Source organism: Mytilus trossulus, chromosome 14 (assembly GCF_036588685.1).
Source record: "Mytilus trossulus isolate FHL-02 chromosome 14, PNRI_Mtr1.1.1.hap1, whole genome shotgun sequence".
In the NCBI taxonomy this organism is placed as follows: Eukaryota; Metazoa; Mollusca; class Bivalvia; order Mytilida; family Mytilidae; genus Mytilus; species Mytilus trossulus.
The window spans coordinates 31,977,782-32,266,139 of record NC_086386.1 but is presented as its reverse complement, the minus strand read 5'-3'; the positions used below and the strand labels follow the sequence as shown (position 1 = coordinate 32,266,139).

Genomic DNA, 288,358 nt, shown 5'->3' with positions numbered 1-288,358 from the left:
ATTCGCTGATACTGTTTTTCTTTTTAGCCCTTTCCAGCCTATTTTGATTTTGCTGCAATATACTTGATACATAATTTTCTAAAGTTGTTATTTTACAATTTTTTATGCCTCAATTATGGGCATTATGTTTTCTGGTCTGTGCGTGCACTCCTCCATCTGTCTGTCCCACTTCAGGTAAACGTTTGTGGTCGAGGTAGTTTTTAATGAAGTTGAAGTCAAAATCAACTTGAAACTTAGTAAACATGTTCCTGTTGTATTTGTCTGAGTTGTCATTATAGATGGTCCTAGCTGTCTTTTTTAGACGGTCCGAGTTGTCCCAGGACGGACATGTTCTGCAACCAACTAAAATGCCCAAAGTTTGAACACGTTATTTGATTTCGTGATCACCATACTAACCAAATGAAATATGAACTACTAACTTTGATATATTTCGTAACTTTTTACCTTAAAAAATTCTGGTCCTAAGTAGATTTGGAAGTTGTCGTCAGCAAAAGATTAAAACACCGTTCATTGCGGGCTTCCGTTGTCGTTGATTTCTATATTTTATGCAATGTCAATTTCATCATTTTATGCAATGTCAATTTCATCATGCAATACTTTCTCCGCAATCAGGGGTTCATTAAGGGATACAAACAGTTTGATATTTATGCTAATAATATATAACAGTTACGATTTAAAAATCAATTTTAATTTAGGTTACAGTAAGAAAAAAACAATATTAGATCAATTTCATAAAGATATAAACTTTTTAGTATTCTGAATAAAACTGGGGAAAGGAAGGGCGCAGTAAAATCTTGCCCTATCCCAGTTTCGCAGTCTCATACATATTTTTTGTATGAGGCTAAGAAACTGGGGAAGGGCGAGGTTCTACTGAGCCCTTCCCAAGTTTTGCGCCAAGCACAAAAAAGTTTATATTTTTCTGACATTGACCTAAAATTGATTTTATACTGCAACATAAATTAATAACATGATAAATTGATAGCTATTCAAATCGTAACACAAACGAAAGACTTATTTTCATCCCTTCATGGACCCATGATTGTGGAGAAAGTGTGCCATGATGAAATTGACATCGTACACAATAGAGCTTTGTTACAATATTTTATATAAAATAAACACAACTAGTTGCAGTATAAAAACATTTTATATTTTTCTGACGTTGACCTTATATTGTATGTGTAGAAGTACTTAAAGATGACAAAAAGTTAAGTTCTGAAAATGATTTAAATTTTCAGTACTGAAAAATGACTGAAATTTTCAGTACTGAAAAATGGCTGAAATTTTCAGTACTGAAAAATGGCTGAAATTTTCAGTACTGATAAATGACTGAAATTTTCAGTACTGTAAACAACTTTTTCTCAACATTACTGAAAATGATATAAAAATATATTTACTGAATAGTGATGTTTCCTAAAAGTACTGTTTATATAGCGGCATTTGATGTACTGTTTAGTGATGTTTCCTAAAAGTACTGTTTATATAGCGGCATTTAATGTACTGTTTATTGATGTTTCCTAAAAGTACTGTTTATATAGCGGCATTTAATGTACTGTCTAGTAATGTTCCCTAAACGTACTGTTTATATAGCGGCATTTAATGTACTGATTAGTAATGTTTCCTAAAAGTACTGTTTTTTTAGCGGCATTTAATGTACATGTAAACGCTAGTCAAATTGTTGGTAGTGTATATTGATGTTCTCATCTCCTTTTTATTGATTTGAAGTTTGTTTGCTTTTAAATGATAAGATTTGTGAATTCATGGTTAAGAATTTATTTCTGAACTTCTGTAGTTTCGATTAAGTATTTGTTCTGTGAAGACGTTATTATTTCTACAAATTCATTTGTCATAATAGATACGTTTCTGTTGTCGGAGCCACAATTTCGTCTTCTTTTCTCAATTATTGCACTTAAAATGGGAATTTGTAGAGCATTTCATCAGCAAAATTAAGGGACTACATGTGTAATAAGATAAGCCTTCTATTTCGGCTTAGCAGAAATCCCCTCGGTATTTAACGTCTAAACATGACATTCAATAAGCATCATTATTGAGCTAAAAATGGAAGTAATTAGCTTATACGTTTAGATAACCAGGTACTTGGTGCAGTACCTATAATTTAGTCTGAAGTTATTTATAGTAATGTGTGCCCTGTAGCTTTTAGTTTTTTGTCATTGTTTTCGACTTCGGATAATTTATTGTATCTATAACATCATTTTTATATAAGCAGTATTTACCTTTCTACATTGGCTAGAGGTATAGGAGGAGGGTTAAGATCTCATAAACATGTTTAACCCCGCCGCAATTTTGCGCCTGTCCCATATCAGAAGCCTCTGCCCTTTGTTAGTCTTGTATGTTTTTTATTTTAGTTTCTTGTGTATAATTCGGAGTTTGGTATGACGTCCATTATCACTGTACTAGTATTCATAATTTTAGGGGCCAGCTGAAGGACACCTACGGGTGCAGGAATTCTCGCTACATTGAAGACCCATTGGTGGCCTTCGGCTGTTGTCTGTTCTATGGTCGGTTGTTGTCGCTTTGACACATTCACCATTTCCTTTATCAATTTTAATACTATATATTTCAGTATATTATTTGTTTCGCAACTTTAAATTAAGTTCAAATAAAGAAAGTTCAGCTTAATAAAGTAGAGAAAAAAGTACAAGACAGAGGAATATGGAGTGAGCTAGTGTCGGCCTTATGTGCGTCAAAGCACGAAGAGGATTAAGTTAAGATTTACAAATACAAATAAATTTGTTGTGACAAGTTATAACGATTGAGACGCCATCTTTTGGCTTATGTGGTTGTGAATGAACTATTTCATAATAAGTTGATAGTGAGTAGCTGGAACATGATTTGAGAATGGAAATGGGAAATGTGTTAAAGACACAACAACCCTACCATAGAGCAGACAACAGCAGAAGGCAACCAATGTGTCGTCAATGCAGCTAGAAATGCGTCCTTCCGCTGACCCCTTTACAAATATGTATACTAGTTCAGTGATAATGTACGTCATGATTAACTCTAAATTATACACAAGAAACTAAAATTAAAAATCAGAAAGACTAACAAAGGTCAGATGCTCCTGACTTTAGACAGGCGCAAAATTGCGGCGGGTTAAAACATGTTATTTTTTTACCTCAACCCCCCCCTATACATTTAGCCAATGTAGAAAAGAAACGCACAACCACTAATAATCCGAATAAGGCTTGAACTGACAAAAAGTAATAAACGGCATTTAAAAAAGATTGATTATCATAAGATAACGATTGACAAAAAAACAACATTTTTTTTAATGCATTTCAGTGAAACTATTTTAATACCAGTCAAATAGATTCCCTTGCAGTCATTCAAGCTCGTTTCAGATCTGGTTTAGTTGTTTCATCAATTAATAAACCACGCCCTAATAAAATTAGAATCTTTCATTTGCGCAACAATCCATATTTCATTGGCGCCAATTTTTTTACTTTAAAATTATTGTAATATTTAGGTACCTATATTTTACAGTACTTAATTTGTACTTGAAATTTAGGTACTACCGTTACATTTTCAGCATTTTGAAAATTTTTCTATTTCAAATCTCTAAAAATATGATTTTCAAATATGGAATATTGTATTATTTCTGTACCAAACTATTTAGTACTAATCAAGTACTGTAAAATACAAGTACCTAAATTTTACAATAATTTTAAAGTAAAGAAATAGTACTAAATATTAAAAGCAAATTTCAAGTACTACATATTTTTAGTACAGAAATAGTACCTATGGAAAATTAGCTGTGTATTTAAAAACGTAGAGACGATTGAAATGAAGTATATCGAGTATAACAGTTATAAAGTAAAACATCTATTTAAAAATGAAGGTAGCACAATAAATAACTTAGACACAATTATGATAGATATATCAAATAGTTTTGGATGTATAAAAAAATCCGTAAAATTTTGATAATCATTGTAAAATAATTCCATTATTCACACACAATAATCATTACAAACATAAGAATACGTTTTTGAGTTGGATATTTTTTACCTCGAATTGAATAATTACAACATTTAATGCATTTTCTTTTATTTTTTATATTAAGAGTAGCATTCTAATCTAATAAAAATATAAAGCAAGCATTACTTCTATATTCTACTTACCTTTCATTAGTGTCAATAACACTAGCATCGTCCTTACATTTTCATTCTGTAGATCTCACGTCTTATCCCGACCAATGTATATATAAAATAAATCCGATTAATTTTTCAAAAGTCGCATCAAATTCAAATCAAAACAAAAGGATTAATGAATACATTTCAAATTAATTATTAATGAAAGGTTATCTGCAACAAGAATTATTATCAAAACATCAGCCTTTGAAGCATTGAAATTATACTGCTTACACATCAAACGTGTACGATTAAAGGACTTGCCCTAATAAGCTAATAAGCTGAATTTTCTCAATTGCGTCTGTCAATCAATCCCCTGCTATGACTTAAATAAACTAATCGTAAACAGTAAAGACAGAAGTAAGATCCGGTGCATTTCAATCGATCATTTTGAAATGCAAAAAACAATATTAGTCCGTAAACATGTCGTTAAAGTTTAAATTGGAGGACTTGGTAGTATGATGTATTTAGATTAAAAACGAAATTACACAAAAAAAATCAAATGGCATATGACCTGTCTAAAGACGTGATACCCAAATATCAATATACCGGTTATAATTTTTAGAGATTAAAGAGTTAGCTGACACTTCGCCCAAAAAAAAAAGTAGATGTGGAAAACTTGACATTGAAAGAGCTATTTACCAGAGTTCGAATTCAGGGATATAAAAAATGGGTTAAACCCATATTGTACAGTAAGATTAGTAAAGGCCATGATGGTTAAAAAATAAAAAGAATTCAACAAAAAACAAGGGCCAAATATAGATTAAAATTAAACAAAAACAATATATAACAGACCACAACCAATGCAGGCACTGTACTGTATCTTTGAACTTTAGTTTCCTTTTCCTTTAACAAGTGTTGGAACACCAGGTAGAATAATCATTAGAACAGCCATTACCAATACAAATACTCCTGACCAGCGAATTAACAACACAGAAACTTGTTGATCTGTTTCAGATGTCAAAGTTTTTCTATATGAAGACAATGTTTTCTTGCTCAATCGCAAATTACTCATACTGAATGATTCACTCGATCGGTTATAGACAAGACTATATAGGTATAAAATCAGTAAGAATGAAATAAAAAAGGTTATCATTTTTAAAATTTAATACAATTGTATTAGTTTTCCAATAGTCATCAGACTATCATTTTCTATCTGATCATATTTTACATATTTTTGGTACAAAAAATGTGAATTCAAATGTGTTCATATGGCTATGGAACCAACGATGCTCCTTTTCGTGACGACTGGTTACTTTATTTAAATAAGATAGGACTTTGGATTATATTTTTATCTGTATCGATCTTTCACTCGTACTTTTGAAGTTTGGTTGCTTTCAAATGTTTAGACTTGAGAGTTCCTAATTAAGAATTTCCGAACTTTTTAAATTAGATTTTGTTATATGAAGACGTTATTCTCTCTACGAAATCATTTGTCTTAATGAATATGTGCCAGTGGGTTGTCGTAGTCATGACTTCGTCCTCTTCTCCTCAATTATGACATTAAAAAATGGACTTAGCATAGCATATTATGAGCTGCATTAGGGTTTATATGCTGAATACGATTAAATTACTCATATATTTTACCTGAAATTACCTGTGTATGAAGCAACTTATCATTGCATTCCATAATCATCATTATGTGGCTAAACATGGAAATAATTAGCTAACCTTTTATGATAATCTCGGCATTTGGTGCAGTCCCTGTTGATCAGTTTGAAGTTATTTGGAGTAATTGGTAGACTGCCGGTTTTTTTTTGTCATGGTTTTGACATAACTTTCAACCTCGAATATTTAATGTATCTTTAGAACAACGTGTTTATGTTAGCAGTAATATATGTTTCAATGTTTTATCTGTTTTGCAACTTAAAATTAAGTTCAAATAAAAAAAAAAAATCAGATTAATAAAGATATTTCAAGTCTTTTAGATAGGCGACCTAAGCAAAACAAATAAATTTATTGAGACACATTATCACGATAGAGGTGATGAATGACTCGGGGGATGCTGTTTTCCCTCAACAATAAAAGGCATAAGGCGCCTGTAGTGTCCCTTTTTCAAATCTTGCAAAAGAGACCAGACGACGAGAAAACAAAGACGGACACACACTGAGGATATCAGTTTTCGAATTAAGTTAGTGTATCCAAGTTTACTGAGAAATATAAATCGACGAGAAATTGTAACCACCAACACGAATTGACGATCAGTTTGAAGTGACCACAACATATGATTTCAAAATATAGAGCGGTTAAACCACTGTTCGTTAAGAAATATTTATTTCACAGACATGTTCCAATTGTCTAACAACATTTTCGTTTTTATAACATCAATTAATGAGACTCAGTATCAAATACGTATTTGCAATGAGCAGCACGACAGAAGACACTACTTGTGTTTCATCTGATAACCTTTCCAGAGAACTTGAAAGGTACCACCCCTATTTTTTCATTATTCTTTTTTTGTGTTGTTCAGTCTTTAGTACTTTAAGATCTGTTTTGATAATTTGTTGTCTTTTTGTGGTCTAAATGTTTTTTATGGCGTTTCTCTAAATTGATGAGTATTGGATATCCTTTCGATGTCGGCATCTTAAAAATCAGAAAAATTGAGCGCGTTTCCGGAGTGTCCAACTGCCAACTTTAATATAAAGATAAAGGAAGATGTGGTGTGAGTGCCAATATGACAACTCTCATACAAATAACATTTCTTAAAAATAATCCATAATAGATCAATGTACGGCCTGCAACACGAAGCCTTATATAAAGACAGAACAACAAGCTATACAGAGCTCCAAAATTACAAGTGTAAATGATTGTCGAAGTTCCAACATCGGTGGGGAAAGTATAATTAAAGAACAGGAAAACGATAGACAATTAGTGTATAAGTTATCACAATTTTATAGCAAATTAGATTGCAAGTGGTTATACAACTGTTGTAACGACAATTGGAGCATATGTCGTCATCATCATCTGTAAACCGATTAATTAGCAAGTTACTCCTGTTGGGATCTGTATAGTTATTAATGTGATGATTTTGGATTAGAATTTTCCTATACAGCATCCCTCATTCTATAAAATCATGATAGGAAAAGTCAGATCTTGAAAAACCTTATTAACTGAGAGATATATACACCGTATACAGGTGCTGCTTAGACGTCGGTGCATGTGTGAATTGAGAAACTTTATATCTAAACGATGTGTTACTAGCGAATTTAATAATTGGAAAATGCTGATTTTAAGAGTAGATAAAATAATTTTAATATAAGTGAATAATGACAAATATTAGAATTGAATTTTATTACAAAACAAAAGTTTTATATATTATTTTAATCCAAGATTTACATAATTTAGAGTTTCAAAAAAGTGTGTGTCATAGAAATAGCGCCTTCAGAATATAAAACTATGTAGTAAAAGTATAAGATTTACTATTGTTATAATGATGCTTAATGCTTTTCCCGATGAGAACAAAATCTGGTATAATAATAACAATGATCAAAATTATCAAAATTGTAGCGCCTGACCAACCAATCATCGTAGCAGAAAGTCTATCGTCGGAAACTGATATATAACGTCGTCGATATGATGACAATGTAGTTTTGTCGATTCTTAGATCAGTTAATGAAGTTGGTATTCGTTGACTTGTAGTGAAATTTTTACATACACAAACACAGTCTAATATTTCAGTGTAAGTTCCTATTAAATATAAACAAAATAATCATTTAAATGTTTGGTATCCTAACACCACTGGATCGATGCCACTGCTGGTGGACGTAGTAAACACTTCGGTTTTGACATGAATATCAATAATGTGGTTATTTTTATAAGTTTTCTGTTAACAAAACTTTGAATTTACCGAAAAACTAAGGATATTCTATCCCAGGCATAGATTACCGTAGCCGTATTTGGCAAAACATTTTTTGGAATTTTGGATCCTCAATACCTTTCTACTTTGTACTTGTTTGGCTTTATGAATATTTTGATATGAGCGTCACTGATGAGTCTTATGTATATGAAACACGCGTCTGGCGTACTCATGATCAATTACAATCCTGGTACCTTTGATAACTATTATTAAAACAATTATGTGCCGGAGTGGTCTAAACATTGACCAATTGCTCTGATCAAACTTTTAGATAAAAAAAAATATTTGCATTTACTTTCAATTTATATACAGTGTTTAGATAGTATACCAGACAGATTTTATTCGATCATAGATATGATTTAACATGTAATATACAATGCGGTTTGCTTGAAAACGAGACTACAATCCACTATTGGTCAATTGATAACGCAATTATTAACTATGGTTCACTTAACCACCTTCGACAATGATAACGCACAAAAGCGTCTCCAATTAGACCTAGAACATGACAAATACAATGCATTTAAAACAAGAAAAATAACAACCTGGCTTATATTATGTAAAACCTATCATCGAAGAAACAAATATGGTATTCAAGAACGAACGAACGAAATAAACTTCTGACAAGAGACATACAAAAGTATGCAAAATGTGTCAGGAACACTTGTTTACTACAGTTGACAGTTTACGTCACGAATATTGATTGTACTTTTTTTTAAGTGTATGTTGATTTGCTTAATTAGCATTATTGAGTAAATTTTACGAAATGATACAAAATGGATTCATGTACTGGTTTGTGATAATATACCTTAAACATACTCAAACAAATAAAACAAAACGGTATCTAGCCAATATGTTGTTTCAATTTGAAGACTATCCTCTTGATTTTTACTAAACTAATAGACATGTAAACAACCATTTTAAAATATAATCATAGTGACACTTTTACATGAAATATAATTCAACACTGTTGTGCATCTTTGTTTTTTGGGTTTTTTTTTAATTTTGTTTCAATCATTTTAATTTCTTGTCGGTTGGGTATTTTTTGTGTACATTGTGTACAGAAAATACAAGGTGAATTGTGTCTAAGAGGAATCGGTTTTCACTATATATGAAGGAAACGTTTTCTTTGGCGTTTTCTTTATCGAATACTTCACACGATATGTGTTAGAATGGATGTCTTGATGCAATGTATATAATATTGTTTGATCAATAGTTGATGTGGTACGTACTAACCCGTATTTTCAATGGACACTGGTACGGTAGTTGTGTAAGGCATATCTGTTATATCTGGGGACTCTGATTCTTGTGAAGGAAGTCCATAATTGAAACCTTTAGAAATAGAATACTTTGTCGAAACTGTTTAACATAATGATTTCAATACTGTAAACCAACTTATTTTCGCGACTTTCGCGAAAAGAAAAATAACGCGAAAATAAATCGTCGCGAATATGTAAAACTCTGTTGTTACCTTATTAAAATACACCAGCTGGAATATCGCGAAATTAAATAGCCCCGAAGTGGACTAGAAAGGATCAAACGCGAAATATAGTATTCGCGAAAATAAGTTGGTTTGCAGTAATTGTTATTGACTTTAAACTAGCTTTCAATAAGTGCAAGTACTCTAATATCGGTACTTTATATCCTTTGGTTATCCTTAATGTGTTACTAAGATGAATTTTCATACGCAAATCTCGAATTGCTTTTTATGAATGAGATGGACCCGGGGCCAATATGCATAAACAACGTTAGCTAACAATCAGTTCAGATAGGTAAAGTGATGCGAGGAAGCTATAACAATTCAATCAAGCAAAGTGTTGGACTGTCTACGAATCAAAGCAGGTCTATTGTTATCTTTTCTTTCCTTTTAAAAATTTGCAGTTAATATACGACTTTTTATAAAATTATTTGATTGTTTCTTGGGCATTTTGAATTTACTACAAGAGAAACATTGATATATCAATTGAATTCGTAGTTCTGTCTGATTTAAATCTCAATGGCAAGAATTATCTATTCATTTCAAGTTATACTTTTACGGAAACAAATAAGAATAACGTTGAGCTTTTTTAATTTGTTTTTTTTAGAAATGATTTTTCACTTCTTTTTGAATGAATTGTGTTTTTGTTTTATATAGACGTAGGAAGATGTGGTGTGAGTGCCAATGAGACAACTCTCCATCCAAGTAACAATTTAAATAGTAAACCATTATAGGTTAAAGTACGGCCTTCAACACGGAGCCTTGGCTCACACCGAACAACAAGCTATAATTGGCCCCAAAATTACTAGTGTAAAACCATTCAAACGGGAAAACCAACGGTCTAATCTATATAAACAAAAGGAGAAACGAGAAACACGTATATATTACATAAACAAACGACAACTACTGTACATCAGATTCCTGACTTAGGACAGGTGCAAACATTTGCAGTGGGATTAAACGTTTAAATGGACCTTCTCCTTTTTTTCTGAAACAATAGCATAACATCACAACATAGAAAAACACACGATAAAATATCAATTGGCAGACTTATATATACCTAGTTATTAAATTGTTTTTAATGAATTACCATAATTACTTAGTGAAATAAAAACTGATAATTTCACATGTGAAATAAACTCGGTTATTTCACTCATCTGACGTCAAGATGTTGTCGATGACGTTGCATCAACACAAACTGTGGATGCGTAGAAATAATATCGTTTTTACATTTTCCATTAAAAAAATCCTTGTCAATGATATAAATAAGAAAAGTAATTATAGAATTCAGATATCAAAAATCGTGAATTAATGAGTTGTTCGATCTCTCGCTGTTCTATATTTAAATTCTTCGATACTTTTGCTTTTCTGTAAATATTAATGCTACACTTGAAATATATCTAAAATTTCCTATATGCCTGAACCATAATAAGTCAGGAAAAAGGAATAGTTTTCAAATTGAACTTTTCGTGCTGAAATTCATTGCAATTTGCACGGAAGATTGAATAAGAAAATTACAGAGCTGCTAGTAAAATTCAAAACTCCTTTTTCACGTGTTTCTTTGGTGTTGTAATTTTTGAATCTACAAAGTTGAAAATAAAATTTACAAATTGCAAGCTATATCTTATAAGTCATGTACTGACATTTCTGTGAATTCTTCACCGGAATCCAATCGTCTGAGCTATTACCAGGGATTGCAACAACTATAAAAAAAAAAACACACAATAAAACATCATATGTATCGGAAACTAGTGCTACAATGAAAGATATAAAAAAATGTTCGGGGCTTTCCTTTTGATTATATAGCTAATCAATTATTTTGGTTCTTATACATTTTTTATATTTGGATAATATATCAGTTTTTGAGTGCTCCTTGTGAATGTAAATCTCGAAAATTGCGACAGTCGCATTAACGGAAAACGTGTTGTTTTCATTTTTAGTTTGTTTCACGATCGTCACTATTTCGCTTTATTTGTTAAGCATAAGATGATGTAGTTAAATATGCTATTAGATAATATATGATTACTGTCTAGTTGATTTGGTGGTCAAATACTACAGTTCTGTTTAGGTGTAATTCCACCATTGATTTTTCCCTATTAGTCTTTGTTAAATTGGCACTTTTAAAAAAATTGTACAGTATTTACCTTTATTTCAACCAACGAAATACTTTGCATGAATAAAGTTTAATCCTTTCCAGTGCTACAGTGAAAATTTCACACTACATTTCATTGCATATAAGAAAGTAACCTGCACCGGAAGTAAACAGCCAAATTTTTACCAGGTTATTTACTGGTTACCTGCTTTGGTAACTATGTAACCTTAACTTTCCAAAATATTTTATAAGACCATCAAATAAAAAAAGAATGATGCTTTCAGACACCCAACATACATGTTTATGACTCAGAAAAATTTAAGTGCATTGAAATGCAGGGTTAATTTTCTACAACTGTCAAATTCAAGGGAATATTTTTTAGACCTACTTTCGTATGCAACCGGATGTGGCGTATCATGATTTGGTGGTATTACACCTTTAAGGTTATTATTATTGTCTTTCGGGGAAAGTGAACAAAATCATGCTTTTACGCGTTGCCTAGTAATATTGTATTTGACAGTAAATTTCAATAAACACACAAAAAAGTAGAATTACAAAAACAATGACTCCAAAAATAATCATAATTGAAAGTTCCTAATCAGATGGCAAATTCAAAAGCTCAAAAACATCAAACGAATAGCTAACACCTGTCATATTCCTGACTTGGTACTGGAATTTTCTTATGTAGAAATTGGTGGATTAAACTTGATTTTATAGCTAGCGAAACCTTTCACTTGAATGACAGTCGCATCAAATTCCATAATATTGACAACAATGTGTACACAAAACAAACAGACATAATATGTAATAAAGTCAAAAATGTATAAACGATTGAAAAACAAATAAAAACCTAATAAGATAAAACTGAGCAGCGTAAGTATATAACACCTACTATATATACAGCCACATAGTTAAAGCTAGATATTATACAAAGAATCTTTTTTCAAAATGAAGAGCTCATTTTCCGTGAATTTGGTAGTATAACATTAGATTAGTGCCTGCTAACCTTCATGGCCTTTGGTTTTCACGAAGCTCGTTACATTTGAGTGGTTTTCCATTTGAACTCGGACAGGATATATTACTGTAGGATTCTGTACATGTACCTCACAATTATTCCTTGAAGGATTATAAATCGCGGCGAAAGCTCGAGGATTTTTTTCCATTATAAGTTGACAATCATCTTCAATGTACACATCGAAATTTCTAACTTTGGGTAAAAATTCCAGAAGATCACGTTTTACCATCATCTCACTATACAAGCTTGATTCTACAGTTCCTAGTTAAATAGACAAGTGCATAACAAATATTTTCATCAATTTGTTTATACTTTCCTTTTTTTTAGACTTTTGGTTGATATAATCGATACATTAAGTACAAAGAAAAGTAAATTAATGGGCCTGTCCGTTTAAATTTTCATTAGCTTTCTGTATTTTTGTTATTTTATTTGTTCTTATATAGAAAAAATAGAAGCCAAATCATTGGTTTCTTTTGTGTAAAGTATATTCCGATTAAACGTTATGTTTAGTATGTAAATTAATCAAATGATCTAAAATAATTATGTAGAACGGCAGAATTCCACATCAGTAGATAACGTCTTGGTTTTATGAACTTTAAAAACAATTTGATATAGAATGGTTTCCCATGACTAACAGTAAAACGCTCACCACACTGGGTGCCTTTTTTCGTACAGGATGTATAAATTCACATCCCATTCAAGTCAAAATGTAAACGTTAAAACTGACTCCTTGCATGGAGAGAGACAGAAAGCCGCACTATTCATGGATACATGATACAACTAATTGGAGAGTCCATACGTGGCACTATTTTCAAGTGCGATACGACTTCTTTCCCGTTGATCTGATCGATCCCTTGTATATATATAGATGTAAGAAGATGTGGTATGAGTGCAAATAAGACAACTCTTCATCGAAGTTACAATTTGTAAAAGTAAAACATACAAGGTCAAAGTACCGTGACCTACATATCGTAGGTATTGTCTAGCTCTCTGATGTTTTTAAGAATATGTTTGTTTCTTGTGTATAATTCGGAGTTTAGAATGACGTCCAATATCACTGAACTTGAATACATATTTGTTAAGGGGCCAGCTGAAGGACGCCTCCGGTTGCGGAAGTTTCTCGCTGCATTGAAGACCCATGCATTGGTGGCCTTCTGTTGTTGTCTGTTCTATGGTCGGGTTTTTGTCTCTTTCACACATTCCCCACTTCCATTTTCAGTTTTATTGTAATATTAACATTTTGACGTAAAAAGTAAAATCACAAAAATACTGAACTCAGAGGAAAATTAATTTGGAAAGTCCATAATCACATGGCAAAATCAAAAAACAAAACGCATCAAAAACGAATGGACAAGAACTGTCATATTCCTGACTTGGTACAGGCATTTTCAAATGTAGAAAATGGTGGATTAAACCTGGTTCTATAGCGCTAACCCTCTCACTTTAATAACAGTCTCATCAAATTCCGTTACATTTACATGATGCGTTAAATAAACAGTCACAATCAATAAAATAGTCAAAATATGGGAACATCAGTCATCATCGTATAACAATTTAACAGGACACAACAACATCTACTATCTACGAACACATGGATTGATTTGAGTGTCTGACGTCAGAAAAATTATATACGTCACATAAATTTGTCGTTCAATGTGCATACAATAGTTATCCAAAGTACCTGGATTATAAACAATTTTAAATTTTACATAGGCAATGAGCGCAGACAGGGTTAAAAAATCAAAAGTATGTAAGAATAAATTACAGAAATCAAACTAGTCCAAAAGTTATACATAGAATTTATGAGAATCCAAAACTTTTAAAAGGAACAATTTAACAGGACACAAAAACCTATCCACGAACACATGGATCTACTTGAGTGTCCGACGTCAGAAAAATTATATACGTCACATAAATTTGTCGTTCAATGTGCATACAAACAATTTTAAAATTTACATAGGCAATGTACGCATACAGGGTTAAAAAATCAAAAGTATGTAAGAATAAATTACAGAAATAGACCGAGATTCAAACTAGTCCAAAAATTATACATAGAATATATGAGAATCCAAAACTTTTTAAAGGGGACAATTTAACAGGACACAATAACATCTACTGTCTAAGAACACATGGATTGATTTGAGTGTCTGACGTTAGAAAAATTATATACGTCACATAAATTTGATGTTCAATGTGCATACAAACAATTTAAATTTTTTTTCATAGGCAATGTACGCATACAGAGTTAAAAAATCAAAAGTATGTAAGAATAAATTACAGAAATAGACCGAGATTCAAGCGAATCAGCAAACTATCAATTGTAGTAGTAAATGTATAATGTTTTTTATACCTATAACATCCTGCGATTGGCAAAGGAATGGATGTAGTTCCTCGCATGATGCTGCATAGTAAAGGTCGTCATCACTTGAGCCAGACATATTCAAAACCATGCACTGAGCAACGCCGTGAGTTAAAGGCGGTAGTGTGTTCTTTACTGAGACGGAAATTTCATCTTCACAGTTATCCTGTGTGGCCCTTAACCATGTGCTATTATCACTTTGCATAACTCCAAACCAAATGTCAACATTTTGCCTGAAATAAAAGAAATATATATTGACCTAACTTGGCACAAACTAAGTGTAGCCGATGTTATCTTCGGTTCTATTGATTAAGACACGATACGGAAACGGCCATGTGTTAAATACGTACTCTCTATGATGAAACGTTTCAACAAAATATCAGTCAAACTAACGATAAAACAACCAATTTATTGAAATGAATAAATATTTGGAATTAAGTGGTTAATAGAGGAGATAAGATGATATTATTCCTTTCAATAATGACGACTTCAGTATGAACACTAAAAAGATTTATCTTGCTGAATTTACTTCCAATATTGCTTTTTATGGTAAATTCTATTTATAAACACAAAAATGTCAACACAAACCTCAATGAATAATAAAATCTTTAAATATACTTATGCAGAAGGAATATTATTACGGTAATATATTGTCAGATCATGAAATTTGGCATATTTTGTTGGTAATAATTTTAATTCACTTATAGAGGCTTTGCATAAAAAATAAACGCATTTATTTTAAAACTGGCTGTTGTCATTATACCGGCTATGTTCTTCTCATATATCTATGATGGTATGATACTAATCCAAGAAAGGAAGGAACTTGCTTTTTATGTACTGAAAAAATAATCCTTCAATCATTTTAATAGTAATCTGGAGCTTGCATGTCTACAACATCATGTGTTTGCTGGCACATGCCAGCCTACTCCTTTTACCAATCCACTACAATTGTTACTCACAAAAGTAAATTAGTTCGCAGTAAGTGAGTTAACAGGCCTTTTTTCAAATAAATAGTACGTCATAAATACCAATTGTATCTTTAGGCGCTAAGCTAAGTTCAATTTGTTAGCCGGCATAGGATTAAACGGAAACAAAATATAATTCAATTTTATATAACAATATAGGCCTATGTAGTTGTTACATCATTCCGGACTCTTTTGTTTTCCATAAAATGAATATTCCCAATAATTAACAACTTTATTCCGTTCGTAGTATTTTAATCAACATTACTTTATAAGATGACAATCCGATTACTAAAACTCAAGTTGCAAATTAAGACGCAGGTAAAATAAAATTGAGAATGGAAATGGGGAATCCGTCAAAGAGACAACAACCCGACTAAATAGAAGGTAACAGCCGAAGTCCAACAATGGGTCTTCAACGCAGTGTGAAAAAAAATGCATCAAAATGTGGTCCTCAGCTTGCTCCTAACAAAAACTGTGTTCTAGTTCAGTGAAAATGGACGTCACACTAAACTCCTTAACATGAAAATTAACTGTCAAAAGAAAATACAGGATTAAAAAGGGCCAGAGGCTCCTGAATTGAGACAGGCGCAGAAATGCGGCGGGTAAAATCTCAACATTTGACTATATCCATATTGTTAAAATTAAAAAAAAATTAAAGATTACAATTTGATTCATAAATACTTACTAAGTTCCAGGTCTACGGGTTCAAACAGGAAGAATTTAAAAAGCATAAAATTAAGGCAACAGTAGTATACCGCTGTTCGAAATTCGTTAGTAGATTAAGACAAAAACAAATACGGGTTACAATCTTACACATCAAATATAAGATGAAAAACTACGACAAAACAGAAACCCAACACGAAAATGTAACACACACAGAAACCGAATTATATCATAACAATGGCCATTTAACTGACTTAGTACAGTACATTCAAGAAAGAAAAATGGTTGGTTTGACCTGATTTTGTGGGTATCCAAACCATTCCGCTGTTATGGCAAAGTTAAATATAGCATTAAAATGACAAAATTACATGACAGGACTACAATACAAATAAAAAGGCGAACATATATGACAGAAAAACACACAAATGATAGCTATGAATAGCTTCCTTGTTTAGAATTTAATAAGCCAGACGCGCGGTTAGTCACACAAGACTAACTAGTGACGCTCAGATCAAAAATGTTTGAAAGCTAAAACTAGAAAAAAAAAGTTGAAGAGCATTGAGGACCAAAAGATCCAAAAATTGTGCCTAATACGGCTAAGGTTTTCTGCCTTGGGTAAGAACATATTGAGAATTTAGAATAACTCATAATTTGGCTAACAGTAAAATTGATAAAAAGGACTTTAAGTTAATGATAGATATACATGATAACACCGAAGTTGTGACAGAATAAAAAAACGAATACATATAACAAAATAAACCTGCATATAAAATGCCACAGCTGAGTTAGCTGACGCACAAATTGACTTCACTTTTTATTTTCTGAAAAAATTTCTATAAAAATAGGATAGAAGTCAAAGTTATGTGTTTACCGATATATAACATTTAGTAATAACAATGAAAATTACATTACTTAATAATTTAAAATTGTGTTAGTAATTAGATAAGTAATTGTATTATCTAGCTATGTCGGTGTTTCTTCTAAATCAAACTGTAAAAACCAAATATATCGATAAATGAGGTTAACCCAAACTATAATCTAATAAATAAATTGGGTACTTAATTATCTTAACCATAACACACGAATACAACAGAAAATAGTAAGATTTACAACTTCAAACGATAAGACATTTGACAAAATCCGATGAGAATAACAAATATAACATCAAAACTAAATACATGAATTTTGGAAATAGCAAACTACCGTGTTGCACTCAACAAAACAGTCACCATCGGGAATAAGTCCCGTTCGGTAATTAAGAGATCAGACGACGTAATTACAAACCACAATCTAACACGTTGTAAAAATGTAGTTAGTTGAAACAAAGACAAATCGTATGGATCAAGCCGTAGATCTTACAATTTGTATGACTTTATCAGATGACAAATACAAAACTAAATATTGAAACCAAAAAAATCTGATGTCATAAGCAGTTGTTGAATTTAACAAGAATGTGTCCTAAGTACACGGATGCCCCACTCGCACTATCATTTTCGATGTTCAATGGACTGTGAAATTGGGTAGAAAATCTAATTTGGCATTAAAATTAGAAAGATCATATCATAAGCAACAAGTGTACTTGTGTACTTTCAAGTTGATTGGACTTCAGCTTCACCAAAACTACCTTGACCAAAAACTTTAACTGAAACTAACACACTCATTTTCTATGTTCAGTGGACCGTGAAATTTGGGTCAAATGTCTAATTTGGCTTTAAAATTAGAAAGATCATATCATAAGCAACAAGTGTACTAAGTTTCAAATTGATTGGACTTCAGCTTCATCAAAAAGTACCTCGACCAAAAACTTTAACCTGGAGCGGGACGAACGAACGGACGAACGGACGAACGGAGGCACAGACCAGAAAACATAATGCCCCTCTACTATCGTAGGTGGGGCATAAAAATACATACACATCTACCTACCATCCGTTTTGTCTGAGAATAATTCTGTCATGTTGTAAATGTGTATTCATTCTACCATACGGTCTGTTAAAGAGTTGTCCAGAGTTGATATTTTGTGTACATCTATCAAAGGCTTCACCCCAAGATACGTTCTGCATTACAGCATAGTTCCTTTTTAAGATATTACTTCCAAAATGCCCTGATATTGAAACTTTAAATGATTGATGATCAAATCAGGCTTAAATGTAAAGGATTAGGTCCAGAATTTTCTTCCTAAATTGTATCATTTCCGAATGTCGTTGATCGTTATATGTTATCCTGTCATGTGTCACCAGTGGCTAAGAACTACTTAACCCTAAATTCAATTTTGAGTTCATGACCTTCTAGTGTTGTTTGTACTGCTTTATCTTCGATATGTGTGTTGTGCTTTGTTGATTAGAATTTGTCTTCTTGCTGTTTTTCTTTTCTGCTTTTTTATTATTGTCTTTTTACGGTCAATTTTTTTTATCTTCTGCCTCTTTTTAACAAAACAGGGCCAATTGAATGTTTTAGAATCTAAAGGACGATCGGTAATTTCAATGGTCGTACCCCAAAATGAAAATAACGTCACGACATTGGTTGAATTTCCAAAACAATGGACGTTTTCATCCAATCATGACGTTTCGGTGTACGTTTTTGAAAATATTACCCAGAATGCATTAGATTCTAAAACGGCGAATTGTTATGCACCAGATGCTCATTTTGACTCTTTAGTGAGGCTCAAGACCAAACTCAAAATTTATGAAAATTACAAAACACAAACGTTAAATGATTCATTTGATACATATACAAGACCACAGGAAAGTTATCTATAAAAAAACTGGTGTTGAAAATTTACTCTCTTGATCATTTGATTACTACATGTACATGTCATTATACATATAGCTAAAGGAAAGGGTTAAAAACTTAGTATACAAGTATTTCTTATTATTAAAAGAAAAATATGCTTTTAGGCCATGTTTTGATTCTTAATCACCAACCACTTAAATAATTACTTGCTTCAGTTGTTATATTTATAATTCAGAAACATGATATGAAAGATATATACAGAAATTTTTTCTACGTTGGGTGTAATTTCGATTTTATAATGAGTACAAACCCACTTAATAAGCCCAGACAGAAAAAAAATATAGAAAAGATCCAAATAGTTCCTAAGCTTAACTGTTAATGATTGAGGGATAGATGTTTAACGCCACTTTCATTTCTTTGAGATTTATTGTGGCGGTCAGTTTTTATTTGTGGCGGAAGCATGATTGCCCTGAGAGAATCATCGATTTTTGGGAGGAAAACTGAAAATATTTACCAATTAAGATTGGAGTCGAACTCATCTGCCAATTTCTGGATTCAAAGCTTCAACTTTTTGATGCTGACATGCTATTTATATAGAGGTTTATCTACTAAGACCACCGAGGCCCTACTTTGCCAAAAGGTAAAATGGGTAGGTTATTTTGGTAGAAAATGAATTTTAAGGTCATTGAGAAATAATTTTTAAAAGTTCATTGGGAATCCTAAAATATATTAGAAATTAGAATAGCATCGGATCTTTGCCCAGTTGCTCAGATCATACATACCAATTTATGTACTATCAAACTTTCTTTTATTATGTTAACGTTATTTTAAATATGTCAGCACCAAATAGGATAAGTTATTCGTTTTGCAAGTAATGACTGTAGCTTTACACGAAGGAGCGATGATTGAAGAAAAAAACAGCACCAGCAAATGAAGGATACATTTCCGAGTTGATACGATATTCCCTAGTCTGCTTTTTCGAAACGGATTTCCTTGTTATAACATGCCTACTCACAATGACGTTATCAAACAGGAGTTCCAAATGGTGAAGTTGAAATCATCATTTGATAAATCTACAATCGGCATCACGTCGCGGTCAACCGTTATTGAATTTAACTTTCACATATTTCGCAGATGACGAGGTTTATAATCCAATTGTTGTAACCACAATCATGTCTTCTTTTCTTCAAATATGACCGATTGAAGTAGGATTATTTCCAAGTATGTACTTGGATGACTAACACGACGGGTGCCATATGTGGAGCAGGATTTCCGTGTCCATTTAGAGGACCTAATATCATTACAAAATTTTTGTGAGGTTTATGCTGCTTAGACTATTTTTCTAACTGTACTGTCCTATGTCTTATGACGTTTTTTGTGTTCTTGCCTTGGCATTTATAGTTTCCTTTCAGCTTATGAGTTTGCACATCGATTCCTTCTGTATCTTTGGCTTCTTCTTAATTGTATCGTGTTATAAGTTGGTACTAGTATATACAATAAGAATTCCGTAATCATTTAAAATGCCATTTTCAAAACAAATTGTCTAGCTTTGAGATACATAAACTGCTCTAGCTGATTCATGTAATTACAGATATAAATGTAATATTTTTTACAAAATTATCATCCCTGTTCAAACTTTCAGTAAAAGAATTAGCAATTGCCTTAATACTTTTTTTTTATGTTTTGACTTCTACAATTATCAACAAAAAACAACCATTGTTTGAAATAAGACAGAATTTAAGCAGTTATCTTTATATAATACATATTCTACTATTAGTCCATGTTGTATATAATTCAATGAAATAGTGTATGGATTAAACCTTTACGCGTTTTCTTTGTCAAAATGAATATATCAATGACATATAATGATAAGAAGTACAGCAGCAGTCAATATAGCAAGTTTGATTCTTAGAAAAGTAAAGAACCGTAAATTTGGACCCGCTCAGGATGATCAAACAAAAGTGTAGTACATATTAAATGAAAGCAGGTTTGAAATCTCTGTAAAACTCTTGTTGTAAGTTTCATTTTTATAGAATAAACAGCGTATGAAATTAGACGGAATAGCATAATTTTAATTTTTCTCATCTCAGAAGTACTTTTGTACTCGTTATTTTCATGGAAGCAGTGCACTCTTAAATGCATTTAAATATATATTAATTTCTTTTTAGCGAAAATCAGGAACGTTTTGAAAACGAATTGACTAACACATTATTTGAACGTAAGATAAAAAAAAAGCTATATGAAAATAAAAATTAGAATATAAACGGGGAATATACCAATGAGACAACAACCCGATCAAAGAGCAGACTTGTAATTGCAGACTTTAACATACCAAGCAGTGAGACTATAAATTAGTTGCTAATCCTTTATAGCAACTTTCAAAAGTAAGAGAAATTGACAGTTTGATTACAATGAATAAGGTCCGGTTTCAGGAAGTTATGTGCAATTTAATATTCTGTAGCTATGAATATTCATAGAATTTATTTTACATACTTATGTTTTCTTATTTTTTTTTCGAGTTGATATACATATTGCATTGATAATATATTATTATAAAAGCAATTTCGACATAATCATAATAGATCTCCTGTAATTTTGACGTTGTTACCCGATCATTAATTATGAATTCTAAATTTGAGGAAACAAAAGGTGTTCTCGAAAATAACACAACGCATACTACATTATACTAGGGATTGTTTTACATAACATATAGTATTTGTTTACCTTGGCAGTCTTTCAGGGAGTGAAATGTAAAAACTACCATCTTCCAAGATTAGGAATTATATAACATCATAATTCAAGAAGATTTAATTACTCATGCGCATAAAACTACACAAGCACCAGCTACACAAAAAAAACAAGCTGTATAAGCTAATTATGGAAACTCCAACATGTTCCGGAATAAGTTTAAGTAAATTACATTCAAAACGAATTTAACTGATTTTGAAATTGTATAACATACCCTTCCCTTCTGAATTCAAATAAGTACGCATTTCAAAATTTACAGTTAAAATTATATGAAAAAAAAGCTTTGTTTAATAATAGAATACAATGCAGTTAATAGATTTTTTGATGCATTTTGCAGACACCGTGTTCTTTTTATTCTGTTATAAAAATGGAACGGGAAAATGACCATATATTAGCCCAGTTTAATTTAAAAATTCGAATTGCAATATTATTTTCATTTTCTGAAAAGCCGTTCTTCCGCTGCGTACAATATATGAGAAGTAATGACCATTCATACCATTTATGTTTGGTTAATTTACAGGGCTACAAAATTATAAAATAGTTAACTTAAATATCTAACAAAATTAATTTTACATACCATAGGCAGTTAGATATTCACACACAACACATCCTGAAATATATCAATAAATGTATAACAAACACTCAGTGTTCTGAGAGTTTCATTACATAAAATGTTTGTTCTGCCTTTCATATAAAGGAAGAACATATAAGAATTGATTGTGTCATCATTTACGAGCTCAAAATTAATGAAAAGTTTTCAATACCGATTCACTAAGTCGCTAACGTATTTTACACCTTAATAACGTGACACCTTTTGAAATGCGTATAAAGACGAATATAACAGTTGTTTTCATTCGTTTGATGTGTTTGAGATTTTTATTTTAATAACTGATGAAGCCCTTTCCGTTTTGAACTCCCTTGAAGTTTGGTATTTATCTTTTTTTTAATATTTATAACCTGAATGAGTGGAAAAGCAGTAGATACACAACACTATTAACTGATACAGGAAAAGCAACTAACTATATAATATTGATGAGAATGATAACACATGTTGTCTGCTCTATGGTCGGGTTGTTGTCTCTTTGACACATTGCCTATTTTCATTCTCAATTTTACAGATGCAAAAATTAAACGAAACCAATTCAATCAGTATTGTTGAATTACAATGTATATCAAATCAAATACTAGTAGTCTGGGGTTACTTTAATCTCTAAAAGCTTTTTCTTTATGCTTATGACGGCCGTCGGACATCAAATTGACAACACGGTCTTTGCGAAATTATTCGTATGTTACGTTCCCTTAGAATCTCATATTTTTGTATGTTTTGTAGAGGAATTAGTATGAACGATATCCACTATGCCAATGGTAAGAATTGCATTTTAAGACTAAAATTCAATGGAAATATTAATTAATAACCATTGATACATGGATAATATTCCATGTTTTCGACAACTTTAGTCGATGTTTGGTTTTTCTCACGTAAATTTACATGGAGAAGTTTTTTATATGGGGACGAAGTCCCCAATTACGGTAGAAAAATCAATAAAAAAAAAAAAGAAAAAAAAAATCGGGAAAATTTCCCGAATTTTTCATTGTACTAATGAACTCAAAATCGTTAACTTTTTTTTTCAGATCTACTTCCTGTTCCGGTTTTCCCCGCATTTGCGCAGATAACTGTCTTGTTTGCATGAGACTTTGATTTTTTTTTTATTTATCAGTCTAGTAAAATATAACATTGGATCTCAATACAAATTCAATTTTAATAATTGTTTGATATGAAAAAAACGTAACCTGATGAAAGCTTTTCTTTTGTTTACATCGAATATGACGTCATAACTTAAAGAACGTCACAGCTAATTCCCTAACAACAGAACCGAAATCGGGAACGTTACGCACGGTATTTCGTTTTCTTTTATCAACATTTTGAATGAAAAAAATATTACATACAGACTTCGTCCCCATTCACAGGTTATGCCTGCCTCATATTAAACTGGTAGATTCTAAATATCGTTAAAAAAAATAAAAAAAATGTATCATATTTTTTTCTTTTCGCGTTTTTAATTGGAAAATGGGTACACCTGAACCAGTTTGAAAGTTAAAATCTATCCTTATTGAATAAAAATGTTATTAACAAGTATTGATTATAACTATGACGTAATTACAAATAGGGTTACTATCATCCAAATTATACAGGGTTTGATTTTTTTGTGCAAATATTATGTATTCCGAGAACTGAAATAAGTTGATGACTGAAAGGCAAGAATACTCTTACTCTATCGACTTACCCATTTCATGTGGATTCTTTTTTTACTTGGTTTTTACTTTGATTTTCTTTTTAATTAACGTAAGAAATTTAATCATCGATAAACGACTGTCGCCCAATCTTAACACAAATTTCTAAGCCCGATGGGTACAGATACTCAAATCTAGAGTGATCAGAACACTTTTCCCCAATAATATATATATAGAAACCCAGCCGTATGAGAAGAATTAAATGAGTACATCGAGTATGACGATTTTAGACAGTCATGTAACAATCAATGTAACGCAACATAAATTTTCATGTTTTAAAGGTACATTCATGGTATACCGCAATCTTGAATTGTTCAGTAACAGTAAACAATCTGTCTAGTTATTTACCATAATGTGTAAATGTGGAGCCAGATTTGCAATTTATTGGTTAGACTGTTTATTTACATACAAAACACTTAGCGGTTCACTGCTTTATCGAACATGTTTTAACAAATACTAATATATTTGTGCTTTTAAAATCAAGTTTTCAGATTACCCATTTAGGGGGATATAGCTCTTTTAGTTCAAAATATATACTGGATTGATAAGGACATTTTATATTTTACTTTTAGCAGGAAAACAAGTTTGGTGACAACATTATTATTTTTATTATTACTATCTTCTCATATTTTGTTTTAAAATTTTATCTCTTGGATTTGTTTTTATGCACAAAAGAGTGTTTTTCGTTCAAGAACAATCTAAGCAAATTCTAAAACATAATAACAGCCTTGTGATCCATACTTTTTGTAATATTTTTGAGAAAAAAAACATTGTAGAATCTTCTTTTAGGCAAAGTATAAGAAAATTCAATATAAAGAAATATACACCAACGATCTTCCTTAAATGACTTAAAAAATATATTGATAGATAGATATCGGAGTATTTGAATTAATCAAATATCGGTAAAGTTGGATAATCAATTGTAATATAATTTCATTATTAACGCACAATAATCAGTCTAAACATAAGAATTAGGTTTTGTTATTGGTGGTTTTTTTTTCTTCTTCTTCGAATTAAACAATTGCAAAATTTAACGCATTTTTTTAATTTTTAGATTCAGAGTAGCATTATAGTTATATATTAATAAAATATGTACATATATATATACATAAATATAAAGCAAGTGTTACTTCTATATTTTACATACCATTCAAAAGTATCAATATAACTAGCATCATCATCACATTCGGCTGGTGTTTATCGTACGTCTTATCACGACCAATATATATATATATGAATTAAACCTGACTAACTTTCAAAGTCGCATCAGATTAAAATCAGAACTAAACAAAGGGATTTCAAAAAATCCTTTCAAGTTAGTTTTATTATGGAAGGTTTTCTGCAACAAGAATTGATATTGAAAAACAGCCTTTAAAGCATTATAATTATACTGCTTACACATCAAACATATATGATTAAAGGGCATGTACTAATCAACTGAATTTTCTCAATTATTTCTGTCAATACCCTGCTATGCCTTAAAGAAATTAATATTAAACAGTAAACGAGGAAGTAAGATCGGATGCATTTCAATCGATCATTATAAAATCCAAAAAACTAAATTAAGTCAGTAAAAATGTCTTTTAAATTGAAGGACTATGTAGTATTACATATTTAGATTCGAAACGGAATAACACAAAAAAAAAATCTCAATGGCGTATGACCAGTATAAAGACGTGACTCTCAACGATATCAATATACCTATTATATAGTAAGAGATTAAAGAGTTGACTGACACTGTGACAAAAAAGGAGATGTGGCTTACTAGACATTGAGAAAGCTATCCACCAGAGTTCGAATTCTGGGATATCAGAAATGGTTAAAACCGTTTCTTACAGTAAGATAAATAAAGGCCATGATGGATAACATATTAAGATTTCAACAAAAAACAAGGGCTAAATATAGAATAAGATTACACCAAAATCAAAACAGACAAAAATCAATGCAGGCACTTTACTGTAACTTTGATCTTTAATTTCCTTTTTCTTTTTACTAGTGTGGAAATATCAGGTAAACTTATCATTTATACAACCATTACCAATATAAATACACCTGACCAACCAATTAACAACAATTAAAACTTTTGATCTGTTGCTGATGTCAAAGTTCTTCTGTATGAAGACAATGTTTTCTTGTACAATCGAAGATTATTTATACTAAATGGTTCATTCGATGGTTTTTTAGTGCATCTACACGGACAGAGACAAGACTGATTGAGTATGAGATCTGTAAAAATGAATAATAAACTAAGTTATCATTTTTATCATTCGATGTAATTATGTTGGTTATTCAATAGTCATAATTTTTTTCATTTTCTGTTTGATCATATGTTGTATAGTTTTATTAAAAAAAGTATAAATACAAAGACAATACTTCATGTGTTCACCATGAGGGTACCAGTTATGCTCTCTTTCATGCCGACTGGTTACTTTATTCAGATTAAGAAAGGTTTACGAATATAGCATTGTCTATGAATTTTCCATTCAGCTATATCGATTATCTCCTCGTACTTCATGATTCGAAGTTTGTTTGCCTTCAAAAGTTTAAACTATTTTTTCCAGGGGGCATAAATAGTGACCTTATTTAGTTTATATAAAGATATTGGTGTAATGACACGTTATCAAACGGAACATCCGATTAATCATTGTATGTAAGACATCGTAGATACCAGGATTAAAATTGTATGTAAGACATCAAAGATACCAGGGTTAAAATTGTATTTGCGCCAGACGAGCGTTTCGTTTACAAAAGAATCATCAGTGTCACCCGAATCTAAAAAAAGGTTTAAAAGGGCAAATAAAGTTAAAAGTTGATGATCAATGAGTACAAAAAAATCCTAAAATTTTGTCAAATCTAGCTAAGATAATCTATTCATGAGGTAGAAAAGCCTTAGTATTTAAAAAAATCAAGTTTTTAAAATGACAAAATGGACGCTAACCTCTTTCTTTTGATGTTAAATATATGACCGCAGGCCCTTGCGTAAACTTGTCCGTTGTGATAACAGATGAGATGGCTGTGCATTTTACAGTTTTGCTCCAGTGATTCTCTGTGACGCGACGCGTGGGGCGTACTTGCTCCAATGTGAATTTCTTTATGGTGCTGATATCCCCCGTCGGTGGCTCTAATATTCCATTTGAGAATTGTATAACATGTCAACAGGAAAACGTTAGATAAATATGTTATTAAAATTTAATACAAATGTGAAAGCAAGAATATCGTAGTTGCAAATAGAAATACGTTGAACCACAAACGTTAAAATTATTCAATCGCGTAGTGGAATGAACTATTTGTGGATTCTTATAAATTCTATAAAACTGTTGGACTGTTTTGAATCTCAGTCTATTTTTGAAATTAGTTCTTACATAATTAGAATTTTTAACCCAGTATGCTAACTTTGCCCATGTGACATTTTTAAATTATTTGTATATGCATCAAACGACAAATTTATGTGACGTATGAAATTATCTGACGTCAGACACGGGAATCAATTAATGTGTTTGTAGATATATGTTTTTTGTGTTTTGTTCCTTTTAAAATTGTTACACTATGATGACGGCTGTACCCATATTTTGACTATTTTATTTATTATGTCTGTAAAGTTCACACATTGTAAATACAACGGAATTTGATAAGCCTGTCATTAACGTGAGAGTTAACAATATGACAGTTGTTGTCCATTCGTTTTTGACGTGTTTTGTCATTTGATTATGCCATGTCATCATGGACTTTCTGATTGAATTTTCCTCAGAGTTCAGTATTTTTGTGATTTTACTTTTTACACATATTATCTTCACCGAAGACGGTCCAATATAAAATAGAAGATCTGGTATGAATGCATATGAGACAATTCTCCACAGAGACAAATTGACACAAATATTTACAGCTTTAGGTACGGCCTTCAAAAAAGAGCACAGCCCATACTGCATAGTCAGATAATCCATGTAAAAACCCACGAAATCACAGATGTAAAACAATTCAAACGAGAAAACTAACAGCCTAATAAATGTACAATTAAGGAGGAGAAAACATATGTAACACAGCAACAAACGACAACAACTGAATTACAGACTCCTGACGTCGGACAGGCACAATATACAGAAAATGGCGGGGTTAAACATATAAGCGGGTTCCAATCTCTCCCCATAAAATGGGACAGTGGTGTAACAGTACAACATCACAAAGGAACTATACAAATCCGTTGAAAAAGCTTCACTCAGATGGATACAAATAGAACAACTTATAACAAGATGGATATGACTGCGTTGTTCAGAGATGAGTTGAGATATTTAGTGCTGTATGTAAAACTATTACTGTGATAGTATGTGCTGAACACGAACGTATTTTATATCTATGAGTGTTATTTGCTTTCAGATAAGCCTGCCAAACATTACCAACTCTGATCCGCCGAAAAGGGTCTCAAGCCTGTTTGGGACAAGTGAAACTGCGAGCTACTGCTCACTGATGATACCCCCGCCGTAAGTGGATAATATTAATAGTGTAAAAATATGCAAATGTTCGGTAAATAGGAAGTTGTCGAGTGATGAATCTGAAAACGCATCACACGGTATAGCTGACTTATATAAATCCTGATTCAAATTTCAGAAATCCTTGTATTGTAGATCCTGAGAAAAATGTGACGAAAAATATTCATGGGACGGACGGACTGACTGACGGAAGGACAGACAGAGGTAAAACAGTATACCCCCCCTGTTTTAAAGCGGGGGTATAAAAAAAGAGTAAAGAGACAAGAGTCGTCTAAAAGCATGCTAGAGCCTGTTATTCCGTGGTTGTCGTTTGTTTATGTGTTACATATTTGTTTTTCGTTCATATTTTTACATAAATAAGGCCGTTAGTTTTCTCGTTTGAATTGATTTACATTGTCTTATCGGGGCCTTTTATAGCTGACTATGCGGCTTTGTTCATTGTTGAAGGCCGTACGGTGACCTACAGTTGTTAATGTTTGTGTCATTTTGGTCTTTTGTGGATAGTTGTCTCATTGGCCATTATACCACATCTTATTTTTTTTTATAGTAGTGCATAAGTATATAATAGACGGGCGTCGAATTCCTGAAGGTCGGGCTTCCCAAAATTTAATCTGTACTACACTCTGTAAAGGACTTATAATACATAATACATAATATAGATAATAAACATAATATATATATATATATATATAATTTTTTTTTTTTTTAAATTGTTCTAATGATTACGTTGGATAAAACCGTAATTTTTATACTTGTGCACGCAAACAAAAATTCTTGGTAGTGGAGTGTAACTGAATACAGCAAGATCAACATTTTCCAAAAGACCAGAAAAGTGAAAAGGCATATTTTAACAGAACGCATATAATTAACAGGTCGAACAACTGACGTTTCGAAAGACTGCTGACAGCCATGGCGATTGTCAAATGAACGGATAACCAGATGTAACAAAATGGATCTTAATTGTTAATTTGATACCAAACAGAAAACAACAAGTGAAACAGCGAGCTACTACTCACTGATGATACCCCCGCCGCAAGTGGATAATATTAATAGTGGTAAAATATGCAAGTGTTCGGTAAACAGGAAGTTGTCGAGTGATGAATTTGAAAACGCATCACATGGTATAGCTGACTTATATAACTCCTGAAACAAAATTTCAGAAATCCTTGTATTGTAGTTCTTCAGAAAAATATGACGAAAATCTTCAACTTGGCTATCATGTGTAAAATCATACAAGTGTTTGGTAAACAGGAAGTTGTCAAGTGATCAATCTGAAAACGCATCACACGGTATAGCTTACTTATATAAACCCTGAAACCAAATTTCAGAAATCCTTGTATTGTAGTTCCTGAGAAAAATGTGACGAAAATTTTCAACTTGGCTATCATGTGTAAAATCATACAAGTGTTTGGAAAACAGGAAGTTGTCAAGTGATCAATCTGAAAACGCATCACACGGTATAGCTGACTTAGATAAACACTGAAACCAAATATCAGAAATCCTTGTATTGTAGTTCCTGAGAAAAATGTGACGAAAATTTTCAACTTGGCTATCATGTGTAAAATCATACAAGTGTTCGGTAAACAGGAAGTTGTCAAGTGATCAATCTGAAAACGCATCACACGGTATAGCTGACTTAGATAAACCCTGAAACCAAATTTCAGAAATCCTTGTATTTTAGTTCCTGAGAAAAATGTGACAAAAATGTTCAACTTGGCTATCATGTGTAAAATCATAAAAGTGTTCGGTAAACAGGAAGTTGTCAAGTGATCAATCTGAAAACGCATCACACGGTATAGCTGACTTTGATAAACATTGAAACCAAATTTTAGAAATCCTTGTATTGTAGTTCTTGAGAAAAATGTGACGAAAGTTTCATGGGACGGACTGACGGACGGACAGACAGAGGTAAAACAGTATATCCCCCTTTTTTAAAGCGGGGGTATAATAAACTGCAGGAAAAGGTGGTATACCGCAAACATAAGGTTTTATAGCCATATAGGTGTAGTATGTTTCATTGCAACGGTTAGAATCTCGGCTACCTGCCTGCAACATTGGCTCTAATTAATTGTACCAACGTAAGGTAAAACAAAAATAAGATTTAACCCCTACTCCTGGATCGGGTAACCAACTGCAAATATTGACATTACCGCCCTCCAATATACTTATCCTACATACCAGGCCGAACCTGTTATAGTTCAATACGAGTTGCCAATATCATTCCAAAGGCATTTGCTACGTATTTAAAGCCTTTCCCGAATAACATCGGTCCGTCTTCTCCTTGTGAATGGTTCATTTGCTAGTCTGTGGGTTATGTCAGGCATAAAGGTCTTATTCCTTTTGCGAGTCAGAGTGTTTTGTCCCTTATAAGGACCACAACCCTCGCAAAGAAAAATGATCCCTTGATTTTTTTAAGGTCTGAACGAGGTACCATTAAGAGATTGAACAAACTATGCAAAATAGTCTTGAAACAACATTTGCCAATCATTATGACAGCTTGCTTATAGGTTAACCTTAACACATTTTTTTTTAAAACATCATAAAGACCTCCGCTTATTTTACAAGCCTTTTAGAAGTAAGAAGATAGTTCCTGCAGGTGGAAGAAAAAACGATACACGAACACTAAAGGCAGATTTTTTATTTGATTGAAATGTCTTGCCCATGAATTGTCATTCTGTCTCAAACTTGGAAGATTTAAGCCTAGAACTAGATCGATTGAGTACCTCTATTTTAAAATCGAAGATGGCGATTTGCATTTAATCTACCTTAACATGCTTAAGGGGTGTCATTTTCGTTGTAAGTGAATAGTTATGTTTTTCAATACATGTTCTATTTATAATACATGATCGTTTTTTTTAAACAATATATAATTTTCTTATTATATACGTATGATGATAATAAAATTATTACATGCAACCTTGTTTTTAATATATTACAGAACACTGTTGATAATAGAAAACGTTTTTAAACAAACTTGTCTTTCACTGTTTGGCTTTGAGTGATACTCAGAAAGGTTATCCAGAAAAACTATACGGACATTTTAAATTTATTAAAGAGAGACAGTAGTATACCGCTGTTCAAAACTCATAAATCCATGGATAAAAAACAAAATCGGGGTAACAAACTAAAACCGAGGGAAACACATTAAAAACAAGAGGAGAACAACGACACAACACTAAAATGTAGGACACACAGAAACGGACCAAGCATCAGACTAATTCCCACGAGAAATAACAAATATAACATCAAAACCAAATACATGAATTTGGGATAGACAAGTACTGTGACACGTCTTATCGCAATGTGAATTTACAATGTGAAGATACGAGATAATACCACATACCCGACAACTGAAAACTGAGGACAGAGAAACACGAGACCTAACAACCGGTGTTAATATTAGTTGCTCCAGAACGGTATGTCGGTCCTGCTCAATTTGTGGCACCCGTCTTGGTGCTTATGCAAGTACAAGCTAAGTAATATGTCTAATTCAGTATTCCACATTTTGGAAAAAGAGGACGGAATTGTTTAAACGTTAATTGGAACAAATGCATCATAATGGGTAAAACAGTCAATTTGCAAGTTACTCGTAATGGAGTCTGTTCAATTGTCGTTGGGATGATTCGTAGAAACTTTTGGATTAGAATCTTCAATTTCATACAACAACCCTTTATCAATGAATTTATGATAGGAAATGTCAGCTTTTGAATAAAGTAAAAACTGGGAAATATATACACCCGATACAAGTCCTGCTGGAATATTGCTGCATAGAAATGGAACGATCCCGCCATACATGTATGAATTGGAAATCGATGAGTTATTAACGAAATCGATTATTAAAACACGCTGACCTTTATAGTAGATGAATAATTTAAATATAGCTGAATTATGATAAATTATAGCATTGAAGCATATTATTACAAAACAAAAAATTATATCCATGTTTTAATCAAATGTACATAAAAGTAGAACTGCAAAAAAAGTGTTTGTGTCTTAGAAATAGTGTCTATATCAGAATATAAAGTTATATATTTAATGTATAGGATTAACTATTTTTATAATGGTGCTTGATATTTTTCCCAATGAGAACAAAATCTGGTATAAGAATAACAAGGATCAAAATTATCAAAATTGTAGCGCCTAACCAACCAATCACCGTAGCAGAAAGTCTATGGTCTGGAACTGATATATAACGTCGTCGATATGATGACAGGGTGGTTTTGTCGATTCGTAGATCAGATAATAAAGTTGGTATTCGTTGACTTGTAGTGGAATTTGTACATACGCAAATACAATCAAATATTTCATCGGTAGTTCCTATAAAAAAATATGATGTATAATACTTTATTAAAACAATTTTGAGAATGCGTGATCTGATAAATGACCAATTGCAATAGCATGACATCTCTAAGGTTGGAAGTTCGGACTTCCTCGTGTGTGTTATGAATTAGACTATTTATACCGGATTTGTTATAAGCAGCACGACGGGTGCCAAATGTGGAGCAGAATCTGTTTACCCTTCCAGAGCAACTGATATCACCCCTAGCTTTTGATGAGGTTCGTGTTGTTTATTCTTTAATTTTCTATGTTGTGTTGTGTGTACTATTGTTTATCTGTTTGTCCTTTTCATTTTTAGCCATTACGTTGTCAGTTTTTTTTCGATTTATGAGTTTGACTGTCTCTCTTGTATCTGTTGTCCCTTTGTTATGTTCAAGCTTTCCAATAAACATTTACACAGACTTGTATCTTATAATTATCTTCTTGAAAAATATTTGCATACACTGATGAATGTACCAGTTGTAAACAGATACAAAATAAAGAACATTCATTTTTTAAATGCACGGAAATAAAACAATTTTGGAGAATATATTCTCAATGGGGGTATTTTCTTTTTTGAATTAAGACAGCGTAAGTTTTGGTGTTTTGAACTCTGATAACTTAGTTTTAAATCATTCTATTGTCATTCACTTATGACTTGTTAAAATGTGTGTTGGCGATGTACTTTGAACAACAACATAAAACCTGTACGGTATCCATTATTGTCTATCGGTGATCACAACAAGATAAACACTGCATGGTTGATTGGTTGTTTGGGTTTGAGGGCTACCTTAAGCTTTCTGAATATAAGTAATATTCTTTTTATTTAGTGTGTATTGTTTTCAAGTAATTCTTATTAAGAAAAGAAGATAATATGCATTCCACGTGGCTCGGTACTTAAACATCCCATCATTGTGTTTGTATTATATTTCATTTTTGCTAGTGTGTTTGGTATATGCGATTTTTTTTGTTTTTTGTTTCTTTGTTTGTTTACTTGACACTATACTTTAAAAGAACTTGTCAGTATGTTGTTGTTCTATAATATGTCATTTTGTTTTATTTCTATTATAAATTAGAAAATACGTTGAACCACAAACGTCAAATAATGCAATCGCTTATATTGGAATGAACCATTTGTGGATTCTTATAAATTCTATAGAACTTTTCGACTATAAAAAATCTCGGTCTATTTCTGAAATTAATTCTTACATTTTTTTGATTTTTTTACCCTGTATGCATATGCTAACATTGCCCATGTGAAATTTTACATTTGTTTGTATATTCATTGAACGACAAAAATATGCGACGTATAAATTTTCTGACGTAAGACACGCAAACCAGTGAATGTGTTACATTTGCATTGTGCTTTTGTGTTTTGTTAATTTGTTTCCTTTTAGAATTGTAACACGATGCTGACTGCTGTACCCATATTTTGACTATTTTAATTTTTATGTCTGTTCAGTTCACGCATAATTGTAATGATAACGGAATTTGATGAGACTGTCGCACAAAGTGAGAGGTTTAGCACTATAAGACCAGGTTTCATCTATCATTTTAAACATTTAAAAATGCCTCTACCAAGTCAGGAATATGACAGTTGTTGTCCATTCGTTTTTTATGCGTTTTTTCATTTGATTTTGCCAAGTGATTATGGACTTATCATATCGGGGCCTTTTATATCTGACTATGCGGTATGGACTTTGCTCATTGTTGAAGGCAGTACGGTTACCTCTGGTTGTAAATGTCTGTGTCATGTTGGTTTCTTGTGGAGAGTTGTCTCATTTGCAATCATAACACATCTTCTTTATTATATTTCCGATTTGATTTTCCTTTTAGTTCAGTATTTTTGTGATTTTACTTTTCACTGAACCACCTGCGAAAATAATAACGCATAATGCAAAGCAATTCAAAAGAGATAAAAAAACGATCTGATTAATTGTAAAACCTATAAAAGATAAAACAAATATGATATACTTAAAGATATAATTCTATAGTTTTCTATGTTGAGTCATGTGTGCTAAAAGTTTGTCTGTTTGTCCTTTTCATTTTTAGACATGGCGTTGTCAGTTTATTTTCGATTTATGAGTTTGACTCCCTCTGATATCTTTCGTCCCTCTTCTTCAACAAGCGACAACCACTAAAATTATAAACTTATTATTTCAGACATGTACAGGTCTAGATCTGCAGGATGTATTGGGAACTTTTTTACTACATTGATAGCCTACATCAAAAATATTGATTAGACATTTTTTTAGTTGAGGTTTATTTGACTTGCTTTACCCTATATTGGTTGACTGATTAGTTTATGTGGTACAGACTTACCCGTATTTTCCGTGGAAACTGGTACAGCAGTTGTGTCGGTAATATTTGGTTGGTTTGTCTCTAGGTCAGAATTTGGTGTATCATCACTTACGACATTTCCAGTATAGGTATATATATTTGATGTTGCATCTGTCGTTTTTGAAACATTTATAGTGTGTCCATTAGAAACAAATCCCATCTCTTGTGTACTTGATGCTTGCGAGGGAATTCCATAATTGAAACCTTTAAAATATAATACTTTTTTTAAAATATGATGCTATTAGTTGTTAGTAGCTTTTAACTACTTTTCGGTAACTTCTTTTACTCTCAAATCGGAATTTTGGTCTTTTTTGTTTTTATGTGTCACTGAGATGATTTTTTTATTTGGGCCGATCTAGTAACACAATCCATACACCTATGTCGATATGTTTTTTATGAATGAATTATACAGTTTGACCCGATGTCAATCGGCGTAAACCATATTATCTAACAATCATTTCAGATAGTCAAAAAGGTGAGAGGAGACCAAAAATTTCAATCCTACAAAATGTCGGTTTGTCTACCGATCAGGTGTAAGATTGATCGTAAGTTATACTGAATTGTTCATGACTTACGATCAACTTTAGTCGTAAGTTTTTTTGTGAAATCAACTCTAGGTCTTTGCTAAAGTTTTCTTTCATTTGAGAATATGCAGTAGATAAACTTTTTTTTTAGTATTTTGGAACTATATCATGCGAATAATTGATATAATTTGAATTTGAATTTGAAGTTCTGTGTGATTTTAATCTCAATAGGATTATTATTTGTTCATTTTTACTTTCACGGAAACCAATAAAAATTAAATGAAGTGTTTTTTGCCATGGTATTGTCTGTTTGTTTTTGGCTTATTAGTTAATCTTTCGTTATCTTTCTTTTCTGTTTTCTAGGTTTTTTTCGTTTAATATATAACGATCATAATATGGCACTTTTCATATCCGACCCCTTATCAGCCCTTGGTCGTGATATCAGGCCGAGAGCCGACAGAATCGAGAAATGAATTTGACTATCGGCTGATGGGGTTTGATATGAAAAATGACATATTATGTTCTTTTTACTATATACTAGTACTTTAGCAGAAAACAAACAGATCAGAACATTTTTTAAACTTTGAAAAATGCATTTATTGTATTATTTTTTGCATTTGTTAATATTTGTTCCTGTTTCTTTATAATTTTGTTTATCCTATTTAGTAATGATTTTCACTAAAAATAAATCATTGATGTGGGGTTTTTTCGGAATTTGCAAAGTGACGTCAAAATGCAACGGGATAACGTTAAAGAAAAGCAAGCTATCATAACCGGAAGCAGTTGATATAAAATGGAAGCAGTTAATATAAACCGCATGCAGATGTTTACGAAAGTTATAACACACAGTTTCTCAAAATTTAACGAATAAATTGTGTAAAAAAGAGGGACCAAGAAACAGCCAAACTGATAGAACAAAAATGAACTGACAACGCCAAGGCAAAATATAAAAAAAGACAAACGGAAAAATAAAAGTACAGAAGATTCATCATAGAAAACTAAAGACTTAGCAACTCACGACCGACACAAAGAGCATAATAGACTATTATTTTCTATAAGTTTATGATAAACCTACTAATTAATTATTATCATTGATCGCGTCGGACCCATAAACTCGGTTATTTCACTCCCCTGACATCATACAACAATATGTATTGTCAAGACGTCGTCGATGACGTCGCATCAAAACAAATTGTGAATGCGTAGAATACAAATATAGTTCCTTAAATTTTCTATTTTAATTCCTTTCAAAACCTTTTGTTTGTGTAAAAAGTAAAACCACAAAAATACTGAACTCAGATGAAAATCAAATCGGAAAGTCCTTAATCACATGGCAAAATCAATTAACAAAACACATAAAAAAAGAATAGACAACAACTGCCTTATTCCTGACTTGTTACAGGCATCAGACTCGGACTTCATCAGACTCGGACTTCTCTTGAACTGAATTTTAATGTGCGTTTTGTTATGCTTTTACTTTCCTACATTGGTTAGAGGTATGGGGAAGGGTTGAGATCTCACAAACATGTTTAACCCCGCCGCATATTTGCGCCTGTCCCAAGTCAGGAGCCTCTGGCCTTTGTTAGTCTTGTATTATTTTAATTTTAGTTTCTTGTGTACAATTTGGAAATTAGTATGGCGTTCATTATCACTGAACTAGTATATATTTGTTTAGGGGCCAGCTGAAGGACGCCTCCGGGTACGGGAATTTCTCGCAACGTTGAAGACCTGTTGGTGACCTTCTGTTGTTGTTTTTTTAATTGGTCGGGTTGTTGTCTCTTTGACACATTCCCCATTTCCATTCTCAATTTTATCTTCGAAATAAAAAGATTATGTATTCAAATATCGAAAAATATCAAACTCGCGACGTAACATGACTGATAGTCTAATTATTTGCTACGCACATTCGTAATTATTGTATTGTTTGGTCACACGTTAGATATTTTTCTTATATCGTAATTCTTCGATTAGCCATTCAATAAATAATAATACTACATTTGAAATGTTTTGTTTTTTTAAATATAAGAAAATTACCAAATTGCAAGGAAAATTCAAAACGAAAGTCATTTATCACTTTTTACGAAGTTTTTCTTTTGTAATTTTCGAGTTTAAATTTTTAAAAATACAATAAACAAGCTATATATAATATGTTATATACTGACATTTCTGTGAATTCTTCACCGTCATTCCATCATCTGAGCTATTACCAGAGATTAATACAACTATAAAAAGAAACATCATTTTTTTCTGAAACTAGTGCTAGTAACACAACGAAAGGTATGACATTTTTTTCAGGTCCTGTTTTATGATCATATAGCTCATCACTAGTCTCAGTTTTTATACATCATTCATATTTGGCACTCGAATAACAGGCTTTGATCATTCCTGATAAAGGTGAATCTAGAAAATCGCGTTGGAAGCATGAATTGTTTTATTTTTATTCTTCTTGATCCATCACTATTTCTCTCTATTTGTTAAGCGTAAGATAGGTTAGTAAAATATGATATTAGATGATGTATGATCGCTGTCTTATTTCTTTTAATAATGAAATATTTCAGTTCTGTTTTTCGTTATCATTATTAACTTATTTGTCCTTGGGTGTACAAAAACTTGCTTTATTGATTGTGTGTTTGCATTGTGTCGTGTATCGAATTTGTTCGTTCGGTGTGTGTTCGCCTGTGTTTGTGTGTCTTACGGATGAGTTAAGCCGTTTCAATTGATATTTTATAGTAGGTTTATTTTGTTGTTGTGATGTTACACTAATGTTTCGGAGGGCAAATGTTTGAATCTTATGAAACGTTTGGGCTCGCAGCGTTTATTTGCGCCTGTCGTGGTCAGCTGGTTGTCGTACACATTTGTTGATGTGGTTAATGAGTGTTTATCGTTCCTCGTTTTTTATATTAATTAGACCGTTGTTTTTTTCGTTTTTGAATAGTTTTACACTACTCATTTTTAGGGCCCTTTATATCTTAACAACGCTCCGTGTTAAAGCCTGTACAATGAGCTATAATTGTTAACTTTCACAGAATGTTAATTGGATGCGCGAGTTGTTTCATTGGCATTCAAACAACATCTTCTTATATCTATTTAAAGGGGTCCCTAGTAATATTGCATATGCCAGTAAATTTGAAAAATAAAACATACAAATGCGTTCGTGATTGGAAAACATATAAAAAAAAACATGATATGCTAAAACTGATCATTATATACCACATCCTATATATATACAGCTACAACGTTAAGGATCCTGTAAGATTTACGATGATTATAAATCTAGTGTTTCTTTATAGAGTCAAATTATTGTCGTACACATTTGTTGATGTGGTTCATGAGTGGTTGTTTTGTTCTTCGTTTTTTATATTAATTAGACCATTGGTTTTTCCGTTTGAATAATTTACACTACTCATTTTTAGGTCCATTTTTATCTTGCTGTTCGTTGTGAGCCAAGGCTCCGAGTTAAAGCCTGTACGATGAGCTATAATTGTTTACTTTCACAAAATGTTAATTGGATGAGCGAGTTGTCTCATTGGCATTCAAACCACATCTTCTCATATCTATTTGCCGGGGTCCCTTATAATATTGCATATGCCAGTAAATTTGAAAAAAAAACATGCAAATGCATTCATGATTGGAAAACATATCAAAAAAACACATGATATGCTAAAACTGATCATTATAAGTATATACCACATATTATATATACAACTACAACGTTAAGGATCCTGTTAGATTTACGATGATTATAAATCTAGAGTTTCTTTATTAGAGTAAAAATATTGATATTAAACAAAGATAAATGGTTTAAATGAAGAGCTAATTTTGCGTTAGTTTGGTATTATAAAATTATATTATTGCCGGCTAACCTTCATGGCCTTTCGTTTTCACGAAGCTCGTAACATTTGTGTAAATTTCCAGTTGTACTCGGACAGGATATATTACTGTAGGATTCTGTAAATATACCTCACACTCATTCTTTGAAGGATAATAAACTGCGGAAAAAGCACGAGAAGTACTGTCTATTTCAATTTGACAATCATCAACTTTGTTCACATCGATTTTTTTTACTTTGGGTATAAATTCCAGAAGATCAGGTCTGACCAACATCTCACTGTACATGGTTGATTCTACAGTTCCTGTATAAATATACATAGTCCATAGCAAATACTTTCATCAAACGATATATTTGTGTTAGTTTTGAAAAACAAGTATCATTGAAATAGAATTTTTTGAGCGTTGAAATGATTTTTTTACCATTTTTATATCTATCGTTGATATATTTTTCGTTACATCAAGTACCAATAGTAGATTTAGGAGCTATTCGCTTTAAATTTTCCTTGGAGTTTGGGATTTTTGTTGTTGTTTTACATTTATTCTAGAGAAAACAATTGAACTCAAATTATTTGTGTCTTTTGTGTCTGTAATGGTCCTATTAAACTTTCTGTTTATCATGTAAATGATTTAAGGTAGTAACTAACACTACAGGGAGATAACTCTGTAAAATCAGCTGAACGTTTTAATTACGTTGCGTTGTTAAGAGAATATTAAGCTCCTCAATGATCAAAATTAGTGTTTGTCAAACTTCTATATAACCAGTGTAATTTTTCTGATAAAACGGTTGGTTCAAATTTTTGACATTTTCATATTTTTGTCAAAAGGTCAAAGTAAGTACTTTGTCAAAATTTTATTAAAATTAAACGAGCCAAATTGATTTTAATGAAAATGTTAGGTACCACCTTAAATGATCTGTAATTATTGTATATGAGGGCAGACTTTCACATCAGTAGATTAAGTAGTGGTTCTAGTAACTGAAAAAATAATTTGATATCGATTTTTATCTTCTGACTGACAGTAAAACCCTTACCAAAGTGGGTGCCATTTTTTTCGTGCAGGATGTATAAATTTATGACACAGTATGTATTGTCGATTTGATGTTGTCATGCACATGCTTGTTATATTAACATTTGGACGTAAGGCAACAACAATCAATCAATTGCTGTAGTATTATGTTTGTATGTATACCTATAAAATCTTGCGATTGGCAAAGAAATGGATGTAGCTCCTCGCATGATGCTGTATAGTAAATGTCGTTATCACCAGACCCAGACATATTTAACAACAGGCACTGAGATATTCCTGGAGTTAAAGGAGGTAGTTTGTTCATAACTAATACGGAAATCACATCTTCACAGTTATCTTGTGTGGCTGCTAACCATGTGCTATTTTCACTTTTCATAATTCCTAACCAAATGTCAACATTTTGCCTGAAATAAAACTAAATAGAATAAGAAACTTCAATCAAGCACATAATCGAATGTGTTATTTCAAATTTGCCATAATGGCATCCATGTTATCATGCACACAGGGTAATTAACAAAAAGCACCGATGACATTCTCAGTAACCGTAAGTTCATATAACATTATAAAACATTTCATATCAAATAAATTAGACTTACATTTGTCATTTTAAATGAAAAAAATATATATTCACATTATGATAAAACTACCAATGCATTAAATGTGTTGAATGTTTAGATTTATGTGGTTAATTTATTAAGCAGTTCCGATTGGTTTTGAGTCAGGCGCTTCAAAAATCCATAAATCTATCGAAGTGTTGTAAAGTTCGGGATTCTATCAATTTTTTACTGGAAATCTTCATCCTGAGTTTGAGTGTTACGTCTATTTGTATTGAAGTAGTACATATTTTGTATAGGCGCCATCTAAAGTCCGACTCTGTGTCCCCTCTAAGTTGAAGACTTATTGTTGTCTTTCTGCTGGTTTCAGCTCTTTGGTTTGTGGTTGCCTCTTTAACACATTCCCTGTTTCCATTCTCAATTTTAGAGTGCATACCGTTCAGTTTGTTAACTTATATGCATATAATTTATATTGCAGAATTTTTTATTTATCTTTATGTGTCTTTTAATTACTTTTGCTGCTGTACCAAGTCGAATTTTTATTTTCGTTGTCAATTTGGAGTAATTTGACTGCATCAACTTATTTTTCACGGATAATGATTTATAACTGCGCGTTTATTAATGTTAATATTGTATAAAGACATTGTTTTGACTATAATAAATCAATTGAAACTCACAAAATCTGAGGTCATATGAATACAGTTGCTAAATTTAAAGGATAAATAAATATACATCTACCTACCACCCATTTTTTCTAAGAACACTTCTGTCATGTTGTAAATGCGTAGCCATTACACTGTACGGTCTGTTAAACAATTGTCCAGAGTTGATATGTTGTGTACATCTATCAAAAGCGTCAGCCCAAGACACATTCTGCATAACAGCATAGTTCCTTTTTATTAACTTCCTTCCAAAATGCCCTGAAATTGAAAATTTATAAGATTGGTCTTAATGAACTATATATCGATCATTTAGTCAGGCTTTTATATGAAGGATTAAGTCGACGTTCATAACTCTCTTCCTCAATTGTAGAAATTACCGAACTTCGTTGATCGCCATGTGTCCTCTTGTCATATGCCACCAGCACACAGGAACTACTTAACCCTCAATTATATTTTGAGGTCATGACCTTGTCGTGTTGTTCGCGCTACTTTATCTTCAATGTGTGTTGTGGTTTAAGGATCGGTTTTTGTCTTGTCGATGTTTTTTTATTATCTGATTTACTTTTTTGCTCTCTTGGTATATTCTGCTACTTATGAACATAACAGTACCAATTGTAATCCACCAGTTGCGCATTTCGACTCTTCACTGATGCTCGAAACCTACATTCATTAAAAAAAATGGATGTAATGCGTCTTCTGATTGGCTGACGTTATTTGGTTATGAGCCCATAGACATAATTTAGTCATGTGATCGTGACGTCATCACCGTTTTCTCATGGTTTTCTACGGTTTAAAATGGAATTTAGAATTAAATTATAAGAAATGACTATAATACTTTTTTTGTCTATTCGAAATAACATAAAAAATGTGGTGCACACTGTACGCGCGTTATTCAGTGTGCACCAAATTTTTTATGTTATTTCTTCATAGACAGAAAGAAAAAAAACAGTCATTCCGTAAGTACAAAAACCAAATGCAAACGTTAAAGGGTTTGTTTGACACAATAACAAGTTCACGGAAAAATATAGTATTTAAAAGAAAACAGTTAAATGTACAACTGATGTAAAACATATGATGTCTAGTTCATTTGAGTGACACATATAGCATATAGGAAAGGGTGTAAAAACTTAGTAAACGAGTAGGTGTTATAAAAAGAAAAATAGGCTTTTGTCCGTGTTTTTATTCGAAATCGCCTTGTACTTAAATTACAGTATTCGTTTGTTTTGTTCATAAAAATAATGCAAATGATAAATGATATTGAATATATAAGAAGTTGTGGTATGTTTACCTTTAAATGGTGTTCTGATATTTAAATATCTTTGCTTTAATTAATTCGTAAAACAGGTCTTTTGTTTATATATAAAAACAAAGATCTTAGTAGATTCTTTACACATAAGAACTTGTAATAACGGAATGAGTACCATTGGTATAGTTATGCGGTTATCTTTAAATAACGCATATTCTACTACAAGTCTTGTAAGTCTAGTTTGCATAAAATTCAGTAGAACAGTAGATCGACAAAACCTTTATGTGTTTTCTTTGAGGTAACTATATCAATAAATGAAAAGAAGTAAAACAGAAGTCAATATAGCAAGTCTGATTTTTACAAAATTAAAGAAACATAAATTCGTTCCCAATCAAAAAAAAATCAAACACAAGAGTAGTTCATATTAAACAAAATAATACTACGCATATGGGGGTAATTTTTGTATCAAATTAAAGCTGAATGGCTTGGTATCTCTGTATAGCAACTTGTTGAACGTTTCTTTTAAATATAAAAAAAAACCTATGTGATATTAAAATAAGAGATCATAGTTTCCCCTCTTTTTGTACCACGACACTTCCTGGAAGCAATGCACTCTTATATGCAATTAAAGATATATTGATTTGTTTTTAAAACGAAAATCAGGAAAGTTTTGACTAGAAATGATTCACACTTTATTTGAACTTAAGATAAAATATCTAGGATTGTTTGTAATTGCAAGATTTAACATAAATAGTAGTAGGGCTATGAATAAGTGGTTAATCCTTGATAGCAGTTTTCATAAGTTAGAGAAATTGATTTGAATACAATGAACAAGGAAAGTTTTCAGGAAGTTATGTGCAATTTGATATTCTGTAGCTATGAATATTCATAGCATTCATTTTAAATACTAAAACTTCCTTAATGTTTTCTCAGTTGATATATATATATATTGACAACTGCCATTGCAATATATCATTATAAAAACAATTTCGACATAAGCATAATAGACCTTCTGTAATCTTGACGTTGTTAAAAATAAAAGAAGAAGAAAAGTAAAACCAGTCATGAATTATGAATTCTAAAAATGAGTTAACAATAGGATTTCTCGAAAATAACACAATGCATACTAAATTATTTTAGTTATTGTTCTCCATAACATGTAATACTTCTTAACCTCGGAAGTCTTTCAGGAAGTGAAATGTAAAAACTACCATTTTCCAAGACACGGAGTTATATAACATCATAACTCAAGAAGATTCAATTCTATTAAAGTTTAATCTACTGATTATATACATGCAATTTAAATGTTTAAATTACCATACACGGAAACCAAACTCTATATGGAAGGACTCCCATGGTGCAATCAAAACATACGTCAGAAAATTTTCACCCGTGGTAAACGGAAACAAAAGGCTCATTGATAACACATGGTAATTGCTAAGAAACCAGTTTACGGTACAGGCAATTAACAAGTTTACGATACAACTAATAAACACTCATGTGCAGTATGTAAAATTATACAAGCACGCGCTTCAAAACATTTACAAATATGAAACCACTTGTGAGCCTTTCCTTGGTGACCTCTTCTAATTTTCAAATGAATCGAAGTTCCTTTAGACACTTGTCAAAAACAAGAAAATCAAGGACGCCAGTTTATTGAATTTCACTATCAGATATATTGATGCTGATCTTTCCATTCATAATTCAAAGTTTTCTGATTGGGTTCCATTTAAATATCCCCCAGAACTAGAAAATACGAGCATCACTGAAGAGACATGTATTGTCGAAATGCGCATCTGGTGCGGAAAAATTGGTAACGTTAACGTTATTACATAGATGAATAAAATCGTATAATGAAAATGCAAAATGAAGATGTTAAAATTAATGTATATCTGTGTGTGCCTCTTTGTTGCATTTGTTTGTTTTTATAGTGATTAAGATGATTACACAATCTTGACTGATGTACCCTTTTTTTTGACATTTTTACCTATTGGGTAGGTCTGTTTTGATTACGCATCGTTTGCAATATAATGGATTTTGATACAACTGTCACACAAATAAGAGGTTTATATAGCTATAAAACCAGGTTCAATCCACTATTTTATATTATATACAAGAAACTGCCTGTACCAAGTCAGAAATATGACAGTTGTTATCAATTCGTTAGATTTGTTCGAGCTTTTGATTTTGCCATTTGATTAGTGATTTTCCTTTTTGGGATTTTCTTCGGAGTTCAGTATTTTTATGATTTTACTTTTAAATACCTAATAAACTTATTGTACATACCATAGGCAGTTAAATATTCACAGAAAACACATCCTAAAATATATCAATGAACATGGTACAGACCCTGAGTGTTCTAAAAGTCTTGTTACATAAAATGTTTTTATTGCATTTTTTTTAAAGACGGCTCTCTAAGTGGAATATAACAGAAAATGACATATTGAATAAACTCTTGGTTTCATTGCCGCATTGCTTTCTATGAAATACTTCACGAATCATTCCAGAGATTGCGTGCTAAGTTTTCATAGACCATTTTCGAGTTTGTCCTTCACCGGAAAAAAAACCTCGTCATTATTACTCGCCTTTATGATGTCAGTGACCAGATAGAGGGGGTCGCCTGTATCCCTGATTTATTAACGTCTTAGAGATCGTCATTGTGCAGGATTAACTTGAAATAATGATTATTTCGGTAAATACTAATCACAATTCCCTTATGACAGTAGTGCTGATTGTCAATTATGAAACTTTTATTTGCCGAATAATACGTGCAATATAGCATCATAGTTTTCCAACCAATTTCTCAACATTAAAACGGAACTGACAATGCTCCTAAACGCACGAATGATGCTCCCTAAAAACAGAGTTTTTGACGGAAATGCATCAAACTCGAAAGTTGTCTGTTATTTAACAACTGTAAATCAAAACTAAACCTTATATGCTTTTTCGGCGACACAATACTACAGTGTTTATGGTAAAATCAGATTTTAATAGCTGTTCTATAAATCGCCACAAACTTCGTACTTTATTTGACCTTTTAACACATTTTGATTCGAGCGTCACTGAGGAGTCTTTTGTAGACGAAACGCACGCCTGGCGTAAATATAAAATTTTAATCCTGATATCTATATATGATGATTTTTTTAGATATATTTTGTCACTGGTCAGACACTCATATTCTTTTCCGATAATCAGAGTACTTTTATAAGTTTAACAAATCTGACTGAAATAATGTGTGATTTTTGTCTGACAAAAATCGGAGAAAACGAAACATAGTTTTGCTTTTCTGACAGCAACAGCAGAGAATGCGCCAATAATTCTTTTCTGCTATACACCGTTTGATAAAAACTACCAGAATAGATTAATGATCGCTTGTAAAAAATTGCATCACTATCAGTTTCAGGCCACTGAAACCAAGGAGTCATGGTCCAGTGACTTTGAATTGATTAGATATGTTACTGTTCATCAGGTTATCTTTTTCGAATGTTCTGCCGACATGTTATACATCAATTTGCTAACATTTCATATCAATTTCTACTCGTCTTAGTTTAAATAATGAACTAATTTTGCGCAATTTTTGTGTTGAAAATAAACTTATCATAGAGTATTGAGGATTGAAATTTGGTATATGCGCCAGACGCGCATTTCGTTTCCAAAGTCTCATCAGTGACACTCGAATAAAACAAAAATATGTTTAAAAGACCAAATAAAGTAGAAGCTTAAAACTCTCAAAGTTTGTTTTCAAAAACAGCTAAGGTAATCTATTACCGAATTTGAAATAACATAAGCAACACGACGGGTGCAACCTACGTAGCATGATCTGATTACCCTTCCGGAGCACGTGATATCGCCCTCGGGTTTGGAGGGGGTTCGTGTTGTTTAATCTTTAGTTTTCTATGTTGTGTCGTTTGTACTGTTGTTTGTCTGTTCGTCTTTTTTACTTTTGACCATGGCGTTGTCAGTTTATTTTCGATCTATGAGTTCGACTGTCCCTCTGGTATCTTTCGTCCCTCTTTTCTATTTCTGAGGTAGAAAGGCCTTAGTATTTCAAAAATTCTATGTTATGTAAACACTTAATTTATGATTATGAACACCGTTTAATTAGATGAGGTTTGTTTTCAATCACACATCGTACATATAATGTATGTTCCATCTTGATGACATGTACACAAGTTAATGTACATGTATACATATGTAGGACTCTAAACTGCGATGGGGACGCTAAAGTACGATGGTCACGCTAAAGTGCGATGGTCTACGCTAAAGACTGATGCTTCTATAAGCTAAAGTGTGATTGTCCGCGAAAAGATAGACGTTAGAAACGTAGTTTGATAATTACGTTAGCAGTCGTATATACAAACCAAACATTAACATGCCGGTAGATAGATAAGAAATATTTGATTAACAACTTTTACATCAAATGTTCATGACTTACTAGTAATTGTTTAAACTTAACCGTGCTTTGTCGGCTGAGGAACAATGTTTTTTTTCGTTCTGGAAGAAGGACTTGTATCCTACTGTCGACAATATATATATACAAAATAGTATCCACATACTTATTCTGCTTCAATTTGAAGCAAACGGAAAAATTTGAATCATTGTTTATGTGGCAGTCTACTTAAGGAATAACAGTACTGTAGTTGAAGAGTTGCCACCGTCAATTGTAGATTTGACGGTCGCAAATGCAGTTTTACTGGCGACGCGTAGCGGAGACAGTAAAACGGAGATTTGAGACCGTCAAATCAAAATTGACGGTGGCAACTCTTCAACTACAGTACTGTTATTCCGATTCTAATGCATTACAAAAATAAAAATTACGATAAAATGTCTAAATTTGTAAAAAAAATAAAAATCAGCGAAACTTCATGAATGATTTTTGGACAAAGACGTCATGGCTAAACGTGACGTCATACAATGAAAACTCACAAACCGAAAGTTATTACGTTACCTGTACGCTTCAAATTCGGATAAAAGTACATTAAAACGAAAAATTCGAGGTAGGTGTTGTTTTATTTTCGATTATATAGTAGAAATCGAACATTTGTTGATTCTTTAATTCAAAATGGCGAGTCCCTCCTTAGTTACACCTGGTCAACTGTGGATTTGACGGCAACTTTTAGCCAATGAAAAAAATTGTTACATTTAAATTGCATTAGAATATGTGATCCCCGTTAAAATGATGTCGACTTTAATGAAAGTAACGTCGGTAAACTAGAGATACATGTTTTCATGCGTGCATTATAAATTATATGCTTTTGGTGCTAGAACATCAGCTTGTTCTGTACATTGTAGGCAAATTAAACATGTATTTGTACTCGCTACAAAAAAAAGAGAAAGCGCCGCGAGCATTGCCCTTCTCTCGCTTTGAAATTAAATCTCATACTAATACATGTTGCATATTCCGACAATGACCGAACTTTTGTATTTGTTATTTATAATGACGACTGTAAGGAAGGTTGTAACATGAGTGTGAACGGCAATCTACACTTTAATTATAGAAATATGCAATAGGCTCTGAATTGTTAAAAATTCATTTTACATGAAATATAACATTTTGCGACACATAAATTACCCTTTTAGCAATTATTACGTGGTCGGTCTTCTAAATCTAGAAATAATTACTAAAGCCTACCGGTTAATTATAAAGCGAACACATATGTTATACCTTAGCATATTAGCTTTTGCTAAAAGACTATTTTTTAACCTCGATGTTTTAATCCCTCGAATCCTACCCTTTTGTTTCAACACATTTTAGCGTGATATACCATCGAACCTAAGTGAACAAATAACCATCGCACTTAAGCATAATACATCATCGTACTTTAGCATAGACCATCGCACTTTAGCGTGACCATCACACTTTAGGGTACCATCGCACTTTGGAGTCCTACACATATATTTCTGAGGTACCCATTCTGAACATTTTTTGTGCAACCATGGATGAAAATTTCAGCATATGTCTAATTACGGAGTACGATTCCATGTGTAAGAACTCGTGCATTTAGGACTGTTAGACACTTACTTTTGTAGAAACTCTATTTATAGATCTGTCTTATTGTAAATAGAGTACATATAAATCAACATAATACAAGATGTGATTTTTCTTACACAAATTATGTATTCTGAGACCTGAGAATTGAGACATGTTTTTGACTGAATGACCAGGATATTTCAAACCTATCGATTCATGCATCGTTATAGATATAATGAAATTTAATTCGACTGGCACACAAGTGAGAAATTTCTTGCTATAAAACAAGGTTAAATCTACCATTTTGAAAATAATTGTACCAAGTCAGGAGTATGACAGTTGTTGTCTATTCGGTTGATGTGTTTATTATTTGATTTTGCCATTTTATTAGGGACTTTTCGTTTTGAATTTTCCTCGGAGTTCAGTATTTTTGTGACTTTACTCTTTAGGTTTGATGCGATTTTTTATTTGGTTTTTACGTTGATTGTCGTTTATTAATGATGTATAACATTTGAGTAAACTGCTGTTGTCTAATGTCATCGCAAATTCCTAAGTCTTATAGGTGCAGATTGTCAATTCTAAACTGATCAAAACACCAATTTTGTCGTTCATAAAGAAACACAAACTAAGAGACAAATGAAATGAAGTATATCGAGTACTGTAAGCCAACTTATTTTCGCGGATACTTAATTTCGCGTTTAGCATTTTCGATCTCATTACGCTCGCGAAAATTAGCTGGTTTACAGTATAACTTGTATGACGGTTATAGACAGTTATGTAACAATCAAGGTGGCATCAAATTGATTTTGGATAAATCAAATATCAGTAAAATTTTGATACTTAACTGTCATTTAATTTCACTATTCACACACAATAATTATTGCAAACATAGATAGTGAAAAAAAAATCAAATTAAACAATGTTAACGTTTAACGCAATTTCTATTATTTCTTAAATTGAGAGTAGCATGATTATTTAATAAAAACTGGATATTATTTATATATCGCCAATATTACTTTCATATTTGACTAACCTTTCAGTAGTATCAATAAAACAATCATCGTCCTTACATTTGCGCTCTGTAGATCGCACGTCTTGTCACGACCAATATATATATATATATATATATATGAAATTGATCTGACTAAGTTTCAAAACTTTGATATAATTCAAAGTGGAAAAAAAAACAAGGGATTAAATTTTTTAAATGAATTCTGTCATAAAAGGTTTCTGCAACAATAAGTGATGTTCAAAACACCAGCCTTTGAGGCATTGAAATTATAATGCTTACACAACAAACATATACGATCAAAGGACACGCACTTATCAACTGAATTATCTCAATTACGTCTGTCAATCCTTTGCTATGCCTTAAAGAAATAATTCTTTAACAATAGATAAAGAAGTAATTTCGGATGCATTTCAATCGATCTTTGTGAAATGCAAAAAGGCATTTATGGCGGTTAACTTGTTTCATGATTTGTAAGATGAAGTACTTGGCACAGTAATACATATTTAGATAAGAAGCGGAATAACATAAAAAAAAATCGTATGACCTATCTAAAGACGTGATACTAAAAAATATCAATATACCGGTTATCTTTTTAGAAATTAAAAGAGTTAGCTGACACTCAAAAAAGAAATATGGAGATGTGTCATACTTGCCATTTAGAACGCTTTCCACCAGAATTCGAATTAGGGAATTTTAAAAAGGGTGAAAACCCATATCATATATATCTATATTACTAAAATTACGAGGTCCAATTTGTCAGCCGTCATCACGTAAAAACGACGAATCAAAGAATTCAACTTTATATATAACTAATATAGTACAAAGGTGTAGATTAAAAATTACACCACTCCAGGCCCTTTTGTTTTCCACGTAATTAATATTGCCAATAATTAAAAAGTTCCTTGTCGAGTCCGATACCGATACCTATAGTATATTCACCTGTTACCTATTACCTTATCTGTACGTTCCTCGTCTGACAGGCGCACCAACAAACGGTGTATTCAGGATTAATATGCTTATTCAGGATTGATATGCTATTTACACGGGTCATAATCTCATGGTTGACACTACTAAATTGTCAAATTGTTACAGATCTTTTGTAGTATTTTAATCAGTAAGCCTTTCTAAGATAAAAATCTGGACTAAAACAATAAGGCGGATAGGTACAGTTTTCAATTTGTTAGCGGGCATGACGTAAAACAGCGAATGAAAGAATTCCACTTTATTTATAACTAATATAGGACAATGCTGTTGATTAAAAAATACTCCATTCCAGGATCTTTGGTTTTTCAAATAATTAATATTACCAATAATTCATAAGTTCCAGTTCGACGGGTTCAAACAAAAAAATTTGAAAGCAGAGAAAATTGTGTATCTTATTTATCGGCATGACATTATCAGATGACAATACTAATACTAAAATAAGGCTTGCGCATAGTTATATACTTTAATTTAGTCACGGACCCGCGATATCATGGGTGTGTTCTAGTATAGTATGATAAATAAAGGACATGATGCATAACATTTGAAAGAAATAGAAAAAGACAAGGGTCAAATATAGAATAAAATTAGACCCCAAAACAATTTAATAGACAGCAACAAATGCCAAGCACTGAAGTATATAATATCTGTTTAAAAAACTTGTTAAATACAATCATGTGTAAATAATAAATATTAAACCACTTAAAATGGCCAATTATTAATGAAAATTCACTCTGTATATCCCACTCCTCCATGTCAGATAAGAGATCCTGACATAGTTGGGTTACTTCAGTGATCAATTTCATTATGTTATTCCTTCTACTTTGGATTTTGATTTCCTTTTTCTAATCACTTTAACAAGTGTTAAAATATCAGGTGTGATTATCAATATTACAGCCATTACCAATACAAATACACCTGACCAACCAATTAACAACACTGAAAACCGTTGATCTGTTGCTGATGTCAAAGTTCTTCTATATGAAGACAATGTTTTCTTGTTCAATCGCAGGTTATTTATACTAAATGGTTCATTCGGTGATTTTTCAGTGATGCTACACGGACAGAGACAAGACTGATCAAGATCTAAAACAAAAAATATATACTAAGTTTTTATACAGTTATCAAAGGTGTAAGCTTATAATTTGATATAGACGCGCGTTTCGTCTTCACCAGGATCGTCAATGACGCTCAGATCAAAATTGTCATAAAGCCATACAAGTTCAAAGTTGAAGAGGATTGTGCAACCAAAATTCCAAAAGATTTGGCCTAATATGGCTAAGGTAATCTATGCCTGTGATAAGAAAATCCTTAGTATTTCGAATACTTCTGAAAAAAGGAAATATATACAATCCCCATACAATTGGTATTCGTGTCAACACCGAAATGATGACTACATTTGATGCAATTATGTTGGTTATCCAATAGGCATTAGTAATTTTCATTTTCTATCTTATCCTATCTTGCATAGTTTTAATTTTAAAAGTTGAAATACAAAGACAACACTTCATACGTTCACATTGCTATGGAAACCAATTATGCTCCCTTCCATGAAAACTGATTACGGTATTCAAGTTCAGCAAGGTCTATGAATCTAGCTTTGTCTTTGAATTTCACATTCAACTTTATCGATGCTCTCCTCGTACTTATTAATTTGAGGTCTCTTTGCTTTGAAATGGTTACATTTGAGTGTTCCTGGTACAGAAATTGTGACTTATAAAGTTAAGATAAAGACATGGCAAGTAATAACAAAATGAACGCTTACCACTTGCTGTTGATGTTGAAATAATGGATACTGGTCCTTGTGTAGACTTTTCGGTTGTGATAGCAGATATGATGGCTGTGTCTGTAATTTCTGTTACAGTTTTGTCATACACTGTAGATGGATGTTCGGTATTTGTTGTTGAAGTTTCTGTTGCACTTCTTATTGAAGGTGATTTTGATGAGGATTTGAAACTCGGTTTGTTGCTTATACCACTGAATAAATTGCTAAATGATGTTTTGTAGTTATCTGTGCTGTCCTTACTATAACTGTTGTCAATATGTGTTGTCATACTTTTTTCTGTTTTGGTATTAACACTGGATATCACGTAATCATTGCCTTGAAAAATATTTCAATTATGATTTAAAAAAAGATATGTATATTTATCTTAGTGGTCAAAAATATTAAAATAACATATAGTTTATCTGATGTGTTTCTTATACTTTATCATGACATTTTGACTGTGTCTGGAATCGCAAGGCGAGTGAAGCTTACGTTTCATCAGAGAGGATAACTTTTTGAAACACTCGTTATCTCCTTATTTGTACTTGTCTTTGTTTGTATATTAAAAAGGATTAAGGATATTTGAACATTAGTAAACTGTTGCTTGTCTTATTCATATAGTCAAAGCAAGGATGACGAGCTCTTTTCAATCAAATTAAGACACCATTCATATAGGTAGATCGTTCTGTTGGTTGGATAACCGTTATGGGATATATATGTCACAGTATACAAAGATATGTTTCAATTGTCTTAAAATTACCAAATTCGCTTTCTTCGACTGTAACATCAACTTATGAGACTCAAATCCAAATCTGTACCAATAGCAGTCAAACGGATAATACTAGTCGAGTATAGTCTGTTTAGATGATGGTCTAGGTTTGCAGAACACTTGAATTAGTCTCCATGTTTTTGTGTTGCTCATTCTAAAGATGTCTACGTAAGTATGACATTAATTTTCACTGAACTAATACACATTTTTATTTAGGGGCTATCTGAGGCCCACCTGTGGGTGCGGGATTTTCTCGCTGCGTTGAAGACCGATCGATGGGCTTCGGCTGTTAAATGCTTTTTAGTCGGGCTGTTGTCTCTTTGACGTTTTTTCCATTTCTATTCTTAACTTTTTTTAGTGTTTTTGATAACTTGTTGCCCTTTCAACATCAAACATTTTATTTACATGACGTTGTCAGTTTCTGTGAATTTATGAATTTTAAATGTTATTTTGATGTCTTCCGGCTTAAAACACATTCATGGACTATACAAAGGATTGAAGTTATAAGAAAGCTGCAGTTTTTTTTAAAACACAAAAAGAAGAAAGGATTAACCATATAAAATCTTACCACTCCTGGGAGTAGCAGTTCCTGTTTTAGGTACATATGATGAGATTTTCTCACTCGGTTTATTGTTTTCAGCACTGGAAAGTAAACTAATAGACGACACTGTATTTTGAGTAGAGTCATACGTACTGAAACTATTGACAAAACGTGCTGTCGTGCTCCTTTTTGTAGTAGAAACAGTTGGTACACCGTATTTAAAACCTAGAAAAATAGTATTTAAGCATGGTTCTTTACAAAAAATGGTTTACTGTCCATAATTCGTGCATTATAACAAGATATTATTTTCCCATGGTACTTTTTTACGAAATGTATTATGAAAATATGTCATAAAATATACTGTATAAAAACATATCTCAAAAGATTTGCTTCACCAAAATGTTTAAAATTATTTTCGGTATAACAAAAAATGAGATCATAGAAATGTAACATATTACAAAGATATTAAACTAAATGATTTAAATATTTGTATAAAAAACTTATAAAACGAGAGTATTAAATTAAAATAAAACAAATGTATGTTACATGTATATCCCCAAAAGAGACACAATCTCCAAAGACTGCGCAATACGAATCCCACTAAAAAAACATCGATCGGCATGATAGATTTATGTAATAGGACCTTAGATAAATCCGTATGATATAAAACATTCACTCTGTTAATAATTTTCATTAGCAGGAAAACGCTTCAGAAGACGGATAGGTTATCATCACGTATGAGAATGTTTGATAGAATTGGGCTATAATATTTAAGTTGTGGTTGGTACGCGTAAGGGTATATGCAGTTTCACAAGCCTAGTACTGTGAGGAGTTTGAGAGACTTCAATTGTTTAACTGTTCCACTATCATTAGAATCCCGCAAATGGCAGGAGTGCTCGTCTCAAATCTTTATTGACTAGTCGGTGTTTTCTCTGGGCACTCCGGATTCCACCGCCACTTAATACCCATAGTGCTACTACTGTTTTTCTAATAGCTTTGTTCAATTAATTGACTATTATAGTAAGATATCAATATGGAATTTTCTAAAAATGATTTAAATAGGTTATACTGTATTCCACTAATTAACTTACAGTTATCTGAATATGTTTTTATACCGGGAATTGGATATGATGCATTCGGCTTTGCTTCAACTGAAATAATATAGAAATAATTTTTTTATGGTTTGCATATCAGGGAATATGTTTATATTAATGGCCGAGAACGCTTCCGGAAAAAGGCTCTTGGAGTTATATATCGTCGGTTAGACAACATTAACGGAACTACTTTTTGCAACCAATGGCAACGATGACACAAACCTACTCAACGTGATTTGTTTTTTTCACTTCGAGTTTCCTCGGTTGATTAAATAATAATAACAAAAGTTGTGTATTTACTCAGGAACAATGTAAATTATTTCATTGAGTATTTTTTCGGGTATTGAATAGAACATGTATAATACGCGCGGCCTGTTCAACAACACAAATATCTCCTATTTAAAGGAATATTATAGGGTTATTGCATGAATATTGGGGAATGTTGTCCTGAGTAGAATTTTATATTCCACGAGCTTTCGAGGTTAGGCAAAATTTGAAGGTTAGGCAAAATTTGAATAAGAATAAGATGAATTGAATAAAAACGTATATATTCAATACAGCTGATGGCCAAAACGATATGTATTACACATGTCAAGCAGTTACGATAGAGGTAGAAAAAGTGATAGTATTATTACCTTTATGACCAGTTGACTTAACAAAGCTGGCTGCTTGTGATTGATTTACCATTTCTACCTTTACAGGATACCATATCAACGTCGTTAAATGATATGTGACACAAGTTCCATTATTTCCATGATATACAGAGGCAAAGGCGAGAGCATTTGAACTGTTTGAAATTAAATTGAACCAACACTCGTACTCAGTAGTGTTACGATCCGTATGCTTTATGGGTACATATTTAAGTGTCGATGATTCCATTACTGTCATGTTGTCATATTTTTTGCATTCAGCTTTTCCTTAGAAAAAATAAAATATCATAAAACCAGAGTATAATTGAAGCTTTTAATTTATTTATTTGCCTATTTCTCACAAAGATGATTTAAAATTTAATAATTACTTTCTGGACTTTGACCTTTGTACGGTTAAGAAAACATAAAAATAAAAATAAAAATGGAAATAGGGAATATGTCAACCAAACCCAAAGAGCAGACAACAGCCGAAGGCCACCAATGGGTCTTCAACGCAGCTGGAAAACTAAACTCCAAAACATATGAATAAACAAGAATTGAAAAATAAACAAGAATTACAAAGGCCAGAGGCTCCTGACTTTATACGGGAGCAATCATGTGGCGGGGTTAAACATGTTTTTGAGATCTCAACCCTCCTCTTTATTTTTACCTAATGTAGAATAAACAAATATATAGCAATAGACACAGCAAAAATCCGTTGAAACTTTGTCAAGGTCCAATGTGAGAAAAGTTAACGAAAGAAACTAAACAAGTTTTATACATCAAAAAAGGAATACTAGCAGTTACTGACTGTTACTCGCCTGTACTTATTATATGATATGAAGCAGAATGAGTATTGACCAAAACTTTGTTGTCAACGCCCCTCTTATAATTGCACTGAGTATTCAAACATTTAACTCGTGACAGTTGCACGGAATTTGAACCGCAGAAGACGGAATCCATTGTCTGCATAAGTGTAGTTTCGTAAACTAAATTTTACTTTACTAATTATTCAATAGTTACTTTCTCAGGCAAGGGTGATTTAGTATGAAAACTATGTGGGGAGGATGGTTGTATGTGAGTGTTATAAAAAGATATAAATTAATAAATAAATAAGTACCAATCCTGTTTTGAGACTGGCAAAGAAATGCACGATGTTCTGAGCAAGGTGTGGAATAGTAAGCATCGTCGTAATTTGTGCCAGACATATTTAATACCAAACACTGTGCGCCTTGATCCATTATTGTTGGTAAATCATTCTTTATCGTTTTGTAAACTTTAATACAGGATGTATTGGTAGCCATTAACCATGGACTGTAACCGCTGGACATAAATCCAATCCAAATATCTGAATAGTTCCTTGTAAGAAGAAAATGTCTAATGACAACAAATAGCAGCATTCATTATTTTTTCTTCAAAATACTATTACGTAAGTAACTAAGTAAGAAATCTTGAATTTGAATCCAGTATTTCATATGCACATACATTACATAAAACATAAGCTCTTTGTACTTTGATAACTTACTTGAAAATAAAAAAAATATTTTTGTATGTTTATAAGATTTATATATATTTGTCATAGCTACAAGTTTGTTATTGTTTTTTACAATTGTTTTGACAGGTTTTTTTTGTTTTTGTCTACATGTGCTATGTCGACGAATTAATTTTGTTCAATGCAAGTTAAAACTATATCTACTGCAAGCCCCATTGGATTCCTGTAATCAAAGAATGAATGCGGGATTTAAAGTTAACTTTTAAAATGTATTAACACTTAAACAGTATTCGATAACTGATTGTATCAAAATTTTTACTCAAGAATTCTTGACATATTAACGACACCGTTTTAAAGAGATCAAATACAATTTCATGACATAACGAGACAATTTCCTAAATGATATCAAGAGAAGTAAAACGTAGAGAAAATATTTGTTGAACAATTTCTATCATCGATATCTTTATGTTTCAATTAGAAAAGTTGTTGCAATGTCAATACAAGTCTAGTTGATATAGTTTTAATACTATACCATGAACCTATGTATCTTTAATATGGTTTTTGGTGGGGTTCGTGTTGTTTATTCTTTAGTTTTCTATGTTGTGTCATGTGTACTATTGTTTTTCTGTTTGTCTTTTTCATTTTTAGCCATGGAGTTGTCAGTTTGTTTTAGATTTACGAGTTTGACTGTCCCTTTGGTATCTTTCGTCCCTCTTTTAGCTGATAATTATTTTTGCACCCATCATCTAGACTGTTGTTCCTTGGTAAACATAGTGCGTATATTCTTTTATAAATCTAAAGAATTTGTAAATTTGAAAAGGAATTTAACCAAAAACTATGTTTATTTTTCAAAGATGATTTTTTGTCTGGTGCACACATTTTAACCCTAGTATCTTTGATGAAATTATTCTTGTATAATAACATAATTCTTACCAGCCATTTTCTTTGAGTATACTTCTATCATGCATCAGATGTGGAATGAATTTTTGTTTCCTAAAAAGTCTTCCGCTAGTGAAAGAATTAGTGCAAATATCAAACGCCTCGGCCCACGTGACATTCTGCATAACTGCATAACTTAACTTTAAATTGTTAGTTCCATAATGACCTGAATTTAAATAAACTACTTTTAAATTGTATATTCCCGCGTCACACTGTCCCGATTTTTATATACGATGGACGCCCGAATGCGAAAATTGTAAGTTCGTACGAAGTTGATCCAGATCTTTTTGAAATACCAAAAAGTGACAGAAGCAAGTACGATGAATAATGAAGTCTATGCGATGATGCGGAAATTATATACGATAGCAAAAGATGGACATACGAAGGTTGACCAAAGACGAATATTTGAGCTTCATATCTCAGCAGAAGCCTACACGATGAATTACGATGATGGCGCGATGGCCATACGATGTCTAAAAGACGTCGTGTACAGCTTACGATGCATTTAAATTATATACCGAATGCATCATGCGTTTTAAATTGTTTGATCAAATATGCATATTCAATTTACCATTTTCTGCATGTGTCATATATAAATATAGTGTCCATATTTGTTCCACATATGTTACATACGAGGGGATACCACGCTCGGCATTGCCTTGTTTGAACTGTAAAATGTGTGCACTAGTCTGAATAATCACCCATAATTATGCCCATGTTTACTGATCTAACTTTAAGGTAAGGTAATGGGTTCGTTGATCCCTTTTTATTCAAAAAGAGCTCTTTCCAGGAGAATATCATAATATTGTAGACAAAAGAAAGGATGTGGTGAAAGCAGCAAATGCGGCAAAATATGACATAAAGGAAACAAAATGGTTATGGAGTAAACATTCGTGTGACAACAACTCAGACGATACATAAAAAATCAGAATAATGAAGAAAAAATAATATTAAAAAGAAGATGTGGTATGATTGCCAATGAGACAACTATCCACAAAAGATCAAAATGACACAGACATTAATAACTATAGGTAACCGTACAGCCTTCAACAAAGCCCATACCGCATAGTCAGCTATAAAAGGCCCCGATAACACAATGTAAAACAATGCAAACGAGAAAACTAACGGCCTTATTTATGTGAAAAAAAAATGAACGAAAAACAAATATGCAACACATAGACAAGTTGGTTTCCCTATATACGTGTCCCTGCAGTGTTGGTGTACGAGGCGCGTTTATGATTTTCATTATGTTACTTGATATGAAAAATTGACAAAAAATAATATTTTACTTGTAAAAGTAAATCCTGAGCCTGTAACAATGTGTAATAGCTGCTTCCATTTGAATGAATAGAAACAACACTGTCGCCTTTCTTGTTTTCATAGAATCATATGACATGAGCTCCATGTTTTGTGAACGTCTTTCTTAACTGTCATATTAGACTTACCAGTGCATATCGCGCATGGCACTTTAAATGTATTTTAGCGAAACTTAACTTATATTTAGCTTTATTTATCGTCGTAGTTCCAGTTCCATCTTGTCGCCTTCGTACTTTTATTCGATGGCAACACGACGGGATTATGAGTTCTTCACAAAGTCATGTTGCCATCGTAAGACCTTCGGGTAGCTTCGTGATTTATTCGTGTAGACATCGTAATGTCAAAACTGCCCGATGGAAACGATGGAAACACGAATGCAAACGATGTTCAAAGATGCCTTCCCGGTGAAATTACGATGGTGAGTATGGTGATACGAACTCAATACGAACCCTAAACATCGGACGAACCTTCGGGGATTTTTTAACTTGTTAAAAAATTTAGAACCCTTCCCGAAATTGTCCCCAAAGGCTAGAAAAAGTGGCCGATGGTTCTACGATGGTTAAAGATGGCACTACGAATAGCCAGATCTGGAAACGATCAGTCCCGATTTTGAAAATTTCCATAATCGTATTGCCATCGGCGTAAAAATCGGGACAGTGTGACGCGGGCATTAAAAAACAGTTCTTTATATTCTAGGAAATCAATATCCGAACATATGTACGCATACCTAACACCAAATTGAATCTAAACACAAAACGTTTAAGCAACGTGGTGATTTTAGTGGTTGCTGAGAATTTAATAATGTGTAGGGCATTTCTAAAATGGACGGTTTAGTCAGACATAGAACATAACATGTATATTTTGACATTTGTTGAGTACCACATGTCTTCAATTATAGGTTGACATATGCTGAACACTGTATTTTGACTTTTATATGTCTTAAACATAGAATATGACATATTGAATAGGCTGACTTATGATAACACTATATATTGACCTACATGTATACGTGTCATTTATATAGAACATGACATTTTGAATAGGTTGACATTTTTGTCATTGACTTTCTCTCTCATTGACAAAACCTTGCATCTTCTATTGTCTAAACACATTTTTGAGTAAACAACAACAAACCTAAAAGACAATAAAATCAAAATAATCTTGGACGGTACAATATTCTTGGTTATTAATGGTGCAAACAGTGAACGAACAGACAGATAAATAACCAACTGTTGGATTTAGAATAAAAAAAAGTTAGGGTATATGTCATTTATAGACACCACCCTATTAAAACTGGAAGAGACATTCATATATTTACAGATGTCAAGCATAGTTGGTGTTCCAAATATCAAAATGTAAAATACTTAAGCATAAGTTAACATAAGACTTACCATATGCTACAACTGAACCTTGGACGCTGTACAGGTAACCTATGAAGAAAAATCATTTCATGCCAGATAAGATTAAAATCTTATTTGAAATGTCTCACTATGGTATGTCTACATGTTACACCAAAATGTTGAATTGAGATTTATAGATAAAAATTATCATAAGAACTGTAAGAATGAGCTATACAAGCTTGTTTTTAATAACAATAATGCCTAGCTACATGTAATGCATCTGTTTTGTCATACTATTAACCCTATTTCAAATTATGACCGTGAAATATGGGGAATACATTCAGCCACTTCAGTTGCAAATAAATAGAATAACATTATAGAAAAAGTTTAATCAAAGGGTACAACTGAAAAATCACACACAAAAGTAATTAAATGAGTTTTAGTGGTTAACAAATAATCACGTATTATTATATCTGAATTAGGAACAGTTTCTCCTTTTTTTCTGTTTAGGACTCCTATAACAAGAAAATATATAAAACAAACAAACAGCGTTCTCTATCTGAAATTTTTCCATTTAGATTAAGTGTTTCTGGGGGGGAGGGGGTCTATTTTGTTTTACTGTTTGGGTTTAATTTGTTCTTCACCTTTTTTTATATTAAGTGTTATATAAAAAGGTTAAAACAATGAATAGGTCAAATTTGAATTAAATCATGCGCAGTGCAGAACAAGATCGAGGTGAATGGTACTATAGCATACAAGCTTTAAAAGTGGGTCTCATTGGCAGACCTGTCAACTATTCCGATTTTCGCGGTATCATCCCGATTTTTACCCCTCAACCCGAATCCCGATATCGGGATCGTAAAATTAGTCAAAATCCCGATTTTCAACAAATATACCCGAAAAAATTATTGTTTACCGATTTTGAAGTTTTTCTGATCAATTTTAAAAAATCAATAATTTTACCTGGGGACATATTATGACAAGTTAATGACCCTACGCTAATCAACAGTCACAACGTGTGTCATGATTAGTGGTTGTATGTAATCAGATTACCAAATGGGTCGTAACAGTCCTCAAAATTAATTTGTATACAAATTTGGTCAAACAGCCTTTCAATTTATCATTCAAGCACAATTTGCAACATTTGCCGTAGTTCCACAGCAAAATCATAATTAATTGAAAGATGAGAACTGTAAAGAACTCTCAAGAAAACATCGTTTATCTTGAAATTTGTTTAATTTTTGAAATCAGACATCGTGTCTGTTGATTTAAAATCGACGCCATTTTGTATACACTTCTACTGTGTTACTGTATAAGCCTCCGCCGGTAAGAGCACCTCTGAATACAAAGAAATATAACTCAAATTGTATCCATTTTCTCATTGATATTGACAAGACCATGAGTAAGACTAAATCAAAATCTGTCTTCATCCTTCTTACTTTAGGACATGTAGTTTTAGGTGTTTTGAGTCAAGGTTCATATAGTGGAAGATATTAGCAGGCAAAATCGAGGGAATTGTGCAAATGATGATACAAGCATGAAAATTACCACAAAGCATCATTATTATATACTTTTAAAAAAACAACTGCTGGCCATTAAAAAAAATCATTTTTTCAAGATGGCCACCGCCGTTTTCTAAAATGGCTGTTTTTTCACATAAAAAATACTGATTTTTTCTGGAAATTTTTTCGTTTACCTTCTTTTAGTGAAAAACTACTGTCAGGTTTGGTAGCTACCTTCCTTACATGTGAATAATTCACTAGACATGAATATTTGACACATACAGGGTTTGCGCATGCTCGAAAATGCAACAAAATTCATTTAAAAATATTTCAACTATTTAATATAAAATAAGTGATTTGGGATTTTCAATGATATTATGATCTGGTTTGATAACATTTTTCAAGGTTATGACACATATGATTTAACAATTTTGCGCATGCGTAAACCATTTATAGACATAATGAGTGATTTGTATGTACTACCAGGGCAAACTGGTATAAATCGTAGTTTATCTCATTACTCTTAAAAGCAAGTAAGTGTAAAATCTATGATGCCACTGTTTAAAAACAAGCCCATTCAGTTGCAATGATCAGGTATTTGATGGATAAGACGGAAAATGTGGTAAAAACGAGAAAAACATCAATAGTAACGGCAGATCAGCCACTTTTGGTAATGGATATTCAGTGGGAATTGCCTAATTTGTACAGAGAAGATACGTTTATCGTCATGTAAGGTGGATTTCACATTGAAATGACTTGTTATAAAATTCTGAGTGATATATTACGTGAAGGAAGATGGACACATGTCTCATGTGTCCTCACTAAAACCATTATTGCAACACATAGAACGGCATATTCTTGTATGTATGTTCAAATGACCCTAGGACTAGACACGCGCATCAGATAACTCTATGTGTTTTATCTTGAAAGGTATATATCGGCTTAAGAAAGCTAAACACAGAAATTATAATCATGTCATGACTCTGTGACGTTCAATGATTTGATAGACTGGCGTAAGAAAATATAGTCATCTCTATCACAGTTCAATTCCTGGCGTTCAATTATAAAATAAGAACTTCTTGTGAATTTGGTAGTATGCTCATTTCATGAGTCCGATTTTGTGCAAACAGTCCATAGAAAGCATGATACTGTATTCATTTAGGTCTTGATCGTGTAACATATTCTCGATCGCGACCGACCTTCTCCGAGATATGACTTTCCTTCTCTTAAGTCACCCACAGGTGGCAATTAATTTTGAAAATGATAATTTTATTGTACGTTAGACCAGAAAATATTTTTTCTTATAACACAATTGATCAGACAAAAACAGAATAATGCAATTGTAAAGGGCGATGTGTTGTCAAAGGTTTAACCGAAGACCTCCTTTAGACGTATTGATGATAGCTAGACCAGAAGTCAGTAGACTATCAGATGAATTTGCATGATCTAGTGGTTTGAGGCATTCTACAATAGATGACGACTTAATGAACACAAAAGGATTTCTTTAAAAAGATCAAAGGCAAATAATTTGTAGATCGTTTGAAGCAAATACAAAACGAAGTAGAACCGGTTTCTTATAACCAGATCAAAAAGAACAACTTCCTATTATGTCGGTAAAATAAAACTGTAAACGTTTTTGTAAAAAACAAAGCTAGAGAACCTTAGATATCTTTTCTAGACTTTTATTTCTTGTCGCAGTGGACAAATTGATTTGGAATATTTCTTAATCTATAAAGACAAACTGCTCCTCCTTTTTTGTCTTCGGATGTCATTTTAACAGTGGTATTAAATCGGTGCAAATGGATAAACTTGAAACATTTTGCAATTTGCAGATCCAAATTCTGACGCATTTATCGTTGGTAGAGCAGCAATGGGTAATTCCAGGCCACCTTGTAGGGAACAATATTGGATGATTTTGCAATTGTGTTATACGGCCTTAAATAAAATATTGCATCGATAAGTATTCAAGAGTAGATATTGTGTTAGATTTACTAAATGGATCATTGAAAGGCTAGATGTGAGAAGACAAAAGTTGGGTTTTGGAGTAGTTTTCTCTATGAAGATGACAACGAAACGAAATTTTTGAAGTGTCTTGCTTACAGAAATGCTTCTGTAGAGACTAATAAGGATACTTTCCATCTATCCCTTGTAAGCACGGAGAAGCAGATATACGATTTTTTGTCCATGTTCGGCCTGATAATGAAAATTGTTGTAGGACGGTAATTTAAGGTAGCACCGACACAGATGTAGTAGTATTAAAAATTGCAGCACTCCAAAAATATGGTGGAACAAACTGTGAATAGGTTTTGGCAGAAATGAAGACTTTTAATGGCTTCCTGTACGTGATATATCAAATGCGTTTGTTCCTCGTGTAGCTACTCTTCCTTTAATTCATACATTCAGTGCATGTGACACTTAGGGAATAGGTAAGTTTGGATGACATGGGAAGTATTTCAACATGTAAGGGACGTACTTATTTCTTTGCTGAAGTATAAAGACACATACAAGGACACAAAATAAGCATTTGTTCGCATCATGTATGACAGAACAACATCAATATTTGCTGTTAACGAGGCACGATGTAAATTTTTACCAAGGAAGCAGCGGCATTGTGATGTAGTTCCGCCTACAAGAGGTTTTTTCGGAGGACATCCAAAGAGCCGCGTATCAAGGAGGATAAGTTTGGGCTCAGCCTGATGTATGTACCAATTCATGAACACTGGGGTTGGATGAAAGAAAAAAATCGAGGACTTCTTCGGCTGCCGTTAAAGTTTCATCCTCCTGTCGGAAACTTTTGAAATGAGGAGGCGAAATATCATATTGTGTTGGTAACTGTAAATGCTACCGTTCTGTCCTTCCTTGTACGAGTTTTGATATTGGCTACTGTCCGATAATTTTAAGATACCGAACCCGTCTTTCTAACAAAACTAGGCATTTAATCTTAACAAAGAATGTGATATCACTTGTTAAGTTTAATGATGAAAAATTTAAAAAAAAATACGTTTTCCAAAATTTTGCCGCCATTTTGAAACCGGAAATCACTCTTTTTTGTCATTTATGTGTTGTTTTTTCGTACTTTAGGAACTGTAATTTACGCTTAATAAAACCTTACATTGGATTATACCTATAACACAACTTTCAAAGATTTACTTCTGGATATGACGCCATTTGCAAAATGATCGGTGGCCATCTTGAAAAAATGGAAATTTTTGATGGCCAGCACACTTATTTCTTTTAATTATCGTTTAGTCCACCTGTATGCCAAATTTCATGCTTGTATTTCATGCTTGTGTTATTACTTGTTAAGTTGATGAAAATTATTAAAATATTTTTTAAGTATTTGCCTATAATTTGGAGCGGAAACCACTATTTTTTTTCATTTATGTGCTGTTTTGTCGTACCAAGTAGCTGTTTTTAACGTTTTATCATATCTTACATTGGATTATACATGACACATCTTTCAAGGATTAAAATCCCTTAAAAATTGCTTGCAAGTAAAAAAAAATCGAAATTTTTGACTCGTTAGCCGACATTTTGAAACCGGAAGTCACCTAAAGTTTCATTAATGTATTGTCTAGTCGTTATTTATGAACTGTCATTTTCTTTTTATCAAATTTAACAATGGATTTTACATATAACACACCTTTCAAAAGATTAACAAATAATGGCTAATTTGTTATTACGCCATTTTCAAAATGTGTGGTGGCCATCTTGAAAAAATGATTTTTTTTTCTGGCCAGCAGCGGATTTTTTATAAGTATCATTTAGTTAACCTTTATACCAAATTTCATGCTTGTATCACGATTTGCACAATTATGTCCATAATATCTCCCACTAATAGATGAGAAGGTCTTTGGAGGGGGGAAAGGGGGGTCTCTACTTTGAATCCTTTATTTTTAATGCCATTTTCTCTATTCCTCAGTTATTTTGTCAATTTTATAATTTATAATAGTACAAGAATCATGCAAATAAAAGAAATCAAGGCCTATAAGCTCATCATTAGTATACTAAAAGAAAAAAGAAGAGAACTTAGACTATTTTAGGAGTAAAAAACAATGCTCACAGAAAAGTCGCTAAAATTGTAACCCTTAAAAAAGCTTGTCGCGCGCTAAATCCCCCATGGAGATTTTCAAAAGTTGGCAGGTCTGCATTGGGGGCTAAGCGTGACGCGGGATTGCCCTTTTTTTGTAAGCGTGACACGTGAAAGTCAAATTATTGTGTCGTGAAAACGGGAAATGAGGTCTGGCGGGACCCGGGAAATGACAAAAAATGAGAATTGCTTACGTACATACAGTCGGAAACCAGGTTGAAATAGAACAAAAGAATCGAAGCTCTTTATTAGAGAAGGCGATAAATGTTTACTGTGTTGTTTACTTTAGTGACAATTTTTTTTAAAGTTAATAGAAACAAACAAAACTGCAATTTTCTTCTCAATTATTTAAAAAACACCATTTGCATAAGTTTTCAATTTATCTAGTACATAGTTAAGCAGAACAATTAGATAGTAAGTCGACGACATGGGTATCTTTCAAGTTGGATGACAAAAATGCATAACCTCCGATTTTTTTGAAAAAATTACAACGGACGGAAAACATATCAATCTATTAGTTCAGTAATTTTCGTGTCTGCCCTTCCATTATGTGACTGAAGAAAAAATTCAAAAAATAGGTAACAATTGTAGCGAAAATAGAAATTCGAGTGCACCTTTTTATGTTAGGGCGTGTTTGAGTTGAGTATTTTGTCTTGATATCGTTCAAAGTAAGAATAGTTCACACATCGTCTCGCTTCAGATTCTATCATTTTTATATATTAAAGCTACAGGTTGACTTTATAACACAAAAAAATAACAGTACTAAAAGATGAAATATATGGGTCAAGTGAAATACCTATCTAATGAGTCACAAAAACAGGGAAGGTGTGTTCGAATAGCTTTTTTTTTACTGAAAGTACTTGACGACAGTCTTACAAGTTGGATGATGAAAATGCATATCTTCGAAAAATTCTAATTTTTTGTGTGTGATAACTGCGGTTTATAGTCTTCAACCACTAAAAAAATCTAGTCTGCCCTTCCACGAAATATTTAATTAGAATTTTTTCAAATGTTTATGATTTTTCGAAAATTCCACCTGACAACCGATCAGACAATAGTTTTATGTTGAATCAATGCAGAAAAGATCATTAACTGATGCTCATTAGCTAGTTGATACATTTGTCTTTTAAAATATAACTGACATATAAGGATCGTATTGGTGCAATGTGGGTAAATTTATCGGTTTCCAAGAGCTAAATTGGTAGCGCGTCATCGCTACAATGGCTTCTATTTCTACGATTGTGAAAATGAACTGGCGTAATGGGGAGATAATTTTGACGAAGTAGGATCCTGACTGCATAGTGTAAGCCGGATACGGGAATCTGACAAAACAGTAAGCGGGATCCGGGATCGGAACCCCCCAATGAGACCCCCTTAAAATTATAACAGACATTTCCCAAAATATTTTTAAAGACAACCCATTTTTTGCATCACCAATGAAAACTTGCTCTTTGTAAAGAGTTATTTACAAAATCAAATTAATTTTTTTGAATTTTTTTTTTGAAAAAAATCACAGTCTCTCGAAGATAAATTAATAGTAAAGAAGAATTCCTCTTTAAAAGGAAGAAATGGTGAGTCAGTTTTTTTCTCCATTTTGACTGATACTGTTTCACAGAAATATTCAATACCATTAAAAAGGTGTTATTTTAACTTTTCAGTTAAAATATACCGGTATATATCAAACCTAGTAAAAAAATTATCCCAATAAAATATTGAATAATTTGTGATCACAGAAGTATTAAATACGACTCCAGAATTTTACTTAAATTTTGTATTGAAATAATTGACCAGGACCTAGTAATCATGTCAGTAGTAACTAATTTCAATATTATAAGATATTAAAGACCCTTCTCTCTTTTTTAAAATCATATGGTATGTACCGAAACCCGGGTTCTCTTCTTTCAAGTAATTTGACACTGTCGAATTCAGGTAATAATAACTATACTAGATATTCTAGCTATGGATTTTTACAGTTTTTGAGAAATCTTCAGATGGTAGAGAAAACGTTTTAGTACTAACTGATATGTTTACTAAATTTACACAAGCTTTTCCGACAAGGGACCAAAAAGCAACAACTGCATGTAACTATCGCCAGAATGGTTGACAAAAAAGTCAACAAGTTCTGTTGGACATGTTTTGAGGTTGGTTTTTTTTGTACCTTCTGTTTCGGTGTTATCCCAATCCTTACAGTATTAAATATGTTTTCAAATGTCTTTTCGTTTTTATCAATTAAATCGTATGAATTCTTTTTATGTGTGGAATGAACCTGTCTTAAAGTATACAGACTAAAACAGTAAAATAGAAGGCAAAAGCTGATTATGCAACCTTTGAGTATGTGAATATAAATAAAGGCAACAGTAGTATACCGGTGTTTAAACGTCATAAATCGGCTGAGAAAAAAATTCCAGGCTACAAACTAAAACCGAGGGAAAACATATCAACTGTAATAGGAAAACAAGGAAAAACAGTCACATTGAGATGCAAAAGAAACCAAATACAAACAATTTTGGGGCCTTTTATAGCTTTCTGTTCGGTGTGAGCCAAGGCTCCGTGCACATGTTCGAGGCCGTACCTTGAACTATAATGGTGAATTTTTATCAAGTGTTACTTGGATGGAACGTTGTCTCATTGGCACTCATACCACATCTTTCTATATCGATTCCTAGAAGCGAACTAGCTAATAACAACTGCTCTATTCCATTTTAAGGCAATTAGGGTGGGTTAAACCTGGTTTAATGACAAGCCAAACCTGCCTTTTTATGACAATGTTTTAAAATATCGCTGAAATGACAACACTATGTGACATAAATACAAAAAAAAACACACACTCAATAACGTTAATCCAAGAGAAACGCACAAAATAAATATGATAGTCGACAAACAAGCAAACTGTAGAACAACATCGAAAATATTCCATCAACATTAAACAACAAAGGATAAACAAGTTTAATTGATCAATTATGTACTCAGTCTCGTGTGATTTTTTTAGTAGATTCTTTTAGAAAAGTTTGTACACAAGTGTCTCATAGGTCTACGATAGGCTGAGTATTTCTATGTTGTTCATGTATTTGTTAATTTAATAATAATATTTGACTGATTTAATATATGACATTAGGATAACAAAATTAATGCCTATAATAATAACATAGGAATCACTTTTGTATAAATTTATTTTACAAAGTGTGAATATTAGCTGTACCAGAAATGATCGAAGGCTTTTTTAATTACAACAATGCCCAGCATCAGAAAATCCTTGTATCTCAACTTTTAGGCATCTTATCCTATATGAATGTATGGCAGGAAAATTTAGGGATGTTTTCAACAACTCCAGATGCATATAAAAAGAAGGATAACATTTAGAAAAGGTTTATTCAAAAGATATATCTAAAAAATCACACACAAAGTTTATGATATATGTTTAGAGGTTAAAAAATAAGAACGCATTTTCGCTGTTATTTCTAAATTAGGAACATTTTCGATATCTCATATATATCATATTTCTTTATCTATAGGTATAACAAGAGAATAATTATGCAAAACGATCAAACAGTGTTCTTAATCTGAAATTTTCACATTTTTGAATATTTTTTTCGTTGTTTTTTTTTAATGTTTTCATGTTTAGGTTTTGTTCTACATCTTTTATATATCAAGGGTGGTATGAAAAGGTAAAATGAAAACACGTGGATTCATCAAATCATGTGCAGTACAAATCAAAATTGCGGTAAATAGTAATATAAGCTTAAAAATTACAAAAGATAATTCCCAAATATGTCTAAATGAAAAAAAATACTCTTTTCAATGTATTATCTTACTAACAAACAAAAATGTTGTGAACATATTTTTGGGAATCAATTCATAATCTTTCGAAAATAAGTAAACAGTAAAGAAAAATTTCTCTCTAAAAGGAAGAAATGGAGGGTCAATTTTACCACATTGACTCATACTATTCCACACAAGTTGTCAATTTGACTCGAAATATGTTACTTTAACTTTTCTGTTGAAATGATAAACCAGGACCTAATAATCCTGTCAAAAGTTACCAATTTCAATAAAATACTAAAGAACTTGAGAACAAACTTACCTTGAATTAGAATTATCAAAATTATCATCATTAACTGAGTCTAGATATCCACTTAGACTGAATTCGTTAATTATACATATTCGTATCTTCTGTATCGATTTACCATCCGGAAATTATTTCACAGCTGCACTCTTCGATTAGATAGCTCTAATTTGCATTTTTATATACCTTATTCAAATTTAACAGAAATATTTAAAATTAAAATTCTGTATTTGCAATTGGTGTTGTCTAATTGATATATATCACACATCTCATTCATTACAGAAACCTGAAAACAAAAATCTGTTTTTTAAATTTTTGTTGTCTAATTTATATATATTACACATCTCATTTTATATATATTCCGTATTCCGTGCTTAAAAAATGGCCGATTGCTCTAGCCTTACGAAGATTTTGTCCTTAATTCTGTAATTATAACAATGCTGGAAAGGATTATAACAGCTTATATAAAGGCAATGCCATTTTAAAACTGACAGATAGAATGCAAAAAGCATAACAAGATTATTGCCATATTAAAAAGTATATGAGAATTATGAGGAAAAAATATTAAGAAGATTACATATAAATACACTTCTTTGTCTTCGAGTCTTTTTAAGATTTAAAAAAAAATTAGATCACTGAAAAAAGCAATTACTGTATCATACGCATAACTTTCTTGATTTTCTTTGTCTCTAATACTCAAAACCAAAAGCTGGTTATTTCAAGAGATATGCGACAACATGTTAGTTCTGTTAAGCCTGTTATTAGATATAGGAATATGTGGTGTGAGTGCCAATGAGACAACTCTCCATCCAAATAACAATTTAAAAAGTAAACCATTATAGGTTAAAGTACGGCCTTCAACACGGAGCCTTGGCTCACACCGAACAACAAGCTATAAAGGGCCCCAAAATTACTAGTGTAAAACCATTCAAACGGGAAAACCAACGGTCTAATCTATATAAACAAAACGAGAAACGAGAAACACGTATATATTACATAAACAAACGACAACTACTGTACATCAGATTCCTGACTTAGGACAGGTGCAAACATTTGCAGCGGGATTAAACGTTTTAATGGATCCAAACCTACTCTCTTTTTCTGAAACAATAGCATAACATCACAACAATAGCATAACATCATAACATTGTATATTAAAAGAAATACGGTCATCACATGTTTAAAATATGCCTCACTCAAGTCCTGAAATATACTCACGTACTTTAAAACGACACACTGGACATTTGTTCAATGTAATTCTAATTCTCATTTACATTTTCAAGTATGTATCCCTGTGATTTGTTTTCATTTATTTTAGTCTCTGATGTATTATTTATATTGTTTATTTTATTTGTCTTTTAACTAGTTAATGTGACTGCGAGTACTCTCAAATTGCACTTTCGTGTTATTTTGACATGTTGACACAATTTGTATTGAAGTTTAGTTTTTCAATGTTAACAGTCCAAACTGTAGGCACAATTGATTAATTAATGGTAAAAAGATGAAACTTTGCACATTGTTAGTTATGATGTTGTTAACATTTTTGGATATACAACCATCTGAAAAAAAATCAAAATGGCCGCGATTTGTCAAGAGGCTAAGTCCTATATGTTGGTTTGAATATTCCTTGCATAGTAAAAGCATACAATTTTGTACAGTGATAGTCATGATGCTACAAAACATTTTTGGTTAAGAAGCCATAACAAAAATCCATAATGACCGCCAATACACAAAATGGCCGCCAATAGTCAAGAGTCTTATTTAATATATTGGTATAATAAATCACTCTAAAGTAATAGCATGAAACTTTGAAAAGTGGTAACTATGATCTTCATAAACATATTAAGATATGAACACATCTTTTAAAATTCAAAAATGGCTGCAAAGTTTAAAATGGATGCTAATAGTTCGCAGGACTAGGAATATGAACTATCCTGAATGTTGGGTCCAAACTGAAACATCCTGACCAAAGAAAACATTTACGTGGGTTACAAAATCTTCTTAAGGGTATTCATAAATGGCCACAGATACATAAATGTTAATTATTACCATAAGTAACACTGTAGAAAATGTCATGCCTTTACTTAAAGGGGTCAATTATACCAATATATGTTTGAATGAGACTTTTGAATTGCCGGTCATAAAGGATAAAGTTATTCAGTGTGCACCACATTTTTTATATTATTTCGTCATAGACAGAAACAAATATTACAGTTTCTAGATAATGTCAATAAGAACAATTGTCAAGTAATAGAAATAATTTTCATTTAAATTCTTAATAAAGCTTAGTGAGCTTGAAAAAATGCAAAAACCCTGCCTCAATTTCTTGTCAGAAAAAAATAATTGATATTCAGATTAAAAAGTTTTTATTAGCATCATAACTACACTGGTGCCAATTTATCAAAGGGGTATGATTTATTATAGAAATCGAACCAAGAAATTCACAGAGCATTCGTTTACAGAAATTATGTGGTGAACAAGACATAGAAGACATTTTCTGTTCTAGCTATTGATCAAGCCCAAGAACAAAATAATATTTTATTCAGTTTGTGTTATATCTCCCTATATAATAGTTGTCAACGGTACCAGGATTATAACTTTATACGCCAGACGCGCGTTTTGTCTACACAAGACTCATCAGTGTCTCTCAGATCAAAGTAGTTATAAAACCAAACAAGAAAAAGTTGAAGAGCATTGAATATGCACCACCTTTGATAAGTTTTTAGTGATACGATGAATTTTCACTTCTGTACTCTTACTGTGAACAACAATTTATTTATTTTTACAACATATTTTCGTACTCCTTTAGCAACAAAATCCTTATTTAATTATTTTATTTAACTCCATTCTGTGCCAGGTAATAGTTGTCTTTTTGACATTGTTCAACAACTTTTTGTATTATTAATATTGTAGTCATACTATGCCATAGATTAAACCTATTCGTTCAGTGTATGTTTACTGGTTTTTGTTTACATGTCGTTATTTCGAGTTAAGCCCTTTTAACTGGTATTTTTAGTGCGTCTTTATAGTTGAAATGCTACTCTATTAGAATGGAGACTGGTGTCTGTTAAAATGTTTAAACCCCCTGCGTTTGTATGTACCTGCCCTAGTTAAGTCACGAGCCTGTCGTTCAGTGATTGTAGTTTGTTGATGTTTCTCAATAATAGATTTTGTTTTATTAAATTAGAACGTTAATTTTCCTGCATGAATTGATTCACAATAGTCATTATGGGGCCATTTATATAATGCTGTTTTTGGTATGAGCCAAGGCTTCGTGTTGAAGGTTGTACTTTAACATATAATTATTTACTTTTTACGCATTATAACTTGGATGGAGAATTGTCTCATTGGCACTCCTATCACGTCTTCTTATTTATAACAAAAATAACAATTGAGAATAAAAAAAAGGTGTTAGCAATTTATTATGAATACAAATATAATCAATTTTATTTAAAAAATGATTGTACATTGTAATATGCGATACGATTGCAAAAGAATTGAACTGTAAATCATTGAATTAAAACTGTTTAGTATTTAGCAGTTATAAATATACAAAGAAAGCTCCAGATTGAATCAGTGGGGGAATTAACCTGATTGGAAACAAGATTGCCGTCGTGTAACGTTATAAGCTTAATCCAATGAAAATTCAGTAAATAGGACAGGAAACAAAGGACACATTGTAATATCGATAAACTTAACTATTCCATAGTAATGTTTCATACAGATATTTTATGACGTTTTATCTTTTTTAAGATTTTTTTTTTTTTTATGATCAATCAGTTTACATGGATCGTATCTAAATATAGGTAATAAAGCCCTTTAATTTAAGAACAATCCATGGTAACTCGTTAATCAATTAAGAAAAATAATTCTTTAAGGTTATTATCAGTTTAACAACTATGTAAGATCTTTTGATATTGCTTTTATCGGTCATAACATCTTGCTTTTCTTGTTATGCAGTTATGACAACGTGTGTCTCTACAATATAGATAATATGTTCTTATATTCTGGCAATGTAAGATTTTCACTGATTATTTGTGAATAATGTCATAAATCAGTTGAATGTGTCCTGATTGATATTGTCGTCAAAATATGATTTAAATGTTAACTGTTGTTATTGAAGATTGTCTTTCATTCTTATTTTTCGGGTAAGAGTATTGATTTGTCCTAGGCATCATCAATTTGTTTACCCGTTTGAAAATTTCACATTTTTAAATAAGGCCATTAAGGTTTTTTTTATAGCTACATTCTGATATGGGTATTCGACTAAGATATAAAATATGAATTATTTTTTATATCAGTAGTTATTTTAAATGTTGAGTAAATATTTTGACATTAAATTTTTCCGGTTTCCTGATTTCCAATTTCACGATATAAAATTTTAGTTTGAATTTTAAAAAAAAAGTCAATACCGTTAAATCATTGATTGTCTGTTTCCGTGTACACTACTGTTTGTTAAGTTTGATTACATTTGAGGGAAAAAAACGGTTTCCTATTTCATAAAATATGAAAATTTGTACTGTTAACTGTTCATGAAACTTGTCGGTCTTTTTTTAACAAGATGTGCGATTTTTCAAATAAACTTAAATTAAATTAGTATCATAAAATTGAGAATGGAAATTGGGAATGTGTCAAAGAGACAACAACCCGACTATAGAACAGACAACAGCAGAAAGTCACCAATAGGTCTTCAATGCAGCTAGAAACTCCCGCTCCCAGAGGCGTCCTTCAGCTGGCCCCTAAACAAATATACATACTAGTTCAGTAATAATGGACGTCATACTAAACTCTGAATTATATACACAAGAAACTAAAATCAAAAATCACAAAAGACTAACAAAGGCCAGAGGGTCCTGACTTGGGACGGACGCAAAAATGCGTCGGAATTAAACATGTTTTTTTAGATCTCAACCCTTCCCCTATACATCTAGCAAATGTATAAAGGTAAACGCATAACAATACGCACAGTAAAATTCATCTCCAGAGTCCGATGTCAGAAGAGGTAACAAAGAAAATAAACAAAAGGACAAAAATACATTAATAACAACAGACTACTAGCAGTTACTGACATGACATGACATCTCCAGACATATACAATAAATGTAAAAAAAAATCTCTACGTGGTCATTGATACTTTTTATAATAAAAACGATAATTTGAACCCAAATTCCACCAATATTACATAAAGTGACTTTAAGTATTTATCAGCCGATTGGATATTGAGTATCGAATATCGAAAAACGAACCGGCTGCTAACTTCACAAACATTAACACCGTGCGTCTTCCGACTGACATGTAAAGGAAAGCAAAGACCCATTCTAACAACATCTGAAACAAAAGTTTGATAACACTTATAGATATGTTGATGATATATTGGCTTTTAAGAATGACGACTTAAGTATGTACACTAAAAAGATTGATCCTGGTGAATTGGCATTAAATAAAGTCAATAAAACTTAACAATGAACACTGCCTCTTCCTGGATCTGGATATCTATATCTTTAACGAGAAGCTTAATTCCAAAAGGAGTAGGGGCCTTGTTTTGGCCCAAGAAAATGAAGTGTTTGATAACTATTTTAAATTGGCACATAATGTTTAGAAATTCATAGGGTCAAGAAAAAAAATGAAAAACATTAAGATTTTTATCTGATGACGTCACAATTACGTCATAATATGTACTGTTTTCACAAAAAACATGAAAAATACAGAATTTATGCAGTTTTCTGACTTTATTTCCGCTGTTGAAACATCCTGCGCAGCCGAGAAACAAGAAAATAATTTAACAAAAGCTTTATTATAACTATTGGCATTATCTCATCAAATATTAAGTTGTTTCTTGAGTGCGCACATACTTTTTCAGTCTAAAATATACTTAAAATTTGATTAAATAACAAGGAAAATTACGAAATTTAACAAAATATGCAAATTAGGTTATGATTTGTTGCCATGGTAACTTGTTCGATGTTAATTTTTGTGTGTTTTTGTTTGTACCTTAATATACCTTAGACAAGTTTTCAGTAATTTAAGAATATGTATGATAACTTTAAAATATGCAGTAATTTTTGGGCCAAATAAGGGCCTTATTGCCCCTACTCCAAAGTTTACGATTTAAAATGATATGATTTTTCATTTCCTTTTGTAAATTGTCCCTTTTAGATTGAAATGATATCACTTGTCACCCTCTTATGTTGTTTATATATCTCAAAAGAGGAACGAACGATACCAGACATTTTGCAGAGGGACAGATAAACTCATAAATAAAAATTAAACTGACAACGCCATGGATAAAAATGAAAAGGACAAACAGACAAACAATAGTACACATGACACAACATAGAAAACTAAAAGATAAACAACACGAGCCCCACCAAAAACTAGGGGTGATCTCATGTGCCCCAGAAGGGTAAGCAGATCCTGCTCCACATATGGTACCCGTCGTGTCGCTTTTGATATATCAAATCCAGTTAATAGTTTAATTCGGTAGGTCTCAACTTGTTCGATTCGCTTGTGCATGTATCAACCTATGTGATTTTCACACAAGAAATCTCTATATTACTGAAAAAGTATATCACAAGATTTTTGCTTTCAACAATTACTTAATGTTAGCATGGATGCACGGACTTCATTCGTACCGAGGAAAACACGAAAACTATAATAGGAAAACAACGAAACAAAAGAAACACTGAAGTGCAATAAAAAAAAACGACAATGCAACACAACATATATAGAAACAAACAGTTAAGTCTGGAACCTTCGGACTTGTTAAGTCTTGTATGCTTTTTTAATTTGGTTCATTTATATGTTTCGGAGTTTCGTGTTAATTTCTTTTTCACTGAACTAGTACACCATATTTGTTAAGGGTCAAGCTGTTTCAAAGACGTATTGGTGGCCTTTGGCTGTTTTTTTTGTACATTTGAAGAACTCATCGTTGCCATTCTCAGTTTTATCTTTGTTTCCCAGTTGCAGCTCAAATTTCCAGCCCTTCGCCTCAGTCTGTCTGTCTTGCACAATCTACTTTGTGTTATATTTGTTAGTCTCTCGTCCTTAATGTTTATGAAATAGTAGCCACTGAACGTTTAGCCAGCAAAAAACAATCAATAATGGCTATAAATGTTATATTGTATAAATATAAAGCCATACAATCACAAAATTCAACAATAATTAATGATTTTTTTTACAAACGTTACAGAAAAAAGTACACAATTTCGTAAACAGGTCAAAGGCCCTACTTTACGTTCACCTTAATCCTCAAAGTCATCAAATTATTTGATAAAGAGGAAGAAGTAAGGATGAGAAATATCTAGAGTTCATAATACTTCATATGATCAGATGTAAATATTAAGAATAAGCATCTCTAGATATTTATATCAAAGGTTTATATTCTAATTGAAATTGATTCTTTTGATGTTCTACTTTATAAATTAAAATGAAATTGAAAAAGATATAATCCTGACATAGATCGGAAGTATAGTGGGATTTATCATAAAAACAATTCTTTCATATTTGGTCTCGATAAGCTTTGCCATTACTAAAATAGGGTATATTCATATAAGCCCTATTCAGTGTATATAAAGTGCGAATCCAGCTAGTTCATTTTTACTGTTGTATGCGGGTATGTCTGGGCGCATTACGTTTGCGCGCATTTGGGGATTAAAATGTTTTACGTTTGCGCGCAGCTTTTGATTACATTTGCGCGCATTCATTTTACAGGTAATCTCAGGTAAAAATATAAATAAAAATCATATTAAATTATAAATGACTATATGTTTATGGTAACTGATAGATTGACTTTACAAGTAAACTCTACGTAATAAAAATATCTACCCAATCAATGCTACCTCAGGTTTAAATGTTCTTTTCTTTTTTTTTACATTATTATTATTTATATTATACGTTTATTGAATGATTCAAAATATCAACTGTATGTACTTGTCGCGAATTGCTGATGCTTACTATGCTTATTTATATATGTAGTTTTTTTGCCAATAAACAAATTACAAAAAACTTTTTTTTTGTATTTTCATATCAATTATTAAATTTAAAAATAGTTTGTTAATTCAAATTATGTATTTTCATAATTTGACCTGAAGGTCATATCACAATTAATTGGCTATGTCACAGATTTTCTTAACATTTTGCATACACCTTTTGAATTGTATCTGAAAATCGAAAACAATATGCCGCTTTATCTCTTTTTTCCCTGCTTAATGAGATTTAAATGTACTGATACTTGTAAATACTTGAACACATTAATAAATAAATAAGTATTACATATATTACCAGTATTTTACCTGAGTTTATCTGTCAAAAAAAATGCGCGCAAATGTAATCAAATGCTACGCGCAAACGTAATGATTTTTGCGCGCAAATGTAATGGTAATGCGCGCAAATGTAATGGTACTGCGCGCAAACGTAATGCACCGGTATGTCTATTGTAGAATAAAGGATCATGGGAAAACTGTATTTGTTTATGTTTTGAAAATATCAAGTTAAGTGATTTGAAGATAAGTTTTTACATATTTTCATTGTAATATGTCTTTATAATATACAAACATAGCATTAAAGTTCAAATAAGTGTTATAAAAGCATCATAATATAGCATATCGACTATTGAAAGCGATCCATTTTAACTATAGATGCGATGAATAATCACTGTTAGTGCAGTCATTATTAATGTAGAATTTTCAAAGATGCGAGGAATTTTTATTCAGTAGAATTATGTGATAAATGCACTTGCAACAAACGGAAAAAAAGTTGATGACTTTAGAATTTATGATACATGTATTTTCCAATTGAAATACAAATTCCTCATTCATTCTTCATCAAATATATAGCTTTTCAAACTTGTAACAAAAGCAATTCTCAAAATGAAAAATTATAGATCCGCGAATGGATACTACCGAAGAGGTAAAACCATACACCTTTGGGTTATTGTACACGAAATGCATGTTACAATTCATTTTTGTTGATTTAAGACCCTTTGGAACTCTATGTAGGCTATTTCAGCAACTAGGCAAAAAATCCCCAAACTAGATACACGGTTAGATTTAGCATGTCAACGAATCCCAAATATCTATATTAAAGGACTTTTTTCTATAAATTTGGACCCCACAAAATTGAAAAAGGGACCAAAAATATAAAAAAAAATGCATGCATCGGATACATTTGTTATTGAAGGCATGACTGTAACAATAGGATGAATATACAAAAATATCTTATTCTTGAGGTCTCATTGGGGGGTTCTGATCCCGGATCCCGCTTACTGTTTTGGCAGATTCCCGTATTCCGCTTATTGTTTTGTCAGATTCCCGTATCCCGCTTATACTATGCAGTTCTCATTTTTTGTAATTATCCGTGTCCCGCTAGACTTCATTTCTCGTTTTTCACGACACAATCATTTGACTTTCACCTGTACGCTTGCAAAAAATCGGCAATCCGGCGTCACGCTTATACCCAAATGCGACCCACTATTTTACTCTATTCTGACTCATATTAAGCCCATTATAAATGAATGTAGGAAAAAAAAGTCACAGGAAAAAAGTCACGGAAAAAAGTCACCGAAAAAAAGTCACAGGAAAAAAAATCACAGGAAAAAAAGTCATAATATATTTTTTTTGTATGAAATAGTCATATGGTCTGCACATACATGTATTAACAGGAGAAACATTCCCAATTTGTATTTTTATGGAAATGGTCATAAGGCCGCACATACATGAATATATTGGGAAACATTCCCAATAGATATATTTTGTTTGGAAATAGACATTTTTTAATTCATTTTATACGACTAGCTTTGGAAATTTAGAAATAAATCGCAAAACATCTAAATGGAACATGTACGTGCTGGTGTACTTCTGATACATGTTTTCAAGGATTTGTTGTAATTATTTTTGGTTTATATCTCTTATGAAAGAGATGTGAGTTTAACAGCAACAATTTCCTTCAATTTGAATACAAGTTAAAAGTTCAATATATAACTTGACCACATGTTTTTTTTTTATTTTTATAAAGATAAGTATTCTGTAATTTAGTGTTAATCAAACATCTCATTGCCATTAATAATAGCTTAGTATTTATATATATTTATATATCTAGGGATTGTTGATATCGACGTGTGGCTTCTTGTGGCACCTTCCTTCAGGCGCCCTTTCCCCTTTGTAGACCTTTCATTTCCTGTCTTCGTAGGAAGCCATATCAATGAAATACAACTTATGCTCAATAGCAAATAAAGGACACAATTAGTTTTCCCTGTTTGTTAAAAAGTCAATTTTGAAAGAAAGAACATTATTTATTCCAATACATTTTTATAAGTTTATATATAATTCCTTTATAGTTTTTAAAAATTCACCACTAACATAACTTAAATAAGTAATCCAATACAAATATATTATGACTTTTTTCAATGCATTCAAAAACTCCAGTTTAATTATTTATTGCATACATGTACATAGTGACTGTTCACATGCATTCCAACATATGTCTGACAAATTAGTTTACTTAAACAAATTGTGACTCTTTTTCCTGTGACTTTTTTTCTTGTGACTTTTTTTCCTGTGACTTTTTTTCCTAGGGATATTATGACTTTTTATCCTGTGACTTTTTTTCCTGTGACTTTTTTTTCCGATTACCTTATAAATATATTAAAAAAGAAGCGTGGATTTTTTTTATCCCTTTTTATCCCGTCTCGTTTCGTTTTAAAGCCATATATAGATGTCGTATGTGACAATGAGACGACTCTCCATCCGAGTCACAATATATAAAAGTAGACCATTATACGTCAAAATACGGTCTTCAACATGGAGTCTTGGCTCACACCGAACAGCAAGTTATAAAGGGCTCCAGTGTAAAACCTTTTAAACGGGAAAACAAAGGTTCAATCTATATCAAGATGAACGTAATTAGTGGTGAAGTATCATGGAAATGGATGAAAAAAATAAGGATAAAGATCCCTATACGCTTTATAAGAAACTAAATGGAATACATTTAAAATAAATGGTATTTCTATTGAATTTATTAGAGTGTTTTAAAACCAAACATTTCTCCGCAAGTTAAATTTTATCAAATCTTTCTCTTACTTTATCTATTGTTTGAGCAAGTCGGCTAAATTAAGGCATTACAGCTAATTTCCTAATGCATGTAAAGTAAAACTTTGGTTGGCTTGCTTGCTTGTTTGTTTAATTGTTTATACAAACTTTGTAAATAAGATTGACATTTTTAAACAATACTAGAGCACACACGTGATATCGCGGGTCCGTGACTGAATTAAAGTATATAAATATGCGCACGCCTTATTTTAGTATTAATATTGTCATCTGAAAGTCATGCCGATTTTAAGATACACAGTTTTCTCTGCTTTCAAATCTTTCTGTTTGAACCCGTCGAACTTGAACTTATCAATTATTGGTAATATTAATTATTTGGAAACGTGACAAAAGGTCCTGGAATGGAGTATTTTTTTTAATCAACAGATTTGTCCTTTATTAGTTATAAATAAAGTTGAATTCTTTGATTCGCTGTTTAACGTCATACCCGCTGAAAAATTGAAAACTGTACCTATACGCCTTATTTTAAGTCCAGATTTTTAGTATTCGTATTGTTAACCTCTTAGAAAGTCTTACTGATTAAAATACTACAATAGGTCACAATTTGACAATTTAGTAGTGTCAACCCTGTGATTATGACCCGTGTATATAGCATATTAATCCTGAATTGGTGGTGCGCCTGTCAGATGCGGAACGTACAGATAAGGTAATAGGTAACAGGTAAATATACTATTGGTATCGGTATCGGACTCGACCCGGTACTTCTTAATTATTGGCAATATTAATTACGTGGAAAACAAAAGGACCTGGAGTGATGTAATTTTTAATCTTCACCTTTGCATTATATTAGTTGTATATAAAGTTGAATTCTTTGATTCGTCGATTTTACGTGATGACGGCTGACAAATTGGACCTCGTCTTTTTAGTATTATAGATGAATAGGCATAGTTTAACCTGTATTTTTAATATTTGAATTAAATTTGGTGTTATCATAATGATTATCCAATAAAAGAAAAGTAAGCAAGTCAACTAAAGTCTTGCTCTACATGCTTAAAGAAATGGGCTGTTATAGATAAAAAAAAAAAAATTATACAGTGAAAATGCACCGCATATATACAACTGTACAATACTAATGATTCTCTCCACAGTGAAAATGAAAGAATAGTATCATTATTCGACAGTAAACATGACTAGCATTACGAAATCATCATAGTGGAATTTAGTTAAATATGAAGAAACTGAATGACAAAACATATTCTACTTTATACAACTCTATTAATTGTATTAAAATGAATATTTTTTACTGCAACAAGCACCTGCACGATCTGTTCGTGAAATGTCATAAATATTCACCTTTTTTGGTATATATATTTCACAGCTGGATGGCTTTTTGGCGCGTTAAAACCCCGTTCGCATCTCTTACTTTGTTTTATTAGTATTATGTATTACTGAACATATACATTTTAACTCATTTTCTTCATTTTCTTCAAAAATTAAAAAAAGGTTCGTCTGTTTATTTATCATTCTACATTAGACATTTATGGCATATACAGTAAAAATTATATTTTAGGATCCGCACTTTACATACACTGCTATTTGTCAGTCCATAAGCATGTGGTTTACTCACTTGAAATTCAGTGTCAAACACAAATGTTGTTGTTTTTTATACATATGGAATGACTGTAATGGTTTTTTTTTTCTGGAGAAATAATATTTTAAAAGTAAAAAATAAAAGTGATGCATACTTAAAAGAGTGCACCGAATTTGTAGATGCTATTTTGATAAGTTAGAAAAAGAAGTTCAATCATTCCTTAAAATTTAATTTTATTTTTACAGAGAAAATCCTAAAATAAAAATGTTGATGACGTCAGGGACACATGACACACTTATAGCTGAGCTGATAAACAAATTTAATTTCAGTAAATCAGCACTGAGATGCGTTACATCCAAAATTAAAGCAGTGAAACGGTACAAGCGTTAGCCTTTCAAAAAGGTTATTCGACTCTTAGGTGATGAAAATGGAAAGTGCTCTCACTTTGTAGATTAATTTATTTACTAGAATAGACACGTGTATCAATCAACAAATTTTACCACACACGTGAGGTCACAAAAAGACCAATATACATGATTAGTATAATTTATTTATATAAGAAAATTGAATCTGATTGAATTTTCAATTGTGTCATTTGTCATGTGGTCATTTATATTAAATCAAGCATCTATGTTAAACTGAATTACTGTATTCAGTATTTGTAATTTATCGTTGTGTCCATGTGTCCGGACACAAAATGCATGTCAGCTATATTTTGCACCGAAACCTTGCCACTAATGTAGATCAAGTTAACAACAAAATTACTAAATTCCAAAATGAATACAACACTAACAGAATTCAGAAGGGCAGACAAACAAATAAGAAACATTGATCCCGAACACTAAAGGGCAACGTCTGAGGGAGAACAGAACTTGCTTCTTGTAAGTCACTCACAGTGAATACAATTTGATATGGAGACAAGCTTTTGGTTTTGAAATTTTCTACGTGAGGCATTTGCCTCAATGTAGTTACAGACCTGTAATAAACGTGAGGTAAATGTTTCTGAGGCAACATACCTCAAGTTAAATCAAACCAACTTGTAGAAATTTCCAAGTATATTATATTTAGTACACTTTTATTATTAAAATTTGAAAAAAAAATGACTCGATTTATGAAGAATCTGGTGCCATCTCATACTTATTTTCAATACAATACAAGTCAGGTAATTTATTTTCAAATGAAACTACCACATAACAAACCATTTATTTTTTTATCATCAAGGCTGATGATGAGTTATTTGTTTTCAAAATCCTCCCCCCTCCCTTTTTAAATAAAATGATGAACATAAACTGTCAGCATTCCCTAGCCGACCTATTTTCATGCATACCGATCGCGATGAGTAGCTTAGACCTTTGTAGTATGTTGTTAATATACCTTCAACTCCTGGGGGCATAAATGAGAGATGAGCATTTTTTAACTGTAAAGTAATCGTGTTTATTACATTGTAGGCGGGTCGATTGTAAAACATGTGACTGTGACGTTTTCACCGGAAACGAAATCAGTGGGCTGTAAAGCTGGAGGCAATACACACATCCTAAAACGAAAGTACAAATGCTATTTTCGTGCTGTTTCCACTCTACCCGCCATGGTTAACTAAAAGTAATAATTTTACACATTCAGTTGATCATAGTAAGTATTATTTCAAATATACCAGCTAATGTACGCTTATATTTTTACCTGTACCGACATGCATTTACATGTATCATAGATCAAAATGACCTCATAGTTTGCAAACTTATTCATTTTACTTTTCATGATCCCAGACTGTACCAGTCGAGATGGTTGTGGCGTCTTGAAAAGGATGGTTTTTACAATTTATGATTGTCTGTGAAGAAGCATTATTAAAATAAATAGAATCATCCTAATTATTTGGACTGAGGCTGTTTATGATGGGATTTAATTGTTACTATTTTTAGAAACTGGGGGTTTTATAGGGTATTTTTCTTCGTAACAACTGACGCATTGAGCTTGTGAAATGACCTTGAATGAAAATTGAAGACTTATTGGCTGGTTAAGTAGAGAAGGTTAGTACAATGCAAACTGTTATAATAGTAAATTTGAATATATATATATATGGAGGTCAAGATAGTTACCCTTTTCAACTCAATGGAAATGATTATGGTCTTGACTTGATGTGCTATTGCCATGCTCAATTTTCATTATTGATCATTATTAAGGTGTGTGTTATTAATCTGTAAAATTATATTTTAGTTTAATTTTATCAATCTGACATGATCAAATTAAGGCTTTAAGTAATGATACCACTTCTTCTTTTTTTTTATTAACACCCTAGGCTAGATGCAAATTTTTTATTACATTTAAACTTTTATCAAGGTTTATAGAAACCTGATTTATAGATTAAGATACATTTTGTATATGAACTGTACCATGTGTAATGCTGGCAATTCTGTTTTGTTCAGGTATCGTTCTAAATATTACAGAATTTGATACAACTGTCAAATAAGTGAGAGATTTATTGTAATATTTATTTCAATGGAAATAATATTCCAGAATACTTTTTCCATTGGGAACTTATATTTATTATGAAGGAACTTCTATTTTGTGACAGAATAACAGGTCATTGATAATAATGGACCAAAATTAAAAATGGAAATAATGGGATGATAAAGCAAATAGAATTGAAAAACAAAATAAAGAATAGAGAAAAGTAACCTAAACATTAAAGAACCCCCCCCCGCCCCCCCCCCCCCCCCCCCCCCCCCCCCCGCAATCCAGCCTTTCTCTATTATGTTTTCAAATCTGGTCATCAGTCCCTCTTTAAGTCTGTCAGTCAGAAAATAACAACTTATTTGTTTACTTCAACATCATATTAAAATACATTATAATTGTTGATCATTGTTTTCAGGTCTGCATATCATGTATACACTGTCAGCAAGATACTGTAATGAGATAATCATTATCAGGCTTATCATGTTTATCAGACTTATCATATTTATCATTTCCATTAGATTTTTATCAGACTTACAATCATGTTTATCATTTCAGGTAGATTTTTATCAGACGTATCATGTTTACCATTTCAGGAAGATTTTTATCAGACTTATCATGTTTATTATTTCAGGAAGATTTTTATCAGACTTATCATGTTTATCTTTTCAGGAAGATTTTTATCAGACTTATCATGTTTTCATTTCAGGAAGATTTTTATCAGATGTAACATGTTTATCATTTCAGGAAGATTTTCATCAGACGTATCATGTTTATCATTTCAGGAAGATTTTTATCAGACTTATCATGTTTATTATTTCAGGAAGATTTTTATCAGACTTATCATGTTTATCAGGCTTATCATTTTTATCAGACTTATCGTGTTTATCATTTCAGGTAGATCGAAACCCTTCCATTCATAGACAGTGGCCATGGATGCCGTAAGTGTTTTAAGTTTGTTGAATTCTGGGTCAGATAAGGAAGTTAAATCATTCCTTGTAAATATGCAATGTAGCTGACTCTAGAAGATCAGAATTTCAAATTTCACTTTCAAATTACTTGTTTTGTTCGTCAGATTTTCATTCTACCATGTCTACTGACAAATTCATATATTTTAAGGCAGTTAATGTGTGAACTCAGTACCTGTACCTGTCTATAACTAAGGGAACAGACTTTTGTTCCCAATACCCTCATTTTAAATATTGCTGAATTGGTGTTTAATGTTCAGTGGCAAATATAACATGTATGTTAGGATTAAAATAAACTACATTTTTTTTATTTCTGAAAATATATGTTTGCTTTTTATTGAGGTCTGTTTAGGAACGACATCAAAAGTTCAATGTAGGGTAAATAACTTTATTCACAGTTTTTTCACTGAACCCCCCCCCCCCCTGCCCCCCCCCCCCCTTTCTTAACTTAATTTGTTGGGAGAAATTGATTTACCTATATGGATATATGTAAAGTCGATTTTGGATTAACAAAACATGCAGCAATGTTGACCCCCAACCTCAAACTATTTGATTTAAGTTTTTTATCCTACATCGATCTTTTGATGTCGTCCCTTACCTTCAGAAGAAAGAAGAATATATTTTTGTATATTTTCTGTGAATGCCTTATTTCAATAGTCACTAGAGAGTGATCACATATTTATTTTTCTAATTTTTCAGATAAAACATGACAAACTGGTAGTTGCTGCCATAGATTTTGGGACAACATATTCTGGGTTTGCCTATTGTACCAGACATGACTATGAGGACTATCTCACAAATAAAAGGGATCAACCAAAAATTCAGTGTCCGACATGGAAGGCTGGTGGGTGGATGAACTACAAAGCCCCAACATGTGTGCTGTTTAAACCAAATTTGTCATTCCATAGCTTTGGATATGATGCTCAATCTTTTTACCAAGAAAATCCTGACAAAGTTGATTTTTCTCAGTGGTATTATTTTGAACACTTTAAGATGATGCTGTACAAAGAGAAGGTTGGTAGAAACTTGTAAAATCACAAATTTAATTGGTAGAATTAAGTAATAAATTTGTAGTTCAATTTAGGAAACTTTGTTGTTCCATTTATCTCGAAATTCTTATGTGTCAGTGCCTGTTTTTTTTATTATGTTAGACTGAATAATTGTTGGTTGCTTATTGTTCAGTGGCAAATATTTCATGCATATTCAGAAAGAAATCGCCTTTATATCCAAGCACAAAACATCATCTTTATTAGTTTCTGTTGAAACACTACTATCAAAATGAGGAGATGTGGTATGATTGCCACTAGATTTATCATGAAGTGGAAGAAGCATTTATACTAAAGACCACTTTACTTCTTCAACAATGAGATACACCCATACTGTATAGTCAACCTCAAAAGGCCCTGACAGGAAATTTTGCAATTATTAATTGTTTCAAATATTTAAATCATGGATTTTCCCTTCATGTCCTTATCAATCAACATCAAGTGAATTTTAAAATCGCAAAACTAGATCACCACAAATTTTCACAGAGCGGGCTGAACACGAAATATAGTATCCTCGACTGTCACACTATAAAATTGGTTTACAGTATATATTTTTTCTAATCATGGCAAAATGTTGAAGAGTATTAAATCAGTTATGTTACCACTGTTCATGTTTCAGAGCATCTACATTGTATATGTGTATTTTTGAATATTTGTTATACCAGCAATATGAATACATGTAAATACATCATAGATTTGAAATAAATTTATTTGTTTTAGGATGAATTAACCAAAGATACATGGCTGAAGGAATCCATTGATGTAAATGATGGTGACAAGAAGATGAGAGCAGTTGATGTGTTTGCAGCTGTTATTGGTTATTTCCAGGGATTAATTATGAATGAATTACTTAAGGGTCATGGCGCCAAGGCTTTCTCAAATGATGACATTCACTGGGTGCTTACTGTTCCAGCTATCTGGGATCTGAAGGCAAAACAGTTCATGCGAGATGCTGCTGAAAAGGTAAAAGGAAGAACCCAATTAAAGGTCAATGTACGGCCTTCAACACAGAGCCTTGGATCACACGGATCAACAAGCTATAAAGGGCCCAAAATTACTAGTGTAAAACCATTCAAACAGGAAAACCAACGGTCTAGTCTATATTAGCACTTTTAACTACAATTAACACCAAATTTTTATAAATTCATATCCAATTGTCTTGGATTAGTTCAGATATCAGTGCAAAATCAAATAGTTAAAATACATGAGTTATCTCCCATTGAATTTTAAATTCTATGGAAAATTATAAGCTCTCTTAGACATTAAATTCTTTATATGATTTTATAAAATTTATATTTATATAATTACATTAGATGTATGTTTCACTATAATACGTTATTCTGATTGGCTAACTGCACACCACATGTTATTCCGTAAGCAATTGCATTAGACAATAACATTTATCATTCCCGATGACACGAGGTCTCACAATAAAGTGCACAGGTGAATTAGATAAAACTTGATAAAAATCTTGTTTTCATGATCCTAGCTAAAAAAAGTCTAAAAAATGTAATTATAAGTATTGAATGCTTCTTTTTGTAACTTTATAGGGTTGTAAAAGCGTTGACCGTGCGTACATTTTTAGAATGAAGCGCTTCCGCGCTTCATACAAAATGTACTTCGGTCAACGCTTTTACACCCCAATAAATTTACAAAAAGAAGCATTCAATTCTTAAATAAAAAGGTTTATATCAGTAATATCTCAGATGTGTTTGAAAATTAGCCCCAATATTATTTTAAGAGTACTTATATCTCTTTAAAATTTATTTATGTTGACAAATGCATTGTAACTGTTTCACAGGCCTACATTTCTTGTCAGAACTGTATACAGTTATAATCAGATACATCAAGTATATTTTACAGGATGTATGTCCTTTGTAAATAAAACTTATGTGAAATATTTCATTTTAAGTCATCCGATGTCCATATTTTTGTTTTAAATTTTTGATGAAAAAATAGCATGACATATTTTGTGAACATTTATCCATTATTGAGGACTGATTGTTGACCTTGACTCAAAATATAAAAATTTGTGATAAGGTTACACAGGTCAGATAAGTGTCTGTTAACAGTCTTTTATTGTTTGGGGTAGCTGTCTTATGTACACATTCTCCACATATTACTTTTTTATTTTTTCTGTAGGTAAACATTTCCAATGATCAGTTGACCTTGGCACTGGAACCTGAAGCTGCATCTATACATTGCAGACGACAGCCTGTTGGCATACAAACACAGACAGATGGTAAAAAAGCCATTGCCGGAATGCAAAAAGGTGACAAATACGTAGTCTTTGATCAAGGAGGTTAGTATAAATAGGATATGATTCATGTTTATCGGTAATTCGTATATTTTCCCTATGATCTTACTGACTAATATTTTCGAGTATCAACGTACTGGCTGTATCACTGAAAATATTAGGCAATACATTGTGTGACGTCATAATTACCAATAAACAGAATAATACGTAGTTTCGTTTTTGATACTGACTATATCATGTGGAATATCTCAACTCGCCCTAACAGGCTCGTCTAGATATTCCACATGATATAGTCAGTATCAAAAACGAAACTACTCATTATTCTATATATACATTTAAGGAGGCTCGAGGGTATAAAAATTTCAGAAAAAAAATAAACATTTTTTTTTCAATACAAATTTTATTTGTTACCTTTTGTAGTTGTTACTTTATCATATGGTACAAAAAACATTCAAAACAGTCAATTCGTGTTTGCCCATTAAGTTCTGTTAATTCAGAAATTATTGAAATGTTTTAATTTTAATATGAAAAATGCAACAGAATCAAGTTCGCATTAATAAATACTCTCATTGATAATTTCAGAAGTGATTTTCTTTCATAAAAGTTTTTCAATCTCTTACTGTTAATTCAGAAATTATTGCAATGTTTTTATTGTTGTGAAAAATGCAACAGGGTTACATTTGTAATTACTTAAACTTGTATTTGAAAATTTTAAATATATATATTAAACAGGATTCGTGTTTAGTCTAAAATATCAAAATCACAGTAAATAAATTATACACACAATAATTTTTTAATTTACAGTAATTAGATTTGACAGTTTTTTCAGTGGTCACAGATTCTCAATAATGAATCAGAATGAAGATATTAAATGTAAATTATGTTGTGATCATTTGAATATATATAATATGAAATCAGTTTTTTTTACAAAAACTTTACAGTTCACTGATCAGATTATACATTTGGTTTAATGTGGTTGTCATCCCACCAACTTCAGACTATTTCACATGTTTTTTATGTTCTGGAACTTTAAAACAAATACTTTTATTAATTTAATTAGGATTTGACCATGGTTAACTTAAATGAAAATGTGATTGTTCAAGATTGAGGATAGTATCTATTAACATATATTCCTGAGCGTTTTTCCACTCTTCACTTCATTTTAGGTGGAACAACAGACATTACTGTTCATGAAGTTACAGGACCAAATTCCGTTAAAGAGATACATCAAGCATGTGGGGGACATTGGGGTGGAATCACAGTCAACGGAGAGTTTTACAAGTTCTTAGTTCGATTGCTAGGTGGAGATGTCATAAACGCTGTTAAAGAGAATCACCCGGTAGAATATTATGAACTTATGCATAATTTTGAGCATGCCAAAACCAATTTTACGGAAGACACTAAAAAAGTCACAGTGAGACTTCCACTTGTTTGGCTCACCAAATATGAAGAAATTACTGAGGATACATTAAAGGATGTTATACCCCAAACAAACTTCAATAAAAAGATCAAAATTGTATCAGACAAACTCAGGATCGATCACTCACTGTTCCGAACTTTCTTTGATTATTCAATTGTGAATGTTACTGATGAACTCGAAAGACTTTTCCGCAAAGAAGAACTTTCAGATGTGCAGACATTATTGGCAGTTGGGGGATTTTCTGAATCTTCTGTTTTGATAGATGCTATTAAAGAAAAACTTGGACCTGAAATAGATGTTATTGTTCCAAGAGACCCTGGACTAGCTGTTCTGAAAGGAGCTGTATTGTATGGATTTGAACCAGAAATAATTACCTCACGAGTTTCTAGATATACATACGGAGTAGCAATGCAAAGAAACTATATAGATGGGGTTGATGATGTATCTAAGCGTCCTAGCCATGGCAAACTGATAGATGATATTTTCGATATTCATGTGACAAAAGGACAAGTGGTAGAAATTGGAAATTTTGAACCAGAACACACTTACTACCCTGTTGTAGACGAACACAAATGTGTTCATTTTGAATTCTTTGCAACAGAGGTAACAGACCCAAAATACACAACTGAATCTGAATGTAAAATGATAGGGGTATTAAGAATTGACCTTGCAAAAAAGCTATCTAAAGATGGGGGAATTTCATTGAAAATTAATGCTAGTGGCACTGAAATTGTAGCAGTTGCAAACGAAAAACCTTCCAAACATGAATACAGAGCTTATTTTAGTTTATTTTGATACTTATAAAGATATTGGCTTTTTAGCTCACCTGGCCCAAAGGGCCAAGTGAGCTTTTCTCATCACTTGGCGTCCGGCGTCGTCCGTCGTGGTCGTCCGGCGTTAACTTTTACAAAAATCTTCTCCTCTGAAACTACTAGGCCAAATTTAACCAAACTTGGCCACAATCATCATTGGGGTATCTAGTTTAAAAAGTGTGTCCGGTGACCCCGCCAACTAACCAAGATGGCCACCATGGCTATAAATAGAACATAGGGGTAAAATGCAGTTTTTGGCTTATAACTCAAAAACCAAAGCATTTAGGGCAAATCTGACATGGGGGTAATATTGTTAATCAGGTTAAGATCTATCTGCCCTGAAATTTTCAGATGAATCTGACATTCCTTTGTTAGGTTGCTGCCCCTGAATTGGTAATTTTAAGGAAATTTTGTTGTTTTTGGTTATTATCTTGAATATTATTTTAGATAGAGATAAACTGTAAAAAGCAATAATGTTCAGCAAAGTAAGATCTACAAATAAGTCAACATGACCAAAATGGTCAGTTGACCCGTTTAGGAGTTGTTGCCCTTTATAGTCAATTTTTAACCATTTTTCGTAAATTAAAGTAATCTTTTACAAAAATCTTCTCCTCTGAAACTACTGGGCCAAATTAATCCAAACTTGGCCACAATCATCTTTGGGGTATCTAGTTTAAAAAATGTGTGGCGTGACCTGGTCAACCAACCAAGATGGCCGCCACCGCTAAAAATAGAACATAGGGGTAAAATGCAGTTTTTGGCTTATAACTCAAAAACCAATGCATTTTGAGGAAATATGACATGGATAAAAATGTTTATCAGGTCAAGATCTATCTGCCCTGAAATTTTCAGATGAATTGGACAATCGGTTGTTGGCCTGCTGCCCTCCAATTGGTAATTTTTAAAGAAATTTTGCCGTTTTTGGTTATTATCTTGAATACTATTATAGATAGAGATAAACTGTAAACAGCAATAATGTTCAGCAAAGTAAGATCTACAAATAAGTCAACATGACCTAAATGGTCAATTGACCCCTTAAGGCGTTATTGCCCTTTATAGTCAATTTTTAACAATTTTCATTAATTCGGTAAATTTATGTAAATTTTTACCAAATATTTTTCTCTGTTACTAATGGGCAAGGTTCATTATAGATATAATTGTAAGAAGCAAGAACGTTCAGTAAAGTAAGAACTTCAAACACATCACCATCACCAAAATACAATTTTGTCATGAATCCATTTGTGTCCTTTGTTTAATATGCACATAGACCAAGGTGAGCGACACAGGCTCTTTAGAGCCTCTAGTTTATATTCATTGGTCAGTACTGCATTTGATAATTTTTAAACATGTACATTTTCTTCTTCATGTAGTCATGGTTATATTTTTTGAAGGTTACTATTTTAGGGTATGACCAATTTTCCCTGATATTTATTTCAATAAAGGATTTAGAATCAAAGTTTCTGAAACCCACTGGAAAGTTTATATGAATAACATGAATAAGCCAGGTAGAACATATTTTATATTTTTCATAATTTCACATAAGTCCATCAAATCAAAATGCAATAATTGTTATACCTCACAGTCATCACTGTTGAAGATACTTCACTAATTTTACATCTTATTGAAGATGATTTGTATTTAAGATATTTTTTCTAATATGAATTACTTTTTTCTCCTATGCTGTGGCTATTTATCTTTTCCCATGTGGAGTGATATTTTTTTATATAACACTGATAATAGTGTCATATGAATTAATGATATGGATATTGTGTTGATTTTGTTTTTCTATCCTGCAATGCCAAAGATTGAAAACATCAGATTTCAGATATATTTGCTAAGCATGTCCATATAAAGTTTTAGGTAATTCCTCAAATGTGCCAATCTACCAATTCTGCTGAAGCCGTCTTTCGGCATTGATGTTTTGTTAATGTTTTTAGAAATACATGTATGTCATTGTGATTAAACATATATTTGATTTATTCGGATTTTATATTTATATTTTATTGTTATGACCATTTCTTTAATGAAAACTGCGAGTAGTTTTTTGTTGTAACAAAATTTATGATAATATTTTTGATGTAATACAACATTTTTAAAACCATATGGAAATATTGTTTGGAATAAACTCCTGTATTTACTATTTAAAGATTTATTAGAATTATATAAGATAAACATGATAAAAGCCCCAACTTTTTCCATGTTTATGTCTAATTGGAATACATCATGAACATTATTTAGAGAACAGACTTTTGTAAGTGAAAGATATTAAGGTCTTACAGCACGTAGGTATATAAAAGTTTCATGCATTTTGTATTTGTAGATTATTTGAGGGTCACATCAACAATTACATATGTATAAGAACAAGTTTAATGTGTGTACATTCTGTAACCTACAGTCAATATGTACATTTAAGTTGTCTGTTAACACTCATTGTGTTAAATTCTTATTAGTAGTTGTGATTTGGGAACACTTCCCTCATGAGACCTAATCTCAGTTGGGTTGACATTAGGTTATCTAACAGCTAAAGGTGTGCTGTAGTGACATATAACAAAAGGTATGACTGCTTTTGTGTTTTGCTGAAATCCTTGGAATGATCAAGGATCTATGGCATGTATGGGAAACTTTTGTATCCTTCATTTATAATGGTATATTGGTGTCTTCAACCATCTTTGTTGTAAAATAGCAGGACACAATATGAATAAGTCTAGATCTGAAGCATGAATGAATATAATGATAAGAATTTTATTTTTGAATGAACGAAGTTATGTGATTTTAAGTTGTGATAAATCATGTTTCTGGATTGAAACCCTCCCAAACACATTTTGTATACAATGTCTGATGTCTGCTATAAAAATGTGCTTTCATTTTTTTAAATAAATAAGGCCATTAGTTTTCTCCTTTGAATTGTTTTACATTGTCTTATCGGGGCCTTTTATAGCTGATTATATGCGGTATGGGCTTTGCTCATTGTTGAATGCCGTACGGTGACCTATGATTGTTAATGTTTGTGTCATTTTGGTCTTTTGTGGATAGTGGATAGTTGTCTCATTAGCAATCATACCACATCTTCTTTTTTATATTTCATGTTCTCAATGTACTATAACTGTCATTATTATGGAAAACTATACAGCAAATACAAAATAACATAAGTAATTGTGAAGATAGAAAATAATCCATTACATACAAATAAACAAAAACAAAACTAGCAGTAAATAAACCCAAGATTCTCATACTCATAGTGATCATCTTAATTAGCAATTCTATTTCTGTTTAGCTTGATGTATATATTTGATAAATGAAGTTTGAAATAAACATAAAGATGTTATTTTATTCAACTTTTAAAAAGAGTGATAGTGAACCATTCTTTATTAAAAGCGACACTAGCTGTCAAAATCATGTTCACAGATTTGACTCAAATTCTCATATATGATTTATAACATACTAAAACACATTCTCAATTTACAATAAGACTGAAATAAACATTGAACAATGCCTACATATACTAGAAGAGGGGCGAACAATACAAGTGAGACAGTCAAATTCATAGACTGAAAATAAACAAGCCCATGGTTAACATAAAAAGACAAACAGACAAATAATAGTACACAAGACATAACATAGAAAAATAAAGACTAAGCAACACGAACCCCACCAAAAACCGGGGTTGATCTTATGTGCTCCAGAAGGGTAAGCAGATTTTGCTCCAAATGTGGCACCCGTCGTGTTACTTATGTTATAACACATCCGGTAAATAGTCTAATTCTATAGGTCACATTCGTGATCTTCGGTTAATTCACTTTCTGTAATTTCCACTTGGCCAAGTTTTGTTGATGGTGATGAGGTATCTTTTGGTTGTTGTTCAATGTTGACTGGTTGTATTGCACATTAAACAGCTTTTAGCTGGATAGTAATAGTTCTGGTAACAATAGCAATTTAAACGTCTATCTTTCCATTGTTAATATGGCTATATTCCAGAAGTATCGGTTCTATATCTGATCCAGTTCGGTTGGAGTCAAGATCAGCGTAACATTACTGCAGTTGTACTGTATGGTATATTTTGGTCAGTGTATCATTCAATCTATATGGTTGAGTACGGTTTTACAGTAAATTGTCGGTTCACAGTGTTTATGATTATAGCTAATGCGTTGTTGTGGTGTCTATGTTCCTTCTCTGCAAGTGTGAATGATCGAAAAATTAAGTACCAAGGTGTTGTTAAGTTGCATGACTGTAAACATTGTGTTCCATGTTAATCTTTCATTACTCCATAATTGGCTGAAGAGTGTTATTTCAAAGAAGCAATGGTATCTGAGTGTTATAAATACTATTTGGTATTACTTATAGAAAACATGGATAAGTGTTGATCTGCTGTAGGAGTGTTATTTCATATTCCAGATATCATTCATATGGTACTAGTAGTTGTTTTCCATCATCACATTCAATATCAAGTAGCTCGTTGATGTGAAATAAATCTATATCTGTTAAATTGCTGTGGTAATATGTATGACTGATAGTACCCATTGTTGATCCTGTGTCAAGTAAAGTCCTCACTTTTTTTCCGGGATCCATTAGGTACAACTTCATTTTCTGTTGGCTTTCCATACAATCCTTGTGGTAAATTATTAGGACCTGAAGCTGCTCCTGATTAACATAAGTTGATTGATAGTCCTGCCCCATAGACTTCTTGACGTTTAAAGTTTTTTTGTCTTTATTCCAAATGTAAGTAAACTGGTTTTACACATCTGAAGTATCTTCGTTTATTCTGGTTCTTTCGATTCTGCCGTTTGATTTGCCATTTTCTTTTTGAATTTTTCCTTGGAGTTTAGTATTTTTGTAATTTACTTTTTTGTTTGTTAACAATTTGAAAAGTAAGATCATAGCTTATTAATTCAAGTCGTCTAAAGAGAGAAAAAAAAACAATCAAATAAATACATTAGTAAAGAAGAAACTACAAATGTATCTAAAATATGCTTTCTTTCGATATAAAAACAATTATAATATACGGACCGGAGCAACGAACGCTATACTTTAAGGGAATACACTAGTAAATGAGAAGCAAGTAAAACAAATAACATTACTAAATTAAGGAGGCTTGCGGGTACAAAAAAATCAGCAAAAAAGAAATATATTTGTTTTTTTTATTGCTATTTTTTTTCATTTCACAATAGGTTATTACTTTATAATATGGTACAAAAAATCACACAGACAAATCGATTTGGGTTGGCCACAGATGACTTTAAAAATATTAGCTCTAAATTATCTCCCTTTGTTGCAGAAATGTCATTTTTTAATGTTTAAATTGAAATAATTTTTTTAACTCATCGGTGGCTATATTTTTTATTAGTGTTTTCAAACAAGCTGTACATAATTTAAATAAATGTAAAATTGAAGCGATTTCTGTAATTTAGTTCTTTTTTTATTTCGATAATAATATGTCTCCTATTAGTTCAACAGAAAAAAGGGCATTAACAAAAATGTACAGTATGCTTCTTTCGGAGGCAAATTGTGAGCTTAAATGAACAGTGACCCCATATTTTTAATTTCTATTTCTATTAGGTATAAGATAAAGTTTAATTATAGAAAAAAAGACAAATCCTATATTAGAAAAAAGGTTGATTTAGACCCGCGAGCCCTCTTAAGTTTAATCTTCTGTCACGTCACATGCGTACGAACATATGTTACACCAATCGAAAATAAATATGGTAGGTATTAAAATCTAAATCATTGATCATGTCGTATATTTGCTTGTATTTAAATACATGAAATATTTAAATTGAATCTATGGGTGCATTCAACAGAAACGGACATGAGAATAACTAAGTCTTTAAAATCTGGAAAAGGAAGTACAATACCATTTTCGTGCTACTTCCCTTCTGGACATTGGAGGTAATTATTGTAGCTGTTTTAAGGTGCACTGTGTAAGTAGCATGTCATTTGATCATAAAAAACTTATCTTGCTGTACATTATTATACAAAAACCATTTAGACCATACTGTACTGCAGAAGGTCACGTGAACGATTGATGACTTTCGTTATTCAGAACAAACTAATGACAATTACGACCACCTTGAATATACAGACACTGACATTTATCTTCACTCTACTGACTGAAGACCCCTGCCAAGTCCGATTTATTTATTCGCTGTCTAGTACCAGTTTTAAAGTTATTAATAAGTACTTTTTTTTAGGATTCTTCATTCCAAATTAAAGGACAATTTAAAAGAGTTGTTTCTGCTTTGTTTCATAAAAGAAATGACCATGTTATTTACAAAAATCTTGTGTGAGTGAGATAAAACAAAACGATTTAAACAAAAAAATATTTTGAAAAAAAGTGACATTAAGATACTTCATTTCTTGATTGACAACATATTTGTTACGTTTGAACGACGTGTATTTCAAGCAAAAATTGACATTCCCATGGGTACAAACTGTTTTTCATCCTTTGTTCCTTTATTAATATGAGGCTGAGTTCATACATGAAATGGTTATGAAGAAAGAAACGAAGTTAGCAGTATGATCCTTTTAATTACTGTCCGCTATACAGATGATGTTCTCTCACTAAATAATTAAAAATTTGGTGACTATGTTGAACGCATCTATCCCCTCGAACTTGAGATAACAGATACAACAGATACAGTTAAGTCTTCCTCATATCATATCTAGCAAATGAAAATGAGCGTCGGTTCAACTTTCCAATTCACTGTATCCAATATGTAGCAAATTTCCAACATAGACTGAATACGGAGTATATATATATCCCAGGTGTACGATATGCCAGGACTTGTACTTTTTATCATGATTTCCTTGATAGAGGGTTTTTGGTCTGAATGAAGCTATTGATATTAACTAAGAGTCCCAAGTGATGGAGTTGAAATCATCCGTTCTTAAGTTTTACGGACTCCGTGCATCACGATTGGTTAACTGTTATAGAATATCTGTTTCAGCGATGATAGCGGATATGTTCTTTAATGTCGTAACTACAATACCTTCCCATTTCCCTAAATCTATTTTCGTTTCATAGATGATAGCTGATATGTTCGTTATTGTCATAACTACAATACCGTCCCATTTCATAAATAACCTATCGATTTAGATCCAGTATCAGGTTTGTACTCACATGCGCAACACGACGAGTGCCACATGTGGAACAAGCTACCCTTACGGAGCACCTGAGATCACCCCCAGTTTTTGGTAGAGTTCGTGTCACTCAGTCTTAAGTTTCCTATGTTGTATATTGTGTACTATTGTTTGTCTTTTTGTCTTTCTCTTTTCTAGCCATGTTGTTGTTAGTTTATTTTCCACTTATGAGTTTGAATGACACTTTTGGTATCATTCGCCTCTCATTGACAGTTATTGTCTACGTAGAAATTGACTTTTTAAGAACCATGAACTTTTTTCGGCAAATGATATATCCAAGCCAGGATAATGTATCGGATCCAATATTTTATACCATTTTAAGAGTATTGTTTTCTACTTCTAAACCTATGTCTTGAAAGTCTTAATTTTGTTAATGAGGAAATAAAACATCAATTGAATATTTTAAGGTTTTGTGATTTGTGAATTAGAGGGCTCTTAATTGAAATCTCATAGGAAACCAGCAGTACTTTTCGAGTGTTGTGAACTATGTATACGCCAAGTCACTATTAGGAAATGTTATAATAGCATTTACCATAAACGTTTACTGTTTCAGATGAAAATCAGACTATGACCTAACAAATGGCAACAGTAGCATCTAAAGTAAGTTGTGTATCAATTCTTCTTCAGCTTAAAGTTATGTGGCTATTTTTATAGTTCTGCCAGGAAATGACCGGGAAATTTAGTGTTACGAATGTCCGTCTGTTAGTGACTGTTGAATAAAGAGTTAACAATAACCGTCATTCTGAAATCAAACATGTATCCCTACTATTTTACGTTATGCTCTGCAGATAGCGATATAATTTTTGGTTTAAAATGGTGACTAGCAGATTGATATTGTGAACGGACTGATCTAGCATCCAGTAAAAGTAACGTTTCCTGGATACCTTCTTACTTAATGCTAGCGCAGCCACGAAATAACCAAATAAACCCAGGTTCTATACCCAAACTATGAAGACCAGTTCTGCCCTGGACACCTTGTCACACTAGGGGACAAGTGTCTACAACAACCAAAATAACGGACAATTCTCCGGGAGGACAAAGCTAATACTTGACCGGGAAATGATTTGGACAAGTATAAGCCAGCATTCTAGGAAGGGAAGTCTTAAAGAAGTAATACATAAATTATCATATTTATTTCATACCAAAATACACAATAAGTATTCTTATATTATGACAGTAAGTTGTACAACAATAAAGAAGTTAAATAAAAGGGGGGAAAATATCTTACTGAAAGTAGGGCTTTTAAATTGTACCATTTGAACCATTTTAGTCCCAAGTCCTAACGTTTAAACCCTAATTAGTGCCAACACATTTAATATACGAAATGGTCCAGAACAGTAATAGTAAACAGCATGGCTGTAATGACAACTGATAATTACCTTCGAGGAAAGTATGAATTCTGGACAATGTATTAAATGTGAATTCAGTATATAATTAATAACAAAATGACTTAACAAATGGTACTTTCTTAAAATAAGATTTGCAATTTAACCAACACAATCTTACCTTTAACTATTAATAACCGGTTTAGAAAAGGAGTACAGTTATTGTGTACATAAACACAGGTGAAAGTTTCCATGTAAACAATAGTAATTATATAAAATGTAAATATGCTTAAACTTAAAAGGGAGCTAATAAATTACTCTTAATTCCAATATTGCCACATTCCTCCCCACTTAAAGATCACATGTCATCATTTTATCTAAAAAAAAATAATGAAGAAATATGTAAACGTAATGTAACCTGTATATAAAAAAAATATCTCAAAAATGTTCAATAAATATGTATACGAAAATTCAAAATATGTATCAAAATATTTAAAAAAATATGTATCAAAATATGGAATATAAACAAATATTGGTCACCTAATGTCAATGTTTCTTCGCTTTTATTATTGTCCTTGTCAGTGTATTCTTCACGAAATTAAACTTCAAATGTTCGTCCCTTGAATTATAGTATTTGTCCTCTAACTTTGGTTTTTTTCCCTTCTCAACATATTGTTTACGGGTTTCTTGAGCCTCTTCCTTGGCTTTTCGCTTCCTTTCCTCAACTTTCTCCCTCAATTTTTTTGCTTCTTCCCGTTCCTTTACGTCTCCCACTCGATAAGGCAAAACATCCTTCGGGTCAATGAAATTTTTATTGGCAACCTCTATACATCTATATTTATCTTCAGAGCATTTATGGTCCTTAACTAGATGTTTCTTCAGTACCTGTAATTTCCTTCTAGACAAATCACATATCTGGCAGGTATATAAGGTCAACTTTTCTTTATGTACACCTCCAAAGTGTGACTTGTACTCGTTAAATGAGCGGAAGAATTGGTTTTTTCCACATTCTTCTATGTTACAATATGCTCCCACAGCTGGCCATAAATCTCTCAAGTGATCATTTTGAAAACTTTTATACTCATTATCACATACATGTAATTGCAACTCCATTCTGAAAATACATAATTAATAAACATATAAATTTGCCTATTTTCAATAAATCTTTTCACAGTAATTCACTGAATTCAATCTGCAAAAATCTACAGTAAAGAAAAAAATATTCATTATTCCTGTATATATTATATACAAACACAAAAATTATGTACATATGCATACCTTCTAACACTACCATTTATGATGCCGTGTGGGCCCTTTCACAACATCACAAACAGTAATGTAGACAAGTACTAAAAGTAAATGAGCGAAACAATAAAACAAAATTATAGAGTAAATATTTGTCTTGGTTTAATAACACGACCAAAGCGAGTTGTCACTGGTGGAGTTAACGTTTGTACATTTTCGTGTGGTGTAACGATATGCTCTTGTATAGTTGGAGTATGTGCAGCTTGGTATGGCTTCAAATGATCTACATGTACGACTAATTGTTTAGTACTTGTGTCTTTTTGTATTCTGTATGTCAAATCAGTGATTTTCTTAATAACTTTGTATGGACCGGTCCAGCCTAATCCAAGTTTCTTATTTGCTTCTGGAGGATACCATCTCCAAACAAATGAGTTTTCCTCAAAACTTCTTATTTTCAAGTTTTTATCAAAATTTTCTTTTTGTCTATTTGCACTTAAACCAGATTGTGTATGTGCTAACTGAAATGCATTTCTAAGAGCTTCTTGAACCCACTCAACATATGCAATTGGACAAGGTATACTTTTATATCCTTGAGGTAAGCCAAACATAACATCAATTGGACATCTTAATTCATGTCCAAACATCAAGAGATTTGGAGAACATTTTGTGCTTGCATGTTGAGTGGCTCTGTATGCCATGTTAATAAATGGAATGTGATCGTCCCAATCATTTCTATGTTCATTAACAAATAAACGTAGAATTGATTGTAAAGTTTGATTGAAACGTTCAACCATTCCGTCAGACTGGGGTCTGTATGGACACGTTCGAGTTTTGTCAATTCCTAATTTGTCACAAATGGCGGCAAATAGGCCAGATTCAAATTCTCGGCCTTGATCTGTATGAATTTGGAATGGACAACCAAATCTGCAAATGAATTCTGTAACAAGTTTGTCAGCTACTGTAAGAGCTTGGTGATTTGGTATTGCATAAGATTCTGTCCATTTAGTGAAATAATCTTCCACTACCATAATGTATTCATTTCCACCCGTAGTAATGGGCAAAGGACCTATGATGTCAATTGCTATTCTGTCCAAAGGATATGTAGAAACACTGGATTTCAAAGGTGATTTCCCTTTCCCTGGTCCAGGTTTCCCTTTAGCACAAATATCACAACTATTAATCCATAACTTTATAGAATCTGACATATTTGGCCAATAAAATCTTTTCTTTATGAGATCTAAAGTTTTGTCTCTTCCAAAATGAGCTGAATATTTTGTACAATGTAACTGTTGAAAAATGAAATTTCGTATCTGTTCCGGAGCTACAAATTGATAAACAAGCCCCTGATTTTCTCTTTCAAAAAATTTACATAACAGGTTATTCTGAATTGTCAAGGATTCCCATAACCCATAAAGAATTTTTGTTTCTTTTGATTTGTTTTGAATTTCGGACTTTTTGGGTTTTTCATCAGATTGTAACAAATTGTTCAATATAAAACTTATATTTTGGTCATTCTCTTGCATTTCTCTTAATTGCGAATTCGACCAATAACTGAGCCAGTTTGATGTTATGTCAAAACTAAGTTCTTCTGTATTGACATTGACCGGTCTGATAGCTAAATGGGTCGCAAGACAACCTCTGACGCTATCAGTGTCGCCGTCAGTTTCCGTGTCATTGATAACTGATTGAATACTTAAGCAGGAGGCATGGCCATCCTTGACGGTATTCAAGTCATCAATACAATCCGTAGTTTTGACATTTTCAAAATATTCTATATCTGTTTTCATTTCGGTACATTCAGGACAATTGCTTCGTTTACATTTCCGTTTTGGTGTGCGAGATAAACCATCTGCGTTTGTATGCAATGAACCCTTGCGGTGTTGAATTTCCATGTCGTAGGTGTCTATGATAGAAATCCATCTTGCGATCATACCTTCCGGGTTTTTGAAATTTTTGAGCCACTTGAGCGACGCATGATCTGTACGTAAAGTAAATTTTTGGCCATATAAATAATGTCTGAATTGGCACAAAAAAATAATGACCGCGAGCAGTTCACGCTTTGTAGTACAATACTGTTTTTGTGCTCTGTTTAAAGTCCGGCTGGAATACGCAATGACATGTTCCTCACCATTCTGGATTTGCGAAAGAACAGCCCCAACTCCTGTTTGACTAGCATCTGTATCTAGTATGTAAGCGCCATCTTCACTTGGAAATGATAATGTTGGCGCAGTTGTTAAGCATTCTTTTAAAGTCTCAAACGCGATTTTACATTTATCATCCCAAATAAATGATTTATTCTTTTGAGTTAGCTGTGTCAGAGGATGAGCGATAGTTGCAAAATCTGGTATGAAACGGCGGTAATAACCCGCAAAGCCTAAAAAACTTCGTAACTCTTTGACATTTGATGGTGTGTGCCAATTCTGAACGGATTGAATCTTTTCTGAATCGCATTTAATGCCTTCTGCAGAGACAATGTGTCCCAAAAATTTGACTTCTGTTTGAAAAAACGAGCATTTACTCGGTTTCAGTTTAAGATTTGCTTCTCTAAAACACTGAAATACGGTTGTCAAATTATCAAAAGCTGTTTCAAAGTCTTTTCCATAAATTATGACGTCATCCAGATAGCAGAGACAACGATGCCATTGTAAACCACCCAAAACCTGGTTCATGAGCCGGCTAAATGTAGCGGGAGAGTTGCATAAACCCATCGGCATTACAAGAAACTGATACAAGCCTTTATGTGTCGAAAAGGCAGTTTTGTATTTGTCTTCTTCAGCAACCTCTACCTGAAAATAACCACTGGCTAAATCAACGCATGAGAACCACTTTCCGCCGCTCAAGGTATCAAGAGTGTCATCAATACGTGGTAAAGGGTAGGCGTCTTTTACAGTTCTTTCATTTAATTTCCTAAAGTCCACACAGAATCGAATAGACCCGTCCCTTTTCTTCACAAGGCACACTGGTGCTGCCCATGGACTACAACTGGGTTCAATCAAATTTTTGTCAATCATTTTTTTCAATTCTTCTTCAAGTACATCCCTCTGTTTCAAAGCTACTCTTCGTGGGGATATCTTTACAGGTTTTGAATCACCTGTATCTATATAGTGTTTTACTCTATCAGTTCGCCCAAGAGAACCATCAGGACCAACGAATATATCTTTATACTCATGGATAAGTGAAGACAGTTTTTGCTTCTCTTCATCTTTTAAGTCTGATGATACTTTATCTAACATAGATTTTAAATGCTCGGGGAATTCATTATCTTTTAAAGTATTAACTTGTTCTGATATGTCATTAGATTTTGAATCTGTTTGTGACTCAGCATTATTCTCATCAAAAACTTGTTCAATTGTCATCAAGTGTGCAATCTGTTCACCTTGTTTAAGTTTAACTGATTTTGAATTCAAATTCATGATAGCTAGGTAAATTGTATTTTCTGTATCAACTAGGCTTTTTGCCACCAAAAGACCTTTACTTTTCACCCATTCTAATGGTTCAATAATGCCAATACCATCTACAAATGAATCTCTTTTAGAAGCTTCGATAATCATTTCACTATTTGCAGGAATTGAAACTTGCCTAGCTATCTGAATTCGTGAACACTGGGAACTATTTTCTTTAAAAAGAGGAATACTCTGACCATTGAAACTTAAGCATTGGCTTTTAATTTGAATGTCAATTTCATTTTGTTCAAAGAAATTCATTCCTAAGATCCCAGATGACCCTTTTATATCAGCTACAATAACTTCTTGTTTAACTAATAAAGGACCTATTGCTATATTCAAAATACATTTGCCTTTAACACTTAAAACATTGCCATTGGCAGTTGTTAATATACTATCTAGGCTAATCAACTGTGAACTTAGTTTTAATTTCTCAAAAGTATCAAAAGAAATCAGAGAAACTGGTGATCCAGTATCAACAAGAAATTTAACATCAATTTCATCAATTTTGCAAAAGGCAAAAAGACAATTTTGATTCACTAAATTTATTTGAACTCTCTTAATTGGATCTGATATCAAACTTTCAATTTTGGTTTGTGGCCTTTCTAAATTTTTAACAGCTGAAGTATTGGCCTCTAAATCAGCTTTTAATCGTTTCCCTGATTGTTCAATGGACAATAGTACTGAATGTGTCCTATCTCATTACATTTATAGCAGACTCTGTCAGTCGAGCTATTTTGATTCCTATAATACCTTCCTCTGCCCCTATTATTAAACCTAGGAGGCCTATTTTGATAATATCCGTTCCTATTTTCAGATTCTGTATTAACATGTTTAAGTTGACTTAATTTTTCATCAATTAGTTTAGCAACTTGATCAAGAGTTAATAACTCTGTACTTTCCTTTTTATTATCCTTAATTGCTTGAATGGGGACTTCATTGCTAGTTAGCATTGGCTTTCTCATATTATTTTGAGGATTGATAAATGCTTCATATTCAATTGCGTATGAAATTGCAGAATCCAACGTTTTTGCACGTTGGAACTGGACATGCTTTTGTAAATCCAAGTTATTTAATCCTCTAATGAATTTATTTATAAGAACTTTTTCCATCATTTCAGAATCTTGTTTTTCATTTGGAAAAGCCAAGTAACCTAACCTTCTTAAAGCTTGACCATACTCAGAAACAGTTTCATCTTTAGAATGTCTCCTTGCTTCAAATTCGCAAACATATGCGGCTTCTCTTTCTCTAGGATTAAATCTATTATTTAAACTTTCTTTAATTTTATTATAATTTCCAAGGTCTTGTTTACTTAAAGTACTCAAAATTTTCTGAGCAGGACCTCTTAGACTCATAACAATTTGTTTAGCTCTTTCTAAATCATTCCATTCATTCCATTCTGCAACTTGTTCAAAATGAACCAAATAGTCTTGCCAGTCGATAGTTTTGCCATCAAATGATTGAGGCTCTTTTTCTCTTCTTACTATACGTTTTTCATGTAAGGTAACAGGGTTTGGCAAGTTATCAAGAAAAGATGTGTGCTTAACCCCTTCATGCCTATTTAAATCATAACTTGGGTATTTTTCAGTTGAATACCTATTTAAGGGTTGATAGTCCTCTGAAAATGTATCCTTATCAACGTATCTCTTGTTTGGGAGATAATCTGATCCTTGGTTCTTATTTAATCTATCCCTATCATTATACAATTCATAGCTTGGTCTCCTACTAAAATGTGGCTCTTGGTATCTTTTTGGAGTAAATTTTCTATCTACCTTATAATCTGGATGTTTCAATATAGATTTATCCCTTACTGAATCATCATAGGTTTCAGATAAAGTAACAAATGATTTTAATGGAGTACTAAAATTGAAATCTTTTTCATGTCTATACTTAACTTCATCTTTATCTGAAAATCTATCAGAATGCTCAATTTTTGCTTTATCATGCTGGCTTATACCGCTTGCATAATCCATTGAATATGCCATTTTACAAAATAACAGAAATGTTTAAGGGCAATTTGTATGGTCACGGCACCAAAATGTGAACGGACTGATCTAGCATCCAGTAAAAGTAACGTTTCCTGGATACCTTCTTACTTAATGCTAGCGCAGCCACGAAATAACCAAATAAACCCAGGTTCTATACCCAAACTATGAAGACCAGTTCTGCCCTGGACACCTTGTCACACTAGGGGACAAGTGTCTACAACAACCAAAATAACGGACAATTCTCCGGGAGGACAAAGCTAATACTTGACCGGGAAATGATTTGGACAAGTATAAGCCAGCATTCTAGGAAGGGAAGTCTTAAAGAAGTAATACATAAATTATCATATTTATTTCATACCAAAATACACAATAAGTATTCTTATATTATGACAGTAAGTTGTACAACAATAAAGAAGTTAAATAAAAGGGGGGAAAATATCTTACTGAAAGTAGGGCTTTTAAATTGTACCATTTGAACCATTTTAGTCCCAAGTCCTAACGTTTAAACCCTAATTAGTGCCAACACATTTAATATACGAAATGGTCCAGAACAGTAATAGTAAACAGCATGGCTGTAATGACAATTCGAGGAAAGTATGAATTCTGGACAATGTATTAAATGTGAATTCAGTATATAATTAATAACAAAATGACTTAACAAATGGTACTTTCTTAAAATAAGATTTGCAATTTAACCAACACAATCTTACCTTTAACTATTAATAACCGGTTTAGAAAAGGAGTACAGTTATTGTGTACATAAACACAGGTGAAAGTTTCCATGTAAACAATAGTAATTATATAAAATGTAAATATGCTTAAACTTAAAAGGGAGCTAATAAATTACTCTTAATTCCAATATTGCCACAATATAATTGAGAATGGAAATGGGGAATGTGCCAAAGAGACAACAACCCGACATTAAAGTATGATGTTCGTTCGAATGACCGACTTTTAGCAGAATTACGGACTTCTAAAGCTTCAATTTTACATTTTTCTTATATAAATTTTGAAACAGATTTGACAAAAAGAGTAATTGATGACATACACAGTGATCATATGTGGTATGATTGCCTAACTCTCTACCATGGTTCAAAATGTAGAAGAAGTTTTCCTTTTGTTCCTATTGGCTGAAAGTTTGCGATAACGCTACATGATGGTATCAGGTCATACTGTTTAATATGACGCATTTCTAATTCATGAATGACCTCAGTTAAAGGAATGTTTTGCAGATATCTCTCAATAATTCATCAAACTCTTTTGGCGACCTTTTAATATTTATAAAAGTTGCACTTGGAATTTATTATATGCATTATAGATATGTTTTAAGTTAAGATTTACTTTTAATTAATGTTTTTTTAATTATCGTTAACAATAATATTTTATATGTATAATATTGCCGTCTAAAAAGTATCAAATATTGTCATAATTCAGAAACTCGTGGTTGCTGCCATCGATTTTGGAACCGCTTTTTCTGGATATGCCTACTGTAGCAAGCACGATTATGATGAATACCTTCAAGGAAATGAAGAACAACCGAGAATCAAATGTCAAACTTGGTCGTCCGAAGGAGGATTGACTCCCAAAGCACCGACTTGTGTTTTATTCCGTCCTAACCAAATGTTCCATAGTTTTGGATACGAGGCACAGACTTACTACAGGGACCATCTAAACAAAGGAGATTTAAGTACATGGTTTTATTTTGAAAACTTCAAGATGATGTTGTATAAAGAGAGGGTATGTTTCTGTGTATAGTTCTTTTGTTACATCTTCTGGCATCAGACTCGGACTTCTCTTGAACTGAACTTTAATGTGCGTATTGTTATGCGTTTACTTTTCTACATTGGCTAGAGGAATAGGGGGAGGGTTGATATCTCTCAAACATGTTTAACCCCGCCGCCTTTTTTGCGCCTGTCCCAAGTCAGGTTTGTTAGTCTTGTATTATTTTATTTTTAGCTTCTTGTGTACAATTTGGAAATTAGTATGGCGTTCATTATCACTGAACTAGTATATATTTGTTTAGGGGCCAGCTGAAGGACGCCTCCGGGTGCGGAAATTTCTCGCTACATTGAAGACCTGTTGGTGACCTTCTGCTGATGTTTTTTTTCTTTGGTCGGGTAGTTGTCTCTTTGACACAATCCCCATTTCCATTATCAATTTTACTATTTATATATTTTTCATATTTTTTTGACAGCATCGACAAGTGGTCTACATGACGTGCGGCTTGATCATCAACCAAAAACTGTTGCTTCTCTACCAAACTCGCGGCTTAAAAACTACAGAAACGTGAGAGTGATGAGTAGTTAGTTAGCGCGTAGTAAAACTTTTGAGTCGGGGCACTGCTGACGTGTCTTCCTGTCGACAGAAACCTTATGAGTTATAGCAAGTGAATACTCGAGCATGTCGGTCTATAAGGTTTTGTTCTGTTCATTTTATTTTATCTTTATAATACTTGTTGTATACGTGTTACTTTTCTAAACTTGGCAGCGTGACATGTAGCGATATGACTTAATTTATACAAAAGTTAATACTAGATCAAACTTCTAATTTTCAGTGAATTACAAGAGCCGATGTATAAAGCCTCTGTAATTCTCATGTATCGCGGAGAAGATCAAAACATTATCATTGTTTATTTTTGTATCATATATAGATATAGGAAGATGTGGTGTGAGTGCCAATGAGACAACTCTCCATCCACATAACCATTTGAAAAAAGTAAACCATAATAGGTTAATGTACGGCCTTCAACACGGAGCCATGTTCATTTTGTTTAGTTTCTAATATTACCTTTCCTGACATCGGACTCGGACGACTTTTAAAAATGAGCTTCACTGTGCGTATTGCTGTGTGTTTGGTTTTTAGGCAGTTAAGCTGCCTAATGCGAGCACCCTGGATTTGTGTTCTACCCAATAAATGCTGAAATACGTGCCATTGTTAATATCTGGCTGGATATTATGTTATTTATAATTTATTGGACATTTTTTTCATACTTTTCATTCTGGATTACAAAAAATATGACCAAAAAACCTTAAATGATCGTTGATTTTCCCAAAAGTTTTGAAGTTGCACATAGCAAGTAGAGCACATTAGGAATCCTTATGTAATTTATTTTCCCCTGAGCTTTTGGCTAAGATGTCAAAGAACAAATGTATGAAATATTTAATCGCCGAAAATCTCTAAAGACAAGTAGTTTAGATTTCCCAAATTGCAAAAGTCGTAGGAATATTGTTTGTCATCAATACGTAGTCATTTACGTCAGCAGTCTATTAAAATAAGTTCGACTGATCACGCTGTTGGCGGCAATTTTGAATTAGAATACGAAATTTCGTATCTTTTCAATTTGGACGCAGGGGTTCAAATTAGCGGTGGTCCGAGGTATGCGACCTTTCATTTTTGCAGTCGGACTTTCTACTTGGTTACTTGCTACGCCCGATGGACCTTGAAAGAAAATAAAAAAATAGCTTTCCAAACATTTTTACCAAAGTTTTCTAATAAACGATCTCAAACTTATTTTCATCATTACTATCCATGACAGCGATGTGACGTTACGCTCGATGTTCGTACCTCATTGGAAAATCGGTGTAGTTGACATGATGCAAGTCCAAAATATTTTATTTTGTGATATCATATTCATTGCTATTGTACGCATTTTGAACAAAAATGATTTTTTTTTAAATAAAAAAGAAAAATATTTGTTGAAACTATGTTTAATGCTGCATGCGACAAGCTTCAGTTTTGAAAAACGGCTCTTTTTAGGCTGTCCCGCGTAACATATTTCATTTTTTGTAACCACTAAACTGTGATTTTCGTCTAAAATATTTAATATTTTGAAAAACGGTTTTTTCCATTAATCATTTTTTATGCATTTTTTATGACGTTTTGGTAAAGTCATAAAAAAAATTAAGTGTTCCATACTACAAGGGCAATTCGGTCCCACGGTAGAATAAAAAATGGTATTTTAGATTTGAGAATCAAAAACATTTATCTAAAAGGAAAAGGTTAGTATTTGTATTTACTACATCATTGTTATTTTGCTTAATTTTATGAATTAAAAGACAAATATTCTAAAAAGTGAAATTTGGTAATTTATGAGCGATTTTTCAAAGGCTTACAAGGTTGTCGCACCGCCATTTTGTGACGTAAAAACTAACTCAACTCAAATTTACGTCAATTATTTGCTCATCAAAGCTTTTATAATGGTAGAATTTTAATATTTTTCAAAATGTTATTTTTCTTAATTTTTCAATAATCTAAAGTACATCAATTTTCGATAAGTAGTTAAAACGCACCGTCGATTTTGCGGAGTCTTACAAGAATGTCGCACATGCTTAAAACCAACGTTTCAGTCGAAGTTTTGGTTTGAACATTACGAAATATTCGCGACGTTATGTTACGCTTACACACATGTACGAACATCGCACGTAACGTCTGTTCAATTAGTTCAACCGGAAGATTTATACAGAAAATCGCCGACAAATATTGTGTAAATCCGAGCAAAATCGTATCTCACTTCATCTGTCAAAAACAACATTGAAAATAAAATGGCGGCCGGGGAAGACAATTACAATATCGGATCCGATTCCGGAAGCGGATAATGGTAATCCCGGGTTTGGCTATCATTTAAAAAAAATCCAGACAGGTGGCAAAATACATCTATGCATGGTAAATAAATATAAACACTAGAATTGAAAACCAAAAGATATATGTAAAAGAAAGAAAAAACAGAAAACATTTTGTACACAAATTTTAATGTCAAAATCCAATGCAATGTGACAGCTGGGGACAGTTTATCTAACAATATAGATGTTCCTGGTAACATTATACATTTTATTTATCAGTGATAAATGTTGGTAATGCATGTTAGATGCTTTTAAAGTTAAACATATTACTGCAATTTCAAGGGGTATTTTTTTTCTTCTCAATTTTGATGGGTCAATTAAAATAGATGGAAGTTTCTTATATAAAATAAAGATATACATGTATGATTGCCAATGAGACAACTGTCCAGAAGAGACCAAAATGACACAGACATTAACAACTATAGGTCATCGTACTGCCTTCAACAATGAACAAAGCCCATACCATTACCACATAGTCAGCTATCATTGAAAAAGCCCCGATAAGACAATGTGAAACAATTCAAACGAGAAAACTAATAGCCTTATTTATATACATGTACAAAAATAACTATGAAACAAATATGTAACACATTATAAACAAACGACAACCACTGAATTACAGGCTCCTGACTTGGGACAGGCACAAATAGTGCAACTATATATATGATACCTGAATGTAAGCAAATCTTATTATATATTCTGCCTCCTCATATTTGATAACTTTGAAACGAATGAGATCCCCTACCCTCGACCATATACATTCATGTATGAGACTAAATAAATAATCAAATGAAATATAGGGGAAGTCCCCAGGGTCACCCCACCCCTCATGTTTTAGAACTTGGAAACAGTCGAGATCCCCGCCCCTAAACCATATTTATTCATGTATGGGACAATATATAATTAATCAAATGAAATATAGGGGGAGTCCCTGGGGATCACCCCATCCCTCCTGTTTGATAACTTGGTAACGGTCCAGATACCTATCCCTAAACCATATATCTTCATGTAGTGGACAATATAACAAATCAAATGAAATATGTAGAGGAAGTCCCTGGGGATCACCCCAACCCTCCTATTTTTGAGAACTTGGAAACGGTCGAGATCCCCACCCCTAAACCATATGTATTCATGTATGGGACAACATAACAAATCATATGAAATATAGGTGGAGTTCGTGGGGCCACTCTACCCCTTCCTGTTTGAGAATTTATAACGGTCGAGATCCACTATCTTAAACCATATATATTTATGTATAATGGGATAATATTACAAATCAAATAAATTATAAGGGGGTCCCTATGGTCACTGTACACCCTCCTGTTTGAGAACTTGGAAAAATTCGATATCCTCTCCCCTTAACCATATATACTCATGTATGGGACTATATAACAAATCAAATGAAATATAGGGGAAGTCCCTGTGGTCACCATACCCCTCCTGTTTAAGAACTTGGAAACAGTAGGGATCCCCACCTCTAAATAAAATGAAATATAGGGAGAGTCCCTGCAGTCACCCCACCCCTCCTGATTGAGAAATTAGAAACAGTTAAGACCCCCACCTTTAAATTAAACCATATATATTCATGTATGAGAACTGATCAAATGAAATATAGGGAGAGTCCTTAGGGTCACCCTACCCATTCCTGTTTGATAACTTAGTGTACTGTTGAACACAAACTCAGATTTCTTTTCAGGGAAGCAAGTCTATTCATACTTGTACAAGCTCGTACTAAAGTCAATTTGAACTTCTAGCAGTCAACCAGTACTAACGTTAACGAACTGCAATCATTGCAAACTTGTACTACTGCAGACTCATGACCATGAAAAAAATATACTTGATATATGTGTTGCTTTTAAAAACTTTGACAAAATATGAATTATTTGCATCAATGATTAATTCATTAAATGAACATAAATGTACAATATATGATTGTTTAATGTTTGTTCTTTTTTTTTAAATCTTCAAAAAACAAATTGAAGCAACAATATTTGTCTTATTATATAAACTTCTGCCAAGTTTGCCTCTGCTTTTTTTACTTAACTGCCTACAGTGCCTTTGGTGCTTTGATTTTCTACATTGACTAAAGGTATAAGGAGAGGGCTGAGATATTAAAGTTAAAAAAAACATGCTTAACACCACGGCATTGTTGCGCCTGTCCGAAGTCAGAAGCCTTTGGCCTTTTTGGTCAGGTATGATTTTAGTTTTAGTTTCGTATGACGTCCATTATCACTGAATTAGTACACCTCTTTGTTTAGAGATCAGATAAAGCACGCCTCCGGTCGTGTGATTTTGTCGTTGTTGTGAAGATCCATAGTTGGCCATCAGCTATATATTTTCTGCTCTTTGGTCTAGTGTTTGCCTCTTTGACACATTCCCCATTTCCATTCTCAATTTTATCATCAAATTCAATTTTGTACAACTATCATTGTCAGATTGTGATGTATAATAAGTTTTAATATCTGAACATTTTTGGAAAGCATTAAAATCTTACTCAGGCAACGATATGCATTGCTGCTTGTGTTTGTTCGTTAAATGGTTTAATTGTAAAATTTGAAGCCTTTTTCGTTATTTTCTTATAATTTCAGGACGAATTAACTAAAGATACTTGGTTAAAAGAGTCAATAAATGTTGAGGGTATTACGCCTAAACGAATGAAAGCAGTAGAAGTCTTTGCAGCAGTTATTGAGTATTTTAAAGGACAAATTCTGAAATCTTTACTGACGAGTCACGGAGATAAGGTGACTTCAAAGACGGAAATAAAAACTGACAACTCTTCGAAAAAAACTGACACATTCTCTAATGACGATTTTCACTGGGTTCTCACAGTTCCTGCTATATGGGACTTGAAGGCAAAACAGTTTATGCGTGATGCTGCTGAAAAGGTATAAATGTATACTAGACTTACACGATATTATGTTTCTGAAACAAATGTCTTAACATAAGGTCGAGTTCAAAAGATTTCAAAACAAAAAATATAAAACGTTACAGAGCATAAAATTCACAAATGGACTTTTTTCAAGATCCGGTTTAACCGTCTTCGAACGTTCTGTCTTATTACAGCTTTTACATTAATGCTAGCAAGACAAATATTTGTTTGGCTTGCATGCTTTGAATGTGTCAATGTTTGCTCAACATGGCAATTAAGATAGGCGGGGCTTCAGCTTGTATACATCATACTTACATTTTATTGGACGTTATATTTGAGGTTAAGGACACTTAATTTTAAAGCATCACAGGATGACAAAATTAATATTCTCACATGTTTTACAATTTAGTGTCCTTAACCTTAAACATAACGTTCAATAAATGTTTTGTCTTGCTAGCATTAATGTAAAAGCTGTAATCTATTAAAAATATCAATTCTACTGAAGGCAGCGACTGCAACTCCACTGAAATTTTACAAAGTCGGAAATAATGAAACAATCTGTTTTCCACAGAAAACGCCAATTTCCAAGAAATATTCAAATTCGATGATAATAGGGTGTATAACCTTGTCTGGATATACGTCCCTCGCACGGTCGTTGTTCATATTCGGAGATCGTTATCCGTGTCTTATACGTTCAATCGCATGCTCAGTCGAAGTACTGCCCGCGAAATTTAAAATCTCCTTGTTTCAACACTCGCTTAATAGTACAGCCATTTTGCGTGCATCTTCTAGTATTAATTTATATAAAAAAAGTTTGACATCTGAGACAGAGTAGAGTCTGAATTGTATAACCGGGACAATACAATTGGAACATTTGTTCAACTCGGTTTAATGGCTTTTATACGATTGTTTTCTTTTATACTTTTTTTTTTACTTTCACACTGAAAAACGGTTTTGTGCATCTTTCTTTATAGGCGGGGATTTCAAAGGAACAATTATCCCTTGCCCTGGAACCAGAAGCTGCTTCTGTACACTGCAGAAAACAACCGGTCACTGTAAAAGAACAGCCTTGTGGTAACAAAGCCATTGCAAGTTTGGAAGAAGGTGATCAATATATGGTCTTTGATCAAGGAGGTAACTATATATTCTATAATTACTAATGACTTGTACTGAATGATAAGAAAACACAGTCTCTGAAGCTAGTTTTACGGATCATTATACCCCCGCGGGCTCTACACAGGATGGGAGTTTACTTGTTTACGTTTCTCCGGCATTCTGTCTGCAAGCTCAACTTGTTTAACTAAACAATAAACATGCATATATTAAAGAAATAAGTAATGCAAGCTATACTTTATTGTAGTTTTAACATGGGTAGGCATTATATTCGTGATTATTTTTGCCCGAGGGATAGTGAGGGCTTTAATAACACGACTATTATGCATACCCATGTTAAAACTGAAATAAAGTATAGCTTGTATCAACTATTTCGATTCTGATTAGGACTATTAAGGTAACTTTTATGTCCGAAGTGTATAGGTGTAGATCGTTTGTGTAGGCTTTTCCATGAACATCCCGTTTTACCGTTTGTTTGTAAATAAAGCAAACGACTGGATGTGTGATTTTTTAGAGGAAAGAGTTTTGAACAGCCATCATGAACCGCGGTTGTCGTATCTAAGTCAAATATGCCAATTTCGAATTGCAACACATTACAATCATGATAAATGAATTAGTAACAACATGTGCATCATTTAAGAGTTTGGAAGTGTTTTAATGAAATGCATGCCAATTTGATAAAATTCATCATTCTGCAGCAGCCAATGTACGCATATGCAAACACATTTTATTGAATTTAAAGCATAGGTTTATTCACAAAGCGAAAGAAGCACGTCATATTAGAATTATATATATATATATTCAACGGGTAATTCCTTCCATAGTTTTGTTTATTCATGGTAGGCTAAAGGCTCATATTAGTTATATTAGGAATTTGTATCACATAGACTGAGATATGAACAGCCGAAATGTAGAACTTTTGATATCAAACGTACATAAATGTAGTATATATATGTGCTTGTTATCAGTCTCGGCCAGATAACGATACATCCTTAGATTTGCTAATAGAATCAAGAAGTAAAATAAACGCCAGCTCAAAGTCAGCCATAATTATTGGTTGGGACTTTCATTTAGGAAACATCAAGTGTAATCCCTGTAAAAAAGAGAAAAAAACAAGTGACCTATAGTTGTTAATGTTTGTGTCATTTTGGTCTTTTGTGGGTAGTTGTCTCATTGGCAATCATACCACATCTTCTTTTTTATAAGATCAGTAATTTTTAGACATTATAAATGACCATAGTTACAGTAACGCAAGTGATAAACATACCAACTCTAAATGATAAAATGTTCGATCTTGTGTTTACAAATTATCCATCCATTATTGAAAGAAACTGAAACCATGTCATCATTGGGAGTGGCAGACCATGACATTGTATATGCAACTCGGTCTCTATATATCCAATGTATGGTAAAGCTTTCCCATCTGCACATTCAATCTTTAAAAATTGGTTAAGTTCTTTCATGGGTAAGTCTGATAAATACTGCTGGTAAAAGTTGGTACTGATTGTAGATACAGTTGATCCAATATCTAGGATAGTTTTTGTTTCAATCCCTTCAATTCTTACTTTTGCTTCTGTTGGTGTTCCACAAAGTCCAGCAGGTATTTTAGTTGATGTTATGTTGTTGCATATTTTATGATGTTCGAAAGGGCTGCTATCTTTCCTCTCGTCTACATCCCGCCCTGTGGTGTAGACTTGTTGGTGTTTAAAGCCTTGTATTGGTCTGGCATATTCACACATCCTCTACCCATGTGACATTCCTGTCCACAACGTGTGTCAAGTTCTACCCTGCTCTTGTGTGTTCTGATTACCAGTATAGCTGTTTCCTTGATATCCTCCACGACCATTATATCCTCCACGGTTGTTATATTCTCCACGATAATTTCCTCGGTTGAAATTATTTCCTCTGTAGCTGTTGTTACCTCGAAATCCTCTACCTCTTAAACTTCTATTTCCACCTTGATAACCGTATTGGCTATGTTGCTGTTCCTGTTGCTGATGTTGTTGATTTCCTCCTGATTCCAGTTTATCCAATCTAGAAGTAATAACTTTTAGCATTCCCTTAATCTCATCATCATCACCATCATCATCCATGTTTAACTTAGCAACAACCTTCTTTAATGTACCCTTGGTATGTTTAGGCGGTTCATCTAACAAGTTGTCTTTTTCAATTTTCCTCAAAGCTATCCTCAATGCATCAAAAGTAGTGTATTTTTCCTTTTCATAATGACTGATGGCTTTTAGTCGTGTGGTAGACCTTTCCAAAACATGTCGTGCAACATTCCATCTGCATCTTCCCTCTTCTTTTTCAAAATATCTTCAAGTCAAAAACTCCATGCAGTAATGTTCTCGTCCTCCTTCTGGGTAGCATTGTAAAATTCCCTCATCACAGATTCCTTTTCCTCAACAACTCCAAACACACTATCCATCTTATCAATGACTTGAGTTAAATTGGCTTCAGGTCCAAGACGCATGACGACTTTTCCTGCATGTCCTCTCAATGATCTCCTTACGGACTGTATAATAGATTCCTGACTGAGTCTTGTCGTTGATATAGCAAACCACTTCATATCTCCAAATGTCTACATATATAGGATGTTTTCTATCATCAAAAAGATGCCAAACCAAGCTACGTTAAGTCTATAAATATAAAATGCAAACTGGCAACAAATAAAAGAGGATATAGATCAAATATATCAAGAGATGATACATAAAAAGGATACTCAAGATACAAATAGACTTTGGTTGAGTTTTAAGATTTCTTTACAAAGCACTATCGCTGAGAACATACATCAAACACCTACCATGGATAACAAACAGACAGTCTTAGAAGACAAATTAAAAAAGGACAAGAAAAAATATCAAAGTTATTAAGTAAATGAAAACAAGACCAACTTAAAAAATTAAAACATGAAATACAAAAACAACCAAGAACCCCTTATTGGAATTGAATATGATATGAAGTAAACCAGTTGATGACAAAACTACTACTATATCAAAGAGCTTCTTTAAAAAAGCTATTCTAGCTAGCTGTTAAATAAAAACAAAAAAGTCTGAAAGACTCACTTACATCTGATTCAAAAGCAAAAGTTAATATTTCAAAAAAGCATTCACACCAGTAACAGATGATCCAATACGAGATAAGTGCGTCAGTAAACATCCACAGAGGCCTGATATTAAAATACAAAAACAAGGCATATACAAGCTTCTAAACCATTTGTCAACAACATCAATATCAACAAAGCAGCTGGGCTGATCTTATCCATGGAAATATTTTAAGAGTGTAAGACATCTATCATTCCCATCTTATCAATCATATTCCAAAAATTAATGAACTCACTTGCGTATTCAAAAAGGCTACAAACACAATCTTAGCAACTATTGCCCTATATCATTGACGTGCACATCTGCTGCAAACCATTTGCACATGTTGTAGCCAGTATAATATAATGAAACATCTGGAAAAAATAAAAACCCTATATGACTAACAACATAGTATTCTATCATCTCGCTCTTGTGAAACTCAGCTTATATCATTTTGTTCAAGATCTTGCAAATTCAAATAATAAAAACATCCAAACAGACATTATAAAAATATTTGCAAAAGCATTTGACAAAGTTTTACACCAACATCTCATGTATGAAATTAGTTTCAACGGTATAAATTGCAGTACATTACATTGGATTCAAGAAGGATTTTTTAACCAGCAGAACACAAACAGTTGTTCGTGAAGGTGAAACATCAAATAATATTTGATGAATAATATGTATATCAACGTAATATTTCTGTAACATCTGGAGTTCCTCAAGGCACAGTGCTTGGTCTTCTTTTATTCTAAATATTTAAAAAATGATTTGGCAGAATATATTGAACATAGCACATTAAGCTTATTCGCAGATGGCCGCATTATTCTTAGGGAAAATTTAAAAAAAAACATATGACACATATACATTACAGTCTGATACTTAGAAGCGGCCGATAGATTGGAGCAGGACAGGCTTTATATGCACTTTCACCCTGATAAATGCAACATTCTCAGTGTAACTCAAAAATGTAAACCTTTAGACTTCACTCACAAATTACTACACAAGCACTCTCTAGAAAAAAGTTAACTCTCTAAAATATCAAGGCCTAACTCTTCAACCAATTTAAAATGCGATAAACATATTGATAACATGACACCAAAGCAAATCAGTCTTTTGTATTCATTTGTAGAAACCTTCAAATAGCCTCCACTAAAGTAAAAGATCAAGATCTTGTCTTACCAAAATTAGAGTACTGCTCAATTGTTTGGGACCCACATCAAAAACAGCTAGTTTCACAAATTGAAAAAGTTCAGAGAATGGCAGCACGCTTCTTATGCAGCCGTTTTAATAACACCAGCTCAGTTACTAAAATGATGACAGCTTAAATTGGTACCCACTTAAAATTAAGCGTTTACGAAACAGACTTTTCTTCTTTAACAAAACTACAAAAATTGGTGCAGTAGACAATAGAAACAGACACAGCAATTCACACCTATAATTTAGGCAAATACAAACATCCAAAGACAGTTATAAATATTCATTTTATCCACGTACAGTTATAAACTAAAATCATCTGCCACAACAAACATTATCGTATAGTACACTACAGAAATACAAGAGAATAATCCCAGAATCTGCTCTCATCTCTATATTCTATTCATAACTATTTCGTTATCATATATATATATATAATATATAGTTTTATCTAAATGTATTTTTTTAAAGGTACATACATTATTTTTATTTTTCATTCTGTTTCTTTTATTTATTTTCTATAGCGTAATTTATAAAATGTTTAGTTGACGACCGGTGAATAATCTTCTAGGATAGCTAGAAAGAAATTTAAAGTCATAAGTGATGCAGATTATTTGAGCGTTCAGAAATGAAACCATTAATGGTTTTATATTCTACTCATGTCTTGTTTTTCAGGAGGAACAACAGATATCACAGTTCACGAGGTTACTGGGCCTAGCTCTGTTAAAGAGATACACCAAGCATGTGGAGGTTATTGGGGTGGAAATACAGTCAACGGAGAGTTTTACAAGTTTCTAGTTAAACTTTTTGGCGGTTTTGTCATTAATGATGTTAAGAAGAACCATCCTGCTGATTACTTTGAGCTGATGCACAATTTTGAACGTAACAAAACAAGTTTTAAATTAGACACAGATAAAGTTACTATCCGAATTCCCGTTGCATGGCTTGACACATACAAGGAAAGTACTAAGCAAAAGTTGAAAGATGTAATACCACAGACGAGATTTAATAACAAGATTGAACTTTCAAATGACAAAATGAGAATCAAACACTCGCTTTTCCGCTCGTTCTTTGATTATTCAATAACTAATGTTACAGATGAACTTGATAAATTATTCAAAAAGCAAGAGCTTTCTGGTGTTCATACACTATTAGCAGTTGGAGGGTTTTCAGAATCTTCTGTTTTGATAGATGCCGTTAAACAAAAACTGGGTCAAAAGGTCGACGTTATCGTTCCAAGAGACCCCGGATTGGCTGTTCTTAAAGGAGCAGTTATGTTTGGATTTGAACCAGGAACAATTGAGTCACGTGTTTCTAGATATACATACGGTGTTGCAATGCAAAGGCACTATATAGATGGTTTTGATGATGCGTCGAAGCGTCCTAGCCATGGCAGTCTTATAGATGATGTTTTCGATATTCATGTCAAGAAGGGACAAGTTGTAAAAATTGGACATTTTGGACCAGAACATACTTACTTCCCTGTTGTAGACGATCTAAAATGTGCTCACTTCGAATTCTTTGCATCAGAAGAAAAGGACCCTAAATATACAACAGAAAAAGATTGTAGTATGTTAGGGGTACTTAGTGTTGATCTTACAAGAAAGGATTCAAAAGATGGAGAGCTTTCATTGAAAATTAATGCTAGTGGCACTGAAATAGTAGCGGTTGTAAAAGAAAAGGCCACCAAAAATGAATACAGAGCTTACTTTTGTTTATTTTAACTGATATAGAATAATTCTTCCCAGAGTGCTGGTTTTTTTTTCTCTATGAATCAAAAGCTTGGTATATGGAACTAGAAGTCGCGTATTTCTAAATAAAACACACTAACAAGGACTTAAAACACATACATAGAGTATAATATTTACAAAACAAATAGATTTATGAGTTTTATTTGCGTTTTATTTTGTTGTTCCTTTTACTTTTTATAGTTATTTGTTTCCAATTTCTCTCTCAAATTGGAATAACTAATCCCCTGCTAGTAATATATGTTTGACTGAGAGATGTTAAAATAATTAGCTTCGTTTGATCGAAAAAGCAAATGTTTATATATGATGTCTCATGAATAAAAGAGTTCACGCTCTCTTCACGTGCATTCACTTCTTGTAGGAGTGTTTGTAGCAAGACAAGTTATGTCTCTATCCAAAATACCTTCATTTTGTAGTGGCTGTTTTATAGTTATCCCGCTTTTGATTTCGATTAAGAAAAAGTTTACTCTAATTGAGTGTTGTCACATATAAAATGAACAATATGAATGAAACTTAGAAAACTGTGAAGACTTTCTTAAAAAACATTAGATTGTTTCTCGTCCACGAATAAACATGAAATAGTTGCCATTGAATTTTACAAAAACTTCCTTCCATTACACTTACATTTTTCCTTTGTTTATTTCCTGCTTTAACTTTGATATGCTTTTAAAAAAACTTTTATGCAATATTAACCCAAATATACTTCTAAAAAATTCAAGCAAGAATGTTAAAGAATTAATCATATAACACTGGACACTTTTAATTTGCAAAACACTCATTTGCAAATCCGCCGCCGCCTCAAACAAGAGCTACAATATCATGTATATAACCAAAATGTGCGGAATTACATGGGATTCAATAATTTCATTGGTTTTATACTGTTACTTTCAACGATCAATAATTTGAATGTTTTAATTGTCAGGACTTTAATAATCTGGTACAATGATAACCGATACTTCTTACAGGATTAATATCCTTTTTAAAGTAACACATTTAATCCTACAATAAATATAGGTTATGTTTGTAACAGATTTATTAAAGACCATATCAGTTCACAGGAAAAACATGTGGCTTTATTCGGGCATACTATTCTTATGCAGCACCTACCCGTCTTAACTCAAACCCATAAATGCTGCATGCTAATAGGAGAAACAACACATACGAACTTTCTTCTTTGGTTTGAACTTGCGGAGACTTGATGAGAATTAAATCCACGGCGATTCAACTATGTGAACATTTTATTTATTTCATGGCAGTGCTTTAAGTTTCGAGATATAAGCACACAAAAATGCACCCACCCCCTCTATGTTTAATTTGTTAATGTGTGGAAAGACTAGTACTGTGAATTATGCAGTCGTTAATCATACCTCAATTTGTCATACTTAAAATCCACATGGAACTGCTTTTTTTTTTTGATTGCGGAAAAAACACTTTTACATACTAGTGGCTCAGAAAGTTCACCTTATCTCGACTGGTTTTTTTCTTTCTTTTAAACATGTCCCCTAGCGTGATGTATCTTTCAAATATTGTATTACGGATACAAATTAATTCATATTAGGCAATTAATGGTCAAAACTTTTCCCCTTAAATCATTGTTAATCAAGCGCATACAATTGTCAAAATTGTTATAAAGTTGTATTCGATAGCAATGTAAGCGTCTCATAACGATCAGCGAATATGAACTTAATAAATAAAACTATAGGTCAAAGTCTGGCCTTCTACAATGACCAAACCTCACCTCATAGTAAACTTTGAGAGACCCGGAATGGCAATGAATTAAAAATCAAACGAGAAATTCAACGACCTGATTCATGTAACTCGACAAAAAACAGCGACAGTAGACAACATCTCAATTACAGGTTCCTGTCCTTGGACAAGCAAAACAAGAATGTGGCGGTGTTACACATTTATGCTTGTGCCAAAGCCTCTACCCTCACCTTTGACAGTGGTGTAACATAACATCATAAGCTTAAGAACACACAATAAATTACCGATCTAAGAGTAATCTCAGTGACTGAAAGTTAATTCAAAGCAACTAATGAAAAGAATGTGACTATTACTCAAATGATAAATAATATATAAGCACATATTGTTATGCAATAAGTAATTTAATTTAATAGAATTACATACGAAGCACGCTTATAACATTATTTATACATTGCTTGAAATTCTAACTTCACAAAAGCAATAGCGTAACACAATCAACAATAAGTTGTAAACTTATTTAAATACTAATATGTGTATCACACCATTGTGAAACAGCTGTCAGTGACATGAAGATCCCATGTAATCTGAAACAAAACGATGAGCTATATCATATGATAACGGCTTACCATTTGAAAAACTTGATCGATTTCATAGAGGTGGTATGCTTGAATATGTTATTCTTTTGCTTTTGGTATACAGTTTGTTATTATTCGTCTGATGTGAGCATACATGAGACAACAGGTATGGTAGGTGTGTATACACTCGAGGGTATACGTATACAGTACATGTGTAGAATATTTAAACAAATAACGAGTCGACGTCATTATTGTGATCAATACCGTATCTATTTTTCGATAGTTTAGTGTAAACGACCTGAGTACGTGATAAGCTAGAATATATCTATTTAAATCGTTTATCCAACCTATATAGATATATATTTAACTTATATCATTTACTTATAGTACTATCTGTAGTTTCTCGCGAGAGTTCGTATCATACAAGGAACCAATATCGAGCACTGCTTAGGTAAACATTAAAAAGGTTTGTTTAATTCTCATGTAAAATGTAGTAGAAATTAACAACAACATAGTCAGGATTGAAGAATGGGTAACTAATGCACATTAGTAAGCCGGGCTAATAAACGTTAAATAGGGACAATACTTCGTTTTGTTTTTAAACTACAGAAAACTTGACCCTATTTTCGAAAATATTTTTTTACTTTCGGTTTTATGTTCCTAATATTATGGATGTATGGTTCCATCAAACTTTTCTATATTGCATTGCTGATGACGACTGATTCATGAACACCCTATGCAGAACGGTAGATACATGTATTTTCTGCTATTACATTTAGACATAAAGTATATAAATGGTGTCTTATCATTTGAAATGTCAAGTTACTTTTGTTTGGCAAATATTTGTGCTTGATATCATCCCTTATGAAACGGAATTGTTTGTCGCAAACTTCATCAGACTTGTTTGCAGGAGTCTACTGAACGTCTTCGGTAAAAAAAAAAATATTCGATAACAGTACTAATAAAAAAAAGAAGAAAAAACTAGAGAATGGTAATACTGGATTTTCAATATTTAGTGCTTGGTAACATATGTTTTTTAATTTCTAGAGCCATTTGAAAATTCGTCGTCAGTACCCAGATACAGAAAAGAGTTTTCCACCATGCCGAGTGACAAGGTAAAAATTATATTTCCTTTGTATTTTCTTTTGGTATAATTATAATAAGGTATTGGTTTGTTAAATTTTGCTTTACCAAAGTGAATAATGTTTTACATTATTTTAACAATTATTCAAACGGTGGCTGTGTGACAGGAACGGTGAAAATTCTAGCAGGAAAAATCAACATGAGTCCTGAGTATAAATGATCATTCATTTTATACATAATTACTGATAATGTAAGCAAGTATTTTTTTTAATCCTTTTGTCCGTCAGTCCTGATCATCTCTCAAAGATCAGTTTGGGGAGTTTTGGGCATTTGGTATCTGACATTATCGTATATTTTTGTTACTTAAAACAATAATGAGTCTTCATAGAAACAATTGCGAAAATATTTTACTAACGATAACATGAAGATCCTTAACAAGTAAACAATTTTAAATGGAAAAACCCAAAAAAGAAATTAACACCTCAAAGGAACATAAATAGAATTGTACAAATACTACATACAGGTCTTTGCATACGATCTTGCATATTAGAATCACATCATACAGAAATGCACCTTGTGTGATTCTTCTCTTATTTGAGTTGCTGCTATCCAAAATCAAAATTGTTGAAAAAAAATATCGGAATTATTCGGACATATTTGCAATCTTCTGCTTCTTCAAGTTAATCTCCCCAGAGATGGAGCACACTCAGCTATAGATGTGTCCAATTAACGGGTCAGTTTTTGAAACGATATTCAAAAAGAAGTTATTCCAAAGTAAAAGTTTTATAAGAAAACCCCGAATAGAACGTTGCACATGCACAAAATTAAATTACAGGAACGTACATATCTATATGCATGAAGCACTCAATGCACGTTAGCCAATATGTAGATTTTATATTGAAAGCACTGTCTAACTAAATAAAATCTATAAATGGTTGGCGCTAATTTAAATTATTGTCTCTCCCATGACAGTCTTAAATATTGAAAAAGAGACACTGCTATTTTAGTGTTTTGTACAGTATTGCTTTCGCTGTGCACCATAGTTTAACATAGAACAATATACATGTAGGAGGAAACCAGAGACCTCTTTGTGTTAGAAAACACTATCAAATCTATGAACGGTTGCATGGCACTGATTTAAATGTGCGTCTCCTCCATGACAGTCTGGAACATGAAATAAAAGACACTGCTATTATTTTAGTGTTCGGTCCAGTTTTGCTGTCACTGTGCACCACACGTACAGTTCAACATAGAACCCTATAGGAGAAAACCAGAGACCTCTTTATGTCAGAAAAACTATCAAACCTCCAAACATACATAAATGTACTATCCACCCTGATGTGTGTCCACACTTGTATTTTTAAAAAGTATGATCACGTTTAAGCCATTTCAAATGTTTCGAACTTGTGACATATGTTATAAAAAATGAAATCAAAACGCTTTGAAGGAGTAAGTTCAGAAATACCCCTTTTAGCCCAAAAATATAACAGCTTTATAAATGTATTTAAATTTAAGTTCTTAGCTATTTATTGGAATGTAAAATAATTCTGTTACATAAATAAGGGCTGTTTTGACAATACAATGCACATGTACCGGGTACTAGCATCATAAAGTCATGCTTAATTCCTGGAATACTCACAATTTTAGCATTTGAGTCAAGCTTATACCAGTCGGAAACCCGGTTCAAATAGAACAAAAAAAGTTGAAGCTCTTTGTTAGATAAGTCGATAAATGCTTACTGTAATGTTTACTAGTAACAAAATCTTTAAAAGTTAATAGAAACCAACAAAATTACAATATACTTCTTAATTACGAAGATAGTCTTCAACCACTTAATAAATCTAGTCTGCCCTTCCACGAAATATTTAATTAGAATTTTTTTAAATGTTTATGAATTTTCGAAAATTCCACCTGACAACCGATCAGACAATAGTTTTAAGTTGAATCAATGCAGAGAAGATCATAAACTGGTGCTCATTAGCTGGTTGGTACATTTGTCTTTTAAAATACAACTGACATATAAGGATCGTAATGGTTCAATGTGGATAAATTTGTCGGTTTCCAAGAGCAAAATTGGCAGCGCTTCATCCCTACAATGGCTTCCATTTCTACGATTGTAAAAATCATTCGATAAGTTCCAGTGGAAAGAAAAATTCAAATTACGTTGTCAATATAGGGATGACGGTTTTATCGTCTTCACAGGCAAATACTAGTCCTATAATATATGCCTTCGCATTATATATTCACTATTTCACTATTTAACGTTTTCATGCTGATATTTTCATTTTTTTTATTTTTTGTCTAATGCGGTGGCACATTGATATTAAAAAGAAAATATCAGAACAGCAAATGGAAATAGTGAATAAAGCCCCCGAGGTCATATGTTATAGGACTAAGGCAAATACGAGCAAGTAGAAGATTTCTTTAACATAAAGCCTATGACATTGACCCTCTACTTCAGTTCACATGACGAGGTAGTAGTTAGAGGACTTTTGAAAAGGGGACACCTGCTGCATTATGGGCAACAAACATAATTTACCAAAAAAAGGTGTAAATTTTTGAGATTTTTTCCGGATGTCTGTTGAAGGAACCCCCATAATAATCGAATTATCCTGCTACTGATGTGGTTATATAATAATTTGTAAACTATGCTTGTCAATGAGAGAACTTTTCAATAAATATTGCGTTGAATATTTAGTCGGAGATTTAGTAAGCTTAATGACCTCAAATTGAATAGTGTCAAATTACTGGCAATTTTTTATACTATACAACGGAAAACAGACACGATAATAGGCAAACAAACAAAAAAAAACCATGCTCCTGATTTTGGACAGGTATATTACATGTGTAAACGGCAAATTGAATGTATTAGCTGGATCCAAACCCATTTCTAATGTGGAACATGGTTATTACGGCATAAAAGTAATGATTAGGAAGTAGCTTTTGTCTTATTCTATAGGAATAAACATACCACATTCTATAAAAAATAATATAATCGTACTTTAACGTTCAAACCCGCAGCAAATGTTTGCAGCTGTCCTTAGTCTGGAATCTGATGTACAGTAGTTGTCATCTGTATGTAGTTCATCCGTTTGTTTTCCCTTTAGAATGAATTTAAATTTGTAAATTTTGGGGCCCTTTATAGCTTGCTGGTCGGTGTGAGCCAAGGCTCTGTGTTAAAGGCATTAACTTGACCTACAATGATTTACTTGTATAAATTGTTACTTGGATGGAGTGTTGTCTCATTGGCACTCACACCACATCTTCCTAATCTATTTAATATTCTTTTTAATAGAAAAGTAAATAAAATGACTCAGGGACCTACATGTAGGTGAAATATTACCTCTACCAATGAGAACCCTAGAAGTGTCATCCATTGGTAGTAGTTTGAACTTCCACGTTGGTAAAAAAAAAAGTATCGAAATAAAAACATTATGTATCTCCTCATATTTTTAATATATATTATGTTAAAACACCACTCTCATTATACACAAATTTTCCTGATTTACAATAAAAAGAAAATATTGTCCTCCACAAACATGACAATGAAACACTGAAATATAATTTACAATTCATTTGAAATAAGAATTAGCATTAAAAAAAGTTCTAAGGTTCACGTATTGACTTTTTTTTTTTAAAGCAACTTGTTATTCATTTATTTATTATTTTGCAGCTTCTCAAACACGATAAAGATATCGTAGCGGCCATTGATTTTGGGACAACATACTCAGGTTATGCCTATTGTAAACGTGCTGACTACACTGCGAATCCTGTTAACCCATCAATAAAATGTAATACGTGGATTGGAGGAGAAAATTTGACTTCTAAAGCACCGACATGTGTACTGTTTAATACAGACCTGAAATTTCATAGCTTTGGTCATGAGGCTATTAAGAATTACTACGTAAATCCTGACAAATTGAAATTGAAGGAATATTACTACTTCGAATATTTTAAGATGATGCTGTATGAACAAGAGGTATACGTCTTTTAAAAATTATTCTCATACAAAAGTTCTGAAAATGGTAAATTATACAGAGAAATAAAAAGAAATGTGTATGCAGCAATAGGACAGCACCTTAAAATTACAGTGTTTGCAATATTGATTATGATATGTGATATCTGTTGTCTCACACGTACAGTACTTAATAGTGTTGTTTTTTTTTAATTTTTAAGATATAAAATTAATTCACCATAACATTAATTTCAAACAATTGAATTAATTATTATATTTCACTAAACATACTGCTGGATGACATCAAAGCGGACAGGTAATACGCGTAAATTTTATAATTTTGCTCAAAATTTACAATTTTTAAAAGTATCAGTCTCAAAGAAAATCATGCAATTTGAAAAAAAGGATTAACCTACATAAATTAGAAGCTTACATACTGATTTATATCTCATAATATAGATATGAGACAATGTGGTATGAGTGCCAATTAGAAAACCACCATCAAAGTAACAATTTGAAAAGTAAACCATAATTATTCAAAGTACGGCCTTAAACACGGAGTTTTGGATGACATAGAACAGCAAGCGATAAAGAACTCCAAAAATTACAAGTATAAAAGCATTCAAATAGGAAAATAAAAAAAAATCCTATTCATAAATTCCTCAAAAACATAAACATCAAGATAGAAAACAAAAACATAAACATCAAGATAGAAAACATATACTGAGGGAACCACATTTAATTCTAAACGTGGTGAGCAAACCGGATGCGTCCACATATTGAATAGTATTATTTGACTCACTATTCTTTCCAAATTATGAAATTGATTGTAAAATTAAGAATGGAAATGGGGAATACGTCAAAGAGACGACAACCTGACCAAGGAGCAGATAACAGCCGAATGCAATCAATGGGTCTTCAATATAGCGGGGGAAATCCCGTAATCGGAGGTGGGCCTATGCTAGACCCTTAATGCAAATGTGTACAGTCTAGTTTAGTGAAAATGGACATCATACTTAACTCCAAAACATATAAATAAACTAAAAAAATATTTAAAAAAACATACAGGACAAACAATGGCCAAATGCTCCTGACTTGGGACAGGCGCAACATGAACGGCTGGGTTTTACAAGTTTGTCTCAACCCTTCCCTACACCTCTAGCCAATGTAGAATAAACAAACACACAACAATACGCACAGATAAACTGTGTCCAATATCAGAAAAGATAAAAAATGAAAGAAAGTTACATGATACTGCTTTTTCATGGAAGAAAATTTTCAAATAAATGCACTTCAGATGATAACTTGTAACTCATTTATCATGTACATCTCACCTTAAAAATGTTTTATTGCCATAAAAGGTTTCGTTTTGGATTCCCTCGCACCAGATTTGAGAGAAACCTTATTTTATTATACTTTAATCATATTTCTGATATTTCACTGGGCACTCTCGGCATATGTTATGTGTCATTAACTTCTCAATAACCCAAAGCAACTTGTGTATTAAGAATTATACAAATATCATTGAGCTTTGAGAATCATCTCAGATTTTGAACCAAGCTATCTTAATGTATGACTCAATTCATTTTTTTTTTTACAATTGCCATTCTCATAACATAATGAACACTTGGAGCGTTTTGATTTTAAAAAGTAAAATCACAAAAATATTGAACTCCGAGTAAAATTCAAAACGGAAAGTCCCTAATCAAATGACAAAACACATAAAACGAATGGACAACAAATGCCATATTCCTGACTTGTTACAGGCATTTTCAAGTGTAGTAAATGGTGGATTGAACCTGGTTTTATTGCACAAAACCTCTCACTTGTACAGCAGTCGCATAAAATTTTATAATATTGATAATGATGCGCGAACAAAACTAACAAACAATACTAGTAAAAATGTCACAAACAGGGATAAAAGTCTACTTTGGTAGGTTTTAATCTAACCTGACATCTTCATCCAAGTACAGTATGTGTATATCATGAATACTCTTAATAAAGAATATTTACCGAATCTTGCAAGTTGTTGGTCAGTCTTATTCAGAAGATCTGTATAATCTCTACTGCTGAAATTCGTTCGAAAAAAAGTTATGTAATATATTGATTACCATTATGGCACAGGTTTTTCACATTCCACATCGTTGATCTCGTTGTAGGACGTGAGTTTGGTCCACAATCAGGTCAAGCCAAACACTTTTAAATTGATATTAGATGATCCTTTTCAAGGCGCACGCCATTAAGTAATCAATACATGTATGTACCAGATTGACCACAACCCTTTAGCCATTTCATCTAATTCATTTCGTTTACACTCTTATACTTAAAAATATCGTCTCTTTTTTGTTGTTGTCCAGGACATAACCACAGAAATGTTCTTAGAGGAAACGATTAAAGAAGACGATGTTAAAAAGAGAAAAAAGATGAAAGCAGTTGATGTTTTTGGGGCTGTAATAGGCTACTTTCGAGATCAGTTATTATGCACTCTTAAAAAAACAGGTGAAGTTAAAGACAAGTTTACAGAAAAAGATGTCATGTGGGTGATTACTGTTCCTGCAATCTGGGATTTGAAAGCAAAGCAGTTTATGAGAGTATGTGCTAAAAAGGTAAGACGTTTGACCATAATTTTATGTGATTTATATCATAATATAGATCTTTTCTGATGGATATCTATTATGTCTAAATATACATGCAAGATGGGCATTATAGCTTGTAAAAAAAAGTACCAAACTCCAAGGAAATTCGAAATGAAAAGTCCCTTAACAAATAGCACTAACTTTAAAGATTCCTAATTTCAATTGTGTTTTTATCCTTAGGGAAAAATAGATCACGACCAGCTCATCTTAGCGCTTGAACCAGAAGCAGCTTCTATTCACTGTCGAAGGGTACCAGTTGGTGTTCAAACAGAAGGTGATGGGAGGAAAATTATTGCAGCAATGGCACCAGGAGCACAATTCATTGTGCTTGACCAAGGAGGTACAGTGTTTTATATTTGGCAAAAAATAATTGAAGAAATCTTTTTACGCACATCTAGAAGTTTAGCAATTTCTTATTTGTATTAAGATGTTATCTGTTCTCTATGTACAACATTAACAAAGGTCTTTTTTGCTTCATAGTTCATAAATATTATTCACTGTACATTCCAGGTGGAACAACTGATATTGCTGTACATGAAGTTACAGGGGTTGATACGCTAAAAGAGGTCCACCAGGCTTGTGGGGGACACTGGGGAGGAATAACAGTTAACAAACAGTTTTATAATTTTCTGGAAGAGATATTTGGCAAGGATGTTATAGATAGAATCAAAGAAATTAATCCGTCGGCATTTTATTCACTACTTCGTAACTTTGAAGACAAAAAGACATCATTCAAAAAAGAAGATGAGGGCGAACCGGAAGGGAAAGTAACACTTAGATTACCTATTGAATGGACAGATACTTTCAAGGCCATTAGATCACTTCCTTTTGCTAAAGCTGTAGAAAAAACAAATTTCAAAGATCGGGTAATAGTGAACAAAGATAAATTTCGAATAAAAAACAATTTGTTTAGAACATTCTACAATTATTCTCTTGAAAATGTTATACGAGAACTAGAGAGATTGCTAGCAAAAAAAGAATTAAAGTGCGTCAAAACCTTGTTGGTTGTTGGTGGACATTCAGCTTCAACGGTGCTAACCGAAGCGCTCAAAGCAAAATTCCCGAATATTGGAATGGTGATTCCAAAAGATCCGGGATTGGCGGTATTAAAAGGTGCTGTTATGTTCGGGTTTGATCCTGGCACGATAACAAGTCGTGTTGCAAGATTTACATATGGTATTGGAACAACACGTGCGTTTGAGAAAGGAGATCCAGAATCAAAGAAAATTATTGTAGACGGAGTTGAAAAGTGCAAAGATGTTTTTGATAAACATATAGAAATCGGCCAAATTCTGGAGGTTGGAGAGGACAAATATCTCGAAGAACATAACTATGTTCCTCTGTATAAAGATCAGACCAGCGTAGATTTTATTTTTTATGATACTTTAAACAAATCACCAAAGTATGTCACAGATGACGGCTGTCGCCGGATTGGGTCATTGCACTTTAAACTGACAGATGGTATGACAGGAAAGCGAACCATGGCTTTGAAAATCAATAACAGTGGTACAGAACTTGTATCCCTTATAACTGAAATAGGAACAACAAAACTAAGTAAAGGTTATTTCCGACTACCCTCTGATTCTAATTTAAGTAAACAAATCAGCCAACCACGGTAGAACTATCACGTGTACAAATCATAATGATATTTATAGTTTTAAAGTACTATATGCACAATAAACTTACATATTTGTAAAGTTTGTATAATAGCGTTTATTTTCTGTAAAAACATTGCAAAATTGAATACAAAAAGAACAAACTGTTACTCGCAATCACTCTCATTCGAGTCAACAAAATCTGCCTACCCCTGATGAACTTTTATTTCTGTTTTTTTCTATACTTAAATTATTTTAATATGTTGGTTGGTTTTTGTCTGTGTTACAATTCCCATCAGCATGAATCTAATTATTATTCAATAGCTAGCTTATAGTTTGAATAAATAATTAATGCAATCTCATATCTAATTATATAAATAAAATGAGATACATGGTTTTCATCAATAAGAAAGCAAACCAAAAGCAAAAAGACATCTAGAGGACACCTCATGTTCTTTAACGCTTTTATACCCCAATTACACTTCAATCAAAAGCATTCAATTCTTAAGGAAATGACACATTTGGGTAATACAGAAATATCCTGATCAATTCCGGTTTTACAAATCAGTTACTAGTACAAGTCAAACTGATATACTTTAGCCGAATTGTTTAAGTTAAGAATTACTTGTTTCATTTTATTAATCTTGTTTGAGCCCTGATTTATTAGATGGAATCCACCTTTGTGCTAATTCTTTTTAATGTTTTATTCAACGTTAAAGGGTTGGACTGCAGAACTAATTATTACATTGTTTAAATATGGGCTACATAAGTTTACCAATGTTCTCACCTCATTAATCCACTTTGGAAAATGCAACAAAAACTAATAGAACTACAATAACTCCAAAGAGAAACGAGACCGGATACACCAACAGAGCGAGTGTTTCCTGCTCTGCATGAAAGCCATCTTTTAATCGATAGAAGTTAATGTTCTTCTGGTATATAGGTAAATTAAATGAATTATCTGTGATTATACATGTATATTGAAAGAAAGATACCAGAGAACAGTCAAACTCATAGATCAAAAATAAATTGACACCGCCATGGCTAAAAATAAAAAAGACAAACATACAAAAATAAAAGTACACAAGACAAAACATAGAAAACTAAAGACTAAGCAACTCGAGCCCAACCAAAAAGTGGGGTGATCTCAGGTGCTCCGGAAGGGTAAGCAGATCCTGCTCCACATCTGAAACCCGTCGTGTTGTTCGTGTTATTACAAACCCGGTTAATAGTCTTATTCGGTAGGTCACATTCATGAAAAATGAAGGGGTTTGTAGTTCCGTTCTAAGGAACATATCCGATTTCATCTGTGAAACGATTATTCCATTACGGAAATTACGAATGTATGATTTCAACTTCAACATTTGGAATTTCCTTGTCAGCAGCAATCCTCTGTCAAGGAAATTGTGATAGGAAACACAGGCCCGGGAATATAGTATCAATTAGGAGTTGTATACTCCGTAAGTAGGCGCTGCTGGAATGTTGCTACATAGCAATGGAAAGTTCACAATTGGGAAGCTGATATCAACTCTTTTGTCGTAAAGTTTTGTTTTCAACCGACCCTCATTGTCTATTTCTAGATGTCAGCAAGATGTGATGCAGACTTAAATCCATCCGTTTTAACCCTTATTTCTTGTTCGATGGGATAGATACGTTCAACATAGTCACCAAATTTTGCATTATTTAGGAAGAGAACATGATCTATATAGCGGACAGTAAAGTTAAAGGATTTTTCTTACTTCAAAAGAAGTTCCAGTAAAAAGTCAGCCTCATAATAATTAAGAAGCAAGTTGGCAAGGAGAGTGGCACAATTGATTCACATTGGAATGCCAACAGTCTGTTGAAAAACACGTCCTCCAAACATAACAAATTTGTTGTCGATCTAGAAATCAAGCATCTTGCTAATGTCAGGTTCAGAGATGTTCTTGTTTAAATCAGAGCGATCCTTTAAAAAGTAGGATTAATCCCTCCCTTAGACAAGATACTTGTGTCTCTACGTTGGGCTATTCGTTTTGATGACACAAAACAATACGGATTCTTTCAATTTATCTTTTATTTTGGAATGGGGAATAGTTGTGTAAAGTGTAGAAAAGTCAAATGTTTTTATATTATTGCAAGATGAAAGAGTCTTAGATTGAGATTTCTTTCGTTAAAATCTATTATTTTATTTCATATACGAGCGAATCGAATAAGTTGAGATATATTAACATCATAAGATGGTGACAAGGGGACGTCACTATTTAAAAATGGACAATTTACAATTAAGAATTGAATGTTTCTTTTTGTAAATTTATTGGGGTGTAGAAGCGTTGACCGAAGTACATTTTGTATGAAGCGCAGAAGCGCTTCATTTTAAAAATGTACGCACGGTCAACGCTTTTACAACCCTATAAAGTTACAAAAAGAAGCATTCAATACTTATAATTACATTTTTTAGCTAGGATTATCAAGTTTTGTTTAATTCACCTGTGCACTTTATTGTGGAACCTCATGTCATCACGAATGATAAATGTTATTGTCTGATGCAATTGCTTACGGAATAACATGTGATGTGCAGTTAGCCAATCAGAATAATGTATTATAATGAAACATACATCTAATGTTATTATTAGGAAATGAAAATCCATCTCTTATCATAAATGTTGGTATTAAGCTTCCGTAGATTATGGGAAAAGGCCAGGATTCATTGTAAGTATTAGCCATCTTTAAAGTCAGTTCAGCCGGATAAATCTCCTTTATGTACATACTGAAGTCGTCATTGTTGAGAGCAAATATATCATCCAAATTAATTTGAATCAGATGCCGTTCCGATGGGTCTAGATTGATTTTAGTCCTAACTTATAACTCGTCATACTACAGAACCAGGGTCGCAATCAGTGATGCACAGTGTGAATGCCGATAACTTGACGATATACAGAATCTCTTTGGCGAACAAAACATTTATCTCTCAAAAATTCAGTAATAGTATCAATAAAGGCAACAGTAGTATATTACTGTTCAAAACTCATAAATCGATTGAAAAAAACAAATCAGGGATACAAACTAAAATTGAGGGAAACGCATCAAATATAAGAGGTGAACAATGACACAACAGAAACAAAACATTAAAATATAACACACACAGAAACGAACTATAATATAACAATGACCATTTTTCTGACTTGGTACAGGACATTTAAAGAATGGGTTGAACATGGTTTTGTGGCATGCCAAAACCTCCCGCTTTTAAGGCAATGTTAAATATAACATTTAAATGACAACATTACATGACAGGCCTTCAATTCAAATAAATGAGAAAATATATAGGACAGAGAAACACACAAATAATAGCTAACAAAAGGTACCAGGTTTAAAATTTAATACGACAGACGTGCGTTTCGTCCACACAAGACTGACCAGTGGCTCTGAGATGAAAAAAAATCGAAAGCCAAAACAAGTACAAAGTTGAAGAGCACTGAGGACAAAAAGTTCCAAAAAGTTGTGCCCAATTTCTGCCTGGTATAAGAACATTCTTATTATTTAGAATAATTCATACTTTTGCAAACAGTATAAAAAATGACTACTAGAATATAATTGATATAAAATGATACAACCGAAGCGGTGACTATCTACAGAATGAAAACGGATACATGACATAAAACAACCTAATCCAGCACATCAAAATACACAGCCGAGTTAGCAAAAGCCTCAACGCACAAAGTGGCGTCACATTTGAAATTCTAAAAAACACAAACACACAAAGTGACGTCACATTTGAATTTCTAAAAATATTTCCCAAAAACTAAGATAGAATTAGAACAATTAGGATTGATTCAGGATTAGATTTGTAATATACCTAAAAATAGTTTGAACATATATATTCGTAATTTGACTTTAAAAATGCCCATGTAATCTGGTTTGTGAATTTGTATTATTAAGATTATGAGACAAAGTGGTAAATAGGGTAGACATTCGAAATCGCTAAATATAAGCATGTAATTTACTTACAACGATTTTTTTACACTCCAAAAGTAATTTATTCCACCATTTTCAAGGCCTTATTTAAAAAAATATATTACCAGGTTTTTTGGTTAATAGCAATGTATATAAATAATCGCCATAGCAGAAATGGAATATAAATTGTTGCATCTTTTCGCAGTCTATCTAATTCAGCAGCCGATATTCAGAGACCTATGATCTATGGTAAAGTATTATGGAACATGGATATTTCAAATGGTAGAACTTTAACAACAGTTATCATAATTATCAATGCACATTTTTTAACATGAACTTAAATGTATGTTTCATAACTTTGAACTCGGAGTCCTTATTTCTTTCTCAGTAGTTTAAATTAGTTTTAATCTAAAGAAAAATCTTTATGCAATTCTAACAAGTATCAAATTGGATGTAGTTCGTTTTGTTTATATGTTTCAACAGTCGTATTACATATAGGAAAGATATTACTCTTCTTTTATCAACATTTTTCTTCAATTGCATGACATTTCAAACATTATATCTTTCTAAAGACGATTAACATAGAAATAAGGAGAATCGATATGATTGTAAATAATAAAATTACAATCAGGTATAAAAGCTCCCTTCATGCAAGAAGTGGCATTGTAAAAAAAGAGGATATACTAACATATTAAACGAGAAACAACAATGACAGACGGCAACAACTGGCATCAACTGAGTTCAGATGTTATCAGTGTCTACTTGAGACAAACATAATATTTTGAATATCAATGTGTAAACCATAAACAGTCAACCATCCACGTATCCTTGAACGATGGTGTAACATCATAACATCACAACATAAGAACAAAGTATACTTTAGTATAATTTGTATTATTGAGATAAATAAGAGAAAAATAACAGACCATTAAGAGATTAAACTGAATATCGGGTATTTCCTTTGAAAAATCAAATATATTCAAACTGTCATTATGAAACAATTCGTAATAATTTGAGGCAAATAATAGAGATCAAGCATTACGCGTATACATTGTCAATTTATATTTTTAACCACTTTAGTTGTTTTGTGTTTGCCTCTGGTGCAGTGGGTTGATGTTTGATGGTGAAGCCCCGGCTTTAATATTGGTGTTTAATTCTGACTCTACATCGAAAACACGGCTTCAATGAGTAAGTACAAAGGCTGGTCGCCTCAGAGTCAGAATATTGTTTCCTATTTGATATATAGGATGTCGTGTCTTCCTGTTGACTGTTACGATGTCCTGAATGTGCATTTATTTTTTTTCCGATTGATGTTAAACAGCTATCTATTATATATCATAAGTATTTAAAGGTTCGCGCCTTTTATACTCTTTCTGCGATAACCTGTGACTGAATTGGTATGTTTGAGGAAGGTTAATCAACTAACCAAGACCTTTGTTATGACAACACAAATCTTATAAGTATTTATGTCCTAAGAATTCTTCATATTGATTGATTTAATTAGTGTAATAATTTCATCGTTCAACTTTTCAAGCCATAGATATAAAGCTTATTTCATTTTCGATCATTAGACTTTTTTACATTTTGATTGTGCTTCTGTGCAATTAAAATAAAAGTTGAAACGATGTCTGGTTTTACTTTTGGGTGATAAACAGGATCACATGTCTTCCTCTTGACTATTTCGTTGTTCTGAATATGCATTAAATTTGCTGATCGAAGTTAAACAGATATGATCCATAATAAACATCATAAGTATATTTAAAGGTTTACGCCTTTTAAATTCTTTCTTCAATCACCTGTGACTGAATTATTATGTATGCGGACGGTTAATCAATAAACTAAGGACGTCGTTATGACAAAACAAAACTAAAAGGTATTTATGTCCAAAGACTAAGAGTTTCATAAAGATTGCACATCAATTGATTAAATAAGTGTTATAAATTCATGTTCAACTTTTGTAGTCATAGATATAATGTTTATCTCATTTCCGATCATCAAACTTTTTTACATTTTAATTGTGTTGCTGTGCTATTAAAATGAAAGTTGAAACGTTTTATGACTTTACTTTATGATAATAAAACTAGTTTGATGAAAACAAATTCAATTTAGCCGTGTGTTTTGAAACTTTTTTGTGCGAGGTTTTGGAAATATGTCTTAATTTTGTACAGTGAAAACCAAAAGGACAATACTATATTTAAGTATTAAGTATACAAATCAGTCTTCAGTTAATGTGCTATTTTTTTTTTTTTTTTTTTTAATTTTTTTTTGTGTTTTGTGTGACTATATTGGAAAGTTAGCAACTTTCATTTTAGTTCAATTCTTTTTCTTTTTTTAGGAAACGATAATGGCGGGTCAGGGAGGTGACAGAGTATGTTAAGTAATCTTTTTGATTAAATGAAAATCATAGTTATGAAGAAGTTGTCAAGCTTTCACAAAAAAGCCACAAAAATACTTCATATTATGTTTCCATATTTAAGCAGATATCGCTATCAAAGCATTTTGGGGTACACATTGTCTCATTTTTAATAACAATTTTCTTAAATTATTCTTTGACTTTCATAGGTTTGGACATGCTTCCGTGACAACCAACTTAAAACTGCATTTTTGTTGGTAATTATATTCATTATCTCAATAGCAAAACAAAATTACCGATGTTCAATTCAATCTTTTAGTGGTCTATTACTTTTTATACACAAACGCAATGATACAAGTCCTTCTAAACTATACTTTGTTCTTATGTTGTGCTGTTACACTATCGTCCCAGGATACGGGATGGTTGATCGTTCATGGTTTACACATCGATATATCAAAATAATATGCTCGTCTCAAGGTAACTCATTTACTCCGTTGATGGCATTTAATGTCGTCTACCATTTTTATTTCTCGTTTATTGTTTTTAGTGTGTCTTATTTGTGATCAGGAAGGGATTTGTAATGCCTAATTTAAATTCTTTCATCTACAATCATTCGCATTTTGTTATGTTAACTTCCAATTCAATTTTCGTTGGAAAGATATACATATAATTTTAAAATATCATGAATATTAAAGTTGTGGGTGAACCCCGACTTTTAAATTGGTGTTATATTCTGATTCTCCATTGAAAACACGGATTCAATGAGTAAGTACAAAGGTTGGTCGGCTCAGGGTCAGAATATTGTTTCCTGGTTGATATATAGGATGTCATGTCTTACTGTAGAAGATTTGCCGATTGAGGTTAAACAGCTAACCTTAATAAACATTATAACCATAAGTATATTTAAAGGTTTGCACCTCTAAAATTCTTTCTTCGTTCACCTGTGACTGAATTAGTATGTATGGACTTTAAAGTTGTTATGACAAAACAAAACTAAAAGATATGTATGTCCAAAGACTAAGAATTTCATAAAGTTTACACATTGATTGATTAAATAAGTGTTATAAATCTATCGTTCAACCTTTTTTTTTTATCTATAGATATTACGTTTATCTCATTTTCCATCATTAAACTTTTAAACATTTTATTTGTTTCTGTGTTATATTAAAAAGAAAGTTTAAACGATGTTTTTACTTTATAATATTTTTTTTTTTTTGCAATTAGCATTATGTTTCGATATTTTTCTTGTGTGAAGTGTGGAAAATTTGACTTTTGATTTTGTACCAAAAAAAAACACAGTAACAATAATATATTTAGATCTTAAGTAAACATATCAGTCTTCAATCTAGCGTTGCTATATACGTGTGTTTAAAGGTTGCACTTTGTCAATACAGCTGTTTCTCAAACCACGCCTTTTTGGGGGAGATCTAGAATATTCATAGAAATTTAATTTTGTTTACATACTGGTTCCCAGTTATGCTCTCTGTGTTCCATCTAATAGAGACATAACTTGGGAATGTTACCAGTAAATATACATGTGCAAATTGTTTACATTGAAATCGGTGGTAACCCTTCACTCGAGGTAGGGGTAGTTAAGAAAATTAGTGTTAGTATAAACTCTGAAAAGTTCATGGCATATCAACGTTGAAAAATGCCGCACAGCCCTTTATTTTGACCTTTGAAAAAAATTATAGTGCAGATGAACTGTCAATTCTAGGATAAGATTTTTATTCAAAACTTCATAGTAAAAGTGGTACAGTTTAACCGTAAAAGGAGTTCCGATGGGAAATTGCATTGTCAATATTTACAGAAATGCAACCTATATGTTTTTACTCACAATTGTTGTTAAGTTTTTTAAAACTATGTTGGAAGATTTGATTCTTTCATTTGCAATTGGGTTCAAATAAAAAATTTTAGGAAACTATCATGTCGGCTCCAAGAAATGTGGATAACATAAAATTTTGATTAAATCAAAACCGAGAAAATTCATACTTATGAACAAGTCGTCAAGCTATAACAATTATGTTTTTTATAACCACCTTAGCTGTTTCGTGTTCGTCTCTGCTGCTTGATGTTGTAGGGTTCAGCCCGGGTCTCGTAAAACCAAAAAACTTTTAAAAAATTGGTGTTATATTTTAATTCGCCGTTGAAAACATGGTTCCAATGAGTAAGTGCAAAGGCTAGTCTTCTCAGAGTCTGACTATTGTTTCTGGATTAACAAAGGATTATTTTTTTCCTGTTGACTGACACATCGTCATACATATACAACTAATTTGACAGAGAAAGTATCTATAATAAATACCGTAATATATGTAAGACGATGTGATACGAGTGCCAATGAGACACCTCTCCATCCAAGTCGCAATTTATAAAAGTCAACCATTATAGGTCAAAGTACGGTCTTCAACATGGAACCTTGGCTCACACCGAACAGCAAGCTGTATAAAGGGCCACAAAAAGGACACGTGTAAAACCTTTCAAACTGGAAACCCAACGATCTACTCAACATTAAAAACGGGAAACGAGAAACACTTATGAACCACATAACAAGCAAGACCTACTGAACATCAGATTCGTTACTTGGAGTAGGTGTATACAACTGCAGTGGGTTTGAAAAGGTACCAACATTCGCCCTTATCTGAAGCAATAATGTAACATCACAACATAAAAAAGGTAACACAATAAAATATCAATTGAAATGGCTTAACTTAATCAAAAGACATATTGAAACAAGTGAGCATACACTGAACGGGTACATTTGATATATGACACAATGTAAATACAAAATCAATGAAATAAGGGGTTGTATGTAAAAAAACAAACAATATAAAATCAGAACGACAAAATTGAACAAAATGACAAGTAAACATATCAGTCTTCAGTTTAGTGTTGCTATATGTGTAGTGTTAATATACTTTTTTACGATAACTCGCAATTGTTTTGAAGTTTTTTAAGACAATGTTGGAAGCTTGGATTTTTTCATTTGGGTTCAAGTTCTGTTTTTTTTTAGGAAACAATCATGGCGGCTCCAAAAGATGACGACGTAAGTAACATAATCCTTTTGATTAAAATAAAACTGAAAAAAAATCATACTTTGGATTGATGGTATGTCAATCTTATTTTCTTTATTAACCAAAAAAGTGGAAATGGTATTAAATGGAACATATGAACATATGAATAAATCCTAAGTTTTAAATCAATAAAAATATTCATGGCAAAATAAACTTGATATAAATTTAACTTTTTTCCAATTTTCTTGATTGATCATATAACAAGCAGATAAACATCAAAATCTGGTCTTATTAGGAATGTTGAGTCTATGGCACATTTTGAGAATGCCATGCTGCTCATGACAACACACTTGATGTGTACAAAGCTATGACAGTGTAACTTAAAAAATTCTTCCCCACCTAGTATTATTTGTTTTAAAATTTCCGTTGGAGTTATCTGGCATTTATTCTTATCAACCATTTTTTTCATCAGATTTTTAAAATTAATCATTATTCATCCAAATAAAAATTGTTTGACAATATCCAGGTGGGACTAAAACAGGATAAAAAAATTATCTACAAATGAAATACAGTAATAAATGCTGTTTTAGTCCCACATTCCATGCTAAAACACCTTTTCAATAAGGGTGGGACTGAGACAGGATTGACGAAATAGATAGAGGTGTTCCTTAAAACAATATATGAAATAAAGTTACATAAAACAGAATTTGAAAAAAATACCAAAATGAAATAAAGTTTAATATTAATCTTGTTTAAGTTCCACCCTGTATGTTAGAACACTAAATTTTCCATAGGGGTGGGACTAAAACAGGATTAATATATATGTGTTTTATATACTAAACAGGAATAATATAAAGTGACTTATATAATATAAATCCTGTTTTAGTCCCTACTTGCATGTTAAAACATTAAATTTTCCATACGGGTGGGACTTAAACTGGATATCTTATATATATATATATACACATGATTAAAAAAAAGTATTGCAACACCAAATTTAAATTCAAATTTAAAAAACTTTTTTTTTTGTTAAATAATTTGTTGAAATAGAACTAGTTAAACATTATTAAAATATCACCTGAGTTTAATCAATCAATATCGCCTCTATCAGTTCTTATATGCACATGCAGCTACTGTACTCGTAAACACTAACACAGATGTTTTATTCTCATTGTTTTCAAAACTTAAAATAACCAAGTTTATAAATGTATGTTATTGACACCTTGGTAATTGGTCATTCACAACTCATAACTGCAGCAAGATGGCAGATATCCAGCATGAGGGAAACAGGTTTGTCGCTGTGATAATTGCACGCATTGTTGGTTTATGAGTTTTGAACATCGGTATACTACTGTTGCCTTTATTTATTCATCACCATTCCACTATAAATCGTTTGAGAATAAAAATCAGGCAACAAACGATGTTAAAGACCTTCCGAGGTCAAGAAGACCCCTTATAACATCTGCTAGGGAAAATAAAGTTTAATGAAGGTTGGTCAGAAGGAAACCTATGGCAAACAATGCAATCATAAAAAGAGAATAATGACCATACAGGAGCCTTTAAATAAGAACTGTTCGAGATCGGCTCATCACTACTGGTTATCGTGCGATAATACCATTTCGGGGACCTTTGCCTACGAACAGACATACAGATGCCCGTATCCAATATAGTGCAGAGCTCGTCAAAGTTGGAAATTAGCGTCGTGGAGGAAGATTCATTGTTCCAATGGAATTCGGTTTATCTTCCTTGGCCAATCGTAGCCCGAATTTGAACCATATTGAGCATTTATGGGACACTATTGGGCGTAAAGTGCCTGAAAGGACACCCAAGTTCAAACAAGTCATGAAATAAACAAAACCCTTCGTCAAGAGTGGTTGCTGCTAGCTTAGCAACAAATTAGTCGACTTATGGCAGAAATCAGAAGACGTTAAGATGCAGTTATCCGTTTGAATGGTTCTGCTCACAAAGTACTTATTCTTTGGCGTATAACGATCAACCATGATGTGAACAATCATCTAAAGATTAATTTTGAAATGTCTGACCTTGTAAAGTTCGACTACAGTAAAAGTTGTAAAATGCAGGTTTTTTTTCAAAAACACTTCATTTTGTTATACATTTTTTTTCATACATTTTTTGTTCGTTTTAAAGCCAATGTTATCATAAACAACGTTTTAATATTATTTTACAAATATTTTATCATATTCCATTCAAAATAAGAGACTGCTTTTTTAAGTTTATATACTTATGCACTTATATAGTAGCACATAGTATTTATATCAGAGTAGCCCACGCAACATTCAAACACTATGAGCACAAACAAAGAACTGTATGCAGTTATAGCGAAGGTAATGCATAAGCAGAAGAATAAATGGCTAAATAAAAGATAAAAATAACTGCAAAGGGTTTAAAAAAAAACAAATAAAAAAAAACAACTGCAGGCTTAGAGATCAAGCAAGTAAGTACATTATTTATAAGAACTGCATGTAATGTACATTTTTCTGACAAACACCAGGTGGAGATAAAATTTTTGAACTGGCCAAAAGTTGATAAGCTCCTTGCCTCATTTGGCAAGGAGTTCCAGAGTTTTGTTGCCTCATAACTAAAGCTTTTCTTACCATACCTTGTTGTTTTTGGTCGTGGTATATCTGCTATGCCTTTGTACCTGAAGTTATATGAATTTTCTTTAATATTTACCAAATTATGTGGGAATTCTGGACCTCATTTATTAATAATTCTATATGTCTCTAATGCCATGGTTTTCAAACTTCTGAATTGTAGTGCTGGTAGCTTAGACTGTTCAAGAAGTGTATCATAGGAATTTGTGTAGTCGTCGTAAATAAATATGAGTGCTCTTTTTTGTATTTTTTCTTTTTTCTTTGTGTTTTGTTCACTGCAGAAGTGCCATGTAAGACATGGGACATTAGCTGAGGTCTGACATGATAAATGAGTGGTATATTGTAAGTTTAGAAAGTCTGGTGAGATGAGTGCCAATTCTTTTTAGAACGTTTAGTTGTCGTGCAGCTTTTTTTGCAAATATTTGAGATGTGAGTGTGGAAGTCCAGTTTAAAGTCTATTGTCACACCGAGAAGTTTCACTTCGTCGTCACATTTTATGTTGAATCCATTTAGGTTGAAAATAATATTTTGAGTGTGTGTTTTTTTACCTATTGAAATTGCCTGGAATTTTCTGGGTTTGCCTGCATTTTGTTGAAAGAGAACCATGATATTAGAGAATTACTATCTTCCTCTAAGGGTTTAATTACTGATTCCAAAGTAGTACCTGTTTTTGAGAGGGTGTTATCATCAGCAAAGTTGTATAAATCGCAGTATTTGACAAAAAGGAAAATAGCATTAATGAAAACATTAAATAATACAGGGCCTATAAATATAGATCCCTGAGGAAGACCGTTATATGTATTTTGCATTTGACTGATACTCTGGCCCATTTTTACACACTGTTTTCTTGCAGTCAGATAGATTTTGAGTAATTCCAAAGCAAATGGACTAAGGCCATATTTTTCCAGTTTCAAAAGAAGTAAATCATGTGGGAGACAGTCAAAGGCTTAACTTAGGTCCATTAATATAGCCTCTAAATATTTATTGTTATCCAGTACCTTTTTCCAATCTTCCAAAATTTTGATTAATGTTGACTGGCAGTCATAACCAGCTCGAAAAGCCGCAATAAAATGGTCAAAAATATCATCAGTATTTAGTAAGTTGATTTTCTATGGCTGTTTCAAAATTTTTTGATATAGCAGGTAAAACACTAACTAGTCTATAATCTCCCTTTTCAAGAACACTGCTTTTTTTGTGAACAGGTGCCACTTGGGCAATTTTTAATGAGTGGGAAAATGGAAGTTGACAATGATAAATTTACAAGCTGTGTAATAGGTTTAATCACAACAGGTTTAGCAGCGTGTACAATGTTTGGTGATATACCATCTATACCAGTAGCCTTTTTAACATTTATTTTACCAATTCTTTTAGAAACAAATTCCTCATTTATAGGCTGAAAAATAAGTTTATTTGATGTTGACCCGTTTAAGTATTTATTACTTATAGCTTCTATACTTGGGTGTTTGTCATTCACTTGTATATTGTTGTCACCAATGTTTTTTGCAACATTAACCAAAAAAAGTCATTAAAAATTTCAGATATTTCTTGTTTGGTTCATGATGATTTTGTTGTTTTCCTGCAGTGTGGTTTCTTTTTGGCTGGTGCATCCTTTGTTTTTAAGGAATGGCTTTACCGTTGGCCAGAAATCTTTCGACTTAGGACCACCTGTGCAGCGTAATACGAAGTATCTATTTATGGATTGTTTTTTAAGTTTAGTGACAAAATTTCTTTGTGTTTTGTATGCATCCCATGTCTTGCTTTTATTCATTTTTTGAAATTTGTTGTACAGCATTTTCTTTTTATAAATTGCAGATTTTAGCTATTTGTTCATGTATGGTATCTGTTTAGATAGTATTTTTCTTTCTTTAAAGGGTGCATGTTTATTAGCTGTTTCAATAAACTTCATATTGAAGTTTTCATACTCAGTATTTATGTTATTACGTGGGTCAACATCCCAATTCAACTCATTCAGATCATGGTTGTATGGGCTTTGTTCATTGTTGAAGGTCGTACGGTGACCTAAAGTTGTTAATATCTGTCTTTTGTGGATAGTTGTCTCATTGGCAATCATACTATATCTTCTTTTTTATATACTATCTAATTGGCAGATCGAAGTCACATTCCGAGAATTGAAAGATTTCATTGACCCCTTTCTGGACCCACAGAATGGACCAGTTCGTCCGGATAAAATAATGGCCAGCAGGGCATTAATTTCGCTCGATGCCTTGATAAAAAAAATGCCTGGTGTTACAGAAGACAGGGTAAGTGAAATAGGACGACGAAAAACAACTTGAGATTTGAATATGTAGATGAAATGAAAAGCGATCGACGAAGTACTCTAAATGTAAAATTATATGGATGTTAAGATATATGCCACTATTATTTTACCTAATTGTGATATTGATGATACAGTTTAAATTTCAAAGTTGTGCATTTGTTTTATTGTATTATTACTTTTCTAGATGTGCTGAACGACTAAATTTTGGTTTAAATTATCGAAAATAGAATGCTAACGTTTATGAAAGACCAAATCGTATGTATACCCTTATTTCATGTGCCAACCCTTGTCGATTTCCTTCTTGACCATTCATACAGGTGGAATCACTAAAGATCATGCTAAAAGATGCAATAAGAGAACGCTGGACATTTATGGACATGAGAATAAATGACGCAGTACATGAATTCAAAGAGATACAAAAAATGGTTTCTGAACTGGTAAATTTACAATTCGTTGCAGTTATGATAACTTAAGATTTATTTAGAAAATGTATTTTTAGTATCAATGGTAGGTTTGTCTCTAGAATACATAAGTCCAATAGAGAGGAACTTAATATAAAAGAATATATCACTTTTTTTTTTATTAATTTGAACTTTGATCGAAGTTGCTAGGAGATACTGATTCGTAAAGGTTAAACGCATCATCTTGCAAACAACGTCACACAAAAAAGATAAACAATTCGGAAGATTATTCTTGCGATAAAACTAAAATATTATTAATGTTTTTATTATTATTTTTTATTATTGTTATTATTATTATTATTAATAATATTATTATTATTATTATTTTTATTATTATTATTATTATTATTATTATTATTATTTATTTATTATTTTGTAGGTTCCCATTCGTATCGTAGCGGCCATTGATTTTGGGACAACATACTCAGGTTATGCCTACTGTATACGTAAGCAGGCTGTTGACTCACCAATACTTTGTAATACGTGGAGTAACGGCAGCAGTTTGACTCTTAAAGCACCAACATGTGTACTGTTTAAACCAAACGAGGAATTACATAGCTTTGGTCATAAGGCAATAGAATATTACTATGAAAATATTGGCAATTTGGAATTGAAGGAATATTACTACTTCGAATATTTCAAGATGATGTTGTATGAACAAGAGGTATGTCTTTTAAAATCTTTTCTTTAAAAAAAAGTTCGTTAAATGATTCATCAATTGATTGATTGTTGTTTACTTTACGTAAGGTAGATCTTCTAATCTGGGATAAGGACAGTGGAATTTCGACTGCCCTTCAAATTTAGGGAATATTGGATAGGGTCAATTTTATATTAGAAAACATAAACTGAGGCAATCAATTTACATCAAAAGTAGTGAGCGAGACAAGATGCGACGACATATATTGAGTTTTGTGATCTGTCACACTTTTCGTTTCAAATCATGAAATAGCGTATTTACCTGACGATATCTGAATATAGGTATTTAGTCGGATCTTAACATGTACTTGTGATTTGTTAATACCGGTATTGATAAAAATAAACAAAACAATGCCGAAATGTTCAGGACTTTATTAAAACTGTATGTGGGTAGGTTGATGCAAGCATACGATTTGTATTGCGTCTTACACTTTTAGAAGCAAATAATCTTTAAATTTTCAATTAAAATATTGTGTTAAAACGTTAATTATGATCTATAAAAATAAAGTGTCTCAAACAAATTTCAAAGAAATATTGTTTACAGTTGGTTAGCTTTCATTAGTCTTCACTATCCTATAGATTAACAACTTTTGGTAATATTTATAATTTAGAATCTTCTTGAAGGAGGAGCACGAAAGCACCGTAAATTAACTATATTGATGTGCCATTTGTATGCAAGAGTGACATTTCTTCGTATTATGTGGTGATTCGAAAAATTGTTATGCAAGTATTGTCTCCCTTTAACAGATTCATTATCTTATAATTAAGTTTAGGTTTCTGATTAATTTTGAATAATGACAAACTGTATCAATTCAATGTGTTTTAGTTTTTGTTATTGGTGTATCAAATACATTGATGTACGAATACTATTTCATAAATTTAAAACATTGAAAAGGATTTCATACCAATATAAAGAACCGTTCATCATTTATAAATGACAGACAAATCATTATCTCCCTTTCATGATAGATTGATTGGGAAATTAACTAGAGTTATCTAATATGAGTCACAGAGAGGGACTATCAAGCATTTATTAAGTGTAGCTTATTTGACGTTGAAACATTTTTTCACTATAAACGAATGTTACTTTATACAAATATTAGGACTTTGTTAGCTAAATCTACATATTTTATTAGATTTTATGAATTTGTATTATAATAGATCAACATGCTACGGTGAAACTAGCTGTAACCTTTAACAGACTTTTCATTGGAGAAAAGAAACGAATCAATGCACTCATTATCATATCCTCTTCCCTCAATTCTAATATTTCACTTCCACAAAGTGGTTTAGGCTTGATTTCTTTTCTGAACTGTTTTGTGAGATAAGGTATTTTATTTATGCTGCTAATGAAGTAATCTTACAGCAACTGTAAAATTTTCACTGCTGAAATTTAAAGAAAAATTAGCCAATATTTTGATAACCATTGATTCAGAAGCGCATGCAGTTTTCTATGCAATCAAATTCCGTATCGGTGGTGCGGTAGAAGCCTTAGTACTTGCATCTAATGTGGTTCGTGACCAGGTCAATTCAAAGATTTTTAAAATAACCATAAGGCGTTTCTCCGCAATATCCAATAAGTAATCAATAAAGGTATGTCCCAGGTTGTCCACAACTATATTTTTTTTTTAATTCTTATACCTCACAATATCGTTTCATTTGTTTATAGGACCTTACAACAGAAATGTACTTAGAGGAAACGATTAAAGAAGACGATGTTAAAAAGAGAAAAAAGATGAAAGCAGTTGATGTTTTTAAAGCCGTAATCGGCTTCTTTCGAGATGAGTTAGTGTGCACTCTTAACAAGACAGGTGTACAATTTAAAAATAAAGATATTCAGTGGGTCATTACTGTTCCTGCAATTTGGGATTTGAAAGCAAAGCAGTTTATGAGAGAATGTGCTAAAAAGGTAAACATTTTCCCATATTCATGTGATTTATATCAATTGGTTATTACAATATAGATATTTTCATTTTGGATATTTATTATATATCAATTGACATTCAAGATGATCAAAAGTAAACATGTTGAACCTTTAAAAATTAAATAAAAAATGTACCGAACTTTAAGAAAAGTTCGAAACGGAATGTCCCTCAACAAATGGTTTTTATTTTATACGACCGCAAGATGATTTAGCGGTCGTATATTGTTATCCCATTTTCGTCAGCGTCGTCCGAAGACACTCGGTTTCAGGACAATAACTCACGTTTAAGTGAAAAGTAAAATTACAAAATACTGAACTCTGAGGAAAATTCAAACGGAAAGTCCCTAATCAAATGGCAAAATCAAATGATAAACACATCAAACGAATTAACAACAACTGTCATATTCCTGACTTGGTACAGGCATTGTTAAATGTAGAAAATGGTGGATCGAACCTTGTTTTATAGCGCTAAACCTCTGAATGGATCTCTATGAAATTTAAACGCAAGGTTTTAAACCACAAAAATAAGGTTAGGATTGATTGAGGAGTTATGGTTCCAACAGTTTATGAATTAGGACCCAATGTGGTCCAAAAAAGACATGGGTTTTTTTTCTAGAAAAGCTGGGATTCAGTTTGTGGGTATTTACATATGAAAGCAAAAAATATGTCAGGAGATACACACCATATATAAAGTGTAAATTATTATATGAAATATTGTGCAATGTCAAGAAATCTTCAATTGCATATCATTGCACTATAGTAAGAAGTCAACAATAGCACAGTAATGCGCAACAGCAAAACATCTTCAATTGCACAGTATTGCGCAATAGCAAGACATATCCAATGGCACAGTATTGCGTAATAGAGAAATACTGTATAATAGATAAAAATCTTCAATTGTATAGTATTGTGCAATAGAAGAAAATCTCAAATTGCAAAGTATTGCGCAAGAGCATAGTATAAGGTAGTAACACAATATCACAGTAATATGCAATGGCACAGTAGTGAACAATATCACAGTAATATGCAATGGCACAGTAGTAAACAATATCACAGTAATATGCAATGGCACAGTAGTGAACAATATCACAGTAATATGCAATGGCACAGTAGTGAACAATATCACAGTAATATGCAATGGCACAGTAGTGAACAATATCACAGTAATATGCAATGGCACAGTAGTGAACAATATCACAGTAATATGCAATGGCACAGTAGTGAACAATATCACAGTAATATGCAATGGCACAGTAGTGAACAATATCACAGTAATATGCAATGGCACAGTAGTGAACAATATCACAGTAATATGCAATGGCACAGTAGTGAACAATATCACAGTAATATGCAATGGCACAGTAGTGAAATATATCACAGTAATATGCAATGGCACAGTAGTGAACAATATCACAGTAATATGCAATGGCACAGTAGTGAACAATATCACAGTAATATGCAATGGCACAGTAGTGAACAATATCACAGTAGTATGCAATGGCACAGTAGTGAACAATATCACAGTAATATGCAATGGCACAGTAGTGAACAATATCACAGTATTTCGCAATAGCTAGAAATCTTTAATTGAAAAATACTACAAGTATTTCAACCAATTTCGAATTTTTAAAATATTTTACCACAGTTATTTTGTGTCATTAACCCATATTATGATCGCAATCCAAATTCAGACAGTATTAAGCTTGAATATTGTGCGGTCAGCGAAGCATTGTATTTTAATTCTTAAATTCAATTGTTGTTTTCCGTAGGCAGGCATAGATCACGACCAGCTCATATTAGCACTGGAACCAGAAGCAGCTTCTATTCACTGTCGAAGGGTACCAGTCGGTGTTCAAACAGAAGATGATGGGAGTAAAAGTATTGCAGAAATGGTACCAGGAGCACAATTCATTGTGCTTGACCAAGGAGGTACAATTTTTTATCTTTGGCAAAAATAATTAGAAGGAATATATTTTCGCATATCTAGAAGTTTAGCAATTCGGTAGTTGTTTTCTGTGTACAACAGTAAAAAAGGTCGTTTTTTGCATGATAATTGTTAATCAAATTAATATTATTCACTGTACTTTCCAGGTGGAACAACTGATATTGCTGTACACGAAGTGACAGGGAAGAACACACTTAAAGAGGTACACAAGGCTTGTGGAGGTCACTGGGGCGGAATAACAGTTAATAAACAGTTTTATAATTTTCTGGAAGAGATATTTGGCAAGGATGTTATAAATAGCATCAAAGAAACAAATCCGTCTGCATTTTATTCATTTCTACGTATCTTTGAAAACGCAAAGACAACATTCAAAAAGGAAGACGAAGGCGACCCGGAAGGGCAAGTAACACTAAGATTACCTTTTGAATGGTTAGAAACTTTCGAAGCAATTAGATCACTTTCGTTTGCTAATGCTGTAAAAACAACGAATTTCAAAGATCGGGTTAAAGTGAAACTAGATAAATTTCGAATTAAAAACAATTTGTTTAGAACTTTCTACGATTATGCTCTTGAAAATGTTATTCGAGAACTAGAGAGATTGCTATCGAAAAAAGAATTAAAGGGCGTAAATACGTTGTTGGTTGTTGGTGGACATTCAGCTTCAACAGTGCTAACCGATGCGCTCAAAGCGAAATTCCCGAACATTGGAATGGTGATTCCAAAAGATCCGGGACTAGCAGTATTAAAAGGTGCTGTTATGTTCGGATTTGATCCTGGAACCATAACTAGTCGCGTTGCAAGGTTCACATATGGTATCGGAACAACACGAGCATTTAGAGACGGTGATCCAGAATCAAAGAAAATTATTGTAGACGGTGTTGAACGGTGCAAAGATGTTTTTGATAAACATATAGAAATAGGTCAGATTCTGGAAGTTGGAGAGGACAAATATCTCGAAGAACAGGAATATGTTCCTCTGTATAAAGATCAGACTAGCGTGAATTTCAATTTTTATGATACTTTAAGTAAATCCCCAAAGTATGTCACAGATGACGGCTGTCGCCGGATTGGGTCATTGCAGTTTAAACTAACCGAGAAGATGACAGGGAAACGAACCATGGCTTTAAAAATCAATAACAGTGGCACAGAACTTGTATCTCTTATAACTGAAAAAGGAACAACAAACACAAGTAAAGGTTATTTCCGACTACCTTCTGAATAAGATTGGAGTTAGACTTTATATATCAGGCTATAGTTCTCAACATGGACTTTCTATACTAAATTTGTATAGAAAATTTCTGTTCGAAGACAGTAAATATTAATTGAACAAAGGTTTGAAAGTAATATATAAACCATAAACATATATATATATATATGTGTATAATGTTATTAAAATACTAGTATGAACATACAGAAAGCAATTTCCGAATCGGAACTTCATTTCTGAAGAACTAAGTTTTCTACATAAACATTTGAAGTTTGAAAAAAAGAAAAAAAAATCATACTCATTTTATTGTTTATTTTTAAGTCAATTCATTCTGCCAGCCCATGAAGAACTTTCATGTCTACCTTGATCTGTATTTTTTAAATTATTTTTGTACGTATTTTATGAATAAAGATTATAAAATTTGATAAGTTTGGCAATACTTGAAGGTCTGCATAATAAATTAAAGTTACATGACGTCTTTCTCCTTATGATGACTCATCAATACATTGTAACTTGTGAAGCTGATGTAACCCTTCTGGGACATCTGAGTTCCAAAACTACCATACACCAGTTTTCCGAATGTAACTGTGTCTTTAAATCTTGAATTAGTTTGACGTCTGTATGTTTCTGTTTGTTGGTTTGGTTTTTTTTTTGCTAGGGAGGGGGCAGTTGATTGTTTTTCTATCATTCATCTTTTTATTTGATTATGTCTATCTTTCAAATTTTACAATAGACGGTATATCGGATTGGTTATAGACTGTATATAAACTGATAAATGATGAACTGATAAATGATAAAAAAAAAAAAAAAAAAAAATCTTTACTCACCATAAGTTCATTTATAAGTAAAGAAGGTGAATTAATCAAAATTTATCGGCAGATGATTTTTCTTGACAATAAAGAAATTAACATCAAAAGTTGCATTAAATTCCATGAAGGTTGACAAACCAGGACAGTCTACCTTTCTCTTTGCTATTGTTATTGCAATTCCACCTACTATCATCGATTTTTCTTCATCTATTTGTTGAAAATAAACTAAGCATAGATACCAGGACTGAATTTAAGGTAAACGCCAGACAGAAGAGCTTTTTTATCACCTGCAACAGTACGAAATCCATTTATCATTAAAAATTGAAAAATTGGAATTTGTTTTCTCTTTTAATTTTGTTCTTGGTGCCATCTCTTTATTGAAATGAAACTTTTGTTTTAGTTTAGTAATATTCCATTAATTGAAATGGCTTTATTTGCTTAAACGTTCTTGAAGTCTAGAAAATAACTACAGACTGTATCTAAATGTTAACAACACAACGAGGACGGAATGTAAGCTTGCTTTGTATTGTCTTTACGGATTTTGTCGTATGCGTGGCAACAAGACAACACTTGTACGGAGTATATATAACAAATCTTTCTAATGATTATTTGTATACTAAAATTTGAGTGAGTGAATAGAACTGTGATGATTTTGTATCATAGGTTCAATAGTTCACCTTAGTTACCGTTTGACAGAAGCCTTATTTTATACATTTGTATACTACTTTAATAAACATAGAAAGAATCAGATGTTTCGCGGGTTAACCTTGGGTCAGGTCAAATGTGAAGGGGTGTTTCAAAGGAAACTGTTATACGAATTAAATAAACTCATCAATGATACCAGGACTAAATTGTGTATATACGCCAGACGCGCGTTTCGTCTACAAAAGACTCATCAGTGACGCTCGAATCCAAAACAGTTTAAAAGGCCAAATAAAGTACGAAGTTGAAGAGCATTGAGGACCAAAATTCCTAAAAGTTTTGCCAAATACAACTAAGGTAATCTATGCCTGAGATAGGAAAGCCTTAGTATTTCAAAAATTATCAATTTTGTAAACATATAATTTATAAATATAACCATCAATGATAATTCATGTCAGCACAAAAGGTGCTGACTACTGGGCTTGTGATACCCTAGGGGAAATAAATCTCCACCAGCAGTGGCATCGACCCAGTGGTAGTAAATAAACTCATCATAGATACCAGGACTAAATTTTGTATATACGCCAGACGCGCGTTTCGTCTACAAAAGACGCATCAGTGACGCTCAAGAGGCACTTTGATAGAACACTCTCCTTTCAGAATGGTACAGCTGCCATTGTGGTATATAACCAGGAGAGATTCCTTGCTCAGTGTCGATTCTCATACGTTTAGAAGACGAAGACCTGAAGTTACGGTACGTAGATATTTGAGATCGTTGTCTCTTATTAGGTCTTAAAATAGTTATTATTATTTAAGTGTATTAAAGAACAGGTTGGTATTTGTTAGAAATGCGGACTTTTACGTTTACAAGCTTATAGAATAGTTGCAAGAAGCATTCGTATATATTTTGGTTTATTGACGTTAATTTATGAATACAGTTTACTTGTTATATATTTTGTAAATAGAACATTTTGGATCCTGTTTCAAACTGGTAACGGACTCATTCTAAAATAGAAACAGACACGCTTACCCTGTGTTAACGTTACAAAACGATCAGAACATAACCTTTCAGTGAGAATGCTTTACAATTGGCCATCGTTAACTAATAACAAGAATACACGTGTTCTAGTTCCAAGCATTCTCAAACTATAATTAAAAGTATTGGAACCAGGTAGTACATGTCTGTCAGATCCGAAAGTTGTACACATGATACAACTCATTACTGTTCATCTGCTATCAGAATATGAAGCTATTCTGTTGAATATTATTTGAGAAATATGTGGCAAAAAAGTTTTAAGGTGATAATTCACAGTACTTGCCAAGAGATGGTAGATATTTGATATACCAAAAATAATAGCTAATACATTGCAACCGTCATGCTGTTGTTCAAATAAGGATTAAGTTAAGTAGTTTGTGAGATAAAATTGACGAACATATTTGTCGGATACATGGATTAAGGCCGGACAGACAGACAGCGAAAATGCATTATAATCCCAACAACTGTAAGGGAGGTATACTATTATTTGGCTAGCTATCAAAGAAGATAAATGTATGATTATAATACATATTTCATTCAACTTATATGAATGTAGTATAACATTAAATTAGATAAGTGATATAGGAATAAAAACTGACCTTTCTTGTAAATTTAAATAATTTCGTTCCACTTTTCGTCAAATAATATGGTGCAAGGAAATCAACATGGCGAGTAAATAGTTATCAAAGGTACCAGAATTATAATTTAGTACGCCAGACGCGCGTTTCGTCTACATAAGACTCATCAGTGACGCTCATATCAAAATATTTATAAAGTCAAATAAGTACATAGTTGAAGAGCGTTAAGGATCCAAAATTCCAAAATGTTGTGCCAAAATTGGCTAAATTAGTATATGCCTGGAATCAGAAAATCCTTAGTTTTTCGAAAAATTGAAAGTTTGTAAACAGGAATTTTATAAAATGAAAACACACAGTTGTTTACTAATTATCTTATGCTTCATACTCGAATTGAATCAAACAACATTTGTGAAAGCTAGAGAGACATTCAATATCAAAGTAAAATGTAGACAAATTACTCCAATAGAATAAGGAAATGCAGCACGCCAAGAGTTTATCCGGTGATACATGAGTTTTAACCAGTATTGTAACCCACATTGACAATGTTTATGATATTAAAAACATAATCAGTGTTTGGAGAGGGTTTTACACATATGTATGATGAAAATCATTTCGCAACAAATTATCGAACTTAACTGATTTACCCAAATGAAAATAATACCAACTTATGAATGTTTTAATAACTAAATTTTCTGCTTGATACTTTATTAAATAATATTTCTAGTCTACTGTGAGCAGACGGCGCACGTCAACTCTCGCCCTTTTTCGTAAGGAGGACATTTTAAAGTAGCGCAGCCCCCAACTTCAACTGGATACAAAACAGCCTCGTTATCATCTCTATCTCCACCGGGAACTGATTCCAAATTTTCATCTGCACAGATATACTCAGTTGCAGTTCGTCCCGATTGACTTGCTTGTGCTACTAGAACGGCTGATCTTCCGGATGTTTTGCAAACCGCGCATGGCATATTTTTTGCATTCGACGAACTTCCAAATGGCTGGTTGTTGTGTAAAATGTCCATTTCTAATCCAAAAATTCTGGAAGTTAAACTGTTCAAACCGTTAGCATACCTTTTCCATTCAGGATCTTTTGGGAGACATAGAATATTAGCACCATTTCCGCCACTCGCATAATGTTTTCCAGCCATGTAATTTCTCCCCCATCTAACATATGTAACTCCTGCTTTAGCTATAAATACAAGAAAAAACGATGAGGGTCAGTTCAATTATAACATGAAAATATTAATATCCAAGACAATTTGTTGAATATATTACAAAACAATAAAAACATAATTTTACCATGGGACAATTGTAATTCAATGTTTATAAATAATTAATAAATAATCGAGGAACCTATTGACGCCTCTTTAGTCAATTTATATATATTTATTCTGAAAAAAAAACTTTGAACATGTAGCATGTTTCCTTTAGATACAGGGGGTCGTGGGTACGATTTCCGACCGGTGAGAACCAGATATGTCAAACTGAATTGACTAATTTCCTCTAAACACTTGGCATTTATGAGCAAGAAGACTGTTTCACTCAGACGAGTCATAATTTCACAGTTGGTAGCAAGTCTTTCGATTATATTATCAGGAGATAAACACGTTCAAATGTTTGGTGATCATGCTGATTTAACATAAAAACAGGTATACCATGTATATAAATTTTGACAAGTCCTAGCTCTGATATGCAATTGAAATTATAGCCGCTACACGTTATATTCCAAAATATCCAATAATCTACCCATTTAAAGTGCTATTAAAACAAGTAGTAGAAAGTCAAACTTAGAAACAAGATGAACTAGTAAAGAAAGTAAACATTAGTTAAAATACCTTTCACAGTTCCTTTACACCATTTCATGTTCTTCAGATCATTTAGGTTCCGTTCCATTTGCCTAATCACATAGTTTCTGTACCCATAAGACTGTTTGGTAACAAACAAAACAACAAGGAAGATTACAACAAGTGCTATCTGCATTTTATCAACTACAACTGTATGTATCTTTGCGTTCTGTTTTTGTAGAAATATTCCCTGGATAATGTTTCTGTAACAGCTCCTTAATGTATAGGGGAAGCACGATACATTGCATGACTGTATATTGAAATACACTAGATTTTGGGAATACGCCAATAGCATCATTCCAAGAAAGCATAATATAATGAAACAATTGTAAAAACTTTGAATACTACATACGACTAGGGAAACATATGGTGCTCATGGTCCTCCGTTTTGGTGTGAATAGTTTAGTTTTTTTTTTAAATAATTGATGAAACTCAAAATAAAAATACCAATGCCTGATAAATGTTATAAGTTTGATATCAAAAGAATACAAACAAAAATACAACCATGCGTTATACATAAAAGAAAAATGGAAAATGAGTATATCTTCTGCATCAGATATCATATTAATACAACTTATAATAGAAAAAGATCAAGAAAATCATTTTTATTACATCGGGTGTCTACAGAACGTAAGAGGTCATGTTATGAGCAATACAAAAAGGATAATTTTTATGCCATATTATTATAATATCAGGTTTCAATGAAATCAAAATACATCTTTTCAATTTTATTAAATTAAATAAGAATGGATAGGACTATGAATACTACATACGACTAGGGAAAAATATGGTGCTCATGGTCCTCCGTTTAGATGTGAATAGTTCATATTTAATACAGAGTAATATGTAGTTTGAGTGGGGAGATAACGAATGCTCCTTCCATGAAAACAAACGCTTGTGGTAACTTTTTAATGGTACGTTCTGACTTTTTGCAAGACAAAGTTACAACCCCTTACCTTACTTCTTTTTCCGGTAGCAGTTCAATTTCAAAGTTGTGACTCATAAAACCGACATTCATATACGAAGTAAATAAATCAAATCTCTGTCAGGATTATTAGTTGTTTTCTATTCGTTCTGTTAGTTCATAACGTTTAAGTTTGTCAGTTTATGGACTTCTCCTTTCTAAATTTACCTTGGAGTTTGGTATTTATGTTATACTTTTTGTGCCTTTTGATATATTTATATCAATATGCTATAATAAACATATTTATTACTGTAAAATACAGATACATGTTGATATAACTGTCGTAGTCACAACTCCTGACACCGTTTCTTGTTTTTGTGGAGTTCATTAAATGAGACTTATTTGAATTTTAATGGAATAATTGATTTGATGGTTGTATCAAGTAAAGCAAGAGTGCATCCAAATGCACATTACTTCTGAATATGTCTATCGTCACTTTCTTGATGTTTTAGTGAATTATTACTTTCGTCTTTTTCTTCATTTTGCCTGTGTGTTCTCTCTGTTTTTCATCTTTTATTTGATTGAGATCAACCCTAATATTTGGGGTTGGCGTTACTTAGTGATTACTTTTCAAGTCATGTTTTGTGTTATGTTGTTTGCATGTTTGTCGTTTTCTTGTTTAGACATGACGTTGTCAGTTTATTTTCGACTTATGAGTCTGGTTTGACCTTTGGTAGCTTTCGCCGCTAAAGATTGGGCTCCTGGGAGAGCGATATCTGTCCAAAAACTGATGATCAACAGAGCATTCAATAGTTGTATATTTGAAAAGGCTAACCAACGGAACATTCAATGGTTACAACCATTAAACAGTTGAGCATCAAAAACAATGTTTCAAACTTTTAAAAGGATGATCATGACGGCATTCAATGATTCAAGCTTTCAAACCAATGACCATTGGAGCATTGAAGTATTCCAGAGCTCTATTGAACTTCTAACTACTAGACCATTTAATGATTACTGCTATAAAGCAACTAACCATCAGATCATCCAATAATTCCAGCAATGAAACAGATAACCACAAGATCAACTTATAAGTCCAGCTATGAAACAGCCAACCATCAGAACAACTAATGATTCTATCAATGAAACAGCCAACCATCAGAACATCCAATGATTCTATCAATGAAACAGCCAACCATCAGAACATCCAATGATTCTATCAATGAAACAGCCAACCATCAGAACATCCAATGATTCTATAATTGAAACAGCCAACCATCAGAACAACTAATGATTCTATCAATGAAACAGCCAACCATCAGAACATCCAATGATTCTATCAATGAAACAGCCAACCATCAGAACATCCAATGATTCTATAATTGAAACAGCCAACCATCAGAACATCCAATGATTCTATAATTGAAACAGCCAACCATCAGAACATCCAATGATTCTATCAATGAAACAGCCAACCATCAGAACATTCAATGATTCTATAATTGAAACAGCCAACCATCAGAACATCCAATGATTCTATCAATGAAACAGCCAACCATCAGAACATCCAATGATTCTATAATTGAAACAGCCAACCATCAGAACATCCAATGATTCTATCAATGAAACAGCCAACCATCAGAACATCCAATGATTCTATCAATGAAACAGCCAACCATCAGAACATCCAATGATTCTATAATTGAAACAGCCAACCATCAGAACATCCAATGATTCTATCAATGAAACAGCCAACCATCAGAACATTCAATGATTCTATCAATGAAACAGATAACCATCAGAAAATCTAATGATTCTATCAATGAAACAGCCAACCATCAGAACATTCAATGATTCTATCAATGAAACAGATAACCATCAGAACATCCAATGATTCTATCAATGAAACAGCTAACCATCAGAACATTCAATGATTCCAGCCATTAATCACCTAAGCATCAGGACAAAACTAAAATAACATTAAAACGAGCTCGGATGAAAATTCTTAACAGAAAGTCCCTATGCAAATGGCAAAAAAAAACTCAAACACATCGAACGAATGGATAACAATTGAAACGGCTTACAATCACAGTTTCAATAGTTCCAGCTTTGACACAATTTACCATTAGAGCATTCAATGAACGCGGCCTGTAGCCTGTTATACGTGGTATATTGGTTTTTAAAATCGTTGAAAACCATATAGAACCCGTAGTCGGTTACACCTTGTAATTTGGCTTATCGGTTTAAAAAAAAAATGCTTTGGTATCTGTATTCGATTAAATCCTGATTTATTTTGATGTTTGGTGGATACTTGTACATGTAGAGGTATTATGAGCAATTTGAAATCCCCTTTTCTTCAGGTTTAACATCAACATTCAATTCTGTTATTTTTAAGTATTGGGATCAGTGTATATTTAATAAAATGCATGTCGTGTATTGACCTAATCCAGCTATAAATGCCAGGATATAGCATATTCTCGTTATCACATTATTAATAGAGTTTTCATTCCAACAAAATGCATAGTACTCCTTCGAAAATCATTATTACGCGCATTTGCAATGATATGACAAGCAAGATATCGCCCTGAAAGCAAAATTCACAAATTCCAGTTTATTTATTACTACAGTGCAAAAAGTTAAAAGAAAAAATATATATATTTCTGTCAATATGGAACATTGTGCACTGGTGGTCAGAGTAAACATGATTCAAATATATCATACGTAATCGAAATTGTTCTGAATTGTTATTTGTTTTATAGATGTACTGGCATTCATGAATTTAAATATGCTGTTCCAAAGTCATAAATCGATTGAGAGAAAACAAATGCGGGTTCCAATCTAAAAACAAGGGAAACACATCGACTATAAGAGGAAGAAACGAAACAACAGAAACGCTGAAGTGCAACAAAAATCAAACGACAAAACATCGAACATAGAAACGAACTTTAAGATAACATCTGCCATATTTCTGATGTGTTACAGGAGATTTCAAGAAAAATGGTGGGTTGAACCTGGTAATGTGACTAGCAAAACATTGCACTATAAAAATAAATGCAAGAATACTGAAGACAGAGATATACATCAATAAATAACACAATCGTACATTTCGGCAATTCTTTTACGGTCCCTTTGATCTTTAAGCTGTTATAAATTAAGGTTCTAACTCCCTTATACAATGTTGACGTTAAAGGAATGTCCTTTGGTTAGAAAACTCATAACGTTTTATGTGTTTTATACATCCATAACTTTCAAATATTTGGTCATTTACCATTGACAACAAATCTATAGTATTCTTCCTTACTTCAATTGAACCAGACATACGAATTAAATGATACTGCAACTAGCTTGATATTAATAAGTTAGAAATGATTTTTTAACTAAAACTTTTATTGTATCTACCTGACTTATATTACATAACCTGAATTATTACTGATATTCAAGTATATCTCATACATGTACTGATATCAGAATACATGTATGTATAATATTGAATGAAAACATAAATAATGGTTCTAGGTATAATATATTCATCATTGTGATTAAATAACTTGAAGAATAAAGTTCAATCGACATCTGGTAAAGGTTGCACAACCCCTTTTGAAAGAAGAGGACCACCTTTGTGCAAAAATAAAGCAGGCCACACCAAAAACTTTACTCTGCGTCCCATTGTTGTGTACTCTTTGAAAATTTGTTTATCGTACACATATTCTGGGTCAAAATGAAGCAACATCGGAGGATCTTGTACAGCAGCTAGGTAGCAGATCTTTGCACAGTTTTCTATATACAACTCACAACAATGAACATACTGTACGACTGTTGGGCAATGTAGATCGTCCATACTAATTTTCTAAAAGTAAATAATAGAACATAGTTTACAATTCAACAGTAAAAAGTCAAGTTATGACGACCAAACATACTTACAAGTATCTTCCTTACTATCAATTGAAAATACTGATTGAGAGCTTTACAAAATTGAAATTACTATGCAACACTGTTTTATCAACATTACAATAGTGTAGTTTAAATTGACATCTTCCTACGTTTGGTCTTGGAATACTGGTTTTTTTTTAAGGATTCAACATTTTTTCCCTAGACGTTTCAAATATCACTAGATTAAAATCCATTCTGTATCTCAAAGATGCAATAATTATCTACATACCTTGTGTATTAAGGAAGCATATTTCCCTGAATTAGCTTTAAATGCATCCTTGATTGATTTTATAAAATCTTTGATATCATCTTGAGGAAGACCCTAAACAAACAAAATATAATAAGATATAATAAAGGTTATACATTTATATATATTTTGCTATTTTTAGTGATAACTTTGGCCTCTGAAGATTGTCAGTTTTTAGTGTCAGTGTTACAAACGCCAGATCTGACATATCTGGGGATTTTCATAATTTACAGAATAGAATGCAAATTTAATAATGAGCAGTGATACAATTGCATTTTAAAAGACAGTGTTTACTCTCTTTTAACTAATGTATTATGCCATTAAATAAGTATGTCGTCATGCTTAGCAATAAATAAAGGCAACAGTAGTATACCGCTGTTCAAAACTCATAAATCCATGGACAAAAAACAAAATCAGGGTAACACACCAAAACCGAGGGAAACGCATTAAATATAAGAGGAGAACAACGACACAACACCGAAACGCAACACACACAGAAACGGACCAAGCAACCAGACAAAACACCACGAGAATAACAAATATAACATGAAAACCAAATACATGAATTTGGGATAGGCAAGTACCGTGCCACGTCTTATCTCAATATCTCAAAAAAAGAGAAAACCCAAACGACTCAACTTTAAAATGCAACACACACAGAAACGAACAATAATATAACAATGGCCATCTTCCTGACTTGGTACAGGACACTTTTAAAGGGGAATAAAAGTGGTGGGTTGAACCTGGTTTTATGGCATGCCAAACCTCGCACTTTAATGGCAAAGTTAAATATAACATTGAAATGACAACATAATATTACAGGACTACAATACAAATAAATAGAAGAACATATTAGACAAAGCAAAACATGATTAATAGACAACAAAAAGCATCAGGTTTAAAATTCAATACGCCAAAAACGCGCCTTGTCCACACAAGACTCACCAGTGACGCCCAGATATAAAAGATCGAAAGTGAAAAAAGTACAAAGTTGTACAGCACTGAAGATCAAAAGTTGAAAAGGTTTCGCCAAATACGGCATTGTTTTTATGCCCGGGATAAGAACATTCTTATTATATAGAACAATTCATGCTATTGCAAACAGTAAATTTTATCAAATGAATATGAAAGAGATATACACAAAGAAACTGAAGTATTAACTAATTACAGAAAACTAAATCTGAATACATAACGCCTAGATATAAAAGATCGAACGTGAAAAAGGTACAAAGTTGTACAGCACAGAAGATCAAAAGTTGAAAAGGTTTTGACAAATACGGCATTGTTTTTAATAAACTAGACAAATTTATCAATGCAAGATAACATGGTATATATATATACAGAGAAAGCATGTACAAAGGAAGGTTTGGTTGGTTGATGTTTGATTGGTTGATGTTTGATTAATGCTTAGTGGAAAATATGTTTCACCCATGAAAAAAATATGACAAATGATCGTAAGTAATATTGAAAAACACTGACCTGGACTGACTGAAGGACGCCAGATAATTGAAGTGTCAATTCTGCAATACTCTGCTCATTTATCTCCTATAAAAAAAGTCATAATGTAGATTGAAAATATATAATTGAATTGTATTTATGACAAACTTCGACCTGTTTATCAAAGTCTTTAAATATACAAAACATTATACAGCTTTTTCAACTGAAATAAAAATTAGATATTATAAACTTCCTTCCCACACTTTTTGTCCTGTGGAATAAAATCAGTATCACTGGTGAACAGTGTTTGTAGCAGTGCTTTTCTCAGCCTATAAGACTGAAAACGTTTCTTTCCTGGTACCCTTTAACTCGTTTAATAGATGGGAGGATTACTGTGGTAGTGATTCAAGATTCGAAACGGCTGGTATATTGGTTTTGTTTGTTTTTGAAAAGTCATGATGTTTATTTACCTTTAATATCTTCAGTAAAATTGTGACAGCATCTTCTTCACTAATTGGAGTGTCATCAGTTTTCAAATCTTGTAGCTCTAAAAATGCTTCTGTCCATTCATTTTCATAGAGCTCATTAAACTGTTCTCCAAGTTTCATCGGACGATTTGGATCATTTAGGTCTGTAATGGCAGGATTATTCTCTCTCAGTTTTACTCCCATCATCTCACTTAACCTATAAAATTGCATGTATTTCAATCATACAAGCTGTAGTAGTGCAATTCCAAAATTGTTTAAGGTTTGATAATTTTTAAAATTTGAAATATGTTCCACAGAGAAAGAAAAACAGAAAATAAATAATTAACAAAAACAATTTACATCTTTTTTCATTTGAAATAAATGACTGTTATATGTGTACTATTGTTTTTCTGTTTGTCTTTTTCATTTTTAGCCATGACGTTGTCAAGTTTGTTTTGGATTTACGAGTTTGACTGTCCCTTTGGTATCTTTAGTCCCTCTTTTAAATCAAAAGGAGGTTTTGTATTTCCTTATTATTACCTTGAAAGTGCCTCGTCTTTTGCCTTTTTCAATTCCATAGCAAATGAACCTCATTGTCTTGAGACGTCTCGAGACAGTCTTGAGACATACACCTCATGTCTTGAGACATAGAGCATATGTCTTAAGACATGAAACCATTTAAGATGTGTCTTGAGACATGGAATATATGTCTTAAGACATGTATCTTCAAGACATTTTGGAAACTTCAAAAATTGTATCCTCTCATCCAAGACGTCTTGGAAAAAAATGTTCATGTCTTGAAGACATTAAAACAAAAAAATACCAATGGCTCTTAAAACATATTTTAAACACATAAAAACCGTTTTTATTTGCAAAATATATTTTGTTGGAAGACAGCTAACTGAAAGAATATAATTCCCGTGAATAATGGCAAGAACTTTTTTTATGACATTGTAATTTTTTACAATTAATTTGATGATTTTTCACTTCTTCTTAGATCAACAATGCTTCCGGATTAATGTTTTTTTAAGGAAAAACTAAAATTCTAAAGTTCCCCTGATGTTCTGGGTCAAAACACGTCATGGAGGATTGAATTTTGTATACTTTGCTGAAGTGATAATTTGATGTTGCTCCCCAAATAACCCATTTACAGTTAATATCTCTAGAAAACATTGGTCCTAGACCATGATCATATCCCATTGAACCTCCATTATAGAAGTATGGTCACTCTTGGTCTTCTTTGTACCAGCAGTAAAACCATCGCCAAAGTGAGTCATCCATTTGACTGTGCAGGATATACAAGTAAGCAGCAAGAATGGGGATGTTTCATTTGATTACTTGTGTAGAGACAGTGACACCCTCTGCATGTTAAGATCCCTTGTAACATAAGGAATTCCTTAGGTGGCCTTTTGCAAGGCAAAATGGCTGTCCCTTTTCATTAAAACCTGATTTTTCAGTGGCATATTAAATTTCCTTGACATTCATCCAAGACAGCTTTTATTAAGAACTTCCCAATAACATATATTATCAATTTAATTTGCTTCTAAACAGACATGAGACATTTGCAACTGCAAATGTTAACCAACCAATTAATCACATTGACATATTCTTATTCTGATATGCAGGTATTTGCTTCTGGCTTTAAAACACAAACCATGTCCCATCAGCTTTATCATATTTTGTCCAAGCATCATTCATTATAGATTATCGTTGGTTATCTCAACGAGATTGATTTTCTCGCTTGAGCCGGTCACGGCGAAAGCGAGAAATTCAATCGAGTTGAGATGACCAATGTTAATCTGTTTATCGCTATTTTACCTATGACAACGTTGACAATTTCATGTCAATTTCATTAGCAACGGCCACGTGGCTCCTTAGTTTCTAGTGATAATTTTCCATCTCAAGCGAGTAGCATGATATGAAAAATTATCACAAAAAAGATCAAAGGAAAAATCCACAAAATAGCGATAATATTATATATACAAGCCTTAAATGAATATAACCTTCAGACCTATGACTGCGATTTTATATGTGTGCATAAATAAATTTCTTGGAAGAGGGGTCTAAGTACAGCACAAACAACATTTTCAATCGCCAAAAAAATGAAAAGTATATTTTAACAACTGCATTTGACTAGCATTCTAGCAGGTCCACCAATGAATGATCTGAAACCCTGCTTGCATTGATTGCAAAAAAATCCAGATCAATAGATGTACAAAATGGATCTTAATATAAACAATTCAAAATTAAAAACAACGTTCAAACCCATGATTGCATTGGATAAAAAACACATATATTATATGTATGCATGATAAACAAACTTCTTGGTAGAGAGGTCTATACATGGTAAATCATTACCTATAAGTCAAAGTACAGCCTTCAACAAAGCCTAGGCTCATACCAAACAGTCAGCAGGCAATAAAGGGCCTAAAAAATTACCAGTCTAACCTCTTTCAGACAGGAAAATCAATGGTTTAAGATATATAAAAATTGAGAAACAATTATTAAACACACATAATAAGCCCACTGAACATCAGGTTCTTGACATAGGAAAGGTGCAAACAAATGCACTGGGTTTAAACGTTTTATCTGGCACCAACCTTCACCCTAACCTGATACAGTGGTTCTTGCATTTAAACTAGTAATGATCTTTATCGAAAATATATAAACACTTCCATGACTTTTAAGTTTAGTTGTAAAATCTGTTTTCAAAGCTATATCAATATAAATGTTTCTCACTCTTTACAAATATTTACAGATGACAAATATTTCAGTTATGTTTTAGTCAACTTTAATTTTCAAATAAATAGAATTGTATAAGCAACAAAAATGAATTAAATTAATGTTAAATATTTGATTCCAAACTATGGACACATGGATCTTCTTTCTTGCATGCTGAAGTTGTTTTCTTATCTGTAAATATAGATTGAAATAAAATATTAATTTACATGGCATCTATGAGTTTGTTTAATGATAATTTCAGCTTTAAAAAAAATTTACAACAATATCTACTTATAGACTTGTGTATTATCTGTTCTTGATATGTATTCCAACATATATAGTATTACACTGTAGTATCTTTGCATAACTGAACTAAAGCAAAATTGAAAATCAATAAAAGAACAGAGTTGCACATATCTTACATGCATCTATTAAATACAAGGGCAATAACTCAATAAATGAGTTCCAATGTCCCCCATGTTTCACATATATCTTATCAATTAAATATAAGGGCAACTACTCAATAAATGAGTTCCAATGACGCCATGTTGCACATATCTTATCTCTTAAATACAAGGGCAATAACTCAATGGTGAATGTGTTCATGTGACACAAATATCATATAAAGTTATAAAGGGACATAACTGAAGAGCATGTAAATGTGATGCTCCCCAAATTTGTATTTGATCCGAGTTTTGTGGTAATAAGTATGGTGTATAAGTTTTATATCATTTTGTGAAGGCAAACTCAAGTTAGTGAACTGAAAGGAAAAACTCAGCATTTTTTCCATTTTTTAAAGGGTCATAATATAGATATATTACAAAAGGATGTGGTATGAGTGCTAATGAGACAATTCTCACTCCAATTCACAATTTGAAAAAGAAAAAAATATTATAGGTCAAAGTATGGGCTTCATCATAGAGCCTTAGCTCACAGAGAACAGTAGGCTATAAAGGACCCCAAAAATGACTAGTGTAAAACCATTCAAAAGGGAAAACCAACAGTCTAATCTATGTAAAAAAATCAGAAAACGTTTAAATTCTAGATCATTAAAAGTGACAACACCCAAATTAAATTTTCCTCTTTTTTTTGCAGTAATAAGAAATGTTTACAAGTTTCGTTACTTTTGGTTGAAGCTAACTTAGGTTAGAAAAACAGAAACTGAAAATCTAGCAGTTTTTCCATTTGTAAAGGGGCATAACTCTTAAACAGTTAAAATGAAACCACCAATAATCAATCTTGACACATGTTTTGTGTCAATATGATAAGCATTCTGTATATGTTTCATAACATTTAGTTAAGTTATTTAAAACTAAAGTTAGAGATTGGAAACCAACTTTGATCATTGAATATTATTTTTCCTGGTATTATTATTGATTTTGTTATCAGTAAATCAAAAGCAAACTAAATAATACTGTTATATATACATATAGATTCATAGATCTATAATCTGTCTTTACCTGTATCTTAGCATTGCACAAAGTCATGTTTTTCTCTGACTGTTTATGACTTTTTTACACTAAATCCATTGGATGTTGGATGTGTACTGATTGATAATTAGTTGATGCATGAATTTTAATTAGATGATAGTGGCTTTGAACTAGCTGACAGTAACTGTGAGTACTCTCAGATGTGCACTTGGTGTTTTTTTTGTTGTTTGGATAAATATACAAGTACTCAGCCCGTCTACTCTGTGTTGTATGACTGTTTATATCATTTGATGAATTGATCCTTTTTCAACTGAGTTTTATAGAATATTTGTTCTTATGTTGTCATAGTTGTACTGTCACACCACTGTCCCAGGTTAGAAGGAGGGTTGGATCTCCCTAACATGTTGAACCCACCCCACACATTCTGTATGTTTGTGCGGCTGCCTGTCCCAAGTCAGGAGCCTGTTATTTAACGGTTAATGTTTGTTGATGTGTTAAATTATTTTTTTTTAGTTAATTTTTGTACATAAATCATTTGTAAAATTAGGTGGCTTGTTTTCTAATTTGAATTGTTTTACATTTATCATTTCAGGGCCTTTTATAGCTGACAATGTGGTTTGGGCTTTGCTTATTGTTGAATGTTGTACAAGACAAAACACAAAACTTAATTATAACCATTGAACCATGAAAATGGGATCAAGGTCAGATGACACGTGCCAGTTAGACATGTACAACATACAGTCCTTCCATAAATTGAACATACAACACCTATTGTTTATAGTATCTGAGATATGGATTTGACCACCAAAACTTAACCTTGTTCACTGATCCATGATATGAGGTGCACTCGGAGTGAGGTCAAATGAAAACTGTCTGACATGCATGAGGCCATTGCAAGTTACACTCATACCAAATATAGATATATCCTATTACATATAAGAGAGAATTTTAACATGACAAATAAATCTTAACTTTTTTTTCAAGTAGTCACTGAACCATGAAAATAAGTCAAGGACATTGGACATGTGACTGATGGAAACTTCATAATATAAGGCATCTATATACAAAGTATGAAGCATCCAAGTCTTCCACCCTCTAAAATTTAAAGCTTTTAAGAAGTTAGCTGCCACTGCCAACACCACCAGATCACTATCCCTATGTCGAGCTAAGCTTTCTGCAACAAAAGTTGCAGGCTTAACAAAAATCTGGTAAGAATTGTACACATTAGACCACTCATAAGGCAATTTTCCATATAATTAATGTTTTCAAGGGGCATGTATATACATTATCTATACCTGCTATATATTTTAATAGTTAAGTCTTAATACCTTAAACAAACAGCCTTCAAGTTCCTCAGGAATGCCAGGAAACACTTTCTAGTAAATAAGATATATGTTCTATCCCAATTGATTCATTCTCTAAATTTTATATGCAAAATATTTCCCCTGAAATAAAAAAATGATTACTAATTCATGTGATCATGCATACTAATATGTCATGTATGTTGTTGACATTGGAAACAAATGTTTTGCATTACTTATCAATACATGTACATGTATAAATAATGTTTATTATAAATACATGTACATGTACTTTGACCAAGAGGATACTATAATATTTCTGTGGAAAAGTTTCATTTCTTTCACAATAAATATATATTTTGTGTACATGTACAAAAACAATTTCATTAATCTCAGGGATAAAACTTCCAGTGCATACATGTACTACATGTTTTTGCTAGCTGGAACTCATTCACTTTACTGAATAAGCTAGTTCAGAAGAAATTTTGCAATTGCTATACATATATATTGTAGTTTGTTGTTCATGTCATATAGTAGTAATGCATTAATACAATGTACGTCAGGAAAAATGTCCCAACATTGTTTGGTAATCATGGTATTTTCACCCTAACTAATAATATTATAGATCATGTAGATATCAAAATTTTTTTTGGGACCATAACTCTGGACTACCATTCAAAGTTGATCTTTAACTTGTCATGATAAAACTTTATAACAAACATTAAATCAATATCTTCAAGAACAAAGTAAAAAGGTGTGGAAAACTGATTTGCCTGACTGATGAATTGACAGACAGACAGATGGAGTGCAAACCTTAAGTCCCCATCAACTTCATCGGTAGGAGACTAATTAAAGCAAATTACAAAATCAAGATTCTTTATTCAAAGCAAATTTATTATAAAGTTATTAACATAAACATGATAAAGAGTAAGCAATTTTTCTTCTAAACATTTATTAAAGGTACAAAAATGTAGCAGGATAAGCAGTAAACCTTCACCTTCAGTCCCAACTTTGGGAACACTGATAATTTTTATTGATAAATACATTTGTACTTACACCATGTACACATGTCATATATCTGTTTCAGTGTTTCTAGCTGCAGCACATGTCTGAATTCTTATTTCTTGTGAACTTCATTTTACTCCTTTAGCATGTTTAGCCTTTCATGCCTTTCCAGTTCTGGGGCAATTTGCCAAATGTTTCATTTCTTGTGAATCCTAGTAGAAATCAAATATCAAAATAATAAAATTGCTGGGTTTCAGTTTTTAATTTTCTAAAAAAAATAAACACATTTTAATTTTATTTATATATCTATTATATACATGTTATAGGGCATGGGTGGTTTGTAATAATATATATGTTAGCGGCAATAAGTGAAATTAGGCATTAAGCTTAAATCCTAGGCAATAAGCTAACGCCTAGGCATTAAGTTATTGCCTGAAATTTTCAGGTATTAAGCTTATTACCTGAAATTTTATGATGATTATTCATCCTATTGCCGAACATAATTTTAGGCAATAAGTGAAATCTGGAATGAATGCATATTTGGTGATTTATTCTTGATATAACGGAGTTACTTTATTTATTTCTTATATAACATGTGAAAATATACATTCATTTGACAGATCTTCAAATTTAGTAATTTATTTAGTAACTTTAGCAGTTAAAAAACAGAATTTTACACATTCTTTTTTCATTTTTTGTGATATTACAAAATTTTCAGTAAAAAAAAATTAAAAAAGTGATTGTTATAATCCAATTAAACAAGGAGGAGATTATATAAAATAATTTTAATATCTATTTGAAATTTTTTTAACTGCACTAGTAGAACTGATTTAAACTGGTCAAAAGGAGACAAAATCAAAATGTGATTTTTTTGCTCACACCATTTTTAATGTTTTTTTTATAGGATAAGTAAATTATCTTTATTAAAAGTTTCACAACTCGTGATAACAAAATTATTTGAACACAAATTTTTATCAAGTTTTCATATTTTTAGATTATTATTTTAATATAGATAACATATCTTATTAGAAATTTTATTTCCAGTCTCTTGTGGAGTGATGAGACACTTCCATTTCAGCTCCCTCAAAACATGATTTTACTGATTATATGTAAAATTTTAACTATTTGCAGTTAGTTCGTTCAATTCTAATATAAAACGTAGTTATATTGTTTACTTATGTTTTGTTTCATAGAGTTTACCATGTACAACTATTATAATTCAAAACTAATATTTATTTTCTAATAATTAGTCGGTTTTTATATAAAAGTTGTTGGCTAATTAAAGTAAATTTGATACAATATTATTTTTTTTCATTCAAAATTTTGCTATTTGTTTTACGTCAATACGCGGTTCAGACATCCTAGCTAAGATAATCCTCAGATAGCTTTAATGTGCATGCTGAGACTTGTCGTAAGTCGGTCCTAACTTTATCATAATTTCTGTCCTAAGAATATCTTATAGGATCATTCTTAGAACAGTTTCGTTAAACAGGCCCCAGTTCTCATAATGTTATTATTTTACAAATATATTGTTATTTAAACGAATAAATGTCTTTTATTTACTCGTATTTATATTTTAGGCATTAAGCTTAATGCCTGCACACATTTTTCAGGATTTAAGCTTAAATCCTAGGATTTAAGACTAATGCCTAACATCATTTAGGCAATATACTTACTGCCTAGGCGTTAGCTTATTGCCTAGGATTTAAGCTTAATGCCTAATTTCACTTATTGCCGCTAACATATATACATGTATATACATGTATGCCTTAAGATTTTCCAGATTTTTAATAGGTGACCTATAGTTGTTAATGTCTGTGTCATTTTAATCTCTTGTGGACAGTTGTCTAAACAGCAATCATACCACATCTTCTTTTTACATTTTTTATATAGCTTGTACAATGTTTTACTGATAGTAAATTTGGAGGAGAAAACAGCAAATTTTGCTAAAGGGTCTACAGGAGGAACCTATAAATCATTGTAAGCACAAATAAATCAATTTCTAGTCTGCAGAAGCAACCAAACTTGAACACTCGTTCTCATTGTTGAATGCCTTACAGTGACCTATACTTTCTAATTTCTGTGCCATTTGGTCTTATGTCCGAGAAGAGTCTCATTGGTAATCATACCATGCCATGTCACTTTTGTTTTATATTTCAAACTTCATTCTTTTTGAAACACAAAATATTATGCATTTAACTTTCAAATATCTAATGGATGCCAGGTCTTAAACATGGTAAAACTTTCCAAGCTGCACAGGTAAGTATGTACAAATGTACACAGAAGAGTTTTTGAGGTGTAAAACAGAGAATACAGCCACTTTTGTCCGTTCGTGATGATGAATCTTTTAAGGTTTACACTGTATGACTCTTTCTGTAGCCTTTTTTGTACAAACTTTTTAAACTTTAATTGTATAAATACTACAGATATAATGCATACTAGACATGCTAGAGATAGGTCAGTTTGTACATATACCCAGGAGAAACTTGATGCATTAAGCATTATTATTTACTGTTTCATTGCATTTACATAAAAAAGAGGACTTTGTGCCAAATAAACCAAGATTTTTATAGAAAATCCACAGAGATTGTTGTTATATAATTTGAAACAAACATGTAGATTACTCACTTGCTTTTCTATGATTTCCTTGTGTTTATTTTTTTGCAAAAAGATTTAAGCAACCTGTAAACATGGTAAATTCCAAAACCGCTCGTGCTGAGTCACAAAGTTGAGCGCACCCTGGTCCATATTTACATGACTTACATTTGTTTTAACCATGCAATAACTACTTTAATAAACTTGTTTTAAGAAAATAAATGCTAGCACTGCACATGCTGCATGCAATAATCTATCAGTCCTAAAGTTGCCAAATATGAGATAATCATTACAACATTGTACAAGGATGAAGGCTGTGGATTTTCTATAAAATTTCCATATGTTTAACATTGAATCAACACAAGGGTACATAATCCTTAAGTCACCCGTTTAGTAATGAGTTGTCAAACCTATTTGCAATCGCATTTTTTCACTTTTTCATAAGTGGGGCGAGTTGGAAAACAAGTACAAGAGAGGGGCGATGTGTTAGAAGGTTGGACAAGTAAAGTAATCTCGGACTAGATGAGTTGGTGAACCAGTGGGTCGATTTTCCATTGGGGCAAGTTGTTATAAATGGATTTTAACTGTATGAAACACAGAGGCTTGTTTAGTGGGTCTAGTCCCAGATTACTCTGACGTCCAACGTCTGTTTTGCCAGACAAGCAGGGGCCGTGGGACGTCAAAGCTCGTCCGTATCAAAAAGTGGATATTTGTCCACCTAAATAGATGCGCTGCTTATTTGCTTCTGGTGTAGCTGCAGAACCGTAGCTCTTAGGTCCTTATGTTGTCCGCAAATAGTAAAAAAATAACATACATGTAAGGACCTAAGAGCTACGGTTCCGCAGCTACTTCTGGTGCTGACTGACAACCTTGGAATTATATATATGAATTATATAAATCGGGCATCAATCTGTTCATTTTTCATTTATCTTTTCATTTATGTAAGTTTCACCTACCTGCCATCTTTAAGTTTCCATATTTAAACAGTTTTGACATTTCCACTTTTTGATATGGGACGAGCTCTGACGTCCCACAGCCCCAGCTTGTCTGGCAAAACAGCCGTTGGACGTCAGAGTAATCTCGGACTGTATAAGTGGGTCAGACGATGTTTTACCTGTTTACCTGTTTACTGTCAACCTTGTCTGACCCACTAAACAAGCCACTGTGCATGCAATAATTGAAAAGTGGCAATAAAATATCTCTATATGTACCTTTTCTTCGTTCTCCTTAACGATGCTATAATATCTATCTGTATTTAACACTGGAAACTGGTCAAGATGCGTTCCCACTGGTCATTCCTTCACAAGTCACAATGTCAAGAGTGTATGTAAGTTTCACTTCCGGTATGACGTAGATTCACAAAAATCGTGCAGACGAAAATATTGAGGTGAGGCCAAACAAACAAAAAACAAAAAATGAATCTGATAAGTACAAATTTGTAAAGGTGTGATCTTCTTTGGGAACATAGTGATATTTACTTATAGTAGCATTTTTATTTAGCCATTTTTTTTCTAATTTGCACAAATATCAGAAGAGACGGTCTTTGACTTTGAGTTTCAGAATATTTATTTCCAACTGAAGGTGGCCAGACCAGGACCAGCATATTTATTTTCTGCTCCTCTAAAAAGTGACATGAAATCTGCAACCCTCTCCCCCAAATGGTCTTACCCTAAGAAAATCCCAGCTTTTATGGTACAGATCCACAGGCGGATTTAGGTGGGGACAAGGGGCTGCTTTTCAGGGGAAAAAATGGTTGGTTTAAAGGAGAATCAGTGATTATTCACTGAAACAAGACTGGAGCAGCAGTCAGTGGGCCCCCACTTAGTATATTCAAATTTTTTTTATGAACATTTCTGGATCCGTCACTGAGATCCCACACTTTGGTAAAATAAAGTTATAAAAATAGGGACTACCCGAGTGGAAAAAAAGGGGGGGGGGGGGGGGTGATGTTAATTTGTCTGGTTGCTATTGCTGGTCGCAATTGAATGGTTTGATATATTATTTGATTTGATTTAGTTTTTATTTCTGCAATTGTTCAAACAATTGAAATCATTGCATTTAAATTTAATGTAATTATTCAGCTCAGCTTTGGATGCTGTGATGAGCAATTCTTTTTTATCATTATGGCCCCACCTATGATAGTTGATGGGAATTATGTTTTTGGTCTGTGGGCCTGTTCGTGCTTCCATTCGTCTGTCTGTCCCACTTCAGGTTAAAGTTTTTGGTCAAGGTAGTTTTGATCAAATTGAAGTCCAATCAAGTTGAACCTTAGGGAAGCAAGTTAACTCGTACCACTGAAAACTCGTACCATGTAAACTCGTACCAAGAAAGTAACTCATACCACTGGAAAGTCGTACCATCAAAAAATATAAATCCCAAATTACGAATATTTTATGCTTTTTTTTGGTATGCCAAACATTGCCGAATAAGAGTTTTGACGGTACCACACGATCATGGTCCACTTAACATAGAAAATGATAGTGCGAGTGGGGCATCTATGTATTATGGACACATACTTGTTGTATTCTATTCTATTATTCTAATAATTATGATAGTAATAAGTGTGAATATTATAGGCATATATGGCAAGCAGACCAGTGATGTTATTGGCTTTTTTCAAAACAACATCTAGCCTTTTTTATTGAGAAAATATGTGTCATGCATTTTTATCAAATTGGGAGATTTAAAAAAAACCATGATTTTGACTGAAACTTTAATTTGCAGTACTGAAACTTCAATTTGCCGACCCTCTTTTAGGAGCCAAACCCTACTTTGAAATTAAATCCTGAAATTTAAGGCAAACGGTATCACTGCAGACAGAGACAATTATTTCATTATATTTTCTTTTTTGTGGCCAGAATACTTATTATTTTCATTTGTGATAATTAAGGTAAGATTATTTGTTTCAAACTTAACATTTGCTAATTGCTTCTAGTTGGGGACGGAATATATTTATTTCCAGAATCTGCCACCAGACATTGTCAGAATATAATGGTCATACAAGCTCATATTTGTACAATTGGTTGTAACACCAATATAAAATAAGGAGATATGATTTCTATTAACAGTCAGAGCTCAGACATAAATAAGTCTGAATTTGCTGTTGACTCATACATGTATCTAGGTCTAAATTTGTAAGTTTAAGGATTTGTCTCCCTTTAATGCAAGATAGAATACAGCTTTGATAAGTCAAGTATTGTTAAGCAAGAAATAATTGATCAGAATCAAAAAGTTGCAAATATCGACTCCTACAATGTAATAAAGAAGATGACCATCATTAAGTATGATTGCCAATGAATGATACAACTGTCCACAAGAGACCAAAATGACACAGACATTAACAACTAAAGGTCACCATACTGCCTTCAACAATGAACAAAGCCCATACCGCATAGTCAGCTATAAAAGGCCCTGATAAGAAAATGTAAAACAATTCAAACAAGAAAACTAACAGCCTTATTTTTAAAAAAAAATGAACGAAAAACAAATATGTAACACATAAACAAACGACAATCACCGAATTACAGGCTCCTGACTTGGGACAGGCACATACAGAAATAAAGTTGCGGGTTTAAACATGTTAGTCAGTCAAGGGTCTAACTTAAATAAGTTATCAGGGAAAAATAACATGCATGTTGTTATTACAGACACTTTCATGAGTTGTCTTCTCTTTTTTCCTGAATCTGTAATAACATATGTTGGTTATCAGTGAAATATACCAAAATTGTTTATCTTTAATGGGCACTTGGGAATTCTTAGAAACTTTTGCGCAGTAGCTTAATAAATTACCTTGATAACTAATTTTCTAATTCCATTAATACAATTATGATTAACCATGGTAAATCAATGAGACAAGGCTTTTAAGGGAAATTAAACTGTAATAACCAGGCTTATGTTATTACAAGCATGTAATTTACTATATCAGAGTAAATGAGACACTTGGAATCTTGCACAGTGCCTCATTACAAGCTCTGATCATCATTTCTTACAATGAATTGAAATACATTCTTATGCAAGTCAGAGCAAAGTCTTTAAAGAGATATAGAGAAGCTGCAATAACACCCATTGGTTATTGCAGGAATGTATTTTCTGTAATAACATAGGTGTACTATGCATGATTGGTAACATATTTGCAAAGATTAGTATACATAAAGAAAATTATAATATCAATAGAACTTGAGAAAAATTTAACAAAATATAGGTTGTATTATTTTCTCTTTGAAACATGTAACAATACATATGTTATTACATGTATTACAGTTTTTTGATATTTCAGCTCACAATAACAACATGTATGTTATTTTTCTCTAATAACTTATTTAAGTTAGACCCTTGACTGTTAGTGGGATCCCAACCCTCCCCTAACCTGGAAGTTATTTTAATGTAACTGGAGTGGAAGTTTCCACTGGCTTAGTTTTCCCGTTGTCTACCTAAGTTCTGGGATATTCGACACACTACTAAAACCGCGTAAACATTAAGATATAAAAAAGAAGATATGGTCTGATTACCAATGAGACAATTATCCACAAAAGACCAAAATGACACAAACATTAACAATTATAAGTCACCGTACAGCCTTCAACAATGAGCAAAGCCCATACCGCATATAGTCAGCTATAAAAGGCCCCGATAAGACAATGTAAAACAATTCAAACGAGAAAACTAACAGCCTTATTTATGTAAAAAAATGAACGAAAAACAAATATGTAACACATAAACAAACGACAACCACTGAATTACAGGCTCCTGACTTGGGACAGGCACATACAGAAATAATGTGGCGGGGTTAAACATGTTAGTGGGATCCCAACCCTCCCCAAACCTGGGACAGTGGTATAACAGTACAACATAAGAAGAACTATAAAAATCAGTTGAAAAAGGCTTAACTCATCAGATAGACAAAACATACAAGTGGATGTGGCAGATGTTTATTTTATGACATACATTATGGTTTAACATACGATTATATGAATAAATACGGTTAATTCAGTTTCTCAGATACAATTCAGTAATAAGGTCATTTACACCAGTCCAAATCAATATATATATACAAGTCTTGGGTATCAGACTACTGGATAATAACGGTTCAGACTGTCAATGTTAACTTTTTCTGCTTTACAATGTATTAAAGTCAGTTTCTCATATTCTATTCAGTAAGAAGGTCATGTATAATTGATGTCTGGAATGAATGTAAGGTGCACGTCTGTCTGGCATGGTTCATTTGACCTTGACTGAATTTTCATGGTTTGCAGTGGCGGATCCACAACTTTTCCTGAGGGGGGCCCAGTCATGCTACAATGATTCCCTTTATAATCAACCATTTTTTTCCCACGAATTGTGGATCCGCCTTTATGAAATTGGTCCATATTAAGCTTTCCTTGTTTGGTACTTTCTTACTACAATGTATTAGCAGTACATGTATGTCAACTATATTTTTTGCATGTAATAATTGTCAGGTGATGCATGTCTGTCTGATTTCCTTTATCTGACCTTTACCGCATTTTCATGAATCATTGTTAATTATATAATGTAAAGTTTATATGAAATTTATCTCTGGTATAATCAATACAAAATATTGTGTGCACTCTAGTTAGTTTTAATAAATTTCAATTATTAGATATTTTATAAATAAACAATTTATAAAATGTTTTTATCTGACATTTCAGTTTTTACCTTTGAAACTGCAGTTGAACATGACACTTATTCTGAATGAGTCAAATTTGCTTACTTTAGAATATAAATACAAAATAATTAGGGCCTATTAGATAGACAGGTTGCCCTAAAGTGATCAGTCGTCTGTCTGTCTGTCCATCTGGTCTGTCTGTCTGTCCGTCTGGTCTGGTCTGGTCTGGTCTGGTCCTGTCTGTCTGTCTGTCTGTCTGTCTGTCTGTTTTTTTGGCTTTCGGTCTTTCCTACATCTAGAGAACCTTATGATTTCATGATGAGACTTGAAGTTTGGAACCCAGAGCTCACACACCAATACACTGATCCACGGTTAAAAGTAATAAAAAGGATTTAATTAAAATATTACATCCAAATTTATTCCATTTAATATTTTTATAAATGAATAACTATATACCTTAACTCTTGGACTTCTGACATCATGGTAAAGGCAAATTTTATTTATTTATGCTAGTCATTTGTGTCAGATCAATGCAATATTCATAATATTTTTTATGAAAAATTACAAAATAAAACTAATAACTGGTTACTTTACAACCAATTGTTACTCATTCATCATATTTATTATCAAATTTTCCAGGCATTTGAATCTACAATGATCTACATGATCTATGGTCCAAAAGTTCAAGAAGAACTGAATACATATATATATGTGAATAGATTTATTGGTTAAAAGAAAGAAAACTGCTAAGGTCAGTATGACATTAAAAATGAATTAATAATGATTATATCAGTATACAAAAACATGTTTTTGTCGAGCCTTCGACTTTAGTTGAAAAAGCGAGACTAAGCGATCCTACATTCCGTCGTCATCGGTGTCGTCGTCTTCGGCGGCGTCCACAAATATTCACTCTGTAGTTAAAGTTTTTGAAAATTAAATAACTTTCTTAAACTATACTGGATTTCTACCAAACTTTGACAGAAGCTTGTTTATGATCATAAGATAGTATCCAGAAGTAAATTTTGTAAAAATAAAATTCTATTTTTTCTGTATTTTATTTATAAATGGACTTAGTTTTTCTGCGGGGAAACATACCATTCACTCTGTGGTTAAAGTTTTTAAAATTTGAATATCTTTCTTAAACTATACTGGATTTCTACCAAACTTGGACAGAAGCTTGTTTATGATCATTAGATAGTATCCAGAAGTAAAGTTTGCAAAAATAAAATTCCATTTTTTCTGTTTTTTACTTCTAAATGGACTTAGTTTTTCTGCGGGGAAACATTACATTCACTCTGTGGTTAAAGTTTTTTAAAAATGTTTATATCTTTTTTCAACTATCCTGGGTTTGTACCAAACTTGGACAGAAGCTTGTTTATGATCATAAGATAGTATCCAGAAGTAAATTTTGTAAAAAAATTAATCCATTTTTTCCGTATTAATACTTTTAAACGAACTAAGGTTTTCTGCCCGGAAACAACACATTCACTCTGTGGTTAAATTTAAAAAAAATTAATAACTTTCTTATACTCTTTTAAATTTGTACCAAACTTGGACAGAATCTTCTTACAATCAAAAGATAATATCAAGAGGAATATTTTTATTGATTGTTTTCTTCAGTTTTGTTGAGCCTGGGAGTTACAGCAAAAGTAGGCGAGACACTGGGTTCCTCGGAACCCTTACAATTTTTTTATGAAAGCAGGCAGCGAAAGAGTTTGTCCATAAGAAAATATATTTTAAAAGGATCACATAACTTTTATTTTTTTTAAAGGACTGAGGGTTATAAATGAAGGTATAGAACAATACAAAAATACTTCTAGTGATCAGTGTCTTTCTGTCTGTCTGTCTGGTTTGTCATGTCAGTTTTCATAAACAAGGCTAGCTTCTTAAAAAGTTGATCAGAGTTTGTAAAGAATGGATGGTGATTTTACATGTATCACAAATTAATTGACATGTACAAAACTGTATATCATGTATATTGGATTAGTCTGGGATTAAGAAAGAAAGAGTTAACGTAGCAACAACAAACCACAGACTGTAATGAGTTCACAGGAATGGTCAAAAGTTTACACATCATGTTTTTAAACAAGGAATAACAAGAACAGGAATTATAAAGTAGCTTCAACTTAGATAGAACTCAATAAGACCAATTGACCAACCAACAATGATGATTAATTAAATAAAAACAGTAGTTTAATGTAGACCTGAATGAGGGGGGCAAACAGATGAAGGATGTTAGGACTCTGTTTAGATTGGACCACTCACATGGCAACACTTTAACAACAGGTTACATGCTAGAGTTACCAGATGAGCATTATGCTGAAATAGAAGATATCTTTTTCTGTCCAGTGGCAAGTAATATCAACTGCATTTTTTGGAACACCTCCTTAGAATGAGATATTATAAATGGTAGAAAATACAAAATATATTTGATACCGGTTCAACTTTATCAGCCATTGGGGAATCATTCTTCTACATGCATATGAGACACTGTCACACAATTACCTTGTAAACATCAAAGGAATGCTGATCCAATTCCATCATCAGGTGGAGTCCTCCTTCCTTGGCTGTTTCGGCGCTATTCCACAACAACCTCCAGAGGTGCGCCGGCTCAGGTGATCAATCTGAACCTGGAACTGGATGGCCTACACGGCTCCGATGTCTCAGCTGATGTCATTGCTGTTCTTCTGTAACTGAATGCTGAACATTCTGTATATCTTTATCTGTCCATTATCTACACAATGACTGTTCATTGTTCTATCACTTTGCACTTTTCCACACTTCGTCTCTTTTCCTCCAAATCCACTGTGATGCCATTTCTGCTTCTCTACACACTTCTGTAATCAGTGTTTTCTCTCTGCTCCTACCACTCCCAAGGTCCTAAGTGCTCTCCACATTGACTGTCCTGCAAAGCCCCTGCATCCACTTTCTATTGCCAAACACCACGTCCTCCATCCCCCCTGTTTGCAATTCTCCTTCTAGCTGCTGGTATTTTGCCATCTTTCTTTCATAAGCTTCCTCTAATCTGTCTTCCCATGGGACTGTCAGTTCCAGCAAGACCACCTGCCTAGTTCCCTGTGACCAAATGACTATATCTGGTCTTAGCGATGTTGCTGCTATTTCTGCTGGTAAACTCATGCGTTGATGTATGTCTGCTGTCATCTGCCAGTCTGATGCTGTTCCAAGTATCCCTAAACCTTCTGCCTGGTTGTCTTTCTTTTCTCCAGCCCTCACAAAATTTACAAATGTGAATCCGATGTTCTTCTGCATCAAGTATATCATGCATCTCCCACACTATTGGAATCTTTGGATTAAATTATGGAGTAGCTGGAGACTCACAATTACTCATACATTTGATATATATATATATATACAAGACATCAATTAAGAAATAATTTATGAGGCTTGAATTTATTCTGATTTTACTATATGTTGGCTCTTGATTTTTTCCATTCGAGTGGTAGTGAAGTCTAATAATTTTCAAAATAATGAGAAACAGTTGAACCATACTGCTGCAAAACATATGAAGTTCCAAGCTTGAAGAAATGCTTGTGATTAAGAGAAACCTCATAGAGTAGCAACTGTAAACAACTGACACTAAGGTAAACAAACATTTTCAACAATTTTGTATGTTCTTTAACAATGAGCAAAGCCCATACCTGGTACCACAAAGTAAGCTATAAAAGGCCTTGAACATGTTGAAAGAAAAACATATAACTATAAATTCACACTAGAAAACTAACGGCTATTATCAAGATTATCCAGGCCACAGAACCAGAGTGAAACAATAGTACTAGATTTTATAAATCCTTTCAGTTTCAATCAATGTCGATACTAGTAAGTAAATTTCACTCTCTTTTGTATTGCAAAGATAGATCCTACCTTATACAGATTTTGAATATTGGAGTTATTATACTGCCCTCAATTAATGACTCATCAGCAATTGTCATTATTTGTAAGAAAATTTACCAGAAACAAGGATATATATGTAGTTCAGAGACCATACCGGTAGCATGGGGGGTTTGGACAAACCTTCCCATGAAACCAAATAAGCACTGTTAAAGTCAACATTCTGTTCAAATTGTGGCTGTTACAGTCAAGTTTATGAGTCCAAATACCCCACCCCCCTTGGAAATTCCTGGCTACAGGCCTGGAGACAATTGAACTAGAAGAGCAAAGAAGACATTTGTGACAGATTAAGTAACTACTAAAAAACTGAGAATGGCAATTAGGATTGTGTCAAAGAGACAACAACCTGACGAAAGAGTGGAAAACAGCCAATTGGTCTTCAGGGCCTTCTTTGAATTGTCCAACTCAGGTTAGTACAGTCTGTCAACTGACAACCAACCCCCCTAGTTTGACCTTTTGAACCTTAGTTAGTTAACGCGTCTATAACCCTGGGTCTGGGTAGATTTAGTCGAGTTTCAAGAAGGCGTCAAATAATACAAAAATGTAACAACAAACAAAATTGATACAAAATAATTGTTTTTATGATGTCTCATTTCATGGATTAATGAACAAGGTTCAGTTTTGGTGGTCAAATCCATATCTCAGATACTATAAGAAATAGGTCTAGTATATTTGGTGTATGGAAGGACTGTGAGGTGTACATGTCCAACTGGCAGGTGTGATCTGACCTTGACCCCATTTTCATGGTTCAGTGGTTATAGTTTTTGTGTTTTGGTCTGTTTTTCTTATACTGTATGCAATAGGTCTTCTATATTTTGTGTATGGAATGATTGTAAGGTTTACATGTTTAGCTTGCAGGTGTTATCTGACCTTGACCTCATTTTCATGGTTCAGTGGTCAAAGTTAAGTTTTTGAGTTTTGGTCTTTTTTTCTAATACTATATGCAAAAGGTTAACTATATTTGGTATATGGAAATATTTTATGATCTATATGTCAGTCCCGCAGGTTTTATTTGACCTTGAACTTATTTTCACCGTTCATTGCTCAGTGTTAGGTTTTTGTGTTTTAATTTGTTTTTCTCAAACTGTAGACATGCAATATATCAACTATATTTGTTGTATAGAAGAATTGTTTGCTGTTCATGTCTGTCTGGCATGGTTCATCTGACCTTGACCTCATTTTCATGGTTCATTGGTCAATGTTTAGTTTTCTTGGTTAATGTTAAGTTTATGTGACAGTTGTAATAAAGGTTTATTTTTAGGACTTTCAACATAAAACCAATGATAAGTAAAGAAGACGAGACATTTCAGTGTGTGCACTCTTGTTTCAGATATATTAGGTTTGGTTTTTTTGACCGATCCTAATGTACGATCTGACCCCAAAGATATTTTGGATATTTTTCACTATAAAATATATATCTATATATAACTTCCTACTATACAAATTTTAACATGATTTTATCTGGGAATCCTGAATCTGGCAAGGAACTACTTTTTATAGTTGACTTTGATTACTGTTAAGATTTAACTAAAAACTTTTCTTATATAAGTAGACCTTATAAGTATTCAATTCTAGCAGAAAAATTATGCTAGTACTTACAAAATAGGCTTCAAATCATAATTGTTCAATTAACTTATAAAAAGAAATAAAGGGGGGAAAACATTCCATCCAACAGAATCAAATAAAACATAATTAAAGCATGTGCATGGGTAAAATACAGGCTTCAATAGGTAGCTGCTTAAACAATGTGTCAAGTTCTCTTACCGAAAGCCAGAAATAATACAAGAGCTGATATTCATGTATCAAACTTTTTAGACTAACGGAAATATTCAGATATTGCAAACAACTACAGAAGAGGTTCTGAACTTGGGTCATGGAAATAGTTTAGCAAAAATAATTACAACAATTTGTAGACTAATTACCATGCCAAGGATCTGATAAAAAATAAGTATTTCAATTAAGAAATAAGGAGGCTCAAGGGTACAAACAATTCCGCAAAAATATAAACATTTTATTTCTATACTATTAGTTTTAATTTCATGATATGTTACAAAAATCAACCAATACATCAATTTATTTTGGCCCCAGAAGACATTTAAAATGTTTAAACCATTAAAAAAGCTCCAAAATAACTCCCTTTTGTGAAAAAATGCCATTTTTTTTTTATTTTGCATTAAACTTAAATATCTTTTTTAACTCATTAGTGACCTATATTTTTTATTATTTTTTTCATACAAGTTGTACTAACACTAAACTATTGTAAAAATTAAGCCATTTCTGTAATTAGGTTCTTTTTTTTATTTTGATGTTACCTTTTTTTCTCCTATTAGTTCAACAGAAAAAAATAACCTTTTACTTTTAACAAAAATGCATGCTTTTTTTCGAATGCAGATAGTGAGCCTAAATGAACCGTAACCCCATTATATGGCCATATTTGTATTTTATTTTTCTATTAAGTATTGGTTGAAGTTAATTTTTACCAAAAAACAGAGATTCCTATATTTCAGATTTTTTTTTATTTAAACCCGCTTGCTCCCATAATCAGAGGCGGATTTATGGGGGGGGGGGGGGGGGGGGGGTGGGGGCCAAGCCCCCCCTTTTTGGGAAAAAAATTGCTTATATAGGGAATCACTGAAGGGTGACTGGAGCGGGCCCCCTCTTAGGTCAGTCAGTGGTGCCCCACTTATGGAAATTTCTAGATCCGTCACTGATAATATCATTTTCTGTTTATCTTAAGGATAAAAGAATGATAACCAAAATTTATAAATTAAATAATTGCATTATTTTTTTTCAGAGTACTAGTGCCAAGATCTAGACATTGATTTGGAAACAAAAGAAGACTTCAATTAGAAATGCATAAAATCTGCCATAGATTTGGAACCCTGCACCATAATGAACCGATTTTGGGCATCAATTTAAGGAACAGATATGGATCTATTTATTGCATTTATGAGAGCTCAATTTGAATTGTTTAAAAGGTCAGTTGAGTCTCTAAATTGGTATTTTTCATTTATTCTTTTATACATGTATATGTTTCTTGTGGCTTGCTTTGCTCATTTGGTTTCTTTTCTAGACGTATAATAATCCACTCCTCTCCTGGAAGTGATCAGATTTTGATTTAAATTAAATGTTAAAACTGATCATTGACTGGGTAGGTTTGGTGGAAAATCAACAATGTGTTATTAATATTGGACTTGTATCTTTTTGTAACAATGGTACCTTTGGATTGCTCTATGTTTTTCAATTCTAGATGGGTTTAAACTTTTATTGTTAAAATATTCATTGGCTGTGTCTGTGTTATTTTGAAGATAGAATTGAAATTTCAGAAAGTACATTTTGGACTGTCTTTTCGTTGATTTTTAAGTCACAGTGTTGTCTTTCCTGATTCAAGTTAAGAGTTTTGTCATTTCCCCCATTCCCGTCTTTGTTTTCTTTTTAACTCTTTTTTTATATAACTTGAAAATTTATTTTAAATCTAAGCTGAAGATGTCTAATTCTAACTTAAACAGGCTATTATTTGAACTTGCAATTATTTTTAATTATGGAATTTGCATAATTTCTTGTGTTTAAAATTTTGAATAAATTCCATGTTTTTTTGGTATTATAATCTTTTGAGCGGTTAATAACACTTTCCATACAATATATTATGGTTAGATAGTGTTGTGCTTAGCACAGTACATTCTATTGAAAATATACTATTTTCTTTGTAATAGAAAGTGTTGTGCGCAGCACAGAACATTTCAGTACAGAATAACATGGAATTTATTAAAAATTTCACTAACAATTAATCAAGCAAATTCCATAATTAAAAATAATTTCAAGTTCAAATAATAGCCTGTTCTAATTGAAAACCTATAACTAACCATAAAGATTTTGATATATTGATGATTTAAAAAAAAAAATGGAGAAAGGGGGAGGGGGTTGTGTTATTTATTTGGTTTATTGGGGGGGTTATTTTGAATTTCATTGCCTTAAGTTTTCATTTTGGCAAACATCTTCCTTAATTCATACACAGAATAAAGGATGTGGTGTGTTTTCCAAAACACCAAACACTATTCTAAACCAATGTCTCAAGACATGGATGTGACAAAAATGTGTCTTGAGGCATATCTCAAGACACAGTTTTATATGTCTCAAGATGTCTTGAAGACATGTCTTCAAGACACGGTGTCTATAAGACGCGTCTTTAAGTCCGTCTTGAGACGCGTCTTGGAAATTTGTCTCAAGACATCTTCAGATGTCTCAAGACCATGAGGTTCATTTGCTATGTCATCTCTTTCTCGAATCAATTCAGCAATCCTATCAATAAATAAACTAGGTGTAAAAAAATTATATAGAGATTACAATGTTTTAAAACATTACACCAGATAACTCATTCGCGGTATTCCTGAAAAGACAAATGGGAAAACGTCTTTATTAAAAAAAAAAAGCAATGATTAAGCCTGTAAAGTTGCTAAAACAAGATTTGTTTTCAATACCTTCACATGGAAAAATGACTAAAATCAGTTTTGTTTTCTAAATTTTGCTCAAGAACGTCATTTTGAATGTGAATGGAATAGCCAGAAGTGAGTAAATTGGACAAAAATTTAATCGATAGATTAAAGTAAATTAAATGTAAGTAAAAACTCATCAAAGATACCAAAATATATTTACTCTCACTCCGATCTTTGTAGATGATCTTCTATTTTGTTAGCTGTTGCTCATTCATGCATAAAACAAATTATATATCAAATAGAAGTCAAATTGGCAAAATGAATATTAATCCACTTTTAGTGGTATCTTACAAAAATATTTAGGTTGACATCTTTTAAAGTTCTTTTTGATATACAAAAACTATGAACCAAAACATGATTTATCTTTTTTCAGTTAAACTGACAAAACTAAATTCGTCAACAGAGTATTAAAATAACTCCTCGTTAAACTATATCCACAAAATATAGAATAGTTTGTAGACAAGTGCCTTTTAGAGACCTACAACATATTCCAAAATGTATTTCACTTTTAAAATAAAATCAAGCTTACACACTACGATTTTTTTTTCTTTATATGATTGAATTATTTGATTAACTATTGATATTACATTGGATAACTTGATTCATTCCCTAGTAGCTTAAACGGCCTGTTTCAGTTTCGAATGTATTCCTTTATATATGCATACATATATTTACCTTGATTCACTTTTTCTATTCAACTGATTACAATGTTCTATTTCTCTTTGATTGTTAGTTGTTTCTCTATCGTGCCTGTAAAAATAACGTTTTTAACTATCATATTTTGGTCATACGTATTGTCAAACACGAACAAAATATTTGAAATATTTGTGGTTTTAGTGTTTTGAAGGGATGCTATAAAATACAGAAAGCACTGTATTATATACACTTTATATGTATATAGATCTCCCAAGCTTTTCTAGAACGTACTTCCTGCACTACAAGACACAAGAAGAAATACATACCTCTTTAGTTTCGGCATTCTGAATTCTGTTAATTTCATTTTCTAGCTAATGAATACCCCAACATCTCCACTATGCATTGGGTTCTAAACAGCACATTGTCACAAGGATCTTTATTCGTTTACTTTAATTTATATTTGTGTATGTTCAACTGCGTCTGGGACAGTTCTTCTGATAATTTACGTGTATTGAACAGATATATCATGTTGAGGAGGGGTATTTGCGAAAAATACCAGTCGAGAGAATGTTAAATTTCACGAGCCGTAATGCGAGGGAAATTCATTCTCAAGACTGGTATTTTTCGCAAATACCCCTAAAGAACATGATATATCTGTTTAATTACACCGAATGTTAATGTACTAACACGCATTGATGATCGTGACGTTACAATCGTCCAGTCGGATAGAGTATTTTTTGACAAATACCACGGCAGAGAGGGTAAAAACGGCATATCCTTTTAGCAAATACCCCGGCGGCATTAAAATTGAACGGTATTCATTTGATAACAGTAAATTGGTGAAAAATACACTGGCTATCAACCAATCAAAACCCCGGATTCTTACATAAGGTGTAATTATAACAAATATTAAAGAATTATGCAGTTTAGAAAGTCTTGCTTCGATTTTGTCAGGTTTTATGGACCACTCCCTTTTAATTTTACATTGAAATTCGATATTTTGTTAATACTTTTGTTTTATAGTATAGAAATCTTGTTTCCATAACTTAAATTAAAATGTGACACGACCTTATAGATGGTATTTACAATAGACATCGGTCGCAACCAGTGATTATATATTTTGATCAACATTACAGGTATCGTCGCTTTGAGAAAACCAAACGCATTTGATTATAAAACATGAGTATATGAACGAACATACTCTCCTTTATTTTTGAAAAAAGATACAATGTTAAATATCTAATTGTTTCCTTTACCTGTAACGGAGTGCCTTATGTTCAATGTTTAAATTATCCAGTCTGAAAGTAAAAGTGTGTATGCTATATCAAACCTACGAACATTAAACATGTACAAACATATACAATAAAATGCAAGATGTCAATCAACTAAAACATGTTTGATTTAAATATTCATGTCACAACCAAAAGATTCAAACAGAATACAGACTTAATCAGGATGGATTGCTTCATTCCAACTATTCCAAATTATTCTTTATATTTCATACCCTTTTTGTTTGAGTTGTGGTTTATTTTACCGGTTTCTACCATCTTTTTAATAGTAACAGATTAAAAATCATAACCAAATGTATATGTACATCTACATATGAGCACAGTACCATAAATTGTCAAGCAGTCTTACAATACCTATGTGCTATTGAAAAACAGTTTATATACACAAATAAATTACATTGTTATAGCTAGATAGAACAAATTCTCAAGAAAGCACTGGTCGTCCAACAAATAAATTGTTTTTTAAAACTTAATACATGTACAAATAAATTTTACTTCTTATTAAATGTAAGATTTTATGCTTTGTACAAACTACGCAAACATATGGTATAAGTAAACAAGTGAGAGATGGGGTGTTTGTGCAAACTAAAAACTGGTTTGGAACTTTTGGTCCTCAATGCTCTTCAACTTTTTTTATCTAAGCGTCAATAGTTTGTCTTGTGTGGACGAAACTCGCGTCTGGCGTATTAATTTTAAACCTGGTACCTTTTGTTAGCTATTATTCGAGTCTTTCTCCATGCTTTATGTTCTGCCATTTATTTGTATTGTAGTCCTGTCATGTAATTTTGTCATTTTAATCCACAAAATCTGGTTCATCCCACCATTTTTTTTTCTTAAAATGTCCTGTACCAAGTCAGGAAAATTTCTATTGTTACATTTTAATGTTGTGTTTCTGTTGTGTCGTAGTTCTCATCTTATATTTGATGTGTTTCCCTCAGTTTTAGTTTGCAACCCGGATTTGTTTTTTCTCAATCAATTTATGAATTTCGTACAGTGGTATACTACTGCCTTCCTTTTTGGAACTATGCATATCGTTAAAACGAAGCAACTTACTGCGACTGTAGACTTCTTATCTGATTTACTAGATTCCGTCTTTCTTCTTCCTCGCTTTAAATATAACACCATTAATATTACTTCAGTGTTTATAAAACAGAAAGATAGAAAAAGTTTAATCCCACTCTAGCGAAAATATCAATTAAGTAAAACATTTAGAAATAGCTAAATATTCATTAGTAGGTATCGGAAATAGTAGTTTTCAGCCATAGTCATAACCATTTGCAAGACATTATTTAAATAGTTCTGATTAAAATTTTCAATTAATAGTTTTTGTTATTGTACTTATTGCAACTCGCTATGCACATGTGTGCCTTTCAAATTTTCTTGTATTCGAACGAAACTGATGAGTCTTTTGAAGTTGAAAGTCTTGTCAGGTGTTCGAAAATTAATAACCTGATATCTATGATGAATCTTTTTTATTCCGTTTTTGTTTTGAATTTTCTTGTGAATAGAGCTTCAACATCGAATGTTATATAATGCAGATTACTGAATAGTTATTCTCATATATCTGTCTATGAATGGCTTCTTGTTGATCTCATGGTGTCTATTGGTTGTTTAAATTGCTGTCACATTGACGAATAACCCACATATAGGGTTTTTATATGTGCCTTAATTTATTGCAAGTGATGATATCTGGAAATATATCAATGAATTATTGGAACTACATTTCCAAGATTATGAATTCATATCTGAGGAACAGGCAATGTTATTCCTTCACTTTTTGAATTCATTGATACAGAATTGTTTTATTCAAAATAATCAATCAAAAGTAAAATCACAAAAGATGATGTCTACAAGGATCATTTGTCCTTACCTTTCATTTGATACCTAAATTACCAATTATATTCTAAATAGTTTAATATTTATACCAATGCATAAGAATTATTTTCATTTAAATATATAGTATATAGTACTTATATATTCTCTTTGACTGGGCCTGAGTTGGGGTCAAAGAATCCCGCTCAATCCGGTGCTATGAACCGTCTTAAAGTTGGAGTAAGTCAGATTGTTTTGCTCCGTGTAGAAGACCTGACTGTGACTTTAAGACAAAGTAAAGCAATAAAATCGCTTTTACTTTGCTGTTTGTGTTTATTTGATGTGACATCAAATAAACACAAACACATGTGCATATGCTGATTTTGTGTCATGGATGGATTTAAATATCCATTCTTTTCTATGATATGAGTTCAGGTATATAAACCTGTCATTGGAACCTGTCTTCTTATTTTAGGTCAATATTGTTCCGTATTATGATTATAATTAACGAGGAGTATATTCAAACATATTCAATCAAATCTGACTACAGTGTCAATTCGATCCTCACTTAACGAAATAACTATAAAGTGATAAAGAAAATGTATAAAGTATGTGCCATTTTTACTACTATACTTACGGATCATCATTTTCGCTGTCCATTAATTGTGTTCTTTTCCTAAAGAAATGTAAATAAAGCATTGTAAAATAAAATTAAAAAATTCAATAATTCTATAATTTCATTATCATTACTTTCTTCAATAAAATTGAGAATGGAAATAGGGAATGTGTCAAAGAGAAAACAACACGACCAAAGAACAGACAACAGCCGAAGGCCACTAAAGGGTCTTCGATGCAGCGGGAAACTCCCGCACAAAGGATGTCCTTCTGCTGGCCCCTTAACAAATATGTTACTAGTTCAGTGACAATGAACGTCATACTAAACTCCGAATTATACACAAGAAACTATAATTAAAAATCTTACAAGGCTAACAAAGGCCATAGGCTCCTGACTTGGGACAGGCGCAAAAATTCGGAGGGGTTAAACATTTTTTTCTAGATCTCAACCCTCCCCCTATACCTCTAACCAATGTAAAAAAAAAACGCACAACAATACGCATAGTAAAACTTAGTTTAAGAGAAGTCCGAGTCCGATGTCTGAAAAGGTAACAAAAGAAACTAAACAAAATGACTATAATACATAAATTAACAAAGGACTATTAGCAGTTACTGACATGCTAGATCCATACCTCAATTAAACTGATTGAAAGAATAGTTCTTCATCATATGAATATCAAACACAATCCCTCCCGTAAGGGGTTTAGTATTATACCATCATATAAAATATATGAAAGAACATAACCCGTGTTATGCCAACAACTGGTTTTAGAATAAATATGTTTAATTCCGATGCAAAGACCCTATAAGTGAATCCTTATCAAAGCCAAAATATGCAATCTTTAATGACCTTACAACAGTATCGTAACTATATCCATTCTTAATAAGTCTGTTTAAGGATTTTGTTAGAGTTTGAGGTGAATACTGACAGTTGTGTGCTTTGTAAAGAATATTACCATAAACGATTGGATGTGAAATACCTGGACGTATAAGATGTCTACATGTTGAGTTATATTACGAATGATATCCTTGTACCGATGATAAAATTTAGTAAATGTTTTGACTAGTTTGTGATAACGAAAACCCTTGTGTAATAATTTTTCAGTAATACATTAATTTATCTTGCTTAAATCTAATACAGCGTTACAAACACGAACAAATCGTACAAGTTGAGATATATAAACACCATAAGATGGTGACAAGGGAACCTCATCATCTAAAAATTGATAATTAACGATAGGAAATGAAAAATCCTCTCTTTTATCATAATTTTTAATATTAAGCTTCCCGTTAATGATATAGATATCAAATTCGAGGAAGGGCAGTGGTCATTGTCAGTATTAGCTTTATTTGAAGTTAGTTCAACAGAATAAATTTCTTTAGTATACATACTGAAGTTGTCATTATTGAGAGCAAATAAATCATTCAAAACTCTTAAAGCATTATTCAATTTTCGATCAAATGTTGTTTCGATGGGTCTTTGCTGATTTTAGTCATAAATTGTAACTCATAACAATACAAAAACAGGTCCGCGATAAGTGGTGCACAGTTAGTCTCCATTGGAATTCCGATAACTTGAAGATATACGAAATCTTCAAAGCGACCAAAAAGTTATCTAGTATAAATGCAAGGGCAGATATGGTATCAAAAGAGGGACGAAAGATACCAAAGGGACAGTCAAACTCATAAATCTAAAACAAACTGACAACGCCATGCTAAAAATGAAAAAGACAAACAGAAAAACAATAGAACACATGACACAACATAGAAAACTAAAGAATAAACAACACGAACCCCACCAAAAACTAGGGGTGATCTCAGGGTACCAAAGCATGTCCAATAAACATAGTTCTATTGCGTGTTGCTACTTAAAAATGTGTTTGAACTTTGACTTTTTAATGCCTATTTAGTTAGATGTGTGATTTTTTTCTTAATAAGAATATGAGGCAAAGTGGTATATAGCCTTTATAGGGTAGAAGACTCAAAACGTTGAACAGATTCGAAATCCCCAATATACGCATGCAATTTATGCAAACATTCAAATATAATTATTGGCGTGTTTATACATGTTTGCAAATGTGAAAAGGGTATTCTAACATGCAGAATCCAATAATGTAAAGTTAGGACCATTTCTTTTTTTTTCTTTTTTTCTGAATTTGTAAATAAATTCGTTATTAATCTTGATTTTAATGCAAAATGTAGAATTTCACATAATCAAGCCGCTTAATTGTTGACGAGTAAAAATGTATCTGTTATTAGTTATTATACTTGCCCATCGGAAAGTAAAGTGTCACATATTAGCAATCAATATACATTCTTTGATTTTAACTAATGTTACGAATAAGATATCAGTCGAGCAGTAAAGGAAAGAATATAATAACAAAAAGACCAAACCCCGAAGTATTTTTGAAGCAGGAAGAACAAACCACAGAGCAAAGGGTGACTCGATGGATGCACATACACAGTCTAATAAACATTACCTTGGCCAACGTGAAAAGCCCCAACAGTGTAAAACACGTTTACAGCAACGTATTAATATACATCTTCCTAAATACCTACAAAATAGTATTTTGCTACCTTAGTGAACAGTAACAGCTACTCTTACACATGTACATGTAAGTCAATAGCAAATGGTCAATATACATTATTCAAGATCACAAAACTGAGTGTAACGGTGAAAGGATAACTAGATGTTTTGTAAATCTGCATGCCTTTCATGATTTCAATATCACTGGAACCAAATATTAACACTATATCTGTTTACTTTTTATATGAAAGAATACAAGACCAAATAAACTTTGGTAACGGACGTTACATCTGCTTTGACATTAGCGTAATTAGCATAATCCATTTTGAATGTAAATAGTCAGTTTATAAATGCTGCAATTGGACTTATACTCAGGGTACAGATATAATGTAAAGGTTGAATGAAACAAGCTGTCCAGTGTAGTTCCTTTCACGTTTAAAGTTCCTCGTACATTTATGTTTCCAAACAACGTTTTGCAGAAAGTAAACATTTACCCGTTCTCGTAGATATTTGTGAAGCTCCTTAGTTAGATGTTCACAATGTGGTTTTGTTAATGTATAAAATGCAGCAAACCTGGAACTAATACCCTAAAGGGACTGGGAAATCACCACAGGCATGGAGAACATAATAGTGCTATATTTGTGTCTATAAGAGAGGACAGTATTGGAAAGTTGGAGAAACTTTTGTCTTATTCACTTATATAATAAGTCAAACCATGGAAGTATTATATTGTCAACCATGGAAGTATTATATTGTCAATTTAATACTTCCATGGTCAAACTTAAATGGTTCCATGATCATAGTAAGTCACTACATTAGGGTTGATAAAGATCCGATTCCAGAATATATTGGTCCAACAAAGCTGTTAGAGAAAGAAAATAAGAAAGAGACAATCAAAGAGCTGAATAGCTCTGAGGGGAAAGACGGCCCTTGTTTCTATTTAATTTTTTTTTTGGAAAGGAAGGGGGTATCTTTTGATAGTCTTCATATAAAGAATGAAAAAGAGAGCAGCTAGAAGATGTTGAAAGGTTGACAATATTGAAATCAATTGTTGTTTATGTAATTTCATTTCCTTAGTAAGGATTCAATTTGGATCAATGGAAGAGATCTGCATCTTCTAAATCTAAACATTTGATTAAAGTTAAAAGGTAATTATCTAAAATTCAACTGAATTCTGTCATTTCACAATATTTTTTGAAATCTTAATTGTGTACCACTGAAGTGCAGACTAGGGCCATTTTCCATTTTTTGTGACGGTACTCTTGGATTTTTAAGTTTTTTTCTTAAGATAGTGTGGACTGAAAAATCTATTCGGCTTTAAATTTCCATTGTTCCCAGTTACAACTCTCATCACAGGGAAACAGGTACTAATAAAAAAAACAATATGATTGATGTAAACTGTGTGAAGCTTGTTTCCAATTCCTAAATTTGAAATATTTGTAAATTTCATGAATAAATATGTTTAAACTACAAAATGCAACATTTTTTTATTTTTTTTTACCATTCCAATGATAATGTAGGTACAAAAAAATTTAGTTTTAATGGAAGACTACTTATCAAATGAAATGTCACATTTTAAGTGTTTAAATACAATAACTTTTATTTAGTGGATAATTACTCATCAATTGAGGTGCTCCTGAATTGGAGGAAGATTCTCAAAACAGAATGTTTAGAGAAAAAAAATAATATAATCGTTTTTCTCCCCTATCTCATGTAACCCCACAATCTTTGTTTATTTGAAAGTTGTTGACCTACAAATTAAAGTATTGCATGTTGATGTTTGAATCATCTACAGCAAACATTATTATGTTTAAATTTAACAAATACCAATTTTTAATTAGTGCACGATCTCTGAGAATGATTTAAATAACCAGTGAAGGATATTCCTGCTTCTTCCAAGAATGACGTCACTATAAAATACAATGTAGGTTGGATATATTTAGAATATCTCGTCATACTAACTTTTCCGGATTGTAAAAAAAAACGTAAATAATGTAAAGGAGAGCTCAAGATACGATAATTTCTCGAGAAACAGAAAGGAAATGTGTAAAAAAGTGTTTTAAGTCAAACTATTCATTTCTGGGTCTCCTTCTCTTCAATCTAAGTAAGATTTGTTGGGGGGGGGGGGGGTTCCACACTTTAAAAACAAAATGAATGATGTGAGGGAATGTCACTCTGGTCAATCCCATAGGGGATTGACGGCTTGAAGCCGTCTTTCCCCAAAAACGATAACCGTGACGACACTAACTTGTAAACTAATAGTTAGATAAGATAAGATAAGATAACTTTATTAGCACTAACACATTGACAATAAATGGTTATGGCAACAAATTAAAGACTAACTACAATAACATATATACAATTAGATGAAGCGTGAATTGCTTAATTGGCATCCCTTTATTGCAATTGCAAAAAGTGAAATCATGAGAGGTACTACTTTAAAATGTCAAAATTGGTACCTGAAGGGAAATGTCGACATCAACCATTTCCAAATTCTTCTATAAGGTTCAAGCAAAACCGCTCTACAATATAAAAATTTTAATAGACTTATGGTTGATTATGTTCATTCAATCTGAATTTACGGGTTGAAAAATAAACAAAATTGTGTTTTCTTGTATCTCAATATTAATCACAGTGACTAAAAATGGACAGAAAACTGAAAAGTTTTTAAACCATCTGGAAACTAACAAAAATTTGAAATCAAGTGTATGCTTCGGTTTTCTTTTTGGTTTTTTTTTTTAAATCTTTTGACAGTAAAACTATTTAAGCCATGTTGCGGCCATGTCTGCATGAATATAAAGTTTACTTCTTAAACGGCCATCATAAAGGGATATCATTTCCGGAGAGTTTGAAAGCAGTTAGTAAATCATTTTTGTAATAGAAAATATTCATAGAACGTTCTATCTGACAGTAAAACACTCGCTGTTATAATTAAGGTGCATAATGAAGCTCGTCTGAGGATGACATTGACAATTGCATGTGTGTACCAGTTGGAAATCACTTCATTTCTCAATAAACGTTACATATAACGGCATCTGCATTCATTTTCTCTCACCGGCATTTTAAATGTGATGTTTGTAAATTGAATTGTACCTCGCCTCTAGCATAGTGCTCATCTTTGTATTTTAATTCAACCAATAGCAATTTTCACCAACGCTCCATCAAAGTGTTTTCATCTAAATTTGAAGCCTCAAAACCTTTCCTAGTCACAATATGGTGATAACAACCAAACCATTGCATAATTAACATGCAGTAACATAACCCACTCATTGATAATTAAAACTGAAAACTTCGAACTATATCGTGTGGAATAGACTGTGAAGTTTATTTAAATTCGACCATGTGAATTAATGTGTAGAATTGTAAACCAATCAATTAAACGTACTGTAAAGGTACATTCTGAATGTCTATTTTCCTCCTCTTCATAGGCACGATCTCTTCTTCTACACATATCAGACTTTCATCGCTCTAAATAAAATGAAAATATGAAGTGAATAACTTACTGTGAACACCAATATCAGTTATTATAAACATGTGATATCAATGTACAGGGGGTGCCATGGTGTTTTTTTAATATCAATCATAGATAGAACGTCGAGGTTGTTTCAATTTTATGTTATTCAAAATTCGTGTTTTGTGCAAAAAAAATGTTTAAATCCTTTATTTAACCATCAATTGTTGTAAACTTTTAAACATTCAAAAAAATCAACGGTTCTAAAGAAATTGACAATTATGATGGCTTCCGATGGTATAATGAACATATTTTTAATTAAACAAAAGTTAAAAGCCAGTAAGGTTTATGCCAAAGAAGAATCTTATCACAACCCATCTCCCCTTTCCCATATTACTCAAAGTTTTCAAGCAAAAATCTTGTTCATTTGAGTTAACACCGGTTTGGGAAAACTTGCAAAACGTGATATTGCAGGCAGATAAAAATAATATTTTTTTCATTTCTAGAAATACTAGAAAATTTATCTTGGCATGAGATAGATCTACGCTATAAAGTCTTTTCGATATATAGCCCTTACCATATTGTTATCGGTATTCCTGCTTATCGTCTGATTTTGAGCTTGAGGTTGTTTACGCTTATTTCTCCTAAAATTTAAAAAAAATAATCACACGTTGAGCGCTTACAAACATGCTCTACCCCGTCACATTATTTCTGTGGGATGGAGGAAATTCTCTGTAAGCTATGCATTAAGCAAACCAGTGAAGGAGTCTGTATCAATTTCTTTTTTACAAATATTTCTGGATTGATGACATCACCTATAATGACCTTTAGTATTGTGTAGGCCAGATAAATCATTTCCTCCTTCCCAAATCCTCCGAAAATCAAATGCTCATCACATAGAACAGAGGTGGACATGTACGCATAGTGTTATACATGTATATACTATATATATATATATATATATATACGATGTTGTGTATATATCTCAACTTGTACGGAGTTTATATATCTCAACTTGTACTATTCGCTCGCTGAAAAATTATAACACCAGGGTTTTCTATATCACAAATTAGTCAAAACATTTACTAAATTGTATCATCGGTATAAGGACATCATTCGTAAATATAGCTCAACATGCAGACTTCTTATACGTTTAGGTATTTCACATAATTTTTTTTATGGAAATATTCTTTATAGAGCACAAAAATGTCAGTATTCACCGCAGAAACTAACAAAACCTTTAAACAGACTTATTAAGAAGGGATATAGTTACGATACTGTTGTCAGGTCATTAAAGATTGCATATGTTAGCGTTAATATTGATTCACTTATAGGGTCTTTGCATCGGAACTAAATACATTTATTCAAAAACCAGTTGTTGGCATGACACGGGTTATTTTCTTCTCATATATGTTATGATGAAATGATACTAAACCCCTAACGGGAGGATTGTGCCTGATATTCATATGATGAAATCATAATCTTTCAATCAGTTTAATTGAAGTCTGGAGCTGGCATGTCAGTTAACTGTTAGTTAGTCTGTTGTTATTTATGTATAATTGTCATTTTGTTTATTTTCTTTGGTTACATCTTCTGACATCAGACTCGGACTTCTCTTGAATTGAATTTTTAAATGTACGTATTGTTATGCGTTTACTTTTCTACATTGTTTAACCACGCCGCATTTTTGCACCTGTCCCAAGTCAGGAGCCTCTGGTTTTTGTTAGTCTTGTATTATTTTAATTTTAGTTTCTTGTGTACAATTTGGAAATTAGTATGGCGTTCATTATCACTGAACTAGTATATATTTGTGTAGGGGCCAGCTGTAGAACGCCTCCGGGTGCGGGAATTTCTCGTTACATTGAAGACCTGTTGGTGACCTTCTGCTGTTGTTTTTTCTATGATCGGGTTGTTGTCTCTTCGATACATTTCCCATTTGAGGTCATTTTCAACCAGAATTCAAAAGAAGTGGATTAAAGCAACTAAAGGTAACCCTAAATGTCTTCAGCATGAGAAAAACCCATACGCACCGTTTAAATAGATCATTTTTAATGGGTCCCGACATGACAAAATGAAAGGTCTTATTTATATCAAAACAATTAACAAAAAATAGGACAGAAAAGTGAATTACTACATGCAGACTTGCGGCAACAATTAATATCCTAATAAACCATGTTCTTATAAGATGCGAAATATACGAAAGAACGGATAGACGCACGAACGGATGCATAGACCGAAAAATACGTTTTAAAACATGTGTTATCCTGATTAGAAATATAGAAAATAGAGTACAATAGAAAATGGAAAATTTTAATTTCAGTTCGAGACTATATGAAACATTACAAACACAAGCTCAACAGAGCTATTGGAGACATATACAAAAGTACAACATTCATTTAATTTGCCGCTTTCTCAGCCATACACCATCATTATCATCATCATGTTTAGATCTTTAATCTTTCCTTTTATAAATAATGATTATATCAAATGTGTAACCCATTCACCATGTTCACGAAACTCTATACAGCCCAATACATAAACACAGACATGTCTAAAATTGAGAATGGAAATTTGGAATGTGTCAAAGAGACAACAACAAGACCATGCAGAGAGCTGAAAACAGACCAAGGTCATCAACATGATTAATGGGTCTTTCAACAGATATGTAAAAAGATTTAAAATATCCCGCACCCAGAGGTGGGCTTCTGCTGGACACTTAACAAAATGTTTACTAGTTCAATAAATATGGAAGTCACACCAATCTCCGAAAACTATCAATGAACTAAAATTTTAAAAAACCTACAAAGAAGTGTTAATACATTACCCCATATTGTTTAGAAAGTTTCTCCGCCATTACACTACTGTAACAGAAGGAAAGAAGGAAAATAAAACGAAAACTAGAAATAAAGATAAATGATATTAAACATGGTTGAAGAAGACATGAAAGAACAGCTAATGAATGTGTCATGAATTATTTTATGATCAAAGGTCAATGCCTACCTTTCATATCATGTTTGTTGGTTAATTACTCTCAATCGCAAATAACATCCTGGTTTAAACATAGATTTATATTTATAGAAACTAAACTTAAATCATTTTAAAAATAGATGCAAACTAATTAAGATATTCAGAAAGATTCCAAGAAAAGTATTTTAATGTGATATTTTTTTTTTAAACTTTTGACCTTTTTGCAGGTTTTTAACTTATAAACACATGTTGTAGATGAGATTTAATTAGTCTTTCATTTTGAGGTATATGAATGGAATTTGTGTAGGTTGTTTCGGGGTCTTTTCACGTGGGTCTTTTAAATAGGCATGAACAAAGTGGCGTTTTTATCATGTTTATCAACTTAATTATTTGTTACTCGTCTGACGATCATTTTGTTAGCGTACAATTATGTTTAGTTTATGTATAGCTTATTTGAAAACAATAATAAAAAATATAGGTCAACTGGGGTTATCTCAGGTGCTTCGGAAGGGCAGGCTGATTCAGCTCCACATATGGCACCTGTTATGTTGCGTGTTAAATTGGGACGAGATTAAGATAACAACTGGAACATATCTGTCATCAGCATATGTGAAAGATACATTCAATAACGGTCAATCAAATCATGATGGCGCTGTAAAACTTATCTAGATTAGGATTTGGTTTTTGAATAAAAAAGACTTTCCTTTTCATTATGTTGGTTCATTTACTCAGTAATCACTCCTCTGTCGCTTAAAATTTTATAACCTCCGACTGAATATCAAATAGACTCATTATTCAATGCATGAACTCATATTAAGATATTTTTTTTATTTTACACCTATTAACAACCATTCGAGAGTTGACATTTTAAAGAATATTTGCAAAAGATGAATTTAAAGCAAAAAAAATAACTAGATGCTTTAAAGGGCATGTATAACTCATCTATGTCTATGTGCTTCTTCAACAATGGGTTCTCCCCAACAATGTAGACTAGAATACAATTCATTTCTAAAAGCACTTTTTTTGTTGATCTTGTACTTATTTTTTACTATTCAGTTTCTTTCGATCTTCCGTATTGTTTGTAGAGTTAGATTTGTCATGTAACGAGTCAACTTAAGATGCTCGGAATATTTCACCTTCAGACATTGATCTCCCCAGGGCCTTTTAGCATCATGGTAATGTGATGCCATATTTCTCAATGTGATGCTATGATATCTGAATTGATTTTCTTATAGATTGTGTTATGGATGTGGTGCTATAATTTTTAGAAACAAGATGGTATTTCAAATTTCCTTTTTAACCAGGATGCTAAATGGAATATCTGGGGAGAACGGTCCGTGTAACACTAATCAATTCAAAGTTTTAAAAAGTTTTGATATTTTAGATTTTTGGAATTTTGATCAAAGTTTTAAAATATCAAAATTTCAAATTGTGTCAAAGTTTTGAAATTTTGAAATTTTAACCAAATTATTAAAATATTAAAATTCTAAATATCGTTTTTAAATTTGATAGTTTAGGAATTTGATCAAAATTTTAAAATACTAAACCTTACGTGCAATTTTGATTATTTCACTTTTTGAAAGTTTGATTTTTTAAATTTTTTATTAAAATATCAAAAAAAGAAAAGGGGCGAACAGAAGGGTACCTGTAAAAAGCGAATCGAAATAAAAGCGAAACGAAACGAAACAATATGAAAAATATACTGATACTTAAAAGTTTATATATGAAATAGAACCACAGACAGACAGTTGTAAGCGGTAAAAAATTTGATGACCAAATTAATATTTCTCAAAAGAAGAGAATCCATTTTAAAACCAGACGTACGGCTCTGATATTGGCCATTTTACTTGTTGGTTTTTCTAGCACCCATATTTTAGGAGAAACAGGAGTAACAGTAAAAACTGAACAACTTGCATTAGGTCAAATAGTATGGTTAGGTTGAGCATGCACATTTTCTACTGAACTCTAAGCAATAAAAATGCTCATGCAATACACGGTGTATTATCTCTTTTGATTTCAAATTTTTCATTTTTGCTCTACGACTTCTTTCTTTCTGCAATCATATTGGCTAAAGAATATATCATTCCATATACATTATGAACAATCATCTGTAACGTTTTAATCTATTCTTTGTAAGTCGTTGGCCATAATAATTCAGCTTTCAGCGTTCCCTAAGAAAGTCGATCCAGAAAAGCGCTTTGGTCGTAACTTTTAACGTCACATTTGTGTTCTCTTTTATCGGTTGTATGACGATCATAATAATATTGCCTTGTGTCAATGATTTTAGTTAATTTTTTTTTTGGTACGGTAGGAATACTGAATGCATGGTGTCCCAATTAAGGTTGCGCTAGTCTACAATGTGGGAGGTTTGTGATATATATATATATATATATTTATCGGGGTCCGCTCGACAGTCCGACGGTTCGATAGTCCGACATATCACACCGGATATGATTTAAATAGGTTACATTACAGACTACTTACACGAAAAGAAAAAAGAAAATGGCGAAATCTAGAAGCACGGATGATGAGATTGAAAGAGGAATATAATAATGGAACGAGAAAGTTAGACCAATACTGGAACGCAGTGTGCTATGGAGTGGTTCAGTTTTGACACGTTGTTGTATTTTCTTTAAACATTGTGTAATTTTAAAAGTGAACTTTTTGATAAAACTATTTAGTTATGAAAACTACTGTAATTTTTGCTGACAATTTGTGATATTTTTCAAAGATACTAGTAAATAATTCCAAATTTGATTATAGTGTTTTGCATGAAAATATTTGATTAATGAAATTCATCACCAACAAATGCAAAATTAAGCACAAACGGATAAGTAACACATTCTTCGTCTAATGCAAATACAAGAACTAAATGCCGTTACCCCTCCCCCCACCAAAATAAATAATGCAAAGATCAAAAGAAATGTTAGCGATAACGCTATACCACTTACACCAGGAAACGGACTCAGTGTACTGTATGTTTTTATTGTGTATTTTTTATCAAATTATTTGATATAATTAAAATTGTTAAATGTTTATTTGGCCTATATCAATTTGATGATTTTTGGTCGTTTTTAACTGATTTTTGGTCGTTTTCAACTGATTTTTATCGTGCTGTATACCACCACTGTCTAAGGGAATCTTGGATCCAGAAAAATGTTTAACCCGGCTGTGGTTTTTGTTTGTTGCTGTATATTCACGCTTGTTTTTCTTTTATTGGTTTTCTCATCTGAATTGTTTTATACTGGTCATACTGGTAATTTAGGGGCCCTTTATGAAGCCCCCAACTGCTTTATAGTGTTATCCGATTCTCCAAGTTGAAGATCATACAGTAACCTAGCTATAATTGCTTACTTTAACGACATGTGGTCTTGGATGGAGAGTTGTGTCGTTGGGAATCACAAACACATTGTCTTATTTTAATATGAAGCGTAAACCTTGATAATTAGTAAGCAATATTAATGAATAACAACTGAGTAAGTAAGGAATCACAAGAATATATACAAAGAAATTATTTTTTAGTCCGACAAATTGTGTAATTTAACTTAGGTGTCGTATCATACAGGTACCACTGTATCGAATATTGCATACGCACCCATATCGTGTTTGCAGTAATAAATCACTTGGAGAGATGTCTTGAACATCTTAGAAAAAACAATCATAAAAATGAAATAGCCATTCATAAAAGAGAGGCGAAGGCTACCAGAGGGACATTCAAACTAATAAGTCAAAAATAAACTGACAACGCCATGGCTACAAAAAAAACCCAGACAAATAGACAAACAATAGTACACAAAGCACAACATTGAAAACTGAAAACTGAAGACTCGAGAAACACGAACGCCGCCAAAAACCGGAGTGATCCTATGTGCTCCGGAAGGGTAAGCACCTGCATATACATAAATCAACTATAACCAAATAGAATGATCATAATCAATACGTCTCGCACAGGTTTATACTGAAACATTTATAGCTAAGCTAAATTTGGATGGTACTAATAATATTGATTAATAAACAATGAATTTCCCTCAAATGTAGGAGCTTTTATAAGCTCCCGCAGGAAGCTATTTTGGTAGAATTGTCGATGTGTGCCATTGTGCTTATAGTAAGATGATTTCTTCAATTAGAAGTAGAAATCTAAATTCCGGTTTTGTGTTAAGACACAGAAGGCTTAATATAAGTTTGTTCGTTCGTCCTAAGGTCCGTCTTCTCGTCACTGGATCCGTTCACAGCTGTCTTATCGGATTTTTTTTTTAACAATCAAAAGTCTCGTGGTTCAGAATGGGGCCCGTTCAGAATTGATAGTAAAAAAGATCCGATTAAAAACGTCGAATGAAGACGATATATATCTACGAAGGTTTATTTAATAGGACTAGAGGATTCGGAACGTCGAATATACCTATAGCTGTAAATGTTTATGAAATATACAATGTACCCTGTGTTTAATAAGCATCTTTCTTTATTTAACGCTTCAACTAATTGGCGAATGTGGTGTAATTAAGCGACTTTCTCTTCCAAAACAAGTCGATCTTTATTGTATACGGTCTTTCTTAGGGGCTAAGAAGTCCATATCGGGATACACCAACGACCAGAAAGTGGACATGAAATGACCTGGGCCCGTATATGTGTCGATATATTAAAACTAAAATAACTTTTTAATTCTTCAATGGATTTCCTAAAAATTTTAGTTTAATGAAGGGACCATTTTCAGGTCTGTAGTGTAACCTATTTATATCATATCCGGTGTGATATGTCGGACTATCGAACTGTCGGACTATAGAACCGTCGGACTATCGAACCGTCGGACCATCGAGCTGTCGGACCATCGAACCGTCGGACTATTGAGCTGTCGGACTATCACTACGGCCCCAAGTTGGATATAAACGTTTACTTTATTTGGCCTTTTTAATTTTATTTGACTTTAATTGCCTTTTTAACTTATTTGATTCGCGCGTCCCTGATAAGTCGTTTGTAGACGAAACGCGCGTCTGGCGCAAAAACCGACAAAATGTATATCCTGGTATCCATCTTTGATGAGTTTATGTAGATACCTTGTACTAGTATTTTGGCCCCAATCTACTAATATTTGATCTTAGTACTCTTAATTTCAACTTAAATAAGATAAATATGGGGCCGTCATAAACTCATCAAAGATGGATACCAGGATATACATTTTGTCGGTTTTTGCGCCAGACGCGCGTTTCGTCTACAAACGACTTATCAGGGACGCGCGAATCAAATAAGTTAAAAAGGCAATTAAAGTCAAATAAAATTAAAAAGGCCAAATAAAGTAAACGTTTATATCCAACTTATAGCTCTGGTTTTGTAAAAGTTGAAATCATTCATATCATATCTATAAATGTATACAATAAACATTTTTTTCAGCATTCATTTTTATGTAATAGTTGCCGCTGTACTACATAAAGCGCTTATCTTTCAATTTGTAGTTGTCGGCATTTTTCAAAAGTTTATATCAGCGGTAAATGGTAATTTTTTGAGATTCCAATATATAATAGATAGTCACCTTTTCTTTACTTTGATACATGTACTTCAAATAAAATATTCGGATCCCCAATTTGATGAAAAAATAATATTCTGTGCAAGTAGAGGACAAAAGAAAAAATCTGAATCCAAATTTTCTCCATGCCTTATAGTGTTAAATTTTGATTCAAATAAATTAATCAGTAGCGATGAAAAACTTGTTAGCGCTTCGACCACCCCACTTTTAAAGTTAAATGGTTGCTCCCAAATAGACAACGTTTTTGGCTGGTTATCATACACGTAGCTCCATTATGGGTCCTAAATCAACCCCTTTATTTGAATAGTAAATAAAAGGAAAGGGATTCTTTTTTGTATTAAGGGATATTATTGTTCCGTATTTGCATTTTGTTATTTAAGCATTTTTAAGTTATCGTACGACAATTGACTTTGAGCAAACTGAAAGAACACAGGCAGGTACATCAAGTCAGAATGGGGCGTGTAAAGATGGATTTTTCCATTTTTGGCAATACAACGATGTTGTTCTAAAAAAAAACAGTACAATGTAAAACGCTGAATTTTGAGTAAAAAATTCACCTACGGAACGCTGAAACTGAAATTTGAAAGTCAAGAAAAATAAGAACAGAAACAATTGAAGCGGTGTTGGCCAAAGTGAAGTTAAAACACATCAAAATCCATCTATAAGAGCTACTTTGTCCTAGGGAGTTGAAACCTACGTTTTTATGTAAACCACCTATCTTCAATTATCAATCTTTTGTTGCCAGTGACAATAATTTCATGAATGTTTCGGAACAAATTAGCAATTAATGCAACAGGGAGAGAGTGTGCATAATGAAGACATATAAAACCTTTCAATTAGTTTAATTGAGGTCTGGAGCTGGAGTATGGCAGTAACTGCTAGCCTTATATGTGAATATATACATGTTGATTTAGGCCAGAGGGTCTTGTGTACTTTAAGTAAGGGAAAAAACACTTTAAAGTCCCATTTTCTTTTTACATTGATAGAAGAATTAAAAAGATGTAAATTCTAGATTTCTTAGTAAATTTATTTCATATTTTTGTTTTTCTCTCTTAGTCATTGATCTATTTGCTAGGTAAAGAGGGATAACTCTAGCTGTTTATTTTACAAGCTTTAATTTAAAATTCTATTATGAATAAAACAGTTCTAATTAATAACTATTACAAAATATATCTCATTGTGGTACAACAATGAACAATTGATACAATTTTAAAAGAATTATACATTTGCTAATTGCATTAAATAATTAGGTTAATGAGAACCCTATCCTTGTTCATGATGTTTGTTTATTTGTTTTGTAACTCAAAAATATGTGTATTAAAGTGTCAAGGAATGTATCAATTACTTCATGTAATGTTAATGGTTTATTTAGAAAATTAAGTGGAGACAGGATATGTAAACTAGATGATGAAAATTTTAGTGATATAATGACATCTGATATTGTATGCTTATCAGAGACACATGCCTCCTCAAAGGATATTTTATTTTATAATGGATACAAATGTTTTACTAACTGCAGACAGTCTAAAACTAATAGAGTATGGGGTGGTTTAGCCACTTTTATTAAAAAGGAAATTTTGCAAGGTGTTAAATTAATTGATAAAACAATGAGTGACATGATGTGGTTTAAACTTGACAAAAATTATTTTGGCATTTTCTAAAAGAAGTTCATCATGAAATCTCACCTATAATATCTGACTTGTTTAATTCATCAGTAAATACAGGCACAGTACCAAACGACTGGAGAGAGGCCTTGGTTACACCAGTTTTCAAAAAGGGAGCAAAATCTAAACCTGAAAACTACAGACCCATCTCTCTAACCTGTATTCTTAGTAAATCACTAGAACATATAATAGTATCATCCATAATGAAACATCTAGACATTTACGATTTACTATATCCACTGCAGCATGGTTTTAGATCAAAAGTTAGCTGTGAAACACAACTTTTAACTTTTACACAGCAAATACTGGATTACATGGCAAACGGTAAACAAACTGACGTAGTTGTCATGGACTTCTCAAAAGCGTTTGATAAGGTGGACCACCAAAGACTTATCCTAAAACTGAAACGCATGGGAATAAATAACATAACAACAAATTGGATAGAGGCATGGTTATCGCATAGATCACAAAAAGTGGTGGTTGACAGTCACACATCAAATAGTTGTCCTGTATTGTCAGGCGTTCCCCAAGGGTCTGTTCTCGGGCCATGCCTGTTCTTAATTTACATTAATGACATGCCAGACAACCTTAAAAGTAATGTTCGCCTCTTTGCAGATGACACTATTGTGTATCTAACAATCTCATCATTAGATGACTGTCACACCCTTCAATCAGACCTACATAAACTGGAACAATGGGAGCAAGAATGGCTTATGTCCTTTAACCCAGACAAATGTGAAATCATCCACATAACAAGAAAACATAAACCAATCATCTATAAATACACATTACATAATCATATTTTAAAATCAACAAACAAAGCAAAATATCTTGGCGTTTCCATCACAAACGATCTGACATGGAATTCTCATATAAATGACATCACAAACAAAGCAAATGCATCACTGAGATTTATAAAAAGAAACGTCAAAACTAACAGCATAAAAACAAAAGAACTGGCTTACAAAACATACGTAAGACCAAAAATTGAATATTGCAGTGTCGTCTGGGACCCCTGGCAGAAACAACAAATACATAAAATTGAAATGGTACAGAGAAGAGCTGCCAGGTATACACTCAACCAATACAGCTATCAAAGCAGTGTAACAGCCATGCTTGAACATCTAAGATGGCCAACATTACAACAAAGAAGAAATCTTGCATCCGTCACCATGCTATACAAAATTCAACACCAATTAGTCTCCATCCCAGTAAATACATACCTAATACCATCCAAAGAACATAAATTTATACAGCCATTCTCTCCCACAAACTATCATTTGTATTCATTTTTTCCTAGAACAATAAGGTTGTGGAATACCCTACCATACCAAGTAGCCTGTAGCCCAGACTTAGAAGCTTTTAAGTCTGGTGCAAAACCACATATGTATTGCTAAATCAAACCATGTTTTTAACTATATATACAAAAAAAAAAAAAAAAAAAATGTTTTTTCTTGCAATTATTGTAAATATGTTTAGTTTTTAATTTGTTTCCCTAGCATGTGCCTTCTTGTAATCTTCAACATATTGAAGTTAAGAAGTATTATGTAGATGTAGATGTAGATGTAGAAAAATCTATTCATCTGCTCCATGTATATACCGCCCAGTAACTCATCATACACTATGCGAACTAATTGTGATAAACAAATATTTGAAAAACTAGAGCAAGATATTACCAAATTTTCTTTAGAGGGTAATATTGCTTTAATTGGTGATTTGAATGCCCATATCAATGCTAGTGAGTCTGATTATATTACAAATGAAATTGATGACAGTCTAGATGATTTTTTACCCATTAATTATATAGCAGATGCTGTGCTTAAATCAAGAAGTACTGAGATAACACAAAACACCAACAGTTATGGTAAACAATTAATAGAGTTATGCATTTCTGCTCAATTAAGAATTTTAAATGGAAGAACTTTAGGAGATTCCAAGGGAAAAATTACATTTTTTAATCATAATGGAACTTCTATTGATGACTACTGTATTTGCAGCTCCGGGTTCTTGCCAAGTATCATAAATTTTTCAATAAATAAATTTGACCCAACAGTATCAGATCATTGTCCAATAACAGTAAATATCATGTCTCAAATAAATAGGCAACCCCCAGAAAACTTAAAAACTCCTTTAAAGTGCATAAAATGGAGTAATGAATATGAAAATACATTTAAATTAAACTTATTAAAAACTGACTTCCAACCAATTATTTCTGAAATAGAAAACTTAGCAGAAATTCCTGTTCAAAATAACTTGTCCAGTGTAGAAGAAAAAATTAATGAAAATGTTTCTAATATATCATCTTTATTGTATAATGCTGCTTTTCTTGGTCCAAAACAATCCACGCTCAGGAATAACAAAAGTAAATTCCGAAAAGTTAAAAAACCCTACTATAATAATGAATGTGAAGCACAATTTAGAGCTTTAAAACACCATACTAGGAAATTGTGTAAAGAACCATGGAATAAGCAACTAAGATTAGAAGTTATGTCCAAAAAAAAGGTACTTAACAAATTAATAAGGAAAAACTATAGACAATTTAGAAATAAAATGCTGACAAAAATTTTGGAATCAAATAATTCTTCAGATGAGTTTTGGAAAACTGTTAAAACTTTAAAGAAAAAAGAATTGAATGATCCTAGCTCAAACATTCAAGCTAAAGAATGGTTTGAATACTTCAAAAATCTAATGAATACTACTCATGACAAAAATTCTGGTTTTAAATCATGTGATGATGATCAATTTTTGAATAATTGCAACAAAAAACTAAATGTTAGGATAACTGCAGAGGAAGTGCTTCTTGCTATGAAAGCCTTGAAAAATAAGAAAGCATGTGGTTCTGATGGAGTAACAAATGAAATGTTAAAAATATCTTGTACTATGAACGTCAACATGTATGTTAAATTATTTAACTTAATTCTTTTTACTGGCATATATCCTTCTAAATGGAGAGAAAATTATATTAAACCTGTATTCAAAGGAGGGTGTTTTAATAACCCCTCAAACTACAGAGGTATAGCACTTTCTAGCTGCTTAGGAAAATTTTTCACAAGAGTTTTGTATAACCGTTTAGAAAAGTATTCAGAAACTAATAATATTATTTGTCGTGAACAGATTGGATTCAAAAAAGGATGCAGAACTAGTGATCACATCCTTACTTTAAAAACTATTATTGATAAGGCTTTTAAATCAAACAAAAGAATATATGCATGTTTTATTGATTTTAAAAAAGCTTTTGACACTATAAATAGAGAAGCTCTGTTGCACAAACTTGCTGAATATAACATAAATGGACCATTCTTTAATATCCTTAAAGATATGTATAAAGAAGTTTTATTTGCAGTTAAAGTCACTGAAGGCGTTACTAATATGTTCCCTTCCTCAGTTGGAGTAAAACAAGGCTGCATTCTAAGTCCTACCTTATTTTCTTTTTATATAAATGATTTAACCTCAATGTTTGATAACACATGTGATCCTGTAACATTACATGACATAAAATTGTCTAGTCTTTTATATGCTGATGACTTAGTATTAATTTCAGAATCCTCAGAAGGTTTACAAAATTGTCTAAACAAGTTAAATACTTATTGTGAAAAATGGAACTTGACTGTCAATTTTGACAAGACAAAAACAATGATATTTAATCAAAGTGGTAAAAAACTTACAAAAGACCAGTTTGTATTGAATAATGAATTAATTGAATGTTGCACAGAATATAAATATTTAGGTATACTATTCAAGCCATCAGGAATTTTCACTAATGCTGTAAATCTCCTATGTAAAAAAGCTTCTAAGGCATTGTTTTGTATTAAAAAAATACTCTACTCAGATAAGATGGATGTTTCTTCCCATATGAAACTATTTAATTCTTGTGTTAGTCCAATATTACTGTATTGTAGTGAGATATGGTCGCTAAATATTGTGAAGAACAACAAAACTCTTGAATCTCAATATTTATCTATGGAATCAGTAAAACTCCAAATCAAATTTGCGAAAGGTCTTCTAAATGTTAATTCAAAGGCAGTAAATACAGCTGTATTAGCTGAATTGGGAATGTACCCTATTGGTATACAGGCCCTTAAGTCTTCTATAGGATTTTGGTTACATATTTTAAAGTCAAATGAAAATGAGTCTTTATTATATAATGTTTATAAAGCTAACAAGCAGTTAAATGATGGATTTGCTTCAAAAGTTAAAATGCTACTTTCAAAATTAAATTTCACTCATGTTTGGGAAAATCAATGTACCTTCTCTAAAAAACGATTACTATTAGCCGTCGTGAAGAAGCTCAATGAAAATTACATTATATTTTGGAAAAATTGTCTCTTTAATGATGAAAATTCAATAAATGGAAATAAACTAAGAACCTACAGAAAATTTAAAGTTAAGTATGAACTAGAAAAGTACCTTTTATTGAATTTAGATAAAAATGTTACAAAAAATTATGCTAAAATAAGAATAAGTAATAGTATGTTGGCTGTTGAACGTGGAAGATACAACAAAACAGCTCTAGAAAATAGAATATGTCCTTTATGCCATAAAGAGTTGGAAGATGAATTTCATTTCATCATTACATGTTCAGAAATTAATAAAACTAGGATCAAAATGTTTAATGAAATTTCTAATATTGTCCCCTGTTTTAATTCCATGAGTGAAGAAAATAAATTTGATTTTATATTTTCCTGCGAAGAATGTGATATTTTACTTATCATTGTTAACTACATAAGTGAAATGTATAATGAGAGAAACAATTATAATGTCAATATATGAACTGTGTAATGTATATTATAACATATTTTTTGATACATAAGCATAATATTTTAATACATAACTTTAAAGAGGAGGCATGCTGTCAAAAATAGTATTATAATTAATACTATTGATCTATGTTTTTGTTTTTCTTTCAATGCTACATGTTTGTAGTGTAACTGTTTATTGACTATCGTTTTGTAATTTTAATATGCCTGTTTGTTTGTTTTTTTGTTGTGTATTTTAGTAACAATCCTATTGTTTGGATTTAAAACTAATAAAATTCTTATTCTTATTCTTATTCTTATATAAAGTAGTCCTTTATTAATTAATTAGCATTGCCATTTTGATTGGTTTCCTTTTGTTTCCTATTCTGACATAGGAGATGTATTTCCTTTTCAAGTGCGTTTTACTGTTCGTATTACTTTGTGTTTTTCATTCTCCATTAGGTAGAGGTATAGGGGAGGGTTGTGATCTCACGAAACATGTTTAACCCCGCTGCATTTGTGCGCCTGTCCCAATTCAGGAGCCTCTGTCCTTTAGAGTCTTGTATAATTTTAATTTAAGTTCATTGTTATATTTCGGAGCTTGGTATGACGTCTATAATCACTGAAACAGTACACTTTTTGGTCGGCTAGGGGCCAGCTGAAGCACGCCAAACACAACGCTATGCATTAAGTATTCCTTCCGTATCATTTCTTGGAACTGAAATAAATCATCAAAGACAATATATTATCGTCATGCAATCGATAAAAAAGAAAACAAAACGTTTAAAGTTGCATGCGACCGAAGCGCTTTTTCTGGATCTACCCGTTCACCTGCAGGAACCATAATACTATTTGGTTTACTGCGAGTTGGTCAGTTTTCATTGATACTTCTAAATGTTGGGAACTGGGAACATCAAATAACCCTGGATTATTTATCTCAAACGCTAACCTTATATATAAGAGATTTAAACCAACTTATTTGATTCCGGTTTAGATAGGCCTAGGCTTAATTAATTTTAAAAAAAAATGCAAAACCTTAAAATTTCAGGTTACTGTTATCCCATGTGATGTCTTATCTGTTTCATAAAAAACACGGCTTCTTCTTTTCTTTATTAATTTTGTTATTAAAATTATTTGATATATTTCGTGCTATTTATTTATAACTAAGACTGATTGTTATCAGAGCCGTGTTTACATCAAGGTTTACAGGTTCCCCTCTTTTCGCCCCTTTTCTATTTTTGATATTTTATTCAAAAATCTAAAAAATCCAACTTTCAAAAAGTGAAATAATCAAAATTGCACGTTAGGTTTAGTATTTTAAAAGTTTGACCAAATTCCTAAACTATCAAATTTATAAACGATATTTAGAGTTTTGATATTTTAATAATTTGGTTAAAATTTCAAAATTTCAAAACTTTGACACAGTTTGAAATTTTAATATTTTCAAACTTTGATCAAAATTCCAAAAATCTAAAATATCAAAACTTTTTAAAACTTTGAATTGATAAGTGTTACACGGACCGAGAACACTGCTTCTTAAAAACCCAAAGATAATTGTGGCTAACTGTTTTTAAATTAAGCCCAGTAGTTTCAGAGAAGAACATTTTTTGTAAAACAGGCAACATATGATGAGAATACCTAACTTGGACTTTGGGGGCATGTGAGCTTTTAACGAAGTCCATGCCAAAAGCAATTGTCCACAGAGATGATCTTACAGTTATTTGGCTGTCCTGTTTTGGCTAACTTGCTTAAGACTGCTCAAAATGTCTTTCAGAACTATTGTTAAAGATCGTGCCTGATAAAGCTTCCTGAACTTTTGGTCTAGATCATGCCTAATAAAGCTTCCAGAACTTCTGGTCTAGATCATGCCCGATAAAGCTTCCTGAACCTCTGGTCTAGGGAATGTCTGACAAAGTTTAAAGAACTTTTGGTCTAGATCATGCCTAATAAAGCTTCCAGAACTTCTGGTCTAGATCATGCCCGATAAAGCTTCCTGAACCCTCTGGTCTAGGGAATGTCGACATGATGAGAATAGCTAACTTGGACTTTGGGGGCATGTGAGATTTTAACGAAGTCCATGCCAAAAGCAATTGTCCACAGAGATGATCTTGCATTTATTTGGCTGTCCTGTTTTGGCTAACTTGCTTAAGACTGCTCAAAATGTCTTTCAGAACTATTGTTAAAGATCGTGCCAGATAAAGCTTCCTGAACTTTAGGGTCTAGATCATGCCTAATAAAGCTTCCAGAACTTCTGGTCTAGATCATGCCAGATAAAGCTTCCTGAACCTCTGGTCTAGGGAATGTCTGACAAAGTTTCAAGAACTTTTGGTCTAGATCATGCCTAATAAAGCTTCCAGAACTTCTGGTCTAGATCATGCCCGATAAAGCTTCCTGAACCCTCTGGTCTGACAAAGTTTCCAGAACTTTTGGTCTAGATCATGCCCCATAAAGCTTCCTGAACCTCTGGTCTAGGGAATGTCTGGTAAAGTTTCCAGACCTATTGGTCTAGATCATGCCCGATAAAGCTTCCTGAACCTCTGGTCTAGGGAATGTCTAATAAAGTTTCCAGAACTTCTGGTCTAGATCATGCCCCATAAAGCTTCCTGAACCTCTGGTCTAGGGAATGTCTGGTAAAGTTTCCAGAACTTTTGGTCTAAGAGCATGCCTTGTAACTTATACAGGGACATGTCACATCAGTTGTATACGTTTTTATTTATCTATACAGGTACAAATTAAAGGAAGTCCATTACTTCTGATAGATTTGGTCAAATACTTATTTTACAATGCATGTTTTATGTTTTGCTTTTGTAGTGATGTTTGAATTCTCAATTATTATCGAAAATTGACGAATTGTTGAATATTTTAGATTGTTTTCATAATTATTTTCAATTACTGATAATCAAAAAAGTATCTTTATTTTTTTTTTACTTGAACGGTTTGAAACCTCCCTGTAAATGAACAACTATGCATGTTCCTGGTGTTGAGTAATCTCTTATTCTCAATTTTAATCTGTATTTATGAATCTGTATGTGCAGGTATTTAATTCTTCTTTAATACTATATGTCATGCACAAGTTTAAAATGAGGAAAAGTGTTAATAAAGTCATACATGACTTGCATACAAAATTGAATAGAATGCTGTCCAAATATTTTGCTTAATCATTTATAATTTCCTAGTCCATCCGAAACACAAGTTTTGTTAAAGATATTCAAAAATGAATGGTTTGAACATATGGATAAAAATTCAGAAAATGTGACCTTTTACATAATAATAGAAACAGAAATTGATACTGATGCAAACAAAGCAACACATGTTCTTTGGTTGATTCAATGGTACATTCTTGCAGCAATTTTGAAAATGGCTACTGATAATAAATTTAAAACCTACTTTTAATTAAGGATATATCATGTTCTCTAATTCTGTGAGAATTTATACCAATGAAGTTGATTAAATTGGTCTCATGTAATTTCTGGAAATATCTTTTTTGTACCTGGAAATCTTCATTTTCTATAGAATCATACAAGATTACTAAAACTTTTGATGTTTTTCGCTACTGAAGGATAATATTTTACATTGGAAATCAATTAAAATTTAACAAACCTATATCTCAACTTATCTTGAAATCCTAACGTCAAAAGGATGGTTTGCAAAATTTGTTATTGATAAATAACAAGAAGACACAACCTAAAATTAGATTTTTTACTAATCATTGATTTTATGTTTATAAGTCTTGGAGATAAAATGTGTTTCTAAAAGCATTACCAAAACTAAACAAGATGATATCTTCCCAACAGACATGTACAGCTTATAATCGTTGCATACACCAAATAAAATTGACCTATATTGTATATAGTATTTGAAAAACAGATCAAAACACAGAAACTGAACATTGACCAATGAACCAGGTGTATGAGCCATGGTCAATTGACACCTGACAGACTAACATGCACCCCTAACAATCATTTCATACACCACATAAGGTTGACCTATTGCTTAAAGTATTTTGAGAAATACTGTGGATTCATTACAATTAGTTGGATACCAATTTTTATGGGTATCGTTGGTACAGGTTTCAATGAAAACATATTTTCAATAGCCTTTGTATACAGAGATTGGCAAAACCATGAAATCAATTATCAACAAAAATGCAAGTTTTCAGCAATCAACGAAAATTGATTCCGCAGAAAATAAATGAATCTACAGTAGACCTAATTACAGAGCTATAACCTTGAAACAAGGATGAGGTCAGGTGAACCCTGTCTGTACAAAGAACACATATACCAAATATAGTTATAAACCATCTCTACATAATTGCATTCAAATCCTCTTTATAATTTTAGAGATTTAGAATTAACATCATTAAGACTCAATGATAGCAAGATTTTAAATACTACAAAGTAACTAAAATAAATAATTTGGATTAGCTATATATAATTGCAGTTATAAATTGATATGCCTTTCTTTCTTCAATATTTTATACAAGAACAATACAGAAATGCCCCACTTGCACTAACATTTTCTATGTTCAGTGAAATTGAGGTTAAAACTCAAATTTGACATTAAATTTAGAAAGATCAGAATAGAGACAATGTGTATTTTAAAAGTTTCAAGTTGATAGGACTTCAACTTCATCTAAGACTACCTTGATCAAAACTTAACCAGAAGCGGGACAGATGGACAAACAAACGGACCGATGGACAGACAGGCATCAAATGCAAAGCTTGGAAAACATTATACCCTCTACTATCATAGGTGGGGAATAGAAAGATGGATCATTGAGTACTGCATCATTCTGAATATGCATGGAATATTTGCCTATGACATTTAACTTATAACAACCAACAATAAATACATCCTCCAAAGTAACATTTCCTTCAAACCTTAATAAAGAACATGTAGAAAGGCAACTATTTTATTTCATCTATCTATACTGTGTATTGTTTCATCTATAAGTCTACTAATTTCTTTACTTCTGTCAAATGATCTGTCAAAACAGTTGGTTAGCTGTTCAGGACGTATAGGACTGCCACCTACAAAATAGGAAAATAGAAGTAGTTAGAAACAGCTCACATTGTAAAAGAAGGAAACATGTAAAATAAAAGTAAAATATTATATAAACAAACAAAAAAAACTTGCAAAATTGATGGTTAAGTTATAGGTTTATCATTTTTTAACGCAAACATATCATTTAATCTTCAATTTTTTTCTCTCTGTCTGTTATGATGTAAAAATATGGCAGCCACTTAATTGTCATGTTTTAAAGCTGTAGTTTACGGATTGTCACCTTATAGTTAATAATCAACAAAGCATGGATATTGAGCAGGTGTATAACATGTAAATCAGATAATAGTTTATTTCAATGAAAAAAAAAGTTATTTTCTTCTAAATGTGGACAAATTAAAGAATTTTCTTTAGAAAAAAAGTATATGTACAAGTTTTATAATAAAAACTATCCACCTAGTTATAAAAAAACATCTGCATGATTTTATTTTAATTAGAGGTTTTATATGACTTTACTGTATTCTTTCGAACACATCTGTACAACTTTCAATTTCAAAATCAATATTAAAATGGCTGATATTTTCATGTTAATTAATTACCAGGTTTGTGAACTAGACATAATTTGTCATCTGTTGTTACTATGGTTACAATGCCAGTTGCTAAGTTCTCTTCCTCAGCTGTGGGGTCAACAAATAGGATGTTACTGAAATTTATAAATCAATATAAAGTACTGACAAACAACTATATGATCTATCACAATAGCAACTTTAAGATATAGGTATACAAATTCTTTCTATAAATCTAATTATCTGTCACATCTCTAATTCCTAAGGTTCCTATCGAAGATTGCTGGTTTTCTCAGTTTTACTGGCCTCCCCGAAATAGCCCAAAAAAGGTGTTAAAACACCATCAATCAATCAATTGAACTTATACCTTACACAAGCTAATGTGATGTCATGTCTCTCATATTGCCATTCTTAATTATTACAAATGCAAATAAAAAATTTCTTAACAATAATGATCATTTTATATAACTCTCCAAAACTGAAGTCAGTGTACTTTTGAGGTCAGTGTTCAAAATGAAATAGAGATCTGTTCTGTTTATTAATTATAGGTGAAGTTAAAGGTTTTTTGATGTGTAATGTAAAGTTGGAATCCATTGCCACTCTAGAAGAGTTTATTTTTGCTAACTTTGAGATGAAGATTTGACTTAACGAAGATAAGAATCCGGAAAAATAAAAAATAAATCCTAATGACCAAGTTTGACTTTAGTTTACCATAGAAATCACAATACGTTTTTTTTTGTTTTTTTAAGAAACACCATAAGGATAATCTGTTTGACAACCAGCAATACTGTGGATTCATTTATTTTCGTGGGTACCAATTTTCGTGGATTGTGGAAAACTTACATGTTCCAGGATATTTGATTTCGTGGTTTTGTCGAAGTCTGCATACAAGCCATCAGACAATTTATCATTCGGTGAACATTTAATTTCGTGGTTCAACTGTTCCTACGAAATCCATGAAAATTGGTATCCAACGAAATAATAATGAATCCACAATATAGTTTAAATCTTTCAATTTATTCCACTTACTCATCAAATATAGCATATGTAGATGATACAGGTTGTGATGATATAGGTAGCGGTACTCTCTTTGTCAGGTCTGTCTCAGGGTTGTCTGTTTCTTCATTTATACTGATAGTTGGTAAACATACTAAATATAAAATGGAATGACAAACAATAAAAAGATATAAAATTCCACACTATCTTTTTTATTAGAGGTAGTAGTAGTAACTTATCATTGATATTTTTTAATTTTATTTTTTCTTCTTTGCAAGATGATAATATTATGTTTTGTCACTACAATAAAAAATGTCAATTAACAAATTCTACATACAATACTTTCAAAATTGACAAGGAGAGGTTTATTTGAGTTTTTTTAGTGTGTTGTTGAGTTTCTGGTCTCATGAATAAATACATGCGTTCAATCATCCCAAACGTACATATATGTGCATACTCCATTTACCCTAAATGAATAAGTTTCTTCTTGATCGGAATTGTACTTCTATTTAAAATTTTGTAATTGCCAGCAATGCATTAGAGTATACAATTCTGTAATTCAGTGCTTGTCCATCATATTTGTTTTTCATTTATTGTTTTGTTCGTTAATCAGGCTGTTAAAATTTCTTGTGTGAATTTATTAACATTTGACATTTCTGGACTTTAATGGCTTGCTTTGCAGTATCAGTTTTGCTCATTGTTGAAGGCAATTTAGTGATGTATAGATGCTTACTTCTAGGTCATTTGGTCTCTGGTGAAGAATTATCTCATTGGCAATCATACCACATATTCTTATTTCTATAATAACTTAAAATTACAAAGAGATTTCTAATTGAGATGTGACTTAAATATCATTTAGACTACTCATGAACTTCAATTACCAAAAAAACAAAGAAGATTGACTGTTTGTTGATGCTCATCTTCTGGTTTAATAGAAATCTAGGGATCAGAATACAACCATAACAATGGACAGGTGTAAACACCTTATAAAAAGCACTTAATCTCCTAGTCTTAGTTGGTTGTATACGGAATTTTCAAATATGACCTATTACTATTATAGTAATACAATATAACTAGTCTTTTTTTATTAATAAAAAAAATAATTTTGTAATGTACAGTCGATTCCACTTAATTGCATACCGCTTAATAGCATAATTCGGTTAATTGCATACTTTTCTCCTGCACAAAACCATTTCCCATTCACCTAATGTTAAATTGTCCGGTTATATGCATAGCCTTCCAAGTGGCATTTCGGTTTATTGCATAGAAAATAATCGCCAGCTAGATATGCTCAGTTAAAACTGACGAGATTTTTGACGGTCATTTTTGACCGGAAATGGCAATTTGGTAAGTATATTTTTCTTGAATGCATCATAATTTTCATTATTATTTCACATTTACTTGTGTGTTATTCAAATAAAGTTTTAAAACAGTATCTTTCGTGTTTATATGATTATAGAAAAGGCCTCGATGTGTACACAGGTAAAGTTTCCCATATTCTATTTTAAGCCTCGAGGTCATAAAAATGTCAATCAGCTGATTATTGTAAAAACACAACCATTCTATGATCTTCTATCTCAAAAGGTGTTAATTATTGATTGAATTTCAAATATTGTTCATAGATAACATTTTGGGTGAATTTTTAAAACATCAACGCCTGCTAATTATCGATCATTATTCAATGTGTAATCTCGTAATTCAGCTTGGGTGATCTACAGTTATGTTAAATATTACAGGGCATTTATATATGGTTGAAGAATTTTATACATCAATCTTTCCTTTTTAATATTTTTTTAAAAGAAAATTAACTTCTGATTATTATATTTTCTCACTTTCAACACTCGTGTCCAGCAAATAACCTGTGCAGGGCCCCATCACCTTTGCATATACGAAACTACCGATGTTAAAGTAACAGTGTAACATCACTGTGCAATCGGTAAATACTGAATATCAAAGGCAGTACATTGCACAATTATTGTTTATAATGATTATAAACGGTGAAGTATTGTTAAACAGTTTATTTTAAACAAAGCGTAACATTGTGATTTGTACATCCGGGTCATAGAAACAAATCTATTTTTAGAACAATTTTATTTTCGTATCTCAGGTAAAGGAAAAGTCGGTACATAAATAAACTAAAACAAAATGTGTTTATAAACTTTATTGAAAGAATACACAATGAAATAAAATGTATGACACTAGACAAATAACTTTTATTAGAATAAATAAGCATTCAATATGTTGTAAGTGGACTATGGACGTTCATCTTTCTTCTTTGCTGATCTGCACTATCGATGTTATTTGACTCCGTAATTTGGCATTTTGGATATAAGCATACTCCGCTTTATTGCATAATTTAGTCTGACAAATAGGCTATGCAAATAACCGGAATGTACTGTACTAACTTTTGTTTACTTACCATTTTTGAGTGCAGCTAACAATGCTAACACACAAGCGTCTGTCACATTACCATCATAGTCCAGACATAACAAGTCACAGTACAATACCCATACTAACTGTAATATACAAATCTGACATGTCAGTAAGGGTATGCTCTCCGGCACGGGACGTTGGCGCTTTTTCATAGGACATTTGCGCTTTTTTTTGTGGACACTTGCGCTTCTAAACATAGGACATTTGCGCTTTTTAAAAATGGACTTTTGCGCTTTTTACATAGGACATTTGCGCTTTTTTTTATATTTATGACATCCCAATCTTTTATCCGGGTTTAGCCTGGCAGAGTTAAAGTCATTCTTTATGGTTAAAAGTTTAAAAATCATTTCATAGCACATTCATGTCATAGCACATTGTTGATATATGTTTAAAAGTTTATGTACAGATAAAAGGAGACATTCTTAAGAAATTAAATTAAGTACTGTCATCACAATTACATGTCAGTTTTAGGTTGATATTTGAAGCCCAATAAGTGAACAAATTTTGCTCTTGTTATCTGTCCTGATTGGTACTTAGCCCACATCTCAAATAAATGATCGAGTTTCTCAATTCTTGATTGGGAAGCCTGTTCATCAATGTACCAAATCTTAATATAATTTACTGACTGTTGTTCAATAATGCTCTTCAAAAATATAAAAATGGCAGGATGAGTCATGTAAAACTGTGCATTGTAGTGAGCATGGAAGGATTCTGGACCATTTGCTGTACGCTTACTGTATGATGGCTGTTCAGCCTATAATATTCTTCTCATTAAGATTGCAGGTAGTCGACTATAGGTAAAAAGCGCAAATGTCCGGTCAGTTTAATACAGGTGAATCAAAATTAAAAGCGCAAATGTCCATAGTATTTGAAGCGCAAATGTCCTATCATTTTACAGGTAAAAAAGCGCAAATGTCCTGTGCCCATGCTCTCACAGTACAATACCCACACCAACTGTAATATACAAATCTGACATGTCAGGAAGGGCATGCTCTCACAGTACAATACCCACACCAACTGTAATATACAAATCTGACATGTCAGTAAGGTCATGCTTTCACAGTACAATACCCACACCAACTGTAATATACAAATCTGACATGTCAGTAAGGTCATGCTCTCACAGTACAATACCCACACCAACTGTAATATACAAATCTGACATGTCAGGAAGGGCATGCTCTCACATTTTTGTTTAAGGCTAATGCATACAAAACAAGTCATTTTCATAGGAAGTCAAATTTCCCTAAAAATTTACACTATTAATAAGTTCAAGACGGGTTTTCTATAACTATGAATTTTGTTAAAATCCAGGCACTATAGCTTTTGATTTGCACTTTTGTAAATGGAGGGCAACCAATATTTTTTACACAAGAAATATATTGAAATGGAAAATTATACCTACATATCAATTTTCTTTGAAATCCTAGCAAAAACAGATGTTTCCGAAAAGTTTTAACTTTTATTTTGACATTGAAAAACAATTTTCATTAGCATATCTATTATTATATCTATCTATCAATTGCTGTTGTATTTCCTAGCTAGGCTTTTCCTAGCTAGGGTCTAGCCAGCCATAGCATGAAAACTAATTTAGTATTGTTGTTTATTACAGAGCAGATTCCCAAATATTCTAACAGATTCCTAGGTTGTGTAAATGTTGACTTAGCAAAACTACCTTAGATATATATCACTTGTAAAGATACTAACCTTGCCTGGTGTAATACATAATGATTCCAAATCAACACATTTTGAGCTAAAAAATAAAAATACCTTTATTATTTTCAAAGCAGTTTTTCTATTAAAATAATGACAAAACAAGAAGTTGCATATATCATCATGCTAATTATACCCTTACTTTATAGTCAATGTCTTGGTTAGCAGGAAGTATGTGTCTGATAGATTCGAAAAGCTCTAACACATAACATCTCACTGTCAACATGGTGACCAAATATATATGTGATGTAAAACTGGATAAATGTGTGATGAGAATATTTATTTCCTTGAGCACATGGAAACAGAATCAATGACAACAAAGGAGAGGTGCAAACATTATAACAATCATAATATCTGTCTAAACATTTCAAATATCTACTCACTGATTAAGGGCATACGATACAGTTTTGATCCTGTATTTACAAGTTCGTGAAAATTTGCATATAGGCTATTTTTTACCTGATTAAATCAAATATGTAATAAAAAATTTACCTTCATGTGCTACTTTTTGAGTAAAATGAGGTTGAAATTTTGTTTATTTGCTCAAAATTCAGATTTGTGGCCATAATTTCTTTTTCGAAAGAAAAATAGGGGTCCATGAACTCGTTTTCAAATTAAATCAGTTTGAATGATAAAAATCGGTCGAAAAATGCATCTTTTCCCGAAATGTCACAGTTTGACGTGGTGAAAATAACATTTTACGTTAGCAACGTCATTACCTCCCCTGTAACTGTATCGTATGCCTTTAACAACTTCTAACATAAACTGACTCATCACTTGAGCTTGTTCTCCTGGAGGCCCAGAGCGAAAATATGGAGAACAAAGGGGAGATAACTCAACATTTAAAATATCTACTCACTGATTAACAACTTCTAACATAAACTGACTCATCACTTGTGCTTGTTCTCCTGGAGGCCCAGAGCGAAAATATGGAGAACAAAGAGGAGATAACTCAACATTTGGTACTGAAAAATAAGAATGGATATCAGTATAAAATATTAAGTTTTCAACATTCACTAAAAGCACAGTACAGATATTTTAAATCCCCTGTATAAACTAAACAGATCTCTATTCACAAGAGGCAGGAGAAATGAAGAACTAAAATGTATAAAACTTAATTTTGTAAAGAAAATTTTTAGCAACTCAACTCATCAGAATAGCAAAGGCTAAATGTTGTAAATAGCTACCCGACAAATTTAATCATGTAACATGTATGTGCCTGTCTTAAGTCAGTGGCTGTCGTTAGTTGATGTGTAACATATTGTTTTTTTCATAAATATTTTGTACATAAATTAGTTGTTAGTTCTATTGTTTGAAGGTTTAAATTTGTCATTTTGGGGCCTTTTAAAGCTGACTATGCAAATAGGCTTTGCTCATTGATGAAAGCTGTACAGTGACCTATAGGCCAAGTTCGGATGGAACTCGAGTACTGACTCTAGTTCCATATGAACGTTAAATAATTTTGAAGAGTAATTGAGAATTTGATTGGATCGACGTCATAACATCCGGGATATCGAGTCGATCTCTAGTAACCCTGCCACAACCCAGGGCTCATTGGGTTATAATGGCGGGAAAGCTATATCCTATCTACTCTAGATATCCATACAAACTTGGCCATAGTTGTTAATGTCTGTGTTATTTTATCTTTTATGGAGAGTTGGCTCATTGGTAATCATACCACATCTTCTTTTTTATAAACACTGCTTTGTTTATTTGACTTTACCTTGCATTGGAATTGTTCTAATGGCGGGAAAGCTATATCCAATCATAACAGGTGTTATATATGACCATGTCAATCCTATCTACTCTAGATATCCATCCGAACTTGGCCATAGTTGTTATGATGAAAGCTGTACAGTGACCTATAGGCCAAGTTCGGATGGAACTCGAGTACTGACTCTAGTTCCATATGAACGGTAAATAATTTTGAAGAGTAAGGACTCTAGATTACCGGAAATACAAGGCCCCTACTCTGAATATGTTTACATTCAAATTTGATTGGATCGACGTCATAACATCCGGGATATCGAGTCGATCTCTAGTAACCTTCTCACATTTCATTCTCTACTCATAAAAAAAAGCTGTTGCATAAAACATACATGACACCTAGAGATATGGTTGACTGTTGTTTGTCTTTTTACTGTTAGTCATGGTGGGGGCCTTTCAATTTGTTTAACTTATGGTAATTGATTGCTCTTTTACTATTTTTAATTTTTCTTACTTAGTTTTGTTTTACAAGTATCCCTGACATGTAGTTATCTATTGTGAATTTATCTTATCTATGATCTACATGCAGACTCTCATTGATTTGACAGCCAGCAAACCTAATTTATAATAAGTGTTTGATCTTACATGTATGTACAAATGTAAAATCATGTATCCTTGAAATAGTGACTTTTTTCTCAAACAAAGAAACAGCAAGAAAAAGATAATTTTTCTTACTTAGTTTTGTTTTACAAGTATCCCTGACATGTAGTTATCTATTGTGAATTTATCTTATCTATGATCTACATGCAGACTCTCATTGATTTGACAGCCAGCAAACCTAATTTATAATAAGTGTTTGATCTTACATGTATGTACAAATGTAAAATCATGTATCCTTGAAATAGTGACTTTTTTCTCAAACAAAGAAACAGCAAGAAAAAGATAGTGAGAGACTGACAGGCTTACGAAGGATACTGTTGGTAAGACTGTAGAGACATTAAAACAGTGGATTTTGACCAGTATTTATTATGTTTCTTCTTTTAACATTTTAGACTGAGGCATTTTTTTTATAAACTATCTTATACAACATTGCACATAATTACCTATAAAACCACATTTTGGAGTTTCTGTTTTTGGCTTGCAAAGTTCCTGCAAAACAAATAAATCAGTAATTCTCGCTACATTGAAGACCCATTGGTTGCCTTTCGGCTGTTGTCTGCTCTATGGTCGGGTGGTTGTCGCTTTGACATATTCACCATTTCCTTTCTCAATTTTATACATTACATGAATATGTTAATACATGTAGATACAAATTTGTACATTTCTTTCATCCTTCATTTTATTGCATTTCTATTTTTAAAAAAACCTATGAAACGTCAAAGAACTGCAATGTTTATCAATGTTAGGTTTTATATACAAAATAAAAACATATCATTCTATTTGATGGATTTATTCATGAGAAGCCTTATTACTAATATTAGTGAATTAGAGATTGATCCTCACTAATGACACGTGTATTGGTTAGGATCAGATATTGATTTGAAAATATCTTGTTTTCAATACATGTGTAATTTGGTTGTTGTCCTATGGCATTTATCCTACATCATAAATGACTCATAAATACCAGTAAATTGAAATATTCTAAGACCTCTTGGTGACCTTCTGCTGTTGTTTTTCTATGGTCGGGTTGTTGTCTCTTTGATACATTCCCCATTTCCATTCTCAATTTTATATGTCACTAATTCTGACAAATATTTATTAGAAAACTCTCCTATCTTTTTTATTATCAGTCTGACATTACTTGTGCAAACAAAACAAAACATACAGAGTAACTATGAAAAAAGTGTTTTTCCTACCTACCTATCTTGAATGTGATGCTAAATTTGTATAAGATTAGGAAAAATTACATGTTTAGTTTATTCTGTACTTACAGCTTTAATACCACACATTACTGTAGTATTGCCCAGCTTGACCAGTGCAGATCCATCCGCTGTTGTCACACATCCTAAAGTATCAAAATATAAAATATCACAATACTGGAATCAAGGTTTACTCTGTACTTTCAGCATGTTCAGTATAAATTTGAAACTGACAATAAAACAAGGTAACAATTGAAATGGCCCGTAACTCGAGAGACACACAGTAGCCTGCAAGTAACCTTGTCCACGGCCCCACGGCTGGACTATTTAAAGCATCTGCAAACTTTTCCATGTATATCTTAAACATTAAGATTTGTAAAATTCCTTGCTTTCCTTATTAATTTTAACTTGTTTTCACTGAATGATTGAAAGAAGTAAGCAAGTACATGTATAGCAAGAGGCTGTCACAACGACAGCAAACCGGATTTATTCACATTTATTTGTGTCCTGGCAATATCACAAGAACCATTACTGATGATTAGTGAAAGTGAAATTCGTCAATATCAAATTTGACCTCCATTTTGTCATCAGTATCAACATATTAAAATTTGAAAAGCTTAGATTGAATGGTTTGTGAGTAAATGCAACAACATGAATGGAAACACCATTTTACAATCTTTCAAGAACCATAACTCCTGAATGATAAAAGTCAAAATCGTCATTTTTGAACTTGACCTCCATTTAGTCATCAGTAACAACATACTAAAATTTGGGAAGCTTTGGTAAAACAGTTCATGCGTAAATGCACGGACACAACTGGAAACGCCATTTTACCATCTTTCAAGAACCATAACTACTGAACTGTAAAAGTCAAAATCATCATTATTGAACTTGACCTCTATTTTGTTATCAGTAACAACATATTAGAATTTGATAAGCTTTGGTTGAATGGTTCATGAGAAAATGCACGGACACGACTGGAAAAAACATTTTTCAATCTTTCAAGAACCATAACTCCTGAACGGTAAACGTCAAAATCGTCATTATTGAACTTGACTTCCATTTTGTCACCAGTAACAACATATTAAAATTTGGGAAGCTTTGGTAGAACAGTTCATGCCTTAATGCACGGACAGGACTGGAAACTCCATTTTTTAATCTTTCAAGAACCATTACTCCTGAACGGTAAAAGTCAAAATCGCCATTATTGAACTTGACCTTCATTTAGTTGTCAGTAACATCATATCAAAATTTTAAAAGCTTTGATTGAACGGTTCATGAGTTAATGCACAGACAACATTTAATTGCCGCCCGCCCACCGAGCATCCCCAAATCAATAATCGACATTTTTGTCACAAAAATCCGGTTAAAAATGTACTGAGAGCTATTCTAGAAAAAAACCTGTTTTTTTGGGCTAGCCATGTACTAGTTTTAATAAATTATGGATGGTAGAGTTTCTTATCTAATAGTATTAACATGAATACAAATAAACTTTCAAGATTTTTCAAAAACTATCACGACATGATCTTAAATAAAACACACCTTCACATGACCTTCAACCCCCACAGCCATCCTCGAATAATATTTTATGCAATTTACCCCATTAGAAATGTCAAAGATGCATGGTGAGTATTATTACAACAAATGATATAATTTACAAACCAATGTTAAGTACAGTTCTTCTAAATTCTGATAGATCTCTTCCATCAGGTCGAACATCTTGTTCCTTAAAAAAAACAACCATACATCAAAACATCAACTATCAATGATTATAGTCTAAAGATTTCTATATCACATTTATATAGATGGGGCTATCATCTTATATAGGTTAAATCTGACATGCTGTTACAAATCAGGTTATATATCTTCACTTTACTGTGAATTACTGAAATTAATCATTAATAACTTGTAAGTCATTAGATAAATGGATAAGTATGAACAGGATAATCCTTTATGTTTCACTGCACGTCAATTAGGGACAACATGAAAAGTTCAATGTACAGTTGTAGGATAAAAAACTTAATTCATTTGCAGCAATGTTGACCCCCCCCCCCCTCACCTCAACCCGCAACTATTTGATTTAAGTTTTTTATCCTGGCTACATTGATCTTTTGATGTTGTCCCTTAGCATATCCAAACCTTTTTTAAATTCAACTTTCAAAATAATGGAAATGTACATGTAGTAGACTATATAGCTCCATTGCTTCCACAAATATTTCTGTCACACTTTTTAGAATGAATTGATATTGTTCAGCAGCTCAACAGTTATCAGTTATAAGTAAATTAGTCTTGTGCCATGATGTGGGCGTTTCAGATCTGTCAGATACATTTTGTACCTACTTCATACAGTCATACTTCAAATTTTCAATATGATGCATAAACTTAAATTTTTGTCATAAATTTCTGCCATTGTACTGAACAGCATCTTCGCTAACAAAGTGTTACGATCCATTCTACTCCTCTCCACCCCAGGCAGATCTTATCCTAGATGTTATGATTTTCTGACATTGGTTGCAGTTGAAACTGGCTGCATTTAATAACAAAAAAAACGCCTATAACATGATCACATGTAAATGTAGAAAATGTACAAATGTTTGCACCTGTCCTAAGTCAGGAATCTGATGTACAGTAGTTGTCGTTTGTTTATGCAATATATACGTGTATCTCGTTTCTCGTTTTGTTTATATAGATTAGACCGTTGGTTTTCCCGTTTTAATGGTTTTACACTAGTAATTTTGGGGCCCTTAATAGCTTGTTGTTCGGTGTGAGCCAAGGCTCCGTGTTGAAGGCCGGACTTTAACCTATAATGGTTTACTTTTAAAGTGTTATTTGGATGGAGAGTTGTCTCATTGGCACTCACACCACATATTCCTATATCTAAGTAGGAAAACAATTGCCACGTGCTAATTGTGCAACAAGTCTTTGGAAATTGTGTGGCTTCTTATAAACAGGATGAAAAGGTATTCTGTTGGACTGTTATACTTACTAAATATTTTCTGTAATATTCTACTGGTCTTGCTGTTCTGAAATTAAATGTCATTTTCATTAACTGCATTTCTTATATATATATACATTGTAGCTCTAGGCATAAACTGTTTCTTAAAAGGAAAGAGTGTTTCTGTAAAACTTGATGTGTTCAAATTGGCAAAATCGATGTGTTCAAATTAGTTTAGTAATCATAAATTACTCAAGAAAATATACTATATGCAAGATAAATTATTTCAGATGAGAACCTAAAGACTAAGTAAAGTATAATACGCATATGGTATTTTGACTTTGAATAGCTTTAACATAAAACCATGTATATAAATTTGAAGAGTAACACAAATGCACTTGGAATTCTATCTGCAATACTTTTTATTGAAACTAAAAAAAAAAATTGTTTAAGATACAGATGTTGTGAAAAGTTGTAACTAATCCATAACATATTTTGTACAAGTTGTACACAGAGGTAGTTTGCAAATCTTCTAACCGTAGTGGATAAAACAACTGCTCTATTTCTTATTTAGGTCTCATCACTGTCATTGATAGAAATTTAACAAAGCAGACAGATAAGGATATAAACAAATTGCATCATTGTAATTTAAATTGCCTGCCCTCCAACCCCCTTGTATTCCCTGTCTATCTGTATAAAGTGAATAATATTGCAACCAATGTTGTATGTTTACAAGCATTGACAATGTGGAGTTAACATGAAATAGAAATTCCTTTTTAATAAATCTTCAGATGCAGATATCATCATATTTAAGAAAGTTTTCAAAAAGAACAGCTGTAAGAGAGTTGTATTGGGAGAACCTTAGGCCAAGTTTGGATGGATATCTAGAGTAGATAGGATTGACATGGTCATATATAACACCCGTTATGATTGGATATAGCTTTCCCGCCATTAGAACTCAATGAGCCCTGGGTTGTGGCAGGTTTACTAGAGATCGACTTGATATCCTGGATGTTATGACGTTGATCCAATCAAATTTGAATGTAAACATATTCAGAGAAGGGGCCTTGTATTTCCGGTAATCTAGAGTCCTTACTCTTCAAAATTATATACCGTTCATATGGAACTAGAGTCAGTACTCTAGTTCCATCCGAACTTGGCCTTAATGAAGAATAACAGTAATAGTTCTTGCCAAATTAGGTTAACATTTTTTTGGGTGTATGACAATAAAATAAACACTTCCCTAATCTTTTAGAAGATTTTAACATCGACTTCATTTGATGAATCACATTATTTTTTTCAAAAATGACAGTAATGATAATCATTTGAGACCCTTAACAAATCATAAGGATATTTTGACGAATCACAGTAAAATTTTAACCAACTTGATGCTAAATGCAGTCGAAATATGACTTTTGATGCCTGACGTTAAAGGACATTACTACCCTCCTGTAAGGCCTACACAAATATAGTCTATAGTTTATAGAGTGACGCATTCGGTGGAATTTTTTTTTAGGAAAAACTGTCTATCTGTAGAAAAATGGTTAAATTATGAGTTCTGAAATTTCTCTTCCTCGGGAATCGGGGATCAGAATTATCAAGTGCCGATTTGACTAGGTGTTGAGTTGACTATTTAAAACCGGTACCGAATTGACTCTGTACACCGGTGCCGACGTGACTATATATAGAAATTATTCTTGATCATGTCGCTGTTCATTTTGAGTGAGTGTAATGTCTGACAAACAGGCTTATTAATATTCCTTTTCGGGGGTTATTTGTTATTCTTTCTTTGCAGTTATATGCAGACAATAGTAACTATTTGTTTCATCTCATGTGCTCACTTGAAGTCTGTCGCCATATTGTCAACTTTACCAAAACGATTTTGAAAGACTAAATTTCATTGGTCCATATTTTACTTTTAACTAATCAAAATACTTTTAGCTTTTGTGTAATAAGAATTGAAAAGCGGGAATTTTGTAAACAAAAAAATTGATAAATAACAGCTGACATGGATTCGTTTGAAATAGATGTTTTCAAGAAAAGTATTGAGACTATTATTACGTCTGAAAATGGAGAGTGCCTTGTTCAAGATGTCATGCTTACTTATATAAAAAATAATTCATCAGATTTCCCAAATCTCAGTATTTTAAAAGATTTGCTTCCAATACATTTTCCCGTCATTGTTGCGCACAAGCCTTTCAATAAAAATCCTGTCAAACCAGAACAGAGTACTTTCTTTGAAGACACTATCTACAAAGAGAAACCCACCAAAAAACCTTCCTATGGTGATGTAGAAGGGTCACCTCTTAAACTGCAAACATATGCAGATTTTTCAGCCTTTGACGTCAGTTCTTTTGACTGTACAACACCTAAGTATGATGTCACCATAGACCCAGAAGACTTAAAGTTTGGGATTCCATTAAAAGTAGCCAGGAAGTTGACAAACATTTTCAATAGGGTAGTAAATTCTTCAATGAAGAGTGTACCATCATCAAATAGCAACCTGTATCATGCTCTTCTTTGTTTTTGTGATGGCAGTGACAGAAAGAGAATTGGATGTGTATACACTCAAAAATTATATTCTGAAAACAAGGAATATGTTGGACTTAAATCCTCCATAATCAAAATAGTTGACCCAGTACCGAATAATGCACATCTGCCAAGTTTGAAGAAAAAAGATTTTTCCAGATGTCAAGTTACATGCAAAGCTACATATGACATTTTAAACGATACAAGAGAGGTAAATCAGCTTGATATTAAAGACAATTACAGATACAGAGGATCATTGATGCTGGATGTGTCCTGGTCCCGATCAGTCCCCAATCTTGATCTGTTGCATCCACCACCACCAGAGGCCACAACCACAATTAAAGCTAATGTAATACCTGGAAGTATGAAAAGTGCGGCTCATTCACTCTACCAAGAATTGTCTGTGTTAAGAAATTTTATAGAAGGTATATATATTCATGAATATGTACTACATATTTTGTGATCTGTAAAACCTTGCATATATTCATATTCAAATCAATTTCATGTTGATGTTAGACTTAATAACATTGAAACTAGATTTAAGTACAAAAACAAAAATGTACTGTACATGCATGTAACAAGAAATTAAAAATGTATTTAAATTGTATTTATTCAGGAAAAATGTAAGTACAATGAAATCCCCCATATCATTGACAGTGTTGGTTCAAACTGTACCATTTATCAGAATATACATCATGTACATGTGTACAATCTCCTTAAATTCAAAATTTGATTTTTTGTTTAGATTTTATGCAAGAAATCACTCCCGAGGACATTTGAAGCTTTTTCTAAATAGGAGTTCCTTTTCAGTACAATGTATATGATATTGGACACACAACACAAAATATTAAGTCTGAGAAAAGATCCTAGATTAAGAACATGAAGAAGATTTCATGAAATTTAAAGTACAAAATAACATGAATTTATTCTCACAATACATCATCATGCAATATTATCATGATTATCACATAATTGCTTTTTATGAATTACAAAAGTGAATCCAAAAGCCTTGCATGTACCATACATAGGTGCGTTTTTACACTGGACCTCATTTATACACTACATTGTACAATGTATATCTTCAAACACTTGTTAACTTATAAATTGTAACCTTGATTATGTTTTTTCACCAATAAGACAATTCATAAGAGACCAAATGACATAGAAATTGACAACTATAGGTCACTGTACGGTCTTAAACAATGAGTAGAGCCCATACTGCAAAATCAGCTTTAAAATACCCCGTATAAATCAAAAATGTAAAACAATTCAATGACCATTTTCCAAGTAAGGATTAATGGAATATATATACCTTGTTATATTATAGCACATTTTTGTACTTCCAATTGACCAGTATTTTTAGGCAGTAAAGCTGCCTTATGCGAGCACCCTGAATTTGTGTGCTACCCAATAAATGCTGTAATACGTGCCATTGTTATCATCTAGCTGGCTACTATATTATTTATAACTTATTGGACAGTTTTTTCATATTTTTTATTCTGGATTACAAAAAAGATGACCAGAAAAACCTTCAATGATGCATGGTAAATAAATATAAACACTAGAATTGAAAACCAAAATTGTTTAAAAGAAAGAAAAAGCAGAAAATATTTTGTACACCAATTTTAATGTCAAAATCCAATACAAGTGAGTGACAGCTGGGAACAGTTTATCTAACAATATATATGTTCCTGGTAACAGTATAATTTTTTTTTTAATATCAGTGATACATGTTGGTATTAATGCATGTTAAATGCTTTTCAAGTTAAACATATTACTGCAATTTCAAGGGGTATTTTTTTCTTCTCAATTTTGATAGGTCAGTTAAAATAGCTGGAAGTTTCTTATATATAAACAAAATGTGGTATGATTGCCAATGAGACAACTATCCACAAGTAACCAAAATGACCAAAACTTGGTAACGGTCAAGATCCCCGTCCCCTAAACAATATATATTCATGTATGGGACAATTGCAATATAACAAATCATATGGAATATAGGTGGAGTTCGTGGGGCCACTCTACCCCTTTCTGTTTGAGAATTTATAACGGTTGAGATCCACAATCTTAAACAATATATATTTATGTATGGGACAATATTACAAATCAAATAAATTATTAGGGGGTGGCCTATGGTCACTTTACACCTTCATGTTTGAGAACTTGGAAAAATTCGAGATCATCACCCCTTAACCATATATACTCATGTATAAGACTATATATAACAAATCAAATGAAATATAGCGGAAGTCCCTGTGGTCACCCTACCCCTCATGTTTAAGAACTTTGAAACATTTGGGATCCCCAACTCTGAATTAAATTGAATATTGGGGGAGTCTCTGCAGTCATCTGATTGAGAAATTGGAAACAGTCGAGATCCCCACCTTTAAATTAAACCATATATATTCATGTATGAGAACTAATCAAATGAAATATAGGGAGGGTCCTTAGGGTCACCCTACCCACTCCTGTTTGATACTTAGAAACAGATGAGATCCCCACCCCTCAACCATATATGTTCATGTATTGGACAATATAACAAATCAAATGAAATATAGGGGGTCGAGATCCCCACCCATAAACCATATATATATTCATGTATGGGACAAAATAAAAAATCAAATGAATAATAGGGGTAGTCCCTAGGGTCACCCCACACCCTCTTGTGTGTGTTTTGAGAATTGTAAAAGATTTAGATACCGACGCCTAAACCATATTCATTCCTGTTTTTCATTTCAAAAAGATTGAATGACATACAAGGTCAATCTCATAGACGACACATATATGCATATCACTTTGCTAGACCCTAACACCTGTCATTTGATTCCAAACTTAGACTTGAAGGTGGGAGTCATTTACATTTACTATGGACAGGTCAGTCAGACCTCACCATTGATCCCTGTAGTAGTAAACATTTGTCTGATTTGTGTCTCATAACTTTTGTACTGTAAAACATAAACTCAGTTTTCTTTCCAGGAAAGCAAGTCCATTCATACTTTTACAAGCTCGTACTAAAGTCAACTTGAACTACTTACAGTCAACTAATACGAACAATTACGCTCAACTAGAAGAACTGCAATCATTGCAAATTTGTATCACTGCTGACTCATGATAGACTCATGACCATTCGTGGTCATGTGCGTTGCTATTAAAAACCTTGATAAAATATTAATTATTTGCCTTAATGTTTAATTCATTAAATGAACATAAATGCACAATTATATATGAATGTTTAATATTTGTTCTTTATATTAAATTGAGAATGGAAATGGGGAATGTGTCAAAGAGACAACAACCCGGCCATAAATAAAAACAACAACAGAAGGTCACCAACAAGTCTTCAATGTAGCGAGAAATTCCAGCACCCGGAGGCGTCCTTCAGCTGGCCCCTAAAAAAATATATACTAGTTCAGTCACTCAACTTCAGTGATAATGAGCGCCATACTAATGTCCAAATTGTACACAAGAAACTAAAATTAAAATGGTACAAGACTAACAAAGGTTAGAGGCTCCTGACTTGGGACAGGCGCAAAAATGCCTTAAATCTTTTAAAAAAAAAGTTGAAGCAACATTGCCACAGTTTTCATACCGGAAATTATGTTTGCCTTGGATTTTGGTTAACTGCCTACAGTGCTTACAGCGCTTTGATTAAAACATGTTTACTGCCGACATATAACAATTTACATATAAGAATTTGTTTATTATAGTGACATTTTGTATTAATAAACTCAAGTATAATAATAATTATGTGTTGATTACAATACCCTGTATATAGGTGTAATACCACCATTGATTTTCCCCTATTAGTCTTTGTTAAATTTGCACTTTTCAAAAAATAGTGCAGAATTTATCTTTGTTTCAAATAAAGAAATACTTGGCATGAGTAAAGTTTTATCCTGTCCAGTTCTATAGAAAATTTTCACAAAACATTTCATTGCATATAAAAAAATAACCATCATTGGAAGTTAACCAATCAAATTTCTCCCCTTATTCTATCTATGCACAAGGTTTAGTCACCATGTAACCTCAAGAATACAAAATTTTCTATAGAAATCACAAATAAAAAATAATGGTGTTTTGAAATACCCAAGACATATGTTTATGACACAGAAATAGTTTTACTGCAATAAAATGTAGGATTAATTACCTACAATGGTCAAATTCAAGGGAATATTTTTTTGACCTACTTTCGTATACAACCGGATGTGACATACCATGATTTGGTGGTATTACAGCTATATAGTTATATAGGACAACATTGTGTTAATATCTTTTATTTAGTTTATAGTATTTTATAAATATAAAAAGATTTGAATATAGAAAATACATTTTTGTGGCTTAATCTTCATTTTCAAATTCCATTTCAGGCTTACAGTCGTCACAAATCACCTGGATTCCAGAGGAAGAGAGAAAGGTTCATATAATGAAATCTGTTAAGGAGTTGTTTGATAAGTTGAAACAAGGAGATGCTTATTCTAAAGAATCTGACAAAAAATCTACCAACACTGACACTGATATGACTGAAGGGTCCAGTAAGTTTGTACTGAGTGAAAGAGATAATTTCGACTTTACAGATTACCTATGGAAGATACTCTCTAACTGCACATCATACCAGGAGCTCATTGATCCCTTTAGGTATATATTTACAGCATTAAGTAATGGAGAATTACAACCCATGGTACATAGAGGTAACAACACTATGGTAGCTCAACTTGTGCGTGATTCATTTTCAGGAAAGTTACGAATCCCAAACCTGGCTGGGTTATATCCTGTAGAGCTTCTGGTAGAAATAGGAATTGAAAAGCTACGACAGGACTACACTTATGCATTCTTGTCCAAAGATCTGGCTACCCGTGAAAACCTAGAGCCATTTTTAAAATCAGAAAGTGATTTCAGCACACAGCTGGTCCAGCTTGAGAAGATGCACTCTGTGATTGAGATGATTGCAATGTTTCAGTTCTTCTTACAGATCCCTCTTTCAAGTCTCAGTGCCATAGCTAGAGAAATGATTCACTACTATGAAAGAAATCAAATTTCTAATCAATATATTTTCAAATTCATCGTTCCTACAAGTTCAGTTATCAAAGATCTAGAAGGTTGTCCACCGTCAACCTGGCAACTTGCATCAACAAAGCTAGTAGAAAACATGAAAGAGACAATGACATATTTACTGACTTCAGACCCACCTTTCAAACATTTACCTGTAAATGACACAAATATGAACATGAAAGAAGATGTGAATGAAAATGACACCAAAATTGATGATACGGTTAGTGCTGAGAAAATGAAAAGACCTTACTTTCTGGTGAACAAAATGGAATGTGTCAGTGTGTTAATTTAACTTTACAAAACATAATATTTGTAATTGTACTATTTTTATTCTTGATGTACTTGTATATTATGTATATTTTATTTATCATAATTAACTACTTATACATTTCATTGAAGTAATTTAGGCAAACTGATGTCATATTTATATCTTTATTTGTATAAAAACATTACTTCTTGAACTAAACTCAGATATTCTGGACATTTAATATCACATATACATGTACCTACACTGAACATTACCATGCACCTCTTTTCTTAACTTTTTCAGAATATTTATTCTCACAATTGAAAATAACATAAAAGCTTTTAACTCTGTTGTACAATGTAACCCTTTGAATAATTTTATATGTGTTTACCTGTTGTCTGCTCTTTGGTCGGGTTATTGTCCCTTTGACACATTCCCCTGGTCAATTTCCTTTCTCAATTTTACCATGATAATATACATACATCGTTGAAAAAAATAGGATAGGTAGGTATAGATTTTTTTTAATTTTTCCGTTATTTTTACATTGAGTCTATATATCATTTCTGAGGGAGGCCCATTCTGACTTTGAAAGTGCTTATTGAAAAACGACCAAAATTTTTTTGGGGAGCTTAATAAATAAGGAGAGAAGGGTAATATGAAACACACATCTTTTTTATTTCAATATTTGGCCTTATGTTAAATTTCATTCTGTTGGGTTTACAAACATGTACATGTATACTAATGATACATGTTTGGTCAGATGTTTACCATGTTGTGCAGGTACACAACATTCAGGGAAAGGCAAATACATCATACATGTAATACTTTTCAGAGATCATTCCCTTGGAAAGAATAGCATTAAGTTAATGCTATTCTTACCAAGAGAGTGATATCTGGAAAATTTAAGTATCCAAAATATAATTGGGATATTTAGTTTAGAATAATTCTTTAAAATTGATTGATTATATACATGTAGCCTGGCCAAATAGAATTAGTTAAAATATGTTGAATAAATTTTAATCAATCATTGTATGAAAATTAAACATTGGTTTCTTCTATAGTCAACCGATAATACAATGTACAAAGTTTACAACCCTAATGGGAACAAGTGTTAGTCATAATGAACTCATCAATCATGTCAATAGGGCTCTTCAAAGTTAGTTCGGCCATATTGGATAGGGGGCAGTTTTTCATATAATAGGAGGTAAAAATGGTGTGAAAAATATGGGAAAACATCATGAAAACTGAGCAGTTGCTTGGAAACACACATAGGATTTCCCATACTTTTCACACTATTTCCACCTCTTTCTAAAAAATCTGCCCCCTATCCAATATGGCCAAACTAACTGTGAAGAGCCCTATTAAGTATAAACATGTATGTAGTGTGCACTTGATTTTATTTACTCTTGACCTTCCATCGTTCCCATATTTGTTTACACACTCTAGACTTCCAATTCCAAATTTTATTAAACTCTATACTAAGAACTAAAACTAGCAAACAGAGTTTGTATTTTGACAATGAGTCACTTACAGTTCTTGAGTTATGCCCCTTTTTATCTTGGAATATTACTAATCTTGAGCAGGTAATTTGTGTCCTCAGACACGTTTATCTTTTTTTCTTTCTCATTTATAGTAACAGAATGTTATCACTACACTTATGAGCATGATGAGGTGGTAAAAGAAAAATCATCACATGTTCACTATTGATGTAATTGATGTTGAAATATTTGTTCATATTTTCAGCCTTAATTTTTGATGAGTCCATTTTTGTCCATTCTTAAAAAAAAACGCAAAATTTCTTCTAAGGTTTTTATATTAACACATGTAGTGAACTCAGAATGTGGGTCCAAATTTGGCACATACAATTTTTTATACATATACATACACATTTTATTTTTTTAAGTTCACATTGCCTATAATCTTCTTCAATCTTTTTCCATATACTGCCCACATTATGATTATTCAACTTTTTAAATATACTGAAGGTTGTGTGTACAGAAGCTTAGTGTCTGTTTATTTCAGAAGCTCTGGTAATCTTTGAACTATTTACATTTTGGATGCAATAATATTTTTATGCGTAAAATAATGCATTAATGTAGAATTTCTTAAGCACAAGTTATAGGACAAATCAAATTGTATGACTCAATTTAACCAATTTCATTTTGATTTCAACTAAGAATATGACTTAAAAATGAAAAAAAGACAGCTTTACATAACACTAGTATATAAGTGAATACTTTGTTTCTATTGCTTACCAGTAATTTATTTATTTAGTAATGTGTTTGAAGTAGAACATAATAAATTCTGAACATTGTCAAACTAGTATCATGAACAGAAGAAAGACACAGCTGTATAAATGCTGGATTATACATATTTATTGTGTGTAAACACAAATGTACCATATTTTAACACCTTTAATAGATAATATGTAAAGATGTACATGATGTGCATTTATACATTAATAAATGCCTAAATTCCAGCATAGAATCTCACTTTATATTGTCTCGGTTCAAAAGGAGGCACAATTCAGACTTTGCGGTACAGGCTTTGTTGAAAGCCGTATGATGACCTATTGTTGTTAATTTCTGTGTCATTTGGTCTCTTGTGGAGAGTTGTCTCATTGGCAATCATACCACATCTTCTTTTTAGCTCACCTGACCTGGAAAAAAAATTGAGAAAGGAAAAATCCTCCTGAAACTACAGGGCAAAATTGAACCAAACTTGGCCATAATCATCATTTGGGTACATAGTTTAAAAAATGTGTTCGATGACTCAGCCTGCCAACCATGACGGCTGACATAGCTAAAAATAGAACATAAGGGTAAAATGTAAATTTTGGCCTATATCTCTTAAACCAAAGCATTTAGAGCAAATCTGTCATGGGATCAACTTGTATTTGTGTAAAATTGATTATCAAGAGCTTTCTGCTGTAAATTTTTTAGACAAATTGGACAACCAGTTTTTGGGGTGCTGCCCCTGAATTAGTAATTTTAAGGAAATTTTACAGTTTTTGGGTATTATCTTGAATATTATTATAGATAGAGATAAACTGTAACAGCAACAATGTTGAGCAAAGTAAGATTTACAAATAAGTCAACATGATCATTATGGTCAATTGACCCCTTAAGGAGTTATTGTCCTTTATACATGTTATAGTAAAATTTAGATTTTGTAAAGTTTTGTTAAAAAATCTTATTCTCTGAAATAACTGAGACAAAAACCACACTTGGTCACAATAGACAACTTTCCAGTTTCCATGCATTTCAAACACTCTGGTTTTAGTGAACATCATTTGTGAGTTTAGGTGCGTGGTCACTTCTGTTCCAATGTTGAGCGAGTGGTTGGAAAACTATATTGTATGAATTATGCTGCAAATTGAATTCTCATAATTGACAATCAGCACTGCTGTCATTAAGGAATTATGATTAAGTACCTACAAAACATCTATTATTTCTAATTTATCGTGCACAATGACAATCAGTAAGACGCTTGATAAATGTTAATAGTGCTGGGATACAGGCGCCCCCTCTATCTGGTAAATGACGTCACAAAGACGCGCATAATTGACAAGTTTTTTCCGGTGACGGATGAACTCAAAAGTGGTCTATTATTATTAGGGTATCTATTTTAAAAAATGTGTCTGATTAACTTGTCTGACATGGCTAAAAAAAGAACATAGGGAGTAAAATGCAGTTTTTGGTTTATATCTCTGAAACTAAAGCATTTAGAGCAAATTTGGCAATGGATAGATATGTTCAACTGGTTGAGATCTATCTGTCCTGAAATTTTCAGACGAATCCTACCAGCCAGTTGGGATGCTGCCCCTGAATTAGTTATTTTAAGTAAACTGCAGTTTTTTGGTTATTATCTTGAATATTATTATAGACAGAGATAAACTGTAAACAGCAATAATGTTCAGCAAAGTAAGATCATCAAATAAGTCAGCATGACCAAAATGGTCAATTAACCCCATACAGAGTTATTGCCCTTTAAGGACGATTTAACTAAATTTTTTGTCAATTTTTGTTATCTTTTTCAAAAGTCTTCTCCTGTAACAACTGAGATAAACAACAATCAGCATAAGGGTATCTAGTTGTATATAATAATAAAATTGAAAATGGAAATGGGGAATGTGTCAAAGAGACAACAACCCTACCATAGCAAAAACAACAGCAGAAGGTCACCAACAGGTCTTCAATGTAACAAGAAATTCCCCCACCCAGAGGCGTCCTTCAGCTGGCAACATAACAGGTGAGTGACACAGGCTCATTGATGTCTCTACCGGTAGTTGTATATTAACAAGGTTTCCAAATCATCTGATTGAAACCCTATCTTCACTTTTATAAGAAAATGTCAATTTGATTAAAATGCAAATCATGTATCCAGCTTATCTGATTAATCAGATTGAGAGATGTATATTAAATTTTCATTTAAAACAGCACATTGTCGGTACAGGTGATTTGATGGTGGTCTTGATGAGACAGATGTCTCTTTGAAACCATATGGATCTTCTAGTCTTGATAATGAAGGGCAATGTTTTCCAAAGGAAGGGAAAGATGTCGGATAGCCCTTTTCCCGGGTTCACTCGTTTGGTTCAAACGGAATTAAACAAATGACCCTCAGCCCACCCAGAGGTAATATTGTTGATTCTAATATAGACCGTTTCTCTCAAAAAATATCTGAAACTAGTCTTAATACGTTTGAAAACATTACCAGAGGATTGGTGCAAAACTATCAACAAAACAAATTCAAATGTTAAAAAAGTTGCTGTACTCCAAATGGTTTAAATCATGGGAATTATTTGTCGACGGTCACAAAGTGGCTAAGTTCTGTTCAAATTAACTGCAGTATATTTCGAGGTACATCAATACAAGAGTATCCAAAAAAAACAGTTGGTATTATTACAGCCTATTTCATTGAGTGTGTAGGCATTGGCAATATCTTGCTTGTTAGTTGATCCGCGTAGTCATTTTGGGGTAAGGTAAACTAGCCCGACAGATAACTTATCTATCTGTCTGTCTGTTGGACTAAGCTTCTACGAAAGGAGGGTTTTATACCTCACATAATAATGACTCAACGGTTCAGCTAACCAAATATATTACCTTTGCCTACACACGTAGTGTAATCGGCTGTACAACGAAATTCGGAAAGTTTTGATTAAAACTTTCACTAACGAGATTGCTAATGATACGTTCATATCACAGCTTGATTTTGTTCTCTAGTCAATGACCTCATATTCATTACAAAGTTAGACATGTCCTTCAGTAATTACGAATGATCGATGTGTCAACACCATTTACATATTTATTGTAAATAATTAAAAGATGTGTAGGTAAGGGTCTAGAGATCGGATAGTTCAACACAGGATTCATATTGTTCTCTCGACACACACTGAACAGTCACCGTATCAATCTGACACAAAGATCGTATTTCCAGAACTAGAATTAAATATCATAATATGTGCAACTCGTTGTCTTAGGTGGAAAGACTGACTAGCAGACTTTACTCAGCACACTATTCCTCTCTTGGAGCTGAAAGAATAAAAATAGACCCCATGTTTAATAAGTTTTTTTAAAACAAAATTAATAACATTCCTTTTCCCTTCAAGTTTGTTACACTACTGATTTCAATAGGAACAAGCATGTGTGTATGTGCAATCGATATAGCAATATAGATTTATAAAAGTTGTGACGGAAACTGTTCGGTGTTTGACGAACGGCAAAAGGCAAATAGATAAGGACAATTTTAATTACCCCACTTAAATTGTTGAAATGCAGAAGATTTAAACATATGTGCCAGTGTGCGGTCTTCAACTATGAGACCATACTTTCAAGTAACTGGCTATAAAAATGCATTGAAATGAAAATCACTTCAAACGCGAAAACTAACGACCATATTTAACAGGTTGGGTCTGTATTGAATTATTATCCTTCGATAGAGGGATATTTTCGTTTAGACTTTATTTAACGCAAAACATGGTAAACCCGCATTTTCTAGATGAAAGTTGAATTTTTATAGCATAAAATTATGATGTACACTAATGCAGTACAATATATTAGCACTTGTCTCAGTATATATTCTATACACACTATATTGATATGTGTACATTTGAATTACATACACATCAATAATACATATATAATGAGCTATGGCGTGGTCCAGTGACTTAATCAATTTGCAATTTTCAATATTAAGTTTTCATGGTCAATTTCATTTAAGTTTTTCAGATAATATAACCAATAGGTCAACAGTATTTTGGTGCATGGAATGACTACAAGGGTGCACCTGTCTATCTGGCATACATAACCTAACATATATTGGCCTCATTTTCAGTGCATTTGGTCAGTGTTAAATTTATATAATTTGACCCGCTACTATAAGATCATTTGCAGTAGGTCAACTATGTTTTTGTGAATAGAGTGATGCAATCTATAAATGTTTCTTGTCAGGATTCATTTGATTTCATGGGTCATCGATAATGTTAAAATGATCTGCTACTTGTTGTAAAACTTGTATTTTAAAGACTATCAACATTAATACAATAATGGTCAGTAAAGAAAGCTAGAAATTTCAGCAAGTCACCCTTCGGTTGGTGGAATTAAAGCTTAAGACAAGTAAAAAATTTCGAAAATCCTTTGAAAACCAAGAACTCCCGGGTTGGCTGGTATATAAGTTCCGAGAATTTGAGTTGTCGCGAAAGTAAACTGACGGACATACTTGAAATCGCACGCGCCCGAGAGCTATACATGAATGTCATTGTGTATATTTCTGAGGATTGAATGGAACCCTTTTTGGAAATCGTGCCACAGAGCTATATATATGAATGTCATTGTGTATGTGTTTGAGGATTGAATGGAACCCCTTAGGAAATCGTACCACAGAGCTATATATATGAATGTCATTGTTACGTGTATGTTTCCGAGGATTGAATGGAATCCCTTTAGGAAATTGTGCCACAGAGCTATATATGAATGCTATTGTGTATAATTCTAAGGACTGAATGGAATCCCCTTTAAAATGAAATCGTACCACATAGCTATATATATATATATGAATGTCATTGTGTATATTTCTGACGATTGGCAGTGGCGGATCCAGCCGGTGGTCCCACGGCGCACCGGACCACCCCCATGACGAACCTCATTTTTTTTTTAAAGTGTCTATTTTTTCAATCACTAGCTAATTAACAAAATAACACTTAAGATTAATCCTTTCATCGCACTAAATGGTTACGGATTACCTGGATACCAATAATATAAGGTGTCACAATAATAGAATACGGATCAATGCGTTTTACCTGCATTTCATTTGCGCCAATTTTTAAAAAATCAAACCTTTCATTTGCGCCACAAGGTTATATATCATTTGCGCAAAAAAAAAAACACCTTTATTTGCGCCATTTTACAGGTATGACAGGTAATGTAACGGAAAAGTTGAATATTATTTATCATTATTTTTGGGGTTACCATATCTACCGCCTGATCAAATTGATGGACATTATGACTGAATCTCCAACTGATAGCAGATGCATAAAATTTGCTGACTATGTTTTGGAAACTTATACACGCCCGGAATCTAGATATCTACCGTCATTTTGGGCTGCTACACCCACTGCTAATTTCAAACGATCCAACAATAGACCGGAATCATTCCATGAACATTTCAATGAACAATTTTATTTAAAACATCCAAACATGTTTATTTATGTTGACGTTGTAAAGAAGATTCAGGCTACAACATACATCAAAATAAGATCCAAGGACACACCGGCTGCAGTTCGACGATGGGAGAAAGAGAAAACTGACTATCTTATGGAGAATCATGGCATGCACCTACGAGGGGAAATTTCAAGGCATGACTACATCAAGACCGTTGCTTATAAATTTTGTGCCAGAACAGACTTTTAACTTTACTATAGATTAACAAATGTCTCAATAATGTACTCCAGTGTATAAAGTGCTTTCTTTTCTGTTTTTATCAAGGTTTTAACATTACTTCCATGATTTTACCAAGGTTTTATTCAGGTTTTAACATTACTTGTATGATTTTAGCATTACTTGTATGATTTTATCGAGGTTTTAGCATAACTTGTATGATTTTATGATAACTGATTTCTGAGGAATATGTTTCTTCATTATTAAAAGACTTTTTGAAAATTTTTATGTTTTATACATTATACATTTTTACATGTATTTACCTGTACTTACCTGTAATATTGGCACAAATGAAAGATTTAATTTTTGGCGCAAATGAAATATCAATTGGCGCAAATGAAAAGCACCGGTCGCCGCACCTGTATACATGTAATTAAATTGTCAAAACAGCTCGTCAATATGAAGAAGTTGACTTTTTATTTTGAAAGGTAAATACAAATTATTTTGTATTTTTAAGTGAAATTTCCATATATAATTGCATTCTCCAACTAACGGAGTCTCGGTTTTAAATATCATTTATGTACATTTTGAAAAAAAAACAATCAGCCCCAACCCCCCCCCCCCCCCCCCCCCTTTTTTCCCCAACATCAACAGCAATTCAAGCATTGAAGTTGGTACATTGATAAAATTAACATTTTGTAGACTTTTACCATACTGATTTGCCGAGTCCATCTACAATGCCTTCCATACTGCGTTTGTGGCAAAAGACTTGAGAGTCAATGCTTTCAAAACCAGAAACTGTAGCCGGTGCTCTAAAGAAGTTGCAAAACCGACTATCCAATTATTTCTGATATCTTAAAAATCATAGCTACCATGGGGGTGACGAGTTGCGAATGTGAGGGATCCAACAGTGAGTTATCACTTCTAAAAACCTACCTGAGAACAACTATGGGACAATCGCGTTTAAACGGACTTGCGTTGATGCATGTGCACTACAGTTTGGAACTAAACATTAAACAAATTATAGATAACTTTGCAAGGAAACCCCGCGAAGCATGATGTTGAATGACCTGATAAACGACTCTTAAGTTTGTTAAATTAGTAAATTTTGAACAATTTTACGTTAAACTATTTTTACCGATTCGGAACATTTTAGCTAAACCTTTTTTACAGCTTGCCTTATTCAGATGACAGTTGTATGTTGTGCTATTTTTAGATTGCAAGATATTGTATAGAGTCTTAAATAAAGATCAGTTTTACATGTCTTTAAATTCCTTTACCTAGAAATATGTGCATCGCATGGTGTTGTCCAAATTCATGATCTTCCATAATGTCGAAGGTATTTTTTAACCTTTTTCATACCATTCAATATTCATTTGGGACCCCCCCCCCCCCCCCCCCCCCCCAATTTTTTTTCTAGATCCGCCACTGGGTTGGATAGAAACTCTTTAGGAAATCGTACTACACGTAACAGTCATGCAATGGTATATAGAACCTATTTGACATCGTGCTATTATTGAAGAAGGTCAAGGATATCTGTTATCCGCAATATATAATATTTGTTCATTTTATATAGAGAATAATACATGTCAAAATCCGTATCATATGTCGTATCATCCCGAGACATCAATATCAGCCCAAGGGCCTTTAGGCCTGAGGGATAATATTGGTCGAGGGTGATACGGCATGTGATACGGATTTTGCCATGTATTATACGCTTTATCATATGTTTCAACAGAAGAGTATTATATGAACTGTTTTCTGATTCATAACACTGGGTTACCTTCAGATCTACTTTTGTCTTGTTTCAATGGCCTTAAAAAAGAACTGCTCAATTACTAATCCGAAGCACCTTGGTTACCTTACAATTTACGTGCTTTTGTTTTAAAAATATTTTGTTTATTTTTGTATTTTTTATACATAAGAATTTTTTTTGACGTTCTTGACGTCACATACAATATGAAAACGACGTTCGTGACGTCACATACCAAACAATGACGTCATAAAAAAAAATTGAGGAAAATTTTTCATAAGCAAAAAAAAAACCAAAACTGACTAAGTAAAAAAAAAAAAAAAAAAAAAAAAAGTAGGGGTGTGATAAAGGGTAGGGGTGCGATAAAGGGTATGCGATAAAGGGTAGGGGTGTGATAAAGGGTATGCGATAAAGGGTGCGCATCAAAGTTGCGCGATATGGATTAAACAGCAGGCTATTTATCACATATGCAAAACTACTGTATTTACTACTAAACATATGATAAAGTTATTTAATGGTGATGTTGTACCCTTTTTGACTTGTTAAATATTATATTTTGTAGAGTACAGAATCATATTACATGACTGAATAAGTTGGTCTGTCATATCACTTTTTCTGAAATATTTTATTCAGGAAGCAATTGTCCTTAAAACTCGATGACTGATAGTTAACTTTCAAACACAATTAAAAATTAACGCAAATTCATTTTCCGAATTCCGTGTCAGTTAAGAGGGAGGGTAGGAGGGGTCCTGATCCCGAAATCCCGGGCTTAAAAATACGAAATACCGAAATCCCGGGCTTTGAAAACATGAAATCCCGAGGTCCCGAGATTCGAAAAAAGATTTCCCGGATCCCGAAAGGATCAATCCCGAAATCCCGAGCTTAAAAACACCCGATCCCGGAGTCCCGATAAAGGTCCTATCCCCCCTCAGTTAAAAATTCAGTGCAGATATTCTCAGTTTGTAAATAAATATACATAAATACTATGCCACGCTGTGCAGAAAAGTAAATAATCTTCAGACCAACAAAGGACTAGTAATAAACAGTAGACTACTGTCTGATAACCTCAAAGATTTGTAACTTAGGGATTTTGTATTTTCGCGCTGAATTTTGACGCATGTGTAAACAATACCGAACAAATCATTTTCTAAGTATTTTACATGGCGGGAAGACGACTGACTTCCAGGGAGAAATAATCGCAAATTAAAGACCTTCTGATCGCAGATGGAACAATAAAATCGAAGAATATTTAATTATTGACATTCCAGGTATGTATGATTTCACATTTCTCTCGATTTTTATCATCAGATGAACATTTGTTTGACCTTCAAATTTTCCTCGACCAGACTGGTTGCACTTGTTCTGATTTATGGCATTTGTGGCAAATAAAGAAATTGTGTCATAATTGTATGAAAAATGTGTGTGATACATTTGTTTTGAAAGTGTGCGAAATATCTATTGAAATCGCAAATGAAAGAGTCGTTGAAAGGAAGTAAAAAAATTCAGTGTTGACGCACGTGCTCACGTGCTGCTATAAACAGCTGATAAAGAAAACATTTATGATTAATTTGTTTGCAGCACATGATAACTTGGTTTGCATGGTCGTTTTAATATTTGTATTAATATAACGAAAGTAGAAATAAAACATAAAATATTCCATCTCGGCAGCCATTTGTTGAATATCGCGCATGTGTGCACATAATAATATGAAATTATTTTTTCTACACGGAAAATCGAAAGTAAGTTTTATAAAAATATCTTATTCCATCCTTTCAATTCAAATTTAGAATACTAACAAGTTATTGCATTTCTTGCAACTCATTTACCATGCAGTTTTAAGATAAGAAAATATATGTAACATAATGTTTCAAAGGTGAAGGTCAATGTACAAATTGGCCAGTATTTGTTGATATGATTTTGATATGGTATCATGCATTCTGAAATATTGCTACCAAAGAGCCAACACCTGAAAACAGACTGGCAAAGAAAACAATAAGGTATACTCAATGTGAATATCTGATTTACTCTATGGAACACAAATGTTCATTAATCCTGTGGACCAGGAAGTGGTGTCGCCAAGACAATTTTATTTTAATCAGATTACTGTGGTTTTAAATCTTTTTCCTGTTAAAATGATGTACAGCAAAGATCATAGCTACAGATGAATTGATTATATATCACTTTATTTTCACAGTTACAACATGGTAAATGACATTAAATCAATATTTTGCAAGGATGTATTTATCAGTTAATTAGTACCCAGACCAGGTAGAATACATGTAGTTTGATGTAGTAAATCAGCAAAAACTTTAAACACTTTCAAAAACAGAATAGATAAATTTTGGGCCAACCAACCATTAATGTATAATTTTGAAGCAGAATACGAAATTCTATCCGGAAGTGAGAAACGAACAATAAAATATAATGATGAAGTAGAGCAGAATATATTGATGCAACAGTGCCAGCGTTCTGAAGATCCATAGGTAGTAAAAATTAGGTCAAAAATTTGTGTCCTGACAATTTTCCCAACTATAATTGGGATTTTTTTGTCTTAACCAATATAAATATTTCATGTTCAATAAAACATGATTCATGTCATGAAAAGAGATAAAATCCACCTGAAAAAAAGAGGAAAGGAGCAAAAAATAACAAGCTTTGGAGGAAAATGTAATTGATATGTGTATTATATATGCAATAAAGTAAATAGAAGAGTATTTTCTGCTGGAGCTTTTGGCGTAGTATAACACCCTGTTCTTTTAGGCAAAAAGAAATCTTTTGACTGTTGGGACTGCTTGTTTTTCGCAAAGTCTGCAATGGGCCCAATAATCAGAAACAACAGTCCTGGAGTCGATTTCACAAAAAAACTTACTATACTGAATTGTTCATGACTTGCGATCATTCTTAGTCAAAGTTTCTTTGTGAAATTGACTCCTGACCTCTGATTTGGTAGTTAGCTTCACATGATCATAGGAAACACTTTCTGACCCTTCTTAATTGTGGGTAAATTGACTTTCAATTTTAACTTTGCTGTAGAACAAGCTGCAGGTTGTAACAACTTATAACTCTTTACTTGCAGTTAGCAGACATAGAATTGAAGATGTCCTCTAAGGAAAATTCTCCTAGGGAGTCTCCAATTGATTCACTAACATGCAGCCTGGAAAATGATGAAAATTCATGCGGTAAATGTGGGTCCACGTTTAATCAGCCTAAGATCTTGACCTGTCTGCATGTGTTCTGTCAGTCCTGTTTGGAAAAGGAAATTGAAGAGAAAGAAGAAAATGAACCAAAAGATGTTATTGTTTGTCCTAAATGTAAGCAGGAAACAACTATTCCCAAGAAAGGGATCCAAGAGTTGCCGATTGACCATGTGACAATAGATCTACTGGAGATGTCAGCTATGAATGAGATGAAACTTGTCTGCACCAGCTGTAAAGCTAAGGAGAAGGCTGTTGCCAGATGCTGTGATTGTGCAAGTTATCTGTGTGAGAACTGTGTCACAGCTCACCAGTTTATGAGATGTTTCGATAATCATAAGGTAAACACAAAAAAATAATTATCTCATTTCAGTACAAAGATTTAAGAAACGATATATTAGGATACACCCAATTTACAATTTTAATTACAAACAGGTTCCAAATTACATTTTCACCTTGATACTGAACACTTATATTTCTTGGTGATATTGTAGTTGTAGAAAACATGGAAATCAGTTTGATGGCGGCTGTAAAAAGTATTAATTTTAAATTCCTGCTGAAATGAATCAAGTTATAACTTATAAAAAGAAAACTTATTGTATGGTCTAAAAATGACCGTTATAATGCAATTTGACATGTAACTATTTATTTAGAACATTATTTTTCCTGTTAAGTTCATATAAACATTAACTGCAGTCGTTAAAGTAAGTTCTGCTTTGATGAAGAAATCTACTCCAGAAAAAATTGAATACACCTTTCTGTTCTAAGAATTTATCTATAAAATATAGAATATGTTTTAATTATTGTAGGTTGTGAAGTTTGATGACATGCAGGATACAGAGACAGTTTCTTTTCATAAGCCAATATTCTGTTCCAGTCATCCAACAGAAAAAATGAAATTTTTCTGCATGACTTGTCAGGTATGTTAAAATTCTCCCGTGTTAGTATCACTCCCTTAACACGTTCCATATAACTTTATTGAGCGTTTGAGAAATCTTTTTTTTAAATGCAATGTTTGATCAAGCATGGATGGAAACTCCCTATTGATTGTTACACCTTTAAGTTCAAGGTCAATTATACTGAAATCAAAGACTTGAGGAATTGCTGAAAAGGGTTTTCAAATGACTTCTTAAAAAAATCTTTTTAGGATTTGGATCAACTCTGTATAGTGATAGGAAGTACACTTATTGGTTAGAGAAAGGAAATGTCAATGAGTTAGTTGCAGAAAATGATATTAAAATTATTGAAGAAAACAGGACTTCAGTTATTTATTTCTTGTGTGTGTTTGATAATCAAAATATTTTGCTACACAAGCCCTACACAGTAGAAGCAGAATTGTTACTTCTTTTTTTTCCCCCGAATATAACATATTTATAAGTTATAAAAAAAAAAATTGACTCGGAGTGGACAACTTATGAGTGTGTCCACTCTAGTTGTCGTAGTAATAGTACCAGTATGTTTAATATATAAGTAACTTAATAGACTTGTAATTTAGAAGCTAATTAGAAAAACTAAAAAATGAAATAAATTTATCAATTCTATATATTTTCAGGTTCCAATTTGCAATGAGTGTATGTTAGCAGACCATAAGCAACCAAATCACCATTATGAGAGAATTACTGACATTGAAGAGTCTCAGAGAAGTGATTTTGATGTGCTTATAACAGAGTGTAAGAGTAAGGTGTCAGCATGTAATGAGGCATCATCTTCCCTTGAAAATTCTCTGTCAGACCTACAGATGCAGAGAGATGATGCTAAAGGGCTAATTCAAGAAACATTCCAGACATACAGAACTGTACTTGAAATACAAAAGGTATGATTTTTTTTATCAGCATAACTTTCCAGATAAAATACTGAATAGTCGTTATCAAAGGTTCACTACTGACATTGAGTATTAACACTATAAGTAAGTCTTTTCAACAGATTATGATAGATAACAAATAAAGTTGGGTATGTTCTTGTTTCAAGTATATTTTCTGGATTTCTCTAGTTTGGCTTCATTCTTCCATATTTAAAAAAATGTTCCCTCATTTCAAATTCTCTTAAATTCCGTAAATTTCCTCTGATTTTGACAACAGTTTTCAACATTTTCATCCAGGTTTTCAACAAAGAAAGATAACTCATGTTTGCACTGTTTTGAGTGGAAAATATAAAAGAGGTATTCCGATCCAGGTAAAACAGGACTCATCAGCGAAAGGGTTAAAATATATTCTCTCCAGTAAATGCCTAACCTCAATTTCTATGACTGAATATAAGTTTGCTTGTTCCATCACCAAGTTAGTTCAAAGGGGAACTACTTATTTAAATCTGAGAAGCAGATGAAAAATGAGCCACAAGTAATTACAGAGTATGATTTTAATATTTTGAGTTCTTGTTGTTTTCAGGAAAAGATGTTGGAGGAACTAGAAAATCGTCATTCTTGCCAAGAACTTGCCATAATGGAATTGTTCCACAATGTTGAGAAAACTTCTGAGAAAATTGAGGACTGTTGCACTTTTGCTGAAAGAGTTCTGAAGCATGGAAATGGTTTACAACTATTGATGATGAAGAAAATGATCATGTCACAGTTACTTAAACTTATCAACAATACTCCAAAAGCTGATGTTAACGTTAACATTGAGTTCCACACTGATGGCAAAGTCTTCCAAGATGCAGTAGAGAATACTTTCGGTTCATTCACCAAGGAAACCCCCAAGGTAATAAAGTCTCACCATTATTAAACATGTATTCCCTTGACATGGTCAGTTTTACAAGTGTTCAGAACTAACTTAATTTACAACCAAGTTGCTTGCATACCCCTTTCCATTTTGAAATTAAGAGCTTCTGTCGACTGTTTTGAAAAAACCTAGTGAAAAATAGATGAATTAATCATGTTAATGTTATATAAGTTAACATACACAGCACTTTGGCTGGCTAAAGTGTTTAAGATGCATTGATTACATGTATTTGCTCCTAAATGTTTTCTCTTTGTTTCCTATATGAATGTCACTCATGTACTCATGAAAATTATTTACACATGGTTGACCATCATAAACTGGTGTATTGTTTTTTTAGCAACCAGAGCGACCATCCTCTTCACTGCATTCCTCTTTTGAGAATGAAGGTTTTAACATGCCACCACATATGATGAATGATCACAGTATGATGCCACCACCAATGTCAAGTGCCAGCTATATGTCCAACAATATGTCAAACAATCTACTACAAGAAACTGAGGCAAACAACATGGGACTTGGCCTGACAAATGTTGGAAATTTCCATAATATTGGCTCATCTATGAATCCTCCGATGCATGGTGCAATTACCGGTGGTACCCAGTCAATGGTTGAAGGGTCCAGTTTGTCTAGAAGCTCTCATAGTCCTGCCATGTCTGACAGTGGGATATCTGTTGATGCTGCCAGTAACAACAGTGGTTCCAGTGTACAGCCAATGTTTAACAATATAGCAGCCTTAGCTCAGATGGGATCAGTTGGCGGCTTTGGTGGTCCTAGTAAGTTTATATGTAACAAGAGCTTTGTGAATTTATAAATCTGATTATTAAAATATGTAAGGACACACATTCTTAGCAATTATACAATAAGATAATAAATAAATAGAAACAATGCAAACTATGCAAGACAAATCAAAGAGGGAAAAGGAATAATTTCTTGCAGAATATTGCTAGACTTCACTATGCTATCATGTTATCATATAACTGCAATTTAAAAACATTTCAGTTGCAACATGATCATTAACCATATCATATAACTAGCTTTTTAAAGTCCTGGGAGGGCAAAATGTAAAACAATTCAAAAGAGAAAGTCCTAGGCCTCATCATTTCTAACAAAGTAAAAAATAATTAACATCCACTTTATACAACTTGTCAATGTTTGTCTTCATTTCCGATGACTTATGTTTCTATAGATGATTTAGGAGGGAGCCACTCAGTGACACCTATTACCAGTAGTCCTGATATTCAACACAATCTGCTGAATCCACCAACACCAAGATCACAGACACCTAATCTGGATGCTCTCGACAGACTGGTACAAAACAACCCTCAACCTCCCATTGGAACTATTGGAGCAGGGATGAGTAGTGTGGGAACTATTGGTAGCAACATTGGACCAATAGGATCTTCTTCTAACATGACCAGTCTCAGCAACATAATGACAAGTTCTAGTAAGAAATATTTCTGCTACTTTAAAGCTCCCTTGTCATGTAAGCTTTGTCGTCACTTACTGTCTGTGCCCGTCAATGAGATAAAAAAAAACACTTCTAAAACTGCATTGCTACAATCATCCTTAAGATTTATTGTTTGAAAAATTATCTTTAAAACTTGCATGATCAACATCAGTTAGTAAAAAAGAACACACAACTGAAAGAAATATTACTATATAAAAACCTATAAATATTTTCATAGTTACATACATGAAAATTTTGAGAACGCTATAGATAACAAAATTTATAAATGTTTTTTGGAGGATCTTTTAAGAATTGTATTTCAAAACGATAGAAAAGTAGGAAAAAAGTTTAATTCCAGGCATGATAGAGTGATTTTATTTTTAGCCGGAAGTTTAACAAGTGGAAGTGGAATGAACAGTCCAGGAAGTAGTATTGGACAATATCCACCTGTCAGGAGGAGTAACAAAACCAGTGCCATGCAGATCAGGTACGATACAGTACATAAATAAGAAGATGTAAAAAGAAACAAATGTAGGAATAATAAATAGGGAATGGGTGAGGGTGCATGCTAAAAAAAATTGAAATCATGAAGACCACTTCCTTCTAATTTACCATTGTAAATGTTGGAAGAATAAAGTGATGATATCAACATTATACGTTGACTTTTGTTGAGCCTGTGAAAGCTTGGTAGTGGGCAATCCAAGTAGAAATCTTGTGTAGTTTATAATACTGGAATATTTTTTGCAGGTGTAAATTTGGACAGCTTGGACCTGGCAAAGGACAGTTTAATTCACCACATGGATTTTGTCTTGGACAGGAAGAAAACATTGTAGTGGCAGATACTAACAACCACAGAATTCAGTGTTTTGAGAAAACTGGTGAATTTCAGTATCAGTTTGGAATTCCAGGTAATTTATTTAATTTTAAAGTCGCCAAAACTCATGGAATCTTCTTGCTGTTCTCTGACTCAACAATTTTAAAATGATCTGTCCTTGAGAAGTATATGAAAAAGTATTTCTAGCAATTGTTTCCTCTTTGTAAATGTCTTATGGGATATTTGTCCAAAATTCATTTTAGTGTGATTAAAGATTATTGAGAACACTGAATGGAAGTTTTTATCAATGTCTGATAAAGTGTTCAATGGTCTATTCTATGTAAAAACACATCGTATGCAACTCCTTGATTTATTCCACATACTGCATTGGCATCATGGAATAACATTGTTACAATTTTGACAGACATGGAAGTATGCAGAACATTTGCTTTTTTTCATATTCAAAATGTTTGCCTTGTTATAATTCTCTAAGAAATGCAATAAGCCTTGTTTTAATTCTCTAAGACATGCAATAAGTGGAAGAATAAATTCACTGCAAGGTGTAATACTAGCATTACATGTTCAAGCAAATGCCAATTGGTAGCTTTGCTCTTAAAGTTCAAAGTATTGTTAAGACAGAGGCATATGGCAGATTTTACAGTATTGTGTTCTGTCTCCTACTTTCATGTTGCTAACGTGACGGAGACAAAAATGAGTAACGTTAGCGACATTTGGACATGTCACATGAGCAACAACATCTTTAAAAGTTCAAATGTATGCACACAGTGATGTTTAATATATGCCTGGAGTAATAAAATTGTACTTTATATCAAATGAATACACAAGAAACCAATTCGTAATAGTAACATTAGCAACATCTACTATCATGACATTACGTTTTGTTGCGAACGTCTTTTTGATGGACGGAATACATTTAAGGTCCTCTTGTAACGATATTACATACAACTTACCTTCTTTGCTACCCCATCATGTGAAGAAACTGACTCCGAATCTATTTCTGCAAAGGGCGATATCGTAACTCCTATACAGGAGAGTTACAGATCTAAATATATGTTGCTCACGTGACACTGATTTGGACGGAAACCTCAAGTAGTAACGTTCGCAAAAAATAAAACAAAAAAAAATCCAAATTTAATATGATTGCTATTTTCAATTATTTATAAAACCCGGGATAAAAATAACTACAATGGCCTGTCTGAGAACCAACAAGAAAATTGCGATCGTGACATACCACAATGGACGGAAAAGACGTGACGTTAGCAACAATATTATTAAATTACCTTTTTTAGCCTTTACCAATAAAAATCTGCCTTAAAGTTATGATTAAAACACAAAAGAAGACTTTTTATTAAAATATAAGTCCATGTTATTAGGCTCAACTTATAAATAATACTTCAAAATTCCACTCCAAATAAGCTGGATGTCAGTAAAGTAGGTCATGATGTCTATTCCATGTCCAATATTTTGAAATTGAAAACCCTCTAATTCTAACAAAAAACACAAACACAGAGTAATTTTTATTTTTATTTACTCAGAAAGACACATTTTATTCAATAACATAATTCATTACTCCATTACACAGTCTGTTTCACAGTTTCAGCAATTGCTTTTTTGATGGATACAAAAAAACAATAATTCCTTCTTATTGTAAAATCTGCCATATGTATTTATAGGCAGAGAGGAAGGACAGCTGTGGTATCCAAGAAAAGTGGCAGTGATGAGAAATTCTGGAAAGTTTGTTGTCTGTGACCGTGGAAATGAAAGATCAAGAATGCAGATCTTCACCAAAAATGGTCATTTTGTGAAGAAAATTGCCATAAGATACATAGACATTGTTGCTGGCTTAGCTATTACTCAACAAGGTATTTATTGACTGTAACCTCCAAATGACTTGTTGATGTAGTTGATGCTAATAACTATAAATATATGTAATGTTTGGAAGTAGTTATATAAGAATAAGTTTTATTTATTACATTGTTTTATTTTTTTTATTTTGGAAATTAGAAATTAAATAAATCAAATGTAGTACTTGTTAAAAGAAATATTCATTCAGAAAATTATTAAGAATTTATTAATCAGATTAATCTCTAAGCCTGTATGTATCATTTGGTTACCAGCTGTGTTGATACGACTGTATATGTGTGTTATTATAGGACACATTGTAGCAGTTGACAGTGTTTCTCCTACTGTATTCTGTATAACTGAGGCTGGAGACCTTCTCAAGTGGTTTGACTGTAGTGATTACATGAGAGAGCCATCAGATATAGCCATTAGTGGAAAAGACTATTTTGTCTGTGATTTCAAGGTAAATCTAAAAATCAGTACACTCGTTGTTATATAGCATTTTGTTTTCAAATATGGATTTGTTGTACACAATTTGTAGAAATTGGAAATATTATTGGGCATTGAATACATGGATATTTATACCCCCGCTTTAAAAAAAGGGGGTATACTGTTTTACCTCTGTCTGTCCATCAGTCCGTCCCATGAATATTTTTCGTTGCATTTTTCTCAGGAACTACAATACAAGGATTTCTGAAATTTTGTTTCAGGGTTTATATAAGTCAGCTATACCGTGTGATGCGTTTTCAGATTGATCACTTGACAACTTCCTGTTTACCGAACACTTGTATATGATTTTACACATGATAGCCAAGTTGAAAATTTTCGTCACACTTTTCTCAGGAACTACAATAAAAGGATTTCTGAAATTTGGTTTTAGGATTTATATATGTCAGCTATACTGTGTGATGCGTTTTCAGATTCATCACTCGACAACTTCCTGTTTACCGAACACTTGCATATTTTTACACTATTTATTTTTTCGTCGCATTTTTCTCAGGAACTACAATTCAAGAATTTCTGAAATTTGGTTTGAGGGTATATCTAAGTCAGCTATACCGTGTGATGCGTTTTCAGATTGATCACTTGACAACTTCCTGTTTACCGAACACTTGTATGATTTTGCACATGATAGCCAAGTTGAAAATTTTCGTCACACTTTTCTCGGGAACTACAATACAAGGATTTCTGAAATTTGGTTTTAGGAATTATATAAGTCAGCTATACTGTGTGATGCGTTTTCAGATTCATCACTCAACAACTTCCTGTTTACCGAACACTTGCATATTTTTACACTATTTATATTATCCACTTGCGGCGGGGGTATCATCAGTGAGCAGTAGCTCGCAGTTTCACTTGTTTCATTTGCTTTCCGACTGATAGCTGCTTTCCACCCTTTTTATATTGCAAGAACATTTGTAACCTATGGTAGCACAAACACAACAAATCAATGATGAACTAACGGTTCATGTGCATATCCTCAATAAAAAAAAAAAGGATTTGCCTTAATAAATATAAGTGATCAATTTACTGTCGGACACAATGATCTGATGTTTGAATAGTTTTTAGAGGCAACATAAATGTGTATTCCTTGCACCAACCTTGATCTTGACCAAAATTTATTAACATAAAGATGGGAAAGGCAACTTGACAGTATTTTTGATTTTGTAGGGTCATTGTGTTGTTGTTTTCAATGAAGAAGGTCATTTCATTAGGAGAATTGGATGTGAGAACATCACCAACTACCCTAATGGTATTGATATCAGTGATGCCGGGGATGTGTTGATTGGAGATAGCCATGGTAACAGATTCCATGTTGCTGTATTCCAGAGAGATGGATCATTGATTGGAGAGTTTGAATGTCCCTACGTGAAAGTGAGCCGTTGCTGTGGATTGAAGATTACATCAGAAGGATATGTAGTCACTCTTGCTAAAAACAATCACCATGTGCTGGTACTTAATACCTTATACATAGTTTAATCAGCTCAATGGAGAAGAGGAGCAAGAGAATGTAAAAAAAGAGAATATTTTTGAAAATACGTATGTTAAAAAGTGCTTAGTTTATTTTACTGTTTAGCAGTGCTTTTGAAAATATGGAAAGCAGTTGAAGCTTCTTGTATTTAAAGATTACACCTTGGTGGTCATTTATATACGTTTTATATACATATTATAAAAGGGCTATACAGGGCCTTGTTGTAGCCACTGTGTTAATATACTTTATTTTTTTCTTTGTTTTTCTTTTAGTTGCAATTTTTATACACAGATTAATACTAATAAGAATTTACATAATTTTATTTTATAGCAAATGTTGTTTACCTATCATAATGCAACTTGTATATTAATATACATTTAAAATGGACTCTCTTTAGTAGTAGTAGATGGTTATCCAATAATGAAAATAAGTGAAATTACCATCTGCACTATTTTTTATCCAAGAGCTAAGCTTCTGATTTAATGATATTAAAATATACTAATATTTTAGATGATTAAAATAAATTTGAAAAAAACAGAGTCTCTTACTTGTAATTTTTACTGTTTTAAAATGATTAATACCTGGTTAAACCAAAACATATGCATATAATGAATTCCCACATCTGAAAATAATATTAAATACAAATTATGTAAGGAACAACTAATTGTACATATGCATTGATGTTACAAGTAAGAGACTCTGTCCAAATCTACGTTATATGTCATTATCTCGTTGATGTAGATCCTATTTGATAACATAAAATGTTTGTCAGATATTGCAAGACAAGAAATTTTTATTCTCAGGAATTTTTTATTTATTTTTGATTGACCATACATTCAGAATACAATTCAAAAGATGAAATGTCACTTAAAAAATCAAGTGAAAAGTTAATCTTTGCATGTAGTGCATGCTTTATAATGAAATTTTTACCATAGAATATAAGTGCAAAAAAGATGCATAAAAATTGTAATGCTGTAGAATTTTTATGCAGAAGTGTTTTTGTATTAACTCTAGTCACATACTCAGATTATATTTAACATGACCAGTTTTTGCTGTGCCTTACAAAGGGATTTGATTTTTAATTATTTTTTTCTGTGTTCATTCTAATTGATGGCTTTACAAATTGATATCATATTTTGTGACTGGTGATGTTGATCATTTACACATATTAAAAAGATATATATATCTATATATTTACACTTACATTGTATTATTATTAGTTGTATTTTTTAAAACATGTTCTTATATTTTATTGTTTAGAACCAGATTGCTCATAAAGTCATTTTTCGTTGATCATTCATTTAACAAAATTGTAGAAATGTCTTACCCACCATCTATAGCATGCTGCTAAAAATTGTTGGTGTAACTGTACTTTACTTTTACACTATTTAAAAAAAAAATCAAACAAATAAAAGTATGTATAGGGGCTAGTGTCTAGGATTATATACATTTCATTTACAGAAATATTTCTTTATGTATTCTAATAATGTATATTTTATTCAGTATATTTTTTCTTTTTTCTGGAAAAGTTTGAAAAGAAACTATTTAAAAATGAGGCTCCCTTTTGAGTCCATTTTTAAAAGCTACTTATTTAGTCTCATATTTTCACTTTTCATTATAATGACAATCTAGTTTTAGTGGTTACAACGAGCTTTTCATTATTCATTATTAACACTGACTGATTTTAGTCCGTTAAAAATATGTTTTCATGTTCCAATGTTAGAAAAATGTATTGAAAAAAAAAATTAAAAAAATAATAAAATAATATTTTGAGGTTATTCAAAACACTGTTGTTATTTTATTTGTGGAAAATTTTCAATGGGTACAAGAGATTAACCTATTAAAGAATGTTATTTACTGATTTGAATAACCTCAACAACAAAAAAATGTATAAAAATATATGATGTTTTGAAAATATTTTTAATATTTCAATGCTTTCAAATTTTGACTGTTTGCATTTAAAATATTTTGATTGTTCATTTTTTTTCTTAATTGTTAAAATGTTACTGTGAATAAGTTGAATGTCTATGCCAAGAATCTTTCATAGATAAGATGTACAACTATAGGGTTTAGGGTAATTTACATGGTTCATTTTCACATCCTTTATATTTTATGTGGAAGTAAACTTTGTATGGCTGATGATCCTATGAAGCAATTTTATTTTTTTTACTTTTGAGTGCCATCTTTTATTAATACCAGAACAAGACTGTTACAGGATAGATATTATAAACATTTATAAATTAGCTTTTGTTTTGCCTGTAGAACTTACCAAGTTTTGCCTGTAGAACTTACCAAGCACAGAAGGGAAGACATGATTAGGGTCAGTTTTTCTAATGTTTTATATGTAAGATTTTTTTATTTACCCAGATGAAGTTTCCTTTAGCACAAGAACATTTGCTGGTTGTCTTGATTCAAGTTTTCTCCTAGAAATAATCAAATGGGGATTAAATCACTTCCAATCAAAAGATAATGACCTCATTTGAAACATTAAAAGCAAAAATTGCTATAAGTTTGCTTTACAGTTGCAGTTTAGATATAATGAAAGACTTTAAATTGCATAGGCTTGTCAATGGATGTATTACAATAAATTGTTGTCTTTGTCCATCGGTTTATATTATGTGATAACTCTAGTTACTTTTTTCAATCTTGTGAATTTATTTTACATTTTTTAAATCGAGAGACAAGCTGCCTTTTTTCAGAATTGTTATTCAATAGATTCAGGAATTAAAAAGTTTGAGAATACAAGTCATATCTCTTAAATTTAGTTTTCTTTAAGGGAACTTATTTTTCATGCCGGTCAAAGACTGGCTGTTTTTGATATATATACCATTGTCCGTCCACAGGTTCTTCAAAGACTAGAGAATGCTCTCATCGAATTTCATGAAAGCTGATATGAATTAGTTAAATGGATGGAATAAGTATCTCTTTGGATTTTTAAAATTTTAAGCTGTCTGATTTAAGTTGAAGATGAGTGCTTTGGTGGATTTACTTGAAATTTTAAGCTGTTTCGGATGGTTGTTAAATGTAGTCTTTTTTTTTTTACCATTTTTGAAATTTTTCTTGCATATCATTCCAGAGTTCTTGGCATGAACCATCAGAATAGAGGAATATTGCACCAGTTGCTTTCCACTTTAAAGTATTTTTTATCAAATTATTTCTACCTAAGCAAAACTTCCATCTAGTTTTCCAGCCATTTTCAGACTTCTTATTTTATGCCTTCCGAAAAAAAGCCAATTAATTTTTGGAACAATTTTCAGGAATTCTAGGTGTCCTTTATGCCCCTAGCACAGTTGTTACATTACATAACCTTAAAACTTAAAATGAGCTTTATTTTGATATCAAATTTCAAATTTGACATCTGTTAGACTAATATATTTGAATAATTGAAAATAATTATATAATTAGGAATATGTCCGATAACAAAATTATCTGCATCTTATTGTTTGGAAATTTTGTAATACAACATTATTGTCTTTGAATGAAATTTTTCAATTTCATTTTGTTTATATCTAAATTGTAATTCTTTAGTTTATTAGGCTAGTCATAATTGAAGTACGTTAATTGAGTTACAGTGAGATGTGTCACCCCAGATTATTACATGGTTTTGATTCTAAGCAGTTACTCTTAAATACCACATTCTCTTGGAGAAGTATCTATTTGAAACTTGATAATAATTTCAAATGGAAACATGGCAGTTCAATTATTTCTAATAGGGCAGTTGTTCATTTAAAAATACCAATGCATGGTACTGATAACATAGTTTGATTAGCCTAAAATATAAAGTAAAAGTTTTATATAGAACACTAATTTCTATCCATGGAAATATTTTTTTCTGTAACTTTTGCAGAGTTATTCAACTAAGTATATATAGTTGCTATAACACTTGAATTTTGTTTTGGATAGTCTTGCCCAAAATAGCGTTTAAGAATATAAATCAGATTATAATTTATGTTGATTTTAAATACTCCTTTAAATTATGATGGCAGTTCTGCATAATAGGTATATTCTATTTTATACTGTGTTCAAGTACACCTAAATGATATTGTATAAGTTTGTAAATACATGTTTTTTTCTGTCTCAAATTCACATGTGATCAAAATTTTATTGTTATTTTTTGTATGATGTTTAAGTAGATAGTAAATAATTAGCAGCAGAAATAACTGTAACAGTCTTGTTCTGCTACAAAATCTTGGAAGAGAGACTTATTAATATCAGTAGTAAGTCTTTTGGGGGGTTGGGAATTATGTTGTACAGTTAGCATATATTAAATTGGTGCTTATTTTCCTTGTATTGTAATGTTACATATTTACATGTGTTTTTCAACAAATTTCCCTAAACAGATTATTATTATTATAATTCATTTTATTTTAGTCTTGTATTTATAGCAACTTTTCTGTTTTATTACATTTTGCTTTAGTCATTAATTTTGAGTTTAATTAATCCGTGTTAAGTCCACTTATATGTTCACTTAATAACTTTATTAATTTTTTTTGTTGATTCGTTGATCTAGATGAAGCAGGTTTATTAATATTTTTGGTTGGTTATGTTTTTAATAGCTTGTTAATCAGTATTTAGTGCAGATTTTCAAATGCTTGGGCAAGATATATATATTTATATATACTTGAGGACAAGAGTGTTTTACTTTTGTTTTTTGGTATTATTTTTCTTTATTATTTTTGAAAAACTTTACTATTAATTACACTTTTCATATACAGAAAATTATATGTTTAATCATTATTTGCAATGTGTGTTTTTCATTTCCACCCAATGTTAACTGTTTTAATTATCGGTATGAAATTTTAATCGATACACAACCATGATCAGATTGTGTGTTTGTTAGAGTAGTTCCAGTTACTTTTCCAAGTTTTTATTTTCATCAAATATACTATTAAATACTTTACAAGCATTTACTTTCTATGTAACATTTTGTACTTAAAGAAAATCTATTAAAAATTTTAAGGGTTCATCTGTTACATTCATATTAATTCTTATTATTTAAATCTTAAAAGATATTTGAATTATAATAGTAGGTTCCATTTGCAGCAGTATAAAAATAAGGACATTAATGACACGAGACAATTCCCCATATTAAATTAAGACATTCTAAAACATTAAATGATTGCTTACAACCTTTACACCTAGAAGGGTAGTCACGATATCTTGTTGAACTTGCATTCAGAAAATTGTTGAAGGGTGGGTGTTTTTTTCCGTCAAAATGTAATTTTAACCATATAGTGACTGTCAAACAAATTAGAAAAGTAACTGGAAACTATACAGCATGGTGTTTATGTACCTGTACATTTTCAGTAGTACACCAACAAATAAAAATCTAAATGCCAATGTTGCAACATAATGGTTGATTTGAAGTTTTAATCAATTATTTATTTATCCAAGAAATAATTACCTGTTTTAGGGAAATTCAAATTTAAGTTTACAAGTATAATCCAATCTTAAAAACAATTTATAACAATGTGCTTTTATTTTTTTGTCATTCCTAGTTTTTTGTTTAATTTTGTAAATGACTTTTGCAATTATATACAAGTTGATTCATGTTTAATTATATTATACATTTACTTTTTTCTCTGCACATTATTCCTGGCTGGTTGCTGTATAAACTTATATAGATATACAACTAATACTATGCTGAATTGTACATATAATGCACATCCCAATTAACATTTGAAGTAAATATTTATGTACACATTGCCCATCAAAAAACAGTCTTGTAAAATTTAAATAAGGAAGATATGCAGGGAAACACCATACAGGCTGAAATATTCTCAGCTTTGAATCAACTTCAAGGTAGATTTACAATGTTGGATAAATTGCTCAGTGGTATTTGTTCTAAACATGCTATTCTAAAGTTAACAAAAGTGAGGTCGTACAGCGACTAAATTTTCAATTAAGGTGGTACCCAACACTTTCACTAAAATTAATTTGGCTCGTTTAATTTTCAAAAAAATTTGACAAAGTATTTACTTTGACCCTTTAACAAAAATTCTAAAAATTTGAACCAAGCGTTTTATCAGAAAAATTACAATGGTTATATAGCAGTTTGACAAACACTAATTTTGATCATTGAGAAGCTTTATATTGCATTCACAACGCAACGTAATTAAAACGTTTAGCTGATATTACAGAGTTATCTCCCTGTAGTGTTAGGTACCACCTTAACACAACTTTTTTTGTACACATTGGTATCAAAATATTAAAGACCATTTGATGATTCTAATAAAAAAAAATCAAATTTGCCAGTAATGACCTATTTTACTTGTCTGCAACCAAAATGACTTTATTCTACTCTACATTCTTTTTGACAAGTGTGTACATATTTGGATAACAACGCTGATTACTACCACACAGTTCTGAGATTAATAGAATAGCATGTTTGGACCTACTTTGTTATATGTTTAGGTATTTACTATACTGATGTGATATTTTTCATGGACCATATCAGGATTCTATATTTAGCTTTTAACAGTATTCATTCCATGTATATATACACTGTATTTTTCACATGTATTGTTATATTCAGCAACCTCAATATTTTTCTGATCAACATGTATGCATTTTTGCCATGTTCTTAAAGCAAAATAAATATATAGGTACTGCCTCATTTGAGGTATTATGTAAAAGAGAGAAGACAAAATTTTGTCCCATTTACAGACAAATATTAAAATAAGAAATGCAATACTTAATAAAAAAAAGTATTTTGTTAATTTTTATATCACTGTGGAATTTTAAAGCCACTCAAAACTTGCCATATGTTAACTTTTATAAACTATTAAGACAGCAAGCAATCTTATCTTTAAACTAAGAATTCAAGTTAATCCAGAAAATATATCTTATATCCTGCTATTGCAGGGAAGTTTAACTTGCTTTAGACTGAGACCCAATATGATATAATGCACAAGTGTGTTAAGCATTTAAATACAATAGAAAAGTTGGGAAATTAGTAATATTAAATTTTTATGATTGCCTCAGTGCAGGTTTGAGGACTGAACTATATACATGATAGGAGTAGGTAAAAAACCAATGATTTTAATTGGCACTGTAGGGATTTACAACAAATTCAGGGTATATTTTATACATTTTTATTCGAAATCCAGATGTAAATTATAAAAAGAAAAGTTTTTCATTATGTAAAAATAACACTGAAAAAGTAAGAATAACTTCCATAGCTGAAGATTTCAAAAGATAAGAGAGGACCAATATGTGTGCATGAAAAAAAATGCTTTTAACTTTCAAGTAAGAAGGAAGGTTTTCAGTAGTTTACTTTTAACTGTATTTAAAAGTTTAACAGGATTCTAATTTCAAAATTTTTATGCAATCAAGGGTTAATAGTATGATTTCTTAGTTAAAAATGATATCCTATATTGTTTTACTTCAGAAAAAGTGCCAATGTTTATTTTTTTATTAGGTGAAAACAGCACCAATAATATTCCTAAATGAAACAAGATGGTTTCAGATTAAATCTTGTTTTAGTAGAATATTTTTGTTGCTGATTTGTTGTTTACTTTTGATATATGTTGGATTTTATTGTTTCATGTTTATTAAGAAAGTTTTTTCTTAGTTTTTATTAATATATATTTTTTTCACCAAATACTTACATTAATAGTGAATCATTTTCGATACAGATTTTCTTGAATATGAAAAAAAAAACGAACTTCAAAATTTGTCTTGCTTTTGTGGTTTATTATATTACCATTTTAATGTACAAAATGAATTTATGAAACGTGCAGTGAGAAAAGTTAATTAATTACTCGACAATGTTGCCTAAAACCAACATCTGTTTAATTTTATCTACAACTTCATTTGGTCCTCCCACAGTTTAAAGGTAGGCAACTTGTATATGATTCTCATTATTTGATCTCATTTTGTAAACTTGCTGTATTGACTTTGCTTTCTGATTTGGTGTATTAAACTTATATGTGAAGTAAGTAATTATTTGAAAAGTAGTTTACATCCCCTAAATGTGATATCCAAACATGACAGCTAGCGACAGGAATAAGTTTTTAACATATACCTATTTTTATCAGGGTTTTTCTGAAATTTTTATTCAAAATAATGCAATGTTTACTATTGAAATTAAGATATAAAAAAAAAATGTTGCATTTATACAAGCACCTTACAGAATGCATTTTTAATTAACCATCCATTCAAAATTATCAATTGCAGAATTAAAATAAATGACTTTTTTGCTTCAAAATTTATTTAAATTACCAAAGAAACATAAACTTTCCATTATATTTATGTCCAGACTATTTGAAACATTTTACTATCATGTTAAAAACATTCATAAGCAAATTAAAATTGCCTTTTGATCAAGGAATATTGTTTCTAAAAGTATTGAAATTGTTTAATTTTATAAATGACTTTAAATGCAATAGCATATTTAAATATACATGTATATCTTCTCATATCTAAACAAACATCTGTATCCAAAATGATATTCAAACCTGCAGATAGAAAAACTATTATATATATATTGATATAGATATTTTTTTACCATCAGTTCTGGGATTAATGCTTTTTATTTGAAGAATTTATTTCATATCCATGTATGGTGCATGACAAATATGTATGTATACTCAGCATTATATTAGTTATTGAATCCAACCTAAAGGGAATAATTGTGAATGTTTACACAAGTATTGACATATTTAATTAATATTTTTTGAATGAAAAATTACAAAAAAATCATTTTATAATTTCCTATTGTTTATGTCCAGGAAATTGTATGCAATTGGAATAAAGGTGTTACATTAATATGTTTTGTTATTTATTGACAAATGGTATCTAGTGATACATAAATACACAGCATACACAAAACTTAATTGATTTGTACATGTTGCTGATCTTGAGAATTACATTATTTTGTGAAGCCACATCAAAGTTTTTGTAGGAAAATTGAGGTTTGGTTGCATTGGGTTGACTGCTAGCTGTGAATGGCATATTGTATTAAATCTCATTTGAGTTCTAGTTGACTTTTTGATGGTTTTGCTGCTGTAGTGTGGTTGTCTGGGTTGTATGTACCTGCAGATCTTTAGCATGGTCTGGTTTTCTGGTTACATTCATCAAAAGTGAAAGTCAGTAGAGATCATTCTTAAAAAATCAAATTTATATGCGGTTTCTGTCTACAGAAGATCCATTTACAGATCTTAATACAGGGGAGAGTTGATGAAAGACAAAATAATCCAAAAAAACATTGCTATGAAAACTATAAATTAAGCAATATTTGACCCATTAAAATGTTGATACATTAAACATTGTTTTACTTTTAAGAATCCATGTTTCATCAGCCTACAGCAGACTAATGCAGGAGTCTTATTATACATTCATTTAGTTCAAATTAATATTCTGTCGTGCTTGTGCAGAGCCACTTTTTGTCACGCTTCAGGGCCGTAACTAGCCTCTTCTAATAGTGAGTCAAAAAAAAAATTTGCCAGGGGTCTGGGGGCTGCTTAAGGACCCAAGAGGCTCTGAGAAAAATAACGCAAAAATTGTGCATTCTGAGCGTTTACCAGAATCTTTCTGACATTGAAAAGGGGCTGGACAGGGGGTAGGTTTCTCCCTGCGGCGCCCCTCTTCTCCCTTCTCCTGCCCTATCCTCTCTCCCTTATCTTTTCTGACATACATTTGATTAAAATCCATAAAACATTCGGGAAGAGTTTCCCTCAAAAGATTAGTAATGCCATACTATTAAAGTAACACGTATCTCCCTTTATCACTTAGAACTTTCTAATGTAAATGTTTGTTCAATATCCATCCAGTTGTTCAGGAGTAGATATGCTTGAAAGAGATACATTAATAGACAGATAGGGTGCAATACGCCTTCTCCCGGCCCCTCTCTCCCATGCTCCCAATACCCTGTCCAGGCCCTCATTGAAGCTATTTATTCGACAATATTCTGGTTCTAAGCAAAATCATAGTCTCATTGTAATTTAAGACTTTTAGGTTTTATGGACAAACATTAAAAGACCGATATGTAGGATAAAGCAAAAATCGTGATTCTCATAATCATTAGTGTTATTCTGGATCTGTCTGCCTGTTCTTGTCTTATGTTGTGCTTAGACTTTGGTGATTTGTTTATGACTAGATTTAAATATAGTGACAGCGCAGTATCATACTTTAAGTACTTGTACTGCTAAAGTCGACACTAGGGACCATCTTGACCATGTTTTATGGAATTGGTGATTATTTTATTGTTGAAGACCCTCCAGCAACTTTGACCATTGATCATTAGTATTTTTTCTATGCATTGACCTTGTGTGCGATTAGGTTTCATGCACATTTACTCCATATTTCTTCATTTTCTGTTAAAGGGTGTTTGCATGACTTAATGCAAGTTTGACCCTTCAATGGAAAAGGTCATATGGCAATACATTATTGTTTTTTTCTTCAAAATATTTTAAACCGGGAAATTGGTAGCCTTACTTTGATATAATCCATGTTAGATATCTTGTTTTACCTACAAAAAAGCCAGTTTTGTATTCTTTGCTATTAAGTAATCAATTCTCGATGCAGAAACGACATTTTTTTCTGTGTCTTGTAGCATCGTATATTCTTAAAATGTTTTCTCGCACAATATCTGGACATCAGTGGGCATGCAAAATTGCAAAAACACACAAATGAAAATCAACACTCAGATTATAGCCACAAAGTAGGACAATAAATGAACCAAAGACAAACCCGGGACACAGAAGTACACACAATAGACCATTGACGCTGAAAACTAAAAGTAAAATAGAAACATTGATCACGAAAAACATACAGGGGCGACACCAGAGAGTAAAGAGAACTTGCTTCTTGCTAGACATGCACTTCTGTGAAAACAATTTGATATTTTAAGACAATCTTTTGTTTCATTTTTTTTTTTAATTTCTGACATGAGGCATTTGCCTCATTTGCCTCAATGTAGTTACAGCCCTGCGCTTGTGTTTCATAATGAATATTCTCACTTTTAAAAGTATTTACACATGACAATCCTTTCCAAAGATGAGCCTTTTATTTCCAGAACCATAAGTGATAGCCAAAATACTGACCTTTCTACCGGTTTATACAATTCTGTCTCTCCTAATGCACTTTCAGTTTGAATGCATGAGACAGAACAACTTATAAAAAAAAATCTTGAAACTAAGACCTAATTATCAATCTGTATTAAGTGAAAAACTATTAACCAAGATAAAACATGATCTTCTGCCATGACAATATTTGTGATAACGATGCTGTGCCATCAGGCAGTAGATAGAAGTCACGCTCATTCAAATTACTTGTACATCTTTCTTGAGCAATAGCAGAAGTTGAAATTCTATTCATCAGCTTGTGCACTCTTTTTCATTGTACATACTTTGACATATTGAACAAGTAATGACATATTGAAAAGTCCATGTGTTTCCTTTTGCACAATTTATGACATACTGAAAGAGCTCAGTTGTTTTCCTCTTGTACATATGACATACTAAAAGAGCTCACTTGTTTCCTTTTGTACATTTAATGACATATTAAAATAGCTCATATGTTTTCTCCTTGTACATGTCATGACATACTGTAAGAGCTCATTTGTTTCCTCTGTTACATGTCATGACATACTGAAAGAGCTTATTTGTTTCTCCTTGTACATGTCATGACATACTGAAAGAGCTCATTTGTTTCCTCTGTGACATGTCATGACATACTGAAAGAGCTCATTTGTTTCCTCTGTTACATGTCATGACATACTGAAAGAGCTTATTTGTTTCTCCTTGTACATGTCATGACATACTGAAAGAGCTCATTTGTTTCCTCTGTTACATGTCATGACATACTGAAAGAGCTCATTTGTTTCCTCTGTTACATGTCATGACATACTGAAAGAGCTTATTTGTTTCTCCTTGTACATGTCATGACATACTGAAAGAGCTCATTTGTTTCCTCTGTTACATGTCATGACATACTGAAAGAGCTCATTTGTTTCCTCTGTTACATGTCATGACACTGTAAGAGCTCACTTGTTTCCTCTGTTACATGTCATGACATACTGAAAGAGCTCATTTGTTTCCTCTGTTTCATGTCATGACATACAGAAAGAGCTCATTTGTTTCCTCTTGTACATGTCATGACTTCCAAAAGAGCTCATTGGTTTCCTCTGTTACATGTCATGACATACTGAAAAGGCTCATTTGTTTCTTGTTACATGTCATGAAATGCTGAGAGAGCTCATTTGTTTCCTATGTTACATGTCATGACATACTGAAAGAGCACATCTGTTTCCTCTGTTACATCCCATGACATACTGAGAGAACTCATGTGTTTCCTCATGTACATGTCATGACATACTGAAAGAGCTCATTTGTTTCCTCTTGTACATGTCATGACATTCTGAAAGAGCTCATTTTTTTCCTCTGTTTCATGTCATGACATACGGAAAGAGCTCATTTGTTTCCCCTTTTACATGTCTTGACATTCTGAAAGAACTTATTTGTTTCCTCTATTACATGTCATGACATACTGAAAGAGCTCAATTGTTTCTTCTGTTACATGTCATGACATACGGAAAGAGCTCATTTGTTTCCTCTTGTACATGTCATGACATTCTGAAAGAGCTCATTTTTTTCCTCTGTTTCATGTCATGACATACGGAAAGAGCTCATTTGTTTCCTCTTGTACATGTCATGACATACGGAAAGAGCTCATTTGTTTCCCCTTTTACATGTCTTGACATTCTGAAAGAGCTCATTTGTTTCCTCTTGTACATTTCATGACAAAATGGAAGAGCTCATTTGTTTCCTCTTGTACATTTCATGACAAAATGGAAGAGCTCATTTGTTTCCTCTTGTACATTTCATGACAAAATGGAAGAGCTCATTTGTTTCCTCTTGTACAATTCATGTTATACTGAGATAGCGCATTTGTTTCCTCTTGTACATGTCATGACATACGGAAAGAGCTCATTTGTTTCCTATGTTACATGTCATGACATACTGAAAGAGCTCATTTGTTTCCTCTGTTTCATGTCATGACATACTGAAAAGGCTCATCTGTTTCTTCTTATGATATGTCATGACATATAGAAAGAGCTCAGTGATTTCCTCTATAACATGTCATGACATACTGAAAGTGCTCATTTGTTTCCTCTTGTACATGTCATGACATACTGAAAGAGCTCATTTGTTTCTCCTTGTAAATGTCATGACACATGATACCGAGAGAGCTCATTTGTTTCCTCTTGTACATGTCATGACATATGGAAAGAGCTCATTTGTTTCCTATGTTACATGTAGTGAAATACTTAAAGAGCTCATTTGTTTCCTATGTTACATGTCATGACATACTGAGAAGACTAATTTGGTTTCTTCTGTTACATGTCATGACATACTGAAAAGGCTCATTTGTTTCTTGCTACATGTCATGACATACTGTAAGAGCTCATATGTTTCTTCTGTTACATGTCATGACATACTGAAAGATCTCAATTGTTTCCTCTGTTACATGTCATGACTTACTAAAAGAGCTCATGTATTTCTTCGGTTACATCGCATGGCAGACTGAAAGAGCTCACTTTTTTCTCTTGTACATGTAATGACATACTGGAAGAGCTCAATTGTTTCTTCTGTTACATGTCATGACATACTGAAAGAGCTCATTTATTTCTTCGGTTACATCTCATGGCATATTGAAAGAGCTCATTTGTGTCCTCTTGTACATGTCATGACATACTGAAAATGCTCATCTGTTTCCTGTTACATGCCATGACATACTGAAAGAGCTCACTAGTTTCTTCTGTTACATGCCATGACATACTGAAAGAGCTCATTTGTTTTCTCTGTTACACGTCATGATATACTGAAAGATCTCACTTGTTTCTTGTTACATGTCATGACATACTGAAAGAGTTCATCTGTTTTCTCTGTTACACGTCATGACATACTGAAAAAGCTCACTTGTTTCTTGTTACATGTCATGACATACTGAAAGAGTTCGTCTGTTTCCTCTGTTACACGTCATGACATACTGAAAAAGCTCACTTGTTTCTTGTTACATGTCATGACATGTTGAGAGAGCTCACTTGTTTCCTGTTACATGTCTTGACATACTGAAAGAGTTCATCTGTTTCCTCTGTTACACCTCATGACATACTGAAAGAGCTCACTTGTTTCTTGTTACATGTCATGACATGCTGAGAGAGCTCTCTTGTTTCCTGTTACATGTCTTGACATACTAAAAGAGATCATCTGTTTCCTCTGTTACACCTCATGACATACTGAAAGAGCTCACTTGTTTCTCGTTACATGTCATGACATGCTGAGAGAGCTCTCTTGTTTCCTGTTACATGTCTTGACATACTAAAAGAGATCATCTGTTTCCTCTGTTACACCTCATGACATACTGAAAGAGCTCACTTGTTTCCTTTATTTCATGTCATGACATACTGAAAGAGCTTCTGTTTTCTCTTTTATATGCCATGACATACAGAAAGAGCTTTTTGATTTCCTCTTCTACATGTCATGACATACTGAAAGAGATCACTATTTTTTCTCTTTTATATGCCATGACATAAAGAAAGAGCATTTTGATTTCCTCTTTTACATGTAATGACATACTGAAAGAGCTTATTTGTTTCCTCTATTACATGTTATGTAACATACTGAAAGAGCTCATTTGTTTCCTCTATTACATGTCATGACAAACTGAAAGAGCTCATTTGTTTCCTCTTGTACATGGCATGACATACTGAGATAGCGCAGTTGTTAGCTCTATTACATGTCATGACATAATGAAAGAGCTCAATTGTTTCTTCTGTTACATGTGATGACATACCGAAAGAGCTCATCTGGTTCCTCTTATACATGTCATGACATACCGAGAGAGCTCATTTGTTTCCTATTGTACATCTCATAACATACTGCAAGAGCTCATTTGTTTCCTCTTGTACGTCTCATAACATACTAATACTGCAAGAGCTCATTTGTTTCCTCTTGTACATCTCATGACATACTGAGAGAGCTCATTTGTGACTCTGTTTTATGTCATGACATACTGAAAGAGTTCATATGTTTTCCATTGTACATTTCATGACACACTAAAAGAGCTCATTTGAATCTGATATGTACTGACATGTGTCAAGCATATATGTACTTACAGTAATGCAACTTTATAGAAACTAACTTCAGCAGAAAACTTATCACTGATAGCGGGTAATTAATTCCAAGTCGAAGGATCATGCCCTAAAGGGTAGGAAGCTTTGACATAGTCATCATGCTGATATGTACTGATAGCAATGCAAATTAATATCAACTATCAATGACCTTTAACAAGTAGTTCAATGAAATTCCTAATTAATTCAAAGCCAAGATTATGACCTAGGGAGCAGGTCCTCTGTAGGCATCAAACTGATAGTAATGCAACTTTATATTAAATATCTATGATATATCAAGAGTATTGGATGGAGAGTTGTCTCATTGGCACTCACATATCTAGTTTCTATCATACTACTGTAAATTAAAGAAATTATTGCGATGTTTTTATTATTACAAAAATGCAACAGGGTATAATCACATTGATTTTAACTCAAATTTAGAAATTTTTAATATAAATCAAACAGGATTTTTCTCAATATCGCATTTTAGTCGAAAATGACAAATCGCAATAATTACTGAATTTACAGTAACTTCAGCAGAATACTAAACAATTGTTGATATAAAAAAGAAGATGTGGTATGATTGCCAACTATCCACAAAAGACCAAAATGACACTAAAATTAACAACTATAGGTCACAGTACGGCCTTCAACAATGAGCAAAGCCTGTACCGCATAGTCAGCTATATAAGGCCCCGATCAGACAATGTAAAACAATTCAAACGAGAAAACTAACGGCCTTATTCATGTAAAAAAATGAACAAAAAACAATTATGTAACACATAAACAAACGACAACCACTGAATTACAGGCTCCTGACTTGGGACAGACACATACTTAATTATGTGGCAAGGTTAAACATGTTAGCGGGATCCCAACCCTCCCCTAACCTGGTACAGTGGTATAACAGTACAACATAAGAACGAACAAAAAATACAAGTGGACGTGACCGGGTACTAAAACATCCCAACACAAATAGACACAATGAACAGATCTGAGAGTACTCGCAGTTATCTGACAGCTAGTTCAAAGCCACTAACAACTTATATAAATCATGCATCTAAGACTAAACATCAATCCGTACACATCCAACATCCAATGGATTTAGTGTAAATACGTCATAAACAGCCAAAGAAATACATGACCTTGTGCAATGCCAAGTTGCAGGTAGGGACAGATTGTAGATCCATGAATATGTATATGTATATAACATACTAGTAATATTTAGTTAGCTTTTAATCTACTGGTAACAAAATCAATATTTATACCAATAAAAACAATATTCAATGATCTGATTACAGCGTTGAATAGGTAACCTTTTAGACACCAGTCTCTATGTCTCACTTTAAAGACACAATAAAGTATTTCCATCAAACTAATTTGAGCAGAAAACTTATGACAAAAAGTTGCTTATGTATTGAAAGTCACAGGATCATGACCTAGGGGGCAGAGCCTCGATATAGGCATCAACTTGATATATACTGATAGTAATACAACTTCATATTAAATATCTATGATCTGTCAAAAGTAGTTCCTTTAAAACGAACTAATTGACACCAGTCCCTATGTCTAGCTTTCTGCAACTTTTGTAGCAGGCAAGACAAAAACTATGTATAAGAGGAGTATGGGAAATTACTCTTGGCAGTAATACATTGAATTTAAGGTCTGTTGACACAATGACAGGGTGATTTTGTAGTCGAAGGTTTGATTGATTGTTGGTTAATTAATGTCCAGTGGCAAATATTTTATGCATATTCAGGTTGATTGAAGTCTTAGGAATGGAAACCTACATTACATATTATAATACTGGTATGTCAATTCTTTCCAAAGGTATTAATCCTCCCAGCCTGAATATGACTGTTTTTTCTTGGTGTTAATAGAAGCATTAAACAAGTGGAAACTTTTAGGATTAACAAGGCATAATCCTTTTAATTCTAGATGTTATCCTTGAAATGAGAAAAGGTAAGAAGTGAAATTAAATTTTTGAACAGGGGTTAAGGTCATTAATGATGTAAGCACATAAGTTATATGATACATTTAATTGGCATACAACAGAATGCAATATTTTTAAAGTTTAGAATTGCCAAACCCTCATGGAATTTTAAAAAACTTTTTAATAATCAAAAGATCTGCTAGGCTAAATTTTGATTTTTCTCACTTATTTGTCAGTTCTTTTATTGATAAATTCACTCAATTTTGGACACTCAATATTACACTATTATACTGATTGCAGCAGGGGCAAGCAAGACACAGGAAAAGGAGGTATCCTTTATTATTTACATAAATTAAAACAAATATGTATGCATAAATTTTTATTGATAAAAGGCATAAAACGAGGTATTTCAAAATAATATTTTGAAAAATGGTTTAAACAACAAATAATATGCCATTGATTAAAAAGTGTTTTAAAAAAATCCATTTGTTACATTTTATAAATTAAGTTCCATTCAATCCAAGATTGTGTTTAATGAAGGAACGATCACACCCTATATTTACACAGTATGTCAGCTACATTGAACAGTAAAAGATGCAGTGATCTAGTTACAGTGATCTCCCCAGATATTTCATTTAGCATCCTGGTAAACAGGGAAAATTGAAATACCATCTTATTTCTAAAAATTATAGCATTACATCTATAACATGATTGATAAGAACACCACTTTAGATAGCATCACATTTAAGATTATAGCATCACATTGCCATGATGCTAAAAGGTCCTGGGGAGAACACTGAGTTATAATCAATCATCATCGTCTTTGTTTGTATCTTTGCTTTGTTTTGCCAGTTCTGCTTGTTGTGACTGTAAAAACTTAATGACTTCTGGTGACCTCATTAAAGCCTGTAACACAAAACAAACAAATCATTTACATATCTGTGTGTATATATCCAAATACAACAATGTCATAGTAGTAGCAGATTAAGGAATAAATAATTAGCAAACACTTTGTAATAATACACCTTCAAAAAGATGTGTTCTATCTAGATGAGTTTTTCAGAAATGGTTGCCTTTTTATATGATGTTAAGTTGTCATAAGATGTATCAAGCTTGCTGTTCTTTTTTAACAATATGGCTTGAGTTATGAGTCGGTTATCAGGATATTCTTCAAAACGGACAATTTTAAATGATTGATGTCACACATAAATGAAAAATCTGATATAAGTCAAATATTGTAAAAAAAAGCAAATTTCCATAGAGTATACATTACCACTTGTTCATATAAGTATTCTTACAAAACTCAAATTAACATATAGATGGTGTTACCCATTGTTCAGAACTGAGGTGAAGTTATCTCCCCATAGACCTTTAAATAAATTACCAGTTTCTTTTCTGCTAACACTTCATCTAACACACTGGGATTGAGAAGTTCTGTTGTTCCTCCTTGTATATCATTGTCTTGTTTACTAACTGTGGATTCTGATTTGACCTATAAATATATGTTCAAAAATATCATTAGAATGCTGTTTCCAACAACTGACAAATATATGTCAGGTTAGCATAACTGGTTATAACTGAAACATAAATAGATGCCAGGTGAGCATACCAAGACCCTGGAGAACCTCTAGTTAAAGTTATATCATTGAATCAATTTGATGGTTTGTTTTCAGTGTTATTCCCCATGCATGATATTGACTCTATAAAAGAAAATAATATAGAACCAGTAGTTTGTGCTTGGTACTGGCATGATTTGAAGAATATGTTTAACTTTAAATTTCAAGTATCACATATACTGATATTGTACATAAAACCTGAGATTGCAACTCCTTCAAGCAAAGTGTTTGCACCAGTGTTTGCTAGTTTTGTTAAGACACTTTTAGTATTTCTTTTCATACAGTTTAATTTACCAGATAACAGTTATTCAAAAATATGGATACAATAAAACTTCACACAAAATGAATATCATCTGACTTTTGAAATCACTCCCATGGTATACATATGTTACCTGAATGTCTTTATGAGTATTAGTGCAATATGTAATACTCTTATGTTAATGTGATTGATAGTAGCTTATCTTTTCTCTTTTTTATATAGATTAGACCATTGGTTTCCCTGTTAGTCATTTTTGAGCCTTTTTTTTATAGCTTGCGGTTTGGTGTGAGCCAAGGCTCTGTGTTGAACAGCGTATTTTGACCTATTATTTACTTTTTAAAAATTGAATCTTGGATTGAGAGTTGTTTCATTGCCACCCATACTACATCTTCAAATCAGACTCACATATCTCAATTTTCTGCTGAAATATTTTTATTTTACCTTCTGTTTCATAAGATCTTTCCCTGAGGAACAATTCTGCTGTGTGTTTTCTGTACTCTTTGGTTCCATTTCAAAGTTACAATAAGCACTGCTGATACACCTGTTAAAGACAAAATACAAGATACAGTTTGTTGTCAAAAACTTCTACACTGGAACAAGGCTTCTACATTAATTTTCTTTATGAAAAATATTTAAATTTCCAGTACACTTGTATTTTATTTTATAATATCATAATCATTAGAGCCTTAATATGGTAAAATTGAGAATGGAAATGGGGACAACAACCTGACCATAGAAAAAACAACAGCAGAAGGTCGCCAACAGGTCTTCAATGTAACGAGAAATTCCTGCACCTGGAGGCGTCCATCAGCTGGCCCCAAAACAAATATATACTAGTTCAGTGAAAATGAACGCCATACTAATTTCCATACTAATGGTAGTCTGTATAGACACTTTACTAAACTTCAACAAATTGCATTGAAAATCAGTAATCAAATTGAATCTTTGTTCATATATATATATTATTAGTTACACAGTGTGTAATTGTCCTAATACGAGAATTTATCGGGTCAATAAAATTCATATCGGGTGAGGCGAAGTCAAACCTGATATGAATTTTATTGACCCGATAAATTCCGTATTAGGACAATTGAACACTGTGTAACGAATTTATCCTGATTTTGTTATATTACATATTATTATATTTAAATTCAATATAATGACAACATCAACCAAATATATTTTAGATATTTAATCTAAAACTGTGCTAAAATATTAGGACTATCAAGCAACTTATTAAAAAAAAAAAATTATTAGGTCAGTGGTAGAAGGGAGATTATCCCAATTGACCTCATAAATAAGGGAGATAATTCCTATTGACGTAATAAAAAATTGTACTGATATTTATTAGGAAAATATCAGCCAATCAAATTGCGAGAAATTACTCTAAATCAGGATAAATATATATATCCAGTAACATATTTTTTTTTCAAATACTTTGTAATCAGTTTATTTTGCAATTTTATAAACCTTTCAAGACTGGAATATTTCAATTTTGAGAACCAATAATAACCTGATTTGTTCAAATAAGGTCATTATGAAATCTATTCTTTATGTTTGACATGTTATTATTATAATAGTAAAACAAAGTTATTTTTTAAGTTATAAAAAAGAGTAAAAAATAATAAGCAAAGACACAAAAAAAATATTTATATATCGCCTTAATTTTCAGAATTGAGCATCTAAACTTGCAAAAAAAAAAGTGAAGCAAATTAGTATGATACTAATATGCCTGTCTTAATACTTTATATTATTAATAAATATTTCATGAAACATGGCATAAACTTAGGCACCAGTAGACCTTTCCAAGAACATTTCTTTTTATACATGACTTTATTTATATATATATATATAATGTCAATAATTTAAATTGTGTATCATGTATCCCTTTTAATTTCAATTTCAAAAGAGGGAATGGATAGTTATGGCAATTAATCTGTATTCGAGTTCTTTGTTTATCATAATGAAATGAACAATGTTTACTTTTTATAAAGATTGGTCTACAGTAATTGCACATATACCTGTCTACCAAATAAACTGCAAATGGATGTTGACAACATTGTACCATAAATAACATAATAAATCAAGTTGACCTTATTACAATTTAACCGAAATACTTAAAAAATTGACAGCTCTATTAAAATTGTACACATATATATTTGTATCATATGTCAAGCGCCTAAACATTTACTGTGAATTTTCAGTTCAATAACATTGACCTACATTTAAAACATTTACTACAAAAAAATTACAAATCATAATTTGATCATAAATCTTTCTTCATAATTTATTACATCACTGATTAAACAAAATTCAATTTATGCAGCGTAACTAAATCAATTAAGTTACAATTTCATATTTACACAAATATTGTAAAGTGGTCTATAAGTCTGCAAAAATTATAATTAAGTCTATAGAAGTAACGTTTAATGTGTAATAAATATCACTTCATTTTTCTGTAAGTGAGATGTTACAGTTAAATTCCGATTTATCAGACAGAAGACTCCGCCATAGGACAAAGGTTATTTTGTGCAATTTTTTTCTGGATTTTCTTCTTTAATAAATGAAAAGTTGTTATTGTTATGTTTCATGTAAAAAGGCATAAATGCACTACAGTTCAAAGATAATATTCATAATTTCCAGTAAATGTAAAACTTCTTTTCCAAGCTTATACCCATTTTGATCCTCAAAGAGAAACTGCACAATCACAGTATTTTGTTGATTTTTTTATTGGTCATATATACTTAACTTCAAAGAGAATAAAAAAAGATTGTAAAATTTAGGGAAATCTCCTTCATTCTGTAATCATTACTAATGAAAATAAATTATAGAATACAAGTACCGTTGAATGTATAAATATTAGCTAGTTCCTAAGGCAAGAGGATTTTACAATTTGAATGAACTGTTCTATATGATGGTAAATTCTAATTAAACCAACTGAATTCAAAATGATTTTCAGGCCAAAGATTTATTCTAAATTCTTATTGACATGAATCATTATTCAATCATTATTAATAATATTAATGAAACTTTTTTTTCTTTTACAAATCAAAGACTTTTCATGTATATAATGGTTACACCCTTCTTATTCCAGACCATATCAAATTCATAAAGAAAAGAAGACAAAAACTTTTTATTGCTCACCCAGGGCATTGCCATAATATGGTCTTATAACTAGTATATATTTGTTTAGGGGCAGCTGAAGGACCCCTCCGGGTGCATTGAAGACCTGTTGGTGACCTTCTGGTTTTTTTTTCTATAGTCAGGTTGTTGTCTCTTTGACACATTCCCCATTTCCATTCTCAATTTTATTGTTGTTTAATTTTGCTGATTATTTCTGTTAATTTGACATATTTGTAAATCATACATTTGCTTATCATTACAATGTACTTCAAAATATTTATAACCCAAAGAATAAACAATGATAAAAATAACATTTGTTCAAGAGAATAACTCCCATACAGAAAGGAAATATCCTATTTCATCTTTAAAGAGCTTGTTAAGTTAGTGATGACAGTTAGGTGCATTAAAAATGATGCCCCATCATATCTTACTAACAAGTTTCATTATGTTTCAGACAGAAATCCATACCCCTTGAGAGTGCTGTTCAAGGAAACCTCATACTCCCTAAACCAAAAACAGAATTATTCAAAAAATCTTTTATGTATTCTGGACCATTCTTGTGGAATAATTTGCCAATACTGTTGAGTAATATTACAAATATACATTCTTTTTTAAAAATACAAAATAACAGATCATTTATTGAAATCAACCTAGCTGTATAAATAATATAAAAAACTGATCATGTCATCATGTTTATTTTTTCATCACATTTTATCAAGTTGTATTGAACATTATTATCATACTTGACTTTTTATACTTTAATGTATGCAATGTATATGTTTGCCTTTTGTTTGATTTTTCATGATGAGGGCAAGTATTGTTGTTGTTGTTAAGCTGATTTTTTTTCAAAGTTTCTATCTTTTACAGTTTTGAAAAAGAGTGTGCTTTATTTGGGCAGGGGTACAAACAAAGACATACATTGGGCCTAAATTAATATATTATTTGTTTTACCAATTCTGACCGTGCCAAGCTAGGTGTGGGTAGGTACAAATGTAGGTAGGGAAATATTGTTATTTTTTCCAAAAAGCTGGAACAATATATGAGTCGATCTGGCAAGCCTGAAAATTGGAAATGAATAAAATAATATTTGATTTAAGTTTTGACAATAAAATTTTATGAGTCTGACCCTTTTTGCAGGGTCGGTTGGGTTTGGGAAACAAACAATTTAGTTATTTTAGGCCTTGGTAAACACTTATTACATCCGGATAAGGGAAAAAGTCTCGCACAATAGATATTTGATAAAATTTAGGGCGTTTTTTAAAGTTTCTACGAAGTTATTTATATACAACACTGTTTCAATTATCACAAAGAAAGACCAACAACAATAGTTTATTTTCATATTACCAACTTTTAACTCCTAGTTCTATATTTTTATACAGGTAACTTTCTATGTGGTAAGTCATCCTGGTACTTGGTCGATTACGAGCAACCAAAAGTAGTAAAATCAAATATATAAACAGTGCTATTTGGGGGAAAGTTAACTGCTTTCTGATGATTTAGTCATTTATGTAGAAAGCATTAAACATTATACTTTCTCGAAATAATTTCACTGATTTAAATCTTGAATTTACTTATCTATTTGTTCTTGCTTGACCAAGTACCAGGATGTCAAAAAAAATTAATTCCAGAGTTAAAAGTCTGTCATATGAAAATGATGAATGATGAAAAATTGTCTTAATCATAAAAATTCTTTAGCTTCCTAGAAAAGACAGGTCTGACATGCTTGTTAAATACTAGAATGCACCTGCGAAATCACTGGCATTTAGAACTTGGTTGAAAGTATTTAAACTGTTGTTAGATAAATTTTTGTAAAGATTTTATGTCTGGAGAATTTCAGAAAAGGTATCAAAAGTATTAGGTACTTGGAGACAGGACAATTATTTATCTGGTTGGGATCCCGCTAACATGTTTAACCCAGCCACATTATGTATGCATGTACCTGTCCCAAGTCGGGAGCCTGTTGTTAATGTGTTAAATATTTGTTTTCGTTAATTTTTTGCACAATTATATAGCCTTTAGTTTTCTCGTTTGAAATGTTTTATACTGTCATTTTGGGCATTTCATTGCTGACTATGCAGTATTGACTTTGCTCATTGTTAAAGGCTGTACAGTAACCTACATGTATAGTTGTTAATGTTTGTGTCATTTTGGTCTCTTGTGGAGAGTTGTTTCATTGGCAATCATACCACATCTTTTTATGTATATTATAAATTGTATTTGCTATAAACTATCAATTCCAAGTTTCTTCTCCAGGGCGATCACTGCTATATATTATAGGAGTTTAAATGTAGTACTAGTAAACATGGTAAGCATGCAGAATAACGCGAAAATAATTGTCCTGTCCCTGAATACTTATGATAATTATGTTTAAAAGTTTAAAATCAGTAGTCTAAGACTTGAAAGTCAGTCTGATGAAGGAAACAATATCCGGACGGTTTTTCTCGCAAAATAACCCAAACTGAATAATCATAAGAATGGATGACAAATTGCGACTATGCATGGTACCTATAGGATGCAAAGGCATGACGATTAATTTATTGTGGGAGGAAGAGAAGTGACACACAAAATGAGGTCTTCTCGTTTAATAGTATAGATACGCTTCTTGTGTATGTGTAATGCATCAAATGTAGAAACCTCCAAATCCACCATATAATAAATGACTTACTGTTAAATACTGAAAGACTAGTAGTATCTGTCAAGGTTATATCACAAAATCAAAGTTCTCAAAAATATTAAGATGAATGATTTCACACAATTTAGGCTTTTTGTAGTTCTACTTTTGTGGTAAGAGGTATAACTTCTTCTTCTTCAAGAAATTCATCCTGAAAGAAATAAAACAACATTCATGAACACAATTTTCATTTAAACTTGACTATAATGAAAACCCTTCAACCTGTAATACACTCAAATATAAGCACATCAAGTCAACTCTCCAGTTCGATGCATCATCCCTTATATTTTTATACAAAAATACAAATTCTCTCTGAAGACCAAAGGTCAACTCTGCAGTTAGACATCTTAGATGGATCATTCCTTATATTTTCATACAAAAATAAGAATTCTCTTTGAAGACCTATCACCTGGCCACAGACCACAATTAATTCCTCTATCAGTTCTTTATAAACTTTTGCATCATTAAAAAAAATGCACCATGCACTTTTGTCAAATTTTTTGTGTGTGTAATGTATTGTCCTAGTCCAAATATATATCCAAAATTCAGAAAGATTGAAGCAATCACTTTTACAAATTTAGCCAATACACATCCATACCCCTATTGACAAGTCAAGAGATGTTCCGAAAACTGTAAATACCACCTTTTTGCACTTGGCCTAATCACTCATTCCATATCAAAATCAGTTAAAATACAACATCCAAAAATTTATTTGACCTCTCTTCTTTCATTTCCACCCAAAAAGATTTCAGGAATGAGTGAGGAAAGGAAAGAAAAAAAATTAAGGAAAAATACACTCTTATTAAAAGGAACTATATTCGTGGACAACGAAAAGCGGGGTCATTAATTGTGGTCTTGGGCCTATTAGGGGCCTAAAACTTGACCAATTCTAATAAAACTTGGCAAGATTCAAGCTTAGTATATTATAACACAGGTTACAAAGTTTCAAAGCCATATGATACCACATAAAAAAAATGTGGCATTTTTTTTATCTGAACTTTGGGTGCTGAATTGTGGCGTTGAACTAGAACAATTAAAACTGTCAAATTTAAGCTTCTAAAAACCAAAAGATACCAAAACTAACACTTTTTAATGTCTCTATGTATAAGTTAACATCTATTTAAAGCAACAGAAAGCATACTTCATGTATCAGACTTATGAAAAATGGCCAGAAGTTAATTTTATATGAGCCTGTGCCAAAAAATAGAGGTTTTCAATTAGGGTGAGGCCTTATATCAAATGTAATATTTTTCACTTACCACAATTTTTTGAAGTTGTTAAGTTATCAAAAAAACTTCAACAGGTTATAAATGTACTTTTAATGCAAATATAAGTTTCAAATAGCATAACACATGTGGATAAAATGGTCTTTAGCAATGTTATACTTAAAAAAACAGGTTGCCATTTTAGGCCGTTCCCCACATTTGCATATTTAAAAGCATATAAATGATATGGGAGATGGAGATATACTTCTTTTTGCTAAAATCTGTGTTTAGATATGATAAAGCATGGAGCCTGGATGTAACAAGACTGTCACTTTCAACTATATATGCAGACAGTATGGTCTGATGCAAAGTTTATTAACTTTACTGTTTAAAAACTGAATAAAATTTCAGCCTCAAAAGGCCAATATTTTAACCACTAGCTATCCAACAGAAGAAAGTAAAGGTAGTCTGTGAAACAGAAATGGTTCAGCAACCAGTAATAAGTGTTTCTGATGTAGTTTCAGTGCAATCTGTTTTGGAATACAACTTTTAAGTGCATAGAACTTCACATTTCACCTGCTGTGTATACTGACCGTTAGACTTAGACTATTAAAACAGCACATTTTGCACTCTTTTTATGATTTTATCTACTTTTTTTGGTGTTCAGAGTTAACAAATAAGTTAAACAACTGAAATAAATACCACAAACACAAATAGATATCAGAAAAAAATTGTCAGAGAGAAATTTAGCATGCTGTTTTTGAAAAAATAGTGAAAAAAGTGAAAAAGCTACATTTTGGGCATTTAACCTGAAAAGTGACTTTTTCACAAAATTTCTATCAAATAAAAGTGAAAATCATTTCTTCTCATATAGTTTGACAAATCAATACCATTAGATCATTCAGAAAAGATGCCAAAGTAAAAATTCAAAATTTGCTGAAATGCACCTCTTAGGCCACAGACCACAATTAATTCCTCTATCAGTTCTTTATAAACTTTTGCATCATTAAAAAAAATGCACCATGCACTTTTGTCAATTTTTTTGTGTGTGTAATGTATTGTCCTAGTCCAAATATATATCCAAAATTCAGAAAGATTGAAGCAATCACTTTTACAAATTTAGACAATACACATCCATACCCCTATTGACAAGTCAAGAGATGTTCCGAAAACTGTAAATACCACCTTTTTGCACTTGGCCTAATCACTCATTCCATATCAAAATCAGTTAAAATACAACATCCAAAAATTTATTTGACCTCTCTTCTTTCATTTCCATCCAAAAAGATTACAGGAATGAGTGAGGAAAGGAAAGAAAAAAAATTAAGGAAAAATACACTCTAATTAAAAGGAACTATATTCGTGGACAACGAAAAGCGGGGTCATTAATTGTGGTCTTGGGCCACCTGACATTGAGACAAGAAA

The 288,358-nt window shown here is 32.2% G+C and overlaps 9 protein-coding genes and 1 long non-coding RNA gene across 16 annotated transcripts; 6 read left to right on the top strand and 4 right to left on the bottom strand.

Annotated features, from left to right (window-relative positions):
• Window positions 1-86,766: 86,766 nt before the first annotated feature.
• LOC134698135 (heat shock 70 kDa protein 12A-like) lies at window positions 86,767-94,394 on the top strand. The gene is made up of 5 exons (XM_063560426.1): window positions 86,767-86,853; window positions 87,580-87,894; window positions 88,647-88,889; window positions 90,069-90,228; window positions 91,350-94,394. The coding sequence occupies exons 1-5, from the start codon at window positions 86,845-86,847 to the stop codon at window positions 92,396-92,398; spliced, it is 1,776 nt and encodes a 591-aa protein (XP_063416496.1). The 5' UTR covers window positions 86,767-86,844; the 3' UTR covers window positions 92,399-94,394.
• Window positions 94,395-98,197: 3,803 nt separating this feature from the next.
• On the top strand, window positions 98,198-122,324 carry LOC134696625 (heat shock 70 kDa protein 12A-like). 2 transcript variants are annotated; one of them, XM_063558495.1, is made up of 6 exons: window positions 98,198-98,298; window positions 100,103-100,149; window positions 108,985-109,287; window positions 114,758-115,054; window positions 116,013-116,172; window positions 121,107-122,324. In XM_063558495.1, the coding sequence occupies exons 2-6, from the start codon at window positions 100,129-100,131 to the stop codon at window positions 122,153-122,155; spliced, it is 1,830 nt and encodes a 609-aa protein (XP_063414565.1). In that variant the 5' UTR covers window positions 98,198-98,298; window positions 100,103-100,128; the 3' UTR covers window positions 122,156-122,324. The 2 variants fall into 2 exon arrangements, with proteins under 2 accessions (XP_063414565.1, XP_063414564.1); XM_063558494.1 differs by having other exon boundaries at window positions 98,220-98,330.
• A 2,589-nt stretch (window positions 122,325-124,913) lies between these two features.
• LOC134696696 (heat shock 70 kDa protein 12A-like) lies at window positions 124,914-134,020 on the top strand. The gene is made up of 6 exons (XM_063558618.1): window positions 124,914-124,993; window positions 125,509-125,576; window positions 129,218-129,523; window positions 131,857-132,105; window positions 132,316-132,475; window positions 132,646-134,020. Exons 1-6 carry the CDS (start codon window positions 124,990-124,992, stop codon window positions 133,752-133,754), a joined length of 1,896 nt encoding a protein of 631 aa, XP_063414688.1. The 5' UTR covers window positions 124,914-124,989; the 3' UTR covers window positions 133,755-134,020.
• A 5,440-nt stretch (window positions 134,021-139,460) lies between these two features.
• On the top strand, window positions 139,461-154,936 carry LOC134696122 (heat shock 70 kDa protein 12A-like). Of its 2 annotated transcripts, none has more exons than XM_063557739.1 (9): window positions 139,461-139,536; window positions 139,999-140,031; window positions 143,027-143,059; window positions 147,751-147,903; window positions 148,238-148,357; window positions 148,761-149,045; window positions 150,747-150,986; window positions 152,771-152,930; window positions 153,093-154,936. In XM_063557739.1, the coding sequence occupies exons 2-9, from the start codon at window positions 140,008-140,010 to the stop codon at window positions 154,166-154,168; spliced, it is 2,091 nt and encodes a 696-aa protein (XP_063413809.1). In that variant the 5' UTR covers window positions 139,461-139,536; window positions 139,999-140,007; the 3' UTR covers window positions 154,169-154,936. The 2 variants fall into 2 exon arrangements, with proteins under 2 accessions (XP_063413809.1, XP_063413810.1); XM_063557740.1 differs by lacking the exon at window positions 139,999-140,031 and adding an exon at window positions 140,226-140,273 and having other exon boundaries at window positions 139,475-139,536.
• Window positions 154,937-157,943: 3,007 nt separating this feature from the next.
• Window positions 157,944-158,366, bottom strand: LOC134697668 (uncharacterized). Its single transcript, XM_063559950.1, has one exon. The coding sequence runs from the start codon at window positions 158,364-158,366 to the stop codon at window positions 157,944-157,946; it is 423 nt and encodes a 140-aa protein (XP_063416020.1).
• Window positions 158,367-163,332: 4,966 nt separating this feature from the next.
• Window positions 163,333-202,531, bottom strand: LOC134696168 (uncharacterized). 3 transcript variants are annotated; one of them, XM_063557826.1, is made up of 15 exons: window positions 202,455-202,531; window positions 200,032-200,098; window positions 199,389-199,471; window positions 198,463-198,525; window positions 195,957-196,031; window positions 193,499-193,537; window positions 192,103-192,156; window positions 191,017-191,058; window positions 189,800-189,874; window positions 188,903-188,930; window positions 166,588-166,622; window positions 166,051-166,264; window positions 165,623-165,688; window positions 164,126-164,218; window positions 163,333-163,813 (listed from the first exon to the last, which is right to left on the bottom strand). In XM_063557826.1, the coding sequence occupies exons 2-15, from the start codon at window positions 200,032-200,034 to the stop codon at window positions 163,529-163,531; spliced, it is 1,155 nt and encodes a 384-aa protein (XP_063413896.1). In that variant the 5' UTR covers window positions 200,035-200,098; window positions 202,455-202,531; the 3' UTR covers window positions 163,333-163,528. The 3 variants fall into 3 exon arrangements, with proteins under 3 accessions (XP_063413896.1, XP_063413895.1, XP_063413897.1); XM_063557825.1 differs by lacking the exon at window positions 202,455-202,531 and adding an exon at window positions 202,279-202,396; XM_063557827.1 differs by lacking the exons at window positions 195,957-196,031; window positions 202,455-202,531 and adding an exon at window positions 202,279-202,396.
• On the bottom strand, window positions 168,842-176,492 carry LOC134696209 (uncharacterized). The gene is made up of 4 exons (XR_010102916.1): window positions 176,311-176,492; window positions 172,556-172,716; window positions 171,527-171,643; window positions 168,842-168,960 (listed from the first exon to the last, which is right to left on the bottom strand). It is a non-coding gene; the product is annotated as an uncharacterized LOC134696209 (long non-coding RNA).
• A 16,704-nt stretch (window positions 202,532-219,235) lies between the features above and the next one.
• Window positions 219,236-233,441, bottom strand: LOC134696871 (exosome complex component RRP43-like). Its single transcript, XM_063558829.1, has 11 exons — window positions 233,391-233,441; window positions 231,601-231,637; window positions 230,277-230,340; window positions 228,687-228,760; window positions 227,859-227,904; window positions 225,908-226,013; window positions 225,043-225,088; window positions 223,322-223,418; window positions 220,936-221,056; window positions 219,940-220,043; window positions 219,236-219,369 (listed from the first exon to the last, which is right to left on the bottom strand). The coding sequence occupies exons 1-11, from the start codon at window positions 233,405-233,407 to the stop codon at window positions 219,257-219,259; spliced, it is 825 nt and encodes a 274-aa protein (XP_063414899.1). The 5' UTR covers window positions 233,408-233,441; the 3' UTR covers window positions 219,236-219,256.
• A 60-nt stretch (window positions 233,442-233,501) lies between these two features.
• Window positions 233,502-241,853, top strand: LOC134696870 (protein zwilch homolog). The gene is made up of 2 exons (XM_063558828.1): window positions 233,502-234,503; window positions 238,446-241,853. Exons 1-2 carry the CDS (start codon window positions 233,558-233,560, stop codon window positions 239,417-239,419), a joined length of 1,920 nt encoding a protein of 639 aa, XP_063414898.1. The 5' UTR covers window positions 233,502-233,557; the 3' UTR covers window positions 239,420-241,853.
• Window positions 241,854-250,103: 8,250 nt separating this feature from the next.
• On the top strand, window positions 250,104-269,777 carry LOC134697136 (B-box type zinc finger protein ncl-1-like). 3 transcript variants are annotated; one of them, XM_063559198.1, is made up of 12 exons: window positions 250,104-250,269; window positions 252,078-252,536; window positions 253,005-253,115; window positions 253,748-254,008; window positions 254,580-254,891; window positions 255,250-255,685; window positions 256,099-256,356; window positions 256,744-256,846; window positions 257,107-257,267; window positions 258,868-259,056; window positions 259,348-259,499; window positions 260,708-269,777. In XM_063559198.1, the coding sequence occupies exons 2-12, from the start codon at window positions 252,099-252,101 to the stop codon at window positions 261,014-261,016; spliced, it is 2,730 nt and encodes a 909-aa protein (XP_063415268.1). In that variant the 5' UTR covers window positions 250,104-250,269; window positions 252,078-252,098; the 3' UTR covers window positions 261,017-269,777. The 3 variants fall into 3 exon arrangements, with proteins under 3 accessions (XP_063415268.1, XP_063415267.1, XP_063415266.1); XM_063559197.1 differs by lacking the exon at window positions 250,104-250,269 and adding an exon at window positions 250,340-250,740 and having other exon boundaries at window positions 256,108-256,356; XM_063559196.1 differs by lacking the exon at window positions 250,104-250,269 and adding an exon at window positions 250,537-250,740.
• Window positions 269,778-288,358: the final 18,581 nt, after the last annotated feature.

Bases quoted from the DNA above. Each gene is read 5' to 3' on its own strand.
- LOC134696625 (XM_063558495.1), top strand. From the start codon at position 100,129: ATGGCAACAGTAGCATCTAAA. The intron at 100,150-108,984 runs GTAAGTTGTGTA...GTCATAATTCAG, and splicing joins TGGCAACAGTAGCATCTAAA to AAACTCGTGGTTGCTGCCAT. The intron at 116,173-121,106 runs GTAACTATATAT...CTTGTTTTTCAG, and splicing joins TATGGTCTTTGATCAAGGAG to GAGGAACAACAGATATCACA.
- LOC134696696 (XM_063558618.1), top strand. The intron at 129,524-131,856 runs GTATACGTCTTT...GTTGTTGTCCAG, and splicing joins TGATGCTGTATGAACAAGAG to GACATAACCACAGAAATGTT. The intron at 132,476-132,645 runs GTACAGTGTTTT...TGTACATTCCAG, and splicing joins CATTGTGCTTGACCAAGGAG to GTGGAACAACTGATATTGCT.
- LOC134696871 (XM_063558829.1), bottom strand. The intron at 230,341-231,600 runs GTAAGTATAACA...GTTTTTTTTAAG, and splicing joins AATATTACAGAAAATATTTA to GAACAAGATGTTCGACCTGA. The intron at 227,905-228,686 runs GTAAGTACAGAA...TTTGTTTTGCAG, and splicing joins TAATGTGTGGTATTAAAGCT to GAACTTTGCAAGCCAAAAAC.
- LOC134697136 (XM_063559196.1), top strand. From the start codon at position 250,690: ATGTGTGCACATAATAATATGAAATTATTTTTTCTACACGGAAAATCG. The intron at 254,009-254,579 runs GTATGATTTTTT...TGTTGTTTTCAG, and splicing joins CTGTACTTGAAATACAAAAG to GAAAAGATGTTGGAGGAACT. The intron at 255,686-256,098 runs GTAAGTTTATAT...ATGTTTCTATAG, and splicing joins TGGCGGCTTTGGTGGTCCTA to ATGATTTAGGAGGGAGCCAC.
- LOC134696122 (XM_063557739.1), top strand. From the start codon at position 140,008: ATGGCGGGTCAGGGAGGTGACAGA. The intron at 140,032-143,026 runs GTATGTTAAGTA...GTTTTTTTTTAG, and splicing joins CGGGTCAGGGAGGTGACAGA to GAAACAATCATGGCGGCTCC. The intron at 147,904-148,237 runs GTAAGTGAAATA...CCATTCATACAG, and splicing joins CTGGTGTTACAGAAGACAGG to GTGGAATCACTAAAGATCAT.
- LOC134697668 (XM_063559950.1), bottom strand. From the start codon at position 158,366: ATGGCTGGAAAACATTATGCGAGTGGCGGAAATGGTGCTAATATTCTA.
- LOC134696870 (XM_063558828.1), top strand. From the start codon at position 233,558: ATGGATTCGTTTGAAATAGATGTTTTCAAGAAAAGTATTGAGACTATT. The intron at 234,504-238,445 runs GTATATATATTC...ATTCCATTTCAG, and splicing joins GTTAAGAAATTTTATAGAAG to GCTTACAGTCGTCACAAATC.
- LOC134696168 (XM_063557825.1), bottom strand. The intron at 193,538-195,956 runs GTAATGTTTATT...ACATTTCTTTAG, and splicing joins GGCTTTTCACGTTGGCCAAG to GAAAAGAACACAATTAATGG. The intron at 164,219-165,622 runs GTCAGTGTTTTT...TTGTTTGTTTAG, and splicing joins GCGTCCTTCAGTCAGTCCAG to GGTCTTCCTCAAGATGATAT.
- LOC134698135 (XM_063560426.1), top strand. The intron at 87,895-88,646 runs GTTGGTAGAAAC...TATTTGTTTTAG, and splicing joins TGATGCTGTACAAAGAGAAG to GATGAATTAACCAAAGATAC. The intron at 90,229-91,349 runs GTTAGTATAAAT...ACTTCATTTTAG, and splicing joins CGTAGTCTTTGATCAAGGAG to GTGGAACAACAGACATTACT.